This window comes from Ranitomeya variabilis, chromosome 2 (genome assembly GCF_051348905.1).
Source record: "Ranitomeya variabilis isolate aRanVar5 chromosome 2, aRanVar5.hap1, whole genome shotgun sequence".
NCBI classification, from domain to species: domain Eukaryota; kingdom Metazoa; phylum Chordata; class Amphibia; order Anura; family Dendrobatidae; genus Ranitomeya; species Ranitomeya variabilis.
In genome coordinates, this window is record NC_135233.1 from 290,669,149 (window position 1) to 290,937,299 (window position 268,151).

Consider the following 268,151-nt stretch of genomic DNA (forward strand, 5'->3'; position numbering starts at 1 on the left):
TCCAGTTGTCGCTGACCAAAAACTCTCCCCTCCAGCAGCTGCACATTTTCATGTAATAATTAGTAGTGATGAGTGAATACACTCGTTACTTGAGATTTCCCGAGCACGCTCGGGGGTCCTCCGCGTAATTTTTAGTGCTCGGAGTTTTAGTTTTTCTTGCCGCAGCTGATTGATTTACATCTGATAGCCAGCATAAGTACATGTGGGGATTCCCTAGCAACCAGGCAACCCCCACATGTACTTATGCTAGCTAACAGATGTAAATCATTCAGCTGCGGCAAGAAAAACAAACTCCGAGCACTAAAAAAATTACTTTGAGGACCCCCGAGCATGCTCGGGAAATCTCAAGTAACGAGTATATTCGCTCATCACTAATAATTAGTGATGAGCGAGTGTACTCGTTGCTCGGGTTTTTGTCGAGCACGCTCGGGTGATCTCCGAGTATTTGTTAGTGTTCAGAGATTTAGTTTTCATCACAGCAGCTGAATGATTTACAGCTATTAGCCAGGCTGAGTACATGTGGGGGTTGCCTGGTTGCTAGGTGATCCCCACATGTAATCAAGCTGGCTAATAGCTGTAAATCATGCTGCTGAAACGATGAAAACAATCTCCGAGCAGTCATAAATACTCGGAGACCATCCGAGCGTGCTCGGGAAAACCCGAGCAACGAGTACACTCGCTCATCACTAGTAATAATGGCTATAAAGCAGACCCGGAGAAACAACCAGTAATGCTAATGTGAAAAAACTGCCACCTTATTCCAAACGTTTTATATTGAATACCCCGTTAAGATCTTTCCATAGAAATAGAACAAAAAAAAGCCAAGCTGTTGTGACTGCAGTGGTCCCGGTCGGCATGTAACTCAGCCAGTAAAATGGATGATAAATATACAATAAAGCACAATGCACACAATGATTTACGACCCATTGAGAAAACTATTGTTTATTTAGAAAAAAAAGCTTACACTGGTAGAATTCAGCAGGTAAAAATTTCTTTTAAAAAAGTCTTTGAAACTTTTCACACTATATTTCGGCGGTACAAAGCTCCTGTACTTTTATATTTGAACCCTAATTTCTCGCAAGTGACATTTATTATCCCTTGATTAAAAAATAAAATAAAAAAAATAACATTATGACAATAAGAATTGTGTTTGGCGCATTTTCCATTATTCTGTTCAGATACTTAGCGTTCTACACAATATACAAACAATTGCTCTCAATTAGCATGGAAATTGCTCCGCATACCCTACATACAAGGTCGGGTAATAAATAAAACTGAGGTTAAATGAGGTAAATTCAAAAAACTGTTGAATAATTGTTTATTTCCGGTTGCAACAATTAAAATGGATGCATTTAATATGGCAAATAATTGTGAAGTTTCAGGCAGTTTTTTTTTTTTTCTGACGACCTAAAAGAAACTGTACACACAAAAAAATGGAACCTTATTTGCACTGTGGCGATCCTCCATTTGTAGCACATTGTGCTTAAAATTATGGAATAGGTTAACACTTTCAGCCATGTACTGAAAATAAATGTAAAAGAAAAACTAGCAACACATTAAAATACAGAAATGCACAACTTGAACATTTACTTGAAGGTGGAGAAAGAAAATGAAAATAATTTAAGAAGACGCAATTCGGCCTCTTCGTTCAAAAATAACTGTGCAATTAATATTGTGGTAAATACGCCTGGATACATCGTCATCATCATCCAGCTGCAGGATCCCATTAATTCTTTTAAAGTGGATTCTGTGGAGAGAATTAAAAAGACCGTTATAGTCCTGTGAAAATGAGTCTCTAGTCCCATATTGAATTTATTTCTGCATGCTCTGGGATCAGCTGAACTCCGGACATCGAAATGGATGGTCAATCGTACAAGGGACAAGTCACTGAAGGAGTCACAATACATTTCTGAGAGGTGGTGAGTTATCCTTCAATGGAGGCCTTCAAACAGAGGCCGGGCAGACATCTGCCTGAGATGGTTTAGTAAATTCTGCATTGAGCAGAGGGTTGGACACGATGACCCTAGAGGTCCCTTCCATCTCTAATATTCTATGATTCCATCTTTTCTCCAGGACGCGTCCAGCCTAGTGTCTGACAGTCGTAAGGAGGAACCCCCTGCTATCCGAGAAGCCCAAAAGTGCAGTGGCAAAGAAATGGATGATAATGGAGCGACATGGGGAAATGATCTGTGACTCCAGTACAGGAGCTCAGGTCATGGATACAGATTGTTATGTCTGGAACGAGGCAGGTTCCATACAGTGGCATTGTAGAGTCTGAATTACAGCCACAATATCCAGACCTCCAGCAGAATGAATCAGATTGACCATAGGGTTTTATGGAGGTCAAAGCGGAATCCTGAAAAGTCTGAGTATTGATGCTTAAAGGACTTCTCATAAACATGTATAGATGTATCGGAGAGATCATGACAGTATGAGAGTAGGGCTACAACCGCTATGGCCACCACCAATTGCAAGAACAAAAGGCTTAAAGTCACCAGTGTAAATCAAGTGGCAGCGAGCATATGTAACCCTTACAGTGAATGATTGCACATGCTCACTACTGCTGCAATCACATAGGGTTTTTTCTTTTAATCCCTGGTCTCATGGTTACAGAACACCAACAATTAAATCGCATGTAACACCGGTCTGCAGGAGAAACGGTAACGGACAATCCCAGTTTGAAAAACGTTACATTTAGGAGCAAGGAACTAATGTCAGCTGTGGTGATCGTATAAGGAAAGGTTTCTGCCCCCAGGCTTGAAAACACACACAAAAACCCCTCCAAATGCCAAAGTTCTCCCAAATGTAAGTAATAGCTGGTCTTACCTTGGTGTAAGCAGAAATCATTATCTGTGCTTGTCTGAAGATTTATGGGTAAAGCAGGAGTTAAGGAGACTTATGGAAGATTGGAAATAAACCTTTCACCGTAGACTAAGCTTGATGTCACACGTCAACGTTCTATCCATTTTCTTTATAAGTAGACTAGAGCAAGTACCTATTTTATTCTGACGGCCTTTTCACATGTCCCATTTTATGGGGGGGGTTTGTGGACCAAACTAACTTACTCATGTGAACGAATCTGCAAACGAAAGCCGGCACCATAGATGCTTTTGTGTCTGGTCTGTTTTCACTGACTTATGTTAGGATGAGAAACGTCCGTCAGCATTTCTTCTCATTTGTGAAAAATGGATGAAACATGGATAATGTCCAAAACCGGATAAAAATTGGATGGAAAAGGAGATGAAAATCAACGGTTGTGTGACTTAGGCCTAACAGTGGTATTATATTCACAAAGAAAAATGATCCCAAGTGTCAGTTGTTTCCATGTCTAATTCCTGAAATCTCATTAGCATAGACGACACCTTCAGTCTCAATAAAACCCAATAGGCTCCGCTAACCACCATATACTGTAGCTCGCCTACTAAACACAATATAAATGGACACCGCAGAACAGGAAAGTATATAGTTTACAATAAAGAAAATGTAATGCAGTGCAGGGCATACGTCGGAATTCCCCCACAAAATGGGATTCGAACAAAAGTGCTAATGGGGCCATAGACTATCATGGTGCTGGAAGAGCGAAGGTGAGCTCTGCCAGGGATCATTTTCAGGCGTGTACGCTTGCTGAAGTCAGTCTACTATGTCTGGTGTTCGCAGTAGGTGTACACGCTCGAAAATGATGCACGACAGAACTCCCGTTCGCTCTGCCAGCACCACTGGAGTCTATGGCCCGACAGGGCCACCAAACGTGTGCCTGAACGCAATGTGAAAGAACCCCAACTGTATGAGGAGTTCACTTGTCACCTTTTTAGGGCACATAAATGTCATAAAGGGGTTGTTTTCTGCTTCAGAACCTCCTGCGTGAGCCAAAGTGGAGCTGAAAGAGAAGCGGCTTTGTACTGAGGGCTCAGGCTCATCCATGCGTTACTTGGTCGGCCATTTACTTCAGAGCTTCTGATTTACTAGTCATTATTACACAGTGTTTTATGATCAAAGTGATTGGCAAAGAAAAAGAAATAAAGGTCACACAAGACATAAAACTGAGCAATGGTTTCACTAGGCCATTATATTACTGCAGAAAGAATGTCAAACTGTAGAAACCTACTTTAGGAAAAACCCCTCACCTGCAGCTCAGCTTAGGCGCAGAGGACATTGGCAGACAGAAGACAAAGCGCTCACATTTCAGAAATCTAGTCAAACACCAGATCAATTCATAGCAAAATCTGACTAGTGTGCATTTTATACAAAGGGAAAAAACCACCTGGATCTGCAACACATAATAATCAAAGGCTGCCTCCAAGTCTACGGTCACAAAAAGGATATTGTTTTTTCTCCTCTTTCCCTCCAGCGCTGTCACGTTTCTCTTTCTTCTCAGATTTTTCCTTGTCGTGTCTCGATTCCTTTACGAAAATAACACAAATCAGAAACATTATTACCTGATTTCGGCTGCGAAATACAATCCACCGCCTTATAGATTTCGTGCATCGGTTTGCCGACTGGAATTCATGCGTCTCATCGGATCTGCACGACGTCATACAATAAGGGCTCGTTCACACTGGCCTATAGTACGGAGGAGGGCAATGCCGGAAAACATGGCAGTGCACTCTGACCAGAGGTATTATTATCGTCAATGCAAGTCTATGGGTGTGAGAAAAAAATCAGACAGCACAAGGACCATGCGTGTGCCACACATCGCTGGCTCATGCTGCTGTTATTGAGACCCGGCGGCTCTGATGAGAGTTATCGCCACTACCCAGGATCTATGAATAATGGTCACTTTCCTGCTATTCACAGTCACTGGAGACAGATTCGGGGAACTTGGAGAATGTCGGAACATTTTTGCTAATAAATTAGTGAACGAGGGACTATATCTTGTGTTTGTTTTTATTATTTTATGTTTTTCAAGTATCCATTTTGGATTTGTTAGATTACGGCGGACCTACATGGGATTTTTCTTTTTTGTTTTTCAATAAATTGGTGAACGAGGGAGCGTGTGGGAGGGTCTTTATTCAAATAAAGTTTTTTTTTTTTCCTGTGTGTGTTTTTATTTTTGATTACTGGGTTAGTAATGGGGGTGTCTGGTAGACATCTCTTCATTACTAACCCCAGGGCCTGATGGCAGCTGTTATTTTGGACAAATCGCAGCTGCAGGCTTGTATTTTTAGGCTAGGAGGGCCCGATAACAAGGGAACTTCCCAGCCTGATAATATAAGCTCACAGCTCTCTGCTTTACCTTGGCTGTTTATCAAAAAAAGGGGAGACCCCACAGTTTTTTTTGTTTGTTTTTAATTACTTATTTAGGTTTAATAAGGCTAAACACCTTTTAGTGCCACATCAAAAGTAACTAAAGGGTGCAAGTTTATTTTCTGTAGGGGGAAATTACACATCTATCTATCCTATCTTATACATCGGATATCTTTCGATCATCTATCTACAGCATATAAAATGGTTTTACTAATTCTGTAAACTAGATTTAAGATGTATAAAGTATCATAGTCTGTAAAAGATGATGTTAAAAACGCATTGTATATGCATGTCATATGGATGCTAGGTGAAAAAAAAAAAAAAATAAATAAAAATCGCACACTCGCATGACAAGTTCAACCATACAGATTCCACTTGTCCAACGTTTCAGGAGCAACATCAGACTGAATTTTTATACGCTAGTGTCAGTGAGCCCCAAGTATGACTTTTACCTAGATACCGATATCTGATCAGGAGGATGGCTGTGCAGATGCACTGAACACAGACCAGCTAAGGTTGTGCTGCCTTATATTTGTCACTGGTCTTACATGCCTTTTGCTCCTCGATCAATGAAGGGCTGTGGCTTGGAGGGAAAGGAACATGGCTCAATAGGAGATAGCATGACCCAAAATTTCACCAAAATGTTGGCACAAACTAAGACAACTAAGGGGTACTGTACAATTAAAAGAGTTTAGAAAGATGCACCAAAAGGCATGATTCACTGTCATAAATTTTGTGCATTAGGGTCCATTTACAAGGAGCGACTGGTAGGCATCAAACGATGCATCCTTAATCATCGGCAAGATTGTTCAGTGCAGATATGCTGTCCTTGTTCTCGGCAGCACTAGTCCGCTGAAAATCTGATGATCGGCAGCTTGTTTACGCTGCAAGATGATAGTGGACATTGCCTAGCTGGTTAGAAACATTCTGGCATCTGATTAGATCCCCAGAAAGACAGGCTGCTTTGGGTTTTCATTACTTTCTTTTTTCACCGTAAGAAGAGGCAAACTATACCTTTTTGCTGCTTGAGGAACTTTTCTCCATCTTGTCCGATTTCATTATCTCTGCCTTTTCTTTATTTGAGGATTTCGATTTGTTTCGGTCTTTCTCATTTGAGCGTGGGGAATCGGACGGGCTCTCGCTTTTACTGTGTTTGGAGGAACCACCTAGGACAATGGATTGGTAAAACGAGAATAACATTAATACAACTTCAAAACCTCTTACATAAATTAGTTATGTTTCATATATCGGTCTTCAACTTATTGATCAAGCTGTGAACGGCTTTGTGCAGCGTGATATAATCATACGGGTCCCAATTATATGCTGACCTCCTGTTTTAGGCAGGCACTGTCACAGGGGGCCCCGTACTGTCATAGAAGGGGGAGTGCACTCACATAGGTGGGGGGGCTGCACTCTCACAGAGGTGGAGCGGCTGCACTCTCACTGAACACCAGCAGTCTGTGACTTTCTGCCCAAGTACTAATCCCCAGTGGTGAAGAATGTAGAAGGTACAGCCGGGTTTTGACCCGCTGTCTGCAGCGATCACATACAGTCGGTCTCTCCAGGGCCACTCCTGTCTGATAAGTTTGATTTCTAGTAAAACCTACAATTTTGTAAATAGATCTTAAAACCCTGATTAAAGTTTCCTAAGATTTCACAGTCGGATAGGTCACCAGTGTGGACAATTGGAGTAATCGCAGTGTCTGGCACTGTAGCATAGCCTATTCTAGTTAACAAGGCTGAGCCGCAGACGACATGACCATGTGTTCTGTAGTGAAAGCTGTGACCCTCTGATTACCAGTGGTAACATCTTACATAACCTTCATAAATAGAAAATCTCAAAATACCAATTTAAATGGGTTGTCTTACCTGAGACAACCATTCTCCATGCAGAGCTGTTGCAGCGATCAGCTGATCACTTCTGGTCTGGATCCCTGTAGTTGTGGCCAAGAGCAAATTTTCCCAAAGGGATCAAGGACTAATCAAAAGTTGTATCTGCAGTGGGACATTACTATTACAGGGACAGTTCAATCGTGGCACAATGGGAGCCGCTAATCAAACCTGCTTTTTATGCTAATACAGTTATATGAAAAAGTTTGGGCACCCCAATTAATCTTAAGCTTAATGTTTTATAAAAATTGTTTTTTTTGCAACAGCTATTTCAGTTTCATATATCTAATAACTGTTGGACACAGTAATGTTTCTGCCTTGAAATGAGGTTTATTGTACTAACAGAAAATGTGCAATCTGCATTCAAACAACATTTGACATGTGCATAAGTATGGGCACCCTTATCATTTTCTTGTTTTAAATACAACCTACCTAATTTTTACTGACTTACTAAAGCACTTTTTTTTGTTTTGCATACTCATTGAGCTTTGAACTTCACAGCCAAGTGTATGCAATCATGAGAAAAGCTACTTAAAGTGGCCACGTGCAAGTTGTTCTCCTGTTTGAATCTCCTCTGAAGAGTGGCATCATGGGCTCCTCAAAACAACTGTCAAATGATCTGAAAACAAAGATTATTCAACATAGTTGTTCAGGGGAAGGATACAAAAAGCTGTCTCAGAGATTTAACCTGTCAATTTCCACTGTGAGGAACATAGTAAGGAAATGGAAGAACACAGGTACAGTTCTTGTTAAGGCCAGAAGTGGCAGGCCAAGAAAAACATCAGAAAGGCAGAGAAAAAGAATGGTGAGATCAGTTAAGGACAATCCTCAGACCACCTCCACAGAGCTGCAGCATCAACTTGCTGCAGATGGTGTCACTGTGCATCGGTCAACTATACAACGCACTTTGAACAAGGATAAGCTGTATGGGAGAGTGATGCGAAAGAAGCCGTTTCTGCAAGCACGCCACAAACAGAGTCGGCTGAGGTATGCAAAAGCACATTTGGAGAAGCCAATTTCTTTTTGGAAGAAGGTCCTGTGGACTGATGAAACCAAGATTGAGTTGTTTGGTCATACAAAAAGGCGTTATGCATGGTGGCAAAAAAACACAGTGCGTTGTATAGTTGACCGATGCACAGTGACACCATCTGCAGCAAGTTGATGCTGCAGATCTCTGAAGGTGGTCTGAGGATTGTCCTTGACTGATCTCACCATTCTTCTTCTCTGCCTTTCTGATGTTTTTCTTGGCCTGCCACTTCTGGCCTTAACAAGAACTGTACCTGTGTTCTTCCATTTCCTTACTATGTTCCTCACAGTGGAAATTGACAGGTTAAATCTCTGAGACAGCTTTTTGTATCCTTCCCCTGAACAACTATGTTGAATAATCTGTTTTCAGATCATTTGACTGTTGTTTTGAGGAGCTCATGATGCCACTCTTCAGAGGAGATTCAAACAGGAGAACAACTTGCACGTGGCCACTTTAAGTAGCTTTTCTCATGATTGCATACACCTGGCTATGAAGTTCAAAGCTCATTGAGATTACAAAACCAAAAAAAGTGCTTTAGTAAGTCAGTAAAAAGTAGGTAGGAGTATTTAAAACAAGAAAATGATAAGGGTGCCCATACTTATGCACCTGTCAAATTTTGTTTGAATGCAGATTGCACATTTTCTGTTAGTACAATAAACCTCATTTCAAGGCAGAAACATTACTGTGTCCAACAGTTATTAGATATATGAAACTGAAATAGCTGTTGCAAAAAAAAACAACAATTTTTATAAAACATTAAGATTAATAGGGGTGCCCAAACTTTTTCATATAACTGTATATGGAGGGAAGGAATCCTAACTTAAGACACAAGGTACGGCCTCTTTATACATCTAAAATGAAACTTTTTTTTCCCCACTTATTTCCTAGAATGTAATAGCAGCACATACACTGATGTCACACTCATCAGTCTTTCCACCTTTAGTCATACTGACATGTTTAACACTGCGAAGGTAATAGAAATGATAAACACTTGGTGCTAACACAAGCTTGGTACCATCTTTATTATGAGAGGTGATTCAATAACTTGACACTCACTGGTTCCGTTTTCTTCCTTCCGTCTTTTTGACTCCTGGTTCGCCTCGCGGTCGCTGTTGGAATGATCCTGTTGGGTGACAACCAGGGTGACAGACGTTAGTAAAATGCCTGCAGCAGTGAAGACCACTCTACACAGAGTGTACAAATTTGTAAATCAACCATGGCTGAAGAAATGTTTAAGAAGTCCCATAATATAATGGCTTCTTGTAGAATGTGATTGAATACTGAGAATCTATAAGTAGCAAAGAGGCTACAAAACAGGATGCAATTATTAGGGATGTGTTGTGGGGTTCATTGGGCTTTTCCACAAAACATAACATCTAGCCTTATTTATAGTACCACTCCAGTGTTTCTTTTTTTTCTTATTTCCTTATCAGTAATGTATATTCAGTGTACTAGTTGTTGTCTTCTGCCGTTTTCAGCGCAGCTCCAGTCCCCTCCTGCATTATTTGACCACAGCAGTTCATCGTCAGTGCACAAAGACTGCTAGTTCCCTTCTTAACATAATTCTATGAGAGTCTCGCTCCGAGTCTCAGAAATACATTGAGAAAATTAATTCTGGTCCACACGAAAAAAAATGCTGTGTTCACATGGTGCAGGAGAGAAAAAGAAAGGTAATAGATACAATTTTAAGGCCAAATAGCACTATTGGAAGATCCCACATGGGGGGTAGGCAATATGTGTTTTACGCACCGTCAAGAATATGGCAATGTACAAATGAAATAGACTTAGAAATAAAAACATAAGTTGGTTATAATGAATGATCAATAAGAATCACATTAAACGTTTTGTATCTATATCAACATTTGATGGAAGGATATCGCCAGCAGAACTATTAACCACCGTATCGGCACAGTGCAGAGTCTCAATGTTCCAGGCGGGACTGCATTAAACCCCTCCAACTTGAGCCACAAATATCTTAAACCTCGTGAAGATGATGATACAGGTAAGTACTAGTCCAACCTGTTGTACATTCAGAGGTCCAATGGATGTCCTAGAGGTCTTGGTCCCGATGGACCCGCTTTCGAAATGTGTTGGATTTGGTCCTGTCCAAACCGCAATTGTTGTCAAGTCACAGAGTACCGGGTCACTGAAGGTCATCAAGGCAGCTACAGTGCGTAGATTCCATCACAGCCGGACGTGGATTCTAGCCTGTAGTGACCTCCACCAGAATTTCAAGCTACTACCTCGGAACACCGCCCCGCCTAAAGTACAACAAAGCAAGCATCCATCGGAACCAAGACCACTAGGACATCCACTGGCCCTCAGAATGTACAACAACAGGTTAGCCTAGTACCTGTATCACCATCTTCATGAGGTTTAAGATATATGTGGCTGAAGTTAGAGGTGGTTAATGCAATCCCTCCTGGCACACTGCCAATAAGGCGGTTAATAGTTCTTGGCGATATCCTTTCAGAGGAGATAGAATGAAAATCAAATGTCGATATAGATTCTAAACTTTTAACGTGATCGTTATTGATCATCCATTATAACTGACTTATGTTTTTATTTATACGCCTGTTTCATTTGTACATTGCCATATTCTTGACGGTGCACAGCACTATGTATAAGAGAAACGCAAACGTATTGCCTAGCACATGTGTGATCTTCCCATTATATTATTTGGACTTAGGTAATTTACACTGTTTTTTCTTTATTAGCAAAACGTGAAAACTGCTACTTAAACAAACAGCTAGGTACAGGCTTGAATACAAAGCATCGATATATTCATACCTCCAGGAGAGAAGGAACAGCGCTATACACGGCAGAAGACAGCGACTGATAACTATTTTACTGCATACACTGAACATATATTACTGATAGGTGACAAATGGAGAAATTAAAAAAAAACAAAAAAAAATGATGGGAGTGGTATGGTCCCAAAAACTGGAAACATACTGAGCAGTTCAATGCAAAATAATCAAGGAAGTTAAGAACATTTAAACCTGCGACTATGGACATGTAATGTTACACCTTGTTCTTCCCTTGTCTAGGTTCTGAAGAGTTTAACCAGTTTTACCTAAACAGATTAAAATAACAAGAAAATGTTGTAGCCATTGTTCCCATGCAAAGTGTATTCCGATCTCTAGCTAGTTTTTTTGGTCCGTCCACTGCAGAGTTGCGTGCCTTGGTTGGAGACGATGACAGCAACTCACTGGTCATAACGGTCACGTGTTGAGACAACATGGCATCATTGCAGAGAAGGACCAGAAAATTGATTTTTAAGGGGTCAGCCTGAGTTTTTGCATGAACTGCTCATTGCCCCTCCATACTGCGTATAACAGAAAATAGAACCAGGCAAGACTACAAAAAGAATCTAATGCCACCAAAAACAAAGGGCACAGAAAACATGAGCGACTTCTAAGGAGTACAAAGAAGCTTGGCATGAGCCCCGCTCACTCAGTGTAATGCCCATGAACCCCACTAGTTGTCCTGGACACGGTCCAGACTACCGAGTATTCAGTTACTTAGCCATGCAATTTTTGAGGAATTAGAAAAACAAAAATTAACACCAACCCTTTTTCTCTCTTTTCTTTCTTTTTCCTCTTTTTTCTCCCTTTCCCGGGAATGCTCCCTTGATTTATCGACCTCTTTCTTCTCTACCTCTCTCTCTTTGCTCTTGGACGTAGGCGGGTTAGTGTGGTTTATGTAGTGCTGTTAAATGAACAAGATGTTGCAAAATTACAGCTACTTAGAAACCGCCCCATAAGTAAACATCAATCTTCAAGCTTATCCCTGGTGCACACCAGTCCGCTAGCATCTCTGATCATTAATAGAAGTCATATGTACCAGAAAAGATCATCATTACTGATTGAGGTCACTCTGGAGAGAGAGCACTGCCTGCTCTTAAAAGTTAGCAAAACAAAAAAAAAAAAAAGCACATAAAACGCATCTTAATCCAATTTGGAACAGTGGTTCACGACTCTGTACAATCACAAATAACATTAGAACCCCCGCTACACAAGCATCCGAGCGAAACCACAGCTTCAGCACAGGCTCTATCCCATTCCATCATTGGTGTGTACCGATATATGCAATGGGTGGGAAAGAGGACATGTAATACACAGCAAGTCTTTTTTTAAAATAAAAAAGTTGACTTCTAGACTTCATAAACATTAAAAAGAAGCTTACAGATTTAGAAGTAAGGCACTGTACGTAGGTGTGCAGTGTCGGAAAGAATACCAGACGTACACCGTTAGACCTTTGAATCTCTTGGCGTCACAGTCCATTTTGGTCTTTAGGGTAGATCATTTGTTGTTACTTTTTATTGACTCTCTCCAGGAGCCATAACTTTTTTTCAGATGTATTAGTTGCAGTTGTCAGTGGAATCATTTTGGGGTACATATAAATTAACGAAATTATTTATAGGGAAGAATATAACAAAACAGCAATTCTACCACTTTTTGGGTTTTGAATTTTGCAATATTCGTTGGGCGGCAGAAATTTTATTCTGTAGGATAGTGCGATTAAGACAAGGCCAAATTTATATAGTCTTAGGTTTTATAATTTGGTACAATAATTACATATTTCGGAAAATAAGCCATACTTTGAGGCCCAAAAGTTTCACAATTTTCAATCAAGAGAGATAAATGGGGGATAATTATTTGTGTGACAAACTAGTGTTTATTGGGATCATTTTGTGGGACAGGAAATTTTTGGATCACTTTTTATTACAGTCTTTGAAAGGCAAAACAAAAATAAAAAAAAGTATTTTTTTTTTTTTTTTTTAAAGGTCACTGTTCAGAATACCATAATTGTGATATTTTTATACTGTTGGTTGATACAATCATTAAAATAACAATTTTATGGGTCTTTTGCTACTTTGCGCACACAAAAAAAATCCTTTTTGGGGAGGCTGTCATATTTTACAGAAGTACACGAGAGCTTGTTGCTGTGTAACAAGCTGTAGTTTTTTTATACATACGATAATTCAATCACTTTTTTTAATCTTTTTGTGAAACAAGATGAACAAAGATATTTCGCATGTTTTTTTTCATGGCATTCATTTTGCAGAATAAATGATAAGAGTTTTATAATATGGCAGCGATAACAAATGTGTTGATTTGAAGTTTATTTTATTAAAATTGTTTTTTTTTTATATTTGTGTAGGTAATTTTTTTAGACTTAAAAACTTTTTTTTATTCACAATTGTTACTGGTCCCACAAGGAGACCTGGACATGGAATCCTCTGATCGCATTGATAATATACTGTACTACTTATGTACCAACCTATCAGTGTTTAACTGACAATCACACTACCAGGACCCACCCCCGAGGGGCTCTGGTCCGCAGAAGGATAGGGCAGAAACTGTGGCCATTTTCAGGCTTCCTTGTTGTCATAGGTAGCATTGGCACCCAGTGATGACACTTAGTGGGGGGGCGCAGGTGGTGGTAGCGGTTGTACAACTAGAGTGACAGATGGTGTAATGTCCCACTGCCAAACTCCTTGCAACTGTCACAACTGACAGCGGCTTCTGAAGGGTTAATGTGATGGGATCAGAGCTATGTCTAGTCCCCGCACATGCAGTAGCAGCTCAACGTTGTGTAACAGCTGGCACAGGCACAACTCCTAAACCCGCTGCATCTCAAAAACAGCCATAAACCCAGAAGTGACAAAAAGACTGACTGGCACTTCCAAGCTACTGTGAACAGGGGCCAACTAGGAGCAGCTACCTCCATATACAATAAACAAAAAAAGTTGCACTCTGTAGTGCTAAAGCATGTTAATGCGAAATCTATGAAAGATGAATAGCAATACTGTTTCTGCTTACTAGGAAAAAGATGAGACGCTTAGCACATAATTTGGCCAATTCATGCATATCCATCAAGCAACCTTTTGAGACCACCGTGTCGTTGGCTGCTGGGCATGCATAAATTGGCCAAATTATGTGCAAAGCGTCTCATCTTTTTCCCTCTAGTATCCAGAAGCCGTATTGCTATTCATATTTCATAGATTTCACATTGACATGCTTTAGTACTACAGTGTGCAACTTTTTTTGTTTAGCCCATGTGCAGGCATTGCAGTAGCTTAGGTATCCATGGATATGACCACTAAAAACTAACTGTCACTACAAGGTGGTCATAACCATAGATACCCAAGTTACTGCAATGCCCTGCACATGGGGTCAGCGACATACCGAATAACTATACTACATTTCACATTGGAGGTATTTGTGAATATTATTACACCTAATACATATTAGTAGAGGATCTTGGAGATTGGAATACCCTTTTAAAGTTAAACTTTCACAACGGATTATACAGCTATGTTGACATTGAATTTTATAGTAAGTACATCAGCTGCATAAGATCTAATAGATTTAATAATGTATGCAGCTTGAATTGAGAAATCTGGTGACACATCAGCTTTAAAAAGGTTGTCCACTACTAGGACAACCCCTTCTTGATCAAAATGTTTGGCATGGGAGGGGAGTATAGCCTTTATTATTTTATGGGGGCCAGAGTGGTTACTGGGGTTCTCCCGGGGTTCCCATGTGGTTCTTGTGATACGTAATGCCGGTGTCCTATCAGCACTGGTGTCACCGTCTCCGCCTTCAGACAAATCAAACATGACGAGGAAGTCAGGGTTGTAGCTGATCTTGGACTTTAACAACCACATGGGAGCCCAATGAGAGCGAGTGCGGACGCCGCAGGAACGGCGCTGGAATGAGAGGGGAGTATAGGCTCTTGCCAAGCTCGGGGTATGAGAAGGAGTTGTCAGAGTAGTGGAAAACTTCTTTTACCCCTTTCTGACCTCGGACGGAATAGTACGTCCGAGGTCAGATCTCCTGCTTTGATGCGGGCTCCGGCGGGGAGTCCGCATCAAAGCTGGGACATGTCAGCTGTTTTGAACAGCTGACATGTGCCCGCAATAGCAGCGGGTGGAATCGCGATCCACCCGCCACTATTAACTAGTTAAATGCCGCTGTCAAACGCTGACAGTGGCATTTAACTAGCGCTTCCGGCCATCGGGCTGGAAATGCGCACATCGCTGATCCCCAGAGGTCTATTGCAGTCCTCTATGGTTGCGGATGCCGGTTTGCTGTGAGCACCACCCTGTGGTCGGCGCTCATAGCAATGCAGTAATTCAGCTACATAGGAGCGATCTATGCATCGCTCCTATGTAGTAGAACCGATCGAGTTGTGCCAGCTTCTAGCCTCCCATGGAGGCTACTGAAGCATGGCAAAAGTAAAAAAAAATGTTTTAAAAAATATGAATAAAAAAAAAATATATAAAAGTTTAAATCACCCCCCTTTCAAAATAAAATAATAATAATAATAAAAAAAATCAAACCTACACATATTTGGTATCGCCGCGTTCAGAATATCCCAATCTATCAATAAAAAAAGGATTAACCTTATTGCTAAATGGCGTAACGAGAAAATAAATTTGAAACACCAGAATTACGTTTTTTTGGTCTCCACGACATTACATTACAATGCAATAACGGGCGATCAAAATAACATTATCTGCACCAAAATGGTATAATTAAAAACGTCAGCTAGGCACGCAAAAAATAAGCCCTCACCCAACCCCAGATCGTGAAAAAGAGACGTTACGGGTATCGGAAAATGGCGCAATTTTTTTTTTTTTTTTTTTTTTTTAGCAAAGTTTGGAATTATTTTTCACCACTTAGATAAAAGAGAACCTAGCCATGTTTGGTGTCTATGAACTCGTACTGGCCTGGAGAATCATAATGGCAGGTCAGTTTTAGTATTTATTGAACCTAGCAAAAAAGCCAAACAAAAAACCAGCGTGGGATTGCACATTTTTTTGCAATTTCAACGCACTTGGAATTTTTTTTCCCTTTTTCTAGTACATGACATGCTAAAACCAATGATGTCGTTCAAAAGTACAACTTGTCCTGCAAAAAATAAGCCCTCATATTGATGGAAAAATAAAAAAGTTATGGCTCTGGGAAGGAGGGGAGCGAAAAAAGCTGGGGTCATGAAGGTGTTAAGCCCAATGGGCACTTCTAGGTGTATGTTGGGGCGTATCTTCATTTATACCACAACGCTCCTGAAAGATATTAAGTGACCCAAGCCTTACCCAGCTGGTGTATTTACTGTGCAGAGGCCCCATGGTACACACCCAATACCACTGGGTGCATGGAGAATGCCAGGGATACAGATTACTTAGCCTGTGTATGTGGCATGGCATTGTACAGTGAACACATCGGGAGAATAAACGGTCAGAGAAATCCCTTTAAAGTCACAAAATAGAAATTGATGAAGCTGCTCACTATAATTCCCACTCTGATTACAAATGATAAATATGCAATTACTGAGGATAAAAAACATTTCCACAAACTACCATCATTTCGATAAAAGCATTTCTACAGACATTAGTAGTTCTTTTGTCCATAAAAAAAAAAAAAATCACTTAACCCTTCTCCTGGCAATTAGTCACATGAAACCAAGAAATGAACAATACATGAGTACAGCTTTAACCAGGGCGAGTTCTCCAATGAACAAAGTACATTTTCATCAATAGACCTTTGAATAATAATAACTGGAGGACGCAAAGAGTATACAGACAGGACAGCAGGGGATCAAAGATGATTCTTTGTGTGAGGTAAAACATTTCCCTGCCTGTTCAAAAACATGTGTTACCTCACAGAAATAATCAGCTGTAATCCCGTGCTGTCCTGTCTGCATACTATTCTGCATCCTCCCCTGACCAGGAGCTGTGGTATGATCAGACCATGATCCTGCACAGTCAGCCATTACACAGTACACAGCAGGGGACATTTATAAGATTATCTCTGCACAGGAACAATTTTATTTAACCCCTTAGTGACAGAGCCAATTTGGTACTTAATGACCAGGCCAATTTTACAATTCTGACCACTGTCACCTTATGAGGTTATAGCTCTGGAACGCTTCAACGTGTCCCACTGATTCGGAGATTGTTTTTTTGTGACATATTTTACTTCATGTTAGTGGCAAAATTTGTTCGATATGACTTGTGTTTATTTATGAAAAAAATGAAAATTTGGCAAATTTTTAAAAATTTTGCTATTTTCAAAATTGTAATTTTTTTTGTACCCTTAAATCAGAGAGATATGTCACACAAAATAGTTAATAAATAACATTTCCCACATGTCTACGTTACATCAGCACAATTTTGGAAACAGCTTTTTTGTTAGGACGTTATAAGGGTTAAAAGTTGACCTGCGATTTCTCATTTCTCCAACAAAATTTACAAAAACCATTTTTTTAGGTACCACCTCACATTCAAAGTGAGTTTTTGGGGGGTCAATATAACAGGAAATACCCAAAAGTGACACCATTCTAAAAACTGCACCCCTCAAGGTGCGCAAAACCACATTCAAGAAGTTTATTAACCCTTCAGGTGCTTCACAAGAACTAAAGCAATGTGGAATGAAAAAAATGAACATTTTATTTTTTCACAAAAAATTTACTTTGAAACCAATTTTTTTAATTTTCACAAGGGTATCAGGAGAAAATGAACCACAAAATTTGTTGTGCAATTTCTCCTGCATACGCAGATACCCCATATGTGGGGGGCTCAGAAGGGAAGGAGCACCATTTGACTTTTTGAACGCAAAATTGGCTGGAATCAATGGTGGCACCATGTCGCATTTGGAGACCCCCGGATGTAGCTAAACAGTGGAAACCCCCCAATTCTAACTCCACCCTAACCCCAACACACCCCTAACCCTAATCCCAACCATAACTCCAAACTTAACCCTAAATCTAAACCTAATGCCAAGACACTCGTAAACCTAATCCCAACCCTAATCATAACCACAAACCTAACCCTAACACACCACTTATCCTAATTCTAACCCTAGCCCCAAGCCACTTTAGCCCAACTGTAACCCTAATTTAAAAATGGAAATATATTTTTTATTTTATTATTTTTCCCTAACTAAGGGGGTGATAAAGGGGGGTTTTATTTACTATTTTTATATTTTGATCACTGTGATAGGATCTATCACAGTGATCAAAATGAACCAAGAGGAAAAATGTCCTATTGTTGACGGGTGCTGGCCGGCAGATCTCGGCAGGCGCACTACGCATGTGCCCACCACTTTCTCCAGGAAGAAGACGCCGGCGGCACAGTTGGATTTCACGCACGGGGGCATGCAGGGATATCAGAGGTACCGGGTGATCGGGGGGGGGGGGCGATCACATCAGAGGAAAGCGTAATTAAAAAGAAAATCAGACTTTTTATTTTCTGCAGTCACCGTTACACCATTAATAATGACAATCGCAACACCGGGGTCGGTAAAAACAGACCCGAATCATGTTCTCTGGGGTCTCAGCTACCCCAGGTAGCCGAGACCCCGGAGAAATTCCAACTCTGGGGGCACTAAACCCTTATTCCTGAGCGCCGTTAATTAACAGCGCTGTGGTTTAAGTACCCTTAACTGCCGCCGTAAGAGGCGTAGCGGCGGTCGTTAAGGGGCTAAAAAAATTTCCCCTGACCCACTTCTATTTATCACAGGACGCTGAAATTGCACATGTGTAATGATATAAGTCTCTATAGGTTACGTGCCAATTTGCAACTCAGCACTGATAATGCTCTTGATTTTACAGGTGCTGAAGTGGTGTGAGGTTTGAAAATGGAACCAGTGGAATACAGAGCAGTCATCAAGTTAATTTCTTGAAAGGCCGCACAGCAAAGGAGACATTCAATAAGATGAAAGAGGTTTATGGTAATTATTCCCCATCATATGATGTAGTCAAGAACTGGCATCGTCAATTCAAATGTGGTCGGACTTCGGTGCAAACAGCTGCAATTCCAAGGCAACCCCTCTGCTATTGATGAACACACCATCCAGCAAGTGGAGGTCATCATTATGGAAAAACGCCACATAACCATTAGCCACCTAGCCCAAAATGTCAAGATTATTGTGGGGTCCGTGGAAAAAATCATCCAAGACCATCTTCACATGTATAAGGTATCCGCTCGCTGGGTTCCCCGGCTGCTCACACCTTTCCAGAAGCAGGAACGAGTCAAATGTTCTCAGGCTCTATTGACAGACTGATCACACAGGATGAAAGCTGGGTCCATCACTATGATTGTGAGACTAAAGTCCAGTCGATGCAATGGAAGCATCATGACTCACCGCCTCCAAAGAAGGCACGTGCCCAACCCTCGGCAGGCAAGGTCATGCTCACAATATTTTGGGACCAGCACAGAGTAGTATTGATGGATTTCCTAGCAATAGGCACCATGATCACTGGGGCATACTATGCGTCACTGGTGCGGAAATTGCTGGAGGCCATCAAAACCAAGAGATGTGGCATGCTCAAAGTGTCTGCCTTCTGCAAAACAATGCACCAGTTCACGACTCACATGTCGCCCAAATGGAAGCATGTTCCTGTGGCTTTGAAATTCTACCACGTTCCCCGACCTCGCACCATAGGACTTCCACTTCTTTCCAACAATGAAGTTATTTTTGTATGGCAAGCATTTTCGAGATGATATCCGAAGTCACAACGTGGCTTTTGGAGCAACCTGTCGACTTCTACAAGCGAGGTCTTTGCTTAAAGAGATGGAAGAAGTATATGTCCCTAGGTGGCACCTATGCAGAGAAGGAATAATAACTGTGCCAAATTTCATTGCTCTCAGTCCACAGGAAGTGGGTCAGGGGAAATCTTTAATGAATGCCGTATGTATGTATGTATGTATGTATGTATGTATGTATGTATGCATGCATGTATGCATGCATGTATGTAAGCTACAGAACCACATGAACGAGTACATGAATCCAGCTCAGAAAGGCATTGGGATCGACACCAGAGGCTCTAAGCACCAGCTACTAGTAGATAGAGCAGTCGCTCAAGATTCAATATCCAGATAGACCAATCTCAGCACAGCCTGGATTGACTACAGGAAAGCCTATGACTCAATGCCACACACATGGATCTGTGAATGCTTGGCTCTCTACAATGTCAACAGGAAATTAAGAACCCTCCCCATAAACTCAATGGGGCAATAGAGAACAACATTGGAAGTCAACTCAAGACAACTAGCACAAGTGACCATCAAATGCGGCATATACCAAGGTGATGCACTGTCCCCATTGCTGCTCTGCATAGGCTTGAAAATCCTCAGTCACATAATTACAGAGTCTGGCTATGGATACAAGTTCAAGAGTGGGAGCACCATCAGCCACCTCCTCAACATGGATGACATCAAGCTGTATGTGACAAACAAACGAGACATCAATTCACTGATCGACCTGACAAGGATCTACAGTGAAGACATCGGGATGTCCTTCGGACTGGAGAACTGCGGTCGGTTGGTAGTAAAGAGAGGGAAGGTAGTCAAGACTGATGGAGTGGAATTACCAGCAGGACACATAGCAGATGTACAGACATGCTACAAGTACCTTGGCATCCCACAGGGATACGGTAATCATGATGAGTAGGCAAGGAAAGCAGCAACATCCAAATACCATCAAAGGGTAAGACAGGTCCTGATGAGCCAGCTTAATGGGAAGAATAAAATCCGCACCATCAACCCATATTCCCTGCCAGTTATCAGATACCCTGGTGGCATAGTGTGCTGGCCAAAAGAAGAGATGGAAGCTGCAGATGTGAAGACACAAAAGCTCCTCACAATGCATGGAGGTCTCCACCCTAAGTCTAACACCCAAAGATTGTATACCAACAGAAAGGAGGGTGGCCGACGTTTGATAAGAATCCAAGCAATCATCATGGATGAAACAAGGAGTATCCAGAAATACATCAGAAAAATGGCACCAAAAGATGATATGCTGAGAGAAAGCCTAAAGCAGCAACAACAACAGATATGGAAGGAAGAACAGGAACATGAAGAACCATGGCAAGACAAGCCGCTGCATGGGATTTACCATCGACAGATAATGAAGGTGGCTGACATGGAGAAATCCTACCAATGGCTGGAGAATGCTGGACTCCGAGACAGCACAGAGGCCCTAATCATAGCGGCACAAGAACAAGCACTAAATACCAGATCCATAGAAACAGGAATCTACCACACAAGACAAGACCCAAGGTGCAGACTATGCAAAGAAACCTCAGAAACGGTCCAACACGTAGTGGTAGGATGCAAAATACAAACAGGAACTGCGTATACTGTACGCCACAACCAAGTAGCGGGAATTGTATACAGGAACATCTGCACAGCATATGGGCTAAGTCCACCTAAGTCCAGGTAGGAGACCCCCCAGAAAAAGTGGTGGAGATTGAAAGGGCTAAAATCCTGTAGGACTTCAAGATCCAGACAGATAAACAGGTGTTGGCTAACCAAACAGACATTGTGATAGTAGACAAGGATCAGAAGACAGCAATGATAATAGATGTGGAAGGCCAAGTGACAGCAACATCAGAAATAAGGAATATGAGAAGCTTGAGAAATACCAGGGCCTCAAAGGAGAACTGGAGAAGATGTGGAATGTGAAGGCAGCAGTGATTCCAGTGGTGATAGGAGCACTTGGAGCAGTGACCCCTAAGTTGGAAGAATGGCTACAACAGATCCCAGGAGCAACATCTCAGCTCTCTGTCCAGGAAAGTGCAATGCTGGGAACAACTAAGATCCCGCGCAGAACCCTCAAACTCGCAGGCCTCTGGTAGAGGACCCAAGAATGAGAAAGGACAACAAAGACCACCCCCGTTGGTGGTGAGAAGGAAAATATTATATACTAGATGGAGGCTATCGCATCGGGAGGGCGGTAATGTCACCATGGGGGCAGGCTTTGCAGCGTTGAGAATCTCTTCCCCCCCCCCCCCCCATGCGCTCACCCACCTATCCACTCTCTCTTTCCCAATGTGCAGACTTATCCCGTCTGTGCTCTCTTCTTTGACCTGTCTACCCCATGTGCTATCTCTCTCCTTCCTGTGCTGTGTTCTCCCCTCATGTGCTGTCTGTTTGAGCTGTTTCCCCCTGTGCTCTGTCTCTCTCACCCCTGTGCGCTTTCTCTCTCCCTCATCTGCTGTCTTCTCTTTTTAAAGGGGTTTTCCCACGAACAAAAGTTCATTTTAAAAATCTTTGTGGAGACAGATAGAAGCGATCACATTAAACCTGTGCATGCGGTCCTCCTGTACAAAGATGGCGGCGGTCAGTGTAATAATTATATATTTTGCAAAGAAAAGGCAATACTATGGATCCTGTATGAGTTAGAAGATGCCATGAGACGAATTTAAAAGGGGTTTTCCGATCTACAAAAGATAGAAGGGAATGGTCTGATCAGCAGGACCCACTGCACAGGTGAGCATTTCTGGAGACTGAATGAATGATGTTACAAGATGAAGGGCTACTGCAATTTGAAACAGTTTTTTTGGAAGAAGTGCAGCGACAAACTTTTGATAGCTCGGACTTATCGAGTGGATGTCAAATAAGTGTTTTTCTATTTTTTTTTTTTTATTTATCAGATGGAGAAAAGGAAAGTGATTAAAAAAAAAATCAAAACTTGGAATCTGGGATTGTTTGATTACTTGTACAATGTACGGCAACACTACACTACACAGCACTAATAGCCAACAGCTCCAATATGGCGGTAATGGGGGCTGTTCAGCAGGCAGTCAGTGCCAGATTGGGTGTCTCCGTGACATCGCACCACTTACATGGCGATCACTTCTGCTAGAGGCAGGTGCTCTTTGTGAAGCAGATCCAGCTCCTGAGCCCTTCCATACACCTGTATCCTTCCGAAAAAGTACTGTTAACTTCTAGGGAGTTAAGTTGTTAAATAAGTTTTCCAGGACTGAAGTTATCAATATTCGATCTTTTGGGATTGGACACCCGGCACCCTCGCCAACCAGCTGATCGCAGCTCCGGAGGTGGCTGAATGTAGACCATGTACAAATCTGCAACAGCGCTTCACCATGCATTGTGTAGTGGCCATTCTCAGCTGCTGCAGCTCGGCTCCCATTGAAGTGAATGGAGACGCAGTACTGGCTGTCAACTGGAAAACAGACAGTTGTTGGGGGTTCCCAAGCCCCTGCAGATCTGAAATGGATGATCTAATAACAAAATCCAAGTTCTTGAAAACGTATTTAAATTCTGATCAGCTGTAAAGTGACAAATCACTACACAAGGTTTATGGGCACTTCACTGCAGATTAATGGGAAAAAAAAAAACTTTGCAGATGCGAATATACTATTCTAGGGCGGCACAAAACCTTCCTCCAACCTCCATTTGCTCCCAAATGTACAGAGCCAGCCTGGAGCTGACAGAATCTGACGCCACATCTCCCAGCAGAGGAGCTCGTGTACCACTCCAGCCACAAAGAGGGCCGTCAGCCCAGATCTGTGCCAGGAGAACTGGGACATCATACAGAGGTCGGCTACAGCAAGGTTGTGGCTCCTGCATTTCTGGAATTCAGCTATTCCCCTCTTATTCCTCATTCTTATGCAGAAAACTGACAATTGGGGGGAAGCACTCTCCTTACTAACCAGGTGCATCACCACACACGAGGACCAAACAGTTCTGGCACTGTCAGACTGAAAAGATGGACCTCACAAAGGGAACCAGTTACCTCAGCAAACGCTACTGACCTGCAGATTTGGGGTTAATCTACAGCTTAATAGCCTTCCAATGCTGCCCGGCCACCTAAATAAAAGTGTGGCTACCAGGAGAAAATGAGCTTACTTACTCCCAGGAGCCGCTGACTTCTAGTCATGGACCTCAGAGCGGCTACAGTCACCGCTCACAACACCAATCATCTGTAGGGAAATGGCTCTGAGGTGACAGGTTCCCTCCAGTTTCATACAGTTTTTAGAATTATATAAAAGGAAATCAAACAATATTGTAATCTGCAGTACATGTATTTATGGCCAGTAGGGCCCACATCCAGCCCTTTATCCCTATCTATGGGACTGACTGAAACAGCCAAAGGGCCAGAAACCCAATGTAATAGGCAGTGCGAGGGCTGTGCGATGATGTAATAGAATCCACCATATAACTGCTGCAGGATTCTCATTTTTAACCCATTATCTACCAATGTCCTTTTTTTGGGATGCCTAATCTTTAGCTTCAAGCAACTAAGATTTTATAATTTTTATAATTAGGTCAAATTTTGTGTGTTGTGTTTGTAAAATGAATGTTTTCAAAATAGGAAATCATGTCATTGTCATTTTTAATTGAATATTGGGATGCCCTTTTCTGAAAAATCCGTACTTGTAAAAATTTTATTTTGGCAAGTAATGGGTTAACAGAATCGCAAACTTCATTTTAGACCCACTCACCATCAGCGCAGTATTACCACTGGTGGACGTTGGGGTGTTCACAAGGACAGGTGGTGAGCAGAAGATGGGACCACCTTACCCAACTGTTGCACATAAATGGCAAGTAGTCAGCTAGGAGTGGAGCGGGGGAATGTATTAGATAAGTACTATTGGTAAGCACTGTGTGCCGATGGGGATGCGCAGGTCTACGTGCCAGGAAGCCAGTAAAGGGGGAGCGGGCTGTGCAGCTCTGCGTGCTGGAGGGGCCTGAACAGGTTTGAGTTGTGGGGGAGAGCGGTGTGACCCTACGTGCCAGGGAGGCTGTGCGGGGGGGCCAGGGAGGCTGTGCGGGCCCGCGGGGGGCCAGGGAGGCTGTGCGGGCCCGCGGGGGGCAGAGAGGCTGTGCGGGCTGCCTCCCTTCAAACTTTAACACCTAATTGCAGTATCAAAGCTCAGACTGAAGCTTATATGCAGGGCAGGCAGCTGTTGTATTTCCTTGCAACTTCTCTGGTCCACTCAGACAGATAAGAGATATAAGATCTGGGGTGCTTTCACACTGCGCTTCGGCACCCATTCATTGGTGCCATCAGGGCTTACGTACGGATCCCACGCAAAACTGTATTCGTGCATATGTGCTGAGGGGACCATAGTCTATAATGGTGTCAGAGTGAACATGAGCTCTGTCGTGCATCATTTTTGGGGGGTTTACATCTTCTGGAGACGCAGACATAGTACACTGCGTTTGGATGTCTGCCTCCAGCAAGCTTATACACACAAAATGATGCACGACAGAGAGCACGTTCACACTGTTGACACCATTATAGTGAATGGCTCTGTTGGCGCATATACCTGAATACTGTTTTACGGGGACTCGGACATAGGTCCTGTCGGGACTGAGAAGCTGGTGCCAAAACGCAGTGCGAGAGCACCCTTAGGTTAGGAGTGCTTCCCATACTGCCTTTCTACTTTTCGTACCCCATCATGTCCTCAGTGCCTCTTCAGCAGCGAGCTTGTGTGTTATATGTCCTGTGCAGGAGATCCCCTTACACGTGCTCGCTCATCTGATGGATTTCCCTATGGCTTCTCACCTCTGCTCCATGCCCTCCATAGACTGCAATACATATTGCTCATCCTCTGCTTTTTACCTCCTACTCCCCATAAGTGGATCCATGTATGTGGAACAGGGGTGGACAATTAATTTTCCCAGTGCTCCCATTGCTTGATTAACTGCTAATGCAAGTGATGATAATGCCCATTGTAACAAAGGCTCGGGCTACATGGTGGCATTTGTTGAAATTGCAGTGTTACATTGCGACATACATCTAATGATTTCCTATGGTGTCACAGGTCGCAAATGTTTTCACATGAACTGGATTTTCTGTAGCAAGTGACGCACATGTCGTGGACTTCAGTGCAAGTCGCAGGTTTCTTGGGAACTGTCGCAATTTGGCTGTTTTTATGATAGATCAAAATCAGAGCTCTAAAATAGTCAGCAAGTCGCAGACAAGGTACACAGATGTTTTTGGTACATGACTTTGCTGTTGTGCAACAAACCTTGCTGTATTCTAATCAGAAATGGCTGATCAACCCACAAAACGATTTTTATTATAGTGCGATAAAATTATTATTCAACAGAATTAAAGTTCAGCCCTCCATAACCGTCACAGAGAGAAGAAGGCAGCGGCACAGCTCTCCCCACTATATGAAATTGATCATTCTGACCAGTGCAGGGCACGAGAGGAAGATATGATCAATACATCACTAAACTGAGCAGAGGGTGCAGGTCCTGATTAGCAGAAGGACCCTTTCTTGTGATTAGTCACATGCCTGGAAGGAACTTGAAAATGTGGCAGCGTATACAGTGGGTGTTGATGAAACAAAGCTGTGTGTTGATGTAGCAGAGCTGTGTGTATGTATGTATATATGTAACAGAGGTGTATATGTGCATGTAGCAGAGCTGTGTGCGAGTATGTATATATGAAACAGAGGTGTATGCGTGCACATAGAGCTGTGTGTTTGTATGTACATGTATATATCTAATAGAAGTGCATACGTGCACACAGCAGAGCTCTGTATGTACATGTACAGGTGCTTCTCACAAAATCAGAATATCATCAAAAAATTAATTTATTTCAGTTCTTCAATACAAAAAGTGAAATTGATATACCTATTATACAGAGTCATCACAAACATCAGGGATATCTGTGGAAGTTCTATGGCTGCCGAGATTAGGTTCACCACCTTCTCTACTTTGTTGTCGGGCAAGAAAGAAGCCTGCAGCTCAGAGTTGAGGACAAGGGCCAAGAAGGTCTGCACTAGTGATGAGCGAGTATACTCGTTGCTCGGGTTTTCCCAAGCACGCTTGGGTGATCTCCGAGTATTTCTAATTGCTCAGAGATTAGAGATTTAGTTTTCGTTGCCTCAGCTGCATGATTTACAGCTGATAGACAGCTTGAATACATGTGGGGATTCCCTAGCAACCAGGCAACCCCCACATCTACTCAGGCTGGCTAGCAGACGTAAATCATGCAGCTGCATCAACAAAAACAATCTCCGACCAGTTACAAATACTCGGAGACCACCCGAACAACGAGTACACTCGCTCATCACTAGTCTGCACCCTTAGGAGTTGTAGCCTTGATTTCTGAGTGTTTATCATCCAGTTCTTGTAAGCCTATTGACACCTCTTTCAACTGCGTAGCACAGTGGTCCTCCGATCTTCCTACTATTAGAAAGTCACCCAGATAAGGAAAGATGACTGTTGTGGATACAGACGAAAGCAGTCATCTCTGCTACTACTTTGTTGAACACTCTCGGTTCTATTGACAACACAAAGGGAAGAGCTCGGAACTGAAAATGTCCTACTTCGCCTTGAATGTTTAGGGCTACCCTCAGGTATTTCTGATGGTCTGGATGGATTGGGATGTGATAGTAAGCATCCTTTAAGTCAACTACCACCATAAAGCAATTGTGATGGAGAAGCTTTATGGCTGTATTCACTGACTCCATCTTGAAGATGTGATTTTTTTATGCAGCAATTGAAACCTCTGAGATTTAGGACGGTTCTGAATGAGCCATCCGGCTTCTTTATCAAAAAGAGGGGGGAATAAAATCCCCTTTTTGTTCGCCCAAAACCTTGCGTAGGACCTATTTGTCTATTAGGCCCAGAATCTCTGTCTCTAGGGCAAGTAGTTCTCCCCTATTGAATTTTTTCCTCCAAAAGGAAGATCCTCTCGGCTCCCCTGAGAACCTGGGAAAGCCGTTTCTTTCCTGTCACCTGCATTCTCCAGGATGTCATCCAGCTTTTTCACAAAAAAAAAAATGGCCATCATACGGTAAAGAACATAACTTGTTCTTCAACTGTAGATCTCCTGGACAGCCCTTGAGCCATAAGGCCCATCTTGCCACATTTGATAGACCAGCAGACCTGACTGCCAGTCTCACAGAGTCAGCGGATGTATCCGCCAGGAATGCTGCGGCTCCGTGCAGTAGAGACAGGTTTGACAGGATTCTATCCCTTGACACCTTGGACTTAAGCTGCTCTTCCAGGTGTTATAGCCATATCATTAGGGAACGTGCGGTACAAGTTCCAGCGATCGCTGGTTTAAGCCCTCCCGCTTCCCATGTGTTTCTTAGATAAGTGTCCGCCTTCTTATCTATTGGGTCCCTGAGTATCCTTGAGTCTTCCAAGGGAAGTGCTGACCCCTCGATGACCTTGTCCCACAACTCTGTATCCTTCTCCTCAAAGGGATACCTCCTTTTTGAGGATGAGGGCAGCGCACCAGATTTCTCCGGTCTCCTCCACTCTCCATTAAAGAGAGCCTGGACCTTAGTGCTGACCAGGAATGTGCTTTTTTTTTTCTTTTCCTCTAATCCTCCAAACATGAAGTCTTCAAGAGACATGGCTGCTTTCTCCTCCTTTTAGGCCTATAGTTGTCCTAATGGCTTTAAGTAGCCTATGCGTGTCCTCCACGGGAAAGCATGGTCTGCCAGCCCTTAGCAGCCACCTACTCCGCTGCTCACCCTTAAGAAAGGGTAGCCAGCGTCAACCTGTGGAGCCTTCTTTCTGGTTCCAACGGTTGCCCTCCCCCTCCTCCACAAAAGCCGGGCCCGCTGTCATGTTCCAGTATCCCAGCCGGCGTCGGGTAGGGCGCCACCATCTTATTTCCAGCGCATCTCCCTGATGTCAACCGAGCACTCCCATACCCAGCGTGCTCTGTGCCTGTGCATCAGCGGTACACGCCGGATGATGCCCCGGCCGCTTTACCATGCTGAGACCAGAGGGGAGCCGGCACGGGGAGTGCAGCAGGGGTAAGGCGGTGGGGCGGACCGAGCCAGGACAACGCTGACTGTGCCACCCGCACAGAGCCCCCAGGGGACCCGTGGACGGCGCTTCCATCCACCTGAAGGCTGGATCCACAGGTATTCAGCCTGCTCTTTCGATGCCGGGACGGGTCTGGGACCTTTTCCTTTCACCCATTACAGGTTACCGCCGATATGAGCACGGGAATCCAATCAAGTACAGGAACCCAACTGAAGCGGAGGAGAGGTACCGCCCTTTTTTTTTTTTTTCACTAGGTTCCTGTCCTGGCTGGGCGGATCACTCTCTCAGGTGTTCTGTCATGGGTGAAGGGAAAATAATTACTCTTGCATGACAAATGTATCCTGTTCTCTATAAACGTTTAAACCCAGATAAAGCCCTGTTCACACCAAATTTGTGTTCATAGCACTAACTCAGCTGTACTCCCCTTTCCCCACACTGTATACCGGGAGATTGAAGCAGGAGTATTCTTTATAATTAGTCACAGCTCTGCAGCAGAGCTGACTGTACTATGGCAGGAGAGCTAGATGTGTTTGTAATGAGACAAAGCTCAGCTCTGCTGTACTGTCTCTCTCCCCACACTGACTGCCTGTGAGATGGAAGCTGAAGAAGTGTTGGTTGTTATTACACTCAGCCTGCTCTCCTGATCTCACTGGAGAGCTGCCAATCATTACATTTCCCTCACTGTTAACTTCCCCTTTAGTTTACAATAGTCTGTAAAAGCAGATTCTCAGGGAGATCAGTGTCCGGCCCATAGATCTTAACATCTCATTTACATATAAGAAAAACGTGGATTTCTCTGGAATAAGACACCGGTTCACAGATATGAAGGTATCATCTTCTTTAGCTTCCTATGACCTACATGCCCATGTAGATGCTTAGGAGGGTTGAAAATACTGACAGATTAAAAGGCTAGAGAAGGCACTAAAGGTGAAGCGCTTGTGACTGCAGAACTGGCATTTTAGACCAGAATATCGAGCGCTGCACATTGGTAGGTATGCTCTCATTTGTTATGATCTACTTTTAGTTTAGGTAATAAGATGTATCAGGGACAAGCTCAACAGTTCGGTTAGCATCTTGCATTTTCCCAGTGATGGTTGAGTGACTACAGAATCCCACTTCTTGTAGACTTCTATGTGAGAACTACAAGTGTATGATAACATGTAATGCAATGAAGACATATAAGTCTGTAACACTATAATGTATTGACAATTGAAAATTGAAAAGATTAACGTGTCTCAATAAGTCTGCTACTAGAAGTCATATAAATGAGGCACCGGTGGAAGTCAGCATTATATATACTCTGAGCATTATATATTCTCCATTGTTACTGCCATTACATGGGCAGCTATTTCATCAAATCGTCCACAAAAACAAATCCATCATAAATCTGCAATTTAGTATGAGAAAATTGTGTGGGAGGTGGAGAAATCCATTCTTCCTTATGACAGATAAGTACACGCTCGTGACTGCAAAGTATTTTTAGTTAGGTAGGTGGGATTGTAGCGCTAGATGTTACATGTAACGCACCGTGCCCCTTATTCTGAGTCTTCAGTGTGACTGAACCTAACAGATTAACACATGTAATACAAAGAGCACCAAAAGTCTCTCACAACAAAGAAAAGCAGAGGGGAAAAAAAAACACCGACAATGGCCCAATTAACGAGCGTTCTCGTAAAAGTGACGGCCTTTGCTCATGCCGTTTACTATGCACTAATGGGAGTGATCGCCTTGCTAACACTGAGGCCGAAGGTTCTGAATTTTGGTTATGCTTCAGTCCTTGTAGTTCGGTGGTTTTACAAAGTCAGATGCTGGCAGCCTAATCCAGATTAAGGATGGATTTTAAGCAGATGCCCTTTGTGGTGTTACTTAAGCAAGTAGAGCACCAACCCATCAGGGTAACATGAGAAATCCCTTAATTGGCTCCCAATTCCGAAACAAACCAAGAATCAATTATACAGGATCCTAGACAAGAAAAAACCATGAAGAACAAGGATTCCTAAAATATAACTTTTAATGAGAAAAAGCTAAAAAAGTGTTCAAATTTTGTACACAAAAATAATTTAAAAAATAGAAAAATAATTATTCATCAGGGAAAAATAAAATACAATGTGTCCTAGTAGGCCCTTCAGGGTCACTATACTGAGAACTGCCTGGCAGTGGAGGATGACACCCAAAGTTTCTGAGGTATGGCACCCCCACTTCTCGACGGCTCACCCTGAGGTCCCTATTTATCCCTAAAATAGAGTAAAGTGTCACAATACACCCCATTACCCATGAAAACACAAAAAACGGATGAAATCACAAGAAATGAAAAGAATGTTTCTATGTCTACATTAATGACAATCTCAAAGATGTAATAGACATAAAAGAGTAGGCTATATTAGTAAGTTTTAAGCCTTTGGTTATGTATATGTTGGAATGAGTAGTAACATCAAACATCCTTTTCAAATAAATAACCCTAAATAAGTGAAATGTTCATAAGTTGAAAAAATGAAAAGACTAAATGCGGGTAAGCAGGATGCATTAGTCATACTCATCATCATATGCTCATCTCAATGTCCTACTAAAGTTCGTAAACCCAAAATAAAATGGGACTCCCATTCCATATAAGCCTTGATCAGGCATCATCCATAGCAGGACTATATAAAATTACATTCAATGTGACAAGATAGATGGTAAAAAGGAAGAACTGTGAGTATATGTGACCCAATAATCATATACTCATCTGGCTGCTGGAATTGGTCGGCTCAATGGCAGGGATTCCCATATAGGTTCAGGCCTCAATCAGGCCCTGTCCATATGTAGCAACATCCCATGTCAATTCCCAACACGTTTCTCCCCCAGGGGATTCCTAGGGGTTCATCAGGGGATATGATGGCCACTTCAAAAATAAGAGCCTGTGTGTTGGGCTCTCCATGCATGTGCAGCGACAGTGACACAGCCGCGACACATGCAGCTGCGGCACCGGACAGCTGATCAGCGGGAGCGCTCCAGGTATCCGGGTTCTCTCTGCAGCTTATTCGGCAAGCGCTATAGCTTGCCGAATAAGCAGGGGCCCAATCAAATTCGCTCAACTCTACTCCTAAACACCACCGGAGCTGCCATCAACCTACAGTCTATTTCCCTATTATCCGGTTACTGTAGGCCTGCAAGGGCACGGCGCTCTCCCCTCTGTATCTGTCTGTCATTGTTAGCTTGTGCTCTGTAATCTTTATCTGTGTTTTGTATGTAACCCCTTCTCATGTACAGCACCATGGAATCAATAATGCTCTAAAAATAAATAAAAAAAATCAGAAGTAAATGGAACAACAAAATGGTTGATGCATCATGCTGGATCTGCGAGCAAAAGACGCTGCCAGTTTGGCATACCGATAGTAACTGAACCACGAGGCTTCACCTCCGCTGTGTCTAAGGGTGCCACATACACAGAGAGGGAGATCCATTATAATCTAACCTCTTTTTCTCATCTTTCAGGATACATCGGGGGCTTATCTACAGCATTACAGAATGCTGTAGATAAGCCCCTGATGCTGGTGGGCTTAGCTCACCTTCGATTTTGGGGGTGACAGGTTCCCTTTAAGTGGAGTCTCAAACAGGACGTCACAGGAGGCTGGGGCTGCACTCACTTTCCTGCAGCATTTATCATCCCACATTGAACAGGATGTCATCAGGGGGCGGTGGTTACATCACCGCCCTCTGGAGATATCCAGGATCCACGGTGATAGACGCTGCAGGAGAGGCGAGCGCAGCGCCCACCACTGTACCACCACTGCTAACTCTACAGTACGGCCTCACTTCTGAGCATGTACACAAACTGCAGCACTGATTCATCTTAACTAAAAGCCTAGGTCCTTAGATCAGCAACAGAACAGACATTTATAGGACATTTCATAACTTTCCCAAATTCTTATGAAAACATTTACAGCACAAACTGCATTGTACTACTACATTGTACCCAATGTTTTATATATTTTAGGAGTCGGACCATTTTATACCCATTCCACCAAAATGGACACAGACTTTGACTCCACAGCCCTGCTGATGACGGAAACTTTGTGGCAGCTCTTGGTGTCACTCGCACTGATTGAAACAAGATGTTGCCAGGGAGCAGATACACAGTTAAAGGGGTTGTCCACTACTATGACAACCAACACCTTCTTAAACTAAATGTTTGGCCCCATTAAAATAATAAAGCATATACTCACCTACACGCTGGTGCCATTCCCACAGTGTAGGCATTTGCTCTCCCCGGGGCTGTAATGCAGTGTTGTGATACGTGACGCCGACATCACTGTCTCTGCATTTTGACAAACTGAACATGAAGATCTCCAGGAACAGCTGCAGCCCAGACTTCCTCTTCATGCTCAGTTTATCCGAAGGCGGGGGACAGTGATGCCAGCGCAGATTGGGCGTCACACATCATGTATCATTCCACCGCATCACAGCCTTGGAACCACAAGTGCCAACACCACGGGAACAGAGCCGGCACGGGAGGAGAGTATATGCTTTATTATTTTTTATTGGGGCCGAACATTTAGTTTAAGAAAAGGTTGTCCTAGTAGTGAACAACCCCTTTAAAAGCTGTAGTTGCGGGGACAGAGCAGAAAGCAAGAGCTGCACTCGCCTTTCCTACAGCTTCTATCAGTGCCAAGTAACCAGGACATCTTCAAAGGACGGCGATGAAAGAAACTGTATTAATTGCAGTACCGCCCCTTTATGATGCCTTGTCGCAGGAAGGAAGGTAATAGAAGCTGCGGGAAAGTGACTATAGATAGAGCCATCCTTCTGTGATGCCCTTTTTGAGAATCCTCTCAAACGAAACATCACAGGATGTGAAGCAATCAAAGAAAAACATATGTAGGGATTAGCGGGATAGGGAGAAGTGTACGGTATTGTGTAATAAAACCAATTACAAAAAAAGTGTAAAAATATATATTTAGAAAGGACATTTCAGGCACCGGACCAACCCTTCAGCGTAGTCCATTAAATGGTTGTTTGTTTTTTTTCCTTATAGGGTTTCTAATTTATTCCTATCACATTCAGTTTCTTCTTACACTTTCGGATAATGTTCTGCCATCTAAATCACTGGCACATTGACACTACATGGAAATATACAGTATATCATGTTCTTTGCATAAGCCACAAATGCTGACAACTCCCATCAGATTACTTGTCAAGTATTATTTAAATATTTATCACGTCTTTATAGCAGATATTCTAACCGTAAATTACACCAAACCTAACAGGGGAAAGATGCTATATAAATGCACAATGCATTCTGTTACGCTGCAAATAAATGACAATGATGGAAGGAACGCAAACCTTTGTTGAAGAGTCCTTAAATTCATTGAGGTTGTCCTGTAGAAAATGAATGGAGATGACACGTGAGCTGGAGAGTTGTCAGAAACGAGACCCATGGTTGTGACCTTGAGAAAATACAGCTACTCCTTTGAGAGGGGGGGTGGGAAATAAATCTTTGGATGCTGTTAACACTGAACAAAGAAAAATCAACATGGAAACTGCTACACGTTAAATAGCTATTCATAAGCTGAGCATAGATAGAAAGAAAAAAGGGGGTTGGAAATTTACAAAAAAAAAAAAAAAAAGGAAAACCAAAAAGGTAAATTAAGAAAAACAAAGCAAAAAAAAAATATTCATGTTTAGAGCCAAGCAAAAGCTTTACATTTTAGCTCTATAAAATGTATAGGAGGATGGAAAATAAACCACAGAAAGGGGCAAAAGTGAAATGAAATGTGACATTAAACTTGTGCAGAACTGTTGTTTTCATAATCAGAATTCTGTCAAGTCATATTACCTTACCAAAATACGAGAAAAGGAAAAAAAAAAAAATGGAATAAAAAAATATTGATGAAAATCCATTGACAGTTGCAAGGCACATCTCGGTACTCCAAGCGCTTCATGGGCAGACGTATGCGACTTACAGTTTTGATGATCATCATATAAATGATGGGGAGGGGGGGAAAAAAAAAGAGAAGAGTATCAAGAAAAAAAAAAAAAAATAAGAAAAGGTGCATGGGTACGGCAATCTCCAAGTCTTCAACGCAGGCTATGCCCATGACAGCTGCAGCTCGCCGGCCAAAACGGATTTTTCTTGGATTTGGGAGACGATTAGACAGTGTGGAATGCAGAAACCAACCCGTACTGGCATCAAGGTAAACTTTCCAGGATACATCTAAAGGAAGCGGCGTGCCCAAATTACACAACTACTGCAGGCTCGATCACCAGACGTTACAGGGGCACCTTTCACGACTCCTTCGTAGAAGGCACATTTCGGCAAAAACGAAGCTTGCATCGCCTGAGGAATTCAGGAGGCATCAGAATATTCCCACAGGATCCAGGAAATCTTCCAAGTAGAAAACTCTCCCACAAAAATAGAAACCGATGTAGAGCGTAGAAATGAAAATTAAAATAATTTAAAAAAATATATCTCTTCTGGATTCATCTTGCAGGTGGTTTACTTGGAGCCAATTATCTCTCTCAGCAATATTCAGGCATTTCCGAACACACTTTCTTCACGCTATTTACAAAAATATGACTGCTAGGTCCTTGAAGATTTAGCTTAATATTTGCCATTTTAGAAAAATACTTTATAGAAAAATAGTCCAAACAGGGCAATTTTTAGAGCAATTTCAAAATACAAAATATCAATACAAAAATAAAGGAAACAAAGAAAAAAAAAAACTCCAGCGACTTTCGGCAGAAAATTGGCACCCAACTTGAAGGAAGACGGACTCTTGTATTCCACACAGGTGAGCCTAATATGGATACAGGCTTCCTCATGCTATACTAACCTTTACTGCTGAGGAATGTGATGGGGAAGAATGCGTATCAATTTTACGACGTTTTTGTTCTGCAAAAAAAGAAAAAGAAAACCACTTTTACCGCTAGTTTTTGGAATAAGCAATACAACAGATTGCAATGAAATATTTAGAGAAAAATGTCTTACAAAAGGACCCTCCTTTTTATATCAAAAGAGAGTTCTGATCTCGTTTGCAGGGCTCTTCATTTTTCATAAATAATTGTAGAAATGTCCCTTCTGCCTTTCTTGAATCAACATGCTAAGTCAAAGGTTAAACTCCATGGACTTATTTCTACTTTTAAAGGGAACCTGTTACCCCCAAAATCCAAGATGAGCTAAGCCCACCGCCATCAGGGGCTTATCTACAGCATTCTGTAATGCTGTAGATAAGCCCCCGATGTATCCTGAAAGATGAGAAAAAGACGTTAGATTATACTCACCTGGTCGGGCGGTCCGATCCGATGGGTGTCCGGGTCCAGCGCCTCCCATCTTCTTACGATGACATCCTCTTCTTGTCTTCACGCTGCGGCTCCGGCGCAGGCGTACTTTACCGGTCCTGTTGAGGGCAGAGCAAAGTACTGCAGTGCGCAGGCGCTGGGCCTCTCTGACCTTTCCTGGTGCCTGCGCACTGCAGTACTCTGCCCTCATCAGGACAAAGTACGCCTGCGCCGGAGCCACAGCGTGAAGACAAGAAGAGGACGTCATCGTAAGAAGATGGGAGGCGCTGGACCCGGACACCCATCGGATCGGACCGCCCGACCAGGTGAGTATAATCTAACGTCTTTTTCTCATCTTTCAGGATACATCGGGGGCTTATCTACAGCATTACAGAATGCTGTAGATAAGCCCCTGATGGCGGTGGGCTTAGCTCATCTTGGATTTTGGGGGTGACAGGTTCCTTTTAAGCTCGAAAACCATGAAACTACACTTATATCATCAATATAAAAGTAGTGGACAACCCCTTTAAGACTGTCTAGTCCATATTCTGGCAGGATGTGTATCTCCGCCCCAGAGAATTTTGGATAGAAATAATTGGTTTTGTGATCTGTTCTTAAAGACTGGTTTACAACATTTTACAAACTTGGTTTTAACTAGTGGTACACACAATGAAGTGGTGCTTTGGCCAAGTTCACAGTGTGCAAGGTCACTTTGTTTACTTTCGCTACTTTTAAACACTACATAAAATATCCTCGTTTCTATTGAGGGGTCGGGGCTTCTCCTCCAGACTCATTTGGAGTATTGGCACAAGGTTTTATTAAACACCATGACCTGAAATCCGCAAAGCAACAAACATGCCTGGGACGGCTGAGCAAGCAATTGTATCCAAGCAGCATAATATCAGAGTGTACTGACGTTTTGGAGACAAATATCTGTTTGTAGATTCAGCCTTAGTCCCCGCCGGCATGGTCAGCCTTAGTCCCGCGCCGGCATGGTCAGCCTTAGTCCCCGCCGGCATGGTAAGCCTTAGTCCCGCGCCGGCATGGTCAGCCTTAGTCCCCGCCGGCATGGTCAGCCTTAGTCCCCGCCGGCATGGTCAGCCTTAGTCCCCGCCGGCATGGTCAGCCTTAGTCCCCGCCGGCATGGTCAGCCTTAGTCCCCGCCGGCATGGTCAGCCTTAGTCCCCGCTGGCATGGTCAGCCTTAGTCCCCGCCGGCATGGTCAGCCTTAGTCCCCGCCGGCATGGTCAGCCTTACACTATCATTTATTAAGTTCTTTGCCTAATTTTAACTGTTAGTAACACAAACGTACCCCTTTCAGGCTCAGAGGTCTCAGATCTGGGAACAGGGGACTTCAAGGACCCAGCAACAGCGGATTTATCTCCTTTGGAACTTTCTTTTAATTTAGATTCCTTGAAAAGATCTCTCTCTCGGGAAGGCTCCTTTTCTTTCTCCTTCTCTGCAGCCAGTTTTGATTCAGTGCTTGTCGTAGCAGCCTTAGATTTTTCTTCCTTCTGATTTTTTTCTTCCTTCTTCATTTTTTCCTTCTCTCTTTCAGATTTGGGAGTTTTCTCCTTCACATCTCGAACTTTTTCATCTTTGTTTGCCCGGTCTTCCTTCACTTTCTCCTTTCCATCCTTGCCTGGTGCCTTGCTCTCTAGAGGAGCCGCTGGAGTCTTCTCCTTTTTATCTTTCTCCTTTTCCTTCCCCACTTTATCTTTGTCTTCCTTCTCTTTAATAATTTTGCTGTAGGAACAAGCAGAAGTGAACATTAGCTGACCGCAGTGAATGTCGCCGAAAACTGGGATAGCGTTAGTCATTGTAAATAAGCCCCATCCATCCGATGATGTAGTCCCTGTACTGGGATGTCCGATGTCCAACAAGGATTCGTTTTCCCACCAGTTCAGTTTTTTAAAGGGAATCTGTCACCAGGTTATTCTACTTACTCTGAGAACAGTATAATGTAAAGACAGAGACCCCGATTCCAGTGATGTGCCACTTGCTGTCACAGTTTTGATAAAATCACAGTGTGTTATCAGTGGATTATCACTAGAGGACTAGTAAACCTGCTGCCTTGTCATCTTCCATGTTCAAGAGAAAGCTATAACCCCGCCCCCACGACAGATTGGCAGCTCCCTGGGGACACTGTGCATAGGCAGGAAGCTGCCAATCAGTTGTGTGGGTGTGGCTATACAGGGCTCAGCATTCAGAGAACTGCTAGATCTGCAGCAGAGAAAACAGTGATATTGTCAAAACTACAGCAAGCAGCCCCATAAGCGACACATTGCTGGAAACCTGGTGACAGATTCCCTTTAATTTAGCTGGCTTGTGACTGGGCCAAATCACTAAGTGTACATCAAATAAACAGATTAAGTACTCCATTATAAAATACAGAAAACTACTTGTTTTTATTTCCCTTTGATAAATGTAGGGCTAAAAAGAGTAAAAAGGCAGCACTGGGTCCAGAGAATGCTATGAAGAATACACACCTGTTTGAGGAGCTATTGCCATTATTCGCGGTGACTTTGGGTGTCGTGATTGCAGCTTTGGTAACAGTTTTCACTGTAATTTGAGATTTCTCCTTTAGTTTTTCTTTAGATTTAGAGAAAAACAAAACATTGTAAGTTAACAGCCAACAGATCTCACCTTTGTAGAATACAAACACACTACTTAATGAATTGGGCGCCTCTTCTGAGTGGCTTTTGCGCCGTACACGGAATATTACTCCGGTCAATGCCTGAAGTGACACATTTCTGGCGTACAAGTTGTGCCAGCACATTTCATGAATTTGACGGCCAAGTGTAGCCACATCGCCAGCTTGGCCCATTTCAACAGAGCAGATTCAAACTGCCATAAAAATGCCAAAATGTAGGCAGATTTTCGCACAGCTCGCAGTTGTATAAAACATTTGCACCTTTTCAAAGCTTTTACAGCATTTTCATTAACCCCTTCACCCCCAAGGGTGGTTTGCACGTTAATGACCGGGCCAATTTTTACAATTCGGACCACTGTCCCTTTATGAGGCTATAACTCTGGAACGCTTTGACGGATCTTGGCGATTCTGACATTGTTTTCTCGTGACATATTGTACTTCATGTTAGTGGTAAAATTTATTCGATATAACTTGCATTTATTTGTGAAAAAAACGAATATTTGGCGAAAATTTTGAAAATTTCGCAATTTTCCAACTTTGAATTTTTATGCCCTTAAATCACAGACATATGTCACGCAAAATACTTAATAAGTAACATTTCCCACATGTCTACTTTACATCAGTACAATTTTGGAACCAAAATTTTTTTTTGTGACGGAGTTATAAGGGTTAAAAGTTGACCAGCAATTTCTCATTTTTACAACACCATTTTTTTTTAGGGACCACATCTCATTTGAAGTCATTTTGAGGGGTCTATATGATAGAAAATACTCAAGTGTGACACCATTCTAAAAACTGCACCCCTCAAGGTGCTCAAAACCACATTCAAGAAGTTTATTAACCCTTCAGGTGTTTCACAGGAATTTTTTGAATGTTTAAATAAAAATGAGCATTTAACTTTTTTTCACACACAATTTATTTCAGCTCCAATTTGTTTTATTTTACCAAGGGTAACAGGAGAAAATGGACCCCCAAAGTTGTTGTACAATTTGTCCTGAGTACGCTGATACCCCATATGTGAGGGTAAACCACTGTTTGGGCGTATGGCAGAGCTCGGAAGGAAAGGAGCGCCATTTGACTTTTCAATGCAAAATTGACTGGAATTGAGATGGGACGCCATGTTGCGTTTGGAGAGCCCCTGATGTGCCTAAACACTGAAACCCCCTACAAGTGACACCATTTTGGAAAGTAGACCCCCTAAGGAACTTATCTTGATGTGTGGTGAGCACTTTGACCCACCAAGTGCTTCACAGAAGTTTATAATGCAGAGCCGTAAAAATAAAAAATCATATTTTTTCACAAAAATGATCTTTTTGCCCCCAATTTTTTATTTTCCCAAGGGTAAGAGAAGAAATTGGACCCCAAAAAATGTTGTGCAATTTGTCCTGAGTACGATGATACCCCATATGTGGGTGTAAACCATTGTTTGGGCGCATGGCAGAGCTTGGAAGGGAAGGAGCGCCATTTGACTTTTCAATGCAAAATTGACTGGAATTGAGATGGGACGCCATGTTGCGTTTGGAGAGCCCCTGATGTGCCTAAACATTGAAACTCCCTACAAGTGACACCATTTTGGAAAGTAGACCCCCTAAGGAACTTATCTAGATGTGTGGTGAGCACTTTGACCCACCAAGTGCTTCACAGAAGTTTATAATGCAGAGCCGTAAAAATAAAAAATCATATTTTTTCACAAAAATGATCTTTTTGCCCCCAATTTTTTATTTTCCCAAGGGTAAGAGAAGAAATTGGACCCCAAAAAATGTTGTGCAATTTGTCCTGAGTACGCTGATACCCCATATGTGGGTGTAAACCATTGTTTGGGCGCATGGCAGAGCTTGGAAGGGAAGGAGCGCCATTTGACTTTTCAATGCAAAATTGACTGGAATTGAGATGGGACGCCATGTTGCGTTTGGAGAGCCCCTGATGTGCCTAAACACTGAAACCCCCTACAAGTGACACCATTTTGGAAAGTAGACCCCCTAAGGAACTTATCTAGATGTGTTTTGAGAGCTTTGAACCCCCAAGTGTTTCACTACAGATTATAACGCAGAGCCGTGAAAATAATTTTTATTTTTTTTCTCAAAAATGATTTTTTAGCACCCAGCTTTGTATTTTTACAAGGGTAACAGAATAAATTGGACCCCAAAATTTGTTTTCCAATTTGTCCTGAGTACGCTGATACCCCATATGTGGGGGGGAACCACTGTTTGGGCGCATGACAGAGCTCGGAAGGGAAGGAGCGCCATTTGGAATGCAGACTTAAATGGATTGGTCAGCAGCCGTCACGTTGCATTTGCAGAGCCCCTGATGTACCCAAACAGTACAAACCCCCCACAAGTGACCCCATATTGGAAACTAGACCTCCCAAAGAACTTATCTAGATGTGTTTTGAGAACTTTGAACCCCCAAGTGTTTCACTAAAGTTTATAGCGCAAAGCCGTGAAAATAAAAATTCTTTTTTTTTTTCACAAAAATGATTTTTTAGCCCCCAGTTTTGTATTTTCACAAGGGTAACAGGATAAATTAGACCCCAAAAGTTGTTGTCCAATTTGTCCTGAGTACGCTGATACCCCATATGTGGGGGGGAACCACTGTTTGGGTGCATGACAGAGCTCGGAAGGGAAGGAGCGCCATTTGGAATGCAGCCTTAAATGGATTGGTCTGCAGGCGTCACGTTGCATTTGCAGAGCCCCTGATGTACCCAAACAGTACAAACCCCCCACAAGTGACCCCATATTGGAAACTAGACCTCCCAAGGAACTTATCTAGATGTGTTGTGAGAACTTTGAACCCCCAAGTGTTTCACTACAGTTTATAACGCAGAGCCGTGAAAATAAAACATCTTTTTTTTCCCACAAAAATGATTTTTAGCCCCCCAAATTTTTATTTTCCTAAGGATAACAAGAGAACTTGGACCCCAGAAGTTGTTGTTCAATTTGTCCCGAGTACGCTGATAACACATATGTTGGGGTAAACCCCTTTTTGGGCGCACGGGAGAGCTCGGAAGGGAAGGAGCACTGTTTTACTTTTTCAACGCAGAATTGGCTGGAATTGAGATTGGACGCCATGTCGCGCTTGTAGAGCCCCTGATGTGCCTGGACAGTGGAAACTCCCCAATTCTACCTGAAACCCTAACCCAAACACACCCCTAACCCTAATCCCAACGGTAACCCTAACCACACCCCTAGCCCTGACACACCCATAATTCTAATCCCAACCCTAATCCAAACGTAAATGTAATCCAAACCCTAACCCTAACTTTAGCCCCAACCCTAACTTTAGCCCCAACCCTAACTTTACCTCCAACCCTAGCCCTAACCCTAACCCTACCCCTAACCCTAACCCTAAACGTGACTGAAATACGTGGCACTGAAATACGTGGCACTGAAATACGTGGCACTGAAATACGTGGCACTGAAATACGTGATACGTGGCACTTAAATACGTGGCACTGAAACACGTGGCACTGAAATACGTGATACGTGGCACTGAAATACGTGGCACTGAAATACGTGGCACTGAAATACGTGGCACTGAAATACGTGGCACTGAAATACGTGGCACTGAAATATGTGATACGTGGCACTGAAATACGTGGCACTGAAATACGTGGCACTGAAATACGTGGCACTGAAATACGTGGCACTGAAATACGTGGCACTGAAATATGTGGCACTGAAATACGTGGCACTGAAATACGTGGCACTGAAATACGTGGCACTGAAATACGTGATACGTGGCACTGAAATACGTGGCACTGAAATACGTGGCACTGAAATACGTGATACGTGGCACTTAAATACGTGGCACTGAAACACGTGGCACTGAAATACGTGATACGTGGCACTGAAATACGTGGCACTGAAATACGTGGCACTGAAATACGTGGCACTGAAATACGTGGCACTGAAATACGTGGCACTGAAATACGTGATACGTGGCACTGAAATACGTGGCACTGAAATACGTGGCACTGAAATACGTGGCACTGAAATACGTGGCACTGAAATACGTGGTACTAAAATATGTGGCACTGAAATACGTGATACGTGGCACTGAAATACGTGATACGTGGCACTGAAATATGTGATACGTGGCACTGAAATACGTGGCACTGAAACACGTGGCACTGAAATACGTGGCACTGAAATACGTGGCACTGAAATACGTGGCACTATGACTGTCAGAAAATGTTCATTAAACGGTTAGGGGTGAGGTTAGGGGTAGAGTTAGGGTTAGGGTTTGGATCCCTTTATCACCTTGATGGTGGTGGGTGGCTTTTCAGTGTGTTTAAATGCATGCGTTTTTAACGCAAACAAACGCATGTGCTTAAAAACGCAAGAAAATACTGCAGGTTGTATTTCTGAAAATGAACGCATGCAGAAAAAAAACGCATGCGTTTGAAAACGCGACCAAACGCGTACAAAAAAACCACATGCGTTTTCAATGTTAAATATAGGGAAAAAACGCATGCGTTTTTTTGTGCAAGAAACGCTGCAGACAAAAACGCAAGTGTGAAACCAGCGACGCTTTTTATAGCAAAAAAGTTTTTGCGTCTCCACATTTTGAGACCTATAATTTTTCCACATTTTGCTCCACAGAGTCATGTGAGGTCTTGTTTTTTGCGGGACGAGTTGACGTTTTTATTGGTAACATTTTCGGACACGTGACCGTTTTTGATCGCTTTTTATTCCGATTTTTGTGAGGCAGAATGACCAAAAACCAGCTATTCATGAATTTCTTTTGGGGGAGGCGTTTATACCGTTCCGCGTTTGGTAAAATTGATAAAGCAGTTTTATTCTTCGGGTCAGTACGATTACAGCGATATCTCATTTATATCATTTTTTTATGTTTTGGCGCTTTTATACGATAAAAACTAAAATATAGAAAAAATAATTATTTTCGTATCGCTTTATTCTCAGGACTATAACTTTTTTATTTTTTTGCTGATAATGTTGTATGGCGGCTTGTTTTTTGCGGGACAAGATGACGTTTTCAGCGGTACCATGGATATTTATATCAGTCTTTTTGATCGCGTGTTATTCCACTTTTTGTTCGGCGGTATGGTAATAAAGCGTTGTTTTTTGCCTCGTTTTTTTTTTTTTTTTCTTACGGTGTTTACTGAAGGGGTTAACTAGTGGGGCAGTTTTATAGGTTGGGTCGTTACGGACGCGGCGATACTAAATATGTGTACTTTTATTGTTTTTTTTTTTTTATTTAGATAAAGAAATGTATTTATGGGAATAATATATATTTTTTTTTTATTATTTATTTAGGATTTTTTTTTTTTTTTTTTTTTTTTTACACATGTGGAAAAAATTTTTTTTAACTTTTTTACTTTGTCCCAGGGGGGGACATCACAGATCATTGATCTGGCAGTGTGCACAGCACTCTGCCAGATCGACGATCTGCTGTGCAGGGCTGCAGGCTTACCAAGTGTCTGCTCTGAGCAGACACTCGGTAAGCCACCTCCTTCCCTGCAGGACCCGGATGCCGCGGCCATCTTGGATCCGGGACCTGCAGCCAGGAAGGAGGTAGGAGACCCTCGCAGCAACGCGATCACATCGCGTTGCTCCGGGGGTCTCAGGGAAGCCCGCAGGGAGCCCCCTCCCTGCGCGATGCTTCCCTATACCGCCGGTACACTGCGATCATGTTTGATCGCGGTGTGCCGGGGGTTAATGTGCCGGGGGCGGTCCGTGACCGCTCCTGGCACATAGTGCCGGATGTCAGCTGCGATATGCAGCTGACACCCGGCCGCGATCGGCCGCGCTCCCCCCGTGAGCGCCGCTGATCGGTGATGACGTACTATCCCGTCGGCGGTCATACGGGCCCACCCCACCTCGACGGGATAGTACGTCAAATGTCGGGAAGGGGTTAAATACAGCGTTAAAGCTTTGATAAATTGTCCCATATGATTTAGTTGCATGGAAGGTCTTGGACTGCACATATGTCGGTGGCATGTAGTCTGCGTATACTGACCTATATCCTCAGCGCTGGTTTCCTCGGGCTTAGCTGCATTCACCATCACAGATGCCGGCTGGCTCACGGCTCCTGGTCCGTTCTGCACAGTAGCTGGAATGACGCTTCTGGTAGGGGCATCTTTATGATGAAATTCATTTTCAGGTACCATGAAAGATTTTCTGCTTTTCAACTGTCCAGAGTAGCTGCAATTCGCACAACATGTTAAATATACCAATGTAATTACCAGTGCAAGACAACGACCCTGTGAATTACTGCCCAGCTCTATAGCGCGCACACGGCAGGATCTATTTACATCTGCACATGCACCGCCCCCCGCGTCATTCCCCTGCAGCCCACCGCCAGATATCAATGTGCTCCTGCCTCGTACCGCCGACATTTCCCTGCAGCCCACCGCCAGATATCAATGTGTTCCTGCCTCACACCTCCAACATTCCCCTGCAGCCCACTGCCAGATATCAATGTGCTCCTGCCTCCTACGGCCGATATTTCCCTGCAGCCCACCGCCAGATATCAATGTGCTCCTGCCTCACACCTCCAACATTCCCCAGCAGCCCACCGCCAAATATCAATGTGCTCCTGCCTCGTACCGCCGACATTTCCCTGCAGCCCACCGCCAGATATCAATGTGCTCCTGCCTCACACCTCCAACATTCCCCTGCAGCCCACTGCCAGATATCAATGTGCTCCTGCCTCCTACGGCCGATATTTCCCTGCAGCCCACCGCCAGATATCAATGTGCTCCTGCCTCACACCTCCAACATTCCCCAGCAGCCCACCGCCAAATATCAATGTGCTCCTGCCTCGCACCGCCGACATGTCCCTGCAGCCCACCGCCAAATATCAATGTGCTCCTGCCTCGTACCGCCGACATTTCCCTGCAGCCCACCGCCAGATATCAATGTGCTCCTGCCTCGCACCGCCGACATGTCCCTGCAGCCCACCGCCAAATATCAATGTGCTCCTGCCTCGTACCGCCGATATTTCCCTGCAGCCCACCGCCAGATATCAATGTGCTCCTGCCTCGCACCGCAGACATTTCCCTGCAGCCCACCGCCAGATATCAATGTGCTCCTGCCTCACACCTCCAACATTCCCCAGCAGCCCACCGCCAGATATCAATGTGCTCCTGCCTCGCACTGCCGACATTTCCCTGCAGCCCACCGCCAGATATCAATGTGCTCCTGCCTCGCACCGCCAGATATCAATGTGCTCCTGCCTCGTACCGCCGATATTTCCCTGCAGCCCACCGCCAGATATCAATGTGCTCCTGCCTCGCACCGCCGACATTTCCCTGCAGCCCACCGCCAGATATCAATGTGCTCCTGCCTCGCACCGCCGACATTTCCCTGCAGCCCACCGCTAGATATCAATGTGCTCCTGCTTCGTACCACCGAAATTTCCCTGCAGCCCATCGCCAGATATCAATGTGCTCCTGCCTCGTACCACCGATATTTCCCTGTAGACCACCGCCAGATATCAATGTGCTCCTGCCTCGCACCGCCATTTCCCTGCAGCCCACCGCCAGATATCAATGTGCTCCTGCCTCGCACCGCCGACATTTCCCTGCAGCCCACCGCCAGATATCAATGTGCTCCTGCCTCGTATCGCCGACATTTCCCTGCAGCCCACCACCAGATATCAATGGCTCCTGCCTCGCACGACTAAGGCACCCCCTCCTCCCAGCCCAGGGCCCGTAGCATAGCCCCATTCCCGCAATGGTTGGCTTCCTGCAGCAGCGGCCCTGCTCCTGCCTCCTGTGACACCGCACCACCACCCCTCCGGTAAGTTATACGATGGGCCGCTATTTACACATTAAAAATTTTTTTTTCCTATTTTCCTCCTGTGGAAATTTGGGGTGCATCTTATGCTCCAGTGTGTTGGCAAAATGCGGCTTTTACTCCCAAGTCCTGACTTCAAAACCATTGCTAGATGTGTTGCTGAAATATCCGAGTTTCATGAATTGTGACAACTAATAGACGAAATTCTTTCTAAATGGACATTTGTATTTTTGTCTGTACAGTACTGCATCTTGGACAACTTGTTTAATAGGAACAGAAACTAATTTCTGAGACAAATTTATGTGTCACGTTTCCTGCCTACATGAGAAAATATTCTAATCTTTGCTTTTCACATCCAGTAAGTCGTCCGGAGAGAAATACTGCACCCCGGGCACTTCTGGTGGAGGAAGTCCAGACCGAATACAAAGTAGATATATAGTGGGAGGTGGACAAAACCAGGATTTTAGAGTTAAAAAGTTATTCAAAAGTATACAAAAACAACAGAGAGACTTAAAAGGTGGAGATATAAAACCCATAAAACATCAGGCTGATGTCTTCATCAGGCAGAATGGAACAGAGTCCTTGGTTGCAATATATACACTAAGAAGTGCAGTGACCCCTGACCTCAAAAATGAGTCAAAACAAAAAGTACTATAAGGCTATGTGCACACGTTGCGTTTTTGCAGCTTCTTAATGCAATTTTTCAGCTGTGTTTCACAGTACCAGCAAAGGCGAACAGATTTTAGAAATCTCATGCACACACCTTGGTTTTTTTCCTGTCTTTTATCATAAGAGCGTGTTTTTTTAACAAAATGCAGCATGTCATTTGTTTCAGCATTTTCACCCATTGAAAGCAGTGGGTAAGAGCAAAAAATGCAGGTTTTAGGTTCTGCTGCACTTTTGATGCCAAAACCTGATGTAGTAGAATCAGAATTATTTATTATGACCTAAACTATCAGCATGCACTAGAGACAGATGTACTAACAAAACCGCAGCAAAAAACGCAGCTAAAACTGAGCAAAACCTGCTTTTGATAAGCAGCTTACACTTGGCATAAACAAAACAACAAAAACGCAATGTGTGAACATAGACTAAAAAGTTTAACGCAAAAACCCAGAGGGAGGAGTAAAAGCAAACTATATAGATAAATTATATATGATAAAGTAACAAATAGGTAGCAAAAAAATATTCATTCACAGGTAGCAGCGTGGACTAAAGAGGGATTTAAAGAGGGCATGTCTGAACGGCTGGATCAGGTTATGTGAACAGAACAACCTTGCAGGTCACAGGGTATGGCTGAGAAGAAGCTGGTCTATTGGAGACCACAACTTTGCCCTGGACCAGATACTTTGGCAACCAGATGCTTATCTGCTGGATCCTGGAGAAAGAGGGCCGTCAGAGCGCGCGGGAAAGGGGGCCCGTCAGAGAGCGCGGGAAAGGGGCCCGTCAGAGAGCGCGGGAAAGGGGCCCGTCAGAGAGCGCGGGAAAGGGGCCCGTCAGAGAGCGCGGGAAAGGGGCCCGTCAGAGAGCGCGGGAAAGGGGCCCGTCAGAGAGCGCGGGAAAGGGGCCCGTCAGAGAGCGCGGGAAAGGGGCCCGTCAGAGAGCGCGGGAAAGGGGCCCGTCAGAGAGCGCGGGAAAGGGGCCCGTCAGAGAGCGCGGGAAAGGGGCCCGTCAGAGAGCGCGGGAAAGGGGCCCGTCAGAGCGCGCGGGAAAGGGGCCCGTCAGAGCGCGCGGGAAAGGGGCCCGTCAGAGCGCGCGGGAAAGGGGCCCGTCAGAGCGCGCGGGAAAGGGGCCCGTCAGAGCGCGCGGGAAAGGGGCCCGTCAGAGCGCGCGGGAAAGGGGCCCGTCAGAGCGCGCGGGAAAGGGGCCCGTCAGAGCGCGCGGGAAAGGGGCCCGTCAGAGCGCGCGGGAAAGGGGCCCGTCAGAGCGCGCGGGAAAGGGGCCCGTCAGAGCGCGCGGGAAAGGGGCCCGTCAGAGCGCGCGGGAAAGGGGCCCGTCAGAGCGCGCGGGAAAGGGGCCCGTCAGAGCGCGCGGGAAAGGGGGCCATCAGTGTGGAAAATATTATAAGGGCTCCTTCTCACTTGCGCGAAAAATACATCTGAGTCTCGCAGGTAAAAACCCGACTCTGGCGCCGGCACTCCAGAGCAGAGCGTGCGGCCGCACTGCAATACATGGAGCCGCACGCTCCACTCTGGAGTGCCGGCGCCAGAGCAGGGTTTTAACCTGCGAGACTCAGACGTATTTCTCACAAGTAAGAAGGTGCCCTAAGAGAGAAAAAGGGATATCAGTGGAAAAGCAGGGTGCTTTGGGAAAGGGCACAATAAGGAGGGGGTGTCTGCTTAAAACGGACAATTTTATTCTTCGTTATTTATTGCTTGTTGCCCATTTGTTAATTTGTTGTTAAATGTCTTTGGGTTTTCACTTTATTTTTTTTTTTTTAGTACTTTGGTTTTGGTTAACTTCAAAATCTTGTCGTGGGTCACTGCACTTCCTGTCTGAGTGTATACATTACAACAAAGGACTAGGTTACACACACTTCTGAGTAACTTTAACAATAAAACACACAATTCATCCACCTCCTGCTGGATCAGAAGAAGTGCAGTATTTTTTTCTGGCCTTCATGTTAGGTATTTGCGTTGATGCCCAGACATCACAAGCAGCTGAATCAGGCTCCTGGTGTACCCAGACCGATAACATACAGTGTTGTGTCTGCTTGCTACATAAACTCCTAAGGTGAGTGGCTTTGCGAGGGGCTGGTAGCAGCCTGGGATTGGAAACCCATCTTCCAAGTTATTGCACTAGGAGGCACCATGTTTCTCCCTTTTTCCTAGCCCATTTTACAATCAATGACTGCCAATATCGCTTGTATTTTACCCCATGGCCAATGCATAAAGATCAGGTCTTTTTTCTTTCTCCTCTTGGCAGATCTTGAGCACTCTTCGTTCCAGGGCTTGTCCCAAGTTCATCACTTTGGGATACCAAGGTAAGATTTTGGTCAGCACAATAAGAATATTCCTGATATGGGTATATTCTCCGGTCTCGAGACAATGAACAGACGCCTGCAAAATAACACATAGCACAGTCAAAGCCGCACACATACTACACTGACCCACTCTCTAGACCCTTATCGGTGTGTTACATCTTGTATGGTTTTGTGTTGGAAGGGCCCAGACTGAAGAAGGCGGCTGCTCTACCCAGGTGGATAGCAAATCAGATACCCCCCGTAAACTATAGAGTAAAAGTACAGCACTCAAATCAGATTTCAACTGAAAATATAATTAGGCTGCATTTCAGTACAGGGATTTCGGTTTTCTTGCGTTGGCATATTTGCAAAAATGGCAACAGGAAGTGCAACCAAGGGTGCAAAATTGTAAACCAATAAATCTTCGGGCTGATTTTAATTAAATACAATCAGAATAAATGTTTACTGTCAGCTTCTGTGCAGCCAATTCTAAAAGTGATGTCCAATTCGGCTGATCTTCTCATTCTCCCTTATTGCAAAATGGCAGCCACAACAAGAACAGAAAAATGCCAATATCTCTTGAAGGGAATATAACATAATGCCCCAATTTTGCCTACTGCCTAATATTTGGCTTACTATTATATGGAAAATGCTATATTTTGGGTGGAATCCCCCCAAAATAAACTATACTTGATGTGACCCAATATGTAACAAAGTGACGAGATAATACCAGACCTGCTAAATATACTCCATGTTCTCTAGAGAGGAGTGAATCTATTCGCTAGGACACTAGTCTGTATTCCATGACTGCTGGCCGGAAGCCTTGCGAGCCACCTTCTACCAACTGGCGTCCGTGGCTTCTCTTGATTAGCCAATCAGATGAGACTTCATTGTTGCGACATAATGCATACACACTATGTGGCACTAGGTGAGCGAACCAGAGGAAGCATGGCGGATGCCAACAGGTTGGAGTAGTTTGCAGGGCTCCTGTCCAACAGCCACAGAATATTGCTGAGCTGGATACTGCAAACAGATTTGCTAATCTCGAATGTTCTCTTCAAAGAAAAAAAAATATATTTTTGCCAACTATACCTTAGTCAGCTTATAGTGCCATTTGTGAACGACATGCCGGAAATTCTCATAATCTAACTGGTCAGCCTTGTTTCCGCCATCAAAATTGGATGCCCTTAGAATGGTAACAAAACCTGGATAGCTTCCACAATCCTGAGAGAGAGAAAAAACAACAATGCAAAAAGGTACGGAAAGTGTTCAGAAACATTTACCTACACATATTTCATGAATGTGTGTGCGATTTTTTTTTATTTTTTTTTTAAATGTCCCAACGTTTGGTTTAGTGTCACTTTCCTTTATCTTTAAAGGGAACCTGTCACCACCAAAATCGAAGGTGAGCTAAGCACATCGGTATCAGGGGCTTATCTACAGCATTCTGTAATGCATCCTAAAAGATGAGACAAAGAGGTTAGATTATACTCACCTGGGCGGTCCCAGTTCTGTTTTGGTCCGATGGGCGTCGCGGTCTGGGGCCTCCCATCTTCTTACGATGACGTCCTCTTCTTGTCTTCACGCTGCGACAGTATGTGTACTTTACCTGTCCTGTTGAGGGCAGAGCAAAGTACTGCAGTGCACAGGCGTCGGGCCTCTCTGACCTTTCCCGGCGCCTGCGCACTGCAGTACTTTGCTCTGCCCTGAACAGGACAGGTAAAGTACGCCTGCACCGGAGCGTGAAGACAAGAAGAGGACATCATCGTAAGATGGGAGGCCCCGGACCGCGATGCCCATCAGACCAGACTGCAGCGGTACCGTCCCTGGGTGAGTATAATATAACCTCTTTTAATCATCTTTCAGGATACATTGGGGGCTTATCTACAGCATTACAGAATGCTGTAGATAAGCCCCTGATGCCGGTGGGCTTGGCTCACCTTCGATTTTGGGAGTGACAGGTTCCCTTTAAAGATGACAGAACTTACACTCTCTATTAGGCTGCTTTCACACATCAGTTTTTTGCAGTCACAATCCAGCGAATTTGAAAAAAAAACGGATCCGGCAAAAGTTGCCGCCGGACCCTTTTTTTTTTCTCATAGACTTGTATTAGCGATGGATGGCCTCACGTTTCATCCATTTTTCCCCGGATCCGTCGAAAATTGTTTTTCCGGCGGCTGGAGAAAACGGACATAGTAACGTTTTTTGTGTCAGTCGGATCCGTTGCCGTCTGTCGTTTGCTACAATGGAACCCTATGAAGCCAGATCCGTCAAATGACAGAATCCAGCGACAGATTCCGTTTTTTTTTTTAACTGAGCATGCTCCGATTTTTTTAGGATCCAATTAGCTGGATCAGCTAGTCGGATCCGTCAAAAGAACGGATTCCTCGCATCAGTTTTTCACAATCTACGACGGGTCAGTTTTTTTCAAACATTCAACGGATTGTGACTGATGGCAAAAAACTGATGTGTGAAAGCATCCTTAAACGTAGTATTAGGAGTCCGTGTGATCTCCAGAGTCTTGGGAGGAAAAAAAAATGTTTCCATTCATCCACCGCAAATAAAAGGTGTAAATTGGTGGCTAATATTAGCTTGCCCAATATCAGGAGTAAGCACGTATAACTTATGCTAGGTTTAGATTAGTCCGTTACTTTTATACATAAGAATGGACGCACCCTTTAAAGAAGCATGCCCATAAAAGTTTGTATCCTCTTAATATACAGCAATCATCAGATTATCCAGCACTGTGTATTTACAATTGCTTATTTTGCCTTTCTACTTAGTTAATGCTTCTCTTTTCTCTGCTCCACGTAGAATCAGGAAGTCTCTTGTCATTTATCATTTCCCTCTTCACCTCCTGACCCTGCTGCTCCACTCCTTACCATTTTGCCCTAGACTTTTGCAGTGAATCATAACTTATGCAAAGAAAATTGACCTCCTGTTTCTACATGGAGCTTAAGGCCCCGTCTCACATAGCGATTTACCAACGATCACGACCAGCGATACGACCTGGCCGTGATTGTTGGTAAGTCGCTGTGTGGTCGCTGGGGAGCTGTCACACAGACAGCTCTCTCCAGCGACCAACGATCAGGGGAACGACTTCGGCATCGTTGAAACTGTCTTCAACGATGCCGAAGTCTCCCTGCAGCACCCAGGTAACCAGGGTAAACATCGGGTTACTAAGCGCAGGGCCGCGCTTAGTAACCCGATGTTTACCCTGGTTACCAAAAAAAACAAACCGTACATACTCGCCTTTCGGTGTCCGTCAGGTCCCTTGCCGTCTGCTTCCTGCTCTGACTGAGCCGCCGTACAGTGAGAGCAGAGCGCAGCGGTGACGTCACCGCTGTGATCTGCTTTCACTTTCACTTTGCGGCGCTCAGTCAGAGCAGGAAGCAGACGGCAAGGGACCTGACGGACATCAGATGGTATGTACTGTTTTTTTTTTTTTTTTTTACATTTACGCTGGTAACCAGGGTAAACATCGGGTTACTAAGCGCGGCCCTGCGCTTAGTAACCCGATGTTTACCCTGGTTACCAGTGAAGACATCGCTGGATCGGTGTCACACACACCGATTCAGCGATGTCAGCGGGACCTCAACGACCTAAAAAAGGTCCAGGCCATTCCGACACGACCAGCGATCTCACAGCAGGGGCCTGATCGCTGGTACGTGTCACACATAGCGAGATCGCTACTGAGGTCGCTGTTGCGTCACAAAACTAGTGACTCAGCAGCGATCTCGCTAGCGATCTCGCTATGTGAGACGGGGCCTTTAGAGGGATTCAGGTTTTAATCACTTGATGTCAAAGAGATAACAGAAAAGAGAAGAATTAGCTGGGTAGAAAGGCAAAATGAGCAATTGTAAGTACACAGTGCTGTATAATATGATGATTGCAATATACAAAGAGGATAAAAAATTTTATGCGAGTGCTTCTTTAATAATGGGATGTTTGACCTTTAAGATCAGCCCTTGTGAATCCACTGCCGGATATGTGGCTGCAATGAACAAGCAAGGTCCTTCTCCCCAAGTAATAGTAATACAGAAAACAAACCCTATCGCAGCTCGGAATCCAGCGTACAAACATAGGAGAAATGAAAGTCAATGCTTCACTGACTGCTGACATGAATGGCTGACATGCAGCAGGAAGTGACAGCGAAAAATTTGGCTGAGAAATGTGTTAGCGAGGAGAAAGAAAACTGTCAGAAGCGGCATGAATATTTAAATTTGGTGCTGGGGATTGTAATCAGTTGTCTGCAGCTGATGATGAAGCTGAACAGTTCACAATCCCGACATGAAGTATTCTCACAAGAAGATACGGAGCGCAGAACCGCATATCGTCTACTGTCAAACCCAGCCTGACAGAAGAACACTTCTCCTCCTGAACACACAGATTACATCCCGCCAAAAATATAGATGCAGCTTTTATTTTCAGACTCAGGGGGGACTACAGAGTACTAAACATACTCAAATACAAAATTATAAACTATTCAGAAAAGCTAGGAAGCATTCTACCTCACCAAACCCCTCGTACAAAAGGGCCACAATACCATGATCTTCTGAGGGGGTCATAGCAGGGAGCAGGAGCCCTCCTCATTCCATGCCTATTCGGCAAACTTCATAAGTCTGCGGTAAATGGAGGGGTAATGCATCCATAACCACAGCTTCATTCACATCTATGAAGTGAAAGAGCTCATAACGGTCAGCCCTGTAGAAAATAACCGAAGGGCGGCCATAAAGGAGAACCAATGCTTCAGTCACACAGGAGACTCAACGACCCTCAAGTCTCATGATTAAAGGGGATTATGAACAGTTAGACAACACACATCGCCTATTTCGTGGAATGGTGAAAAAAAACAAAACACCAAAAAAAATGTTGACTCTGCCCACTGTGTTACCCCCTCTCCTCAGACACCAGGCTTCTCAAATATGTGCTAAAAGCAATAGAACAAGAAAGTAATCATAACCACCAGGACATTAACCCAAAGAAACAACAGCAAAAATTAGCAAAAGTCAACAGCTTTCCATTGGAAAGAAAGACTGAAAAAAACCACCTCATGGAAAATAGGGAAAAGCGCGACTGGTTCCTGATGACCCAAGAGGCCGCAACCGTTCACTCATTCCACAAGGTGTGCACAAATGGGGGAGATATCCTCTGAGAAGCCTATGATAAGGATCCCAATACAGCTCATAATGGTCAACATAGACCTTTAATCAGCCTTGAGTAATCATAAAAACCAAACTGAAACCCCCAAACCCAATCCAGGGAAAGAGCAAAAACAAAGACAACACAATATGTTCCTTAATTATGGAAGCAGAGTCAATCTTTGAAAGGGCAACACTGGACAATAGTATCCTTGTGAGGAACAAAAAAAAAAGAAGGGAGAATGGCAGGAGAAAGTGCCCAGTTCCAAAACGCTGGAATAGATGTGATGGCCATTAGGAAAGCCACCTTACAGGTAAAGTTTGGGCAGAACGACTCAAAGGGAGAAGTGTGCAAGTAAGCCAGAATAAGGTTAAAGTTGCACAGTTCCCACTAGAGGTTTGCAGCAAGGAATGCCAAGGACCTGTTTAAGGAAAGAAGCTCCAGAGGGACAAAGCGAAAAAGCCCCCAAAATGTGCTAAAAGCACTAAAAAGAGAAGTCCCCCATCACTAGTAAAAATAAAAAAGGAAAAAAGGAGGGATAACCCAAAAGACATAACTGCTATACCTAACAAACTAGGAAAATAAGGAGGGGCAGTAAAGAGAACAAAACATTACTCTGCAATACTCACCTGTCCGTCATCTTTGGGCGTCAGCAGGATCAACTTCTCATGACTCTGACGAATGTAAAGAAGCCAGCTCTACTCCGTGGAATAAGCAATGAGGAGTTAACGCACCCCAGAGATGTTCCACTAGAATGGTGTTCACACTATGGCCTCCCAAGTCTGTCATGTGGTGGAGACATCCTCACCACTTGAGAGAGAAAAAAAATGGAGCAGACCAGATACAGATCATGTCTGCCTATGATGGACAAGCCTGCTGTCCGAGGAGCGGATACAGCTCACAGGGAGGAACAAACATTTTTCCCCCACTTAGTGCTATCCTCTAAGTAGCCGGGCTTATACCCATGGTATCCCCCTGAAATTGTTAACATTAAAGAAATTGTTCACATTGCCTTTAATTTAGCAAATGTGTTGTGAACACGATTGTGGGGCCCTTACTCAAAACCACAGCTGACGGAGGAACCTGTGACCAGACCTGTCCAAAGCGGGTTTTTAACTAGAGGAGGCTGGTGAACAGGTCTCGTCCCGTGCTCCTCCATCATGTACCATTTTGAGAACTGGAGCTCAGTGCAGGTGAGGGAGTTGGCACACACGAGGGGGTTGGCACACACGAGGGGGAGGAGAATATTATATTAGTGAGCACCACAAAATCATATCCTTAAATCAATTTTTAAAGTGCAAAAAATCCCTTTAATGTTCATTTGACCTATTTTTCTAAAAAATATAGTTTGTCTTTGGTACAGAATATGAATATACAGGGCACAGGTCCTTTTTAATCCATCTATAATGCACATTCTGTGTAGACTTTGCCTGCTCACCTTCCTCTCTAGTGCATTCCCAGTAAGTGCACACAAGAGAATACCATCAGATGGTCAATGGATTTTTTTATATCCTTACTTTTGAACTGTGATAAAATCACATTTGTGCTGCAGTAGCCGAGCACAGCAAAAAACAGAGGAAGATAAATATCTTTCTGGCTCTCACAGGCTTGTTAACTTTTCTTTAAGAAGCCTCCTACTCTGCACTCATTACCTGTATTAATTGCATCTGTCTGGACTCATTACTTGTATAAAAGACACTTGTTCAGACAAACACAGTCCAACCTCTCCACCATGGCCAAGACCAAAGAGCTATCTAAGGCCACCAGGACAAAATTGTAGACCTGCACAACGCTGAGATGGGCAACAGGATAATAGGCAAGCAGCCTTTTGAGAAAGCAACAACTGTTGGCACAAGTATTACAAAATAGAAGAAACACAATATGACTGTCAACCTTCCTCAGTCTGGGGCACCATGAATCTCGCCTCATGGGGTAAGGATTCTGAGAATGGTCAGGAATCATCCCAGAACTAGACAGGAGGACCTGGTTAACGACGTGAATAGAGCTGTGACCACATTCTCAAAGATTACCGTTAATAACACATTATGCAGTCATGGATTAAAATCCTGCAGGGCGCACAAGGTTCCCCTGCTCATGCCAGCACATGTCCAGGCCCGTGTAAAGTTCGCCAATGACCATCTGAATGATCCCGAGGAGGCATGGGAGAAGATCATGTGGTCAGATGAGACCAAAATAGAACTTTTAAGTGTCAACTCCACTCGCCTTGATTGGAGGAAGAAGAAGGATGAGCACAACCCCAAGAACACCGTCCCAACCATGAAGCATGATGGGGGGAAACATCATACATTGGGGGTGCTTTTCTGCAAAGGGGACAGTACGGCTACACTGTCTTGAATGGAGGACGAATGGGGTCATGTATTGTGAGATTTTGGCCACCAACCTCCTTCCCTCAGAAAGAGCACTGAAGATGGGTCGTGGCTGGGTCTTCCAGCATGACAATGACACACACAGCCAGAGCAACTAAGGAGTGGCTTCTTAAGAAGCATTTCAAGGTCCTGGAGTGGTCTAGCTGGTCTCCAGACCTGAACCCAATAGAAAATCTTTGGACGGAGCAGAAACTTAATGTTGCCCAGTGACAGCCCCGATAATGGAAAGATCTGGAGAAGATCTGTATGGAGGAGTGGGCCAAAATCCCTGCTACAGTGTGTGCAAACTTGGTCAAGAACTGCAGGAAACATCTGACCTCCGTAATTGCAAACAAAGGTTTAAGTGCCAAATATTAAGTTCTGTTTTGCCATTGCATCAAATACTAGTTTCATGAAATAAAATGCAATTTATTGATTTAAAAAGAAATTGAACAAGGTGAGTATTTTTAAACTTATTTTTAAGATTCTGTTTCTCACAGCTGAAAGTTACCTACAATAACAATTACAGACCTCTCCATCAGATGTACACTGTTCGATATTCATATGCTTGCAGAGGGCAGATACATACCAGAAGAGGGTGCTTTAAATATATTGGCAGTGAATGTCTGGGTATAGATTTTGTAATACTGAAAAAAAATGTAGCCTGCAAAAATTAGAACACACAAATACAATATATCACAGTTCTCTTTCTAGACGAAAATGGGGTACTGTACAGGAATGTCACAGATAGACGTAACAGCACGGACCTACTGGGAAAGCAATGGTCGGCCACAGAAGACTGAGGCCACAGCATAAGGAACTGGGAGCCTAGGGAGTAACAAGACTTAAAAAAACAAAACAAAAGTGGCCACCTAAGGCACAGTACATACATGACATGATCACATTTCCTCACCTTGTCATACACCGCACGATCGCTGTGCCACTTAGTCACAGTTTCCAGCATACAACAAAGAAATCGTCCGTAACGGCTGGCTTCGTTTTCTGTGCAACTAGCAACAGTGTAAATGATGTCGGAGAAGACCTGCACATCAGAAGATCACAGTTATCAGACCCTGAGGAGCTGCTTCTCCAGAAAGGACTATACATGGAAGTACAATCTGTTGATTCTACCATCATCTTCTCATGCTTAAAGGGGCTGTCCATGACTACATAACTCCTGCTTAATCATGAAAAATAAAACCAGTGGACACTCTGCTCCCACACCGTCGCGGTGCCATTGGCGCCGGCATGGCTATTTCTGGAGGGTGATGTGACTGTGTTGTCATGTGCCCGCAGCACTCAATGAGCGGTCACTGTTTGGCTGCAGCCATTCCCATTTCATCACAGCAGACGACCGTGCTGGCTCAATACTGACAAGCTGCAGGCGATCAGCGATCGCTCATTGGCTGCAGCGGGAACGTGACACAATAGTCCCATCACCCTCTGGGAATCGCAGCATTGACATCGGTGGAACAGTGCCAGCAGAGCTAGACCACCGATGTTCATTTAGGTTCCTGCATGGAAAACCAGAGGATATCCAGAAGTGGACAACCCCTTTACAACCGTAGAGAAGGGTTTCATAATGAGACCAAACATTATCAAGCTGTTCATAGAATACAAAACCGTGTAAAAATGACTGCAGGCAACAAAAATTGGAGACAATCATGGCCAACATTTATCAGCACCTGTACAGAAGTCGGAAACAGCACTAACCAACTGGGAGGGAACATGGCTAAAAGGGATAACGTGCCAGATACATGCTGTGCGGGATACTCACTCTGTCATAGCACAGCAATGTAGAAAAGTTAGGCGTCTTCTGTAAGTGGACAAGCTCGACAAACCGGGCACAATATACAGCATCGATGGAGGAGAACACGCAGCGGGGAAATATACAAAGCTGTAAAAATTTGGTGATCGTCTCATTCTTGGTAGATCCTGTAATAACATACAAAACAAAAACAATATATTAACACGACATATATGTACGGTATATATGCTGGCAACAAAAACACGTCCCCTTTATAATCAATAGCTAAAAACCAACGACGTGGCAGTCTGACAAAAGCATTATGTCGTCCGTCATCATCATCAGGCACACAGCTCACTTTGCCAGGCATCTCCCCTCGCAGTGCAGCAATACAGGCTGGACAATTGGATGAACGTCAGTCTGTGGAATACTAGGCTAAGTCTAGTCCGTCATGAGGAGACGCTTTCTGCCTCTCAGAGTTGTGATTGAATTAGGAGAAAGAAAAAAGTCAAATGCTAGGAGAATAAGAGAAAATATTGGAAGTTGTTTTTATTTTATTTTTTACAGTTAGTTACTAGTGATGAGCGAAGGTGTTATCCAAATGTCTTCGGCGTGCTCGAAAAATATGATTCCCCGCGGCTGTTCGACAGACAACACATGCAGTTATCTCCTGTTTGTTAGGTAATTCCTGCTTGTGCTGCAGCTGTCGAACAGCTGAGAGACATGCAGCCGAGGGGATTGGAACATATTATTTGAGCACGCCGAAGACACTCAGCACCTGAGGATAACCCCTTATCTGGGCACATTCGCTCATCACTATTAGTTACCTTTGAAGATCAAGACGAATTGTACTGGAAAGGATTGGGTTTAATAGTCAGTGCATTTTGGAGTATACATTGAAAGGTCCTGGAGCTCGTGCAACCTCCATCCAGGTTCCAGTAAGCTTCCTCTCCTGCCCTGCACTGATCGCACAGATCAGTGTGGGGCAGGAGGAGAGAGGGCAGCTCCCTCTATGATCGGGAATACAGTGTCTGTTTTCACCTCCATCACAAGAAGCTGCCACCGAACTGTAACACACACACACGTGTTAGCAAGAGTTTTTCCTCGCTAAAAAATGCGTATGGTATATATACTATTCCATCACACAGTCCTACTGCAGAGGTGTGAATAAGACCTAAAGTACAGCACACCCCATTTTTGCTTAGCCACAGTACTTCATAATAAGCAGCTCCATAAGCATTACAACCCACATTTATCTTGTGAGGCAGACTACTAAAACTTGGCAGAAAATCAGCAAGAACTGCAGCTTACAGCGAACGCTCCGGTTTATCAAATAAGCAGGGAAATTACAAAGGAAACAGACCGTCTTGTTATGGTGAGTACAGAGACATTAATCACAGCAAAAAAGCCAGAATCTGTCCAGAATTTCTCATAATACCAGACCTCTCCAAACCAGAAGACTGAACCTATGTAACAATCTTTCGTGACAAAATTAAATACCGTATACACTTGTGTATAAGCCGAGTTTTCAGCACATTTTTTGTGCCGAAACCGCCCCCCCTCGGCTTAGGCCTCTTTCACTTTTCCGTCGGTAAGGGGCCGTCGCAAACCGTCGGCCCGACGTACGTTGTGCAAAATTGTGCACAACGTGGGCAGCGGATGCAGTTTTCCGACACATCCGCTGCCCGTTCTGAAGTCCGGGGAGGAGGGGGCGTAGTTCCGGCCGCACATGCGCGGTCGGAAATGGCAGATCCGACTGACGAAAAAACGTTCCATTGAACGTTTTTTCATCACGACGGTCCACAAAAACACGACGCATCTGTTGCACGATGGACGCGACATGTGGCAATGCGTCGCTAATTCAAGTCTATGGAGAAAAAACGCATCCTGCAAGCAATTTTGCAGGATGCGTTTTTTCTACAAAACGACGCATAGCGACGTGCGGGGCACGATGCTAGTGTGAAAGTAGCCTTATGCCAAAATGAGTCAGTCCCAAGCTGCTTATTCTTTATTCAATCAAAGATGAAATGGACACGTAAGATCCCAGCGTCACGCAGCCATGTGAGCAGCCGTTCTCACCGCCCTCCACATTCTAGCAGGGCTTTAAACTGATGGCCAAGAACCAGAGAGGTCAGCTATGTAGCGAAACGATGCTCTGTACTGATCAGAAGAGCTGCTGCTGCCAAACATTCATTTATTCAAAGCATCCCATCCCATGGACGGGCAATCCGCACCCAAGTGCCAACTCTCTTACTGGAAGTGACTAACAGAACAGATACATTTGCTTTACCAGTGACATCACAGAGAAATGCTAAAAATGTCAAGAATGTCCAAAGGGAAGGCTCACCCATCACCCAAGAGTAAGGTCAGATGGCTGGGTGGTGACATGGTCAAGTACAGATAGTGGCTGACTATATGTGGCTGCTGCAGAAACAAGCATGGTTTCCACAGCGCCTTATTAGCCGGCATGACCCAAATTTATCAGACCAATTTAGTCAATGTTGACGACCAGTAGTAACGACCCTACTAAACAATATGGAGTCAGAAACCATGCTGCATCTTGCATTCAACAGAATGCAGTTTTTGACTGCAGACAGGGTGCACAGGCAATTTTTTGTACAGATTTCTGTATGGGAAGAGTCAGACAGCTGTGTATCTCATACCAGGATCATAATGCAATGCTTGGAGTGGCCTTCAGCTCCAACGGCCAGAATGTGAAAGCTTCATGGAATTCTATATAGCTGTCACTCTCGGGAGAGCGAACGGCCAGTACAAGCATTGTTTTGCGATCTGTTTCAGAGTTTCCCCATGATTTAGTGATAATTTTGCTTCAGAGGATTTCCTGTTACTTGACCGTTTCCTGAGAACCATTGAGGGTCTTATTATGGGTGGCTTCTTTACCACTATCTGTTCCAACTTTCAAGAAACAGCTGTCAAATATTACCCAAAATCCTGCACTGTGCGAGTCTGCACAAGTCACCTGGTGTCCTCCAGAATGGCAGACAGCAGCAGGACTGTGATTATCTTGGTGGAGTTGGTATAAAATGGACCAACTCCGAAAATATATAATTGGGTACAGTAGTACCATGCAGGATGTGCTGCATATGTTTTCATAAGAATTTGGGAAAGTTATGAAATGTCCTATAAATGTCTGTTCTGTTCCTGATCTAAGGATCTCGCCTTTTAGCTTAGATGAATCTGTGCTGCACTTTATGTACATGCTCAGTAGTGACCAGGGCTGTGGAGTCGTAGATGAGATGAATCTGTGCTGCGCTTTATGTACATGCTCAGTAGTGACCAGTGCTGTGGAGTCGTAGTTGAGATGAATCTGTGCTGCACTTTATGTACATGCTCAGTAGTGACCAGTGCTGTGGAGTCGTAGATGAGATGAATCTGTGCTGCACTTTATGTACATGCTCAGTAGTGACCAGTGCTGTGGAGTCGTAGATGAGATGAATCTGTGCTGCACTTTATGTACATGCTCAGTAGTGACCAGTGCTGTGGAGTCGTAGATGAGATGAATCTGTGCTGCACTTTATGTACATGCTCAGTAGTGACCAGTTCTGTGGAGTTGTAGCTGAGATGAATCTGTGCTGCACTTTATGTACATGCTCAGTAGTGACCAGTGCTGTGGAGTTGTAGCTGAGATGAATCTGTGCTGCACTTTATGTACATGCTCAGTAGTGACCAGTGCTGTGGTGATGTAGCTGAGATGAATCTGTGTTGCACTTTATGTATATGCTCAGTAGTGACCAGTGCTGTGGTGATGTAGCTGAGATGAATCTGTGTTGCACTTTATGTATATGCTCAGTAGTGACCAGTTCTGTGGAGTCGTAGCTGAGATGAATCTGTGCTGCACTTTATGTACAGGCTCAGTAGTGATCAGTTGTGGAGTCAGGGTCAGAGAAATTGAGGAGTCGGAGGTTCGGCTTACTGACTCCATAGCCCTGGATAGCAGAAAGGTATGACATCAGGGAATGAAAAAAGCCCAGAAAAAAAGCAGCATTTTCAATTTTCATTATATTCTGTAGGGACCACAAAGTAGGAACGCATTTCTGTTCTTATCTTAATCATAGTAGTATCCACACAGAAATAAAAGAGCAATCCATGCTGCCACACACAAACGTATGTGATGGGGTAAAATAAAGAATGGCATATGAAGCCAGTGCTAGGTCTGCAGTTACTACCACACATAGATCTAGCTACGCCGAGGGGCACCCTTATAATTCCACAACCAACCTTGCCCCCTCTGTACAGAGAGTAATATGCGCTGCGGGTATGACAGGAGTGCTGAGTCAGTCTGGCCTGGCGCTGAAGGCATGCAGCTCATTGATTAGACTTTGGGGAAGTTACAAAATTTCACTTCTTTTGAATTATATTTAATTTCACCTACGCAAACATTTTCCACGGTTCAATAGATCTAACGAAGTAAGCGATTTCGGTATCTTATCAGCAGATTAGCAGCTTCATTATTTCAGAGCAGAAACTAGAAGAAAAGTTGTAATGTGACGAGCTCTAATCTGAGCACAATGTGCTATAGGAGGACTCGAATTTCACACGTCCCCCTAGACATGGACATGCTGATGCAATGCACATTTATTAGGAGGTACAAAACTAGGTCACACAGATAAGACGTCAGACTTCTAGAACATTTAACCTCTGGGATGCCAGTGATCAGCCCACTCACAAGAAAGTTTTATTTTCATTGAAGGGACATTTCCAAGTTTGCATCTTCAGGAGCGTACAGCTCCTCGGCCTCCCGGCTTCCTGCTTTGCCAGGGGGCAGTGTGCTCCTGAAGACTGACAGATCAGGCTGGTGGCATAGTAGAGCCACTGGCCCGAAATGTCCACTCTCTAAAGCTGCAAGCGTTGGCAACTTTGCATCTTCTGAATGGTAGGACACTAGTGGCACCGAGTCTGGTGATGAATCCAGCTACAGCGTGGTGCTTACCTACAAGCATACGCTCCTCGTCTGCGTTTGTTGTTAACCATGGCAGCGAGCTGTGCGCTATAGCATTACAAATACCTGTGTTCTTGAGAAAGGATTTTTCACCATGAGGTAAACAGCAACCTTGCTTTCAGTCAGTTCTTTGTAGAAGCTGTTCTTGTCAGCAGGTTTTTCCTAAGTAATCTGAAAGCAGCATGAGGTAGGGAACCTGATTCCAGCGATGTATCACTTAGTTTACTAAGTGCAGCAGCTATGAGAAGTTAGTTCTCTTTTGAAGATCTAGCAGAGCTGCCCACACCACTGATTGACAGCTTCCTGTGTACAATAAATAGAGACAGAAAGCTGCCAATCAGTGCTGGGGGGCGTGGCTGGACTAGGAGGCACAAGGCAGCATGTCCTCTAGTGATAATCTCCTGCTGATAAAACACAGATTCTATTGAAAACAGCAGCACACAGCCAAGTGAGGCCACGTACACACGTTCAGTATTTGATCTCAGTATTTGTAAGCCAAAAGCTGGAGAGGAACAATCAGAGGAAAAGTATAATAGAAACACGTCACGACTTGTGTATTTATCACCCAGTCTTGATTTTGGCTTTCAAATACTGATGTAAAAGGCAGTGTCCGGTGTCACAGGTAGGGGTCGCTGTTTGTTCTCCCCAGGATGCGCACGGAGGCGTAGTGAGGCCATGAGGGGGGATAGCAGTTGCAGGTGTAGCTGTAATTGCAATGGTGAAGCAATGACTGATGACAAAGGTAGGGGTCACTGTGTGTTCTCCTGAGGTTGTGCACGGAGGAGTATGAAGCCCATAGGAGTGCATGGCAGTCACGGGTGTCGCAGTGGCTGCAATGCAGACTACAAATGATAAAATTAAGTGTAGTCTTGGACATTCTAGTGTCCAAGGCAGATGTAGGGGAAACCTACTCTGGGATGTTATGTTGTGAAACAGACTGCAGGATGGTAGTCGTGGAGTCAGTTTCATTCCAGGCCCTGGTTTTCCATGTGGCTGAAGGCCACAGGTTTCCTTGATAAAATCCCTGCAGGAAAGGGTTTGGGTGTGTCAGGGCCAGTGTCAGTTGGGGTAGGTGGTGAGAGTGCTGAGCAGAGGCTCTACAGAGCTTGGTCTGTGTGAAAAGACACAGGACAAAGCGGAGCCAATAGGCCTGGCACCCACAGCGTACACAGTGGTGCTGCTATCCACGGTGACTGGTCTCAGAGGTGTACTGCCTTGTGCCTGAAGGTGAACTGGAGGTAGTCTGTACTGTGCCCAAAGGAGGACTGGCGTGTGTAACGACTGCAAACAGGAGGATATCAAGGACTGTGTACGGCTGTGAGAAAAAGACACTGACACAGCGGTGCAGTCGCTCACGGCTACTGGTCAAAGGGAAGGCCAGCGTGTTTAGTGACTGTAAACGGAAGGATGCCGTGTAGTATGTAGTGCGGAGAAATGAACACTAATACTATGATCTGAGATTATATGCACTTGTATGTGAATTGGGACATTTAATGCTGTAAAGAAACACATTAAAGGAGTTTTGTGTTTGAACTTTGTGGATCACTGCCTCCTCACTGCATAAGTGTGCTACCGCAGCACTACACCCTACATTATAGAGCTTTCAGATTACATAGAAAACCCTGGTTACAGACTCCCTTTCATGACTACTGCTAACTTCTACCTAGCTACATTAGAATATCAAAGCTAGCAAGCATGTACTTCGGAACTTTAACTCCTCCAGAACCAAGTCATTTCCACCCCCTACCCCCAACCTTTTCTTCCAAGAGCTATAACTTAATTTTTCCATTGACGAACCCATATGACGGCTTGTTTATTCTTTAAATAAACACACTTTTTAAAAAATATTGTTAACATTTTTAAGTCCCTTTTCGGTATCCGAACCTGCAATCCTTTAATTGCTTGAACAACCAAGTAATTCAGTAAACAGTGAAATTGACTATCAGGAGGAGCAAGATGGCAATACATCGCATCTCAAGTGTTGGTGGCATCTGGGGGCAGCGAGTGTGGTTGGGTCGGGACGCATCTGTATACACGTACACCGGCAACCAAACCATTTAAATGCCGCTATTAGCAATTCCTGGTTTGCTCGCTGATGTTAAAGGCAGATGTCGGCTGTATCATACAGCCTACACTTGGAGTTTATGAAATGGTCTCAGATCCTGAGCTCAAACACCAAGTTATGTCCAGTATTTGGAGGTTGAACAACGTAGAAATAAAAACTGGGAAAAACCTGTAAGCCCAAATACCACCATGAACCATAGGTAAGCCATCATGATCAGAGGAAAGTCAAGAGACGAAGGAAACCCTGTGACGTTTGCGTCTTGTACTTACGTGCCAAAAGCCAGCTGTCCTTCTCCAGTTTCATTCTCTGCAGGACTCGAGCCACGTGCTCAGACTGCTTCTTCTCCTCCTCCACCAGCTTATCTTGGAGAGCAGTGCATCTCTCTTTCTCCTTTTTCTTTTTGTTTGGTGGCTACAAAGTATAAAAATCACAACAGTAAAGACTACAACTAAATATTTTTTTTATATACTAGCCTTAATCCCCTTTACACAACTGTATCTATACCTCTAATCTGTAGATCTACATCTAACCTGATCCTGACAAAAAGGGTGAGAAGGAGCAATAGTGTCCAATTTACCATTTCAAGATTGTCGTCAATGGCTTTCATTTGTATCCTCAACTTGTTGATTTCTCTGTTGTAGCTTGATGTGGGAACAGCGAGGTCATACATAGTCAAGGACCAAAACGTGGCGTAGAATTGGGGGCTGATGTCCTCCCATACTTTAGGAGGGTGCAAGGAAACGACTGCTTCGTGGACAGGAGCCATGACGACTTCACAGGATGAAATGTACTTGTGCACCTTATGCTGCTGTTTGTTTCCCTTCTCCGTCTTTTTCAGCTCGTCGTACTTCGACTGAAGGTTAAACACAAAGAAAAGAAAAAAAAATCATGTTTTCTAAAAATCCTATTAAATAATTGTCACACGCCTACGAGAAAAGAAACTCAATACAACAGGTTCCCCTTGGGACTGCGAGATATTCAAAGCAGACCTGCGTCTTGTCCGTTCCTGATCTAGGCAGTTTCATCATTAAAGGGATTGTCTCAAGTTAGGATTGACCACTCGGACCAGCGACATGCCCTCTAGCCTGCACGGCCAGCGATGCTCATGCGAAGGTGCGAGACTTTGTCCAGCTATGTGGATGACACAGGACACGTCATCCACATCAATCGGAGGACGACTTACTAGCAGAGAGGAAGAACAAACCCCACAAGGAGGGCGCCCATCAGACCGGACCTGCCTCTTACATACAGCGCGGGATCAAATGGTATTTCTGAGGTGTACAGGAGTCAGATATAATCATTTGTGAAATGCATAAAAAAACAGCAGAATAAGGTGATGGCATTTGTTGGGATACAAAAAAACTGGCGAGAGGTTCCCTTTAAAGAAAAACAAACAGGAAAATCTATGCACACAAAAAACGACTTATTTCAGCATAGTGAAGAGCCGTAGACGATCGCTTAGTGATCTTAGCTGGGAATTACAAGTACAATAAGCCTCAGTTACTCGCACAGGGGGCAGTCTCTAGGGAGCTGACCTGCGGGTACATGGGTACGTCATAGTTAATTGGCATTATATTCTTTTTGCAGATCACTACTTACTGAAATGTGGTGTGCATACATCGGCCTGGACAGGAAGAACGCAGCATCGTGAGGCGTGTGATACTCGTTGCATAGGACATCTATGGAAGGAACGCGCTTCACGTAATCGTCTGTGCTCAGATTGGATGCCAGAAACCCACCAAACTGAAGCAGCGTGTCATGGCACTGCAGTGAGGAAAGGCAGGAAACATTTCTGTTACTACAACCACACAGTAATGCAGCATGGCGCACAGGGACTAGTTCACACTCTGTAGAAATATCTGACCTGATCGTACAGCTTCCCCACCAGCTTTAAATGCTTCTCTCCCCCCTCATGGAAAATCACTCCATTCCTCTGCTGAGCCATTAACAGGCACAATGGAAGAGCCAGGTCGTGATCCAGCAAAGCATCTTTTAACCTCTGAGAAGATTTCTTTGTATTTCTAATTTGTCCGAAATAACCACCCTAGGAAAAGAGAATTACAAAGAAAGGGAAAAAAAACAAAGCTGATTAACACTAATTACAAAGAAATGATCCGACTGCACTAGAGGAAAAACCCAATTTACAGAATATGATGTGTTAGTAATAATGTTCGCTGCACTTTCCCGGAATGACACTTCCTTACATTACTGCGGAATAGTTTAGCCGCCTCTTCCCATCGGACTAACATTTAGGCACATGTACCTATAAGCGCTGAGTTCTGCATTTGTTATCTACTACAATGTCCCTTCTCCTTGTGGTGTATCGGGGAGAGTACACAGGATCTCAAGACCTGAGTCCGCCATCACCGACACACCGTGAGGCTACTTTCACACTAGCGTCGTTTTGCATACGTCGCAATGCGTCGTTTAGGAGAAAAAACGCATCCTGCAAAGTTGTCTGCAGGATGCGTTTTTTCCCCATAGACTAACATTAGCGACGCATTGCGACGTATGGCCACACGTCGCAACCGTCGTGCGACAGTTGTGTCGTGTTTTGGAGGACCATCGGCACAATAAAACGTTACATGTAACGTTTTTTTGCGTGTCGTGTCCGCCCCCTCCTCCCCGGACCTTACAATGGGGCAGCGGAAGCGTCGTAAGACTGCTTCCGCTGCCCACGTCGGGCATTATTTGCACGAGTGCCTAATCTGCCCCCTTAGCGGTATGACTGGAGAGAGCGTAGGCAAGTGTAGTCAAAAACTAGGCACACCGTCATAGACGCATCATCATAATGGGTTAATGTTAATAAATGTAGAGTAGAGTAATGCACCTAGGACGGAGTAATCCTAATGCTGAATATACATTAAATGGGAGTATACGCAGGACTACAGAACAGGAGAAGGACTTGGGTATTCTGGTTACAAGTAAGGTGAGCAGCAGTACTCAATGTCAAGCAGCAGCCGCAAAAGCAAACAAGATTTAAGGACGTAAAAAAAGAGAGAGAAAATCAGGCGATTATAAATCACTGGTAAGACCACATCTAGAATATGGGATCTAGTTTTGGACTCTAACTTCTAAATATCCTTTTTAAAATGTGAAGTCAGTTCAAAGGCAGCAACTAGATTATTACATTGGATGGAAGGCCGCTCATATGATGAGAGGTTGGAAACGTTGGGCTTGTTTAGCTTAGAAAAAAAGACGTCTCAGAGGAGATCTCATTTACATGTATAAATATGTGTGGTAGATACAAAGGACTGGCGCATGACTTATTCCTTCCAAGGACCATACTAAGGACCAGAGAGCACTCATTATGGGTGGAGGAAAGGCGATTCTGGCAGCTACAGTAAACAGGAAAGGATTCTTTACTGTTCGAGCAGTCAGAATGTGGAATGCCGACCACAAGAGGTAGTAATGGCCGACACTATAACAGCTTTTAAAACAGGGCTGGACGATTCCTCACTACACATAACATTACGAGCTATAAATAATTTAGTGACAAAATGTATAATTGATGGAGAAAAGTTGAACTTGATGGACTTAGGTCTTTTTTCAACCTATCTATTTATATAATTGCCTTGTAATGTTTTCATTTCCTGCTCTGCCCAGATGTCACCGTATCCCAGAATTCCAAGGAGAAGAAGTTCACTGACCGCCATATTGGGACACCCAAGTGATGGGTGTCTCAATATGGAAACTGCTGCTGGTACCAAACTAATGCACGGTACCACCAGTGGAACACCGTCGCACTTCTCACACACACTCATGCAGCCTCTTGTGAGGTACCATCAGCGAAACACAATCGCGAACACGCTGCCGCCGGGATCAGCCGAATGATTCACTGACCGCCGCCAACTTTGTTCAGGAGGAGTGCATGCGCAGTTTTAATGTGACTGCCTCTATCTGTCTGCACAAAGATGGCGGCAGTCTGATTTACTGCGCCTGCACGAATTACGCACAGGTGAAGTGAATCATTCGGCTGATCCCAGCAGCAGATGTGCGACGTGTCTACAGGCAGAGGATGCCGGTCACATTAAAGGGGTTTACCACGAGCGAAAAGGAGATTTTTGTGTACTCACCGTAAAATCTTTTTCTCCGAGTCATCATTGGGGGACACAGGACGAATGGGTGTTATGCTGCTGCCACCAGGAGGACACTAAGTTAAACACACACAAAAGATTAACTCCTCCCCTGCAGTATACACCCACAGGCTGGACAATCCAGAGCCAGTTCGGTAACAAAGCAGTAGGAGTAAACCAGTTAACAAACAGAAAACATGTCATAGTCAAAACACAGACTGAAAAGAACAATTGAGCCAACTAGGCTAACAGGGAGGGTGCTGTGTCCCCCAATGATGACTCGGAGAAAAAGATTTTACGGTGAGTACACAAAAATCTCCTTTTCTCCTACGTATCATTGGGGGACACAGGACGAATGGGACGTCCCAAAGCAGTCCCTGGGTGGGTCACCAGAAGTTATAAATGCTGTGCGAGCCTACAAACTACCGATGAGACACCGCCGCTTGTAGGATTCGCCTACCGACGGAAGCGTCTGCCGAAGCCTGAAAGTGCACATGGTAGTGTTTCATGAACGTATGTAGACTGGACCATGTAGCAGCCTTGCAGACCTGTGCTGCCGATGCCTGGTGCCGGATGGCCCAGGACGCGCCGACTGACCGGGTAGAATGAGCCTTGATCCCCGGAGGTGCGGCGTGACCCTTGACACGGTAGGACTCTTGGATGGCGGAACGAATCCACTTGGCAATGGAGGCCTTGGAAGCGGGTAGTCCCTTCCGTGGCCCCTCCGGAAGAACGAACAAGGCGTCTGACTTACGAAGAGACGCAGTCCTGGAGACGTAACGGCTGAGACCCCTCACTAAGTCCAGAGTGTGGAGCGCCCTTTCCGTGCGGTGGGAAGGAGCAGGGCACAGTGAGGGAAGGACAATCTCCTCATTAAGATGGAAGGAGGAAACAACCTTCGGAAGAAAAGTCGGACATGTCCGCAGAACCACCTTGTCCTGGTGGAACACGAGGAAAGGAGGTCGGCACGACAGAGCTGCCAGCTCAGAGACACGTCTAATAGACGTGACAGCCACGAGGAAAGCAATCTTCCAAGACAAGAACAGCAAAGACACTTCATGCAAGGGCTCAAAGGGGGGCTCTTGAAGAGCACAGAGAACTAGGTTCAGGTCCCATGGTTCCAAGGGCATCCTATAAGGCGGAACCATATGAGAAACACCCTGGATGAAGGTCTTGACCTGCAATCTGTTTGCAATCTTTCTCTGAAAAAGAACCGAGAGAGCAGAAATTTGGCCCTTAAGAGAGCTGAGAGCAAGACCCAAGTCTACGCCTGATTGGAGGAATTCCAAAATGTGAGGGATAGAAAAACGGAGGGGGAAACGTCCCCGCTTCCTGCACCAGGCGAAGTATGCCTTCCAGGCGCGGTGGTAGATGCGCATAGAAGAAGGCTTGCGTGCGCGGAGCATGGTAGATATCACCGTCTGGGGCAACCCCTTCTGCCTCAGTACCCAGGACTCAACGGCCACACCGTTAAACACAGGGCCTCTGAGTTCGGGTGGTAAATGGGCCCTTGAGACAGGAGGTCTGCGCGACTCGGCAGCCTCCAAGGTACGTCTGAGACCAGTTGAACCATCTCGGCATACCATGTCCTGCGCGGCCAGTCCGGAGCGATGAGAAGTACTGGGATCCGTTCTGCCTTGATCTTCCTGATCACCTTTGTCAGAAGAGGAATTGGGGGAAAGATGTATGGGAGTCTGAAACCCTGCCATGAGAGGACGAGAGCGTCGGCTCCGAAGGCTGAGGGGTCGTGAGACCTGGCCATGAAGACAGGAACCTGGCAATTGAGGCGAGATGCCATTAGGTCCACGTCCGGGGTCCCCCATCGAGAGCATATCTGGTGAAAGATTGCGGGATGGAGAGACCACTCTCCGGGATCGAGGCTGTGGCGACTGAGAAAGTCCGCTTCCCAGTTTTCCACGCCTGGGATGAAAACTGCTGATAGTATGGAATGGTGTGACTCGGCCCAGCGGAGAATTAGCGTCACCTCGACCATGGCCGCCTTGCTGCGAGTGCCCCCTTGGCGGTTGATGTAGGCTACCGCAGTGGCGTTGTCGGACTGGACTCTGACCGCACGGCCGGAGAGGAACGGCTGAAAATGATGGAGAGCCAGTCTGATTGCCCGAATCTCTAGGATATTGATGGGCAGCTGAGACTCCTGCGGAGACCAGCGACCCTGCGTCGAGTGGCGCTGGAACACTGCACCCCAGCCGAAGAGACTGGCGTCCGTTGTGACAACCAGCCAGTGCACCGGAAGGAAAGACTTCCCCCGAGTCAGGGAGGACCTCTTGGTCCACCACCTGAGGGACTGTCTGACTGGGCGAGAGAGAAGGAGACGGCGGTCGAGCGAGGCGGGATTCCTGTCCCATACTGCCAGAATGGCGTGTTGTAAGGGACGGAGGTGAAAAACCGCAAAGGGCACTGCCTCCATTGCCGCCACCATCCTGCCGAGTACCCTCATGGAGAAGCGTAGGGAGTGAGAGCAAGGTTGAGTAAGCTTCCGGACTTCTCTCTGTAGAGTGGATACCTTGTCCGGAGGCAAAAGTACTAGACCCTGAGAGGAGTCTAAGATCATTCCCAGGTAGGATATGGTTTGGGCCGGGACTGGGGAAGATTTTTTGAAATTGATTTTCCAGCCCAGGCGCAAAAAGGTATCTATAGTGACGTCTACCGCTTCTGCACAGGACCGGAAAGAGGGGCCTTTTATGAGAATGTCGTCCAAGTAGGGCAACACCACTATGCCTCGAGCATGTAGAATGGCCACGGCAGCTGCCATGACCTTGGTGAACACCCGAGGAGCAGTGGCCAGCCCGAAAGGTAGGGCGACAAACTGAAAGTGGTGCCCCTGGACCGCGAAGCGGAGGAAGCGCTGATGAGACGGTAGAATGGGGATGTGCAGGTAAGCGTCTTGAACATCTAGAGATGCAAGAAACTCGCCCTCTTCCAGAGAGGCAATTACCGAGCGGAGGGACTCCATACGGAATTGACGTACACGGACGTACTTGTTGAGGAGCTTGAGGTCCAATATTGGACGTACTGAGCCGTCCTTCTTTGGTACAATGAAAAGATTGGAATAGAAACCTTGGTACCTCTCGTTCTGAGGTACCGGGATGATGACCCCGTCTTCCCATAGCGATCTTATGGCCTGAAAATACTGACGGACCCTTGCTCTGGGAGGAGGGGACTGGAAGAAACGAGATGGGGGAAGAGAGACAAACTCGATCTTGTAACCGAAGGATACCAGTTCGCGGACCCATCGGTCGGGAACTACCGAGAGCCACGCGTCCCGAAAGAAGAGTAGGCGGCCGCCAACTCTGTCGGTGTCCTTTGGCGACTGCCAAGAGTCATTGAGGTGGAGACCTGTTAGGTCTGGGCCCGCCTCTCCAAGAGGGAGAAGGTTTGTAAGAAGGCTGGGAGGTTCTGTCCTTGCGCTGACCTCTCCCGGCGCCGGGTGACGCAGAGGAAGGATTGGACCAATTGGAGCCGAAACGGAAATATCGACCTCGGCCCTGTTGGTTGCGAAAGGGGCGAAAAGTCCGTTGCTGGGGAAGGAATTTGCTCTTTCCCCCTGTGGAGTCTGCAATTATTTTATCTAGTTTGTCCCCAAAAAGGCGTTCGCCCTGGTATGGAAGGGACGTGAGAGATTTTTTGGATCCTGAGTCCGCTTTCCAGTCCCTGAGCCAAAGGGACCTGCGGATCGTGACAGCATTGGCCGCTGCCTGTGAGGCACAGTTGGCCGCGTCTAAGGATGCGGAAACTACAAAGTCCCCCGCTCTGGCAATCTGAGTGGCCAGGTGAGAAACCTCGGGGGGTAAGTCGGCGTGTAGTGCTGTAGAGGCTAAAGACTCGGCCCAATGGGTCATGGCTTTTGCAACCCATGTGGCGGCAAAAGAAGGGAAGAGAGAAGCCGAGGAAGCTTCAAAAGCCGAGCGAGCCATCTGATCAATTTGTCTATCAGTGGGATGCTTGATGGACGCGCCCTCGGAGGAGGATAGAACCGCCTTGGTGGCTAGCCGCGATACTGGCGGGTCCACGGAGGGTGACTGAGACCACTCCTTAGCAAGGTCCTGAGCAAACGGATACTTCGATAGCATAGCCTTCTGACCTGAGAAGCGTTTATCCGGACGGACTCTGTGGAGATCGACAATGTCCTTGAATTGAGGATGCGTAGGAAAAAATCTATGAGCCTTTGTGGTTCGCCCGAATGACACGGGATGAACCGCCTTGGACGGGGTTTCCTCCTCTAACTGTAGCGTCTGACTTACCGAGTCTATGAGAGAATCTAGGGTCTCTTGGTCGTGACGATACTCTGGGGAACAGGACACGCTGGATGCGTCGTCCAGAAAAGATTCCCTGCTATGCGTCGGGGATGAGTGGCGAGAGACTTCGCTCTCTGATCCAGAGGGCTGATCACGGACCGGAGATATTACCCTGGACCTCTTTTTAGATGAGTGAGGGCTTCTGGAAGCGGTACGACCTCTAGGCCGAGAGGGGTTCTTAGGCCGCGTTACATCATCCGTGGAAGCGCCCTGGGTAAGGGACGGGTCACGGAGGGACTGTATCGTCCTTTCCAAGGATGCCACAGATCGAGCAAGGGAGGACGCCCATGCGGGGGTACTAGGCTCACATTCCGGGTCAGAGGCCGGAGTATCCTGTGCCGCAGACATTTCGCAGGCGGAGCACAGCGGGGTAGTGTGACCTCGGGGCAGAGATACCTTGCAGGAGGTGCACACAGCAAAAATAACAGAGTGGGTCTTTCCAGTCCGTTTTTGCCTAGACTGTGACATCTTTGTGAAGTGAGCGTACTGACAGGGGAAGAGAAAATCCTACTGAGTGCGTCTCACCAGGTTCTGCGGTGCTTGGCAGGGAGATCCTGAAGTCCTGTGCGCTGTGGTGCTGCAGAGCCGCCAGCGCACTTCCTGGTCCAAGATGGCCGCCGAGATGTGAGAAGGGCGCTTCTCGGGAACGAGAAGCGCCCAGAGAGAGAGAGAGAGAGGGGGGCGTGTCGTGGGCGGGCGGTGGATTCCCTGCTATGCGCGTCGGAACGCAGCCATTGCCACCGACCTCCTGTTGTATGGGTGGAGTCCGGCTCCGGGCCGGTAAACTGTGCCACTGTAGCGTCTGTGCCCCGCGGCTGCAGCGCCGCATTAGAAGGAGGATAAGGGCTCCCTGAACGGCGGTCCCCTGTCAGCTGGTCGGCCCCCGCACTTACCTTGTGCGATGGGGCCGATGCTCCATCCACCTTCACCTTAGTAGGGAGAGGGTGGAGAGCTTCTGCCGCCGTGCAACATCCGCTATGTTCAGTGGTGATGCAGTGGACGGCTGCACGGACGCCATGACATTCTGTCCGGCTGTGCCCTGGCTCCAGGAGACTTAGGTGGATGATTAGTCCCCGTGGTCGCCTGAAAGGGAGGGAGGGAGATCGGAACGCTAAGGAACCGTCGCCACACTGGAAAGTGAGCCAGGGCTGGCATCCATCGACGCGGGAAAGGATACAGGAGGAACGCTCCATGTACTTGCCCGTTGTTGGTGCGGGAGAGATCAGAGCTGAAAATTTGCCTGTCGCTCCCTTCCGTTAAAAACAAAAAATTGGTGGGGTCCTGAGGACCCAAGTGCCTCCTGAGACACTAAGTAAGAACTGGCTCTGGATTGTCCAGCCTGTGGGTGTATACTGCAGGGGAGGAGTTAATCTTTTGTGTGTGTTTAACTTAGTGTCCTCCTGGTGGCAGCAGCATAACACCCATTCGTCCTGTGTCCCCCAATGATACGTAGGAGAAAGTTCATTTTAAAAATTGTCGGTGTATGACCGTGTACGGAGCATACCACATCTCCTGGGCAAGGGAGGAAGCAAAAGATAATACTGACGTTACAGCAGGGAATCACAGAGGATTCATTGTGAGGTAAAATATTTCACTGACTGTTTTAAAAAAAAATATTTTACCTCACAAAATGTATCCTCTGCGATCTCCTGCTGTAATGTCAGTATTGTCTTTTGCTTTCTCCCCTGCCCAGGAGCTGTGGTATGTTCGGTACACGGTCAGACAGACAATTTTTAAAATTAACTTTTGTTTATGGGAAAACCCCTTTAAAAAGCGAAAATCAACGCCAACATGGCTCCTCGTAAAACGTATGACAATGAAAGGAAAGCAGCAAAGGCACAACGTCGAAGACAACAAAGGTATAATGAGACTCTTGAAGAGCAACAGCATTGCTGGGACAAAAACAATGCATATAAGCATAGGCGTCAAGCACATGAGTCCCCTGATGCAAAAGTCAATAGATTGTCACAGGATGCCATTAGACAACAACAGCGCTGCATGCCTGCCCCCATCGTGACATTACCGCCTTCCCGATGCAATAGCATCGGGCCTCCATCTAGTGTAACTATAATGGGTTGTGTATGGTTATTACTGAGCGCGACATTCATAGGATTATGCTGGCACATCTGCCTTAATATGTACTTTTTTACTTTTTTCGATTACACGTACTGTATGTACTTTTTTACTTTTTTCGATTACACGTACTGTATGCATCATGAAATAGCACGATCTTTTGGATCTGTACATGCATCACATACTCAAATATTTGCCTATTAAATATTTTTGCAAAAATAATATTATCAGAATTCCACATCTCCAGGAGACATGAAGACTAGCCCGAGGTTCAAAATAGTACAAAGACAATGGGGACAGGTACCTTCAGTAGCCCCCCACTTCCTGCTATGGCAATCCGTCTGCACCACACGTTGGCAACATCATGAGTACATCACACATCAAAGCTGCGGCCAATCAATCTCTGACCTCAGCGGCTAGCAGCATTTACACAGACACAGCCACTGAAGGCAGTGATTGGCTGCAGCGGTGAGCTGTAGTCATGATGACCCCAATGCAGCCAGTAAGCAAAGATCAAAGCAGTGGCAGAGAGACAGCACTGAAACAGGTGGGAGGGTGGGTAACAGCTGGTTTAAATATTTTAACACCTCTTTGGCCATTACAGATACATTCTAACCAAAATCCCCTTTAAGGCATGGCATAGAAGACCGAGCAGGATCCTTTAAGGCATTTTTAACTTGGGATCAAAGTTTCTATAAATGGGTTAAAATGCATGCTCCGTTGCCAGCCCTATTCAGACCTCACGGCTTATCTGAAGGCTGCCATGTTATTCCTCAAAGCCTCCCAATCAATAAATGAAATAAACAGCAGGGCTCTGATCTGCACAATCAGATGAGATGAATGGATGTGTCCTGCTGTGTCAGCTGGCACTGCTGGCGTCAGATAGACCGCTGTGAAAGCTGGCAGCACAGCTCTTCGCTTTAGATAAGCAGAGATTCTCCCTGGGAAACCACTGTCCTGAGCCCTTCTAAATATCTGTGCCATGCTAGATCTAGCCTTCACATGTTCACCAGCAAATAGTGCACAGCTCCTTTACTCAAGTACTCGCAGATTAGGAACATCACAACGCTTGATAAGTAAGAACACTGACCCATTTTATGTCAGCAAACCATCTAACAATTGCAAAACAAAAAAAAAAAAAAGCCACATTCTTTTCACTTTTCAGTTTGAAAGAAATCTAACACAGAAAACACGTATCGTATATTACTTATCGGTAATGTGTTTTTACGGAACCCATGACAGCACCAACGAATATAAGGGTGCTGTCATGGGTGACTAGAAAAGTATTCATTTCCTCAAAGTCTTCATTCACAGCCATGAACACAGCATCTTCTGAATGAAGGGCAAGTTGCCTGGCCAGACACTGTAGTCCTTGGCAGGGAGCCAAAGATAAAATAGCTGCCTCTCAGAACAGTTTCCTATTTTGCTCCCAATGAAAGGGCTGCGGTTGGATATTTCAGACAACTTTCATAGACAGTGGGCTAGATAAGTAATCTATAAACCTCCCCAAAATAACTTCAAAATGCTGGCCACAGGTGCGTTCTGTCTGTCTTCCTGTCCACTGCCTGTTGTCAAGTGCAATCAATCTATCAGCAGAGATGTTAAGACTCATAAGACGTAGGGCTAGGTCTTTGTCTCTGTATATAGGCACAAGAGTGCTCTTTCTGTTCAGGCCAAGTCATTAGATAATTGCACACAACTGAATGCTGGGAACTAAGGGAAGGAAAGCTCCAGCACCTAAAGTGGTGGCAGAATGATGATAAAAAAAGAAACCACCCAACATAAAGAATGGATGGCAAGCTACAGATCACATGAATCAGAAAACTTCCTGGATACATTTTAGTACTATCTGTATGGAAAACAGGTTTCTGCATTTCTACTTGCTTTACGTGAAAGGACAAGTATACAAATCCCTTCCCACCACAAACAAATTTATTTTTTTCCCTCATTTCTCTAAAGCTACAACTCTTATTTTTCCATCAATATAGCCAAATGGGGAATGTTATTTGCGGGGCGACTTGCAGTGTTGAATGACGCCATTCATTTTACCATATAATGTACTGCCAGGTACGGTGTGGGTATAGCACCTAAGAAGGTGTGATGGTGTGATATGCTATGTGGGTATCATTTTTGTGTATATTTCTATTTTACTGATTATCATGGTGTTAAGGTACCATCACACTCAGCGACGCTGCGGCGATATAGACAACGAGCCGACCTAAACTAGATCGCTGGAGCGTCGCTGTTTAGGTCGCTGTAGAGACGTCAAACACAGCAGCTCCAGAACGATGCAGGAGCGATCCAGTGACGTAACGGCGATTCACTTCTCGTTCTCGCTGGTTGTTAGCTCCATTACATCCATTGTTATCGTCGTTGCTTTTGATGTCAAACATGACGATACACGCCGACCTGGCGACGAAATAAAGTTCTGGACTTCTAGCTCCGACCAGCAATGGCACAGCGGGATCCAGATCGCTGCTGCGTGTCAAACACAACAAGATCGCTATCCAGGACGCTGCAACGTCACGGATTGCTGTCGTTCTCGTTGCAAAGTTGCTGAGTGTGAAGGTACCCTTAGGGTACCGTCACACAGTGGCATTTTCATCGCTACGACGGCACGATTCGTGACGTTCCAGCGATGCATTTACGATATCGTTGTGTCTGACACGCTACTGCGATCCGGATCCCCGCTGAGAATCGTACGTCGTAGCAGATCGTTTGAAACTTTCTTTCGTCGTCTAGTGTCCCGCTGTGGCGGCATGATTGCATCGTGTGACACCGGTTGTATACGATGTGCGCACAGTAACCAACGGCTTCTACATCGCAAATACGTCATGAAATTATCGCTCCAGCGCCGTGTATTGCAACGTGTGACCGCAGTCTACGACGCTGGAGCGATTATTATACGACGCTGCTACGTCACAAATCGTGCCGTCGTAGCGATGAAAATTCCACTGTGTGACGGTACCCTTACTGTATCTTGTAGGAGAGTTGTTATTTGCCATCTGATATTCTCCCCACAGATCTGTATTGTTATCTCTCCACAGGGTCAGTGAATAATGTTGTTTGCTAATATGCTAATGACATGTTGACCTAGCTTGTTGAAACAATGAGCCCCTGCGACCCACCCCCTAACCTGTGAATGGGGAGGTGAGACACAGACCAGTCTTGTTTTGGAACTAGGAAGTGAAGACAGCATGTCAGAAAGAAGGGGATATGGATAGTTATACTCTGTGCTGGATTGTTGGATTTTTATCCTGTAACTGAACTGCATTTGTGTTCTGGAATATTTTATCTTTTGTGTGGTGGATTATATGGACCTTTCGTACTTTTGCCTAAATAAAGTTCTTGGCATTGTTCACTATTCTCTTGCTCTGTTGATTGTGTCATTGTGTGATACCGGAGAAGGAACCTGTGACAACTGGTGGCAAGCAGCGGGATCAACAGAGCGTAACCTAATGGAGAACCACACACAGAGTGTGTACAGAAATTGGACTGTATCCAGTTTACAGGAGAGAGCCAGAGACCTGGGCCTGAACTACCAGCGACTGACTAAAGAGGCCTTAATTGATCTACTGGTGGGTGCTAGCCAGACCACCTACTCCCATATGTCTGAAGGAAGAGCACTGGAAACGAGGACCCCCACCCCAAAACGCCAGTGGGTGGTGTGGTACGAAGAAGAGATGGCGGTTCTGGGCCCAGGCGTCTCTCGGGAGTACAAGGAGGAGGCTGCCCGCCGGGCACAATGGAGACAAGAAGCAATGGAGCTTGAAAGAGGGAGTAACGCAATGTGGAATGTAAACCCAATGATCCGGGAGTCTGTACGGATCACCCGGACAGACTTTAAGCCATTTGATGAGGCTTCCGGAGATGTGGAGGGGTTCTTCAAGGACTTTAAGAAGCAGTGTGCTGTGATGGAGGTGCCCCACTCTGGCTGGATGCGTTTGCTAGTGGGACTCCTGAACGGTAGCCTGGCGGAGGCTTACCGAACCACTGACTCCCAGCAGAACCAGGATTATAACATTGTAAAGCAGACTATCCTGGATTACCATGCTATCACCCCAGACTCATATAGGGCCAAGTTCCGAGACCTCCCATGCACTTCGGGGGGATCGTTTAGGATGTATGCACATAAGATGTCCCAGGCATGTCGGAGATGGCTGGAAGCAGAAAACGCCTTTACTGTGGTAGATGTTATACAGGTGTTCCTTATAGAACAATTTCTTGCCAAGTGCCCCGCTGAGGTACGGGAATGGGGCCGGGAGCGCACGCCGTGCACCATGGATAGAGCTGCAGCCCTGGCCGATGAAGCCCTTACTATCTGACTGCAATGGAGGAGGCTTCTGGACAATGAACCACGGCCTTCTCCCGCGTCCCGTCCCCCTCCGATTATATCTGCCCCTCCACCCAGCCGCAGGCCGATGACAATCACAGCTCACAATCCTGGGCCCCAACAGTTCCGACCACGACCTGGGGGTATCACAGAGAGATGTTACGGGTGTGGGCAACCTGGACATTTGCAGTCTGGCTGTCCCTCAAGGATTCGGAGGGAGCCCCACCTCGTCCAGTGCATCTTGTGCACTCCATCCCGCCTGAGGAAGAGCTAACACACCCCCACCAGAGTGGACCACTGACCACAGCACCATAGATACCCCTCCTGGAGTGTACGGACTCCGGCCGTTGTCCATCAGAAATACACAGCAACGGCATTGCCACCTGCAGGATGTCTTAATTGATGGATACAAAGTGTCGGGTTTTAGAGACACGGGGGCATTCCTGACCCCCGTGTGGTTCGACCCGAGGCAACTCGCCAGGGCCCGGGAATTCCCATTGTCCTTTGCGTGTCCGCAAATATATACTGAGAGCTCTGGTACGTTTGGATTTTGGTTTTGGAGAAAAACTGTGCTGGATTGGAGTTAAGGAGAGGACTTCCTGCAGATATCCTCCTTGGAAATGACATTGGGGAGTTGCAAAGTCATTTTGTGGGAGCAGAAGGTCCGTGGGCCTCTCCTTATGAAAGAACAATCAGAGGGAGATATCGCAGATACCGTAACGCCCATCATTCCCTACGTTCTAGAGTTCAGAGACTGTCACGCCCAGCTAGCTACCTTAGCTAATGAACATCAGTGAAGGGCCCAGTACAGTCAAAAAGCCTGGCATGACCATAAAGCCAGGACCCGGGAATTTATGGACAAGTGCTCATGATTATTGCAATCCCTGCCACTGTACAAGGAACTATAAACAGTGAAGCAAAGTGGACTAAAGTGAGCAGGCCAGAGGTCTGTGTAGACCTAATGGCGTGCTCACTTATTATGAGGGGGAGAGGTTGTGATGGTGTGATATGCTATGTGGGTATCATTTTTGTGTATATTTCTATTTTACTGATTATCATAGTGTTAGGGTACCGTTACACTAAACGATTTACCAACGATCACGACCAGCGATACAACCTGGCCGTGATCGTTGGTAAGTCGTTGTGTGGTCGCTGGGGAGCTGTCACACCTACAGCTCTCTCCAGCGACCAACGATCAGGGGGAACGACTTCTGCATCGTTGAAACTGTCTTCAACGATGCCGAAGTCCCCGGGTAACCATCGGGTTAGTAAGCGTAGGGCCGCGCATAGTAACCCGATGTTTACCCTGGTTACCATTGTAAATGTAAAAAAAAAAAAACACTACATACTTACATTCCGGTGTCTGTCACGTCCCCCGCCGTCAGCTTCCCGCACTGACAGTGTGAGTGCCGGCCGTAAAGCACAGCACAGCGGTGACGTCACCGCTGTGCTCTGCTTTTACTTTACGGCCGGCGCTCACAGTCAGTGCGGGAAGCTGACGGCGAGGGACGTGACAGACACCGGAATGTGAGTATGTACTGTTTTTTTTTTTTTTTACACTTACAATGGTAAACAGGGTAAACATCGGGTTACTAAGCGTGGCCCTGCACTTAGTAACCCGATGTTTACCCTGGTTACAAGCGAACACATGAAAAAAAAAAGTTTCAAACGATCTGCTACGACGTACGATTCTCAGCGGGGTCCCTGATCGCAGTAGCGTGTCAGACACAGCGAGATCGTAAGTATATCGCTGGAACGTCACGGATCGTGCCGTCGTAGCGACCAAAGTGCCACTGTGAGACGGTACCCTTACTGTATCTTGTAGGATGAGTTGTTATTTGCCATCTGATATTCTCCCCACAGTTCTGTATTGTTATCTCTCCACAGGGTCAGTGAATAATGTTGTTTGCTAATATGCTAATGACATGTTGACCTAGCTTGTTGAAACAATGAGCCCCTGAGACCCACCCCCCTAACCTGTGAATGGGGAGGTGAGACACAGACCAGTCTTGTTTTGGAACTAGGAAGTGAAGACAGCATGTCAGAAAGAAGGGAATATGGACTGTTATCCTCTGTGCTGGATTGTTGGATTTTTATCCTGTAACTGAACTGCATTTGTGTTCTGGAATATTTTATGCTTTGTATGGTGGATTATATGGACCTTTTGTACTTTTACCTAAATAAAGTTCTTGGGATTGTTCACTTTTCTCTTGCTCTGTTGATTGTGTGATACCGGAGAAGGAACCTGTGACAGAAGGTATTATGTCCAATGTTGAGAAGAGATTAAAATGGTTGTCCACTACCTTCACATTTATGGCCCATCGTTAGGATAGGCCATCAATGTCTGATCAGCCGGGGTCGATAACTGGCACCTCAGCCAATTAGTTGTTATTGGTGGCGGCTGACCGGAAGTACTTACTTGCCAGGCTGCTCCATCTACTTGTAGTGGCCACAGCGGGGCACTGCACATCCGCCTCCTATTCAGAACAATAAAAGTCGGATATGCAACACCCTGCGGCAGCAACCACAAGTAGATGGAGCAGCCCGGCAAGTGAGTACTTCTGGCCTTTGCCAACACAGGCAACAGCTGATCGGCGGGGGTGCCGGGTGTCAGACCACGGCCGATCAGACATTGCTAACCCATCCTAACTATAGGCCAGGGATGTTAAACTCAAATACCCAGGGCCAAAATTACAAGCTTGGACAAAGTTGCGGCCCAACCTTGATATTTAAAAAAAAAAAATGTTAACAATTGAAGTTTTTCCTTATCAAATATAATGATGATTTTTTTCAATTGAAAACAAAGTTAAAGGGGTTGTCCCATGATCAAAGTAAATTTTAATTAATAGATCTTACAATAAAATATTGGAATAATATGTTATGTAAGAACAGTAAAAATGATATTGCCTAATGGTCTAATTTAAATATGTAATAACAAAGGATAAAAAAAACCTTGAATACAGATATAAAAACTGATGCAAGCTAAAGTGCCCCCCAAACTCAGTATGATCCCCCACAGTGTATTTCTCCATAGTTCCATCACAGTGTGATTCTCCCACTGTAATCCTCACACAGCCCTCTATACAGAACAGTATAACGACCACAAAAAGTGCTCCACATAGTATAACGGGACTTGAATTGCCTTTCATATAGTATAATGGGCTCCACCCAGTGCTCCATAAAGTATAATGGGAACCAAATAGTGCTTTCCATACAGTATAATGGGTCCCACATAGTGCTGCTTCATACAGTATAATGTGCCCCACATAGAGTATTATGAGCCCCATATATTGTTCCATACAGTATAATGGCCCCACATAGTGCTCCATACAGTATAATGTCCTCCACATGGAAAAAAAAATCCTCACCTCTATGAGTTCCCTCTCTGTTCCAATCTCCTCCGACCCTGTGCACCCCTTGGTACAGGGGGCCCGTTGTAATGACGTAATCACGCACGCTTGCGCTGTGACGTCAGACGCAGAGAAGAAATGACGGGAGAAATTGTTATGCTGGGTTAAAATGCGATGCTGGGCGGGGGACCCAAGCAGTGTCTTGGGCCATACATGCTTGGGGGACCCAGGCAAGGCAGTGTCGAGGGCCAAATACAGTGGGGCAAAAAAGTATTTAGTCAGTCAGCAATAGTGCAAGTTCCACCACTTAAAAAGATGAGAGGCGTCTGTAATTTACATCATAGGTAGACCTCAACTATGGGAGACAAACTGAGAAAAAAAAATCCAGAAAATCACATTGTCTGTTTTTTTAACATTTAATTTGCATATTATGGTGGAAAATAAGTATTTGGTCAGAAACAAAATTTCATCTCAATACTTTGTAATCTATCCTTTGTTGGCAATGACAGAGGTCAAACGTTTTCTGTAAGTCTTCACAGGGTTGCCACACACTGTTGTTGGTATGTTGGCCCATTCCTCCATGCAGATCTCCTCTAGAGCAGTGATGTTTTTGTCTTTTCGCTTGGCAACACGGACTTTCAACTCCCTCCAAAGGTTTTCTATTGGGTTGAGATCTGGAGACTGGCTAGGCCACTCCAGGACCTTGAAATGCTTCTTACGAAGCCACTCCTTCGTTGCCCTGGCGGTGTGCTTTGGATCATTGTTATGTTGAAAGACCCAGCCACGTTTCATCTTCAATGCCCTTGCTGATGGAAGGAGGTTTGCACTCAAAATCTCATGATACATGGCTCCATTCATTCTTTCATGTACCCGGATCAGTCGTCCTGGCCCCTTTGCAGAGAAACAGCCCCAAAGCATGATGTTTCCACCACCATGCTTTACAGTAGTTATGGTGTTTGATGGATGCAACTCAGTATTCTTTTTCCTCCAAACACGACAAGTTGTGTTTCTACCAAACAGTTCCAGTTTGGTTTCATCAGACCATAGGACATTCTCCCAAAACTCCTCTGGATCATCCAAATGCTCTCTAGCAAACTTCAGATGGGCCCGGACATGTACTGGCTTAAGCAGTGGGACACGTCTGGCACTGCAGGATCTGAGTCCATGGTGGCGTAGTGTGTTACTTATGGTAGGCCTTGTTACATTGGTCCCAGCTCTCTGCAGTTCATTCACTAGGTCCCCCCACGTGGTTCTGGGATTTTTGCTCACCGTTCTTGTGATCATTCTGACCCCACGGGGTGGGATTTTGCGTGGAGCCCCAGATCGAGGGAGATTATCAGTGGTCTTGTATGTCTTCCATTTTCTAATTATTGCTCCCACTGTTGATTTCTTCACTCCAAGCTGGTTGGCTATTGCAGATTCAGTCTTCCCAGCCTGGTGCAGGGCTACAATTTTGTTTCTGGTGTCCTTTGACAGCTCTTTGGTCTTCACCATAGTGGAGTTTGGAGTCAGACTGTTTGAGGGTGTGCACAGGTGTCTTTTTATACTGATAACAAGTTTAAACAGGTGCCATTACTACAGGTAATGAGTGGAGGAAAGAGGAGACTCTTAAAGAAGAAGTTACAGGTCTGTGAGAGCCAGAAATCTTGATTGTTTGTTTCTGACCAAATACTTATTTTCCACCATAAAATGCAAAAAAAATGATAAAAAAACAGACAATGTGATTTTCTGGATTTTTTTTTCTCAGTTTGTCTCCCATAGTTGAGGTCTACCTATGATGTAAATTACAGACGCCTCTCATCTTTTTAAGTGGTGGAACTTGCACTATTGCTGACTGACTAAATACTTTTTTGCCCCACTGTATATTCAACTCACGGTCTGAGTTTGATATATGTGGGATAGACCGTCAATGTAAAAAATAGTGGACTACCTCTTTCAGGAGTACAACAGGACCCTCCAAAAAAAGATGATATTACGCTATGCTTTACTTGTATGTATTCTATATAATTGTTACATAATGCATATATTTGTAGTTCCATCACATTTTCCTACTGGAAACAAGTAATGGAATAATAATCTGTGTGGTAGAATATTTATTGGGTCACCAGAAGAGGCAATCTAACACCAACAGGCAGGAATGCCAATTACAACGCACGCTGTGGTTTGCACTACAATATCCCACGGAGCGCCGAGCAGACAGGTATAAGACAGAATGGCGCACAAAGCCGTATCTATATGTGCTGTAGAAACAAGGATCAGCAGGCGCCACATTAGATCTCTCACCTCAGCCTTCAGTTGCTCTCCGCCTGTCATTGCTTCAAGCTGCTCCATTGTGATTTCGTCTGTAATTTCAATGCCAGCCATTTTTTGAACCACCTCTTTTAGAATTAGTAAATCAAAGCTGAAAAGAAAATGTTGAGGGTGAGAATAATGCGGTGATGGGCTGCATTAGGTGCACAGTCAGAAGTGCAACAAATAAAGCTTGAAGTCATTCATACCCATCGTTCCTACACAACTCGTACTAGAGCAAAACAAACAGGAGAACGTGCCCGGCATTACTATGCCCTTTGTGGAAGCCCTGCCATGACTAGTAGGGGGCATAGACCTGGCTGCTATATGTGTTAAATCAGGGGTGCACAATCTGGGATCGGGGGGAGGCACATGCTGCCCCGATGCCTTTTCCTGTGGCACCCAAATATCTGGCTTGCTCATACGTATTTGCATGTTACGGACTAGTGGTGTGTGATGCAGCAGCGTCTGGATGAGTGACTGTAGGCGGTGCACTGTGTGGCCATGCAATCCTCTGGGTAAGGAAATAAAGGGCAGTAGTGGTGATGAGCGAGCGCTGCCATAGTCACTGGAGTTTATGGGAGAGAAAGGAAACACTGGACTTTGTCAGGCGTAATAGAGAAATATACAATGGATAAAGCTGAATCTGTGGTCTCCGTTCCTGCATTGTGAAAGAAGAGACCCTCTAACCTCCCGATAAGTGGACTCACCACCCATTACATGATGTTGCGACGTTAAGTTTTTATGTTTTCAATTTGAGGATGTGGCCCTCAGACGAAATAAGGCTATGCACCCCCGGGGTAAAGGAATAGTCCATGCTACAGTATCAGACACACATGGACACGCAACGGTGATGTGTCATATAGCCAAGGGGCCCTAGTCCACACTGCAGCCAGCTCCTCCTGATGAGTGGAGGGGGATTCCATGGTGAGACCCCAATTAATCACACACTTAAGGTACCTTCACACGAAACGACATCGCTAGCGATCCGTGACGTTGCAGCGTCCTCGCTAGCGATATCGTTTCGTTTGACACGCAGCAGCGATCAGGATCCTGCTGTGATGTCGCTGGTCGCTGAATAAAGTTCAGAACTTTATTTGGTCGTCCGATCGCCGTGTATCGTTGTGTTTGAAAGCAAAAGCAACGATACCAGCGATATTTTACACTGGTAACCAGGGTAAACATCGGGTTACCAAGCGCAGGGCCGCGCTTAGTAACCCGATGTTTACCCTGGTTACCAGCGTAAAAGTAAAAAAAACAAACAGTACATGCTCACCTGCGCGTCCCCCAGCGTCTGCTTCCTGCTCTGACTGAGATCCGGCCCTAAAGTGAAAGTGAAAGCACAGCGGTGACGTCACCGCTGTGCTGTTAGTGCCGGAGCTCAGTCAGTATCAGGAAGCAGACGCTGGGGGACGCGCAGGTGAGCATGTACTGTTTTTTTTTTTTACTTTTACGCTGGTAACCAGGGTAAACATCGGGTTACTAAGCGTTGTTTACCCTGGTTACCCGGGGACCTCGGCATCGTTGGTCGCTGGAGAGCGGTCTGTGTGACAGCTCCCCAGCGATCAAACAGCGACGCTGCAGCGATCGGCATCGTTGTCGCTATCGCTGCAGCGTCGCTTCGTGTGAAGGTACCTTTACTGTCCATCAGAGAAAGCCTTAGATAAAGATCATTGAATACAAAAAGCATAAACCAGATTTAAACAGAAAATCACTTACCTCTTACCAGCCTTCAGCTGATTTGCTACATACTGCAGAAGCCCAGCCAGGTCAATCGGATATTTCCTAAAAACTGCTCCACAAAAGCTAGCCAAGCCTGGAATATAAAAATATATATATTGAAAGGAATAGGAACAGCAGCTGCCTCTCTGCAGTACTCGGCAGCCGCCAATCTGCAGCAGAGGCATTCTGCTCCGTCACATTGTCCTATATCTGCCTGTTCCTGGAGCCAGCAACAGTTCATCAGTGGAGGCTTGTTGGCAGATTTTAGGGGAAAATTCCTTCCCAACTCTAGGGATGTATACCAATTGTCATACTGTGATAATGACCCATGCTCCATCCTCCGGCAGCCATAACATACCTGCAGAATCATAAGACAGAGGACCCCATCAATTAAGAAAATGTATGCTTACTCTGCAACCAAGTGGAGATTGTGGTGTCGTCATGCTTCATCTTCTCCTTCTCGGGATTTGCAAGTGCTTCAATTATACAATCTGGACATACAGTTAAAGAAGAGAAGCCAATATACAACACCACACATACAGTACATACATCCATCCTACAAGTGCAAGCTGAATCATGACATTCACGTGACCTTGTACACCTCACACCAGAACCAGTCTACTCATCATTTTAGGAGGTCAATTTTTTGTTATAGCCAACCCTAAAGGGGAAAAAAAGAAACCATTAAATGTGGTTTCTTATGTAAAGCTAACAGAGATTAAAATACTTAAAGGGCCACTGTCACCCCCTCCAGCCGTTATAAACTAAAAGAGCCACCTTGTGCAGCAGTAATGCTGCAGTCCAACAAGGTGGCTCTTTTAGTTTTTGATTCAATTACCTCAATAAAGCGTTTTAAAAATTGGCCACAAATACCAGATTTTATACCTGGAGGCGGTCCTAAGCGTCCTCTATGAATCTCCCAACTGCCGTCACTCTTCTCTTCAGGGGCGATGGTCGCCGCCGCCTTCGCGCTGTTTCTTCTTAAATCCGGCGCCTGCGCTGTGCGTGCCTGCCTGGGGCCTGCACAGTGTTCATTGTCAGTCACAGCTCAGACGCAGGGTGCCTGACTGCGCCTGTGCGGGCAGTGCGGCCACCATGTTGCTGAATCCCCGCCCCGCACTGTGTTATTCATTATGCACAGTGCGGGGCTGGGGTTCCTGGAAAGGCGGGGGAGCGTCTGAGATGGGGGAGCGTCTGAGATGGGGGGAGCGTCTGAGATGGGGGGAGCGTCTGAGATGGGGGGGAGCGTCTGAGATGGGGGGGAGCGTCTGAGATGGGGGGGAGCGTCTGAGATGGGGGGGGAGCGTCTGAGATGGGGGGGAGCGTCTGAGATGGGGGGGGAGCGTCTGAGCTGGGGGAGCGTCTGAGCTGGGGGAGCGTCTAAACAGCGCAGTGCGCATGCCCAGGAACCCCAGCCCCGCACTGTGCATAATGAATAACACAGTGCGGGGCGGGGATTCAGCAACATGGTGGCCGCACAGGCGCAGTCAGGCACCCGGCATCTGAGCTGTGACTGACAATGAACACTGCGCAGGCCCCAGGCAGGCACGCACAGCGCAGGTGCCGGATTTAAGAAGAAACAGCGCGAAGGGGGGGGGGCGATCATCGCCCCTGAAGAGAAGAGTGACGGCAGTTGGGAGATTCATAGAGGACGATTCGGACCGCCTCCAAGTACAAAATCTGGTATTTGTGGCCAATTTTTAAAACGCTTTATTGAGGTAATAACTGAATCAAAAACTAAAAGAGCCACCTTGTTAGACTGCAGCATTACTGCTGCACAAGGTGGCTCTTTTAGTTTATAACGGCTGGAGGGGGTGACAGTGGCCCATTAAATTAAAAAAAAAAAAAAATGTAAAAGGGAGCTCCGCGATGATGAACCGACTATGACGAGTGCAGTAACGCAAAGTACCCTGGAATAGTTGGAGTGCGTTCTGAGGTGTTACAGAAAGGATACATGCAAGGACATCATAGTTCAGAGAAGTGAGGTATTTCAGAGAATCTACAACCGGTGTTATTAAGTTGTCATACTTCTGAATCTGTTCGAGTATCTGAAAAAGAAAAAAAAAAAAAAAAAAAAAAAAAAAAATCAGAAAAAGAACCACATGGAAAGCCATTGCTGACGCAGATCTGCTCCTGTGTCCTCTGACAACATCTGCTGCGTTATTCAATGGTTGGATCCAAATCCCCGTCCATGCTGATCACCACGTCCTCTCTAGTGAGTGGATCAGTGGCAGGATTGTGTATACTGACAGGGATTTGTACTATGTATCCATTATTACTAGGCTGGAGCACAATAAGGAGGCATTGGCACAAAAAGAAAAAAAACTTCAATATCTCAAGGAAAAGAAAAAAAAAAAAAAAGAAGTAAAGTGCAGCTTTAAACTGAATATTTTAGGAGTCTAGCTCCAGCTGAACTCATAAAATACTCAGTTTAATAATTTGGGAGTCAAACATTTCAAAAGGGTTATACACTCATACTGACATGAATTTTCAAAGTACCGTATATACTCGAGTATAAGCCGAGATTTTCAGCCCATTTTTTGGGCTGAAAGTCCCCCTCTCGGCTTATACTCGAGTCATACCCAGGGGTCGGCAGGGGAGGGGGAGCTGCAGCTGTCTAATTATACTCACCTGCTCCTGGCGCGGTCCCTGCAGGTCCCTGCTTCCCGGCGCCCCAGCTTCTTCCTGTACTGAGCGGTCACATGTTACCGCTCATTACAGTAATGAATATGCGGCTCCACCTCCCATAGGGGTGGAGCCGCATATTCATTACTGTAATGGGCGGTAACGGTGACCGCTCAGTACAGGAAGAAGCTGCGGGGAAGCAGGGACTTCACAGCGCCAGGAGCAGGTGAGTATAACGGGGAGGGGAGCGCTGCGCGATATTCACCTGCTCCTCGTTCCGGCGCCGCTCCATCTTCAGCAGTGACGCTCAGGTCAGAGGGCGCGGTGACGTGGTTAGTGCGCGCCCTCTACCTCAACGTCAGTGCAGGAGACGCTGAAGACTGAGCGGCGTCGGAACGAGGAGCAGGAGAATATAGCAAGTGCCGGGGGCCTGAGCGATGGAGCGGTGAGTATGTGATTTTTTATTTTTCTATCGCAGCAACAGCAAATGGGGCAGGTGTTTGTATGGAGCATCATATGTGGCCATAACGTTTGTGCAGCACTATATGGGGGCCATGACGTTTGTGCAGCACTATATGGGGGCCATGACGTTTGTGCATCACTATATGGGGGCCATAACGTTTGTGCAGCACTATATGGGGGCCATAACGTTTGTGCAGCACTATATGGGGGCCATAAGGTTTGTGCAGCACTATATGGGGGCCATAACGTTTGTGCAGCACTATATGGGGGCCATAAATTTTGTGCAGCACTATATGGGTCCATAACGTTTGTGCAGCACTATATGGGGCAAATATCTTTATGGAGCATCTTATGGGGCCATAATCAACATTTGTGCAGCATTATATTGGGCAAATGTGTCTATGAAGCATCTTATGGGGCTATTATTAACCTTTATGCAGGATTATATGGGGCATATTTAAATATGGAGCATCTTATGGGGCCATCATGAACTGCATGGAGCATTATATGGGGCTCCGGATTCAATATGGATATTCAAAAACGCTTAACCTACTGATGTCTCAATTAATTTTACTTTTATTGGTATCTATTTTTACTTTTGACATTTACTGGTAGCTGCTGCATTTCCCACCCTAGGCTTATACTCGAGTCATTACGTTTTCCCAATTTTTTGTGGCAAAATTAGGGGGGGTCGGCTTACACTCGGGTCGGCTTATACTCGAGTATATACGGTAAATACAACGCTGCCATATTAGGTCAACATATGCCATTTATACTGTAAAATCTGGTGACCGTTCCAACTTAATATTACCGTAATTTTCGGACTATAAGAAAAAATTTGGAGGAAAAGGGGGGTGCGTCTTATAGTCCGGATGTACCTGATGGTAGGAGTCGGCTGCTGCAGCTAAAACCTGTGCCCACTGCTAAAGAGAAATTAATAATCACTGCTCTCCACGCCCATGGGAGTGGACAGCAGTGAATATTCATTTCTATTTAATAGTAGATACTCTGTTAGCCGCAGCCACCTGCTTCCTGCCCGCTACTTAAGGGAATGAATATTCACTGCTCTCCACTCCCATGGGCGTGAAGAGCAGTGAATATTCATTGATTCTTAATAGCGGGCACAGTAGTCGCAGCCACCGGCTTCCTGCAGCTGCTGGGCGAGCACGTGCCCGCAATTAAAGAGAATGAATATTCACTGCTCTCCACGCTCGTGGGAGTGGAGACCAGTGAATGTTCATCTCCTTTAGTAGCAGGCACACGTGATCATGCAGGAAGCCTGTGGCTGAGGTTAATGTGCCTGCTATTAAATATCAATGAGTATTCACTGCTCCACACACTCATAGTCCCGGCATGGGTAGCAGTGAGTATTCCGGCAGCTGTCCTCTGTTTGCAAGCAGCGCATGACGTCACTGCCATGCACTGCTTACTAGTATAAAACAGCTGCCGGCATCAGAACAGGACGCCGCGAAGGAGCACAAGAAAGTGAATTAGAATGGTTTGGTTTTTTAAGTTTTTCTGATGGGGCAATGCATACCAGGATGGGGACTGAGGGGGTCATGCATACCAGGATGGGGATTGGGGATGCCATGCATACCAGGATGGGAATTGAGGGGACCATGCATACCAGGATGGGGACTGAGGGGACCATGCATACCAGGATGGGGATTGAGGGGACCATGCATACCAGGATGGGGATTGAGGGGACCATGCATACCAGGATAGGGATGAGGGGGGCATGCATACCAGCATATTAGTACAGAATTGACATTTTTTATTCAATTTATTTTCAATTATCCTTCTATAAAACCTAGGTGTGTCTTATAGTCCGAAGAATACGATAAATAAAAAAATGCAGGTATCAGTTTGGTCAGATGACCAGTTTTGATAGATTTCCCCACACTGGGATGAAACTAGGCACTTGTAACTTATCATTACAGGGCAACCAAACATAGAACACTTCTGAATTGTATTTTTTGGGAATAGTCTATTGTTCCTGCAAGGAATTCCTGGATAAACGGACAACTGGGTGTTATCTTCCCCCCATGTCAAAGGGGTGTGTCCCTACAACTGGACACTAGCTGCACTGATTGGCCTGGGTGAGTGTTTTATACAGACGCACCCACAACTGGTAACACCCAGATGTCTATTTATTCATAGGTTTCTCATAGGACCAACAGAGGAAGAGCACTGTACATGGCTAGGGCAGGATTATACTATGGGGGATGAAATAATTTACTAGAATGTATAGGAAAGGAAAATCGAGAGGGACTTATTAAGTCTCAGAAAGATGAATAGGACATAACGAAACTTAAAAGGGATGTTAGCAGATATCTAGACTAACCAGGAGGTTTTTTGGCTTTTGACAATCACATGGCCCATACAGATCTACAAACACACAGGTAGTTTATTACATAGTAAATAAACATACATAGTCAAACAAAATGGTTGGATTACTATGGCTTAGTTTTCCTATTTGCCGTCCTGATGGCTTCACATTTTCTTTAGTTAGACGTCTGAAAGGAACAAGATGGAGAAAAAAAAAAATGAACATTTGCTACGCATATAACAATGGTTTATAAGTGCTATTACCAATGTAATTGGCCGTAAACACACACAAGTGGATGTGTAATGTTAAGAAAAGGGGGGCGGAATCCATAAAACTAAAAACTAGAGAAGCTTTTGGAGAAAAATACAAAAGGGCAAATTACTGCAGTTCCCTCTCTATATATCATAACTATGAGCCTCGGCGAGCGAAGATCGCATCATAACCCAGAAAATCTCCGATAACAGTTACAGGTAATAAAAACATTTTTTTGTCGATTGCCTATAAAATGTACAAGACTTGGAAAATGGGAAGTCTTCTGTAACTACGGGAAGATGGGTTGTAATGAGGATGGAACTTAATGAAGGAGCTAAGGATCTCATGAGCACGGGAAATAATTGCTTCCTAGCAATCTGTGATTGAAGTCATTACGTTTCTTTTAGGGCAGCCTATAAGAGCAGGTGCCGTCTCCAGTCTATAACTCTCCGGTAAGTGTGCCGTTTCTGCCTCGGTGAGGACAGGACTGCAGTGTGCCTTCATTTATCAGACAGTGCAAGGTTTCATAGCAGCGCTTACAAAGGAATATAACACAACCATTGCCTAGAAGTGTCCAGAGAGGGGGCGACGGCATCCAAGATCCAGGTTATTCTTTAGTGGTTTTCCATATGGCAGCCATTGGGAAGGCATTCTAGGCATTTTTATTGTAACACTTGATTTACAGAAATAAAAACTATTTTAGAGGAACATACAAATGATAAAACAGGTTTTATGTTCTCAGGATTAAAACTGGAAGAATAGATCAGCCAAAAGTCAGACTGATTGTGGAATATATACCCACTATTGCCTATGATGACTAAACAAGTAGGGAGGAGAGAGCAACGGTAAGACGAGACTAATGTAGATTTTAGCTATATGAAGGATGGGGGGGATTCGACATAATCTGGTGCATCCTCTGCATTCCTGCTTGCAGCACTGGGGCCGGCACAGAGCATATAACGCCTGATCAGTAAGGACTGAGGCATACCAGTCTACCAGTGAGACAATCAGCAGTACTCAGAGGCAAACAGCAGCTGCAAAAACCTTGGAGGTTAAGACATGAAAACGTATCACAGAATCTGTGCTTGACTAATGGGATGACACCAAGATGCTCGAGGGCTTATGAATAGGGAAACCACGCTATGTTTTCCTGCATCAAATGTCATCACGCCAGAGTATTTACTCATCCTCCCCGGGTCTAGCGATGCCGCTCTACGGCTGCTCAGGTCTTTGCTGATGGGTTGCAGTGGTGGTTACGTTTTCTGCACTCATAACCACTGCAGCCAATCACTGGGCTCGGCAGTAGTTTGTGTTATCTATATCAGTTGCAGCCGATCAACAAATACCTGAGCCATGGAGGGCGAGTAAAAGCTCAGTATGTCATTATATAAATCTGCAAGCCTAGGGACAGATTACGTTTGAGACAGGACAACCTTTTCAAATTGCCAATTTTATTCTTATACTGAAAACCAATGTAGAAAACGGCTCACACTATATGGAAAACAGTTCCCTGAGGCCATGCGGTCAGTGCTGGAGGGCTGAGGAGTCAGAGTCACTACATGTCTCTGCTTTTATCACACTCCTATCCACCAGCAGGGCTTCTGATGGCACATCTACAGTAGCTGAACTGAAACCCTGTGCATGTGCTATTCAGTGGTACCCTCTAAGCCAGGTGCACCTGTCCTGACTTCACCGATGCAGCCGACTCCAATGCCCCAGTCCTGGTTTCACCAATGCAGCCAGCTCCATTGCCCCAGTCCTGGCTTCCCCGATGCAGGCAGCTCCAATGCCCCAGTCCTGGCTTCACCGATGCAGGAGGCTCCAATGCCCCAGTCCTGGCTTCACCGATGCAGGAGGCTCCAATGCCCCAGTCCTGGCTTCACTGATGCAGGAGGCTCCAATGCCCCAGTCCTGGCTTCATCGATGCAGGAGGCTCCAATGCCCCAGTCCTGGCTTCACCGATGCAGGAGGCTCCAATGCCCCAGTCCTGGCTTCTCCGATGCAGGAGGCTCCAATGCCCCAGTCCTGGCTTCTCCGATGCAGGAGGCTCCAATGCCCCAGTCCTGGCTTCACCGATGCAGGAGGCTCCAATGCCCCAGTCCTGGCTTCACTGATGCAGGAGGCTCCAATGCCCCAGTCCTGGCTTCACCGATGCAGGAGGCTCCAATGCCCCAGTCCTGGCTTCACCGATGCAGCCAGCTCCAATGCCCCAGTCCTGGCTTCACCGGTGCAGCCGGCTCCAATTCCCCTGTCCTTGCTTCACCGATGCACCTTGCTCCAATTCCCCTGTCCTTGCTTCACAGATGCACCTTGCTCCAATTCCCCTGTCCTTGCTTCACCGATGCACCTTGCTCCACCGATGCACCTTGCTCCAATACACTTTTCCTGGCTTCATCGATGCAGCCGCCTCCAATGCCCCTGTCCTGGCTTCATCATTGCAGCTGCCTCCAATGCACCTTTACTGGCTTCATCAACAGAGCAGCCCCCAAAGCACCTTTACTGGCTTCATCAACAGAGCAGCCCCCAAAGCACCTTTACTGGCTTCACCGGTGCAGCCGCCTCCAATGCACCTTTCCTGGCTTCACTGGTGCACCATTCTTGGCCACATAATGCAGGACTTCTCTCCTTCTGAACAGTACAAACACCCGATTACAGCTCAGCATCTGGTGACATCATAAGCCTGGTGAATGAGTCGTAAAAACAGAGTCTTCCAGCATGGCCCAAATGGCTTCAAGTAACCAACCGGCAAATAGCGGTAGCGCTCTTATATGTTGATTTCGGCAGAATAGTTAAACTGATAATCTTTATGAGCCTCAGGGCAGCACAGGTAAGGTAAGTAAACAGAAAGGAGCAGAATGTTAAATGGTAAAATCTCTCATTGCGCCAAGTCAATATAGCACTGTAATACTTACTTCATTATGTATTTGGCTCTATCAATTGTTTGTGCTTTAACTTTTACAAGCAACGGATGATTAATGTAGGTTTCATTTTTCCACTGTCCATAAAGACGATATCTGGAAATAAAATACAAGGAGAAAACTGGTGATAATAGACTTATATGCCTCGTTTATGATAGAAAATAAGGAGTGGGAAATAAAAAAAAAAAAAAAAGTGTCTCCTGTTAACACCAACAGACCTCAAAAAAAAGGTACTAGATTATGCTGGACAGGCTAGGTTGGGGTGCCAGGATATGGCAAAGATGGTTGGGGAGTAAGGCACTAAAGAAGTGTGTGGGTGGGGGGGTGCATGCATGTGACAGACTGTAAGAAAGGGGGCATATGCACATGTGGCAAGCATTGTACATTGGCATGCAGAAATATTCATAACTACCCCCCACCTCTGACATTTTTTGTGTTTTTTCTACCTCACCACATAGAATTTCCCTTTTTTATTTTTGGTTTGTTTTCTGAGGGTTTGCATCAGTTCATGTTAAGAACATGCCTACAGCTGTGAACATTTGGTTTTCTTTTTACGGTGAAAAAAACAATTAGAGCAAAATACCTGAAAACTTCCATGTGCATGACTATTCATCCCCCAAAGTCAGTACTTTGTACAGCCTCCTTTTGAGGCAATTATAGCTGCAAGTTGCTGTGGATAAGTCTCTATGAGCTTTCCACATCTTGTCACTGGAATTTTTGACCATTCCTCAGAGCAAAACTGCTGCAGCTACTTCAAGTTAGATGGCTTCCTCTGGTTAACAGCAATCTTCAAGACTTACCACAGATTCGCAATTGGATTAAGGTCTGGGCTTTGACTAGGCCCCCTCCAAAACATTTACATATTTCCCCTTAAACCACTCAAATGTTGCTTTAGCAGTATGCTTTGGGTCATTGTCATGTTGGAAGGTGAATCTCCGTCCTAGTCTCAAATCACTGACAGAAACAGATTTTACTCAAGAATATCCCTGTAATTCGCACCATCCATCTTCCTCAACTATTTTCTTTGTCCTTGCTGCTGAGAAAAACATCCCCAGAACATGATGCTGCCACCACCATATTTCACTGTGAGGATGGTGTTCTTGGATTGATGAGCTGTGTTGGTTTGGCGCCAGACATAGTATTTACCTTGGAGGCCAAAAAGTTCAATTTTAGTCTCATCTGACCAAAGCACCTTCCTCCATACATTTGAGGAGTCTCTCTCAAGTCTTTTGGTAAATTCAAAACGAGCCTTAGAATTTGTCTAAGTAAAAGCTTTTTTTTCTGGCCACTCTTCCATAAAGGCCACCTCTATGGAGTGTATGGCTTATTGTGGTTGTAGGGACAGATACTCCAGTCTCTGCTTGGGAACTTTGCAGCTCTGAGGTTAATGCCCTCCTTACCTGGGTTGAGAGGTTTGGTAGGTAGCCCTCTCTTAGCAGGTTTGTTGTGGTGTCATGTTCTTTCCATTTGATGATAATGGATTTGTTGGTGCTCGGGGTAGGGATCATCAGAGGTTGGGATTTTTATTTATTTTTAATAAACCAACCCTGACTTGAGCTTATAGACAACTTTATCCCTGACTTGTTAGGAGATCTCATTGATCTTCATAGTGGTGTTTCCCTTTTGCATAATGGTGTTGCAGAACTCTGACCTTTCAGAAAAGGTAAAGTGTATATACTGATAGACGCATGACCCTTAGATTGCACACAGGGGGGACGTCCTGTCAATAAGCTTGTGACTTATGAAGGCAACTACTTGCACCAGAAGTTTTTAGGGGCCTCATAGCAAAAAGGCTGAATATATATGCACATGCCAATTTTTAGTTATTTGATCCCATAAATGTAATTTATGCCTATATTTTTCTGAAGTCACCAACTTAGACTATTTAGTGCTCATGCATCACACACAAATCATATTAAAACCTATGTAAGACACGTTATAATATAACAAAATAGGTAAAAAGCCAGGGGGGGGGGGGGGGACACACTTTCGCAAGCCACTGTATATAGGAATATACTGTCACTATCATTAAGCACTGTACCTGACACTTCATTTGCACGAGCTGGCAGCAATCGGACTCTGAAATATGTGTACAGGCAGGAAGAAAGTGTTCCACTCAGTGGGCCCTATACACTGGGGACCATTTATCTACAGTCTAAAAGGTTGGCGAGGTAAGATGCACAGATAAACATCATTCTTTATATAGGGGCTGCAACAGAGGAATCTAGGGTACTAATCTGTAGTGCTCCGTCTTGGCACATTGCAGAGCACCAACATCATTGCACCCCTGTCCATGTTATTAGGACTGGCATCTCCTAAACCAAGAGGTTGTGGTAGAGAGAGAACATCTCTAAAGAAAAGTCATTTATGCCAAAGCAGGATTTCTAATACTTCAAAACTGAGCAAGCCAATGTGTGCCTTCCAACACCCAGCACACCGTGTCTTACCTGTATTGGTATGGAAAGGTTTTGATCATGCCCCAGAGCTCCTCCGACATGCAGGCATTGCCGTCCATTAATGTTAATGATGGAAATAAAACTTGATCTGTGATGCTTAGAAAGCAGCTAAACAGGACTTCCTAATGTAAATGAAGAAAGATTGGAAAGATTAAAAGCAGCAATGACAGAATGTCAGTACAAGGAAATTGGTAGGAGTACATTCAGTCGGTCTGACCATCTTATCGAGTGACGGGAGGATCACTCCATCCATCGCCAGAGGCTGGTCACCTTCTGATAGCACTTTACCCAGCCCCCTCGTAGATCCTAGCACATTATGAGAATCTTCTTCCCAAAATGACAGCATTTGTCACGTGTGTGTCCCATGGAATAATATATAGCGTGGTAAACCTTGGTATGTTAGAACTAAAACATCTCATTCTTGCCGTTTTCGCAGATATTACCTGGTTGCAATAATCTATCAACTTTTTTTAATCTGAAAAACGCGCTTACCATTTTCTCCTTATCTTCATTTTTACTAGAATCAGACTGATACTGTTGAGAAATAAAACAAAATTTTTTTTAAAAATTAAGCTTATGCTTTCCTAAGTGAAATGCCTTAATTATTAATTGAACAGAGGTCAAACAGGTCCAATCTACAAATATCCAGTATTCTGGGGAATCGCTTTAGAAATGTCTGCACTACAAAAAGGTTTTACTTTCCAAAGCAAATTTACAATGGGAGCTAACCTGAGAAATAAATCAGAGTCAAAACCCTATTCATAGGGGATAATGTATCAAAACTTGTGCAAAGCAAAAAAGTGCAGTGCAACCAAATTATGCTTCCCAATTTTCACACATTTTATATATATTTATTTTGTTTGGGGAAAGAAAATGCTGACAAGGGTCACTGCATATAGAACTACTCTGCACGTGTGTACGTAAATAGGACCTTTCTCCGGTATGTTCATGTTACACTGGCCAAATTCAGAACTAATGGCTGCAGTACTGAGCAAAATGCAGTTTTTACTTTGTAGTTTCGCTTCTCAATTCAGGAGATATTAGCTTGTAAAGTTTAGGTCATAAATTATGTTCTAGTGCAACTGTGCATTACGACAGATTTGTCTCTGGGGCCGTGTACTTCCTCCCCTGCATGAGGTTGACCAATCACAAGCATCCAGTGTCATACAGGAGAGAAAAGACCACACCCTCCTCACTGATCTGTGCAGTTACTCTGTACATATACAGCAGAGCAGAGTCATGCATCATTACAAACACTTCCTAATCTCATCTCTAAGTGCTGTCAGTTCTCACTCCCCACACATTGACTATACGACTATACAATAGGTAATACTGACATATCATGCAGATTTTAAAATTTTACAAAATGATTACAAAAGGTTTCATCTATAATCATGAACACTTGGGAGATCCTCCAAACTAACATGAAGGAAAAGTGAAGCCATTAATCATAGAAACCATAAAAATTAAAGGCAAAACACAAACCTCTTTCATGAAGGCTTTGCCGAGTCGGACAATTTTTGCCAGCAAAATGGGATCATGTGATAAGTGTGGTCCAAGGAAACAGAGCATGCTGAAAACATCTCTTAGGTCGTCAAAACATTCCATTGGTTTGGGGGCCTTCTTGTTGCTCAAAGAGAAAACACGAGACCCCTTGGCACCTTTGGGCACTCCCAGTCTAGGAGACAATGTAAAAGATGCATGAAATATGAAATTATCTAAAAATATACATTTAAGATTTGCAACTGAAACTATTGCAAACTGACTGACACTTCATTGGTATGGAAATTGTGCAGAAAGACACGAGTACAAAAATTATACATAGAGTTGTGTCTTTCACCATGTGGCTGCCCCCTGCTCTGCATCTCAAAAAAAAAAAATGTAAAAAAAAAAAAAAACAGCTATCTGTATCCTCGGGTGTAGGTACCAGTGAATACAATTACAGAACAGGAAGCTGATAGCTCACTGCTCCATCGATCAGCCTGTGCAACAGAGTCTCTGCTCAGTGACCTGACATTACCAGACTGCGCCGGCTGTGCGGAGATTTAGTTCACACAGTGTACAGAGTGGAACAAGGCATCGGAGGGAATGGGTTGAGGAGAGCAGTTATATTTCTAATTATCACTCAGTATTAGTATAACGGGATTGCAATGGGCTATGATACTATGGGAGAGGCTGCGGGGACATCTTAATTGTGTGGGGGTCATTATGCTGTGCAAAGAGCCAAAATACTTTCCAACATGCTGTAAAGTCATCATACTTGCATGTGTTGGGGTGGCCACCAAACTGTGCGATGAGCTGTCTTATTTGGGGGGCGCGTGCATCATACGCTTTAATAGACTGTGAGGAGATAATTCTAGTGGGGGGGGGTTGTCATACTGTGTGAGGGACAGAGGGGACATGATACTAATGTGGGGGGCCTATCCCACTGTGTTGGGGGACTGCGGGGTTCATCATAATGTCCCACCTCTTCCTGGATGACTGGCAACCTGTATGCTGTGTGACTTCAAGCATAGGAGCCTTCAGTGAAGCAGGAAGCGGAGTGACAGAGGCATCAGATCTTAAAATTAACCCCTTAATGACCGCCAATAGGGGTTTTAACAACGACCTTATTCCTCAGCACCACTTTTTAACGGCGCTAAGAAATAAGTCGTATAGTGCCCCCCAGTGTCTGAAAATCTCCGGGGTCTCAGCTACCCCAGGAGAACTTAATTTGTGTTGGTTTTTACCATCCCCAGTCTTGTGATCGCGGATAGGGTTGGGGTTAGGGTGGTGTTGGGGTAATGGTTGTGGTTAGGATTGGAGTTAGGATCGTGTTAGGGTTGGAGTTAGAATTGGGGGGGTTTCCACTGTTTAGGCACATCAGGGGGTCTCCAAACTTGACATGTCGCCCTCCACAGATTCCAGCCAATTTTACATTCAAAAAGTCAAACAGTGCTCCCTCCCTTCTGAGCGCTGGCTTGCGCTCAAACAGTGGCATTTCCCCACATACTGAGTATAAGTGTACTTAGGAGAAATTCCACAACAAATTTTGTGGTCCATTTTATCCTGATACCCTTGTGAAGATAAAAAAGTTTGGGTCTAAATAATTTTTTTGTGAAAAAACTTAAATGTTAATTTTTTCCTTCCACATTGCTTTAGTTCTCGTGAAGCACCTGAAGGGTTAATAAACATCTTGAATGTGGTTTTGCGCAGCATAAGGGGTGACGTTTTTGAATGGTGTCACTTTTGGGTATTTTCTGTCATACTGACCCCCCCCCCCCCCCAAAGTCACTTCAAATGTGTGGTGGTCCTTAAAAAAAAAAAAAAAAGTTTTTGTCAATTTTGTTGGAAAAAAAGAGAGAAATCGCTGGTGAACTTTTAACCCTTATAACGTCCTAACAACAACAAAAAAAAAATTATGCCTCCAGAATTCTGCTGATGTAAGGTAGACATGTGGGAAATGTTATTTATTAACTTGTTTGTGTGACACCTCTCTCTGATTTAAGGGTACAAAAACTTCACTTTAGGTGAAAAGAAGAGAGACATCAGCAGTGAGCGAAGCATTAGATTCCTTTTTTGAACCTCCAACATTCGTAGCTATTGGTCATACATAAATTAGATGTTGAGAACTAGGGGGGGGGGGAAAATCGCCTGTATTCTGAAATATTCCCGCAAATTCTAAAGAAGGACATCTGTCCATGTGGTGCTGAATCTCAAGACAATGTGGGTCTTGCAGCAGAACAGTGGATGGTGAAGAACAAAAAGTTACAGTTCAGGAATGGAGAAGTCAGAGTCTGGATCTTAATCCTACAGAAATGTTAGGGAAGGACTTGAAGCAAGAAGTTTATGGGAGAAGGCCACCAACATATCAGAGGTGAAGCTGTTTTGTGAGGATCAATGGGATGAAATTCCACAAAGCCGATGTGCAGGACCGACCAACAATTACTAGAAAATGTCAACATGCAGTAATTACAACACAATGGGGGGGGGGCACCCTAGATGCTGAAAGGAGCGTTTCACATTAGAGGTAGAGCAAATTGATTCTAGGGACACGGGTCCATCGGCCAACATCAGTAATCTGCAACCACTGGAAGGAAGCCTTGAGACACCTCTTACTTGACTAGAAGAGCGCACGGTCTGAATGCAGCAGTGTGTGCACCCACGTGCATTCTCCTCCCCGTCTTTCCTCTGGAGCAGGTCACTTGCACTGAGCAGGGTCACTCATGTCACCACATGTATGCAAACAGATTAATGTAGGGAAATCTTCACTAGCGACCATGTCTGGCCTTCATTCAGCCTGCAGTCTGTTCTGCTCTCCTTCATTATCTCTCACACCTCTCTTATGGGACAAACAAAAATAGAAATTCACTGCCCAAAAACCACAAACACATTAAAGTTGCCCGTCCCCACAGATTACGGCAGGGTTTGTCGACCATCTAATGCATCTTGGGTCCAGCAACATCTCCCCCAATAGGAAATGTCGGTAGTGGGGGGGGGGGACAGAAGAATTTGGATGCATTTTTTTTACTTGACGAAAAGAATATCGTCATTATTAAATGGTCTAAACAACATTGGATTGCTTAGTTATGTAGCTAAAAATTGATGGGTTCTCTCAGTGATGGATCCAAAAAAGCGGACAGATTAAATAGGTGGAAGTAACATTTGGTTATTATACCCAAAACACTCAATATTCCACCACATAAGCAATGTCAACGCCACGGAAAAGACAATGAGGCCCTTACATGACAGTGGAATAGCCGCCATGACATAGTCTCCACAATTAGAGGACAAGTGACCATACCTCCGATACAGGGGCTCCACCGTGACGTGGACGAGGTGGCACAGGGCTAATGCGATGGGCTTGTGCGATGTGGCATAAAAAGGAGGCATCTCGTCCATGATGTTCTGAGCATGCTGCCAGTCTCCAATCTTCAGCAGAGCTTCCAATAATCCAAGCTTCTGGTTGTCAGGAGTCTGAAAACATAAATGAGGCCATAATGAGAAAAGCAGCCACGAGAACGCAGAGCAGGCAAGGCTGCAGTCACAAATCACTTATAGGACTTTTAACCATCAGGCCATGTTCCCATGTGGTGGAAATGCTGCGGGTTTCATGCATAACATCTGTTGTGGTTAACATTTCAAGCAAAATGAATGCAATGTAATCAGTAGGGTTGAGCGAAACGGATCGGACAAATTCAAAAATCGCCGACTTTCGGCAAAGTCGGGTTTCATGAAACCCGACCCGATCCCAGTGTGGGATCGGCCATGCTGTCGGCGATCTTCGAGCCAAAGTCGCGTTTCGTATGACGCTTTCAGCGCCATTTCTCAGCCAATGAAGGAGGACGCAGAGTGTGGGCAGCGTGATGACATAGGTCTCGGTCCCCACCATCTTAGAGAAGGGCATGACAGTGATTGGCTTGCTTTCTGCGGCGTCACAGGGGCTATAAAGGGGCGTGCACGCCGACCGCCATCTTACTTCTGCCGATCTGAGCATAGGGAGAGGTTGCTGCAGCTTCGTCAGAAGCAGGGATATTGTTAGGGAGGAAAAGATTAACCCCCAAACCGCTTGTGCTGTAGCGATTTCCACTGTCCAACACCACCTTTTCTTTGCAGGGACAGTGGAGGTTAGATTTTTGTGTATCAGCTCTGTAGCTTATAAGGCTCCCTGATAGCTGCATTGCTGTTTGTACGCCGCTGTGCAAACCAACTGCTTTTTTAAAAGCAAAAATCCTGTTGCTCCTTTCTGCACAGTTCTATTGTTTATTTGTCCACACTTTTGTGTGCAGCAGTCCTTTTTATTGCTGCCATACTTGTCCTGAGATCATTGTAGAGAGATTGTTATTGTAGTACGGTCCCCTTTTTTTTTTTTTTTTTTTTTTTTATATATACATCTTCCAGCCACGTTCTGCCACTTACATTGTGTAGTGTAATACAGTGGGCCTGGTTTTTGCAGCAGTCTCCCACACAAAAAGGGAGATTTAAATTGCCCCTAAGTGGATCTTCGTCAGTTCTGTTTGTCGTATATCTGCCAGCCACTTTCTGCCACTTACATTGTGTGGTGTAATACAGCGGGCCTGATTTTTGCAGCAGTCTCCCACATAATAAAGGGAGACTTAAATTGCCCCTAAGTGGATCTGCGTCAGTTCTGTTTGTCGTATATCTGCCAGCCACTTTCTGCCACTTACATTGTGTGGTGTAATACAGCGGGCCTGATTTTTGCAGCAGTCTCCCACATAATAAAGGGAGACTTAAATTGCCCCTAAGTGGATCTGCGTCAGTTCTGTTTGTCGTATATCTGCCAGCCACTTTCTGCCACTTACATTGTGTGGTGTAATACAGCGGGCCTGATTTTTGCAGCAGTCTCCTACATAATAAAGGGAGACTTAAATTGCCACTAAGTGGATCTGCGTCAGTTCTGTTTGTCGTATATCTGCCAGCCACTTTCTGCCACTTACATTGTGTAGTGTAATACAGTGGGCCTGGTTTTTGCAGCAGTCTCCCACACAAAAAAGGGAGATTTAAATTGCCAACAAGTTTATATACACCTTCTACCTTGTTTTACAGTACCATATAACGGTTGTTTGGTTACATTTTCCCAAAAATGAGGAAGTCTGGTGGAAGAGGCCGTGGGCGGTCATTGCCAGCTGGTAATGATGATGGTGGTGGTGGTGGTGGTGGTGGAGCATCTGGTGGTAGTGGGAAAAGCAAAATAGCAACTAAGGCTCGAGTTGTTCAGATAGTGTCATCGTCTGGCTACACAAGGCCTCGAAGGCTCCCTTATCTGGGAGTAGGAAAACCGCTTTTAAAGCCGGAGCAGCAGGAACAAGTTTTGGCTTTCATTGCTGACTCAGCCTCTAGCTCTTTTGCCTCCTCTTCAGAAATATTAAAATATAAAAGCAGCGAATCGTCAGTGGATGCTCCCGGTCAGGAACAAGTCGCTTCCTTGTGTCCTTCACCCAAAGCAAAAGTGAAGGATGCGGCAGGTGACACTACAGTTTACTCCATGGAGCTCTTTACCCATACCGTGCCAGGGTTAGAAAGGGAAATAGTTAACAGCCCATTACAAGATGAATCGGACATGGAGTGCACAGATGCACAGCCACAGCTAGATTATTATGCTGTTCCATTGACTCAGATCACTACATTGCCCTCGCAGTGTACGGAGCCAGAATCTGACCCTGATGTGACTATGGTGCCCCGTCCCGAACGCTATAGCACCTTACACGGTGACACAGAGGAAGGTGCACAGGACATTGAAGAGGAGGTGATAGATGACCCAGTTGTTGACCCAGATCGGCAGCCATTGGGGGAACAGGGTTCCGCTGGCAGTAGCTCTGAAGCGGAGGAGGATGATCCGCAGCAGGCATCAACATCGCAACAGCTTTCATCTGGCAGGCCCGTATCAGGCCAAAAACGTGTGTCTAAACCAAAAACAGTTTTAGGACAGCGTGGCAATCCGGTGAAAGTAGCACAGCGTGCAATGCCTGAAAAGGTATTCGATAGTAGGAAGAGTGCAGTGTGGCAATTTTTTAACCAAGATCCGAATGATCAGTGCAAAGTTATCTGTAAGAAATGCTCAAAGACCTTTAGCAGAGGGAAGAATCCCCTAAATTTGAATACAACGTGTATGCGTAGACATTTAACCAGCATGCACTTGCAAGCCTGGACTAACTACCAAACGTCCCGTACCGTTGGTGCACCCACTCAGAATGAAGGTAGTCAGCAACGCTACATTGCTTCCCTCACTGTAAGCCCACCGTTTAGGACACCACCTGCAGCAAATGTGGAGGTATCGTCGCAAGGCCAAGGCAGTCAGGGAATCACCAGGTTCTTGGTAGGAAACACTGTATGTAGGCCAACATCAAGAATACCATCACCAACTCTCTCTCAATCTGCCATGTCCACCACCAACCCCGCTAGTTCCACCATATGCAGCTCTCCAGTCCAGCTCACCCTACAAGAGACTCTCGTTAGAAAAAGGAAGTACTAATCCTCTCATCCGCGTACACAGGGTTTGAACGCCCACATTGCTAGACTAATCTCGTTAGAGATGATGCCCTACCGGTTGGTTGAAATCGAAGCTTTAAAAGCCCTGATGGCCTACGCAGTACCACGCTATGACCTACCCAGTCGACACTTCTTTGCAAGAAAAGCCATCCCAGCATGTCAAAGACCGCATTGTCCATGCACTCAGGCAATCAGTCAGTAGAAAGGTGCACCTCACAACAGATGCATGGACCAGTAGGCATGGCCAGGGACGTTACTTGTCCATCACGGCGCACTGGGTTAATGTGGTGGATGCAGGGTCCACAGGTGACAGCCATAGTGGGCAAGTTCTGCCTAGCCCACGGTCTAGGAAACAGTTGGCAGTAGGCGTTCGACACCCCTCCTCCTCCTCCAGAAGCGAAAGCTCGTCCACAGAGAGCAGTCGCCTAACCACTCCATCTGCAGCTGCCAGTGCTGCACACGAGGTGTCCCATTATGGAACAGCTAGTGGTAAGCGTCAGCAGGCTGTGTTGGAAATGAAGAGTTTGGGCGACAACAGACACACCGCGGAAGTACTGGCAGAGTACTTGCAGCAAGAAACTCAGTCATGGCTGGGCAGTGTACATCTTGAGGCAGGCAAGGTAGTCAGTGATAACGGAAGGAATTTTATGGCTGCCATAGCCATTTCAGAACTGAAACACATACCTTGCCTGGCTCACACCTTGAACCTGGTGGTGCAGTGCTTCCTGAAAAGTTATCCGGGGTTACCAGCCCTGCTCCTGAAGGTGCAAAGACTTTGCTCGCACATCCGCCGGTCGCCCGTACACTCCAGCCGCATATGCAGAACCATCAGCGATCGCTGAAGCTTCCACAGCACCGCCTAATAATCGACGTTGCAACAAGGTGTAACTCCACATTGCACATGCTTCAGAGGCTGTGCGAACAGAGGCGTGCTGTAATGTATTTGTGGGAGGATACACATACACGGGCAGGCAGTTGGATGGCGGACATGGAGTTGTCAGGTGTGCAGTGGTCGAAGCTACAAGACCTCTGTCAAGTCCTTCAGTGTTTTGAGGAATGCACACGGCTGGTAAGTGCAGACGACGCCATCATAAGCATGAGCATCCCACTAATGCGTCTGCTGATGCAAAGTTTGACGCACATTAAGGAACAGGTATCTGCAGCCGAGGATGAGGGAAGCCTTGATGACAGTCAGCCATTGTCTGCTCAGGGAACTCTCCTGGACGAGGTGGTGGACGAAGAGGAGGAGGAGGAGGATGATGGGGATGAATATTTATGGGAGGAGGATGCTTCTCAGGGGGCAATAGAAACTGGTGGCGTTGCAAGGTCAGGTACAGGGTTTTTGCGGGAGACAAGTGATGTTGATTTGCAAGAAAGTGCTCCTCAACCGAGCACAAGCAGTGAATTGACACCTGGAACATTGGCCCACATGGCTGATTATGCCTTGCGTATCCTAAAAAGGGACCCCCACATTATAAAAATGATGACAGATGATGATTACTGGTTGGCTTGCCTCCTGGATCCACGCTACAAAGGGAAATTACAAAATATCATGCCACATGAGAACCTTGAGCAAATATTGGCTACCAAACAAGCAACTCTTGTAGACCGTTTGGTTCAGGCATTCCCAGCACACAGCGGCGGTGATGGTTCTCACACGAGCTGCAGGGGGCAACATGGCAGAGGTGTTAGAGGTGCACAGATCAGAAGTGGCGTTGGACAGAGGGGTTTTATGACCAGGTTGTGGAGTGATTTCGCAATGACCGCAGACACAAGAGGTACTGCTGCATCAATTCAAAGTGACAGGAGACAACATTTGTCCAGTATGGTTACGAATTATTTTTCCTCCCTTATGGATTTTCTCCCTCACACGTCATTCCCCTTTGATTACTGGGCATCTAAAATAGACACCTGGCCTGAATTGGCAGAATATGTATTACAGGAGCTCGCTTGCCCAGCTGCTAGTGTGCCATCAGAAAGAGTCTTTAGTGCTGCTGGTTCAATACTGACCGAAAAAAGGACTCGTCTGGCTACCCAAAATGTTGATGATCTAACCTTCATTAAAATGAACCAATCATGGATTTCTAATTATTTTGCCCCACCTTCCCCTGCTGACACATAGCTTGCCTGAAAAATGTCTTGGCTTTTGGACTCCTCTTACTGACTGCTCCAATTCCTCCATTTGCAGCTGCTGAATGTCCACCATAGGCCATTTTTTACCTCCATAAATGGGCTGACTCCCCCCACAGGGCCGTGGTCACCACCTAGCGCAAGCACCTGTGCGAGTGCCATTTGCCTGGACCGGTGGGTGTGCCCACTCTTGGGTGACGGCACTGGCACAGGGTCCCTCATAGTACAATGAAGTGTCACTGACGGTGGTGGTGCACAACCAACGTCAGACACACCGTCGTAATATGAGGGGCCCTGGGCCAGTACCGCCGCCCACAAGAGAGTGTGTCTCCCCCCCCCCCCCAGCCCGAACAGCGCTTTACCACTTGCAAAACTTACCTCTCCCGGCTCCACCACTGTGTAGTCTGTGCTGTTAAATCCTTCAATGGCACTGCCAATAAAAATGTGTTGAAATGATAGATGATAGTCAAAATATACAGGGGCCCAGGCCTCCATTTAATACTTTGCGCCAACTACCACTGTCTGCTACTCAGCAGAGGAGCCCACCCCTGTACGTAGCTATGCCACCTGTTTACTTATGAACATTTTTTTTGGCAGACATTTACCTCACTTTATTATTTTGGCTTACTAACTGTGTCATCCACTCCTTACAGTTGTCCTCCACTGAGCAAACCTATGCCGCCAGTTTACTCCTGTTACCAGTTTTGAACTGCATTTAGCCAACTATTTTAATTTTAGGCCTACTAAGTGTGTCTGCACCACTCCTTACAATCGTCCTCCGCTGAACAAACCAATGCCGCCTGTGTACCCCTGTAACCTATTTTAAACTGCATTGAGCCTACTTTTTTATTTTAGGCCTACTACCTGTGTCTGTCTGCGCCACTCAATACAGCTGTCCTCCACTGAACAAAGCTGAGATCCAATTTTCAGCCTATATCACATATTAAACTGCATTTGGCCTACTTGTTTGGTTGGGCCTACTAATGGTGTCTGTCGCTGCTTGCTTTTCTCCTCCACTGAACAAAGCTGAGCTTCAATTTTCAGCCTACATCACATATTAAACTGCATTTGGCCCACTTGTTTAGTTGGGCCTACTAACGGTGTCTGTCGCTGCTTGCTTTTCTCCTCCACTGAACAAAGCTGAGCTTCAATTTTCAGGCTTTCAGCCTATACGAAATATGAAACTGCATTTGTCCTACTTGTTTGGTTGGGCCTACCAACGGTGTCTGCCACTCATTACAGTTTTCCTCCACTGAACAAAGCAATGCCGCCTGTTTAGTCCTGTTACCAATTTTGAACTGCATTTAGCCTACTTTATTCTTTAGGCCTATATCTGTGTTTCCTCCTCATCCTGCCCATTGCCCAGCCACTGATAGATGAGTCTGCTGGTACATTGACCCAGACCACTACATTCCCCTTCCACTCTACACAGCCAGTATCTGACCCTGCTGAAAGTCTGGTTCCCCTTCCCGCATACTATACCACCTTACACGGGGACAAAGAGGAAGGTGAAGATGAAAGTGCAGGTTCCTTCATCAGGTACTTTGAGGGGCTCTGTGCCAATGAGTGTGCCCCTTGCTTGCTCAGGATCACAGCACTTGCAAAGTTGAAATACTTACCTCTCCCTGCTCCACCGCCGTGACGTAGTCCGCGTTTCCTGGGCCCACGAAAAACTTGAGCCAGCCCTACCCCCCCCAACTTTAGCCAAATGACCCCCAATATTCAATGCCTAACTATTATTATAAGGTAAATTAAGATTGACAAGCTTAAAGGGAACCTGTCACCACGTTTTTGGAAGATGGGATAAAAATAGCGTTAAATAGGGGCAGAGGTGGGCGTTACATTAGTGTGTTTGTTATGCGTTTATTACCCACCTAAGTTGCCGAAATACCTTTGCAAAGTCTCCGTTTTCGCCTGTCAATCAGGCTGGTCTGGTCAAAAGGGCGTGTTGTCTTCCCCCAGATTTTGCGTAGTTTTCCGTTGGTGGCGTAGTGGTGTGCGCATGCCCAAGGTCCCGAATCCTCTGCCAGGGGATTTAAAAGAGCGCGATGTTCGTTATTTCATTGGTGATCGGTGGGCGCGGCCATCTTCCTTTGGCCGCGCGTGCGCAGAAGCGGCGCTCTGCTGGCCGCGGCGCTCTGCTGGCCGCGGCTTCAGGAAAATGGCCGCCGCGATATCCATCTGCGCACGCGCGGCATCCCGCGGCCATTTTCCTGAAGCCGCGGCCAGCAGAGCGCCGCGGCCAGCAGAGCGCCGCTTCTGCGCACGCGCGGCCAAAGGAAGATGGCCGCGCCCACCGATCACCAATGAAATAACGAACAGCGCGCTCTTTTAAATCCCCTGGCAGAGGATTCGGGACCTTGGGCATGCGCACACCACTACGCCACCAACGGAAAACTACGCAAAATCTGGGGGAAGACAACACGCCCTTTTGACCAGACCAGCCTGATTGACAGGCGAAAACGGAGACTTTGCAAAGGTATTTCGGCAACTTAGGTGGGTAATAAACGCATAACAAACACACTAATGTAACGCCCACCTCTGCCCCTATTTAACGCTATTTTTATCCCATCTTCCAAAAACGTGGTGACAGGTTCCCTTTAAGTAACAAGAATTGATGTTTTCTGCATTAAAATGGGCACTGTAGGTGTTTTCCTGTCCTCCACTCACTGCCGACTTTGCTTCCCCATTGACTTGCATTGGGTTTCGTGTTTCAGTCAGATCCCCGACTTTTCGCAATAATCGGCCCATTTAACCCGACCCGACTTTTAACAAAGTCAGGTTCCGTGAAACCCGATTCGATCCTAAAAAAGTAATAGTCGCTCAACTCTAGTCATCAGAGCTCACTGTGTGATTAAGGACCCTGAAGAGCACTGCATTTTTTGGGGGGCACGGGTTCCCCTCCTCCTTTATGTTGCAATGGGGAGGCCTAGGCTATGTTCACACATTGCGGGGTTTTTTTGCTGCACTTTTTTAACCCCTTAGTGATGGAGCCAAATTTTTGAAATCTGACCAGTGTCCCTTTATGTAGTAATAACTCTGGAAAGCTTCAACAAATCCCAGTGATTTTGAGAATGTTTTTTCGTGACACATTCTTTATGAAAATGGTAAATTTAGGTCAATATGTTTTGTGTTTATTTATAAAAAATATTACAAATTTGAGAACATTTTAAAAAATTTGTAATTTTCAAACTTTGAATGATTATCCCTTTAATTCATACCACAGCAAAACATTAATAAATAACATTTCTATCATGTCTGCTTTACATCGACACCATTTGTAAAATGTTCTTTTATTTAGCTTGCAATTTGTTACCATCTTTTCAGTTAGCCATTAAAAGGTATCAACCACTGAGGACTCTCAATTCTAAATATTTTTCTTTTATTTTGTTACATTTTTAAAATGCTATCAGTAATTATTCATTTTTTCAAGGAAATTTCTTTTTTTTTTTTAGGTACCTATCCATGTTTGAAGTGACTTTAAGGGTCCCATATATTGGTAAACCCCCACAAGTTATACCATTTTAAAAACAGCACCCCCTGACATATTGAAAACTTCTAACAAAAAGTTTATTAACCATTCAGGTGATTTTCAGGAATTAATGCAAAGTGGCATGACACAAAATGAAAAAGTGTATTTTTACCACCTAAATGTTGCTGACTTCTGAACAGGTTACAACAGCCATCAGACACTAAGGCCTCTATTTGGCCGTGAATTGCCAAGACAAACATCAGGACCACAAAATCATGATCTGAGAGCACCAATTTGGATAAAGAGGAAGCCCCCACACTCTGATAACCATTTATAATGATGTAGTCTCTATTGACAGCAGCATCTAAGGGGTTAAACAGATTTGGACGGTGCAAACACTGATCATGGCTGATACAGCAAGTTGTCAGCTATAATGCACAGCCGACAGCTGTTGGATTGTCACTTGTATGGGGATGATATTCTCTTATATCTCAGGTCAGTTAAAAGGCGTACTGGCGGTCATTAAGGGGTTAATGCATATTAACCCCTTAATCCCATATGACGTACTATACCGTCGAGGTGGGGTGGGCCTTAATTCCCGGTGACGGTATAGTACGTCATACGCGATCGGCCGCGCTCACGGGGGGAGCGCGGCCGAGTGTCGGCTGCATATCGCAGCTGACATCCGGCACTATGTGCCAGGAGCGGTCACGGACCGCCCCCGGCACATTAACCCCCGGCACACCGCGATCAAACATGATCGCGGTGTACCGGCGGTACAGGGAAGCATCGCGCAGGGAGGGGGCTCCCTGCGGGCTTCCCTGAGACGATCGGTACAAGGTGATGTACTCACCTCGTACCGAACGTCTTCTCCCTGCAGGCCCCGGATCCAAAATGGCCGAGGGGCTGTATCCGGGTCCTGCAGGGAGCACTTCCGGGTCGGAGCAGGCTGCAGATGAAAGCTGCAGCCTGCTCCGATGAAAGTATGATCGCGGATCTGATAGAGTGCTGTGCACACTATCAGATCTGCGATCTGTGATGTCCCCCCCTGGGACAAAGTAAAAAAAAAAATTTCCACATGTGTAAAAAAAAAAAAAAAATAATAATTCCTAAATAAATAAATAATAATAAAAAAAAAATATTATTCCCATAAATACATTTCTTTATCTAAAAAAAACAAACAAAAACAATAAAAGTACACATATTTAGTATCGCCGCGTCCGTAACGACCCAACCTATAAAACTGGCCCACTAGTTAACCCCTTCAGTAAACACCGTAAGAAAAAAAAAAAAAAAGAGGCAAAAAACAACGCTTTATTACCATACCGCCGAACAAAAAGTGGAATAACACGCGATCAAAAAGACGGATATAAATAACCATGTTACCGCTGAAAACGTCATCTTGTCCCGCAAAAAACGAGCCGCCATACAGCATCATCAGCAAAAAAATAAAAAAGTTATAGTCCTCAGAATAAAGCGATGCCAAAATAATTATTTTTTCTATGAAATAGTTTTTATCGTATAAAAGCGTCAAAACATAAAAAAATGATATAAATGAGGTATCGCTGTAATCGTACTGACCCGACGAATAAAACTGCTTTATCAATTTTACCAAGCGCAGAACGGTATAAACGCCTCTCCCAAAAGAAATTCATGAATAGCTGGTTTTTGGTTATTCTGCCTCACAAAAATCGGAATAAAAAGTGATAAAAAATGGTCACGTGTCCGAAAATGTTACCAATAAAAACGTCAACTCGTCCCGCAAAAAACAAGACCTCACATGACTGTGGACCAAAATGTGGAAAAATTATAGGTCTCAAAATGTGGAGACGCAAAAACTTTTTTGCTATAAAAAGCGTCTTTTAGTCTGGTTTCACACTTGCGTTTTTATCTGCATGCGTTTTTTAAAAAAACCGCATGTGTGAAAAAATGCATGTAAACGCGGTAAAACGCATGCGTTTTTATAGAAAAACACAAGAAAACAAGAAAAAAACAAAAAACCCTAACCCTACCCCTAACCCTACCCCTAACCTGAAATACGTGGCACTGAAATACGTGGCACTGAAATATACGTTTATATACGTATATACGTATATAAGTGCCACGATATTTCAGTGGCCACGTATATAAGTGCCACGTATTTAAGTGCCACGTATTTAAGTGCCACGTATTTAAGTGCCACGTATTTAAGTGCCACGTATTTACGTGCCACGTATTTACGTGCCACGTATTTACGTGCCACGTATTTACGTGCCACGTATTTACGTGCCACGTATTTTTCAGTGCCTGAAATACGTGGCACTGAAATATCGTGGCACTGAAATATCGTGGCACTGAAATATCGTGGCACTGAAGTATTTACGTGCCACGTATTTTTCAGTGCCTGAAATACGTGGCACTGAAATACGTGGCACTGAAATACGTGGCACTGAAATACGTGGCACTGAAATATCGTGGCACTTAAATACGTGGCACTTAAATACGTGGCACTTAAATACGTGGCACTTAAATACGTGGCACTTAAATACGTGGCACTTAAATACGTGGCACTTAAATACGTGGCACTTAAATACGTGGCACTTAAATACGTGGCACTTAAATACGTGGCACTTAAATACGTGGCACTTAAATACGTGGCACTTATGACTGTCAGAAAATGTTCAGTAAACGGTTAGGGGTGAGGTTAGGGGTAGGGTTTCAGGTAGAATTGGGGAGTTTCCACTGTTCAGGCACATCAGGGGCTCTCCAAACGCGACATGGCGTCCAATCTCAATTCCAGCCAATTCTGCGTTGAAAAAGTAAAACAGTGCTCCTTCCCTTCCGAGCTCTCCCGTGCGTCCAAAAAGGGGTTTACCCCAACATATGGGGTATCAGCGTACTAGGGACAAATTGAACAACAACTTCTGGGGTCCAAGTTCTCTTGTTATCCTTGGGAAAATAAAAATTTGGGGGGCTAAAAATCATTTTTGTGGGAAAAAAAATATGTTTTATTTTCACGGCTCTGCGTTGTAAACTGTAGTGAAACACTTGGGGGTTCAAAGTTCTCACAACACATCTAGATAAGTTCCTTGGGAGGTCTAGTTTCCAATATGGGGTCACTTGTGGGGGGTTTGTACTATTTGGGTACATCAGGGGCTCTGCAAATGCAACGTGACGCATGCAGACCAATCCATTTAAGTCTGCATTCCAAATGGCGCTCCTTCCCTTCCGAGCTCTGTCATGCGCCCAAACAGTGGTTCCCCCCCACATAGGGGGTATCAGCGTACTCAGGACAAATTGGACAACAACTTTTAGGGTCCAATTTATCCTGATACCCTTGTGAAAATACAAAACTGGGGGCTAAAAAATCATTTTTGTGAAAAAGAAAAATAATTTTTATTTTCACGGCTCTGCGTTATAAACTGTAGTGAAACACTTGGGGGTTCAAAGTTCTCACAACACATCTAGATAAGTTCCTTGGGGGGTCTAGTTTCCAATATGGGGTCACTTGTGGGGGGTTTGTACTGTTTGGGTACATCAGGGGCTCTGCAAATGCAACGTGACGCCTGCAGACCAATCCATTTAAGTCTGAATTCCAAATGGCGCTCCTTCCCTTCCGAGCTCTGTCATGCGCCCAAACAGTGGTTCCCCCCCACATAGGGGGTATCAGCGTACTCAGGACAAATTGGACAACAACTTTTAGGGTCCAATTTATCCTGATACCCTTGTGAAAATACAAAACTGGGGGCTAAAAAATCATTTTTGTGAAAAAAAATAATAATTTTTATTTTCACGGCTCTGCGTTATAAACTGTAGTGAAACACTTGGGGGTTCAAAGCTCTCAAAACACATCTAGATAAGTTCCTTAGGGGGTCTACTTTCCAAAATGGTGTCACTTGTGGGGGGGTTTAATGTTTAGGCACATCAGGGGCTCTCCAAACGCAACATGGCGTCCCATCTCAATTCCAGTCAATTTTGCATTGAAAAGTCAAATGGCGCTCCTTCCCTTCCGAGCTCTGCCCTGCGCCCAAACAATGGTTTACACCCACATATGGGGTATCAGCGTACTCAGGACAAATTGCACAACAATTTTTGGGGTCCAATTTCTTCTCTCACCCTTGGGAAAATAAAAAATTGGGGGTGAAAAGATCATTTTTGTGAAAAAATATGATTTTTTATTTTTACGGCTCTGCATTATAAACTTCTGTAAAGCACTTGTTGGGTCAAAGTGCTCACCACACATCTAGATAAGTTCCTTAGGGGGTCTACTTTCCAAAATGGTGTCACTTGTTAGGGGTTTCAATGTTTAGGCACATCAAGGGCTCTCTAAATGCAACATGGCGTCCCATCTCAATTCCAGTCAATTTTGCATTGAAAAGTCAAATGGCGCTCCTTTGCTTCCAAGCTCTGCCATGCGCCCAAACTGTGGTTTACCCCCACATATGGGGTATCAGCGTACTCAGGACAAATTGTACAACAACTTTTGGAGTCTATTTTCTCCTGTTACCCTTGGTAAAATAAAACAAATTGGAGCTGAAATAAATTTTGTGTGAAAAAAAGTTAAATGTTCATTTTTATTTAAACATTCCAAAAATTCCTGTGAAACACCTGAAGGGTTAATAAACTTCTTGAAAGTGGTTTTGAGTACCTTGAGGGGTGCAGTTTTTAGAATGGTGTCACACTTGGGTATTTTCTATCATATAGACCCGTCAAAATGACTTCAAATGAGATGTGGTCCCTAAAAAAAAATGGTGTTGTAAAAATGAGAAATTGCTGGTCAACTTTTAACCCTTATAACTCCGTCACAAAAAAAATTTTGGTTCCAAAATTGTGCTGATGTAAAGTAGACATGTGGGAAATGTTATTTATTAAGTATTTTGTGTGACATATGTCTGTGATTTAAGGGCATAAAAATTCAAAGTTGGAAAATTGCGAAATTTTCAAAATTTTCGCCAAATATTCGTTTTTTTCACAAATAAACGCAAGTTATATCGAAGAAATTTTACCACTAACATGAAGTACAATATGTCACGAGAAAACAATGTCAGAATCGCCAAGATCCGTTGAAGCGTTCCAGAGTTATAACCTCATAAAGGGACAGTGGTCAGAATTGTAAAAATTGGCCCGGTCATTAACGTGCAAACCACCCTCGGGGCTTAAGGGGTTAAAAGCTGCTTTCTACAGTACCAGCAAAAGCTTTTTTGTTTTTTTCTGGGAAGAAGTTTTTTTTTTTAGAACATGGGAACAGGGCCTTAGGCCAGGTTCAGATGAGTAACTACAATCATCCGTGTTTCATCTAGAAAAAGAGATGATCTTCCCTCGTGTATGCCCACTCAAGAGAAAATTGGGAAACTGAAGCTTTTGCTCTCTCTCCTTCCTTGTCAGTGAGTTGACCCCACATCAAACACCCCTTACCCACAATGAGCATCTCACATAGATATTTTTACAGTGTAGGGCCCAATACACCACGTCTAAGTACATTATGGCCAGATTACTTGGAGGAAAGTCCCACATGCCGTGCCATACGTAGGGCACATTTCGCCACCTACTGTGGAGAGGACCTCGAGTACAGGACATAATGGAGCAAGTAGTAAAAATATATCAATGGTGACATTGATCCGCCGTTCCAACTCTGTCCTAAGAGGCATTTGGTTTCAACTGATTTGCAAGCGTGCGACTCCAGACATTTCTTACTAAAGCCATGTATTATAGAAAGAGCGGCATAGCCAAGAAATCACATGGTCACAAAGCTCAGCTCTAATAAACTCTTTGCTGCCTCACAAAAAGTGGATTTACCATCATAGTAAGCGGCCTGAGAACATTGCATAGACCCTGGAATGTGTGACATCGGCTTCCTCTATGCCTTAGGCCTTCTTCCCACGTCCTGGTGATTCCTACACAGGAAAAACCAGTGCTTGTGAGATCCGTGGTCAGTGTGTGCATATATGACCTCTGAGTAAGGTGCGTGTGTTCGTGTTTACTGTCTGTGTGTTACATTCATGTGTACATGTGCCACGTACTGGTGCCAGGAAAGAAGCGGTACAGTTTGTGCTGTTGACTGGCGCCGAATGGCTGCTGAAGGCAGCTGACATCATTGTCTCCTGAGACAATCTTGAGCAAGAGACAACGATGGGAGTTGCATTCAGCCGCAGGCACCTGGGGAGAAGCGGTCCATTTCTCGCTGATCCCAGGTTTTCTGCTCTTCAGCCTGGATGGTCGCATCTTTGCACCATCCAGGTTGTAAATCAGCTATCGCTGAGATATGATTACGGTGTGGGACAGTATGTTGGACAAGTGAGGGATATGGTGGTCTATTATTTTTGTTTTTTTACAGGGGACAAGGGCTTCAATGGTATAGGAGCAAGGCGACTATAACTGGCATTTTGTTTTTACTTCAAATAAAGGACTTTATTCTTGCTTGCAGTGCGTTTATTTACAATATAACTATAGGATTAGTAATGGATAGGTGTCTTCTAGATGCTTCTCCATTACTAACCTCTGGGCTTGATATTACCTCACAGTACAAAGGTGACATCAATCCCATATAAATATTACCCCACCTGCCACCACTACAGGGCAAGTGGAAAGAGCATGGCTAAGCACAAGATTTGGGGAATCTTTTCTTTTGGTTGTCTGGATGGAGAGTAGGGGAGGGTGAATATCTCTGATCCCTTCCCAGGCTATTAATATCAACCCACAGCTGTCTGTTTAGCCTTTGCTGGTTTGAATTTATGGATGGATCCTATGATTTTTTATGGGAAAGGCTAACCAAACAGCTGTGAGCTGGTATTAATAGCCTGGAAACCTTATGGGGTATTGTCCATTGTCCCAGATTACTAACATCAGCCGTGGACTTTCCCTCTGCTGGTTGTGAAAACTGCACGGGAGCCAATTTATTTATTTATTTTACATAGGAGTTACCCAGCTACTGTTGAATACAACTCTTAAACTCCACCCCAAATTACACAGTCGGCCAGAGATTAAAGGCTAAATAAATTATGTTAAGATAGATCCCTTGATCAAGAGGTGATACAAAAAAAAAAAAAAAAAAAAAAAAACCATACAAACAAGAAACTTTTACAAACTATTTAAGACGACTTTCCTGAAAAGTACAAAGGGCATGAAAACAACATGTCAGCACAAGTGATAAATAAGCTGGGATGTTTAGAAGTAATGAACAGTCTTTGTAAGTTAATAATTTCACCGCTGAGCATATCAAATTATGCGGCTTTCAACAATAAAATATGAATTAGGGTTTTGGTTCTGCTCATTTGTGCTGCCTCTTGAGTATCGTTCTGCAATTTTATTTACATTCACGCACTAAACTAAACAAACCATGAAATCATTTTGCACAATCCAATTTAAAAGAAAACTTAAGGAAAAATTGTAAGAATAATACTACAAGCAAAAACACTACAGGCAAATGGATCGTGTATAATTGGGGTTTAGTTTGCTTATAACCGTTGCCATTAGGAAGACAACCGCAAGAATGGTTGACACTCGTGAATTAGAAGCAAAATGGACGTGGTTTTGAAATTGCAGCATCTCTTTACCACTGCTCATATTCATATGATGGCAAGTTCAGAGCCGCCATTATAAAATCTCAAACATATTTCTATGTGCAAATGATTAATCCATTAAGCATCAAGCAACAGTGCCTTTAACTTTTTCGGTTTATACGTTTCCTAAAAACAGACACTTTATACACAGAGCCACGTTCATTAAATTTCACTCGTTTTTTTGTGTTACTTTAGTCAGAGTATAATTTTTTTTTTTTCATGCACACATTTTGATAAAATTATTGAGTTTGGAAGCCGCCTTAAGATTGCTCAGAGTACTTTACGGTTTTTAAAGCATGAAGTGGTTAAAAGAAAGTTGAAAACATGGAACAAATGAACAGCAAGTCATTTTGACATTTCAGTTCATATGTTCATTCTTTTTTAGTTTTTGTTTTGTTTTTACGTGCTTTGTCACAGGCGGATTACAGAGCGGACAGTCTGAAAGACACATCATGTGCCCATACCCTTAGAGGCTCTGCTGTCAGAATGAGCTCACTGATGGATTCCCTGGCAACTCTTTCAACAGTTCCCTATGACTATGGAACATGGAAGATGTAGAAGCTAAGCAGCCCAAGAAGCCCTATTGCAAATAAATAAATACTTGGAAAGACAATGAACACATTTTACCTTAAAAAAATATAATAAAAAAAAAAAAAAAATGCATGCTCTGGACGGTGTAAATAGCTGTTAAATTGTACATTTGCACACATCATACCTAGTAAAAATACAAAGTGCACAACAACTGTATAACAATACAAATTAAAGGACTTTTCTCATCTTCAGAGATTATCATCTCTCAACAGGATAAGCGATAACTTGCTGATTGGTAGGACCCCCACTGATCCCGAAATCAGGGCTCTGACATGTGCCATATAAATAGAGCTGTCACGGCTCCCAGGTATTAGCGCTGCGGGGAGAGCTGCACACAGCAGCAAGGGAGCTGAGCAAAGCGCCGGGTTACTAACCAGGTTACAAACAGGACCTGAACCATGTGACAGAGTGGGAGATGGTCGGGGGCAGAGCCAGACGCCGGGGTGCAGAGGAGACGATACACAGGAGAATAGTCAAACAAGCCAAGATCAGAGCCAGGAGATCACGAGGTACCAAAGGAGTGAGACGGGATTGTCAGAAGGGAAGTTAGAGGTCAGAAAGCCAAAAGAACCGAAGAGCAGAGTAACGCACGGAGAGCGAGGAACACAATTGCAAACCGAGCACACACTCCAGGGGTCAGGCACACAGACAAGAACGAGAGTATAGCTGACAGGGAATCCTAGTGTGGAGTGAGTATAAATACCTCTCCCAGATCCAAAGGGAGGCCAGCAAAATTATCCCTGAGAGAACAGGACATTAACCATGTCCTAACCATGACAAGAGCGGTGGCCAGACATGCACACCTCTGCTCCCTTCATTGTCTATGGGACTGTCGGAAATATCACAGCGAAGTAGTAATCGGTCACCAGCAGTTCCATGGAAAGTTAAAAAAAAGGAGTGGTGCGCATATCTAGCCCCCTCTCCATTCAGACGGATTATTTCTAAGTCAAGTCAATGGGGGTCCCGTCAGACCTACACTGATCAGCAAGTTGTCAACTATTCTCCAACGTTCACTATGTTGTGTCTGTGGAATAAGGGGATATTAAATATGGGAATGACCCTTTAATCCATACATAACTTTGCAGCTCAGCTCAATTTTAAGGGATTTCTTGAATAATCAATTTACTTGTTATCCCTTATACATAAGATAGGGGATAACTTCCTAATCACTGAGGGTCCGAACACTGTGGCCTCCTCTAGTCCAGAGAAGTACTTTGAAGAGCCCTGAAAATGCAGCAGAGATCAATCATGCACACTGACGACTCCATTCATTCTTAACGGGGTGCCGAAGATTGGCGCATGCAGCGCTTCCTCCTGCTTGACTAACTTTTCCTGAAGTCACACAGCATAAACGCCGTTAGTTACCCAGAAGGAGGCGGCGCTGGGAGGGGAATAGAGCTGGAGTGACAGAAGCTTCAGAGATCTACTATGGTCCTTCAGCTTGGCCATGTAATTGCTGGACTTGTGTTTGACAGGGCTAAATGCACATATAAATAATCTCTTAGTGAAATCCTAACATCAGATTCCCTTTAAGGATCTCCCTATGTAATTGAAAAGGAGTGCAGGTTCTCTACAAAATGTCTACAATTTTCTCTTCTAGATATACCAGAGATATTTTTACACTCAATATGTATGTGTTATAAATGTGTTACATCATTAAACAAAAAAGTGGCTCAACTTTACCCTCTCCCATAAACAGGTTAATTCAGTGGAATCTAGAAAATGTCACACGAGCAGACTGTATCTGGATCATGGAACCACCACAGAAGTGCAGTGTTGATCCGCCGTCCCAGTGACCTACAAGACCCTCCTTGATGCCTTGCCTTCAGTTCTGACTCCTTAGCATCTTGAAGGCCATATCAGAGGCACAAGTGCTGCAGTCACCTCAGTCGGCCTGGTTTTCTCTCTTTATATCTTACATTCTAATTACTATAGAAGTTGTAACTGTTATTCTCTGTGAAGAACATGCCTCTACTTCCTATTGTTCTTTGTTGCTAGTCACAGTTTCCAGTAGAACATCATTTACCTTCATGTTAGGACCCATTACTGGGCAATGCAGAAGTCATAAGCCTTGTCAAGAGAGTATTGCGCCACTTTTAAAATGAAGAAAAAAAAAAAAAAAGAGAGTGTGGGCTTCAACTTGTAGGCTCAGTTTGGTCATATAGAGCATTGGAATGTAATGGAACACTATGCAGAAGTCCGCACGGTCACCTCTTCCTTAGAAGAGGTTGTCCACAACTTTTTCAGTCGGGGCCTGACACCCAGCATCCCCGCCGATCAGCTGTCCTCTGTGTCGGCGGCCGCTAGACGGAACTGCTCAATTACACAGATGTGCTGTCTTCTGATAGTGGCCCCAGCACAGTACTACACTCCATGAAGGATGGTTCATTCTTAGCTCCCGATAGTGGGGCATTCAGCTATTCCCCACGTTGTGGGCATGTATCCCCATAACTGCTAATAGGAGACCACAAAGATCAGTCATACAACAATGGCTCATCTTTTAGGTCACCAACGGACTTTGTATCTCTTCCAAGGACTCTCTCTTGTAATTATTTAATTCTTGTTCTTTTCTATAGCATTCATTTGGCTTACATCATATTTCTGCCCTATAATCCAGCAGAATCTTAGAAATGTCAGATAAGCAGATTATGGAAACAACTATGGAGGTCTATGGAAACAACTATGGAGGTCTGAGGAGTTGATCAGCTATTCCAGTAACCTACAAGGTTCACATTGCTGTTTTCTTAATTTCTGTTTTATCTCACAGAAAGAACCAGCTGCGATCCCCTGCTGTCCTGTCTGGATACTCTCTCTCTTGATTCCCCCCTGCCCAGGAGCTGTAGTATCATCAGCCATGTCCGCGTATGGTCAGACACAGACATTACACAGTAGGGGCACATTTATAAGATTATCTCAGCACAGGAACATTTTTATAACACATCCAATTGTGAAACTTCATATTCCAAGATGTATTGATAAAATGTACATTGTTGGTGGATAACCCTGCTTTAAAACTTTCAATAAAAGGACAAAGTAGATAAGGACTTAAGTCACAAAACACATTTTAGCTTCAAATCCTTCATGTTTACCTTCTCGGTTTTTTCTTCATCCTTTTCTTTCTCCTTCTCTTTGTCTTCTGACTTATCAGATGAAAGAACCACCAATGTCATCTTTCTTACAATCTGTTTTGCTTCCATAACTTCCCTTTTGTATTCTTCCAAAATGCTGCTATCCAATGGCAGAAGCTGAAGGAAAGAAATACAACATAGTAAATATCCAAAAAACTGACAAAAGCCAAGTTTACACTATTTGAAGGTCAAACTAGAAGATCTGATAGTCAACGATAACCAATTTTTGTGACATTGTCCGACTTCTAATCCCCTCAGAGACCGTAATGACACAAGCCAGGAGAAGTTCTCATGGTGTACTTACATGTACATAGAGGTCCTCTAAATCAATTAAATTCTGTTGTAAAAGAACAGCAGCAACTCTGTACAAAGAAATGGGTGTCTCTCCATTAGGCTCCTGCAAAGACAAATGGTCCATATGAAGAAGAGAAATATTGAAAATCGGCTAATGTCCTCTCCCATTTGGAGGGAAAATTGTGCTTTACCTGGTAGAACTTAAATTTAAATCCAAGGATGTGGCAGAGCGTCTGAGGTTCACACATACCCATGTAAGATTCAATTAATGGGACAAAATAATCATCTTGCTCTGGTCTGCACTCATATACTTCCAATATAATGTCCAATACTCTATTTGGATCCAAGTTAAAACATCCTTAGAAGAAAAAAAAAACAAAAAAACACAACACTATTAGTCCATGTACGAGAAACTAGAAGAATTTGGAATGATCCAGCAGTAGACCAGGCCTGCAGAACATATCGCCCGCCAAAGGATGCTTTGCGGCCCACGGAGAACCGGGCGACCCTGGTTCTCATCTTCCTATAGTCAAGTGTGTTTGAGTCTTTCAGAAGCAACTACATTTACAGACTTTGGTGCCGGGACAGGGGCAGGTCAGCGCTCAGTCCCAGCCCCAACGTGCAATGGCGTGATGATGTCATCACACCGCTGACCTCAACACAATGTTGGGTCGGTGGCGCCAAAGAGGTTGTGAGGACGTGGCAGGAAACGGTAAGCACTCCATGGAGAAGCCAAGGATTAAATATTCTGCCTATTACAGTAGGGTGGAAGGGGGAGGGATTGGCGTTACTGTGAGGGTAAATTATAGTGAAATGGGGGGAAAATTGTGAATAGGGCGACATTATGGAAAAGGGCAGTCTAGGATGTGACAATATGGAAATATGGAGAAGGGCAGCGTGGGGTGGGACATTATGGAGAGTGGCAGTGTAAGGTCAAGTTCACACATTCAGTATTTGTAAGCCAAAATAAGGAGAGGAACAATCAGAGGAAGAGTATAATAGAAACGCGTCACCACTTCTGGATTTATTACCCGCTCCTGGGTTACAAATACTGAATGTGTGAATATGGCCTAAAGGTAATAGTCTTAGGCGAACTGAAGACCGCGCACACGAGGTAGATTTAGGGTGGTTTATTGAAGCCTACGCGTTTCGAGAGCTATCTTGCTCTCTTCTTCAGGGCATATAGAAGAGAGCAAGATAGCTCTCGAAACGCGTAGGCTTCAATAAACCACCCTAAATCTACCTCGTGTGCGCGGTCTTCAGTTCGCCTAAGACTATTACCTTCAGCATCCTTTTGGATTCTTGTGGAGACCTGCTGCTACGGTTATGCCTGCTTGGGAGTTGTGACCCAGGTTCACAACTCCAATAGGTGAGCACATTCCCTGCAAAGGACTGTATGTGTTTTTTAAAAACAGTGTGACACATTGGGGGCGCCTTGTCTTTTTTCTTTTTTCAATATGGCCTAAAGGGGACATTTTGAGCAGGAAGCACAGCGAGTCGACCACCGGGCGGCACTCATAGCAACCCAGCAGTGACAACCATAGAGGTCTCCAGGACACCTCTGGTTGTCATGCCAACCCATTGGTGACCCGTGATCATGTGACAGGGGTCACCGATGGGTGGATTTCCGGCGCAATTGCCGGAAGTGTATGTTAAATGCTGCTGTCAGAGTTTCACAGCAGCATTTAAAAGGTTAATAGCCACAGGTGGATCGCGATTCAACCCGCGGGCAGTTCCGGGCACATGTCAGCTGTTCAAAACAGCTGACATGTGCCAGGACAGATGTTGGCTCACCGCCGGAGCCCACATCAAAGGGGGAGACACGACATGCGCAGTACTAATACGGCGCATGTTGTGAAAGGGTTAAAGACTGATATTTATACAGGATATTTCATGTATCGGACAACCTCATATCAGATGTACTAAAAACAGAAATAATTGTTTACTAAAATAATGTAAGAAATACAGAAACAGATGGCTTGAGCCATTATACATGGGCAGTAATTTACAAGCAAGCAAACAAACAGTTAAACGTCATCCAAAGGGCATTGTGAAGAAACCTGCCATACCGATTAAGGATTTGATGTTTTCCAGAATTAAGTCACTTGTTATACTCTCAGACAGATCTTGCCCGAGCTCGGAAATTAATTTAGCATAGCCTTCATTTTCTTCTCTTAATAAATTGAATTTCTGCTGTTTATAACTGCAACAGAAAAAGAAAGACAGGACGTTGATGTCAGTAAATATGAGAAAGTGAACGGTCACGCCAGAAAGCAGCAAAGTGGACAAAGGAAACAAATGGGAAACACAGAGACCAACTGACTGCAGCACGTGCCAAGCACTGCGACTGCTGATATGCTGATCGGGGGGCAGGGGGCACTGCCAGGCAATCAGACAACAGCCTGCGGAGATGCACTGTAAACAGCAGGGGAAAAAAACAGAAACCACCACCATGGCTAGCTCCGCTCCGTGGAATGGATTCCTTCTGCTCCTGGCACAAACTACAAGAATCATTGTATGCTGCCAAAAGAAGCACGGTTACAGCTTAAATAACAGGTCATTACCCAATGATGGATTTCTATTAAATGGGACAGTAACAGCAAAGCTTCCCTTTATATTTTATTCCTTCCTCGACACATAGATATACCCCCAATTCCAGTAAAAACAGAGAGGGGGGAAATGACCAACAACAAACTTTGCCCCTTCAGCTTTAGGTACAGTGAATCCCCCTTCGCAGTCTCCGCTTATCCATGGTTACCCACTAATGTGACGCCTTTACGGCCGGGCAATTATTCCATCCTCACAGCCATAGAAGGGCTTGTTATTTTGACCGGACAAGATGTAGTTATGAATGCATCTGGTATTTTACCATGTCATGTTCTGTAAAGTGGGGGGAAAAAAGTTTCTAATGAGGTGAGATCGCAAGAATTAAAAGAAGAAAAAAAAAAAAAAACACTCCGCAATTGTTGATTTTTTTTTTTTCTGTTAGCGGGAGGGGTTCGCTTTTATAGCATTATTCTATTGTAGCAATGCCTTGCAGCCATGTTTCTCCAGGTCAGCATGATTACAGTGATGCCAGGACTGTGTGTGTGCATGCGTGCGTCCGTGCGTTTTTTTTTTGTTTGTTTTTTTTACAGACTTTTTTTTTCTTTTGAATTTATTTTTATATTTATGGGACTTGAACCTGCAATTGTGAAGATCACATCACCCATGGTCGCCTCACAGGAGCACTATCATGGCAGGTACATGGGCCATCAGATCTCTGGCTGCTCTACCAATCCATTGGCACCCTGCAATAGCATTGTAGGGGGTGAAGAATTAAATGCCGCTTTAAATGCCTTTGTCAGAGATTGGCAGGGGCATTTAATTGGCTATGAGAGGAGGGCAGAGCTCAGCTCCATCCGCTGCTGCTAGAGGCAGATTACCTCTGCACGGTGTCCGACCCTGCATCTGAGATGGGACCCGACACATGATGTCATAGTCCCATGTCAGGAAGGAGATAATGAACAGCATTCCTCTGAGAAGAAGTTGCCACGAGTCATGTTTGGCCATACAGTGGCTTGCGGATGTACCCGTGGACCTGCTGCAGCTGGGATTACATGCTTTTCTAATGTTGTGTGATCTCAACTTGATCATGTTAGTATAATCTTTATTCATTGAAATGATTCTAAACCAGATAAAACCCTATAGTTCTTCCAATTGCTATACTATGAAGGCCTCACTCAGATGTCAGGCTTCCTTATGTAGGAGTTGTGGTTCGAGTGCCATACATATTTCTTGTATGTGGAGAGAAAAAAAAAAAAAAAAAACAGCTTCTCTACCTTCTCTTTCCTGGCAGTCTGTGAAAAATCAGACCACACTGATGCCATCCAAACGCGGTCCGATTTTTTCATGAACCCACTGACTTTCACTGCCGATTCGGAGCCGACCCTTGGTTCAAAATCGGACCACGATTAGCACTTGTACGCGAAAATCAGACATTTGAATGTGGCCTATGTGCCAATCAAATCAAATATGGCCTCAGATGAGTCTTATCTAAATTACACCAATTGAGCAGGTAGAAAGCCATATATAACACACAGACTGCATTACAGAATAAAATACTGCAGGACGAAGAGACAGAAAAAACGTAATAAACAGGGCGGGGAAAATCCAAACCCAGACATAGGGGGCTATATGCAGAGTATTCAGAATCAGGGCAATACATGGCAGAGACTCTGGAAACTATAACGCAGACCCATTTATTACCGATCATAGCTCTCCTAAAAGATATAGACGGCAGAGGCCGGAGAGACAACGTCCATGAGGCCGAGATCTAGTCCCATCCACAGTAACCTTCTACCCTCCTAAACCTCAATCAGCACATGGGGAAAATGTCATGTAGGCGCCTGCACACATGTCCTTTACAAAAACAGCATTGGGATACACGGGTTAGACCAAGGCACTCATACAGCACAGGTGGAGGTCCACTTCTCATTATGGAATGGTGCAATATGGCAGGAATATATGCAGCCATCATTTCTTCTACCTGTTCCTACAAGGCATGTGTAGATATGTCTTCAAAATCAATTTAACCGGTAGTACAAAGAATTATCAAACAGGAACAATTTAGTGATGAGGGAGCATGCTCGTGTACTAAACGAGTGTCTTCAGCGTGCTCGAAAAATATGTTCGCGTCCCAGCGGCTGCATGTCTCACCGCTGTTAGACAGCCGCAACTGGGATTGCCTGTTTGTTAGACAATCCCTGCATGCGTGGCGGCTGTCTAACAGGAGGAGAGACATGCAGCCGCTGGGACGCCAACATATTGTTCGAGAACACTGAAGACACTATGAGCACCTGAGCATGCTCGCTCATCACTACAACTATTCCCGGGAGGAGTGATGGGCCGAAGCTTCACATCTATGGACAGAAGAGGAAGCCGCCTGGGGACCACACAGCTTCCAGTGCCTAATGTCTGTCCTGTATAAGGCAGATTACTGAACAGGAACTTCAGGGGTCCAACACTGCTCAGTATAGAACTCCTGTGTAATAGACCCCACACACCCAAACAGTCATCTACTCACAAAAGTTTGGTCTTTATTTTTACAGATTTCTGGTTGAACTGCTGGGACTGCTTGATGAGTCCTAATGATTCCAGTGTTTCAGGATCCAGACGCTCCTTCAGAATAGTGTCCGATACTAGATACTGATAAAACACAGACAGTAAATGTTACAAAGCTCATATTCCACTGCACAAAGACATTTTCCAGGAAAAAGGTACAGCTTGTCATAGTGCAAACATCAGGCACAAGGCTACAGACTAGTAGTTTAAAGGGAACCTGTCACCTGATTCAGGATGCCCAAACCACAGGCAGGATGAAATCGGAGCCCAGCTACATAATTGCAGCCAGGTATTATTTTGGGGGCTGGAACACTCCTGCGTTTCAGGGAAAATAGTTAGACGGTCCAGTCCAGGAACTATAGCCAGAGATGAGACCACCGCTCACACCATGTACACATACATGAGAGACCCATAAATCACATCTAGCAGCGCTGGGAAAAGCTTTGATACACGCTGTCCGTGGTTCGAGCAGAAATAATCGGGTGACATGTCCCTCTAAAAGAAAACTTTTTGGTATCATATCATTCCTAACAGACTGGAAGTAAGGAATTATTATCTAGGGTCCTACAGACACCAGTCATAAAGCAGCCCTTCAGCCAAATTATCCCTATTAGGCTGCGGAAATGTCAATGGTTTAGGGAGAGGAGGGGTAATTAAATGTTTTTCCTTTGTCATATGATCACATTTTAAACCGGAGCACTTTTATTTTAAGGATTTATAAAGCAGATCAACTCCTGAGGGGAAGTGCTGCGCCCTGTTCTCAATACACACACCAATCTAGACTCAAGGTAATCTTACCAAGCAGGATAAAACCAATTGGGTAAAATGATCTCGCCTCCATTTTTCTTCCAAACAGCTTGTTTCAGTATCTGTTAAGAAAAAAAGAAGAGGAAAAACAACAAAGTCAAAGTCATGAATGCTCATCAGTTGTCGTACTTCTCATTACACTTGTCCATTCAATGTAGGGTCTAGAGGCGAAACCTGCACCCATCAGGCACTGACTGCATAACTCTTTAAGGGAGGGGTGGAATATTTTTATTTTATTGAACATTTTCTATGTTCAGTGTCCCTTTAATCCTTGGTGCTATGTATTTCTAAGGCTTTTGCAATTGCATGCAGTCCACTACTCGGACACCACCTTCCTAAATGGAACAGTGCCCCATATAAAATAGGGGAGTGCGGTGGATCTAAGGCGCTGCCGCTAACAGAGGTTAAGCTAGGTGGCAAGTATATAAAAAAGAAAAAAAAAAAAAAAAAAAAAAAAACACACATGGCTGCTCAACCAATCAATGGCTACTAAAGCGACTTTCCAGATCCATCAATTTTATTTTTTATTTTTTTTTTAATAGCAGCACATCCTTTGCTATATATCTATTGGAGTGTGACTGCAATCTTCAATATGTAGGGAGAACAATACAATCCATTAGACGTAGAACTAATAAGAATAGATACAACATCAATAATGGCATTATTAATCATAGCTTATCAAGACACTTTATAATGGAGCACAGGCAGAATAACTCAATGAATTTACATCTGACCACAGTAGAACAAATTCCCGACCACACAAATAAGATTTCAGAAAGGAGTTAAATCAGGAATTATAATGGATATTTAAATTATCTCTTGTACCAGAAGGATTAAATGAAAAACTGTTGAGAATACAAGGAAGCAAATTACATTAAATTAAAAAAATTAATATACAACTAGGTGTAAACACTATTGTCTTAAAATTGTGACCCCTTGACAATATTTTATGTTTGGCTGCATAATACCCTTTTACTCAGTCATATACACTGCTCAAAAAATAAAGGGAACATGCTGTGTATCACTGAATGAAATATTGCAGTTGCAAATCTTTATTCATTACATAGTGGAATGTTTTGAGAACAATAGAACCTAAAAATGATCAATGTAAATCAATATGAATATCCCATGTAGGTCAGTATTTGGAATGATGTTCAAAATCAAAGTGGAAAAATCAAACTACAGGCTGACCCAACTTCAGCTGAAATGCCTCAAGAGAAGAAAATAGTGTGTGTGTGTGTGTTGCCTCCACGTGCCTACATGACCTCCCTATGCCAGGGTATGGTCCTGATGAGGCAGCAGATGTTCTCCTGAAGGATCTTCTGCCAGACCTGGATTAAAGCATCAGTCAACTCCGGGGCAGTCTGTGACGTTGGTGGATGGAACAAGACATGATGTCCCAGATGTGCTCAATTGGATTCAGGTCTGGGGAATGGGCAGGCCAGTCCATAGCTTCAATGCCTTCATCATGCAGGAACTGCTGACACACTTCAGCCACATGAGGCCTAGCACTGACATGCATCAGAAGGAACCCAGACCCCACTGCACCTGTATATTATCTCACAACGAGGCTCTCATACTGGTACCTAATAGCAGTCGGGGTACGTGTGCCTAGCACATGAAGGGCTGTGCAGTCGGTAAGCCAAACTTCAGACTCCTCAATTTCAATGACACCGACTCCACAGCCCTGCTGTGCAGCCCTCAAAAGAAATGCCTTCCCACATCCATTACTAGCCCACTGCCAAAGCGGTCATGCTGGAAGATGTTGCAGGCAGCAGAATATTCTCCACGCCGTATCCAGACTCAGTCACGTGCTCAGTGTGAACCTGCTCTCATCTGTAAAGAACACAGGGCGCCAATATCGAATCTGCCAATCTTGGTGTTCTCTGGCACATGCCAATCACCCTGCCCAATGTTGGGCTGCAAGCACAACACTCAATTGTGGACATTGGGCCCTTATACCACCCTCATGGAGCCTGTTTCTGAAAGTTTGAGGAGACACATGGATGTCAGTGGCCTGCGGGAGATCCTCTTGCAGGCTCTGGCACTGCTCCTCCTTGCAAAAAGGAGGAGGTAGCGGTCCTGCTACTGGGTTGTTACCTCCTACGGCCCCCTCCACATCTCCTGGTATCTGTTCCATGCTCTGGACAATGTACTGCCAGACACAGCTACCCTTCTTGCCAGAGCTCGCATTGATGTGCCATCCTGGATGAGCTGCACTACCTGAACCACTTGTGTGGGTTGTGGACACCACCCCATGCTACTGTACAGTACCTCTACGGTTGAGAGCAACGACAAAATGCAAAAGTGACCAAAACAACAGCCAAAATGTAAGAGAACAGAGAAATGGTCTGTGGTCACCCCCTACAGAACCACTCCTGTATAGGGGGTGACTTTGCTATTGATTTACAATCAGTGTTGCTTCATAACTGGACAGGTTGATTTCACAGAAGTGTGGCTGACTTGGAGTTACATTGTATTGTTTAATTGGTCCCTTTGTTTATTTTTTTGAGTAGTGTATATGTATGTACGTTTTTTGCTGAGTTTTTTATGCATATTTTTGTATTCAAATCAAATATTCTTAATTTAAACGAGTTGTTGGTGATATAAGTGATAAGGTGTTTTAAACCTCATCTCCGACCCATCATAAGGGAGGAGGCATTCCTTTTCTGTTATGCATCAGGAAGGTGTAGGTTCTACTCCAAAACACGTTGCAATAAATTGGAAGTTTTTTTACTGCCTTGATTAACCTGATAGTGGCAGCGGCAGCGCCCAGGATCCAGTGCGTTGTGCTCTCCTTCATTTGTCATGTCCTCTCTGCATCTGGTGTCAGTACGGCGGCAGGAGCAGCAGACACGATTGGAATATATATCACTTCTTAAATAGATACAACCCGTCCAGGTGAGCGGCGAACACGCCCTTACCTTTTGCCCACAGTGTTACACAAGGAGCGCCTCTAGCTTTTCCACTCTTCATATAAAATAGATACAGCACATACTCGCTGCCTGGACTGACGCCGATGCAGAGATGTCAGCGCTTTGTCTGCAGGCGCTCGGAGACATAGCTATGAGATACAAGCACTGAAGCCCACCTGCAGGTGCCGACTGGCCGCAGCGCTCACCTGACAATTTCAGGTGAGTGTCCCCAGACACAGCGTCACTCCACAAAGGAAGTATGTGCTGTTTTTATTTTAAATGAGGTACCACTTCATATAATAAGGGGCTGACCAAGTAGTGGACAACACCTATATCGTACCTCCACAACTATTTGATAACGTTCAAATCAATTTAGGCATGGGATTAATGTATACACAAACTAAGAAAAGCCAATGCTTAACATATAGGTTTTTCACTGCGTCCCACTATCAACTGTGCGATTACAATCAAAAGCATCCAGTAACACAACATACACACTTATGTGAAAGGAGTTCCTAAGATGCCATATCTGTATGATCCGATAATGTAGAGAATATGTCTGAACACATATGTTCCGCACATGCCTAAACATAGTGTGAACATGGCCTTAGGCTGCTGGGTTTTTTACCCTTCGCCATGACAGCACCCACTGGAGAGATAGGGATCCGCCCCAAGGAACAGGAAACCTACAGAGACATAAAAGGGGGCGGTCCCCCTCTCCTCCTCAGTTTAGGTTTCCTGTTCCCAGGGGACAGGATCTCTGAGAAGACTACAGAAATCATACCTGGGCTAGGAGCATCCGCCTGTGCGGTTTCTGCGGGAACGGCAGGGGATGCAGTCCAGATGCAGCGTCGGGGGAGACTCCGTTAGACGGCTCCCCCCTCGTCTGTCCGGCATGTGGGATGGCTGAGTCCGGGGGAGACGCCGCCGATTCCACAGAGCAACGCTGCAGAGGTGCGGCCTTGAAGAGGCTCCAGACGCGGACCAGCAGGTAAAGGGTCCGGGATCTGCGGCACAGCTGCAGCGGCAGCCGGTACACCGCTCCATAGCGCAGGCCGGAACAAGATGGCGGCCGCACATGCGTGGAGCGGTGTAAGAAACCCCAGAATGACCCGGAGATAGAGGAACACTTCCGGGTCACTCACACAGCGGTGGGGGAAAGCGCGGTTTCGCGCATGCGCAGTACACCGCTGTGGAAGAAAAAAAAAAAAAAAAAGTTTACTGACCGGATCTTGGCCTATAAAAAGGGGGAAGTTGCAAACGCACAGGCGATGCAACATGTCGTCCCCAGGCAAAACTGTGGACCCAGCAGGTGAGCCAGCCAGCAGAAGGTCCTCAGATGCCAGCCACAGGAGTGAGACCAAGGATTCAAGATCCAGAAAGTCGCAGCCTCCTATTTCGGTACCGTACAGCTTCACTGGGTGAGTGTGATTTCCCCTCTGCCTATAAAGCTGACACCCTTTTCCACAAATGTCTTCTTCTCCCAGGCCAAAAAGAGACAGAAATCTAAGCACAAACAGTGTGCGTTATGTGACGAGCCTCTCCCAGATTCCCACCCCAAAAAACTCTGCAATCAGTGTATGGCGGAAACAATGCAGAGTCCATCTATGTCGGTCACAGATATACGGGCCATAATTAGAGAGGAATTACAGGCCATCTCACAGGCCAGTACACCCCCTAAAAAATCCGGGAAAGAAAAAGCTATATCCAGCTCTGAGTCCGAGGAGGAAGGCGTTGTCCACTCAGACTCCTCGCAGGCATCATCCTCTTCCTCAACACATTCCGACATTGAGGGTCGAGCTTGTTTTCCCCTTGATGGGGTGGACAACCTAGTGAAATCCATCAGGAATACTATAGGTTGTGAGGATGCAAAAGACGACCAAACTGCACAAGACATCATGTTTGCAGGGTTGGCAGAGAGGAAGAGAAGAGCATTCCCAGTAATTCCTGCGGTTAAGGCACTGATAAAGAGGGAATGGGAGAAACAGGACCAGAGAGGTTTTCTCCCGTCAGCCTCCAAAAGGAAGTACCCCTTTAATGATGAGGAGTTAATTTCATGGACTAAAATCCCTAAGGTGGACGCTGCAGTCGCCTCCACCTCAAAACAGTCAGCTCTACCAGTCGAGGATGCGGGCCTACTTTCTGATCCTCTAGATCGGAAGGCAGAATCGTCACTAAAACGATCATGGGAGGCTTCCACGGGCATATTTAAACCATCAATTGCCAGTACATGCACTGCTAGATCCATGCTTGTTTGGATTGATCAGCTGGATCAACAGATCGAACAGGGGGTCTCCAGACAAAAATTGCGGGATGCGATACCACTAATTAGAGGTGCAGCAGCATTCATGGCCGATGCTTCAGCTGACTCTCTTCGCCTTGCAGCAAGATCAGCCGGTCTAATTAATAATGCCAGACGTGCGTTATGGATGAAGAGCTGGAAGGGGGATACACAGTCAAAGGCTAAGATCTGTGCTATTCCGTGTGAGGGTGAGTTTTTGTTTGGGAAAGCATTAGACGAGATCCTCAAAAAAGCAAAAGAGAGGAAAAAAGCCTTCCCTGACCCCTCAATTCCTTTCTATAGGAAGACCTTTAGGAAGAGGCCGTTCGGGAAAAGAACACAAACTGAAAGATCGTCACGATGGGCCACAAGAGAGGGAAAACAGGGTGGCACTATGTTTAAAGGCCCCTCCTTCCGTAGAGACAATAAATTCTGAAGCACCAGACACCCCAGTAGGGGGTAGGTTAAAATTTTTCTTTCCCCAATGGCGAAAAATCACGTCAAGTTCCTGGGTGCTAAATATTATTAAGGAAGGAATGAAAATAGAATTCCTCCAAGTTCCCCATGATTCCTTTATTTTAACAGCCCTTTCCTCACCAGTGCAACAGAAGGCCCTTGAACTGGAAATTAGAAGTCTTATAGTTAAAAATGTTTTAGTTAGGGTGCCAAAGGGACAAGAGGGTAAAGGGTTCTACTCTCCGTTATTTTTAATCCCTAAACCCGATGGTTCATTTCGAACAATTATAAATCTTAAAAAACTTAATACGTTTATTAAAAATTATACGTTTAAAATGGAGTCTATTTGATCGGCCATTAAGCTCCTTTTCCCAAATTGTAGAATGGGCGGCATTGATTTAAAAGATGCCTACTACCATCTCCCTATCCATAGTAGGTATCAAAAATACTTAAGAGTGGCAGTAACTCTTGAGGGGGAGATTCATCATTTCCAGTATACAGCCATGCCCTTCGGTCTCTCCACGGCACCCAGGATCTTCACGAAGGTAATGTTAGAAGTAATGGCCTACCTTCGCCAGAGAGACACATTAATCATTCCCTACTTAGATGAATTTTTAGTGGTAGGAAATTCGTCCCTTCAGTGTGCGGAACGATTAGCTGACACTGTCTCGTCCTTAGAAAGCCTGGGCTGGATCGTCAACTATAAAAAATCTAGACTCATCCCACTCTCTTCAGACATTTTTGGGGTTTAATCTAGATTCCATAAAGCAAAAATGTCTACTTCCCCAAGAAAAAAATATCTCTTATAGAGGGTAAAGTAGGGGCGGCTATTCACAAACCTCAAATGTCCCTGAGAGCAGGAATGTCCTTGCTAGGATCCCTCTCCTCCTGTACTCCAGCCGTTCAGTGGGCACAACTTCATACCCGAACATTACAACATCAGATACTTCGGGAACAGAGAAAATTTCTGGGGCACCTTGAATCGAAAATAACTTTATCCGAGAAAGTCTTATCCTCCTTAGAATGGTGGCTAGATAAAGACAACCTAGCGGGGGGTGTCCCTTGGGTAATATCTCCATCCCACACGATAACTACGGACGCTAGTCCCCACGGGTGGGGTGCACACATGGGAGATAGATTCTGCCAGGGAACCTGGGATAAGAATGAGGATTTATATTCATCAAACCTAAAAGAATTGAATGCGGTAAACTATGCACTGCGTCAATTTCTCCCACAGCTACGAGGAAGCCACGTCAGAATCTGTTCAGACAACACTACGACAGTGGCGTATTTAAACAAACAAGGCGGCACAAGATCAGACGCTCTAATGTCTTCCGCAAACAGTACCTTAATCCTGGCCGAAAAGCATCTGTTGTCCCTCTCGGCAGTCCACATCAAAGGAGAGGACAATCAACAAGCGGACTTCCTAAGTCGACACACTCTTCATCAAGGAGAATGGTGTCTCAATCCTCACATTTTCCACAAGATAACATTGTTATGGGGCAAGCCCCAAATAGACCTGTTCGCTACAAAACAAAACAAACAAGTCCAGAAATTCGCATCTCGGTCCCGTGCAGATCACCCGGACATTCTAGATGCTCTTCAAACACCCTGGCAATTCAAGCTAGCGTACGCTTTCCCTCCGATAATTCTGCTTCCACAAGTAATACGGAAGATCAGGGAAGAGCAGGCCAGGATAATACTGATAGCGCCATTCTGGCCCAAGAGACCATGGTTCTCATGCCTACGGTCAATGTCGGTGACGGATCCTTGGGTCCTTCCCTCAATCCCAAACCTTCTCTCTCAGGGACCTTTCTTCCACCCTCAGGTGGACAGCCTCCACCTGACGGCCTGGAATTTGAAAGGCAGATACTAAATTCCAGGGGGTTTTCAAAAGGCCTAATTGATACACTCCTGCTTAGCAGGAAACCATCTACAACAAAAATTTACACCAAAGTATGGAAAAAGTTTCTACAATTCCATACTAGTTCAAACCCCTCTGAAGTCCCAATAAAATCTATACTAGAATTTCTACAGAAAGGGAAAGAGTTAGGTCTGTCAGTTAACACTCTAAAGGTCCAGGTGTCCGCTCTGGGTGCCCTCTATGGCCATAATATTGCTGGTAATAAATGGGTATCCCGCTTCATCACGGCCTGTGAACGAGTTACTCCTGTCCACATTCCTAGGGTAGCTCCTTGGGATCTAAATCTAGTCTTAGACTCTCTAACAGAATCTCCGTTTGAGCCTATAGACACAGCATCTTTAAAACACTTGTCGTTAAAAACAGCCTTCTTAGTAGCCTTAACATCGGCTAGAAGAGTCAGCGACATTCAGGCCTTGTCGATAGATCAACCTTACCTTCTCACATTTCATGACAGACTAATCTTAAAACCGGACCCCTTATACCTTCCTAAGGTAGCAGGGAAGTTCCACAGATCACAAGAGTTACATCTTCCTACTTTCTTTAAAGACCCCTCTACTCCTGAAGAACAAAAATTCCATACTCTAGACGTCAGGAGAGTAGTTTTGCAATATATTGAGAAAACTAGTAGTTGGAGGCAGAGTAGGGCTCTGTTCATATCCTTCCAGGGCAAAAAGAAAGGATATGGAGTCACAAGAGCAACATTATCCAGGTGGATAAGAGACGCTATCCGGTTGGCCTATTCCATGAAAAATGAAGAACCTCCGGAGGGTATCAAAGCACATTCCACCAGAGCCATGGCTTCTTCCTGGGCCGAAAAAGGGAACGTGCCAATCGAGGATATATGTAAGGCTGCAACTTGGTTGGCTCCTTCCACTTTCTATAATCACTACAGGCTTGACCTGTCATCCGACTCTGACCTACACTTTGGCAGGACTATCCTCAGCACGGTGGTCCCCCCTAGGTGTTGGTCTCTGGAAATCTCTCCAGTGGGTGCTGTCATGGCGAAGGGTAAATAGCCGGATTACTTACGGTAATGCTCTTTTAATGAGTCCATGACAGCACCCAGTCACATCCCTCCCTAATAAAAGCCAATGTAATTACTTCTATGAAGTTTATATTCTGATAATACATTGTGATGGTTGACTAACACTGGCGGTCCTCCGGGTACTCTGAAATTAAACTGAGGAGGAGAGGGGGACCGCCCCCTTTTATGTCTCTGTAGGTTTCCTGTTCCTTGGGGCGGATCCCTATCTCTCCAGTGGGTGCTGTCATGGACTCATTAAAAGAGCATTACCGTAAGTAATCCGGCTATTTGCGGCCCGTATCGCCGCAATTTTCAAGGTCTGCCACAATATCGGATGGCAAAAAACTTGCAGATCACCGTTTTTCAGGTTCCCAATACTATAGCAAAAGTATTGGGGGAAAAAAACCAGAAGTCACGGCGCACAACAAAAACAACCTTCCGCTGTTTTTGCGGCCCCATTGATTTACAATGGGGGCTGTGTGCCTAAGCCGTGAAATATATCGAGCAAGCTCGATATTTTTTCACGGCGGTAATACGGCCCTTATGGCGCTCCTACGAATTTTTGTGGCCCAATAGAAATGCATTGGAGCTGCAAAAGGGCCGAAAAAACACAGTAAGTGTAAAACCAGCCTTACTGGTGGCGGAGTGTAGGGAGCATTGGCCACGCTGGATACAACCGTGCACATGGCTCAGCTAAGAACAGGACAGGCTACATACAGATCTCATCCCCTGTAAATACTGGGTGAATCCTCCCGGAAACCTCTTTTGGGTGGTAAAAGCAATATAAGACCTCCAAACACAAAAATCATTGTGGTGGGGGTAGAAGTCTTTTTGAGACCATGGACTGTGGCCTATGGGAAAAGGCACTACAGTAAGATGAATCTCACTCCTTAGCTGTCTGGGGATCCTCCTGTAGGTTTCTGTTAGGCCACGTTCACACGGTCAGCATTTTACATCAGAGTATGTAAGCCAAAACCAGGAGTGGGACAATCAGAGGAAAAGTATAATAGAAACACGTCACCACTTCTGTATTTATCACCCGCTCCTGGTTTTGGCTTACAAATACTGAATGTGTGAACACGGCCTAACAGTTATAGCCTCATAATGACAATCTTAGAAACATTTTGCATTTATTTTCAAAATATCTTTATTATTCATCTCTAAACACTTACCCAAAACACTGAAGACATCCGCTAGTATAGATGGCATGTCCTCTCTTAAGTCCTGAACACAAAGAAAACATTTGACATAAGAACACTTACAAACAAATCAAAGCTCCACACACATAACCCATTATGGATCCTACTGCGGGGCTACAAGAGGAAGGCCTCGTCCACTGGGGCTAATCTGAATGGAGAGTCAGTGTAGAATCTGACCTAGTTCACACACGGAGGATTTGAGTAGGATTTCTGATTAGTTTGGGACAATGGCCGTTTCATGCAGTCAAGGAGCTTGTACGGGTCCAAATGATTTAGACCATAGAAGCGCCTTGACAGCGTGAAACGGCCGTTGTCCTGCTGTATCTCCTTGCCCACTCCCGGCCTGCCGTCTTGTTTGTACTCCTAATGGATTAAACAACACATATGTTGCAGTATTGGCGAGTGCCATTTTCTATTTGATTGCTTAGCTGTGAACCACCAATAAGTGCTGCTGGTGGCCGATTTGTTCCGAACATGGAAAAATATATGTGCTTCAATAAGAAGAGCTGGTGCCAAATAACCTCCACCTCGATCAGTTTGGATTAGATCAAAACCTGAAATCTGCACCAAACCCACTAACAATCCACCTACACTGCAAGTGACTCTTTACACCACTGTTTCCATACAAAAGACTGAGATCAGCAGCATCGACAGAAAGAGTCGGAGTGTCAGCAATACCGGCGGTTGTGAAAACACGACCTTCAGCATTCCCTGACAGAGGATGGCAGGGCATGTTGGGAGCTGTAGTCTCACACCGCTGGAGGGCTGAAGGCTGCCGATCAATGCAACTCAATATGTGTCAGATATACAGCTCTCCCAAAAATTAAGAGAGACCACTGTAAAATGTTCAGTTTGTCTGATTTTTCTCTTTATAAGTATATTTTTGACTAAAAGGTAAATGGTTCTTTTATTCTATAAACTACTGACATGTCTCTGAATTTCCAAGCAATACATTTTGTATTTTTTTCTGAAAAGAAGAAGTGGTTAAAATTAAAAACAAAAACCCAGTGCTTTCAGACCTCAAACAATGCAAAGAAAACAAGTTCATAATCAATAATGCTAATGTTTTAACTTAGGAAGAGTTCAGAAATCAATATTTTGTGGAATAACCATGATTTTTAATCACAGCTTTCATGCGTCTTGGCATGCTTTCCACCAGTCTTTCACACGGCTTCTGGCGCAAAAAATGTAAGCAGTTCTTCTTTGTTTGATGGCTTGTGACTATCCATCATCTTCTTCTTGATTACATTCCAGAGGTTTTCAATTGGGTTCAGATCTGGAGATTGGGCTGGCCATGACAGGGATTTAATGTAGTGGTCCTTCATCTACATCTTGATTGACCTAGCTGTGTGGCATGGCGCATTGTCCTGCTGGAAAAAACAGTCCTCAGAGTTGAGGAACATTGCCTGAGCAGAAAGAATCAACTGTTTTTCCAGGATAACCTTGTATGCGGCTTAATTCATATGTCCTTCTCAAAGAACAACCTAACAAATTCCAGCCTGGCTGGAATCGGGCAGGTTAATTTTTGAATAAAGCCGCATACAGGGTTATCCAGGGAAAACAGCTGATTCCTTCTGCTCAGGCAAGGTTCCACAACTCTGAGGACTGTTTTTTCCGGCAGGACAATGCGCATAGGAAGGTCAATCACGGTGTGGATGAAGGACCACCACATCAAATCCCTGTCATGGCCAGCCCAATCTCCACACCTGAACCCCATTGAAAACCTCTGGAATGTAATCAAGAGGAAGATGGATAGTCACAAGCCATCAAACACAGAGGAACTGCTTACATTTTTGTACCAGAAGTGGCATAAGGTCACCCAAAAGCAGTGTGAAAGACTGGTGGAAAGCATGCCAAGATGCATGAAAGCTGTGATTAAAAATCATGGTTATTCCACAAAATACTGATTTCTGAACTCTTCCTGAGTTAAAACATTAGTATTGTTGCTTCTAAATGATTATGATTTTGTTTTGTTTTTTGCATTATTTGAGGTCTGCAAGCAATGCATTTTTTTGTTATTTTGACCATTTCTCATTTTCAGAAAATAAATACAAAATTTATTGCTTGGAACTTCGGAGACATGTTGTCAGAAGTTTATAGACTAAAAGAGCAATTTACATTTTACTCAAAAATATACCTATAAAGAGAAAAATCAGACAAACTGAACATTTTGCAGTGGTCTCTTAATCTTTGCCAGAGCTGTACACAGATATTACGGATATTATCAGACTCTCTGGCAGATGATTTACTCTCCGACGAACAAAGGCATCAGCTGCTGAGATTTTAAAAGCCAAATCCTTCTCTCCCCCGATATCACCCATCAGGGAAGAGCTGGGACGACCCCATACACAATACTTTACTTGTTGTTACCATACCATCTTATTCTTAAGAGTCACAACCATTATAAATGTAACTTCATGGACCCCTGTACTTTTTTCTAGACACACTGAAACCTATCACTACTAGATTGTCAAGTATACTGGTACCCACATACAGCCTTAGCCCCTCACACGTCAGTATCTCCAGTACGAGTGGTGACAGTTTTCATGCACGTACACCCATTATAATCTGTGGGGCTGCACACTTGTCCATATGTTCACAACGACCGTGTAACCTACACGTGGATGTCAATACGTCCCACACACAGATGACAAAGTGTGTCACGTACCGGAATAAACATGTCATTTCTATTCTGCATTCTAGGTGTTAGATGTGCAAAGACATAGATAACGGCTAGATAAACACCCGAGATGTACAATTAATGCCGTGTGTGGTTTACATGCATTTAACTAAAAAATTAAGAAAAAAAAATGACATGGGGTTCCTTCTATTTTTAATATCCATCACAGGCAAAGCAGACAGATGATATTAATAGGCTCGGAAGGTCCCTGGATATTGGCCCTTTCTCAGCCACCTCAGAAATGGTGCAATGGTCCAATTCTGGTGCTAAGCCTCGTGGTGCGGTGGCAATCGGGGTAATTGCAGGGTTGATGAAAGCAGCTAGCGCGGACATCAAACCCTGGAGTTAGTAATGAAGAGGGGTCTGTCAGACAGCCCTATTACTAGCTAGTAGTCAAAAGAAATAGACACACACAAAAGTTGTTTATTTGTAAGAGGCACGCCCTGATAATTTCCCTCTTCACCCACTAAAAAAATAAAAATCTACAGCAGTTCACCGTAATCCACATGGAGGTCCCACGACGATCCCAGCGTATGGAGCCCCATTCCGAGAATGAAGGCTGGAGCAACAGTCAATGCCGGGTTCTCAGGATGAACTCCGCAAGAACCCAGCTGCTGTGGCAGGCAGTGAAGTTAGTAAGGTCACCGCAGTTCACAGCCGTCAGGTCACACAGAGGGCAGTGCAAGAGCCGGAATGATGAACAGAAATCCGGCATTGGCTGCTGCTCCAGTCTATGGAGGTTTGTTCGCAGAATGGGGCTCCATACACTACACAAAGAAGACTGGAATTGTCGTGGGACCTCCATGTGGACTATGGCGAAGCGGCGGGATTTTTTTGTTCTTTTTTAAATAAACGGGTGAAAAAGGGAAATCGGCGGGAAGCAATTTTTACAAATAAAGCGCTTTTGTGTATTTGTTTATTTTGGCTACAGGGTTAGTAATGGGAGTGTCTGACAGACACCTCTCCATTACTAACCAAAGGGCTTCATGTCAGCCAGCTGCTGACATCAACCACTCAATCCCATTACCCCGATTGCCACAGCACAAGGGCAATCGGGAAGAGCCAAAGCTAAGCGCCAGAATTGGCGCATCCAATGGACACGCCATTTCTGCGGTGGGGAAGGCTGGTCTTATTAGGCTGGGAAGGGGCCAATATCCAAGGACCGAATAATAATAATAATAATAATAATAATACTACATTATCCATTGGCAGATTCTCAGTCCTGCTATGTATATGGTATTGATCTGAATGACATATGGAGTAATGCAATCTAGTACCTAGCAATTGGTGCTGCTTTATAGAACTTTTTTTTTTTTTAACTATTATACCACTCACTTTGCACATGGCGATTATTGTAAATTTAAGATAATGGCAATAAAAGTCAATTTTTAAATCCCTTTATTTTGCTATGCATTACGGTAACCACTTGGAGGCTATATACCGTATTTTTCGGATTATAAGACGCACTTTTGTTCCCACAAATTTTGGGGGAAAGAGGGGTGTGTGTCTTATAATCCTAGCATATGGCACATATAGTGACCGGGGGGCCTGTACCTGCCAGCAGCACAAGGGGGCATATTGTAACCGGGGGGGGGGGGGGGTAGGGGGCATGTGCCTGCCAGCAGCATATGGGACATATAGTGACCGAGGGGGCCTGTACCTGCCAGCAGCACTGGGGGGCATATTGTGACCCAGGAGGGCATGTGCCTGCCAGCAGCACAGGGGGGCATGTGCCTGCCAGCAGCACAGGGGGGCATATAGTGACCCAGGGGGGCATGTGCCTGCCAGCAGCACAGGGGGGCATATAGTGACCCAGGGGGGCATGTGCCTGCCAGCAGCACAGGGGGGCATATAGTGACCCAGGGGTGCATGTGCCTGATAGCAGCATAGTGGGGCATGTGCCAGCACAAGGATGGGGGTTATATAGATACGAAGATGAGGGACATATGATTTGTAAGACAGACACTGGCATTGTAAGACAGACCCCATTTAACATAAAAAATTATTTTTCTCTTTTTCTTCACCAAATTTGGGGGTGCGTCTTATAATCAGGTGCGCCTTATAAAGCGAAAAATACGGTACCTTTCCAGCCTACTGCAATCAGCTTGCAGCTGTCTGCTTTGCTGGTTAATAAAAATAGGAGGGACACCACGTCATTTTTTTTTCTGGGTCTCCCCATTTTTAATTACCAGCAGAGGCAAAGCAGACAGCTGCGAGCTGATATTAATAGGGTGGTAAACTCCATGGTTATTAGGCCCTACCCAGCATAAGACGACCAGCTCACAGCCATCAGCTTTAACTTAGCTGGTCATTAAAACTAGGGGGGACCCCACATCGTTTTTTATTTATTTATTCATTTTTTAGCTAAATACATATACAATAAACTACACACAAAGCACTGATATCTATATATTCTCTATCTTTGCACATCTAACACCGAAACATGTAATTTCTATTCTGCAATTTATTCAGGTACATTTAAAATGATGGCACACGGAGGACACAAGGGTTCACATGGATAGCACCGGTACTGGTTTTTCCAGTACCGGAAATTTCAAGACGTGTGAAAGAGACCTTAGCGACATTCCTCTTTCCCCTCATCGCTCACTGTCCCCATACCCCAATACAAGAGTCCTTCCACCTCATGTACCCGTCTCTCCTCTACTACATCTACCATTAACCCAACTACCTTCCCAATTCAGCTCTGGTTTATCTTCCCTCTTCCATGATATCCAGCACCTACTTCATTCTACCCTCCTTTCTACTATCATCTCTTTCCTCATCCCTAATTATTCCACACACACTATTCTCCCTTCCCTATAATCGAGGCCGGCCAAACATCCCCTCTCCACCAGCTCTCCTCCGATGTCCCATCACTACATTGCACTGCCCTAATCTGACGTGACATTCACGTTCCTATCCCCACTGTCAGACAGCTGTGTAGACTGAACTAACGCCAGACACAGTCACTTACTATGATGTCGCTCAGCACTCCGGCAGCTTGATCCTGCTTCAGATTTCCTTTAACTACGTGGCAGGCAAGCTCATATAGAGCCTGCTGGATATCTAATACACAGGAAAAACACATTGGTGTCATTAGCATGAAAGAAAAAATATACAAGATATAGAAAATGTACAATAAATAATGCAAAACAAAATGGATTAAAATAAAAACCACACAAGGGATAAACAGGAGGCTTTAGAAGTCCAGCAATTGTTGCCATCACTGAGAACGGTTACTAAGCCCCTGAGCTCCGTCACCAGTAATACCATTGTCTGTGCACCGGTGACCGGCCTGCTCGGAGGCGTCCAGCCCTGTATGAGCAGCACGCGAAGACGAGAGGGCCTTTTACCAAGCAACATGATAAGGTCTTATTAATGTCCATCCACACCCTCCAGGTCTGGGGCCCGGTCACACATGCACCAATTGGACTCATGTGATCACGCTGCATCACGCAGCTAAGCATACAGACGCCACAGTTATTTCAACCCCAGTTAGTCACGGCAGGAGTCAGGACCCCACTCTATGTATCTGTCTCTTTTGGGTAGATCTTCTGAGTAAGCACTTCTTATTTACTTGGACCTAGCTTTTCTATTAACCCTTCTTACTCCATCATGTTTACATGTGCCCTTACAGTGTTTGCTCCACTAATCCTCTCTCTCCTTCGATATCATAAACCCCAGCACTCTCTGACCAAGTAATCATCTCCCCTTCCCTCTTTCCTCCCCACCTGTCCTCCTCTGCTGACCTGCTCCTCAACCTCAAATCCGTCCTAAGATAATATAAAACAAGTCGGCCACTCTCTTTTTCCCACCTGCTCTCTCTACTTCTCCTCACTGCTGGAGACATATCTCCCATCCCTGGACCACCACATCTCATACCTCCCATTACTACTCCCTCCTATCGCTCCCTATCCAACATGAACTACCGCAATCTTTCCAACATAAAACCCGTGCCCCTGATGCCCACCCCCCTGCTCCCTCTCTCTGGAGCACTCTGGAATGCCCGCTCAATCTGCAATAAGCTTCATGTGATTCACGACCTTTTTCTCTCCCGCAATCTTGCCTTCCTTGGCCTCACAGAAACATGGCTAACACCCTCTGACACCGCCTCCCCTGCTGCGCTGTGTTACGGAGGCCTCCACTTCACCCACACTCCTCGACCCAGCAACAAACATGGTGGAGGAGTGGGTCTTCTCCTTTCTTCAAACTGCACCTTTAACCCAATCCCGCCTCTTCCCTCCCTTATTCTCCCCTCTTTTGAAGTCCATTCTGTCTGCATCTACTCTCCCTCCAACCTCCAAGTGGCCATCATATACCGACCTCCAGGCCCGGCCACTGCCTTTATTGACCAATTCTCCACCTGGCTTCTTCACTTTCTCTCTGCTGACATTCCCACCATCATCATGGGTGACTTCAACATCCCCATTGATACCCTTCAGTCAACAGCCTCCAAACTTCTGTCCCTTACCTCATCCTTTGGACTTACTCAACGGTCCTCCGCAGCCACCCACACAGGCGGGCATACACTAGACCTGGTATTCACCCGTCTCTGCTCTCTATCTAACTTCACCACCTCCCCTCTCCCTCTATCCGACCACCATCTGCTCACCTTCTCATCCCTGTCCTCCTCACCGGTCATCCATGTCCAGCAACATGCGCACCCCCGCAGAAACCTTGCACATCTAGACACCCACACACTCTCTGACTCCATCCTACCACTGGCATCCATATCCTCACTCCACGACACAGACACTGCTTTCTACAATGCCACTCTCGCATCAGCTATTGACACGGTTGCCCCTCTCATCCATGGCAGAGTGCAACATATCAATAGACAACCTTGGCACAATAACACCACTAAAAAGCTCCGGCAAGTGTCCAGGGTTGCGGAGCGGCATTGGAAGAAAACACACTCGCGAGATGACTTCACTGTATTCAAACAAGTAACACTCGCATTCAAATCTGCTCTCACCTCTGCTAAACAGGCCTACTTCACAACCCTCGTATCTTCCCTATCCTACAACCCCAAACAGTTATTCAAAACCTTTAACTCCCTCATCCGCCCCCCATTGCCCCCTCCAACCTCCCTCATCTCTGCTGAGGACTTTGCCACACACTTTAAAAATAAGATCGACCAGACAAGGCAAGTCTTCATTGTTCAACCACCACAACCCTTTTGTATACCAGACCAATGCCCAAACCCCATAACATCCCTATCCAACATCACTGAAGGGGGGCTTAACTGTCTCCTCTCCAAATCGCACCTCACCACCTGTGCGCTCGACCCCATCCCATCCCATCTCCTCCCCAACCTCACCACCACACTGATCCCATCCCTAACCCACCTGTTCAACCTATCACTAACTTCTGGCACCTTCCCTTCTGCGTTCAAACATGCCACAATCACACCTATCCTTAAAAAGCCAACCCTCGATCCAACTGCTATGTCCAGCTATCGCCCAATATCGCTGCTTTCCTCCCACCTCTCATCCAACTTGTTGTTCGACAATCTACAATCTGGTTTCCGCCCCCATCACTCAACTGAGACTGCCCTGACCAAAATCACTAACGACCTACTTACCGCCAAAGCTACTGGACAATACTCTGCACTCCTCCTTCTAGACCTGTCCTCTGCTTTTGACACAGTCGACCACCGCCTCCTACTACAGATCCTCTCCTCCTTTGGCATCAAAGACCTCGCCCTATCCTGGATCGCCTCGTACCTTTCCAACCGCACTTTCAGCGTCTCCCACTCCCACACTACCTCCTCATCCCACCCTATCTATGTTGGATTCCCCTAAGGCTCTGTTCTAGGACCCCTACTCTTCTCAATCTATACACTTGGCTTGGGACAACTCATAAAGTCCCATGGATTCCAGTACCACCTCTATGCTGATGACACTCAGATCTACCTCTCTGGCCCAGACGTCACCGCTCTGCTGTCCAGAATCCCAGAGTGCCTATCAGCCGTATCCTCCTTCTTCTCCTCTCGCTTCCTCAAACTCAATGTGGACAAATCTGAACTCATCATCTTTCCTCCATCCCACAGATATTCCTTACCTGACCTATCTATCGCAATCAATGACATCATGCTTTCCTCCATACCGGAAGTCCGCTGCCTCGGAGTAACCTTCGACTCTGCCCTGTCCTTCAAACCACACATCCAAGCTCTTTCCACCTCCTGTCGCCTCCAGCTCAAAAATATCTCCAGAATCCGTCCTTTCCTCAACCTTCAATCTACTAAAATGCTTGTGCATGCCCTCATCATCTCCCGCCTTGACTACTGCAACATCCTTGCACCTCTCCAGTCTATCCTTAACTCTGCTGCCCGACTAATTCATCTCTCTCCTCGCTATTCCTCCGCTTCCCCCCTCTGCAAATCTCTTCACTGGCTCCCATTCCCTCAGCGTATCCAGTTCAAATTACTAATACTGACCTACAAGGCCATCCATAACCTGTCTCCTCCATATATCTCTGAACTAATCTCCATATATCTTCCCTCACGTAATCTCCGGTCTTCCCAAGACCTCCTTCTCTCCTCCACACTTATTCGCTCCTCATCCAATCGCCTCCAAGACTTCTCCCGAATATCCCCCATCCTCTGGAACTCTCTGCCCCAACACGTCCGGTTATCCACCACATTCGGATCCTTCAGATGGAACCTGAAAACTCATCTCTTCAGGAAAGGCTACAGCCTGCACTGACCCAGCTGCCTCCTCATCCCTACCGAAGCTACCGCCTCAACAACACCGGAGCTCCTGCAACCCCCAACCTACTGTCTCCTTCCCCATAATCCTGCAGAATGTAAGCCTGCAAGGGCAGGGTCCTCGTCCCTCTGTATCAGTCTGTCATTGTAAGTTTGTCTACTGTAAGTGATATCTGTAACTTGTATGTAACCCCTTCTCATGTACAGCACCATGGAATCAATGGTGCTATATAAATAAATAATAATAATGTGATATTCTCTGTGTGGACAAGTACTAACAGCATGTACTGGACTGTCTTGATGTAGGGAGCAGACTACTCCATAGACATGGAGTAGTGGGGTGGTCAGTAAAAGTGCATTTTGTGATGAAATTGGAGAAAGCCCTTGTTAAGGCCCCGTCTCACTAAGCGATTTACCAACGATCACGACCAGCGATACGACCTGGCCGTGATCGTTGGTAAGTCGCTGTGTGGTCGCTGGGGAGCTGTCACACAGACCGCTCTCCCCAGCGACCAACGATCAGGGGAACGACTTCGGCATCGTTGAAACTGTCTTCAACGATGCCGAAGTCCCCCTGCAGCACCCGGGTAACCAGGGTAAACATCGGGTTACTAAGCGCAGGGCCGCGCTTAGTAACCCGATGTTTACCCTGGTTACCAAAAAAAACAAACACTACATACTCGCCTTTCGGTGTCCCTTGCCGTCTGCTTCCTGCTCTGACTGAGCCGCCGTACAGTGAGAGCAGAGCGCAGCGGTGACGTCACTGCTGTGCTCTCACTTCTCACTGTACGGCCGGGAGTCAGTGAGAGCAGGAAGCAGACGGCAAGGGACACCGAAAGGCGAGTATGTACTGTTTGTTTTTTTTAGGTAACCAGGGTAAACATCGGGTTACTAAGCGCGGCCCTGCGCTTAGTAACCCGATGTTTACCCTGGTTACCAGTGAAGACATCGCTGGATCGGTGTCACACACACCGATTCAGCGATGTCAGCGGGGCCTCAACGACCAAAAAAAGGTCCAGGCCATTCTGACACGACCAGCGATCTCACAGCAGGGGCCTGATCGCTGGTACGTGTCACACATAGCGAGATCGCTACTGAGGTCGCTGTTGCGTCACAAAACTTGTGACTCAGCAGCGATCTCGCTAGCGATCTCGCTATGTGAGACGGGGGCTTTAGATCAGTGGTGTTCAGTTCTGGTCTTATCAGCTTACTGCAAAGAGCTGAACAGCCAAATTCAGGCAATAAACCTTATCTGCAAGGAGGGCGGAATATTCTTTCCTGTATGTGCTACTGATAAATGCCAAGTCCTTCTGTAAAGGAGAGTGAGCAGAGGAAGCCACAGTGTAGGCTGAGAAACGATGAAGACGAGCAATTACCAGGAGCATGTGGCCACCAAGTGACTATACCCCGCCGTCGCCATGTAAAACGCTAAACATTTACCTTTAAATGTCACATTTTCTTGTCCTTTTTCACTGAGGCTGCGACACAACTGCACACTGTGGAGAAAAGACATTGTAAGTAGAAAGAACGCACCAAAGATGTCAAAGAAAGATTGCGAGAAAAACATATTCATGAAAACTGGTGTTATACACCTCAGCGCTGGAGCCGGGGGAGGGTGACAGCAGCACAGTTTGACTGCTTTTTCTTTTTTTTTTTTAATTACGTCTGCCGGGGTAAGGATGGGTTCTCCGAAAATCAGAAAACCGCTTTTAAAAAGGAGTTATCCACTACAATTCATGAATTTGCTATTAGTTCCAGTGTGGTGGCACAAAACGAAAATATCCCATTCATCTGCTGAACTGGCGTCGCCAACATCAGATGTGTGGGGATGCAGCACCCGGCTCCCGGCCAATCAGATGTTCCAGATGCTGACAGTGGCCGGATGTGATCAGTTGAAAAGCTGCGCGGCACAGAGCCCGGGCGCGGCACGTTCGCCCCTATTACATTTCTAAGAATTCCTATGACCTGACATTACAGACCAAAGAATACACCTTTCTAAAGCCCATGCGGTAACTTGCATTATTATGCATCCCAGTGTACACACAAATGGCCATCGTTTGCCCTTTTATCATCTACATTTTTTCCCCTCAAAATTAAAAAAGAAGAGAGAAGACCGAGCCAGAGCAGAGCCAAGCTGCCGCAGTTCTGACTGTGGCGAGAAGACTTCTCCTAGTGACCACAGCTGAGGAGAGCAAGAACCTGGGCCGCGGCTGTAGGATCAGAACTGGGGCACGGAAATGGCAGCACAACCTTTTCTTCTTCGAAAGGTTATTGTTTTATAATACAATACACAACTAGAACAAACATATCAACAGGTTCATACGAACACACCATACGGCCAAGTAGAGAACTGCTTAGTTACATGAAAACAAACCCCTCCACACGGTAGCAGCACAACCTTTTTACGGTGGTACCATATGATTAAACCCGTTGGCCATTAGGGGTTAAATATACTTCTGGGAGGAATTCAGACATTGTACAACGCACAATCCTAGGGGAAAAAGTTCCAAAATAATTGGGACTATATTTGCCAATACAGACTTATCAGAAGAGCAGCAAGACCCCTGTTAAAGGGCTACCGGGAGACTAGGTCATCTTTATATACCGGTTACAAACTATTCTGACAAAGTTCACATATGTGTCACAGATAATATCAGGAACAAATACAGAAAGAAAAAAAATAGCACAGAGACCTGACAGACCCATTGGAGTGAATGGAGTCCATCACATCACACAATTAAAGGGAATCTAGCACCAGGTTTTTGTCACCTAATCTGAGAGCAGGGTAATGTAGAGACAGAGACCCTGATTCCAGCGATGTGTCACTTCCTGCTTTGTGTAGTTTTGGTAAAATTACTTACAATCATAAGGCTATGTGCACACGCTGCAGATTTTTCGGCACCATTTTTGCAAAATCCGCAGGTAAAACACACTGCGTTTTACCTGCAGATTTACCGCGCATTTCCTGCATTTTTTGTGCGGATTCCTACTGAGGAGCAGATGTAAACTGCTGCGGAATCGGCCCAAAAATGACATGCTGCAGAATATACAACGCTATGTTTCCACGAGGTATTTTCCACAGCATGTGCACTGCAGATTTGGTTTTCTATAGGTTTACATGGTACTGTAAACAGCATGGAAAACAGCTGTAGATCCGCAGCGTGTGCACATAGCCTCAAAATGGGCTACTATAACTATTGGGTCCCAGAAGTGCATCTTTTGGCAAATGGCCTCATTGTAGGCCTAGTCCCAAAATAAGCACTCAAGTACCAAACAAATCCAAATGTAATGGAGGCACACCGTGTCCTGCAGGGAGAAGAGGACTGGTAGCCGGATGGCCAGGACCCAGGATACGGCAGGTCATACAGAACTATGTTAGCAAGTTATGGAAATTCCTATATAACGCTCATTTACTTGTAGTTTTGTTTGGCTGCAAAATCTCTTTAACCCTTTAAGAATTTTTTTTTGTGCGTTCATTATTTCCTTCCTAAGAGCCATAACATTTTTATTTTTCTATCAAAACAACCGTATGAGGGCCTGTTTTGGGGGGAAAAGTTATAGTCATGCTTGGCACCATTCATTTTAAAGTAATGAAAAAAAAAAACATTCCAAGTGGGAAAAAAAATCCACTCTATTTACTGTACATTATTTATTATGCAGTAGAAATGGCTTTGCGATATTATTATTATTATTCGGGTCAGTATCAAATATGGCAATATCAAACTTGGGTTCTATTTTTATATATAGATTTAAAAACCTGAACCTTGCATTGTTCTACTGATGGACCTGTACGGAGCCCTAGTATGTAATCATACCATGTTGATGATTTTTAATGTAAGGGGGGGGGGGGGAAGCGGGTTAGATAAGTGAACAACCAAAAAAACTTCAAAAATCAGGATTTTCTCTTTTTTTCCCAGCGCTTATTAGTGCAGTTCATAGAATTTCATATATTAATAGATCTGACTTTTTCAGACACAGCAATGGCCAAATAAGCTTATTTTTTTCACATTTTAATGTTTCAGCTGAATAAAAGGAAGGGGAAAGGTTAAACATTACTATAATATATATATATATATATATATATATATATACACATACATACATACATACACACATACGTTTTCTGTCGAGTTTCTTTTATGCTAATATGACATATTATATATGGTTTTGTTCAGAATATACTTTTGCATTCTCTCCCTGTAATATTTTTAGCTTTTGAAGCAGTTTTGCCTGAAATTATTGCAACAATATGGGAATTGAAAGCACAACTAAATATTGTACAGCTTCAGATTCAAAATAAGCCAATCACAGATGAGGTTCTTGTGACCAATCATAACCTGGATATGGCAGCCAATCACATTGCATCACATCTGCTGCTTTGTTTGTTTGTTTTATCTGTTGGTCTATCTAGTGAATCATACTGTAGAGTTTTATGATGGGAGCCTTCAGATTTTTGTCAGCGGAGGATCGTGTGCGAGTTGTGGTGCTACATGAAGAGGGTTATACTGGCCCCCAGATCGCAAGGAAGGTCGGCTGTAATCAGAGTACAGTCGTAAGAATTTTGCAGAAACAAAATCAGCTTGGAATTACCCAGGACAGGCCCAGAAAGGGTCGGCCCAGAAAGTCAACTAAAAGGGAGGATAGAGTACTGATAAAAACATCCCTTGCCAATCGAAAGCTCACCTCTCCTCAGCTTCTGCGAGAATGGCAAGAAAAGTGCAATATTGAGGTAGCAACATCAACTGTTAGGAAGAGATGTTTGGAAGCAGGATTGAGAGGGTGCACGGCCCAAAAGAAGCCATTGATGACAGCCATACAAAGACAAAGGCAAAAAGTGTGGGCATTGAAATATTTAAAATGGAGGAAGGAGGAGTGGGAAAAAGTGCTATTTAGTGATGAAAGCACTTTTTGCATTTTAGGAAATGATGGCAAGTCTTATGTGAGAAGGTTCCCACATGAAGAGTACAAGCTTCTCTGTGAAACATCCGATGAAAGTAATAGTCTGGGGCTGTATGGCAGCCAATGGTGTTGGAAGAACAAGGTGGCTACTATTGACTGGCCAGCTCAGTCCCCAGACCTCAATCCCATTGAAAATTTGTGGCACAAGGTATCATTAGAGATATCTAGAAAACAGCCAAGGACCAAGAGTGAGTTGATTGAGGCTCTGATACAGGCCTGGAACCACATCTTCACTCGTGAACATCTGCAGAAGCTTGTTCACTCAAAGCCACAGAGATGCAAGCTGGTGCAGAAGTATGAAACATATAGTTTTCTTCACGCCTATGCAAGACTTTTGAACACGATTGTATTATATATATTATTTTTCTTTAAGGGTACCGTCACACAGTACCATTTACATCGCTACGACGGCACGATTCGTGACGTCGCAGCGTCGTATGATTATCGCTCCAGCGTCGTAGACTGCGGTCACACGTTGCAATCACGGCGCTGGAGCGATGCCGAAGTCCCCAGGTAACCAGGGTAAACATCGGGTTACTAAGCGCAGGGCCGCGCTTAGTAACCCGATGTTTACCGTGGTTACCAGCGTAAAAGTAAAAAAAAAAAAAAAACAATACATACTCACCATCTGATGTCCGTCAGGTCCCTTGCCGTCTGCTTCCCGCTCTGACTGAGTGCCGCCGTGCAGTGAGAGCACAGCGCAGCGGCGACGTCACCGCTGTGATCTGCTCTCACTTTCCGGCCGGCAGACAGTCAGAGCGGAAAGCAGACGGCAAGGGACCTGACGGACATCAGATGGTGAGTATGTACTGTTTGTTTTTTTTTTTACTTTTACGCTGGTAACCAGGGTAAACATCGTGTTACTAAGCGCGGCCCTGCGCTTAGTTACCCGATGTTTACCCTGGTTACAAGCGAACGCATCGCTGGATCGCTGCCACACACAACGATCCAGCGATGACAGCGGGAGATCCAGCGACGAAAGAAAGTTTCAAACGATGTGCTACGACGTACGATTCTCAGCTGGGTGCCTGATCGCAGTAGCGTGTCAGACACTGCGAGATCGTAACGATATCGCTAGAACGTCACGAATCGTGCCGTCGTAGCGATAAAAATGCCACTGTGTGACGGTACCCTAAGTCTTCTTAGAGAACGCAGGCCTGCAGGAATCTGCTAGCTCATACTATATACTGCTATACTAGTGTAGGGCTCTCTTAGGAAAGCCAGCCTCTGGATGAGCCTTCGGCCGCCCCTCCACTGCCGTAGTAACCCATCATCTCCCTGCGATCACATCACGAGGGGCTGATGGGATCCGGCATGTCTGCACGCGGGATGGGACAGCACGCGGGATGGGACAGCACGCGGGATGGGACAGCACGCGGGATGGGACAGCACGCGGGATGGGACAGCACGCGGGATGGGACAGCACGCGGGATGGGACAGCACGCGGGATGGGACAGCACGCGGGATGGGACAGCACGCGGGATGGGACAGCACGCGGGATGGGACAGCACGCGGGATGGGACAGCACGCGGGATGGGACAGCACGCGGGATGGGACAGCACGCGGGATGGGACAGCACGCGGGATGGGACAGCACGCGGGATGGGACAGCACGCGGGATGGGACAGCACGCGGGATGGGACAGCACGCGGGATGGGACAGCACGCGGGATGGGACAGCACGCGGGATGGGACAGCACGCGGGATGGGACAGCACGCGGGATGGGACAGCACGCGGGATGGGACAGCACGTGGGATGGGACAGCACGCGGGATGGGACAGCACGCGGGATGGGACAGCACGCGGGATGGGACCGCTGGGAGACAGAATGGGGTGAAGGGTTTCTCTTATTGGGGCCACTTGAGAAGCAGCTGGGAAGTAGTGGAGAACCTATCGAAAGATACAAGCGGAAAGTTGAAGTTATGGATCCCACATGGGGAGCAACTGAAGCCAAAAGTTTTCAATTTAAACCGTTTTGTGTTTTTTTCCTTCAGAAAAGTTACAAAAATTGAAACTTTGGCCCTGATTCTTCATGGTTGTTTCTGCACTTCAAGAATAAACTGCAAATACTAACGTCACTAAAAAAACCAACAAATTATTTTGTGTTTTGCGCCACTTTTTTTATTCTGTTTTTTTTCCTCGTGACAATGTTGCTTACCCAGATGTGTGAGACAGATTCATGAAGTACAATTTTTACCAAATGTCCTTTTTTGGGGGGTTGGGTGGGGGAGGCAAATCTCACCCCAGTTCCTCTTGAGTTTGCAGTCTGGAGGACTTTTGTGACTTTTTAACCCGGAATCTTGTCACAGGGTTTTTGCCCTCTAATCTGAGAGCAGCACAATGTAGGCGCAGAGACCCTGATTCTAGCCGCTTGCTGTAGTTTTGATAACACCAGAGACTAGTAATCCTGCTGCCATGTACTCCTCCATATTCAGGAGCTCTGTATAGCCCTCGACCAAAACTGTGCCGCTAATTATAGACCTGTCTCTAACCTTCCCTTCATCTCCAAACTCCTGGAACGCCTGGTCCACTCCCGTCTTACCCACTATCTCTCAGATAACTCTCTTCTCGACCCTCTTCAATCTGGCTTCCGCTCTTTATACTCTACTGAAACTGCCCTCACTAAAGTCTCTAATGACCTACTAACTGCTAAATCTAATGGTCACTACTCCATGCTAATTCTCTCGGATCTTTCCGCAGCATTCGACACTGTGGATCATCAGCTCCTCCTCACTATGCTCCGCTCCATCGGCATCAAGGACACCGTTCTCTCCTGGTTCTCCTCCTATCTCTCTGACCGATCCTTCACTGTATGTTTTGCTGGTTCCTCCTACTCTCACCTTCCCCTTACTGTTGGGGTTCCTCAAGGATCAGTCCTAGGCCCTCCTCTTCTCTTTGTATACTGCCCCTATTGGACAAACAATCAGTAGATTTGGGTTCCAGTACCATCTCTATGCTGACGACACCCAATTATACACCTCTTCTCCTGCTTTCACTCCGACCTTTTTAGAAAACACCAGTGATTGTCTTACCGCTGTCTCTAACATCATGTCCTCCCTCTATCTGAAACTGAACCAGTCAAAAACTGAACTCCTCGTGTTCTCTCCCTCTACTAACCTACCTTTGCCTGACATTGCCATCTCCGTGTGCGGTTCCATCATTACTCCAAAGCAACATGCCCGCTGCCTTGGGGTCATCCTTGATTCCGAGCTTTCATTCACCCCCCACATCCGATCACTGGCTCGCTCTTCTTATCTGCATCTCAAAAACATTTCCAGAATTCGCCCTTTTCTTACTTTCGACTCTGCAAAAACTCTTACTGTCTCACTTATTCATTCCCGTCTGGACTATTGTAATCCTCTACTAATCGGCCTCCCTCTTACCAAACTCTCCCCGCTCCAATCTGTCCTGAATGCTGCTGCCAGGATCATATTCCTCACCAACCGTTACACCGATGCCTCTACCTTGTGCCAGTCATTACACTGGCTACCCATCCACTCCAGAATCCAGTGCAAAGCTACTACCCTCATCCACAAAGCACTCCATGGATCAGCACCACCCTACATCTCCTCTCTGGTCTCAGTCTACCACCCTACCCGTGCCCTCCGCTCCGCTAATGACCTCAGGTTAGCATCCTCAATAATCAGAACCTCCCACTCCCGTCTCCAAGACTTTATACGTGCTGCGCCGATTCTTTGGAATGCACTACCTAGGTTAATATGATTAATCCCCAATCCCCACAGTTTTAAGCGTGCCCTAAAAACGCATTTGTTCAGACTGGCCTACCGCCTCAACGCATTAACCTAACTATCCCTGTGTGGGCCATTAAAAAAAACAAAACACATAATCAGGTTCCTTGCATCATGTTCTCATACACTTTATGCAGTTAATAGCCTCTGTGTCTGTACTGCTACATACTTAGGCAGTTAACTGGTTCATGCAGCTTTACATGAACACCCGAGCCTTACACTATGGCTGGTCCAAATAACTAAAGCAATTGTTACCATCCACCTCTCGTGTCTCCCCTTTTCCTCATAGATTGTAAGCTTGCGAGCAGGGCCCTCATTCCTCCTGGTATCTGTTTTGAACTGTGATTTCTGTTATGCTGTAATGTCTATTGTCTGTACAAGTCCCCTCTATAAGTTGTAAAGCGCTGCGGAATATGTTGGCGCTATATAAATAAAAATTATTATTATAGCCCCACTCCCATCACTGGCAGCTTTCTGTGTACGCTGTGCATAGGCAGAGAGCAGCCAATCAGATGTAGGGTCGCTGCAGAAGACTGCAGCAAGAAGCCCCATAGGTGACATCGCTGGAATCAGGGTCGCTGCCCCTTTATCATGATGAGCTCGTGTAATGGACACCAAAGATGACACGTCAGGGAATCAGACACCCGGCCATGTCCTGTACCGGCCAGGATGTACCGCCGCCAGTGTGAACACTGCTGTATGTGACAGGCTGAGCACTCCAGGGCCCTGCGGGTTACAATTCACTGCGATGGTCTCCGAGGTAACCATTCCTGCCATCCGAGCAGGTCGCCAGCCCTCCGCACAGGAAGCCCGGACTTTCCTCTGTGCACAGGGGACCCCGTCCCGGCTCACACTGCGCTGCTCATGGCGACGGACACCCATTACATAACCCGCCGCAGACACAAGTGGAGCAACCAATCAGATCAAGTTTTCTATCAGCAAACCCGCTACGGAAATATGGAAGCCGCGACCTGATTGGTCAATACGATCAACCGCTGCAAAGTGAGCGCAGGCCGCGCATATGACGGCCTACAGTAAAGCGAGGCGTCCGGGGATTCCCGGGCTGCCCCCTCCGCCCCAGGAGCCGCGCACACAGCCGGGGATCAGCAGCTCCCCTCCCGCCGTGTCCCATCCGGCCCTCCCCACACTCTCACGTTGCTCGGCCAGGCCGCCCGGATATCTCCCTCCCACCTAAGTCTCCTCTCCCGTCCTGAATCCTGTCCCCTCCCGTCCCGCAGCGAACATCGGAGCCCGAAACTGCAACTTACAAGTCGTTTTTTCCGGATTTTTCCCAATTCTTTATCCAATCAGCAGGTAGCACTGCCGCCGCCATCTTCCCTCTCTAGTACAGATAGCCCGGATGTTTAGCACATCAGCAGAGGTCAAAGGGGAGGTGGGAGGAGCGGTGCATGCCGGGAGGCGGCCTCCCTGCAGCGGGGGCGCCAGTACTGTGGGTGGGGACAGCACGCAATGTCGTGTCTGGGAGATATCGCGATAACGGCACTAGAGGGGGGGCACCGGCACTAGACGACACAGTGTAACACCAGGATCTGTGCGGGGGTCTCTGCTTAGGGGCTGTTCTGCTGGGGTTAGGGACCGATATTCCATACAGCTCACCGCCCCCAGCAGTCATCGCTGGATGGTCAGTGGGGTCCTCCTCTTGGGGGTCAGTGGGGTCCTCCGCTCTGGGGTCAGTGGGGTCCTCCGCTGTGGGGTCCTCCACTCAGGGGTCAGTGGGGTCCTCCGCTCTGGGGTCAGTGGGGTCCTCCGCTGTGGGGTCCTCCACTCAGGGGTCAGTGGGGACCTCTCGGGGGTCAGTGGGGTCCTCCGCTGTGGGGTCCTCCGCTCTGGGGTCAGTGGGGTCCTCCGCTCTGGGGTCAGTGGGATCCTCCACTCAGGGGTCAGTGGGGACCTCTTGGGGGTCAGTGGGGTCCTCCGCTCTGGGGTCAGTGGGGTCCTCCACTCGGGAGTCAGTGGGGTCCCTCCGCTTGGGGGTCAGTGGGGTCCTCCACTCGGGTCAGTGGGGTCCTCCGCTCTGGGGTCAGTGGGGACCTCCGCTCTGGGGTCAGTGGGGTCCTCCGCTCTGGGGTCAGTGGGGTCCTCCACTCAGGGGTCAGTGGGGACCTCTTGGGGGTCAGTGGGGTCCTCCGCTCTGGGGTCAGTGGGGTCCTCTGCTGTGGGGTCCTCCGCTCGGGAGTCAGTGGGGTCCCTCCGCTTGGGGGTCAGTGGGGACCTCCTCTCGGGGGTCAGTTGGGTCCTCCGCTGTGGGGTCCTCCACTCTGGTGTTAGTGGGGTCCTCCTTTTGGGGGTCAGTGGGGACCTTCTCTCGGGGGTCAGTGGGGTCCTCCGCTGTGGGGTCCTCCACTCGGGGGTCAGTGGAGTCCTCCGCTCGAGCAGGGTCAGTGGGGTCCTCCGCTGTGGGGTCCTCCACTCGGGGGTCAGTGGGGTCTTCCTCTCGGGGATCAGTGGTGTCCTCCGCTCTGGGGTCAGTGGGGTTCTCCGCTCGGGGATCAGTGGGATCCTCCGCTCGGGGATCAGTGGGGTCCTCCGCTCGGGGATCAGTGGGGTTCTCCGCTCGGGGATCAGTGGGATCCTCCGCTCGGGGATCAGTGGGGTTCTCCACTCGGGGGTCAGTGGGGTCCTCCGCTCGGGGGTCAGTGGGGTCCTCCGCTCGGGGGTCAGTGGGGTCCTCCGCTCGGGGGTCAGTGGGGTCCTCCGCTCGGGGGTCAGTGGGGTCCTCCGCTCGGGGGTCAGTGGGGTCCTCCGCTCAGCAGTCAGTGGGGTCTTCCTCTCGTGGGTCAGTGGGGTCCTCCGCTCATTGGTTAGAGGATGTCCTCCGCTCGGTGGTCAGTGCGAGTTTTCCCCTTGGTTCCTGGGGGTTGATCCTCCACTTGGTGGTCTGGGATCCTCCACTCAGTGGTCACTTTTAGGCTATGTGCCCATGTTCAGGATTTCTTGCAGAAATTTCCTGAGCAAAACAGGACATTTTCTGCAAGAAATCCACATGCGTTTTTCTCGCGTTTTTGGTGTGTGTTTTTTTTTACCACAATGCGTTTTTTTCGCGGAAAAAAAGTGTGCACAAAAAATGCGGAATGCATTCTAAATGATGGGATGCATAATGTATGCGTTTTTATAGCGAAAAAACGCGAAAAATCTGCAACGTGTACACACAGCCTTAAGCTTGGGCTACATAGCTGATGACATTAACCCCTTCATGCCGCAGCCCATTTTCATTTTTGCATTTGTTTTTTGCTCCCCTGCTTCCCAGAGCCATAACTTTTTTATTTTTCCATCAATATGACCATTTGAGGGCTTGTTTTTTGCGGGATGAGTTGTACCTTTGAATTCCACCATTGGTTTTACCATATTTTGTACTGGGAAACAGGAAAAAAAATTCCAAGTGCGGTGAAGTTGCAAAAAAAGTGCAATTCCACAACTGTTTTTTTTTTTACCATGTGCACCAAATGCTAAACCTGACCTATCCCTATGATTCTTCAAGTAATTACAAGTTTGGAGATACCAAACATGTCAAGGTTGTTTTAAGTGGTGAAAAAAGAACAAAGTTTGTTAAAACAAATTGTGCAATTTTCCGATACCCGTAGCGCCTCCATTTTTCGTGATCTGGGTGAGGGCTTATTTTTTTGCATGCTGAGCTGACCTTTTTATTGATACCATTTTAGTGCAGATATGATCTTTTGATAGTCCGTTATTGCATTTAATGCAATGTTGCTGCAACCAAAAAAACGTAATTCTGGCGTTTTGACTTTTCTTTTGCTACGCCGTTGACCGATCAGATTAATTCTTTTTATATCTTGATAGATCGGACAATTTTGAACTCGGCGATACCAAATATGTGTCTTTTTTATTTTTTTTTTATTTTATTTTGAATGGGGGGTGATTTGAACTTTCATATATTTTTAAAAACATTTTTTCTCCTTCGCCTCATTGGGGGACACAGACCGTGGGTGTATGCTGCTGCCACTAGGAGGCGACACTAAGTGATACAAAGAAAGTGATCTCCTCCCCTGCAGTATACACCCTCTGCTGGCTCTCAGCTAACCATTTCTTGCTTAGTGTCCGTAGGAGGCACACGGACTGGTCTGCTATTCAGACCCAAAAACTCTTTTTACCTTTACAACGGACGAATGGGGAGACGGATTCTTTCATGTTCCGATCTCCCCGAACCAACAACAGGCGAGCACAGGAGTATTACCTCTCCGTCTCCTCTCCTGTTACGTGGGAAGCCACTGCCTGAGCTGATTCTAGGGGCGATGGGCCCCTTCAAGGGCACCGATCTCCCCCCTCCCTTATCAGACGAGCACTGGAGTGTCACCTCCAGTATCCTCTTCTGCAGCCAGGCCTATTGCCGGACATCAGCCCTGCCCACCAGGTTTTACCCTCGGCAGTACAGAGGCACTCTCCAGCGTGGCGTCCGAGCAGCCCCCACTGCACCACCACTATTAAGAGCGGATGGTACAAGGAGGCGGACGGTTCCTCTCCACCTCCCTGCTAAGGGGACGATGGATTGAGGACTTTTCATATCCCTGCACCGTCCAAACAGCAGCGACAGCAGAGGATCTTTTTCTACCTTCTGACCTGCTGAACAGAGCTGCATACTGGGGTAAGTGCCGGGACTCGAGCTGTTGGAGGGCTCTGCGCATCCGGCGTTTTTTTTCCCTCGTTCGGTGCCGGCTGGCTTCAAAAATTTAGCCCCCGGCTTCGGGTTTGTGTAGGCCGCAACCCGGAACTCCGCCCATGCTAGGCTGCGCTTCAGGCTCCGCCCCCCCCTTATTCAGGCGCCTCTCATTCAGGACGAGAACTCTATTCTCGGCGGCCATCTTCATCCTCCTGCCATTTCCGGACACGAGCTCATCCAGAAGTGGCTGCTGCATCGCACCGGCGATACTCAGCGCTGAAGACAGCGCTATTCCAGACGGGGGACTCAGAATCTCGGTAAGGAGAATCCTCCCTCCGCACCCCTCCCCCGCACGCACCGGCAGCATAAAGGGACTAGCGTTCCCTATTTTTAATACTTAGACCTGCAATCTCTGGTTGTCCTGCAAGCTCCGGTCTTAAAGGCACGGGTCTTAAGGGTACATCACCGCATTCCCTGGTCTTAAAGACGCATGCCCGGTAGTCGCTGGGCTTATAGGGACATGTCCAGCTTTCCCTGGCTTTGTAAAAACACATGACCAGCATTCCCTGGTCTTAAAGGTTCCCTAGTTTAAAAGGGGCACATTACCAGCATTCTCTGCTCTTTAAGTCATGACCAGCCAGAAGCCTGTCACCTTTCCCAGAGTACTTAGTTCAAATGCGCTCAGGAGCCGTCCGCCGCCGCCGCCGATCCCGGCTCTTCCCAGAGTACCTAGTTCCCCTCAGGGGGCTTCACCTCTGGCGTAATCCTTGAAAAATGCCCCGGTCTTAAAGGCACATGACCAGCATGCCCTGGTCTTAAAGGCACGTGACCAGTATGCCCTGGTCTTAAAGGCACATGGCCAGTATGCCCTGGTCTTAAAGGCACATGTCCAGTAGGCCCTGGTTCTTCGAGGTACATGACCAGTAGGCCCTGGTTCTTAAAGGCACATGACCAGTATGCCCTGCTTTTAAAGGCACATGAACAGTATGCCCTCCTCCTAAAGGCACAAGACCAGTATTCCCTGGTCTTAAAGGCGCACGACCAGTATTCCCTAGTCTTAAAGGCGCATGACCAGTATTCACTGGTCTTAAGGGCACATGATCAATCCGAAGCTGATCACCCTAACTGAGCTCTGGAGCCCTCCGCCGCTGATCCCAGTTTATCTCAGAGTACCTAGTCCCCCTCAGTGGACTTTGTCACTAACCGCAACCCATGGTTTTTCTGACCAAGAGATTGAATCCCTCTGTGAACCCTCTGTGGCTCGGAGTGCTCGCAGGACCGATATACATGGTCCCTCTCCTACAGTGGGAGCCGTCGGCTAGCAGGGGCCGCAAGTATTCTAGAAAAACGTACAGGCGTCTAGAAAACGGAAGTTTCATTTCCTGATCTCTCACCTATGATTTGTTGAGAACAACGCTCTGAATATGGATCGGATATTGCCTTGGAATGCCAGAACATCAGAAAAAGAGGGACTCGCCTATTTATATCATCAACAAATTGACGAGCGATTACCTGGACAGAAGCCTCTACGTGGGATGCCATACCTGGTCTGATTTTTAAGGGTGACGGGCCCTTTAAAGGGCACCGATTTTTTTTTTTTACACACACACACACACACACACACACACACACACACACACACACACACACACACACACACACACACACACACACACACACACACACACACACACACACACACACACACACCGGGTAGAATTTCTTGTGGTATACCTACCAGTATCCCTGCCCGATGTATCATCAATTAAAATACCACTGACGGTCGGATAGCAAATCTGGTTTGTTCCGTCTTGTGGCTTCGGGTTCAGCGCTCTACCCTTCCTTAGCCGCCACATGGGTTGCTTGACCAATACCGTATATACTCGAGTATAAGCCGAGATTTTCAGCCCATTTTTTTGGGGCTGAAAGTCCCCCTTTCGGCTTAGGCTACTTTCACACTAGCGTCGGGAACAACCCGTCGCTGCGCGTCGGGCCGACGTTCCCGACGCTAGTGTGTTCTCCGCCGCACAACGGGGGCAGCGGATGCATATTTCCCACGCATCCGCTGCCCCATTGTGATGTGCGGGGAAGTGCGGGGAGGTGGGGGCGGAGTTCCGACTGCGCATGCGCGGTCGGAAAAAGCGGACCGTCGGGAGCAAAAAACGTTACATGTAACGTTTTTTTCTCCCGACGGACCGCTACCATACGCCCAAACGCCGCCAAACGCATTCACCGTTTGGAAAGGCGTCGCAAATGCGTCGCAAATGCGTCGCTAATGATACTCTATGGCGAAAAATCGTATCCAGCAAAAACTTTTGCTGGATGCGGCGTTTCGCAAAAACGACGCATTTGCGACGTATTGCAGTTAACGCTAGTGTGAAACTAGCCTTATACTCGAGTCATACCCAAGGGTCGGCAGGGGAGGGGGGGCGGGGGCTGTCTAATTATACTCACCTACTGCTGGTGCGGTCCCTGCTTCTTCCAGCGCTGCATATTCTTCCTGTACTGAGCTGTCACATGGTCCCGCTCATTACAGTAATGAATATGCGGCTCCACCTCCCATAGAGGTGGAGCCGCATATTCATTTCGGTAATGAGCGGTAACTGTGACCGCTCAATACAGGAAGAAGATGCAGCGCTGGAAGAAGCAGGGACTGCACAGCGCCAGCAGTAGGTGAGTATACAGCGCTGCGCGATATTTACCGCTCCTCGTTCCGGTGCGGCTCTGTCATCAGCGTCCTCTGGCTGTGACGCTCAGGTCAGAGGGCGCGGTGACGTAGTCAGTGCACGCCCTCTGCTGAACGTCAGTACTGAAGACGGAGCCGCACGAGGAGCAGGTAAAAATTGAAAGTGCCGGGGGTCCTGAGCGAAGAGAGGTGAGTATGTGATTTTTTTTTTTTTTTATCGCAGCAAAAGCATATGGGGCAGTGACTGTACGGATCATCTGTATGGGGCCATAACGATTGTGCAGCACTATAAGGGGCAGTGATTGTACGGAGCATCTGTATGGGGCCATAACGATTGTGCAGCACTATAAGGGGCAGTGACTGTACGGAGCATCTGTATGGGGCCATAACGATTGTGCAGCACTATAAGGGGCAGTGACTGTACGGAGCATCTTATGGGGCCATAACGATTGTGCAGCACTATAAGGGGCAGTGATTGTACGGAGCATCTTATGGGGCCATAACGATTGTGCAGCACTATAAGGGGCAGTGACTGTACGGAGCATCTTATGGGGCCATAACGATTGTGCAGCACTATAAGGGGCAGTGACTGTATGGAGCATCTTATGATGCAATAACGCTTGTGCAGCACTATAAGGGGCAGTGACTGTACGGAGCATCTTATGGGGCCATAACACTTGTGCAGCACTATAAGGGGCAGTGACTGTACGGATCATCTGTATGGGGCCATAATGATTGTGCAGCACTATAAGGGGCAGTGACTGTACGGATCATCTGTATGGGGCCATAACGATTGTGCAGCACTATAAGGGGCAGTGACTGTACGGAGCATCTTATGGGGCCATAACACTTGTGCAGCACAATAAGGGGCAGTGACTGTACGGATCATCTGTATGGGGCCATAATGATTGTGCAGCACTATAAGGGGCAGTGACTGTACGGATCATCTGTATGGGGCCATAACGATTGTGCAGCACTATAAGGGGCAGTGACTGTACGGAGCATCTTATGGGGCCATAACACTTGTGCAGCACAATAAGGGGCAGTGACTGTACGGATCATCTGTATGGGGCCATAATGATTGTGCAGCACTATAAGGGGCAGTGACTACGGATCATCTGTATGGGGCCATAACGATTGTGCAGCACTATAAGGGGCAGTGTCTGTACGGAGCATCTTATGGGGCCATAACGATTGTGCAGCATTATAAGGGGCAGTGACTGTACGGAGCATCTGTATGGGGCCATAACGATTGTGCAGCACTATAAGGGGCAGTGTCTGTACGGAGCATCTTATGGGGCTATAAAACGCTTGTGCAGCATTATAAGGGGCAGTGACTGTACGGAGCATCTTATGGGGCCATAACGCTTGTGCAGCATTATAAGGGGCAGTGTCTGTACGGAGCATCTTATGGGGCCATAACAATTGTGCAGCACTATATGGGGCAAGTGACTGTACTGATCATCTTATGGGGCCATAACGCTTGTGCAGCATTATAATGGGGCAAGTGACTGTACGGAGCATCTTATGGGGCCATAACGCTTGTGCAGCACTATATGGGGCAAGTGACTGTATGGATGATCTTATGGGGCCATAACGTTTGTGCAGCATTATATGGGGCAAGTGTCTGTATGGAGCATCTTATGGGGCCATAACGTTTGTGCAGCACTATATAGGGCAAATATCACTATGGAGCATCTTATGGGGCCCTTATTACCCTTTATGCAGGATTATATGGGGCATATTTTAATATGGAGCATCTAATGGGGCCCATCAAACTTTATGGAGCATTATATGGGGCTCCTGATTCAATATGGATTCAAAAACGCTTAACCTACTGATGTCTCAATTAATTTTACTTTTATTGGTATCTATTTTTACTTTTGAGATTTACCAGTAGCTGCTGCACCCTAGGCTTATACTCGAGTCATTAAGTTTTCCCAGTTTTTTGTGGCAAAATTAGGGGGGTCGGCTTATACTCGAGTATATACGGTAGTCTCCTGGTCAGAGACCTTAACTACTTCGATTCACACAAGTAACCTTTCCCCGAAGACAGTACGAGCTGGCCAATCAAATCTTCTGAGCGGGAAACTAACAAGGGATCGTATCTTTTCTACAGACCCAACCAGCAGTGGAAGCGTTGTCCAGGACAGTCTAGATCCAAGGGATCTTGGTTCCAAAAAGGAATGAAAAGTAAGACCATTCCTGGACCTCAAACTTCTAACAACCTTTGGCAAGGTCCTCCTTTTTCAGATGGAGTTCCTCCGCTCAGCCTTTACTTCAACAGAAAAAGGTGGAGTTTCTGGCATCCATCGACATTCGGGATTCTTACCCTCACACTCCTATTTTTCCCCTCTACAATAATCCCTTCGCCTTTCCATTCGTGAACAGCATTTTCAAGTCACGACCTTGCCCTTCGGCCTGGCTACCGCACCAGAGTGGTCGCAAGGGTCATGGCGGTTGTCATGTGCCTCTTGCACCCTAGAAGCATGGTCGTCCTGCCCTATTTGGTCGACTTTCTAGCCGCTCTTCCAGGACTATGCTGAGTCATCTATATAACTTGCTATACCCTCTCACTTGGGCTAGCAGCTAAACTTAGACAAGTTTTTCCTCATGCCCAGCAGATCCTTTTTGAGGATGATCCTGCACAAGAAGGATGGTAATTCTCTCTCGAGTCAAGGTCGTGGCCCTTCAACAGGGAGCTCGTGCACTTGATCACTCATTCCCTCGGTTCATTCAATTCGCTAGGAGGGATCTGAGGAAAAAGACGACAATGGAAGCAGTTTCTTTCGCTCCGCTCATTTTCAGCAAGTCAATCAGGCTTTCAAAGGGTAGTCTCTGAGCTCCTTCCCAGAGCCTTCTCCTGGTCCAATGGTTATTAGGGAATACCAATGCCAGTCTTCTCTCCCGATCATTGCTCTGGGGATCCGAACGGTATGGCTAATCCTACAGCAGGACCACTGCCTTCAGGCGGGTCAATTGGATAATGCCACAGCTGTGCCATACGTCAACCATCTAGCAGGTACCCACAGTCAAGCGCCATGGCTGAGGTACCTCGCACTCTCTGATGGGCCGAGATCTATCATTCGGTGATCTCAGCAGTACATATCCCTGGAGTAGAACACTGGGCGGCAGACATATTCAGCTGTCAGGGTTTCTCCTCAAGTGAGTGGGAACTTCACTCGGAAGTCTTCCATCAGATCTGCCTTCACTGGAGTACTCCAGATGTAGGTCGGATGGCGTCCAAACTGAACACCAATGTACTCCAGTTAATGGTTTGGCCTCGAGATCCAAGACCATCGCAGTGCATGCTCTGTTCTTCCATGGTACCAATTTCCATAACCCCTCTTCCACTACTTCTGAGATCTTTTAGGAAGCAGGAAGGGCCCCAGTGATCCCGGGAAACCCGCACTGACCATGTCAGGTTTTCTTGCTTGCGGTACTAGTATTTTTCCATCTTATTGCGACAAAACTGCAAATATGGACTTTCTCGCAGGGAGTCTTCACCTTAGGTTCTTCCCTACCGTGTACCGTTAGATCTGTGGGACCTTAATGGTCCTGGGGATCTTACAGTAGACTCCTTTTTTGATCCGGACAGACTTTACTATCAGGGAAGGTCGCTCCCCTTTTTTCTCTGCGTTCCTGTCATCCTGATTAGTCTTCAGAGCTCGCCGCTCTGTTCTTTCAGACTTTTTTCCTTATTACCATCAAGGCAAGGTTGCCCTCAGGCCATCCCCTTCCCTCGTTACCAAGGTGGTATTGTATTCCCACTGTTGCAGGGGCATTGTCCTTCTCTCATCTCTTTCGGCTCCAGTCCACAAAACGGAATGGGTTCTCCATAATCTGGAAGAAGTGAGTGCTCAGAGTGGGTACGTATCGAGGATGGCGTCCTTTCGAAGGTTGGACACATTACTTGGGCTTCTCAATGGTAAGAAGGCTTCCTGACGGTCACAGGAAGGGTTTAGCCGTTTTCATCAGCCATGTTAGCCTGGTGGAATATTTTCACCATCCAGGAGTCCTTCCGTGCTAGATGTCAGCCTATCTCCCTGTCTGAGGGCTCTGGGCACCAGACGTCGGTAAGCACGGCCACAAGCTTGCGAATTCCTCCAGTCCGCATGCATACTTGAAGCACTATAATTCCCACACTTCCACAGATGTGAGTCTGGGCAGGTGTACTCTGCAGGCCGCGGTGGCGCACTTGTAAGTAGCGGTTACACGGCCTGATCTGATGTCCCCACCCAGGGACTGCTTTGGGACGTCCCACGGTCTGTGTCCCCCAATGAGGCAAAAGAGAAATAAGGATTTTCCCTTCCCCCATGACGGCACACCTGAGAGAGGGGATCCACCCAGTCAGGACAGGAAACCCTACTGAAAATAAAAGGGCGGTACCTCTCTGTCGCTTCAGTTGGGTTTCCTGTCCTGACAGGGACCCTTGTGCTGAACACGGCGGTGATTCCACTTACCCAGGTCCCGTCCCGGCTTGGAAGAACAGGCAGCGCCTGTGCGTCGGAGTTCGGGTCCTGGATGCGCCGTCCGCGGGTCCTCCGGGTCTCTGCGTCCGAGCGGGTGTCTGTGCAGCATGGTCGGAGGACCGGGTTCCTTCCATGGCTGCCACGCCGCCCTCCCCTCTCTGCCGGCATCCAGGTGCGGCGGCCGCTTCCGGGTCGCTCGTCTGACGTCACGCGCAAGGCACGCTGGGAAGTCCGGTGGCAAAATCCGGTCAAAGACATCATCACGACCGACGCAAGCGGTACAGGTTGGGGGGCTCACCTGAGGTCTCACTCTGTACAAGGAACTTGGTCCATACGAGAAAAAAACTATGGGTCAAACGAAAAAGAGCTATGGGCAGTAGAGAAAGCCCTAAGACATTTTCTTCCTTTGCTCCAGGGTTGCCATACTCGAATCCTGACGGACAATCGAGCAGTGGTGGCGTATGTCAATCATCAGGGGGGACGAGGTCCAAAGGCCTCATGGAAGCATCAAAGCTACTCTTTCAATTAGCAGAACAACACCTGTCATCTCTGTCGGCGCTGCACATCAAAGGCATAGAAAACACTCAAGCGGACTTCCTGAGTCGCAGGGGCTTAAGGCAGGGGGAATGGTCCCTAAACCCCCAGATATTTCAACAAATAGTCCAAGCCTGGGGCACACCAGAAATTGACTTGTTTGCCAACTCTCACAACAGGAAAGTCAGAAAGTTCTGCTCCTTGAATCCAAAAGAACATCCCTTCGCAGTAGATGCCCTACTGATACCCTGGAAGTTCTCTCTGGCTTACGCGTTCCCCCCGATAGTGATGATTCCAGCTGTGATCCGGAAGATCAGAGAGGATCAGGTGTCATGATCTCTGCAGGCAGAGATCATAGCAAGCCTATAGAGGGACAAGCTCTCGGAAGATGGAACTATACTGACCATGAACTAAGCCTGCCGCGCAACTAGAAATAGCCAGGTAGCATTTCCTATTTATCGCTAGATGCCCAGCTCTGGCCTAAGACCTAAATAGCTAGCAGAGGGAAATATAAGACCTGGCTCACCTCTAGAGAAATATTCCAAAGAAGACAGTAGCCCCCCACATATAATGACGGTGAGTTCAGATGAAACTACAAACGCAGCAGGAAAATAGTCTTAGCAAATTTGAGGTCCGCTTACTAGATAGCAGAAGACAGATAGTATACTTTCATGGTCAGCAGAAAAACACTAACAAAACACCATCCAGAGATTACCTTAAACTCTGGCATTAACTCATAACGCCAGAGTAGCAATCCCTGATCAACGAGAGCTTTCCAGACACAGTAACAAAACTTCAGCTGTGAACTGGAACAAATAGGCAAAACAAAACATGGACAAAAGTCCAACTTAACTAGTAGTTGTCTAGAAGCAGGAACAAGCACTGAGAGGCATCAGATAACATTGTTGACCGGCAAGAAACCACCAGAGAAATGAGCTTAAATAGCGACACCCACTACTGATGGAACCAGGTGAAACAGGAAAGAGGATGACAAGTCCAATTCCACAAGCGGCCACCGGGGGAGCCCAGAATCCAAATTCACAACAGTACCCCCCCCTCAAGGAGGGGGCACCGAACCCTCACCAGATCCACCAGGGCGACCAGGATGAGCCCTATGGAAGGCACGAACAAGATCAGAAGCATGAACATCAGATGCATTGACCCAAGAATTATCCTCCTGGCCGTAACCCTTCCAGTTGACCAGATACTGGAGTTTCCGTCTGGAAACACGAGAGTCCAAAATTTTCTCCACAACGTACTCCAACTCACCCTCAACCAACACCGGAGCAGGAGGCTCAACTGAAGGTACAACAGGTACCTCATACCTGCGCAATAACGACCGATGAAAAACGTTATGAATGGAAAAGGACGCAGGGAGGTCCAAACGGAAAGAAACAGGATTAAGAATCTCCAATATTCTATAAGGGCCGATGAACCGAGGTTTAAACTTAGGAGAAGAGACCCTCATAGGGACAAAACGAGAAGACAACCACACTAAATCTCCAACACAAAGCCGAGAACCAACACGACGATGACGGTTGGCAAAACGCTGAGTCTTCTCCTGGGACAACTTCAAATTGTCCATAACCTGCCCCCAGATGTGATGCAATCTCTCCACCACCGCATCCACTCCAGGACAATCCGAGGATTCCACCTGACCGGAGGAAAATCGAGGGTGAAACCCCGAATTACAGAAAAACGGGGACACCAAGGTGGAAGAACTGGCCCGATTATTGAGGGCGAACTCTGCCAATGGCAAAAAAGCAACCCAATCATCCCGGTCAGCAGAGACAAAACACCTCAGATATGTCTCAAGGGTCTGATTAGTCCGCTCGGTCTGGCCATTAGTCTGAGGGTGAAAAGCAGATGAAAAAGACAAATCTATGCCCATCCTAGCACAGAATGCCCGCCAAAATCTAGACACAAATTGGGTACCTCTGTCAGAAACAATATTCTCCGGAATACCGTGCAATCGGACAACACTCTGAAAAAACAGAGGAACCAACTCAGAAGAAGAAGGCAACTTGGGCAGAGGAACCAAATGGACCATTTTAGAGAAACGGTCACAGACCACCCAGATGACAGACATCTTCTGGGAAACAGGCAGATCTGAAATAAAATCCATCGAGATGTGTGTCCAAGGCCTCTTAGGAATAGGCAAGGGCAACAGCAGTCCGCTAGCCCGAGAACTACAAGACTTGGCCCGAGCACAAACGTCACATGACTGCACAAAGACTCGCACATCTCGTGACAGGGAAGGCCACCAGAAGGATCTTGCCACCAAATCCCTGGTACCAAAAATTCCGGGATGACCTGCCAATGCAGAAGAATGTACCTCAGAGATGACTCTGCTGGTCCAATCATCCGGAACAAACAGTCTATCAGGCGGACAACGATCCGGTCTATCCGCCTGAAACTCTTGCAAGGACCGCCGCAGATCAGGAGAAACGGCCGACAAAATTACTCCCTCCCTAAGGATACCTGTGGGTTCAGAATTACCAGGAGAGTCCGGGTCAAAACTCCTAGAAAGGGCATCTGCCTTAACATTCTTAGAACCCGGTAGGTATGACACCACAAAATTAAAGCGAGAAAAAAATAAAGACCAGCGCGCCTGTCTAGGATTCAGGCGTCTGGCAGTCTCAAGATAAATCAAATTTTTGTGGTCAGTCAATACCACCACCTGATGCCTAGCCCCCTCGAGCCAATGGCGCCACTCCTCAAACGCCCACTTCATGGCCAAAAGCTCCCGATTCCCAACATCATAATTCCGCTCTGCGGGCGAAAATTTGCGAGAAAAGAAGGCACAAGGCCTAATGACGGAGCAGTCGGAATCTTTCTGCGACAACACTGCCCCAGCTCCGATCTCCGAAGCGTCAACCTCAACCTGAAAAGGCAGATCCACATCAGGCTGACGCAACACAGGGGCAGAGGCAAAACGGCGCTTAAGCTCCTGAAAGGCCTCTACAGCATGAGGGGACCAATTAGCAACATCAGCGCCTTGTCTGGTCAAATCAGTCAGTGGTTTAACGACATCCGAAAAACCAGCAATAAATCGGCGGTAAAAGTTGGCAAAGCCCAAAAATCTCTGAAGACCCTTAAGAGAGGAGGGCTGAGTCCAGTCACAAATAGCTTGCACCTTGACGGGATCCATCTCAATGGAAGAGGGAGAAAAAATATACCCCAAAAAGGAAATTTTCTGGACCCCAAAAACGCACTTAGACCCCTTCACACATAAAGAATTAGACCGCAGAACCTGAAAAACTCTCCTGACCTGCTGGACATGAGAGTCCCAGTCATCAGAAAAAATCAGAATATCATCCAGATATATTATCATAAATTTATCCAGAAAATCGCGGAAAATATCATGCATAAAAGACTGGAAAACTGAAGGGGCATTAGAAAGACCAAAAGGCATGACCAAATACTCAAAGTGGCCCTCGGGCGTATTAAATGCGGTCTTCCACTCATCCCCCTGCCTGATCCGCACCAAATTATACGCCCCACGAAGATCAATTTTAGAGAACCACTTAGCACCCTCTATACGAGCAAACAAATCAGTAAGCAATGGCAATGGGTATTGATACTTAACAGTGATCTTATTCAGAAGCCGATAATCAATACATGGTCTCAAAGAGCCGTCTTTTTTTGAGACAAAGAAAAACCCAGCTCCCAAGGGAGAAGAAGATGGACGAATATGTCCCTTTTCCAAAGACTCCTTTATATATTCCCGCATAGCAGCATGTTCCGGCACAGACAAATTAAACAAACGACCCTTTGGATATTTACAACCCGGTATCAAATCTATGGCACAATCGCACTCACGGTGCGGAGGTAACGACCCAAGCTTGGGTTCGTCAAAGACGTCTTGATAATCAGAGAGGAACTCAGGGACTTCAGAGGGAATGGACGACGAAATAGAAACCAAAGGTACGTCCCCATGAATACCCCTACATCCCCAGCTCAACACAGACATTGCTCTCCAGTCCAAGACTGGGTTGTGAGACTGCAACCATGGCAATCCCAGTACCAAATCGTCATGTAAATTATACAGCACCAGGAAACGAATAATCTCCTGGTGATCCGGATTGATACGCATGGTTACTTGTGTCCAGTATTGTGGTTTATTATTAGCCAATGGGGTGGAGTCAATCCCCTTCAGAGGAATAAGAGTCTCCAAAGGCTCTAAATTAAAACCACAACGATTGGCAAAGGACCAATCCATAAGACTCAGAGCGGCGCCAGAGTCAACATAGGCGTCCGTGGCAATGGATGACAAAGAGCAAATCAGGGTTACAGACAAAATAAACTTAGACTGAATGGTGCCAATGGAAACAGACTTATCAAGCTTCTTTGTACGCCTAGAGCATGCTGATATAACATGAGTAGAATCCCCACAATAGAAACACAATCCATTCTTCCGTCTAAAATTCTGTCGCTCGCTCCTGGACAGAATTCTATCACACTGCATACTTTCTGGCGTCTTTTCCATAGACACCGCCAGATGGTGCACCGGTTTGCGCTCCCGCAGACGCCTATCAATCTGAATAGCCATTGTCATGGACTCATTCAGACCTGCAGGCAAAGGGAACCCCACCATAACATCCTTAACGGCATCAGAGAGACCTTCTCTGAAAGTTGCCGCCAAAGCGCACTCATTCCACTGAGTAAGCACAGACCATTTACGGAATTTTTGGCAGAAAACTTCAGCTTCGTCTTGCCCCTGAGATAGTGCCATCAAAGTTTTTTCTGCCTGAAGTTCCAAATGAGGTTCCTCATAAAGCAAGCCCAAGGCCAGAAAAAACGCATCCACATCGCGTAACGCAGGATCCCCTGCTGGCAATGAGAAGGCCCAATCTTGAGGGTCACCCCTGAGCAAGGAAATCACAATCCTAACCTGCTGAGCAGGGTCTCCAGCTGAACGAGACTTCAGGGACAAATAAAGCTTACAATTATTTCGGAAATTCTGGAAGCTAGCTCTATTCCCTGTGAAGAACTCCGGCAAAGGAATTCTCGGCTCAGATACCGGAGCATGTACCACAAAATCTTGTAAATTTTGTACTTTCGTGATGAGATTATTCAAACCCGCAGTTACACTCTGGAGATCCATTATTGTCAGGTGCACACAGAGCATACAGAGATTAGGAGGAGAGAGAGAAAAAAGACTGCAGCAAGGCAGACTGGAGGAAAAAAAAAAAAAAAAAAATTCCAGCAGACTTCTTATAACTCTCCTTTCTCAACCTGGGTCTTTAACACTTTACTGGCCGGTCAAACTGTCATGATCTCTGCAGGCAGAGATCATAGCAAGCCTATAGAGGGACAAGCTCTCGGAAGATGGAACTATACTGACCATGAACTAAGCCTGCCGCGCAACTAGAAATAGCCAGGTAGCATTTCCTATTTATCGCTAGATGCCCAGCTCTGGCCTAAGACCTAAATAGCTAGCAGAGGGAAATATAAGACCTGGCTCACCTCTAGAGAAATATTCCAAAGAAGACAGTAGCCCCCCACATATAATGACGGTGAGTTCAGATGAAACTACAAACGCAGCAGGAAAATAGTCTTAGCAAATTTGAGGTCCGCTTACTAGATAGCAGAAGACAGATAGTATACTTTCATGGTCAGCAGAAAAACACTAACAAAACACCATCCAGAGATTACCTTAAACTCTGGCATTAACTCATAACGCCAGAGTAGCAATCCCTGATCAACGAGAGCTTTCCAGACACAGTAACAAAACTTCAGCTGTGAACTGGAACAAATAGGCAAAACAAAACATGGACAAAAGTCCAACTTAACTAGTAGTTGTCTAGAAGCAGGAACAAGCACTGAGAGGCATCAGATAACATTGTTGACCGGCAAGAAACCACCAGAGAAATGAGCTTAAATAGCGACACCCACTACTGATGGAACCAGGTGAAACAGGAAAGAGGATGACAAGTCCAATTCCACAAGCGGCCACCGGGGGAGCCCAGAATCCAAATTCACAACAATCAGGCAAAAATTATCTTCATAGCTCCATTTTGGCCAAGGAGACCATGGTTCTCCCTTCTAAGGCAGATGTCTGTAACAGACCCATGGATTCTGCCAGAGGTTCCGGACCTGCTAACCCAGGGCCCAGTGACCCACTCTCAGGTGAAGGGCTTCCATCTGGCGGCCTGGAATTTGAGAGGGCATTACTAAGTTGCCAAGGATTCTCACCAGGTTTAATGTTGAAAAGCAGAAAACCCATAACCTCTAGGATCTATGGTAGGACATGGAAAAAATTTCTTAACTTCCTGGGTGAACCATTGGGGGAGGTGGCTCCAGTGGGTCCTATCCTAGAATTTCTGCAAGCAGGATTACATCTTGGGTTAGCAACCAGCACCCTTAAAGTTAAGGTTTCAGCCTTGGGGGCCCTGTATAACTAATCTTGCCTCAAATAGATGGGTTTCACGATTCATAAAATCTTGCAGTAGATCTCGGCCGGTCGTTATCCCAAAAATCCCTCCTTGGGATCTAAATTTAGTCTTAGAAGCCCTAACTAAAGACCCTTTTGAGCCCTTACAGGAGTTGTCACCTAAGTTACTTACCCTTAAAACAGTTTTACTAGTAGCCTTAACTTCGGCACGTAGGGTAAGTGATTTACAGGCCCTGTCAATATGCCCTCCTTATACTCAGGTTTTTGATGACAGGATTGTTCTAAGACCGGACCCGGTTTATCTCCCTAAGGTGGTTCAAAAGTTCCATAGGAGTCAAGAGATTACTTTACCATCATTCTGTAGTAATCCTAGAAATCCAGGGGAACAAAAGTTCCACATGCTAGATGTGAGAAGATCTATGTTACAATACATATCTATGACTAGTCAGTGGAGGAAAGACCAAACCCTATTCATAGCCTTTCAGGGTAGCAAAAGAGGGTGTGGGGTAGCTAAAAGTACTATTGCTAGATGGATTAGGGAGGCCATTAGTTTATCCTACTCTGCGGGTGGCACTCCGGTTCCTGAAGGCATCAAGGCTTACTCCACCAGAGCCGTGGCTACCTCCTGGGCAGAAAAGGCTGAGGTATCAATTGATCAAATTTGCAAGGCCGCTACCTGGTCCTCACCCTCAACTTTTTTCAAGCACTACCGGCTAGATCTTTCTTCCTCTGCTGACCTAACCTTTGGTAGAAGGGTACTAAAAGCACTGGTCCCTCCCTAAGGTTTCATTCTACAAAAGTCTCTCAGGTGTGCCGTCATGGGGGAAGGGAAAACACCAAGGTTACTTACTGGTAGCCGGTTTTTCCGGAACCCATGACGGCACCCGTATATTTCCCCCCCCCCCCTTTATCACCCCTTCGGTGTGCACTATTGTTTTGGGTGCTTTTAGTTAATATGATGTGGTGTTGGATTGCCATGTTTACTAACCAGGGGGGCCTCTCATGCTCTGAAAACCAACTGAAGCGACAGAGAGGTACCGCCCTTTTATTTTCAGTAGGGTTTCCTGTCCTGACTGGGCGGATCCCCTCTCTCAGGTGTGCTGTCATGGGTTCCGGAAAAAGCGGCTACCAGTAAGTAACCTTGGTGTTTTTGTGTACTCACCGTAAAATCCTTTTCTCTGAGCCATTCATTGGGGGACAGAGCTCCCTCCCTACTATTAGTTTGTGCTTGTTTTATAATTTGACATGCTATACTCTCATATATAATGTGACATGTTATACGCTCATATGTTGTTATTGATCTACTGCTTTTGCACCGAACTGGTTAGCTGAGAGCCAGCAGGAGGGTGTATACTGCAGGGGAGGAGTTAACTTTCTTTGTATCACTTAGTGTCAGCCTCCTAGTGGCAGCAGCATACACCCACGGTCTGTGTCCCCCAATGAATGGCTCGGAGAAAAGGATTTTACGGTGAGTACACAAAAATCCTTATTTTCACTAGCTTCAATAGTCTCCATGGGAGGCTAGAACCTGCAATAATCTGATCACTTGTGTGTAGCAGAAATGCTCGTTTGCTATGAGTGCCAACCGCTTCCGGCACGATCACATTAAATGCCGCTGTCAGAGATTGACAGGGGCATTTACCAGGTTAACAGCCACAGGTGGATCGCAATTCCACCCGCAGCTGTTAGGGGCACATGTCATCCGTTCAAAACATCAAGTGCCGGGAAAGATGTGAGCTCAGCGCCGGAGCTCACATCAAAGGGAGAGTCACGACATGCGCCGTATATGTATGGCGCATGTCATGAAGGGTTTAAACAATTTCCACTCTGTAGGTATTTACCAGCCATGTAATACCCTGTTCCCACAGGTGGGCCGCTCTTCAGGTGCGCACTGATCTGTCACACATCATTCAGTGCACATAGACTGCCTTTATTCTCGGCAGTACAGCTCCTGCTTACAGACTCCCAAAAATGTGCAGTCCAGGAGATCGTCACCCAACAAATTTGTGTTTTCAACAGGAGAAATTGGACCCCAAAATTTGTTGTCCAGTTTGTCCTGAGCACGCTGATACCCCATATGTGGGGGGGCACTGTTTGGGCACACATCGGGGCTCAGAAGGGAAGTAGTGACGTTATAAAATCAGACTTTGATGGAATGGTCTGCGGGCATCATGTTGCATTTGCAGAGCTCCTGATGTACCTAAACAGTAGAAACCCCCCACAAGTGACCCCATTTTGGAAATGACCCCCCCAAAGAGCTTATCTAGATGTGTGGTGAGTACTATGAACCCCCAACTGCTTCACAGAAGTTGATAATGTAGAGCCATGAAAATAAAAAAATCATATTTTTTTCAACAAAAATGATCTCTTCACCCCCAGATTTTTACTTTCACAAGGGTAACAGGAGAAATTGGACCCCAAAATTTATTGTGCAATTTATGCTGAGCACGCTGATACCCCATATGTGGGGGGGACCACTGTTTGGGTGCATGGCTGAGCTCGGAAGGGAAGGCGCGCCGTTTTGGAATGCAGACTTTGATAGAATGGTCTGCGGGCGTTATGTTGCATTTGCAGAGCCCCTGATGTACCTAAACAGTAGAAACCCCCCACAAATGACCACATTTTGGAAACTAGACCTTCCAAGGAACTTATCTAGATGTGTGGTGAGCACTTTGGATGCCCAAGTGCTTCACAGAAGATTATAATGCAGTCGTGAAAATACATTGGACCCCAAAATTTGTTGTCCAATTTGTTCTAAGTACGATGATACCCCATATGTGGGGGGACCACTGTTTGGGCACACATCAGGGCTCGGAAGGGAAGTAGTGGCGTTTTAAAATGCAGACTTTGATGGAATGGTCTGCGGGTGTCATGTTGCATTTTCAGAGCCCCTGATGTACCTAAACAGTAGAAACCCTCCATAAGTGACCCTAGTTTGGAAACTAGACCCCCCAAGGAACTTATCTAGATATGTAGTGAGCATTTTGAACGCCGAAGTGCTTCGCAGAAGTTTGCCGTTAAACGGTTATTTACCAGCGATCACAAAACGGGTCGGTAAAAACCGGTCCCGATCTTGTTCTTGGGGGTCTCGGCTACACCCGGCAGCCGATACCCCAAAGATCTTCCTGGTGCCGGCTGGCGGGTGCACTGCGCATGCGCCTGCCATTTTTTTCCCAGAAAAAGATGGCGTGCATCGGGGAGACGGGTGAGTATTGGGGGACTATCGAGGACCCCATTTCTCTGTCCTCTGATGTGCGATCACATCGGAGGACAGAAAAATTAAATGGGAAATCGCGTTTTGTTTTGTTTTTTTTGCGGCCGCCGGTAAACGATTATTTACCGGCGATCGCAACCCGGGGGTCGGTAAAAACTGACCCGAATCATGTTCTCTGGGGTCTCGGCTACCCCCGGCACCCGAGACCCCAGAGAAATTCCGATTCTGGGGGGCGCTATACACTTTTTCCACAGCGCCGTTAATTAACGGCGCTGTGGTTGAAGTACCCTTAACTGCCGCCGTTAAAAGGCGTATCATCAGTCGTTAAGGGGTTAAAATTCTGCCCATTTTGTTTTTTTTGTACTCTGCCTTTTCACAGCATCACCATTATTAGAGGTTACCCGCCCAATGTTGCTGTGTAGCCCTAGATGCAGCGGTAGTTATACTCCACACTACTCATGGGGTCAAGCGTCACCTATCGGACTTGGCTGTATCAGCCTCACTGCAGAGTACCACTGGTGATGGTGGTACATGTACAGTACTGAGCTGGGACCACCTCCTGCCTGTGCAGTACATTGCACCATATATGTATGATACACAGTGGTAAAGTCATCTGCTCAGCTTCTGATGGAGGTTTGACTGGCACTGTGCAGAAGCTACACCGTATGGACAATAGTATTGGGACGTACTTCTTAATTGCTGAATTTCCAATTTTTACTCAGTCCCATTGCCACAAGTGTATAAAATCCAGCCCCTCGCCGCGCAGTCTGCCTTTACTAATGTTTGTGAAAGAATGGGTTATTGTACAGAGCTCCCTGATAGCAGCGCGGTCCTGTGAAAGGAAATCTCAATGATTCTGCAATCCATAACATTTTGGACGATTGTAGCTTCCAACTTTATGGGAACAGTGCACAAAGCAAGGTCCATAAATTCATATTTGGGGGAGTTGGGAAGAACTTGACCTCAACCGCATCCAACACCTTTTTGCAGTTTTGAATGGTACTTTTAATTTATATAATGTCCTTAAAAAATTCTAAGTGGTGTGAAAATGGTAAAAATAACCCATAATTGTCACGATTCATTTTGGATTTGTGGCAGCTCTGCCTCCGCTATAATGTAAAGGGATTCTGTCACCTACTTTTTCGTATATAAGCTTCGGCCACCGCCATCAGGGGCTCATCTACAGCATCCTGTAATGCTATAGATAAGCCCCCGATGTATCCTGAAAGAGAAGAAAAACAAGTTAGATTATACTCACCTGGGGGGCGGTTCAGTCCGATGGTCCGGGTCCGGCGCCTCCCATCTTCATACGATGATGTCCTCTTGCTTCCTGTCACGGCTCCTGCGCAGGCGTACTGATTTGCTCTGCTGAGGGCAGCGCAAATTACTGCAGTGCGCAGGCGCTGGGCTTCTCTGACCTTTCCCGGCGCCTGCACACTGCAGTACTTTGCCCTTAACAGAGCAGACAAAGTACGCCTGCGCAGGAGCTGCGACAGGAAGCAAGGAAGAGGATGTCGTCGCATGAAAATAAGAGGTGCCGGACCGTGACGCCCATCAGACAGGACCGCCCGTCCAGGTGAGTATAATCTAACTTGTTTTTCTTATCTGTCAGATTACATCGGGGGCTTATCTATCGCATTACAGAATGCTGTAGATGAGCCCCAAAAAGCGGTGGCCGCAGCTTATATTCGAAAAAGTAGGTGACATATTCCCTTTAAATGTAGCCTTTTTTTTACTTTCAGGCCAGCAAGTGTTAATGTCAGTTTCCTTGCTGGCAGCTGCTTTGTTGCTAGTCAGCTGATGTGAGTGGCGACCACTCCCACCATCTAAAAAGTCACATGACCCATCAGCTGTCTGTCAGTGATATAGTATCTATGCTGACCAAGCCTAGAGTAAAGAGCTCTGGTTGCAGTGGTGCTTCTGCTGTGTTCCTGGAGTTTGTGGTCCTGCTGCCGTATCCTCAGCTGTGTGGTGCTTTTCAGCGGGGTCAGTGTTATGTTCTATTTTCCCATTTCTGTCTGGTTGTTGTCCCTCTCCCTTTGTTATTCACTATCTGCAGTGGTGAGGCTAGTGTCCTAGCCATCCTGTGCACTAGCCAGGGAATAATGAGGAGGCAAACATGGTTTAGGCACGTGACTTGAGGACCCGCTAAGGGCGTTATGGAAGTTTAGGGACAGGCACAGGTTGGCGCTCGGGAAGTGCCCCATCCCTTTTTCCCTACTGTGACGGCCTTCGTCTCCCCATTCCATCCTGTTGGTGTAAGTTGATGTCCGCTGGACTTGACCGTATTGGTTTGTGACAATAATTCTCTCATTATTTGTTTTATTTTTTTACAGCATAGATTTTGTGGTAAAAATTACCTAGAAATATGATTCTCCAGGTCAGTTCAATTACAGTGATGTATATTGTCCTTTTTAGATTGTGGTGGTTTAAAAAAATTAACTTGGTAAAAAAAAAATTCATTTTCTAAGACCCAGAACTTTTATTTTTCTGTCTTTTGAGAGCTTGTTTCTATTACGAGCTGCAATTTTTTTGTGCCATTTTCGGACACGTACAACATTTTAGTTGCTTTTTACTGTATTTTTTAGCGGTGGTAACAAAAACAGACCCCTTAAGAAGAAGCGAAACGCGCGTCGGGGAAGACACCACGCATACAGGTTATGTATTTATCTTTCTGCACTATAGTTTATTTTTAGGCGCATGTTCACTTAGTACTTGCTATGGATTGTTTCCTATCCCCTGGTAATCCTTGTACTAGTATGGCTATGGCAGTAACGGCATGATCATAGATAACATATAACTTATTTGTACTATTACAGTTATTTATATATATAGCACGAAGCACTTTGTATACTGTCCCTGTGTAACTATATTTATATTAAGCACTGCACTTTGATTATTCTATCCAGGGCATATATGCATTATGGTCTTGCTCTGGTCATAAGGATTAGGACTGTGAGTTTATGCGTCTTTATCTAGACCTTGCTGCTAATTAAATTGATTGTCAATATGTGGATTTGTATACATACCTCTTTATTATTCTATATTATTTAGTGTATGGTGGTGTCAGTTCTTTGCATTTGTGTCTCTGTCTTTGCGTGTATTTTAAATTTTATTATTTAATAAAGAATTTGTTAAACTTTATTTTGGATATCTGGCATTGGCTTCCGTATTTTTGTAGGATTTTTTCAGATTGTGGGAAGTGCCATATTTGTAGCCATTTCTCTATATGATATTTACATTTGTATATTGTAGGCTTCCTCCATGCCAGAGGAGACTGAAGAAACTGAGCAAAAATAGGAAGTGCCCTATTTGCGCCCTAAGATTGAAGGATTCCTGGCAGAAACTCCTCTGTGAGGCGTGCACCAACTGGATTGTTTGGGAGGAGCAGGCATCTCTCATGTCTAACATGAGAGCCATTATTAGAGAGGAAGTTCAGGCCTCTGTATCAGGTCTGGTATTCCCTCAGCCTACACATTCAGAGACCTAGAAATCCAGGAAAAGACCAAGGGAAGATATTTCCTCTTCGGATATGACCCCTTCCGAGTCAGAGCTGGAGGAGGAGGATGAGATAAACAGAGAGCCTCCAAAAAAAAAGGATGGAGATATTTGTTTTCTTCTGGGGACACAGATGAGCTCTTATGAGCAGGAAGACAGACTATGCAAATAGAAGAACCTCAGGTGATTTGTTCAGTAGAAGATGAAATGTTTGGGGGGCTACGTTCTCAGACCTCAAAAGTCTTCCTGGTGAACTCCCATATCCGGTCTATGATTTTAGACGAATGGGAGGATGCGGAAAAGAGACTAACGATCCCCAGAGACTTTAGACTTCGCTTACCGTTCGACCAGGAAGAAGTCAAAGAATGGGTAGATATTCCCAAAACAGACATTCCAGTTGCTAAGGTGTCCCTTTGAAGACTCCTCTAATTTAAAGGAGCCTATGGACCGAAAGGCAGATGGGCTCTTAAAAAGAGCCTGGTAAAGTTCAGAGGCAATCATAAGTGCAAATATAGCTACAACATCGATAGCTCGCTCTATGCATTTGTGGGTAGATGATCTTCAGGATCAACTATCAGCCAAAACGCCTCGGGAAACTATATTGAAAGCCCTTCCCCTTCTACAATTGGCAACTGGTTCCCTAGCAGACGCTCTGCGGAGTCAGTCAGATTTGCGGGTAGGAGAGTCCCTATCCAACGCAGCCAGAAGAGCAATCTGGCTTAAAAAACTGGTCAGTAAATATGCACTCTAAAAATAAGTTTTGCTCTAATCCCTTTTCAGGAGGTAGGGTCGTTGGGCCTGTCCTTGATGATATTTTAGAGAAGGCCTCAGATGAGAAGAAGGGGTTTCCAGAAGAAAAACCCAAAAGATATCAGCCTTTTCGTAGACCCTATTAGGCTACTTTGACACTAGTCCGTCGGTACGGGCCATCGCAAACCGTCGGCCCGACGGACAGTGTGTTAAGTAGCACAACGGGGGCAGCGGATGCAGTTTTTCAATGCATCCGCTGCCCCATTGTAATGTCCGGGGAGGAGGGGGCGGAGTTCCGGCCGCGCATGCGCGGTCAGAAATGGCGGACACGACGCACAAAAAAAGTTACATGTAACATTATTTTGTGCCGACGGTACGCCAAAACACGATGCATCTGTCACACGACGGATGCGACGTGTGGCCATACGTCGCTAATGCAAGCCTATGGAGAAAAAAAAACGCATCCTGCGGGCAACTTTGCAGGATGCGTTTTTTCTCCAAAATGACGCATTGCGACGTACAGCAAGCGACGCTAGTGTGAAAGTAGCCTTATAATCCGAAAACAGATTACAGAGGGAAAGGGAAGCAGGGAAGATGGAGTTATCAAAAAGGTGGGGAGAGCAGAGTCAAGAACAAGGACTTTGGCTACTCAGGCTCTGGGACAGGTTTCCGAAGGAAATGACCCCATCAGAGTAGGGGGCCGACTATGCGAGTTCCTGGAGGGATGGCAGGAGATCACTACAAGTCCTTGGGTCCTAAAGGTTATTTCTCAGGGATACATAATATAGTTCATCTCTCTAACTCCAGAAGGATTCCTCATATCCAGCTCCCGTCTAGTTTCAGCTTCCCTTATGTGGTCGGATATTCAGGACCTCCTAGAGGTAGCTGCAATTGTTCCAGTACCCCTTCGAGAAGAAGGCAGGGGACACTACTCAAACCTCTTCTCGATACTAAAACCATCGGGAGAGTCCAGGACGATAATAAACCTCACACATTTAAACAGATGGGAATCTACCACTATCAGTTTCGCTGCGTCCCCCTCTGCCTAGCATCAGCCCCCAGGGTTTTTACAAAGCTAATGGTGGAAGTAGTTGCCTAAGAAATCAGAGCATTGCGGTAGTCCCTTACCTAGACGATTTTTTGATAGTAGACTCTATAGGTCAGCTCAGGATCAACTGTCAATCTTTGATCTCCACACTGCAGAAACTGGAATGGATTGTAAACTGGTGCAAATCAAATCTAGTACCCAAACCAAGAATACAATTCTTGGGCGTTATGCTAGACTCAGAAGCAAAAATGTCTTTCATACCGGAAGAAAAACGAACGGGCATAGTGAAGAAAGTTTGTCAATTTGCTCGAAGCCGAGTCTCTATCAGGGACACAATGAAGGTTTTGGGTCTAATGACGGCCTGCATTCCCTGTGTGAACTGGAGCCAATTTCATTCTCGGCAGTTACAACAGACGGTTATCGCATCTTGGGACAGAAAGCAAAGCTCACTAAACAGTATTAAAGCTGTCCCTTCTAGTCAGGAATTCCTTGGATTGGTGGACTCCTTCCAGAAATCTCCACGTCGGTGTGGCGTGGCTTCAATCTCTGGAAGTTTCAGTCATGACGGACGCAAGTCAGCAAGGTTGGGGAGGACACGTCCAAGGAAGGTACTTCCAGGGACAGAGGAGTAAAAGGGACAGAAGAGAATTCTCAAACTACAGACAGCTACACGCAGTTTGGAAAGTCCTAGCATCTGCCCAGTCTTTAGTGAAGAACAAACACGTGAAAGTATTCTCAGACAATATAACAGCAGTAGCCTTCCTTCGTCATCAGGGCGGTCCAAGACACTGAGCTACAAGGCCTAGCAGAACGAAACTTCAGATGGGCAGAGAAGTCAGTGCTCTCGATCTCGGCGGTACATCTGGAGGGTACCAGAAATCAGGTCGCAGACTTCCTGAGCAGGAAAGAGGTGGCTCCAACAGAATGGGAATTGAACAACGAACTGTTCAACAAGCTATGCCAATGCTGGGGAAAACCGGATGTGGACCTGTTCACAGTCAGGTGAAATGCAAAAGTCAGAACTTTTTACTCCCTGAACCCTCTGGGAGGCCCAGCAGCGATCAATGCCTTCTCACATCCTTGGAGCAATGGGCTGCTGTACGCATTCCCTCCCCTAGCAATGATTCCAAGAAATCTCAGGAAAATTTGCGAGGATAGAGCCAGGGTCATTCTCGTGGCGCCCTTCTGGCTGAAGAGGAGTTGGTTCCCCTTACTAAGAAAGCTGTCAGAGGAAGAACCCTTTCCGCTACCAAAAAGGAGAGACCTCCTCCACCAAGGTCCAGTTCTACACCAGAACCCATAAACTCTTCGGTTATCAGCCTGGATCCTGAACGGCAGGTCCTAAAAGCAAAAGGTCTGTCAGATGACGTTATATCTACTCTACAAGCCAGTAAGAAGCTGGTGACTTCCGCAATTTATAAAAAGATATGGAAAAGATTCTACAGTTACTGTGGGGAGACGACAGTTGATACTGACCAGCCTGATATTCCCAAGATCCTCAATTTTTTTTGCAATCAGGTTTCAGGAAAGGCCTTAGACCTAGTACTCTGAGGGTCCAGGTGGCAGCCCAGAGTGTATTTTATGATTCTCCTTTTTCATCTCACCCTTGGATAAGTCGATTCTCCAGAGCAGTTCAGAGACTAAAACCTTTAATAAGGAAATCTGTCCCACCTTGGGACCTTAATCTAGTCCTTAATGATTTAAGGTACCGTCACATTTAGCGACGCTGCAGCGATCTAGACAATGATGCCGATCGCTGCAGCGTCGCTCTGTGGTCGCTGGAGAGCTGTCACACAGACAGCTCTCCAGCGACCAACGATGCCGAAGTCCCCGGGTAATCAGGGTAAACATCGGGTTACTAAGCGCAGGGCCGCGCTTAGTAACCCGATGTTTACCCTGGTTACCAGTGTAAATGTAAAAAAAAACACACTACATACTTACATTCCGGTGTCTGTCGGGTCCCCCGGCGTTCTGCTTCCCTGACACAGTGCAGGGAAGCAGAACGCCGGGGTACACGACAGACACCGGAATGTAAGCCCCCCCTTCGGCAGAACAGATCTGTAGGGCCGCATCCTGGTCCAGCCTTAGTACCTTCTCTAAACATTATAAGCTAGACAACACAGTTAGCTTTCGGCAGAAAGGTGCTTCAGGCCGTAGTCCCACCGTAGTACCAACCTCCTTTTGTATTCTCCATGGTGCTGTCAGGTGGTGACCTGGAAAACGGTAATTAGACCTTACGGTAATTGTATTTCCAGGAATCCATCCTGACAGCACTATTAGTTCCCTCCCTACTGTATAATTTTTTTTACTAATGTGATGTAACATTTGTATGATAAACTATTTTGATTGAATAAACCTTACTTTTGCATCCATCCAGATGTGTTACTTTGAAAAGCACTGATGGGTGGTAGGGGGAGGGTCCTTTTAAACTCTCGTGGGTCCTGTCCCACTGTGGATAAGAAGAACGTCCTCCATGGTGCTGTCAGGATTAATTTCTGGAAAAACAATTACCAGTAGGTCTAATTACCCTTTTTTTTTTGTTAGGAAGTTATAAGGGTTAAAAGTTGAACATCGATTTCTGACCTACGACGTTGAGGATCCTAAATGTCAGAAAATACCCAGAAGTGACATCATTCAAAAAACTGCATCCCTCAAGGAGTTCAAAACCACATTCAGGAAGTTTATTAACCCTGCAGGTGCTTCACAGGAATTAATGGAATGTTGAAGGGAAAAATGAACATTTAACTTTTTTTGACAAATTTTACTTTAGACCCAATTTTTTTATTTATGCAAGGGTAACAGGAAAAAATGGACATCAAAATTTGTTGTGCAATTTCTCCTGAGGATGTAGATATCCCATATGTGGGGGGGAAACCACTGTTTGGGCTCATGGCAGAGCTTGGAAGGGAAAAAGCACCATTTTACTTTTTGAACGTAAAATTTGCTTCAATAATTAGCAGACGACATGTCACATTTTGAGAACCTGTCACGCAGAGTGTGGGAAGACTAAGTTGAACACAAGGGGAAGGAAGCCTAAACGCTAGGGAAAAGGGGAGTGGAGACCCCTAAGCAGATCTAATTGCACCCTGCCTCCCCTACCGCCCCTATATTGGCTGATTATGGCAACTGGCTGATGTCTGCCACTGGCACAGAGCACCACAGGATGACCTCTTTATCCCATTAGGGACAGGAAAAAACACTAGGGAAAGGAGGTGGGAGGGACTATTTGACCTCTTTTATGCTTCCTGTCCCTATTAGGATGAGATGACATCCTCCTGTGTGCTGTCGTGGGGGCTATTGGAGAAAAAAAAGGTTTCTCCACAAGTAGCCAGCAGATTTTTAAACTCCAGATCTGGCTCTTTTTTATTTTTTTTACATTGTCTCAGGATGGGACATCAACTCTATAATGACAGATCACTGATCTAATACCCTGCAATGCTTCTGCACTGCAGAGCATTAGAGCAGCATTTCAGATGCAGGGAGGAGGCGTATAAGCTTGTGCTCTGAGCATGAGCTGACAGACCACCGTCCCTGGGAGACCCTGCGGCCATCTTGAGTAGAGATGAGTGAATTTGCTTGGGTTCCCTCTTAGGCTATGTGCCCACGTTGCAGAAATGCTGTGGAAATGTCCACAGCATTTCCACAACTCCCTGCCGCGGGTAAAACGCATGTGGAATTCACATGCGTTTTCTCGAAAGCAGAATGCTAGTGTTTTCCAAGCGATCTATAGCATCGCTTGGAAAAGTGATTGACAGGTTGGTCACACTTGTCAAGCATAGTGCTTGACAAGTGTGACCAACTTTTTACTATTGATGCTGCCTATGCAGTATCAATAGTAAAAGATAGAATGTTAAAAAAAAAAAAAAAAAGGTTATTCTCACCATCTGACGGCCCCCAATCTCCTCAGCGGTGCTCCCGGTACGTTCCGTTCCCAGGGATGCTTTGCGCGAAAGACCTTTGTGACGTCACGGTTGTGTGACCGCGAAGTCATCCCAAGTGATTTGCGCAATGCATCCCTGGGAACGGAAGCCACCGCATGCACCGCAGAGAGCCGGGAGGACTCCAGGGGCCAGCAGAAGGTAAGTATATCCCTATTTTTTATTTTAATTCTTTTTTTTTTTTACAGAAATATGGTTCCCAAGGGCCTGGAGGAGAGTCTCCTCTCCTCCTGACCCGGGTACCATCCGCACATGAAGCGCTCACTTTACAAATGGTGGGCATAGCCACATGCGTAAAGTGAGCGTTTCAATGCAATCCTATGACTGCTGAATCACCGCGATTCCGCAGAAATAATGAACATGCTGCGGATTTTACGACTATGCGATTCCGCAGCGGGAAAATCCGCAGCATGGGCACAGCAAATGCGGAATCCCATAAGATTGCATGGGAATGAGGCTTTTATGTGTTTCCGCTGCGGCAAAAAAGCATAAAAAATGCAACATGGGCGCACAGCCTTATTTGGCAAGCTATAGCGCTTGCTGAATAAGGTGCAGAGGAAACCCGGCTTCCTGGATTGCGCTGGCCGCTCAGCTGATCGGCGCCGCAGCTGCATGTGTTGCGGCTGTGTGACATGACACATGCACGGAGAGCCCAGCAAACAGGCCGTCGTGATCCAGGAAGCCGGGTTCCCTCGGCAGCTTATTTGGCAAGCGCTATAGCTTGCCGAATAAGAGCACCAATCGTGGGAGTCGTTGAAGGGTGTCTGCTCTCACATAGAGCTGACACTCACTCGATCGCGGTGGCGCTCAGCGTGAGCCCGCGTGATCACGACGCCGTATATATACGGCAGTTTGCGGGAACGCAGCTCCCGTGGCACCATGTATATACTGTCCATGTCAGGAAGGGGTTAAAGAAACATCTTTTTTTGTCACAATTTTCTCTTAAATGGAGCTGTAGGAAGGCTTGTTTTTCCAGTACACGGTGTAATTTTTATTGGTACTATTTTAAGGTACATCTAAAGATTTTCAAGAACTCAGAAGCCAGGCTGCTAGATGCAAGTTCTCTGTGTCTGGATGATAGACTGGCCCTTGGTGCAGGAGATCTTTGACTGGTGGAATTATTAGAGGACCGTCCACACACAGGCTGGTTATGGTGCTGTACCAGCTTCTCCGTGGCCAGAGAATAACTCTGGTTGGCTCGCATCTCTTTTTTTGCAGAGTCCTTGGTAAGGCCGGGATTGGAGGAAAGGAATAAGCCAGATTGAACTGCCACTGGTGAGCAAAGGCATCCATGCTCAAACATGTATGGTCTGGGTTTAGTGAGAAATAGCAGGTCACCTTTGCAATCTGGCGTCCCGCAAATAGATCGACCTCTGAACATCCCCATCTCCTGGTCAACATCTCGAATACCTCTGGATTCAGACTCCACTCTTCTGGATGGATCTCTCCTGCTTATGAAGTCAGCTCACTTGTTGGCTGTTCCCTTTATATGAAGGGCTGACATAGAGAGAAGATTTTTTTTCTGCCCCAAAAAATATTCTTGCTGAGTTGCCTTTTAGATCTTCGAACTTCCCAGGTGACGGAGATGTGCTAGCGTGGTGACATTGTCCAAGAGCAAAGAGTTGTGTTATCCTTATTCTCTGTGGAGGGTAGGAGGTAAATTCTATCTTCACCTCTTCCTGGATGGATTTTAGGACCCACTGGTTGGTGCATATCTCTCACCATTGAGGGAAGGTAATGAGAAATGCGACCTCCTACTCTCTCTTGAGCGTCATGGTTTACTCTGACGCTGACCCTGGGAGAGAAATAAATTTCTAAAATTTCTATCCTTCAACTCTGAGGGAGTGCTCATCCTCTTCTCTGGAGCCTCAGATTATTCCAGAACCAGCACCCGGATATTTTTATGTATCGGGAATACCAGCTTCCTTTTTAATCTGAGACCTCCGAACATTTCCTCCTGCACTGTACGTGTACGCTGTGGAGTGCTTCCATGTTTTTTGAGGAAAAGTAATATTTCTTCAGTATATCAGGTCCTGGACTCAGCTCACCCTCCTCCAGGAATTCTTCCGGCATGGACTCCTGGGAATCCAAATCCTCATCCTGATAAATTTTCCTCTTTTTGGCTGCTGGAGGAACGCTGGGAGCAGGTATTGCCTGGGAGAAGGACATTAGGGAAGATTGTATCTCCTGGAGGACTTTCCCTCTAATCTCCTCTGTAAAAGTAGGGCTTTTCCTCCTTCAGAACATTCGTTGTACAATCCTGACATGAGGTTTTCCATTTGAGGAGACAAGCTTTTTTTTGTGCATATTGCACACCTATGGCCAGTGGCATTGGATTTACTCCTTGGTGCAGGTTCCTTGTCCTCCCTGAAAGAGAGGAGAAGGTAAAAGGACTTTTAAGTTATTTATACCTGGATCATGGAGGGGATCCAATACCTGTGTTCTTACAGGGAATGAAACAGCGCTGGGCTCCACAGATGCAGAGCGGGCAGGACCGGACTCCATGCTACCCTCAGTTTTGTCCTACCTTACTTGACCTTCTGTTCAGGGCTCCTTAAGTAAGGTGACCGGACTAGCGCCTACCTCCAATCAGAGGGGCCCCTCCCCCACTTTCCCCAGATGATGTATCATCAGGTGATGTCCATATGTGAACTGCGTTTGAATTTCCCAGTGTGTTCCACCCTGGAATGCAAAACCAGAAGTGACGATCTCAGCATGCCGGCCAGCATCTGATGTCACATCCGGCCACCTGCTTCAGGTTTTACACCAAGGGAAGCCAGAAGCATGCTTCCCTCGCAGCCATGCGGCTCACAATGCAACAGGATCAGGGGGAGGAGATGGGACCCGGAGAACTCAGAGCGGCCTCCCGCCCGAGAACTCCCCCTGACTCTACACAGAGGCGAAGACTGGGGAAAATACCATGTCCTGAGTCCAAAGGAGCCAGGAACAGCATCCATAGAGGGAGGGTAAGACCGACCGATCTCCCATTAACTGATTATGGCAACTGGCTGATGTCTGCCACTGGCACAGAGCACCACAGGATGACCACTTTATCCCATTAGGGACAGGAAAAAACACTAGGGAAAGGAGGTGGGAGGGACTATTTGACCTCTTTTATGCTTCCTGTCCCTATTAGGATGAGATGACATCCTCCTGTGTGCTGTCGTGGGGGCTATTGGAGAAAAAAAAAGGTTTCTCCACAAGTAGCCAGCAGATTTTTAAACTCCAGATCGGGCTCTTTTTTATTTTTTTTACATTGTCTCAGGATGGGACATCAACTCTATAATGACAGATCGCTGATCTAATACCCTGCAATGCTTCTGCACTGCAGAGCATTAGAGCAGCGTTTCAGATGCAGGGAGGAGGCGTATAAGCTTGTGCTCTGAGCATGAGCTGACAGACCACCGTCCCTGGGAGACCCCGCGGCCATCTTGAGTAGAGATGAGTGAATTTGGTTGGGTTCCCTCTTAGGCTATGTGCCCACGTTGCAGAAATGCTATGGAAATGTCCACAGCATTTCCACAACTCCCTGCCGCGGGTAGGGGCTATTGGAGAAAAAAAAGGTTTCTCCGCAAGTAGCCAGCAGATTTTTAAACTCCAGGTCGGGCTCTTTTTTGTGAAAGGTTCCCTACAAGAACTTGGGCTTATTTTTAAATTGATTTTCTGAGACTATAGACTCCATTTAGAGATTTTTTGGGGCCTCAAAGGCTTGTAACATGTTAGCAAGTTATGAGAGGTGATAACATGATGATCATTTTGATACCCACCGATCCAGAGATTGGGTCTCTGAAGTGCTCTGTGTGATGTTATATTGGCCGACCATTCTTTCCGTGCTCTATTCATTGCCCAGGGAGTGCTGGGGACAACAGCGCGTAACTATCTCCGGAGCGTACATAGGAAGTGAATAGAGGAGTGGTACGTATGCTGAAATGCCGTTCCACTGATGTGGAGTACTACAGGGACCCAATCTTGAGATTGGCGGCAGTTCCAGTGGTAGGTTCTCCATGGATTAGCAAGGATTTTTTTATTTTGCTATCACATTCCAAAATCTATATTTTTTTGTTGTTGTTTATTCTTCACATAGATGTATGTTTTCTGCAGTATGGTAGAATGGGAATGCCATCGTTTGGGGGAAATATAACTTTTAATTTACATTTCACTTCTAACACTTTTAAATACGGATAAGGTGACATTAATTTTGTATGCTTTTATTTATTTTTTTCCCACAATAAAAAATACATTTTTTTTTAACTTTTACACACAGAATCAATAGCTAGTTTTTTCTATACATGGAAGACCTGTAGGTCAGTGAAAGAAGGGGTGTTCACTTTTAGAAAAGTAGAAAACAATTGATTCCAGCAGTGCAAGATAACAAAGTTGGATACACTCAGACCATCCTGCTACACTACTGACTCCCTGCAACTGCCTATATATATATATATATATATATATATATATATATATATATATATATATATATATATATATATATATATAATACTGTGTATATATATATATATATATATATATATATATATATATATACACGCACAGACAGTGGCGTAGCTAGGGTTTTGGTACATGGGGAGCAAAACGTCAGGCCCCTAACCAGGTAACCTTGATTACAACTGGGTGACGCACCCTAATACTGGATGTAGGAGAACAACAGATGACAGCGCTGTTACTAAAAGAAAGCTTTATACAAAAAGCAACACTGACATTACCACCATATAGTGGTAAATACCAGTCCTGCAGAACATATACGAGATAACAGTTATATATAGTAACTTTCAGATGACGTTCTTTATGGTGGAGTCATTAACTTTTCCCATCATTCTATCCAGCCCAGACCGACATGACAACGTCTTCCAACTAGAACTCTGCTGCAGAAATTACAACAAAGAAATGTGGTATAATGCACTCCACGTAGGCCTCTGTTATGATCTGGTAACCTTTTAGCCGCATGAGAGACTTTCTCAGGAGTAGGTGGTACCTGTACTGACCGCAAACCCTAAACTATCACCGCAACTAGAAGTAGCCGTGGGATGTACCTAACACGTCCTAGACACCTCGACACAGCCGGAGAACTAAATACCCCTATAGATAGAAATGGGAATTCTATCTTGCCTCAGAGCAGAACCCCAAAGGATAGGCAGCCCCCCACAAATATTGACTGTGAGTATAAGAGGAAAGACACGCAGGCAGAAAAAACAGGATTTAGCAAAAGAGGCACTTCTAGCTAAATAGAAAGGATAGGACTGAATTCTAAGCGGTCAGTATTAAAATCCTAAAAATATCCACAGCAGATAATACAAATATTCCACATCTAACTAAAGACATAGAAAGTATATCTGCAACTCCTCAGAATCCAGCATGACTGAAAAATCCAAACAAAGTCTAAGCTGGACAAAAACACAATAAATTGCACTGAATTGCAAAGCACACTGCATGTGTGCACAGAGACAAAAAACACACTTATCTGAATTGGCAGCATGGCATGAGGAGCCAGAGAGAGATTCAATCCCTCCAAGTACAATGGACAACTGGCACTGACTCATGGAGCCTGCACAGCTAAATACCTAATAGAGCTGCAATCAGCAGAAACACCGGCCCAGATTACAACCCCAAGACAACTGCACTACCACCAACAACCACCGGAGGGAGCCCAAGAGCAGAATTCACAACAGTACCCCCCCCTTGAAGCGGGGTCACCGAACCCTCACCAGAGCCCCCAGGCCGATCAGGACGAGCCAGGTGAAAGGCACGGACCAAATCAGCAGCATGGACATCAAAGGCAAAAACCCAAGAATTATCCTCCTGGCCATAACCCTTCCATTTGACAAGGTACTGAAGCCTCTGCCTCGAAAAGCGAGAATCCAAAATCTTCTCAACCACATACTCCAACTCCCGATCAACCAACACAGGAGCAGGAGGATCAACAGAGGGAACAACGGGCACCACATATTTCCGCAATAAAGATCTATGGAAAACATGGATGGCAAAAGAGGCCGGAAGGGCCAAATGAAAAGACACCGGATTGATAATCTCAGAAATCCTATAAGGACCAATAAACCGAGGCTTAAACTTAGGGGAAGAAACCTTCATAGGAACATGACGGGAAGACAACCAGACCAAATCCCCAACCCGAAGCCGGGAACCAACACACCGACGACGGTTAGCAAAACGCTGAGCCTCCTCCTGAGACAACACCAAATTGTCCACCACATGAGCCCAAATCTGCTGCAACCTGTCAACCACAGAATCCACACCAGGACAATCAGAAGGTTCAACTTGCCCCGAGGAAAAACGAGGATGAAAACCAAAATTACAAAAGAAGGGCGAAACCAAGGTAGACGAACTAGCCCGATTATTAAGGGCAAACTCGGCCAATGGCAAGAAAGCCACCCAATCATCCTGATCTGCAGACACAAAGCATCTCAAATAAGTTTCCAAAGTCTGATTAGTTCGCTCGGTCTGGCCATTTGTCTGCGGATGAAATGCGGAAGAAAAAGACAAATCAATGCCCAACCTAGCACAAAAGGCCCGCCAAAACATGGAAACAAACTGGGAACCTCTGTCAGACACAATATTCTCCGGAATACCATGCAAACGAACCACATGCTGAAAAAACAACGGAACCAAATCAGAAGAGGAAGGCAATTTAGGCAAAGGCACCAAATGAACCATCTAGGAAACCGGTCACAAACCACCCAGATAACCGACATCCTCTGGGAAACTGGAAGATCTGAAATAAAATCCATAGAAATATGCGTCCAGGGCCTCTCAGGAACCGGCAAAGGCAAAAGCAACCCACTAGCACGGGAACAAGGCTTGGCCCGCGCACAAGTCCCACAGGACTGCACAAAAGAACGCACATCACGCGACAAGGCCACCAAAAGGACCTACCAACAAATTCTCTGGTACCAAAAATACCAGGATGGCCAGCCAACACAGAACAATGAACCTCAGAAATCACTCTACTAGTCCATCTATCAGGAACAAACAGTTTCCTGTTATGATCTGGTGGCCTAGGAGTAGCGTTGGATGTATTCTGGAGAAAGTGGTATCTGTACTGACCGCGGACCCTGAACTTAACACCGCAACTAGAAGTAGCCGTGGGATGTACCTACTGATCCTAGACACCTCGACACAGCCGGAGGACTAATTAACCCTATAGATAGAAAAGGGAAAACTATCTCACCTCAGAGAAAATTCCCAAAGGATAGGCAGCCCCCCACAAATATTGACTGTGAGAGGAGAGAAAAAAACATACACAGGCTGAAAACAGGATTTAGCAAAGGAGGCCAATCTAGCTAAATAGGAAAGATAGGACAGAGAACTATGCGGTCAGTATTAAAATACTAGGAAATATCCACCACAGAAAATACAAAAAACCTCCACATCTAACTAAAGACATGGAGGGTATATCTGCCTCTCCAGAGATTCCAGCTTGACTGCATAAATCCTTACACAGATTAAGCTGGACAAGAAAAAACATGAAATGCACTGAACAATGAGGCCCACAAAATGTGGGCTGCAAAACAAGCAGAACTTATCTTGGTGAAAAGACCAGGAAGCAGGAGAAACCATGAAGGGATGTGAATCCTCCAGAAAACAATGGACAACTGGCACTGACTAAAGGGTGAAGCCAGACTAAATAGCCCAGTCCAGAGTGGACACACCTGATAACTGCTGTGAAGGACAGACAGCAGCGCTACCACTTATAACCACCGGAGGGAGCCCAAGAACAGAATTCACAACAGTACCTGTTGTGAACTCTGTTTCCGGGCTCCCTCCTGTGGTCATGAGTGGTACTGTGTGAGTTCTCTCTTTGGGCTCCTCCTGGTGGCTCTTTTTGTTATTTTGCAGGTTTCTGGCAGGATCAGCTGTCTCGTCATCTGCTAGTTAGGTTTCCTATTTAATCCACCTGGTCCTTCATTCCTTGCCTGTTGCCGTTGTATTCAGTGCTATTCTGATTGCTCCTGTCTACATCCGTTATCAGTCTCTCCAAGAGAAGCTAAGTTCTGTTTGCTTATTTTTGCTCATCTGTGTTCAAGATGTTTCCTAGTATATGATGAGTTTTTGTCCAGCTTGCTAATATGTGATTTCCCTGCGTGCTGGTGCTCTGGGGTGCTGAGTTGCTCCCCCCACATCGTTAGTTGGTGTGGGGGTTCTCGCATTCTCTGCGTGGATTAAATAGGAAACCTAACTAGCAGATGACGAGACAGCTGATCCTGCCAGAAACCTGCAAAATAACAAAAAGCCACCAGGAGGAGCCCAAAGAGAGAACTCACACAGTACCACTCATGACCACAGGAGGGAGCCCGGAAAGAGTTCACAACAAGTACCCCCCCTTGAGGAGCGGTCACCGAACCCTCACCAGAGTCCCCAGGCCGATCAGGACGAGCCAAATGGAAGGCATGAACCAAGTCGTCAGCATGAACATCAGAGGCAACAACCCAAGAATTATCCTCCTGGCCATAACCCTTCCACTTGACAAGATACTGAAGCCTCCGCCTTGAAAAACGAGAATCGAAGATCTTCTCAACAACATACTCCAACTCCCCATCAATCAACACAGGGGCAGGAGGATCAACAGAGGGAACGACGGGTACCACATATTTCCGCAACAAAGATCTATGAAAAACATTGTGGATGGAAAAAGAGGCTGGAAGGGCCAAACGAAAAGACACTGGATTGATAATCTCAGAAATCCTATAAGGACCAATAAACCAAGGCTTGAACTTAGGGGAAGAAACCTTCATAGGAACATGACGGGAAGACAACCAGACCAAATCCCCAACCCGAAGCCGGGAACCCACCGCCGACGGTTAGCAAAACGCTGAGCCTCCTCCTGAGACAAGACCAAATTGTCCACAACATGAGCCCAAATTTGCTGCAACCTGTCAACCACAGAGTCCACCCCAGGACAATCAGAAGGCTCAACCTGCCCCGAAGAAAAACAAGGATGAAACCCAGAATTACAAAAAAAAGGTGAAACCAAGGTAGCAGAACTAGCCCGATTATTAAGGGCAAACTCGGCCAATGGCAAGAAAGCCACCCAATCATCCTGATCGGCAGACACAAAGCATCTCAAATAAGTTTCCAAAGTCTGGTTAGTTCGCTCGGTTTGGCCATTTGTCTGAGGATGAAATGCGGAAGAAAAAGACAAATCAATGCCCAGCCTAGCACAAAAGGCCCGCCAAAACCTGGAAACAAACTGGGAACCTCTATCGGACACAATATTCTCCGGAATGCCATGCAAACGAACCACATGCTGAAAAAACAACGGAACCAACTCAGAAGAGGAAGGTAATTTAGGCAAAGGTACCAAATGAACCATCTTAGAAAACCGGTCACAAACCACCCAGATAACCGACATCCTCTGAGAAACCGGAAGATCCGAAATAATATCCATAGAAATATGCGTCCAAGGCCTCTCAGGGACCGGCAAAGGTAAAAGCAACCCACTGGCGCGTGAGCAGCAAGGTTTGGCCCGCGCACAAGTCCCACAAGACTGCACAAAGGAACGCACATCCCGTGACAAAGAAGGCCACCAAAATGACCTACTAACCAAATCTCTGGTACCAAAAATCCCAGGATGGCCAGCCAACACAGAACAGTGAACCTCAGAAATCACTTTGCTAGTCCATCTACCAGGAACAAACAGTTTCCCCACTGGACACCGGTCAGGTTTATCAGCCTGAAATTCCTGAAGAACCCGTCGGTAAATCAGGGGAGATGGCAGAAAGAATCACCCCCTCCTTCAGAATGCCGACCGGCTCAAGGACCCCAGGGGAATCAGGCAAAAAACTCCTAGAGAGAGCATCAGCCTTAACATTCTTAGAACCAGGAAGATACGAGACAACAAAATCAAAACGGGAGAAAAACAGGGACCATCGGACCTGTCTAGGATTCAGCCGTTTGGCAGACTCGAGGTTAATCAGATTCTTATGATCGGTCAAGACCACAATACGGTGCTTAGCCCCCTCAAGCCAATGTCGCCACTCCTCAAATGCCCACTTCATAGCCAACAACTCACAATTACCGACATCATAATTGCGTTCCGCAGGCGAAAACTTTCGAGAGAAGAAGGCACACGGTTTCATCAAGGAACCATCAGAATTCCTCTGAGACAAAATGGCCCCTGCCCCAATCTCAGAAGCATCAACCTCAACCTGAAAAGGAAGAGAAACATCCAGCTGACGCAACACAGGGGCAGAAGTAAATCGGCGTTTAAGCTCCTGAAAGGCAGAAACGGCCGCAGAGGACCAATTCGTCACATCAGCGCCTTTCTTCGTCAAATCGGTCAGGGGTTTAACCACACTGGAGAAGTTAGCAATGAAACGGCGATAAAAATTAGCAAAGCCCAAAAATTTCTGAAGGCTCTTCACGGATGTGGGCTGGATCCAATCATGAATGGCCTGAACCTTAACCGGATCCATTTCTATAGATGAGGGAGAAAAAAATGAAGCCCAAAAAAGAAACCTTCTGTACTCCAAAGAGGCACTTGGACCCCTTCACAAACAAGGCATTATCACGAAGGATCTGAAATACCATCCTGACTTGTTCCACATGAGACTCCCAATCTTCCGAAAAAATCAAAATATCATCCAAATATACAATCATGAATTTATCAAGATAATTCCGAAATATATCATGCAGGAAGGACTGAAACACAGATGGAGCATTAGAGAGTCCGAATGGCATCACAAGATATTCAAAATGGCCCTCGGGCGTATTGAACGCAGTTTTCCATTCGTCGCCCTGCTTAATACGAACAAGATTATATGCCCCTCGAAGGTCAATCTTAGTAAACCAACTAGCACCCTTAATCCTGGCAAACAAATCAGAGAGCAAAGGCAAAGGGTATAGGAATTTGACCGTGATCTTATTCAAGAGGCGATAATCAATAGAGGGTCTCAAGGAGCCATCCTTCTTGGCAACAAAAAAGAAACCTGCTCCCAATGGAGAAGAAGATGGCCGAATATGCCCCTTCTCCAAAGACTCCTTAACATAACTCCGCATGGCGGCATGTTCTGGCACAGACAGGTTGAAAAGTCGGCCCTTAGGGAACTTACAGCCTGGAATCAAGTCAATAGCACAATCACAGTCTCTATGCGGTGGAAGGGAACTGGACTTGGGCTCATCAAAAACATCCTGGAAATCTGACAAAAACTCAGGAACTTCAGAAGAGGGGGAGGAGGAAATTGACATCAAAGAAACGTCATCATGAACCCCCTGACAACCCCAACTAGTCACAGACATAGATCTCCAATCCAACACCGGATTATGCACCTGTAACCATGGAAACCCCAGCACAATAGCATCATGCAGATTATGCAACACCAGAAAACGACAATCTTCCTGATGGGCTGGCGCCATGCACATGGTTAACTGTGTCCAAAACTGAGGTTTATTTTTAGCCAATGGTGTAGCATCAATGCCCCTCAAAGGGATAGGACTCTGCAAAGGCTGTAAGGAAAACCCACAACTGGCAAATTCTAAGTCCATTAAATTTAAAGCGGCGCCTGAATCCACAAATGCCATGACAGAAAATGACGATAATGAGCAGATTAGGGTCACAGATAACAGAAATTTAGGTTGTACAGTAGTGATGGTAACAGAACTAGCAATTCTTTTGACACGCTTAGGGCAATCAGAAGTAACGAGCAGAATCGCCGCAGTAAAAACACAACCCATTCTGACGTCTGAATCCTTGTCATTCAGCTCTAGACACAATCCTATCACATTGCATAGGCTCAGGACTCCGCTCGGAAGACAACGCCATAGTGTGCACAACTCTGCGCTCACGCAAGCGCCGATCAATTTGAATGGCCAGAGACATAGAATCACTCAAACCAGCAGGCGTGGGGAACCCCACCATAACATCTTTAACGGATTCAGAAAGACCCTTTCTGAAAATTGCCGCCAAAGCATCCTCATTCCATTTAGTCAACACAGACCATTTTCTAAATTTCTGGCAATATGATTCTGCCGCTTCTGCTGACACAGGGCCAACAAGGTTTTCTCAGCATGCTCTACAGAGTTAGGTTCATCATACAATAACCCAAGCGCCTGATAAAAGGTGTCTACATTAAGGAACGCTGGATTCCCAGGTTCCAGGGCAAATGCCCAATCCTGGGGGTCGCCACGCAACAGAGATATGACAATTTTAACCTGCTGGATGGGATCACCAGAGGAACGGGGCTTCAGAGCAAAAAATAGTTTACAGTTATTTTTAAAGCTCACAAATTTAGACCTGTCCCCAGAAAACAGATCAGGAGTTGGAATTCTAGGCTCTAAAGCTGGAGTCTGAACGATATAATCAGAAATACCCTGTACTCTAGCAGCAAGTTGATCCACACGAGAAGCAAGTCCCTGAACATCCATGTCAGCGCCAAACTCCTGAACCACCCAGAGGTAAAGAGGGAAAAAAAACACAACAGAGTACAGAAAAAAAAATGGCTCAGCACTTTCTTTCTCTTCTTCTGAGATGCGGTTAACTCATTGTTGGCCAGTTGTACTGTTATGATCTGGTGGCCTAGGAGTAGCATTGGACGTACTCTGGAGAAAGTGGTATCTGTACTGACCGCGGACCCTGAACTTAACACCGCAACTAGAAGTAGCCGTGGGATGTACCTACTGATCCTAGACACCTCGACACAGCCGGAGGACTAATTAACCCTATAGATAGAAAAGGGAAAAATATCTCGCCTCAGAGAAAATTCCCAAAGGATAGGCAGCCCCCCAAAAATATTGACTGTGAGAGGAGAGGAAAAAACATACACAGGCTGAAAACAGGATTTAGCAAAGGAGGCCAATCTAGCTAAATAGGAAAGATAGGACAGAGAACTATGCGGTCAGTATTAAAATACTAGGAAATATCCACCACAGAAAATACAAAAAAAACCTCCACATCTAACTAAAGACATGGAGGGTATATCTGCCTCTCCAGAGATTCCAGCTTGACTGCATAAATCCTTACACAGATTAAGCTGGACAAGAAAAAACATGAAATGCACTGAACAATGAGGCCCACAAAATGTGGGCTGCAAAACAAGCAGAACTTATCTTGGTGAAAAGACCAGGAAGCAGGAGAAACCATGAAGGGATGTGAATCCTCCAGAAAACAATGGACAACTGGCACTGACTAAAGGGTGAAGCCAGACTAAATAGCCCAGTCCAGAGTGGACACACCTGATAACTGCTGTGAAGGACAGACAGTAGCGCTACCACTTATAACCACCGGAGGGAGCCCAAGAACAGAATACACAACAGTTTCCCCACTGGACAGCGGTCAGGTTTGTCAGCCTGAAATTCCTGCAGAACCCGTCGCAAATCAGGGGAAATGGCAGAAAGGACCACCCCTTCCTTCAGAATGCCGACCGGCTCAAGTACCTCAGGAGAAACAGGCAAAAAACTCCTAGAGAGGGCATCAGCCTTAATATGCTTAGAACCCGGAAGATACGAAACCACGAAATCAAAACGGGAGAAAAACAAGGACCATCGAGCCTGTCTAGGATTCAGCCGTTTGGCAGATTCGAGGTAAATCAGATTTTTATGATCAGTCAAGACCACAATTCGGTGCTTGGCTCCCTCAAGCCAATGTCGCCATTCCTCAATTGCCCACTTCATAGCCAACAACTCCCGATTGCCGACATCATAATTGCGTTCAGCAGGCGAAAACTTACGGGAAAAAAAAGCACACTGTTTCATCAAGGAACCATCAGAATTCCTCTGAGACAAAACGGCCCCTGCCCCAATCTCAGAAGCGTCAACCTCAACCTGAAACGGAAGAGAAACATCTGGCTCACGCAACACCGGGGCAGAAGTAAATCGGCGTTTAAGCTCCTGAAAGGCAGAGACATACACAGAGAACCAATTCGCTACATCAGTGCCTTTCTTCATCAAATCGGTCAGGGGTTTAACCACACTGGAGAAGTTAGCAATGAAACGGCGATAAAAATTAGCAAAACCCCAAAATTTCTGAAGGCTCTTCACGGATGTGGGCTGAATCCAATCATGAATGGCCTGAACCTTAACCGCATCCATCTCTATAGATGAAGGAGAAAAAATGAAGCCCAAAAAAGAAACCTTCTGCACTCCAAAGAGACACTTAGACCCCTTGACAAACAAAGCATTATCACGAAGGATCTGAAATACCATCCTGACCTGTTTCACATGAGACTTCCAATCATCGGAAAAAATTAACCCCTTAAGCCCGTATGACGTACTATACCGTCGAGGTGGGGTGGGCCTTAATTCCCGGTGACGGGATAGTACGTCATACGCGATCGGCCGCGCTCACGGGGGGAGCGCGGCCGATCGCGGCCGGGTGTCGGCTGCATATTGCAGCTGACATCCGGCACTATGTGCCAGGAGCGGTCACGGACCGCCCCCGGCACATTAACCCCCGGCACACCGCGATCAAACATGATCGCGGTGTACCGGCGGTACAGGGAAGCATCGCGCAGGGAGGGGGCTCCCTGCGGGCTTCCCTGAGACGATCGGTACAAGGTGATGTACTCACCTCGTACCGAATGTCTTCTCCCTGCAGGCCCCGGATCCAAAATGGCCGAGGGGCTGTATCCGGGTCCTGCAGGGAGCACTTCCGGGTCGGAGCAGGCTGCAGATGAAAGCTGCAGCCTGCTCCGATGAAAGTATGATCGCGGATCTGATAGAGTGCTGTGCACACTATCAGATCTGCGATCTGTGATGTCCCCCCCTGGGACAAAGTAAAAAAAAAAATTTCCACATGTGTAAAAAAAAAAAAAAAAAAATTCCTAAATAAATAATAATAAAAAAAAAAATATTATTCCCATAAATACATTTCTTTATCTAAAAAAACAAACAAAAACAATAAAAGTACACATATTTAGTATCGCCGCGTCCGTAACGACCCAACCTATAAAACTGGCCCACTAGTTAACCCCTTTAGTAAACATGGTAAGAAAAAAAAAAAAAACGAGGCAAAAAACAACGCTTTATTACCATACCGCCGAACAAAAAGTGGAATAACACGCGATCAAAAAGACAGATATAAATAACCATGTTACCGCTGAAAACGTCATCTTGTCCCGCAAAAAACGAGCCACCATACAGCATCATCAGCAAAAAAATAAAAAAGTTATAGTCCTCAGAATAAAGCGATGCCAAAATAATTATTTTTTCTATAAAATAGTTTTTATCGTATAAAAGCGTCAAAACATAAAAAAATGATATAAATGAGGTATCGCTGTAATCGTACTGACCCGACGAATAGAACTGCTTTATCAATTTTACCATGCGCAGAACGGTATAAACGCCTCTCCCAAAAGAAATTCATGAATAGCTGGTTTTTGGTTATTCTGCCTCACAAAAATCGGAATAAAAAGTGATAAAAATGGTCACGTGTCCGAAAATGTTACCAATAAAAACGTCAACTCGTCCCGCAAAAAACAAGACCTCACATGACTCTGTGGACCAAAATGTGGAAAAATTATAGGTCTCAAAATGTGGAGACGCAAAAACTTTTTTGCTATAAAAAGCGTCTTTTAGTCTGGTTTCACACTTGCGTTTTTATCTGCATGCGTTTTTTAAAAAAACCGCATGTGTGAAAAAATGCATGTAAACGCGGTAAAACGCATGCGTTTTTATAGAAAAACACAAGAAAACAAGAAAAAAACAAAAAACCCTAACCCTACCCCTAACCCTACCCCTAACCTGAAATACGTGGCACTGAAATACGTGGCACTGAAATATACGTTTATAAACGTATATACGTATATAAGTGCCACGATATTTCAGTGGCCACGTATATAAGTGCCACGTATTTCAGTGCCACGTATTTCAGTGCCACGTATTTACGTGCCACGTATTTACGTGCCACGTATTTTTCAGTGCCTGAAATACGTGGCACTGAAATACGTGGCACTGAAATATCGTGGCACTGAAATATCGTGGCACTGAAGTATTTACGTGCCACGTATTTTTCAGTGCCTGAAATACGTGGCACTGAAATACGTGGCACTGAAATACATGGCACTGAAATATCGTGGCACTGAAATACGTGGCACTTAAATACGTGGCACTTAAATACGTGGCACTTAAATACGTGGCACTTATATACGTGGCACTTATATACGTGGCACTTATGACTGTCAGAAAATGTTCAGTAAACGGTTAGGGGTGAGGTTAGGGGTAGGGTTTCAGGTAGAATTGGGGAGTTTCCACTGTTCAGGCACATCAGGGGCTCTCCAAACGCGACATGGCGTCCAATCTCAATTCCAGCCAATTCTGCGTTGAAAAAGTAAAACAGTGCTCCTTCCCTTCCGAGCTCTCCCGTGCGTCCAAAAAGGGGTTTACCCCAACATATGGGGTATCAGCGTACTAGGGACAAATTGAACAACAACTTCTGGGGTCCAAGTTCTCTTGTTATCCTTGGGAAAATAAAAATTTGGGGGGCTAAAAATCATTTTTGTGGGGAAAAAAAATATGTTTTATTTTCACGGCTCTGCGTTATAAACTGTAGTGAAACACTTGGGGGTTCAAAGTTCTCACAACACATCTAGATAAGTTCCTTGGGGGGTCTAGTTTCCAATATGGGGTCACTTGTGGGGGGTTTGTACTGTTTGGGTACATCAGGGGCTCTGCAAATGCAACGTGACGCCTGCAGACCAATCCATCTAAGTCTGCATTCCAAATGGCGCTCCTTCCCTTCCGAGCTCTGTCATGCGCCCAAACAGTGGTTCCCCCCCACATAGGGGATATCAGCGAACTCAGGACAAATTGGACAACAACTTTTAGGGTCCAATTTATCCTGATACCCTTGTGAAAATACAAAACTGGGGGCTAAATTTCATTTTTGTGAAAAAAAAAAAAAAATTATTTTCACGGCTCTGCGTTATAAACTGTAGTGAAACACTTGGGGGTTCAAAGTTCTCACAACACATCTAGATAAGTTCCTTGGGGGGTCTAGTTTCCAATATGGGGTCACTTGTGGGGGGTTTGTACTGTTTGGGTACATCAGGGGCTCTGCAAATGCAACGTGACGCCTGCAGACCAATCCATTTAAGTCTGCATTCCAAATGGCGCTCCTTCCCTTCCGAGCTCTGTCATGCGCCCAAACAGTGGTCCCCCCCCACAAATGGGGTATCAGCGTACTCCAGACAAATTGGACAACATCTTTTGGGGTCCAATTTATCCTGATACCCTTGTGAAAATACAAAACTGGGGGCTAAAAAATCATTTTTGTGAAAAAAAAAAATAATTTTTATTTTCACGGCTCTGCGTTATAAACTGTAGTGAAACACTTGGGGGTTCAAAGCTCTCAAAACACATCTAGATAAGTTCCTTAGGGGGTCTACTTTCCAAAATGGTGTCACTTGTGGGGGGGTTTAATGTTTAGGCACATCAGGGGCTCTCCAAACGCAACATGGCATCCCATCTTAATTCCAGTCAATTTTGCATTGAAAAGTAAAATAGCGCTTCTTCCCTTCTGAGCTCTGCTATGCGCCCAAACAATGGTTTACACCCACATATGGGGTATCGTCGTACTCAGGACAAATTGCACAACAACTTTTGTGGTCTAATTCCTTCTCTTACCCTTGGGGAAATAAAAAAATGGGGGTGAAAAGATCATTTTTGTGAAAAAATATGATTTTTTATTTTTACGGCTCTGCATTATAAACTTCTGTGAAGCACTTGTTGGGTCAAAGTGCTCAACACACATCTAGATAAGTTCCTTAAGGGGTCTACTTTCCAAAATGTTGTCACTCGTGGGGGGTTTCAATGTTTAGGCACATTAGGGGCTCTCCAAACGCAACATGGCGTCCCATCTCAATTCCAGTCAATTTTGCATTGAAAAGTCAAATGGCGCTCCTTCCCTTCTGAGCTCTGCCCTGCGCCCAAACAATGGTTTACACCCACATATGGGGTATCAGTGTACTCAGGACAAATTGCACAACAATTTTTGGGGTCCAATTTCTTCTCTTACCCTTGGGAAAATAAAAAATTGGGGGTGAAAAGATCATTTTTGTGAAAAAATATGATTTTTTATTTTTATGGCTCTGCTTTATAAACTTCTGTAAAGCACTTGTTGGGTCAAAGTGCTCACCACACATCTAGATAAGTTCCTTAGGGGGTCTACTTTCCAAAATGGTGTCACTTGTTAGGGGTTTCAATGTTTAGGCACATCAAGGGCTCTCTAAATGCAACATGGCGTCCCATCTCAATTCCATTCAATTTTGCATTGAAAAGTCAAATGGCGCTCCTTCCCTTCCGAGCTCTGCCCTGCGCCCAAACAATGGTTTACACCCACATATGGGGTATCAGCGTACTCAGGACAAATTGCACAACAATTTTTGGGGTCCAATTTCTTCTCTCACCCTTGGGAAAATAAAAAATTGGGGGTGAAAAGATCATTTTTGTGAAAAAATATGATTTTTTATTTTTACGGCTCTGCATTATAAACTTCTGTAAAGCACTTGTTGGGTCAAAGTGCTCACCACACATCTAGATAAGTTCCTTAGGGGGTCTACTTTCCAAAATGGTGTCACTTGTTAGGGGTTTCAATGTTTAGGCACATCAGGGGCTCTCCAAATGCAACATGGCGTCCCATCTCAATTCCAGTCAATTTTGCATTGAAAAGTCAAATGGCGCTCCTTTGATTCCAAGCTCCGCCATGCGCCCAAACTGTGGTTTACCCCCACATATGGGGTATCAGCGTACTCAGGACAAATTGTACAACAACTTTTGGGGTCTATTTTCTCCTGTTACCCTTGGTAAAATAAAACAAATTGGAGCTGAAATAAATTTTGTGTGAAAAAAAGTTAAATGTTCATTTTTATTTAAACATTCCAAAAATTCCTGTGAAACACCTGAAGGGTTAATAAACTTCTTGAAAGTGGTTTTGAGTACCTTGAGGGGTGCAGTTTTTAGAATGGTGTCACACTTGGGTATTTTCTATCATATAGACCCGTCAAAATGACTTCAAATGAGATGTGGTCCCTAAAAAAAAATGGTGTTGTAAAAATGAGAAATTGCTGGTCAACTTTTAACCCTTATAACTCCGTCACAAAAAAAAATTTTGGTTCCAAAATTGTGCTGATGTAAAGTAGACATGTGGGAAATGTTATTTATTAAGAATTTTGTGTGACATATGTCTGTGATTTATGGGCATAACAATTCAAAGTTGGAAAATTGCGAAATTTTCAACATTTTCGCCAAATATTCGTTTTTTTCACAAATAAACGCAAGTTATATCGAAGAAATTTTACCACTAACATGAAGTACAATATGTCACGAGAAAACAATGTCAGAATCGCCAAGATCCGTTGAAGCGTTCCAGAGTTATAACCTCATAAAGGGACAGTGGTCAGAATTGTAAAAATTGGCCTGGTCATTAACGTGCAAACCACCCTCGGGGCTTAAGGGGTTAAGATGTCATCCAAATATACAATCATGAATTTATCAAGATAATTCCGGAAGATATCATGCATGAAGGACTGAAAAACCGATGGAGCATTAGAGAGCCCGAATGGCATCACAAGGTATTCAAAATGGCCTTCGGGCGTATTAAACGCAGTTTTCCATTCGTCACCCTGCTTAATACGAACAAGATTATATGCCCCCAGAAGGTCAATTTTAGTAAACCAACTAGCCCCCTTAAAGGGCACCTGTCACCCCGTTTTTACCGTATGAGATAAAAATACTGTTAAATAGGGCCTGAGCTGTGCATTACAACAGTGTATTTTGTGGACCCCGATTCCCCACCTATGCTGCCAAAATACGTTACCAAAGTAGCCGTTTTCGCCTTTCAATCAGGATGGTCTGGTCAAAAGGGCGTGGTGTCTTCCCCCAGATCTTGCTTAGTTTTCCGTTGGTGGCGTAGTGGTTTGCGCATGCCCAAGGTCCCGAATCCACTGCACAGGGGAGTGAAAACAGCGCGATGTGTTCTATTTCCCTGTTGATCGGTGGGGCGGCCATCTTCCTTTGGCCGCGCGTGCGCAGATGGAGTGCTCTGCTGCCCGCGGCTTCAGGAAAATGGCCGCGGGATGCCACGCGTGCGCAGATGGCGATCGCGGCGGTCATTTTCCTGAAGCCGAGATGCGAATTCTGCTTCAGGAAAATGGCCGCCGCGATCTCCATCTGCGCACGCGCGGCATGCCGCGGCCATTTTCCTGAAGCCGCGGGCAGCAGAGCACTCCATCTGCGCATGCGCGGCCAAAGGAAGATGGCCGCCCCCACGATCAACAGGGAAATAACGCACATCGTGCTCTTTTCACTCCCCTGTGCAGTGGATTCGGGACCTTGGGCATGCGCAAACCACTACGCCACCGACGGAAAACTAAGCAAGATCTGGGGGAAGACACCACGCCCTTTTGACCAGACCAGCCTGATTGACAGGCGAAAAAGGCTACTTTGGTAACGTATTTTGGCAGCATAGGTGGGGAATCGGGGTCCACAAAATACACTGTTGTAATGCACAGCTCAGGCGCTATTTAACAGTATTTTTATCTCATACAGAAAAAACGGGGTGACAGGTGCCCTTTAATCCTGGCAAACAAATCGGAAAGCAAAGGTAAAGGGTATTGAAACTTGACCGTGATCTTATTCAAGAGGCGATAATCAATACAGGGTCTCAAGGAGCCATCCTTCTTAGCAACAAAAAAAAATCCCGCTCCCAACGGTGAAGAAGATGGCCGAATATGGCCTTTCTCCAAAGACTCCTTAACATAACTCTGCATGGCGGTATGTTCCGGCACAGACAGGTTGAAAAGTCGGCCCTTAGGAAACTTACAGCCTGGAATCAAGTCAATAGCACAATCACAGTCCCTATGCGGTGGAAGGGAACTGGACTTGGGCTCATCGAATACATCCTGAAAATCAGACAAAAACTCTGGAACTTCAGAAGAGGAGGAAGAGGAGATTGACATCACAGGAACGTCATTATGAACCCCCTGACAACCCCAACTAGTCACAGACATAGACCTCCAATCCAGCACAGGATTATGTATCTGCAACCATGGAAAACCCAGCACAATAGCATCATGCAAATTATGCAACACCAGAAAACGACAATCTTCCTGATGGGCTGGCGCCATGCACATGGTCACCTGTGTCCAAAACTGGGGTTTATTTTTAGCCAAAGGTGTAGCATCAATGCCCCTTAAAGGAATAGGGTTCTGCAAAGACTGCAAGGGGAAACCACAACGCCTGGCAAATTCAACGTCCATTAAGTTCAAAGCGGCGCCTGAATCCACAAACGCCATGACAGAAAATGACGACAATGAGCAGATCAAGGTCACAGATAACAGAAATTTAGGTTGTACAGTTCCGATGATAACCGAACTAGCGATTCTCTTTGTACGCTTTGGGCAGACTGAAATGACATGAGAAGCATCGCCACAATAAAAACACAACCAATTCTGACGTCTGAATCCTTGTTGTTCCGTTCTAGACAGAATCCTATCACACTGCATAGGCTCAGGCATCTGCTCTGAGGACAACGCCACAGCGCGCACAGTTCTGCGCTCCCGCAAGCGCCGATCGATCTGAATGGCCAGAGACATAGAATCACTCAGACCAACAGGCGTGGGAAACCCCACCATAACATCTTTAACAGATTCAGAAAGACCCTTTCTGAAAATTGACGCCAAAGCATCCTCATTCCATTTAGTAAGCACAGACCATTTTCTAAATTTCTGACAATACAATTCTGCCGCTTCTTGACCCTGAGACAGGGCCAACAAGGTCTTCTCCGCTTGATCCACAGAATTTGGTTCATCATATAATAATCCTAGAGCCTGAAAAAATGCATCTACATTAAGCAAGGCCGGATTCCCAGATTCCAGGGAAAATGCCCAATCCTGAGGGTCGCCACGCAGCAGAGAGATGACAATTTTAATCTGCTGAATGGGATCACCAGAGGAACGAGGCTTCAGAGCAAAAAACAATTTACAGTTGTGTTGTGAATTCTGTTCTCGAGCTCCCTCCTGTGGTTATGAATGGTACTTCGGCGAGTTCTGTCCATGGACTCCCTCTGGTGGCTGTGAGTGGAGCTGCTGGTTCTGAGGTTCCTTCCCCAGCTGACCTCGTTCAGGCCTTGGCTGGCTGCTCTATTTAACTCCACTCAGATCATTACTTGATGCCAGCTGTCAATGTCCTAGTACTGGTTCAGTTCTCTTGGATCTTTCAGATGACCTGTCTACTTCAGCAAAAGCTAAGTCCCTGCTAGCTTATTTGTTACCACTGTTTTTTGTCCAGCTTGCTATCATGATTTTGTCCTGTTAGCTGGAAGCTCTGGGATGCAGAGTGGCACCACCGCGCCGTGAGTCGGTGCGGTGGTTTCTTTTGCACACTTTGCGTGGTTTTTTGTTAGTTTTTATGCTGACCGCAAAGATACCTTTTCTATCCTCAGTCTGTTTAGTTAAGCCTGGCCTCCTTTGCTGAAACGTATTTCATTCCTGTGTTTGTGACTTCCATCTTAACTCACAGTCAATATATGTGGGGGGCTGCCTATTTCTTTGGGGAATTTCTCTGAGGCAAGGTAGGCTGTAATTTCTATCTTTAGGGGTAGTTAGCTCTTAGGCTGTGAAGAGGCATCTAGGCAGAGTCAGGAACGCTCCACGGCTATTTCTAGTTGTTGTGATAGGATTAGGGGTTGCGGTCAGCAGAGCTCCCACTTCCCTGAGCTCGTCCTGTATTGCTAGTTTGCTCATCTGTTCATTTCTAGTGCTCCTAACCACTAGCTCATCATAACACAGTTGTTTTTAAAACTCAAAAATTTGGACCTGTCCCCAAAAAACAAATCAGGAGTAGGAATCCTAGGCTCTAAAAGCGGAGTCTGAGCAATATAATCAGAAATACCTTGTACCCTAGCAGCAAGCTGGTCTACATGAGAAACTAATCCCTGAACATCCATGCTAGCACAAGACTCCTCAGTCACCCAGAGGAAAAGAGGGAAGAAAAGACAGAACAGGCTACAGAAAAAAAAATGGCTCTTCCCTTCTTCTGAGATGCATTTAACTCATTGTTGGCCAGTTGTACTGTTATGATCTGGTAACCTTGGAGCCGCATGAGAGACTTTCTCAGGAGTAGGTGGTACCTGTACTGACCGCAAACCCTAAACTATCACCGCAACTAGAAGTAGCCGTGGGATGTACCTAACACGTCCTAGACACCTCGACACAGCCGGAGAACTAAATACCCCTATAGATAGAAATGGGAATTCTATCTTGCCTCAGAGCAGAACCCCAAAGGATAGGCAGCCCCCCACAAATATTGACTGTGAGTATAAGAGGAAAGACACGCAGGCAGAAAAAACAGGATTTAGCAAAAGAGGCACTTCTAGCTAAATAGAAAGGATAGGACTGAATTCTAAGCGGTCAGTATTAAAATCCTAAAAATATCCACAGCAGGTAATACAAATATTCCACATCTAACTAAAGACATAGAAAGTATATCTGCAACTCCTGAGAATCCAGCATGACTGAAAAATCCAAACAAAGTCAAAGCTGGACAAAAACACAATAAATTGCACTGAATTGCAAAGCACACTGCATGTGTGCACAGAGACAAAAAACACACTTATCTGAATTGGCAGCATGGCATGAGGAGCCAGAGAGAGATTCAATCCCTCCAAGTACAATGGACAACTGGCACTGACTCATGGAGCCTGCACAGCTAAATACCTAATAGAGCTGCAATCAGCAGAAACACCTGCCCAGATTACAACCCCAAGACAACTGCACTACCACCAACAACCACCGGAGGGAGCCCAAGAGCAGAATTCACAACAGGCCTCTATATAGTATAATGCTGTCATGACTCGGTTATCCTGGGACCAGGGGCTCCTTCCCTATCCCCAATGGGAGAAGTGGACTAACCATAGGTCTCAATATACACTGCTCAAAAAAATAAACGGAACACTTAAACAACAAAATATAACTCCAAGTAAATCACACATCTGTGAAATCAAACTGTCCACTAAGGAAGCAGCACTGTTTGACAATCAATTTCACATGCTGTTGTTGGTTGGGCTTTCTCTCTCGTGGTAGCATGAGGCGGACTCTACAACCCACACAAGTGGCACAGGTAATGCAGCTCATCCAGGATGGCACATCAATGCGAGCTGTGGCAAGAAAGTTTGCAGTGTCTGTCAGCGTAGTGTCCAGAGGCTGGAGGCGCTACCAGGTGACAGGCCAATACACCAGGAGACATGGTGGGGGCCGGAGGAGGACAACAACCCAGCAGCAGGACCGCTACCTCCACCTTTGTGCAAGGAGGAACAGGAGGAGCACTGTCAGAGCCCTGCAAAATGACCTCCAGCAGGCCACAAATGTGCATGTGCCTGCAAAAATGGTTAGAAACCGACTCCATAAGGATGGTCTGAGTGCCCAACGTCCACAGATGGGGGTTGTGCTCACAGCCCAACACCGTGCAGGATGCTTGGCATTTGCCACAGAACACCATGATTGGCAAATTCGCCACTGGCGCCCTGTGCTTTTCACAGATGAAAGCAGGTTCACACTGAGCACGTGACAGAGTCTAGAGATGCCGTGGAGAGCGATCTGCCTGCAACATCCTTCAGTATGACCGGTTTGGCAGTGGGTCAGTAATGGTGTGGGGTGGCATTTCTTTGGAGGGCCGCACAGCCCTCCATGTGCTCGGCATTGAAGTTATGGACTGGCCCGCCCGTTCCCCAGACCTGAATCCGATTGAACACATCTGGGACATCATGTCTCACACCATCCACCAACGTCACGTTGCACCACAGACTGTCCAGGAGTTGGCGGATGCTTTAGTCCAGGTCTGGGAGGAGATGCCTCAGAAGACCATCTGCCGCCTCATCAGGAGAATGCCCAGGCATTGTAGTGAGGTCATACAGGCACATGGAGCCCACACACACTACCGAGCATCATTTCCTTGTCTTGAGGCATTTCCACTGAAGCTGGATCAGCCTGTAACTTCATTTTCCACTTTGATTTTGGGTATCATTCCAACTCTAGACCTCCGTGGAATATTAGTTGTGATTTACATTGATCATTTTTAGGTTTTATTGTTCTCAACACATTCCACTATGTAATGAATAAATATTTACAACTGGAGTATTTCAGTGATATCTAGGATGTGGGACTTTAGTCTTCCCTTTATTTTTGAGCAGTGTAGTATTATGCAATCCACATAGGCTTCCATATAGTATTATGCACTTCCCATAGACCTCTATATTGTATAATGCACTCCCCATAGTCCTCTATATAGTATAATGCACTCCCCATAGGCCTCTATATGCTACAATGGAATCCCCATAGTCCTCTATATAGTATAATGCTGTCATACATCGGTTGTTGGGTGTCCTGGAACAGGGGGCTCCTTCCCTGTCCCTAACGTTAGGGGCGCCCTCCCTAGCTTGGCCTGTTCCACGGATTACTTCTGATGGTAAAGAAGCTGGGCCACGTACCTTGCCTTAGCTCCTGAATACGCCCTCAGTTTGTACCCTTCCCCCACCCAGGGAAGAGGGGAGTAGTAGTGTACCATAATACACCAACCAGACTAACAAGGTAACACGAACAGTGATAATGGAAAATACCAATCCTACAAACATACACAACAACAGAGGTGAACTCCGGGGAGGACAGGATGGGGTAAACAAAACAGGAGGAGGGAGATTAGCACACACCCAAAACCTATCAACAGTCACAGATAAATCCACCAAACACCTTCTCAAACGACAACCACAAACCACCATCTTCTAACCATGCAGCATGAAGCTAGCTCTGGCAATGAGAGCTTGCAAGAGCCCAGACTATATAGGAGGGGGTAGTGGATAACTGGGGGTCTCGCCTGTCCCAACAAGGGGGGTCCAAAATGAGCACAATAGTAGTGAGCGTGTGTGATCGCATCCCGTACACACAGATACTGGGGAGCGGTTATATTGGGGGCTGGTGGCACAGGCTCGCTGACACTCTGGTCACACAGTGGACTCTGGTAGGTCCCAGCGGCCAGACCCCAGTGATCTTCCTATGGATAGGTGTTGTGTATGGGACTGTGGAATCACTGTAAGGGCTGATGGTAGCGTCTAGATTGGAGTTGATTTCTTGAGGGGGAGGAGTGATTCCTTGAAATCATGATGTCACCGGAAGGGGCCGGGCCTCCTTTAGTCCAATGACGAGCCGATAGCTGGAAGTTGAGGACCGAGGGGCTGCAGCATGGAGCCGTGTGAGGAGCTGTACAAGGGAATGAGGGGCATCCAGGGTGCTGGTGTGAGGGGGCATGGGGTATTTAGAAGGGCATCCAGGGGGCTGGTGTGAGGGGGGCATGGGGTATGTAGACGGGGCATCCAGAGTGCTGTGTGGATGGTGTGAGGGAGTATGTATAGGGGCATCCAGGGGGCCTTGTGGCTGTTGTGAGGGGGCATGGGGTATGTAGAAGGGCATCCAGGGGGCTGTGTTTCATAGTGTGAGGGGGCTGGTGTGAGGGGGGCATCCAGGGGGCTGGTGTGAGGAGGGGCATGGGGCATCCAGGGTGCTGTGTGGATGGTGTGAGGGGGTATGTATAGGGGCATCCAGGGGGCCTTGCAGCTGTTGTGAGGGGGTATGTAGAGGGGCATCCAGGGGGCTGTTGTGAGGGGGCATGCGTTATGTAGAGGGGCATCCGGAGTGCTGTGTGGATGGTGTGAGGGCATGGGGTATGTAGAGAGGCATCCAGGGGGCTGTGTTGCATAGTGTGAGGGGGCATGGGGTATGTAGGTGAGAGGGCATCCAGGGGGTCTTGTGGCTGTTGAGGGGGCTGGTGTGAGGGGGGCATGGGGTATGTAGAGGGGCATCCAGGGTGCCTTGTGGCTGTTGTGAGGAGGCATGGGGTATGTAGAGGGGCATCCAGGGTGCCTTGTGGCTGTTGTGAGGAGGCATGGGGTATGTAGGGGGCATCCAGGGGGCCTTGTGGCTGTTGTGAGGGGACGTGGGGTATGTAGAGGGGAATCCAGGGGGCTGTTGTGAGGGGGCATGGGGTATGTAGAGGGGCATAGGGTATGTAGAGGGGCATCCAGGGTGCCTTGTGTCTGTTGTGAGGAGGCATGGGGTATGTAGAGGGGCATCCAGGGGGCTGTGTTTCATAGTGTGAGGGGGGCATGCATCCAGGGGGCTGGTGTGAAGGGGGGCATCAGGCATCCAGGGTGCTGAGTGGATGGTGTGAGGGGGTATGTATAGAGGGATTCAGGGGGCCTTGTGGTTGTTGTGAGGGGGCATTGGGTATGTAGAGGGGCATCCAGGGGGCTGGTGTGAGGGGGGGTATGTAGAGGGGATCCAGGGGGCCTTGTCTGTTGTGAGGAGGCATGGGGTATGTAGAAGGGCATCCAGGGTGCCTTGTCTGTTGTGAGGAGGCATGGGGTATGTAGCGGGGCATTCAGGGTGCCTTGTGTCTGTGTCTGTTGTGAGGAGGCATGGGGTATGTAGAGGGGCATCCAGGGTGCCTTGTGTCTGTTGTGAGGAGGCATGGAGTATGTAGAGGGGCATCCAGGGGCCCTCTACTGTTGTGAGGAGGCATGGGGTATGTAGAGGGGCATCCAGGGTGCCTTGTGTCTGTTGTGAGGAGGCATGGGGTATGTAGCGGGGCATCCAAGGGGCCTTGTGGCTGTTGTGAGGGGGCGTGGGGTATGTAGAGGCGCATCCAGGGGGCTGTTGTGAGGGGGCATGGGGTATGTAGAGGGGCATCCAGGGTGCCTTGTGTCTGTTCTGAGGAGGCATGGGGTATGTAGAGGGGCATCCAGGGGGTTTTGTTTCATAGTGTGAGGGGGCTGGTGAGACGGGGGCATCCAGGGGGCTGGTGTGAAGGGGGCATCAGGCATCCAGGGTGCTGTGTGGACGGTGTGAGGGGGTATGTATAGGGGCTTTCTGGGGGCCTTGTGGTTGTTGTGAGAGGGCATGGGGTATGTAGAGGGGCATCCAGGGGGCTGGTGTGAGGGGGGGGTATGTAGAAGGGCATCCAGGGTGCCTTGTCTGTTGTGAGGAGGCATGGGGTATGTAGCGGGGCATTCAGGGTGCCTTGTGTCTGTTGTGAGGAGGCATGGGGTATGTAGAGGGGCATCCCGGGTGCCTTGTGTCTGTTGTGAGGAGGCATGGAGTATGTAGAGGGGCATCCAGGGGCCCTTGTCTGTTGTGAGGAGGCATGGGGTATGTAGAGGGGCATCCAGGGTGCCTTGTGTCTGTTGTGAGGAGGCATGGGGTATGTAGCGGGGCATCCAAGGGGCCTTGTGGCTGTTGTGAGGGGGCGTGGGGTATGTAGAGGCGCATCCAGGGGGCTGTTGTGAGGGGGCATGGGGTATGTAGAGGGGCATCCAGGGTGCCTTGTGTCTGTTGTGAGGAGGCATGGGGTATGTAGAAGGGCATCCAGGGGGTTTTGTTTCATAGTGTGAGGGGGCTGGTGAGACGGGGGCATCCAGGGGGCTGGTGTGAAGGGGGCATCAGGCATCCAGGGTGCTGTGTGGACGGTGTGAGGGGGTATGTATAGGGGCTTTCTGGGGGCCTTGTGGTTGTTGTGAGAGGGCATGGGGTATGTAGAGGGGCATCCAGGGGGCTGGTGTGAGGGGGGGGGTATGTAGAAGGGCATCCAGGGTGCCTTGTCTGTTGTGAGGAGGCATGGGGTATGTAGCGGGGCATTCAGGGTGCCTTGTGTCTGTTGTGAGGAGGCATGGGGTATGTAGAGGGGCATCCCGGGTGCCTTGTGTCTGTTGTGAGGAGGCATGGAGTATGTAGAGGGGCATCCAGGGGCCCTTGTCTGTTGTGAGGAGGCATGGGGTATGTAGAGGGGCATCCAGGGTGCCTTGTGTCTGTTGTGAGGAGGCATGGGGTATGTAGCGGGGCATCCAAGGGGCCTTGTGGCTGTTGTGAGGGGGCGTGGGGTATGTAGAGGCGCATCCAGGGGGCTGTTGTGAGGGGGCATGGGGTATGTAGAGGGGCATCCAGGGTGCCTTGTGTCTGTTGTGAGGAGGCATGGGGTATGTAGAGGGGCATCCAGGGGGTTTTGTTTCATAGTGTGAGGGGGCTGGTGAGACGGGGGCATCCAGGGGGCTGGTGTGAAAGGGGCATCAGGCATCCAGGGTGCTGTGTGGACGGTGTGAGGGGGTATGTATAGGGGCTTTCTGGGGGCCTTGTGGTTGTTGTGAGAGGGCATGGGGTATGTAGAGGGGCATCCAGGGGGCTGTTGTGAGGGGGCATGGGGTGTGTAGAGGGGCATCCAGGGGGCTGGTGTGAGGGGGCATTGGGGTATGTAGAGGGGGCATGGGGCATCCAGAGTGCTGTGTGGGTGGTGTGAGGGGGCATGGGGTATGTAGAGGGGCATCCAGGGGGCTGTTGTGAGGGGGCATGGGGTGTGTAGGTGAGGGGGCAAGAGGCATCCAGGGGCTGTGTTTCATAGTGTCAGGGGGCTGGTGTGAGGGGGGGCATGGGGCATTCAGGGGGCTGTGTTGCATAGTGTGGGGGGATGGGGTATGTAGGTATGGGGCATCCAGGGGGCCTTGTGGCTGTTGTGAGGGGGCATGGGGTATGTAGAGGGGCATCCAGGGGGCTGTTGTGAGGGGGCATGGGGTGTGTAGAGGGGCATCCAGGGGGCTGGTGTGAGGGGGCATTGGGGTATGTAGAGGGGGCATGGGGCATCCAGAGTGCTGTGTGGGTGGTGTGAGGGGGCATGGGGTATGTAGAGGGGCATCCAGGGGGCTGTTGTGAGGGGGCATGGGGTGAGTAGAGGGGCATCCAATGCTGCTGGTGTGAGGGGGCATGGGGTATGTAGAGGGGGCATGGGGCATCCAGAGTGCTGTGTGGGTGGTGTGAGGGGGCATGGGGTATGTAGAGGGGCATCCAGGGGGCTGTGTGAGGAGGGGTATGTAGGTGAGGGGGCATGGGGTTTGTAGGTGAGGGGGCATGGGGCATCCAGGGGCTGTGTTTCATAGTTTCAGGGGGCTGGTGTGAGGGAGGGGCATGGGGAATTCAGGGGGCTGTGTTGCATAGTGTGGGGGGCATGGGGTATGTAGGTGAGGGGCATGGGGCATCCAGGGGGCCTTGTGGCTGTTGTGAGGGGGCATGGGGTATGTAGAGGGGCATCCGGGGGGGCTGTGTTGCATAGTGTGAGGGGCTGGTGTGAGGGGGTATGTAGAGGGGCATTCAGGGGGCTGGTGTGAGGGGGGCATGGGGCATCCAGGAGGCTGTGTTTCATAGTGTAAGGGGGCATGGGGTATGTAGAGGGGCATCCAAGGGGCTGGTGTGAGGGGGTATGGGGTATGTAGATGGGGCATCCAGGGGGCTGGTGTGAGGGGGTATGTAGATGGCATCCAGGGGGCTGTGTTGCATAGTGTGAGGGGGGCATGGGGTATGTAGAGGGGCATCCAGGGGGCTGGTGTGAGGGGGCATGCATCACTGCTCCACCACCGCAACCCCCCTCAGTAACTTTTTTTTTTTTTAAGGTTCAGATTATAAGATGCACCCTGTTTTCGCACCAATTTGGGGGGGGGGGAAAGTGTGCGTTAGGGTATGTGCACACATTACAGATCTGCCTGTGGAATTTTCTGTGCAGATTCTGCACCTCTTGGCAGAAAAATCCGTGCGGCTTTGTGTGCGTTTTTGTAAGCTAAATAAAGATCTATTATTTAACCAAAAAAAAAAAAGAATTGTGATCTCACTTCTCGTTCTACCTTTTCCTTTATATAGTCCATTGAAGAATAATGTTTACACACACATAGATAGATAAATCTATAGATAGATATATAGATAATACCAAGCCCAATGTTTAGTAATGAACATAATAAAATGGTACATAGAGAGTTAATCCGACCTGTACCAATCCGACCTGTGACGCCTATGTGGCGGGTGAAAGGGCTAACTGAAAATTGGTGAAATATTACAATCCAGGCATGGTCCATGCTGCAATATCATCGGCCACGGTTGGAGACCCCAATCTGCCCCCTCCACCCTCCACCAACTGACAGCGGCGATACGCTGCCACTAGTCTTCTCCCTGCCCGCACCCCCCCCGCGCTGTCCGATCCCACCCCCCATACTTACCAAGTCCAGGTGTCCGGCCATCTTCCAAAATGGCGGGCACATGCGCAGTGCGCCCGCTGAATCAGCCGGCAGATTCATTCCAGGTACATTTTGATCACTGATACAATCTGTCACAGTGATCAAAATAAAAAAAATAGTAAATAAACTCCCCCCCCCCTTTATCACCCTCATAGGTAGGCAAAATAATAAAATAAAGAAAATGTATTTTTCCACTAGGGTTAGGGTTGCAATTAGGGTTAGGGTTGCAATTAGGGTTAGAATTAGGGTTGGGGTTAGAATTAGGCTCTGCACACGGTGCGGATTGGCCGCTGCGGATTCGTAGCAGTTTTCCATCACGTTTACAGTACCATGTAAACCTATGGAAAACCAAATCCGCTGTGCCTATGGTGCGGAAAATACCGTGTGGAAACACTGCGTTGTATTTTCTGCAGCATGTCAATTCTTTGTGCGGATTCCGCAGCGTTTTACACCTGTTCCTCAATAGAAATCCGCGGGTGAAATCCGCACAGAAAACATTGTAAATCCGCAAGTAAAATGCAGTGCATTTTGCCTGCGGATTTTTCAAAAACTGTGCGGAAAAATCCGCACACGAATCCACAACGTGGGCACTTAGGGTTAGGGTTGGAACTAGAGTTAGGGTTGGAATTAGGGTTAAGGTTAGGGTTAGGCTTGTGGTTAGGGTTAGGGGTGTGTTGGGGGTTAGGGTTAGGCTTGTGGTTAGGGTTATGGTTGGTAATAGGGTTAGGGGTGTGGTGGGGTTTAGGTTATGGTTGGGATTAGGCTTAGGGGTGTGTTAGGTTTGGAATTAGGGTTACGGGTGTGTTGGGGTTAGTGTTGGAGTTAGAATTGACGGGTTTCCACTGTTTAGGCACATCAGGGGCTCTCCAAGCGCGACATGGTGCCACCATTGATTCCAGCCAATCTTGCATTCAAAAAGTCAAATGGTGCTCCCTCCCTTCCGAGCCCCGACGTGCGCCCAAACAGTGGTTCACCCAAACATAGGGCATAAGTGTACTCAGGAACAATTGCACAACCACTTTGGGGGTCTAATTTCTCCTGTTACCCTTGGGAAAATAAAAAAATGTGGACTAAAATTATTTTTGTGGGGAAAAAAATTATTTTGTATTTTCACGGCTCTGCGTTATAAACTGTAGTGAAACACTTTGGGCTTCATAGTGCTCTACACACATCTAGATAAGCTCTTTAGGGGGTCTAGTTTCCAAAATGGGGTCAGTTGTGTGGGGTTTCTACTGTTTAGGTACATTAGGAGCTCTGCAATTCTGCATTGAAAAAGTCAAACGGCGCTCCTTCTCTTCCAAGCTCTGCCGTGCGCCCAAACAGCGGTTTACCCCCACATATAGGGTATCGACGTACTCAGGAGAAATTGCACAACAACTTTCGTGGTCTAATTTCTCCTGTTACCCTTGTGAAAATAAGAATTTGTGGGCGAAAAGATCATTTTTGTGTAAAAAATACGATTTTTTATTTTCATGCCTCTACGTCATAAACTTCTGTGAAGCACTTGGGAGCTCAAAGTGCTCATCACACATCAAGATAAGTTCCATAAGGGGTCTAGTTTCCAAAATGGTGTCACTTGTGGGTGTTACCACTGTTTAGGCACACCAGGGGCTCTCCAAACGCGACATGGCGTCCGATCTCAATTCCAGCCAATTCTACATTGAAAAAGTCAATGAAACACCAACCACCAGAGCAAGGGACCTAATTCAAGAAAGAGACATGGCAAGGGTATACATATAATTATAATATTCCTTTATTTTGTAATGGTTATAACATATATATATATGTGCATATTTTGGAAGGATATAAAAATACAATCACAGAGATAAAATCACAAAAATTTAGATAAAAACTATATAAGTACCGTAGATATAAGGTATGCCAAAAAAGGAGATTAATATCAGGACTCTCATTAAAATGGGTGCGCTTTGGTTGGATTTAGTGTCGCCATTTAAGGTACAGGTACTCTCCCAATAATCTCCCCTTATCACTTTCTTGTTTACATATTGCTACTTTTGCACAGTGTTACTTCCTGGTTATTTACCACATTGTTTGTTTGCGCATTGCACTTTTTTATATGGTGGTTGGCCATATGGGCAGATTATATTGTATCATGGGTTACTTTATTTAAAAAAAAACCCATAGACATTTTTGTGTTATATGCTCACTTTTGATATATATATTTTTATACTTTTTAAGCACTTGTGTTCACATTATATTATTTTGTTTTATTCTTTTCCATTTTAATGAGAGTCCTGATATTAATCTCCTTTTTTGGCATACCTTATATCTACTTATATAGTTTTTATCTACATTTTTGTGATTTTATCTCTGTGATTGTATTTTTATATCCTTCCAAAATATGCACATATATATATATATATATATATATATATATATATATATATATATATATATATATATATATATGTTATGACCATTACAAAATAAAGGAATATTATAATTATATGTATACCCTTGCCATGTCTCTTTCTTGGAGTTAGGTCCCTTGCTCTGGTGGTTGGTGTTTCACTGCTTTCATGTTGTTTCCACTTACTCTATTTTGTTTTCACTGGGGTCTCCATAAGTAGATATCAACATATATTTCAATTGATATAAGAATATATTGCCCCTTTAGTGTCAACATTTTCTGTTTAATTGAAAAAGTCAAATGGTGCTCCTTCTCTTCCAAGCCCTGCCGTGCGCCCAAACAGTGGTTTACCCCCACATATGGGGTATCGGCATATTCAGGAGAAATTGCACAACAATTTTTGTGGTTTATTTTCTCTTTTTATATTAGGGTTGAACAATTAATATAAATGTTCAATTCTCTAGTTGCCTACTCCTGGCCTAATGGATATTGATCATGTGCACTAAAGAAATACACCAGACACAGTCAGCTGTAACTCTCCTTGATCAAAGTGTGGCTCAGCTCCAAGAAGCGATTTATTAGTCAAACACAATGTTATATATCTCCTGTAAGGGGGCTCGGTTAGCTCTAAAATGGGAGTGATCGGATGTATTCCATTGGTTAGTGGGTTGGGCATGAGCAAGTCTATGGGCGGATCCATGAGGTCATCTAGGTGGGTTGGTCCGTGAGGTCATCAGAGTGGGCGTCGCTGTGGGTGGATCCATGAGGTCATCGAGGTGGGCGTCATCTTGGATACCAGACCGCATGGTCTGGTGAAACAGGAAATGGCAGTCATCTTCAGTGTCTTCATTGTTCATATACCAGAGCACATGGCTCTGATACAGGAGATGGCAGCCATCTTAAGTGTCTTACTTTGTCTGAGGAAAACTTATGTAAGGTTAAACAAAACATGTTATAGGTTGTTTCCCTCAATTACCTTATGTGTTGAGGTTAATTAAGTATTTGATCGTATGGCTCTCCTCAACAGTCCCCCCTAAATACTTTATTAACCTTTTCTTTTATCTTGATCCCACCGTGGTTCCCTAACCCATCGATGTTAAGTGTTATTATGACATCAGAAGCTTCATGACAATATGGATGCTATAGACACCAGAGAATGTGTGGCTAATTATGGGTATACTGCGGAGGTATATCGGAGCGTGTTACCAGTGTCCTCGGGACTTCCCAACCTGCTGGATCTATTACTCTCCAATCTCCCATCTCCATGGTTACTTAGAGTAAAATACACATGTGCGACTAACCCTGTTGTACACATCCTAGATCTGACCGTCTTGCCCGGGAGGGGGAATTGGAGTTTTCACCAGTTTGAGACAAGTTTTCCCTTGTAGAAAACCTCCCTTTGTAGCTGGACTTTGACAAGCAGGTCAGATCCTACTCTGTCCCTAACTGTCTAAACAAGTTTATAATGTGAGAGATGGATCCAGGAGGCGCTCAGCAATCCTGACCGAAGTAGGAGTAGTCAGGAGCACTTGGTAGGGAGTAGGGACCCTTAAATCTCGACTCCAGGAATGTCTTTTCTGATGAACTTCTTTACAAGCACGTAGTCACCAGGTTGGAAAGCATGGGTACCTTCACTGGAATCTGGACCTGGAATGGATGATAAAACTCGTACATGTGTTATTGACAGTTCTTTAGTAACAACAATTACATAATTTACAAGAATATCACTTCCCAAGGCTAGCTGTTGTGGAAAATATTGACCCAATCTTGGAGGCCCCCCAAAAAGAATCTCGTATGGTGTGAGTTTAATGGGACCCCTTGTAGTGTTTCTGACTGAGTATAAGGCAACGTGCAAAATGTCTGTCCCAAGTCTGACCTCCTAACTGGCTTTCAGTATTTTATTTTTCAAGGTGCCATTCAGTGTTTCTACTTTCCCACTGCTGTGTAGGTGATATGGAGTATGTAAACCCAAATCCGCTCCCACTAATGTTCATAGTTCCTTAGACAGTGCTGCAATGAACGCAGGTACTTGGTCACTCTCAATTACCTCTGGGACCCCATATCTGCAGACTACTTCAGTCATCAGTCTCTTAACAGTCACTCTGGCAGTCATGTTTGTTACTGGATAGGCTTCGGGCCATCCTGAGAACATGTCAGTCACTACCAGTACGTACTCGCACTTCCCTACTTTTGGCATTTGAATACGATCGATCTGAACTCTCTGAAAGGGATAGTGGTTTAGCCAAATGTTTCTGAGGCGGTGCTGGATTGCATGTTGCACACACAAGGCAGGACTTGCAATATTTTTGGGTGACAGTAGAAATCCCAGGTGCCATGTAGGTCTTCCAAATCAGGTCATTCATCCGATTCTTGCCTCTGTGGGTGATACCGTGTGCCCATTCTGTCACTGAAGGGTACAGATTACGGGGTAGACCTTTGTGTTCACCCTCCAGACTCCATCTTCATCTTTTTTTAGTTCCTCCTTCTTGCCATGACTTCTTTTCATCATCTGATGTCTTGTCTTGATGTAGATGGATAATCCTCATAAGAGAGGCTTTAGTCCCTTCTTCAGTGTCTTGTGACACGTACACCGCTGCTTTCTCTTTCCTAAATGGATCCACAGCATAGGTTTTTTTTTCTGTTTTGTCAGCAAAGAAGTTCCCCCTTGCTTCTGGAGAATCCAATCTCCCGTGAGCTTTGATCTCGATCACTGCAACCTCTGAAGGTAGATTCAGAGCGACCACAAGTTCTTGTATGATAGCAGCATGTTTTACAGGAGTTCCACTGGACGTTAGGTATCCTCTGGCTGCCCAGATACTGCCGAAGTCATGAGCCACTCCAAAAGCGTATCTTGAATCCGTGTAGATGTTGACCACCTTCTCCGTCGCTTCCTGACAAGCCAGTGTCAAAGCTTTAAGTTCCGCTTCTTGTGCAGACATGTGCGGTGGTAGCGATCCAGCTGAGATGACCTGGTCATGTGTAACCACGGCATACCCCGTATGGAATCTTCCTGTTTTATCTGCAAATCTGGAACCATCAGTGAAGAACGTCAGGTCAGCATGTGGGAGTGGGTCTTCAGACACGCTTTTCTGGGAGGCTACTTCTTCATGCATTTGTTCGAGACAGTCATGATCCTCTGAGTGTGTAGAGGCATCTTCTCCGAGAGCATCAGTATCATCCACATCCCCCCTGGAAAGAGGAAGCAGCGTGGACAGTTTGAAGATGCTGCAGCGGACAAGAGTGACATTATCCGGAACCAAGAGCGAACATTGGAGTCTCATATGATGCTGCACCAACAGATGTTTAGGTTCCAACAAAGCAATTATGTCGTGTGGAGCCATTAAGAGAACTGGATGTCCTCAGATGATATCAGAAGTTTTGTCCAGAAGCATATGTGCAGCATGAACAGCTCTGAGGCAAGTCGGGGAAGCTTGAGACACAGAGTCCAGGCGGGCAGAGTAGTAGCCGATTGGTCTTGTTCTTCCCCCATGTTTTTGTGCTAGGACTCCGAAAGCATGTCCTGCTACTTCATTGACAAACAAGTAAAAAGGTAGTTGATAATTTGGGATTCCAAGAGCTGGTGCAGACTGTATGGCCTGTTTAAGAGCTTAGAAAGCTTCCACGGATTTGGTACATAGTGGAAACGCTGACGTCTTGAGGTCATCGTACAATGGCTGCATCAGCTTTGAGGCATCTGGAAACCTTTGGCAACAATAATAATTGATAGGTCAGCCAACTCATCCGAGGCCCTTGTCTTAGGTTCTTGGCAGAACTCAACACCAGAGTCCCATGTCTCGTCATGCTCCTGTAGAAAGGCATCGGCTGTTTTTCTGGATCTAGAACTTGGTTCAACAGAGTAGCAGCGTGCCGGGGTGTAAACTTGACACAGATGGTGGGCTCCTCAGACATGAGCATTGGCACCGTTGGCGGTGGCACCTGAAGCGGGAGTAGAGATGTAGTCCCTTGTGTATGAGGAGCCGGAGGAGGTAACAGTCCTGGAATGAAGGGCTCTATTTGGGCAGCTCCAGTATCATGGTGTGGGCTCCAGGTGACGCAGGCAGTCTTAAAAGCTTTAACAGTCCTGTCCTCATTAATGCGAGTTATTGCTGCACGAAGTTGTTGAGCACTAACGTCTGGATGAATAGGGTCATAAGTAGGGGTCACAGCATGTATGATCATTCTACATGGAAGATTGCCAGCTTTAGTCACCGCTATGTCCCCAACAGCTATCTGACCACGTGACTCAACAATGATTCGACTGTCAGCTTGAATAGTCGCCCCTCCTGCTTCCACTATAGCTCTAGCTACACCTCCATTGTGTTCTAACCGAGAATTGGCAGCATTAACAATAGCGTCTGTCTCCATTGTTATGTCACCCTTTCCCACCACTAACAAGGGTCCCTCAGGAAGTTCTTTTTCAAAAATAGGTTGCCAACATTCCCTCCCCTTTGTGCTTCCTGTGCTATTGGTATCCCCCTCCCACATTGAGCCCCCCCTTGATGCAGTCGCCACCGTCCCATACAGGTGTGCGCTTGGCTGCGAGACACCCTGTGAGGTACTGGGCATAGGGTTATGTAGGCTGCGTGAGAGTGCTGTTGTGGAAGCATTGGGAGGAGAGGCCGCTGCTTGGAGCATCTCATGTGGGTGTGCGGCTAAATTGGCAGTGGAAGTGACAGTAGAAAGGGTAGGTGCTGGGGACGATCCAGGTGGGAGGACTGCTGGATTCACAACAGGAGTGATAGAGGAAAGGGTTGGTGCCCCATTGGAAACAACAGAGATAGGAAACATGGGTAAAGCCTGTTCACTTCCCGAAGGAATATAGTATTGGCCGTTAGTGGTCATTACTGGGTAACAAGGATTTGGTGATGTGGTGTGTAGCCTTAATCTGAGATGTTCACCACCAGGAGCAGCACATTCGCCATCCACAACATGGCTGCCGTCAGAATTATATTTACCACCACCAAGATGGCTGCCGTCAGAATTATATTTACCACCACCAAGATGGCTGCCATTAGAATTATATTTACCACCACCAAGATGGCTGCCGTCAGAATTATATTTACCATCACCAAGATGGCCGCTATCAGAATTATATTTACCACATGGCTCTGAGCCACCATTTTGGCTGCTATTACATTTAACACATTGGCCATTAACAAAATGGCGACCATTACATTTACCACATGGCTCTGAGCCACCATTTTGGCTGCTATTACATTTAACACATTGGCCATTAACAAAATGGCGACCATTACATTTACCACATGGCTCTGAGCCACCATTTTGGCTGCTATTACATTTAACACATTGGCCATTAACAAAATGGCGACCATTACATTTACCACATGGCTCTGAGCCACCATTTTGGCTGCTATTACATTTAACACATTGGCCATTAACAAAATGGCGACCATTACATTTACCACATGGCTCTGAGCCACCATTTTGGCTGCTATCACATTTAACACATTCACCATTAACAAAATGGCTCTGGGCCACCATTATACGGTGGTAGCCGCTCACAGGATATATTTTTGTAATACACATAAGTCAAAACTCTATTCTTTCTATTCCTTTTCTCTTCTACCCAATTTCCAATTTTTCCCTTTTTTTTTTTTTTTTATATACAGACTTTCAGAGACTCTTTCTCCTGCCCTAGCAATAGACAACAATCCATTATCTTCTAGGATACCTTTTCTTTTATCTCAAGACAAGCTTCCACTCCAGGGGCTGTAACCATCCCCCTTCTGGCATTCCACACAATTTCCACTAATGTGCATGAGTCTAACTTGCCATCTGAATTTGGCTTAGTGCCCATACGGCAGAACTGCATTACTTTCTCCATCTTTCTATAGATACACAGTATATATATATCTATCTATCAAGATAACAAACACCAAACAAACAATAAGACGGGGGAGATGACTCAAACCTAAGATTCTAAAGGGAACTGAGTCTGCAGTACTCAGCTCCTATTGCTTCTTGTCACGTGGTCCCTGTCTGACTTCCGTGCTCCGTACTTTACAAACCAATTCTTCCCTACTTTGTCAAATTGCTCCCTAACTTACCGGTCCCCGTGCAGAGTCAATTACTCGATGTCACGGGGCAAAAAAAGAAAAACTATAAATTTAATTGGCCCAAACTGAGCCAATTGCTCCAAGTTTCAATGAGCCGCTACACAATTTATTATGCCCGAACTGAGCCAATTGCTCCAAGATTTACCGGGCCCCTAGGCCGAGTCAATTACTCCAGGTCCTAGTCCTTCTTGTACAGAACTGAAAATCTTATCACAGGCGACAACCGTATACCACAGACAAAAATTATTATTATTCTACACTTGCTTGCTTTCCTTCTTTAAAAACAAACCTGCCCTGTTCCAAACACAATGGTTCTCTTTCTGTAAACACTTGCTTTGTCTTTCCTAGAAACCTTCTTTGTTCCAAACACAATGCTTTTCTTTAACTACCAGTACATACCCTGTTTTTCCTGTTTTATCACTTGCCTGTAGCCCTCTGTAAACACTAACCTGCTTTGACTGTCCTTACACAATATTTCTTTTCTTTACTACCAATCATCTCCCCTCTTCACAACATGTAACAGGCCGTAGGCAACTAAAACGTGACGGTTCTTGCAATTAAATGACCAGCAGCGGAGATACCCTTTCTGCCGTCTTACAGATACCAAGAAAACCGGACACGGTCAGGCAATCTGCACAGGATACCCCGAAAGACACAGGTAAAGACTACAGATTATAAAAATCAGCAGACTTACCGTGTTCTGTTAAGGAGTTGATCAGTCTCCAGATTCGGGGTACTCAGTGCATCCAGCCGTTCCAGTCGCCGGTTTCCAGGGTTCAGGGCTCTTCCTCTGCTGGCCCCCCGTTGGGCGGCCAAATATTAGGGTTGAACAATTAATATAAATGTTCAATTCTCTAGTTGCCTACTCCTGGCCTAATGGATATTGATCATGTGCACTAAAGAAATACACCAGACACAGTCAGCTGTAACTCTCCTTGATCAAAGTGTGGCTCAGCTCCAAGAAGCGATTTATTAGTCAAACACAATGTTATATATCTCCTGTAAGGGGGCTCGGTTAGCTCTAAAATGGGAGTGATCGGATGTATTCCATTGGTTAGTGGGTTGGGCATGAGCAAGTCTATGGGCGGATCCATGAGGTCATCTAGGTGGGTTGGTCCGTGAGGTCATCAGAGTGGGCGTCGCTGTGGGTGGATCCATGAGGTCATCGAGGTGGGCGTCATCTTGGATACCAGACCGCATGGTCTGGTGAAACAGGAAATGGCAGTCATCTTCAGTGTCTTCATTGTTCATATACCAGAGCACATGGCTCTGATACAGGAGATGGCAGCCATCTTAAGTGTCTTACTTTGTCTGAGGAAAACTTATGTAAGGTTAAACAAAACATGTTATAGGTTGTTTCCCTCAATTACCTTATGTGTTGAGGTTAATTAAGTATTTGATCGTATGGCTCTCCTCAACATTTACACTTGTGAAAATAAAAAAAATTGGTTCTCAAGTAAAATGTTTGCAAAAAAAAGTTAAATGTTCATTTTTTCCTTCACATTGTTTCAGTTCCTGTGAAGCACGTAAAGGGTAAATAAACGTCTTGAATGTAGTTTTGAGCACCTTGAGGGGTGTAGTTTTTAGAATGATGTTAAGTTTGGGTATTTTCTGTCATGTACACCCCTCAAAGTGACTTTAAATGTGAGATGGTCCCTAAAAAATTTTCTATTTATTAACCCCTTCCCGATCTATGACGCATACGCTGCGTCATGAAAGTCGTTGCCAATCCGACCTGTGACGCAGCGTATGCGTCATGGAGGGATCGCGTCCCTGCAGATCGGGTGAAAGGGTTAACTCCAATTTCACCCGATCTGCAGGGACAGAGGGAGTGGTACTTCAACCCAGGGGCTTTACCCCCCCCCTTGGCTACGATCGCTCTGATTGGCTGTTGAAAGTGAAACAGCCAATCAGAGCGATTTGTAATATTTCACCTATGAAAAGTGGTGAAATATTACAATCCAGCCATGGCCAATGCTGCAATATCATCGGCCATGGCTGGAAACCCTGATCTGCCCACCGCCACTGATCTCCTCCCCAGTCATCCCTCCTGTGCTCCGCTCCCCTCTGTCCGCTCCCCCGTGCTACGATCCCACCCCCCCGTGCTTACCGAGCCTCCCGGTGTCCATCCGTCTTCATGGGCGCCCCCCATCTTCCAAAATGGCGGGCGCATTCGCAGTCCGCCCGCCGAATCTGCCGGCCTGCAGATTCGTTCCAGATAGGTTTTATCACAGTGATCAAAATATAAATAATAGTAAATGAACCCACCCCCCCTTTATCACCCCCAGAGGTAGGGACAATAATGAAATACAGAAAATATATTTACTTTTATTTTTCCACTAGGGTTAGAACTAGGGTTAGGGTGAGAACTAGGGTTAGGGTTAGAACTAGGGTTAGGGTAAGAATCAGGCTATGTGCACACGGTGCGGATTTGGCTGCGGATCCGCAGCGGATTGGTAGCAGTTTTCCATCAGGTTTACAATACTATGTAAACCTATGGAAAACCAAATCCGCTGTGCCCATGGTGCGGAAAATACCGTGCAGAAACGCTGCAATGTATTTTCAGCAGCATGTCTGTTGTGAATTTGGATTCTGGGCTCCCCCGGTGGCTACTGGTGGAATTGAACTTGTGACATCATCTTCCCTGTTCACCTGTTCTGATTAGATCTGGGTGTCGCTATATAACCTGGCTTCTCTGTTAGATGCTTGCCGGTCATCAATGTTATCAGAAGCCTCTCTGTGCTTGTTCCTGCTCCCAGACATCTACTAGATAAGTTGGACATTCGTCCATGTTTTGTTTTTGTATTTTGGTTCCAGTTCACAGCTGCAGTTTCGTTACTGTGTCTGGAAAGCTCTTGTTGATCAGGAATTGCCACTCTGGTATTATGAGTTAATGCCAGAGTCCTAAAGTAATTTCTGGATGTGTTTTGTTAGGGTTTTCTACTGACCATGAAAGTATGCTTTCTGTCTTCTGCTATCTAGAAAGCGGACCTCAAATTTGCTAAAACTATTTTCCTGCTGCGTTTGTTATTTCTTCTAAAATCACCGCCAATATATGTGGGGGGCCTCTGTCTCCTTTTTGGGCATTTCTCTAGAGGTGAGTCAGGTCTTATATTTCCCTCTGCTAGCATTATTTAGTTCTCCGGCCGGCGCTGGGCATATAGGGATAAAAAGTAGGACATGCTACCTGGCTACTTCTAGATGATGCGGTAGGTTTAGTTCATGGTCAGTATAGTTACATCTTCCAAGAGCTTGTTCCTATTGAGGCTTATGCTAGTTCTCTGGCCATGGAGATCATGACAGTTTGACCGGCCCACTAAAGGGTTAAAATCCTTGGCTGAGAAAGGAGAGAAATAAGAAGTCTGCTGAAAATTTTTTTTTTTTTTTTTTTTTTTTCTCTAGTAGTTAGTGTGCTCTTAATTGGATCACTTGCCAGTCTGTCTATGCTGCAGTCTTTCTTTTTTTTCTCTCTCCTTCTAATCTTTGAATGGCTCTATGTTCACCTGTCTATAATGGATCTACAGAGTGTAACTGCAGGTTTGAATAATCTCGCCACGAAAGTACAAAGTTTGCAAGATTTTGTTGTTCATGCTCCGGTATCAGAGCCGAGAATTCCTTTGCCGGAATTCTTCTCAGGGAATAGATCTAGCTTTCAGAATTTTAGAAATAATTGTAAGTTATTTTTGTCCCTGAAATCTCGTTCTGCTGGAGACCCTGCACAGCAGGTTGGGATTGTGATTTCCTTGCTCCGCGGCGACCCTCAAGATTGGGCTTTTGCATTGGCACCAGGGGATCCTGCGTTGCGCAATGTGGATGCGTTTTTTCTGGCCTTGGGCTTGCTGTATGAGGAACCTCATTTGGAACTTCAGGCAGAAAAAACTTTGATGTCCCTATCGCAGGGGCAAGATGAAGCTGAAATTTACTGCCAAAAATTCCGTAAATGGTCTGTGCTTACTCAGTGGAATGAGTGTGCCTTGGCGGCTACTTTCAGAGAGGGTCTTTCTGATGCCATTAAGGATGTTATGGTGGGGTTCCCTGTGCCTGCAAGTCTGAATGAGTCCATGACAATGGCCATTCAGATCGATAGGCGTCTGCGGGAGCGCAAACCAGTGCACCATCTGGCGGTGTCCACTGAGAAGACGCCAGAAAACATGCAGTGTGATAGAATTCTGTCCAGAAGCGAGCGGCAGAATTTTAGACGGAAAAATGGGTTGTGTTTCTATTGTGGGGATTCTACTCATGTTATATCAGCATGCTTTAAGCGTACTAAAAAGCTTGATAAATCCGTTCCCATTGGCACTTTACAGTCTAAATTTATTTTGTCTGTGACCCTGATTTGCTCTTTGTCATCTATTACCACGGACGCCTATATCGACTCTGGCGCCGCTTTGAGTCTTATGGATTGGTCCTTTGCCAATCGTTGTGGGTATGATTTAGAGCCTTTGGAGACTCTTATTCCTCTGAAGGGGATTGACTCCACCCCATTGGCTAATAATAAACCACAATACTGGACACAAGTGACTATGTGTATTAATCCGGATCACCAGGAGACTATTCGTTTTCTGGTGCTGTATAATCTACATGATGATTTGGTGCTGGGATTGCCATGGCTGCAGTCTCACAACCCAGTCCTTGACTGGAGAGCTATGTCTGTGTTGAGCTGGGGATGTAAGGGGACTCATGGGGACGTACCTTTGGTGTCCATTTCATCATCTATTCCCTCTGAAATCCCTGAGTTCCTGTATGATTATCGTGACGTCTTTGAAGAACCCAAGCTGGGTTCACTACCTCCGCACCGTGAGTGCGATTGTGCTATAGATTTAATTCCGGGTAGTAAATACCCAAAGGGTCGTTTATTTAATCTGTCTGTGCCTGAACATACTGCTATGCGAGAATATATAAAGGAGTCCTTGGAAAAGGGACATATTCGTCCATCGTCATCTCCCTTAGGAGCCGGTTTTTTCTTTGTGTCAAAAAAAGACGGCTCTTTGAGACCATGTATTGATTATCGGCTTTTGAATAAAATCACGGTTAAATATCAATACCCATTGCCGTTGCTGACTGATTTGTTTGCTCGCATAAAGGGGGCCAAGTGGTTCTCTAAGATTGATCTCCGTGGGGCGTATAATTTGGTGCGGATCAGGCAGGGGGATGAGTGGAAAACCGCATTTAATACGCCCGAGGGCCACTTTGAGTATTTGGTGATGCCTTTTGGTCTTTCTAATGCCCCTTCAGTCTTCCAGTCCTTTATGCATGATATTTTCCGCGATTTTTTGGATAAATTTATGATAGTGTATCTGGATGATATTCTGATTTTTTCGGATGATTGGGACTCTCATGTCCGGCAAGTTAAGAGGGTTTTTCAGGTTTTGCGGTCTAATTCTCTGTGTGTCAAGGGTTCTAAGTGCGTTTTTGGGGTTCAGAGAATTTCCTTTTTGGGATATATTTTTTCTCCCTCTTCCATTGAGATGGATCCTGTCAAGGTTCAAGCTATTTGTGATTGGACGCAGCCCTCTTCTCTTAAAAGTCTTCAGAAATTTTTGGGCTTTGCCAACTTTTATCGTCGATTTATTTCTGGTTTTTCGGATGTCGTTAAGCCATTGACCGATTTGACTAGACAGGGTGCTGATGTTGCTAATTGGTCCCCTGATGCTGTGGAGGCCTTTCAGGAGCTTAAGCGCCGTTTTTCTTCTGCCCCTGTGTTGCGTCAGCCTGATGTGACTCTTCCTTTTCAGGTTGAGGTCGACGCTTCTGAGATCGGGGCTGGGGCAGTGTTGTCGCAGAAAAGTTCTGACTGCGCCGTGATGAGGCCTTGTGCCTTCTTTTCCCGTAAATTTTCGCCCGCTGAGCGGAATTATGATGTTGGGAATCGGGAGCTTTTGGCCATGAAGTGGGCGTTTGAGGAGTGGCGCCATTGGCTCGAGGGGGCCAGACATCAGGTGGTGGTATTGACTGACCACAAAAATTTGATCTATCTTGAGACCGCCAGGCGCCTGAATCCTAGACAGGCGCGCTGGTCATTATTTTTCTCTCGGTTTAATTTTGTGGTATCGTACCTACCGGGTTCTAAGAATGTTAAGGCGGATGCCCTTTCTAGGAGTTTTGAGCCTGACTCGCCTGGTAACTCTGAACCTACAGGTATTCTTAAGGAGGGAGTTATCTTGTCAGCCGTTTCTCCAGACCTGCGGCGGGCCTTGCAGGAGTTTCAGGCGGATAGACCGGATCGTTGTCCGCCTGATAGGTTGTTTGTTCCTGATGATTGGACCAGTAGAGTCATCTCTGAGGTACATTCTTCTGCATTGGCAGGTCATCCTGGAATTTTTGGTACCAGGGATTTGGTGGCAAGATCCTTCTGGTGGCCTTCCCTGTCACGAGATGTGCGAGGCTTTGTGCAGTCTTGTGACGTTTGTGCTCGGGCCAAGCCTTGTTATTCTCGGGCTAGTGGATTATTGTTGCCCTTGCCTATTCCTAAGAGGCCTTGGACACACATCTCGATGGATTTTATTTCAGATCTGCCTGTTTCTCAGAAGATGTCTGTCATCTGGGTGGTGTGTGACCGTTTTTCTAAGATGGTCCATTTGGTTCCCCTGCCCAAATTGCCTTCTTCTTCCGAGTTGGTGCCCCTGTTTTTTCAAAATGTTGTTCGTTTGCATGGTATTCCTGAGAATATCGTTTCTGACAGAGGAACCCAATTTGTGTCTAGATTTTGGCGGGCATTCTGTGCTAGGATGGGCATAGATTTGTCTTTTTCGTCTGCTTTTCACCCTCAGACTAATGGCCAGACCGAGCGGACTAATCAGACCCTGGAGACATATCTGAGGTGTTTTGTGTCTGCTGACCAGGATGATTGGGTTGCTTTTTTGCCATTGGCGGAGTTCGCCCTCAATAATCGGGCCAGCTCTGCCACTTTGGTGTCCCCGTTTTTCTGTAATTCGGGGTTCCACCCTCGATTTTCCTCCGGTCAGATGGAATCCTCGGATTGTCCTGGAGTGGATGCGGTGGTGGAGAGATTGCATCATATCTGGGGGCAGGTGATGGACAATTTAAAGTTGTCCCAGGAGAAGACTCAGCTTTTTGCCAACCGTCACCGTCGTGTTGGTCCTCGGCTTTGTGTTGGAGATTTGGTGTGGTTGTCTTCTCGTTTTGTCCCTATGAGGGTCTCATCTCCTAAGTTTAAGCCTCGGTTCATCGGTCCGTATAAAATATTGGAGATTCTTAACCCTGTTTCCTTCCGTTTGGACCTCCCTGCATCCTTTTCTATTCATAACGTTTTTCATCGGTCGTTATTGCGCAGGTATGAGGCACCGGTTGTGCCTTCCGTTGAGCCTCCTGCTCCGGTGTTGGTTGAGGGTGAGTTGGAGTACGTTGTGGAAAAAATCCTAGACTCCCGTGTTTCCAGACGGAGACTCCAGTATCTGGTCAAGTGGAAGGGATACGGCCAGGAGGATAATTCTTGGGTCACTGCATCTGATGTTCATGCCTCTGATCTGGTTCGTGCCTTTCATAGGGCCCATCCTGATCGCCCTGGTGGTTCTGGTGAGGGTTCGGTGCCCCCTCCTTGAGGGGGGGGTACTGTTGTGAATTTGGATTCTGGGCTCCCCCGGTGGCTACTGGTGGAATTGAACTTGTGACATCATCTTCCCTGTTCACCTGTTCTGATTAGATCTGGGTGTCGCTATATAACCTGGCTTCTCTGTTAGATGCTTGCCGGTCATCAATGTTATCAGAAGCCTCTCTGTGCTTGTTCCTGCTCCCAGACATCTACTAGATAAGTTGGACATTCGTCCATGTTTTGTTTTTGTATTTTGGTTCCAGTTCACAGCTGCAGTTTCGTTACTGTGTCTGGAAAGCTCTTGTTGATCAGGAATTGCCACTCTGGTATTATGAGTTAATGCCAGAGTCCTAAAGTAATTTCTGGATGTGTTTTGTTAGGGTTTTCTACTGACCATGAAAGTATGCTTTCTGTCTTCTGCTATCTAGAAAGCGGACCTCAAATTTGCTAAAACTATTTTCCTGCTGCGTTTGTTATTTCTTCTAAAATCACCGCCAATATATGTGGGGGGCCTCTGTCTCCTTTTTGGGCATTTCTCTAGAGGTGAGTCAGGTCTTATATTTCCCTCTGCTAGCATTATTTAGTTCTCCGGCCGGCGCTGGGCATATAGGGATAAAAAGTAGGACATGCTACCTGGCTACTTCTAGATGATGCGGTAGGTTTAGTTCATGGTCAGTATAGTTACATCTTCCAAGAGCTTGTTCCTATTGAGGCTTATGCTAGTTCTCTGGCCATGGAGATCATGACACATGTCAATTCTTTGTGCGGATTCCGCAGCGTTTTACACCTGTTCCTCAATAGGAATCCACAGGTGAAATCCGCACAAATAACACTGGAAATCCGCAGGTAAAGCGCAGTGCCTTTTACCTGCGGATTTTTCAAAAATGGTGCGGAAAAATCTCACACGAATCCGCAACGTGGGCACATAGTTAAGGTTGGAATTAGGGCTAGGGTTGGAAATAGGGTTAAGATTAGCTTGTAGTTAGGGTTAGGAGTGTGTTGGGGTTAGGGTTGTGGTTAGGGTTGGGATTAGGGTTAGGGTTTGGATTACCGTAGGGTTAGGGGTGTTTTGGGGTTAGGGTTGTGATTAGAGTTATGGCTAGAGTTGGGATTAGGGTTAGGGGTGAGTTGGGGTTAGTGTTGGAGTTAGAATTGAGGGGTTTCCACTGTTTAGGCACATCAGGGGTCTCCAAACGCAACATGGCGCCACCATTGATTCCAGCCAATCTTGCGTTCAAAAAGTCAAATGGTGCTCCTTCCTTTCCGAGCCCCAATGTGCGCCCAAACAGTGGTTTTCCCCCACATATAGGGTACCAGCATACTCAGGACAAACCAGGCAACAACTATTGGGGTCAAATTTCTCCTGTTACCCCTGCGAAAATAAAAAATTGCTTGCTATCAGGGGCTCTGCAAATGCAACGTGACGCCCGCAGACCATTCCATCAAAGTCTGCATTTCAAAACGTCACTACTTCCCTTCCGAGCCCCGACGAGTGCCCAAACAGTGGTTTACCCCCACATATGGGGTATCAGCATGCTCAGGACAAGCTGGGCAACAACTATTGGGGTCCAATTTCTCCTGTTACCCTTGTCAAAATAAAAAATTGCTTGCTAAAACATAATTTTTGAGGAAAGAAAAATGATTTTTTATTTTCACGGCTCTGTTATAAACTTCTGTGAAGCACTTGGGGGTTCAAAGTGCTCACCACACATCTAGTTCCTTGGGGGGGTCTAGTTTCCAAAATGGGGTCACTTGTGGGGGGTTTCTACTGTTTAGGCACATCAGGGGCTTTGCAAACGTAACATGACGCCCGCAGACCATTCCATCAAAGTCTGCATTCCAAAACATCACTACTTCCCTTCTGAGCCCCGACGTGTGCCCAAACAATGGTTCCTCCCCACATATGGGGTATCAGTGTACTCAGGACAAACTGGACAACAACGTTTGGGGTCCAATTTCTCCTGTTACTCTTGTGAAAATAAAAAATTGTGGGATAAAATATAATTTTTGAGGAAAGAAAAATGATTTTTTATTTTTACGGCTGTGTTATAAACTTCTGTGAAGCACTTGGGGGTTTAAAGAGGTCACCGCACATGTAGATTAGTTCCATGGGAGGTCTAGTTTCCAAAATGGGGTCACATGTGGGGGAGCTCCAATGTTTAGGCACACAGGGGCTCTCCAAACGCAACATGGTGTCCGCTAACGATTGGAGCTAATTTTTCATTCAAAAAGTCAAATGGCGCTCCTTCCCTTCCGAGCCCTGCAGTGTGCCCAAACAGTGGTTTACCCCTACATGTGAGGTATCAGTGTATTCAGGAGAAATTGCTCAATAAAGTTTAGGATCCATTTTATCCTGTTGCCCATGTGGACAAATTGAGGCTTTAAGAATTTTTTTGTGGAAAAAAAAGTACTTTTTCATTTTTACGGATCAATTTGTGAAGCACATGGGGGTTCAAAGTGCTCTCTATGCATCTAGATAAGTTCCTTGGGGGGTCTAGTTTCCAAAATGGGGTCACTTGTGGGGGAGCTCCAATGTTTAGGCACACAGGGGTTCACCAAACGCGACATGGTGTCCTCTAAAGATTGGAGCCAATTTTTCATTGAAAAAGTCAAATGGCGCTCCTTCCCTTCCGAGCCCTGTCGTGCGCCCAAACAGTGTTTCCCCCCCACATATGGGGTATCTGCGTACTCAGGACAAATTGTACAATAACGGGTTCAGTTTCTCTTTTTACCCTTGGGAAAATAAAAAAATTGTTGCTAAAAGATCATTTTTGTGACTAAAAAGTTAAATGTTCATTTTTTCCTTCCATGTTGCTTCTGCTGCTGTGAAGCACCTGAAGGGTTAATAAACTTTTTGAATGTGGTTTTCAGCACCTTGAGGGGTGCAGTTTTTAGAATGGTGTCACTTTTGGGTATTTTCAGCCATATAGACCCCTCAAACTGACTTAAAATGTGAGGTGGTCCCTAAAAAAATGGTTTTGTAAATTTCGTTGTAAAATGAGAAATCGCTGGTCAAATTTTAACCCTTATAACTTCCTAGCAAAAAAAATGTTGTTTCCAAAATTGTGCTGATGTAAAGTAGACATATGGGTAATGTTATTTATTAACTATTTTGTGTCACATAAGGGTATGTTTCCACGTTCAAACACGCAGCATCCAGATGTTACAGCATAGTGGAGGGGACTTTATGAAATCCCGTCTCCACTATGCGTGGTAACAGGCTTCCGGCGCATCTTTTTAGATCGCAGCATGTCCGTTTACCTTGCGGCACCGCCGCAAGGTAAAACACAGGGCCCTATGTGTGGGGTGCGATGATGCCGGATGTGTTCAATCAACACAACCGGCATCATCGAATCTACAGAAGGGGGCGGAGCGGATTTTCCGCTCCGTCAAAAGCGCCTGCCATCCTGAACGTGGACACGTACCCCTAACTCTTGTTTAACAGAATAAAAATTCAAAATTTGAAAATTGCGAAATTTTCACCAAATTTCCATTTTTTTCACAAATAAGCGCAAAAATTATCGACCTAAATTTACCACTAACATGAAGCCCAATATGTCACGAAAAAACAATCTCAGAACCGATAGGATCCGTTGAAGCGTTCCTGAGTTATTACCTCATAAAGGGACACTGGTCAGAATTGTAAAAAACGGCCAGGTCATTAAGGTCAAAATAGGCTGGGCCATGAAGGGGTTAACTATTTTGTGTGACATATCGTTCTAATTTAAGGGCATAAAAATTCAATGTTTGAAAATTGCAAAATTTTAAAAATTTTAGCCATATTTCCTTTTTTTTCATTAATAATCGCAAGTAATATCGAAGAAATGTTACCACTAACATGAAGTACAATATGTCACGAAAAAAAAATCTCAGAATCAGCGGGATCCGTTGAAGCGTTACAGAGTTATAACCTCATAAAGGGACAGTGATCAGAATTGTAAAAATTGGTCCGGTCATTAAGTACCAAATTGGCTCTGGCACTAAGGGGTTACTTAAACAGTTTGAGAAAAGGTTGTTGGGCATTAATGACAGGTTACTGGCTGTTTGATCTCTATCAAGGTGTGTAAATGTTTTCTTGCAAAATCTTAAAAAAAATTCCAGAAGTATTTACACAAATAGCCACAATAATAGGTCTGCAATAATATAGATCTTTTTCCTCCTACAGACTATTTTATTAGGTCACAGCTGTGTTTCTATGGCAATCTTGGGGCATCCTACATCATTCCCTATACCCCAAATAGCTAATAAAGAATTTCAATTAACCCCCGCTCTTTCATATCCCAACAATAATGTTGATTACAGTAGCACTATAACACCCCCAAAGCTAAACAGCACAACGTTACCGATTATGGCCTGTAACCCAACCCTGGCTGCCGATTCAATTACCCCAACATACCCCATAGCCACAGCGGACGCAAACGTAGACGCCACACGTCTTCCCAATCATCTAATAATTCCTGCCAACATTTCTCCTACCCCTCTAAAAGTCATTCCTCCCTATACCACCACAGACACAGCTCACATACGAGCCGCCGCAGATCTCGGCCTCTGGATGGCTCTCCACATCCTCATCAGAAGGGTCCAATGCGTCGCAAAGTCCCAATAGGCAAAATCAGGCACACAACAAATGCCAAAAGTCGCATGCTCCTTCAAAGGTTATCAGCCGGTCTAGCTCCACCCACTCCAGAAATGTCGGAGCTGGGACTGGTGTTATGGCTGGACCTAGTGGTTAGGAGCACCTGGAATGACCTGATAGTCAAAACTGAAAAATAGAGCGAGCTCTGGGAAGTGGGAGCTCTGCTGACCGCAGCCCTAATCTATTATCACACACACTAGAATTAGCCGTGGATCGTACCTGACTCTGCCTAGACGACTCTTCACAGCCTGAGAGGTAACTACCCCTAAAGAGAAATATAGCCTCACCTTGCCTCAGAGAAATTCCCCAAAGGAAAAGAGCAGCCCCCCACATATATTGACTGTGAGTTAAGAGGAAGGCACAAACATAGGAATGAGACAGGTTTCAGCAAAGGAGGCCCGACTTACTAAATAGACAGAAGATAGATAAAGGGATCTTTGCGGTCAGCACAAAAAACTACAAAAAGCCACGCAGAGTGAGCAAGAAACCCCCTGCGCCGACTCACGGCGCAGTAGGTGCCACTCTGCAACCCAGAGCTTCCAGCAAGCGAGACAATATCATGATAGCCAGCTGGACAAAACTTAGCAGGTACTCAGAAATATATTCAGCACACAAATGAACAACAAATGAGCTTAACAGGGACTTAGCTTCTGCTGAAGTAGACAGGTCATCAGGAGATCCAAGTGAGATGTGAACCAGTACAGATACATTGACAACTGGCATCAGGTAACGATCTGAGCAGAGTTAAATAGGGGAACCAGCCCAGTCCTAAACGATGCAGCTGAGGAAGCCACCTCCAGACCAGCAGCTCCACTTTCAGCCACCAGAGGGAACCCTGTTGTGATTTTGCTTTTTGCTCCCTCTAGTGGTCATTAGTGATTTGACTCTGGAGCTTCTGTCTTTTCCTATATCCTCACCTGGGCCGTTAGTTCAGGGGCGTTGCTATATAAGCTCCCTGGACCTTCAGTTCAATGCCTGGCATCGTTGAAATCAGAGCTAATCTGTTGTGCTCTTGTCCTATGATCCTGGTTCCTGTATTTCAAGCTAAGTCTGCTTCCTTGCTTTTTGCTTTTGTTTTGTTTGGTATTTTTGTCCAGCTTGTTCCAATCTGTATCCTGACCTTTGCTGGAAGCTCTAGGGGGCTGGTGTTCTCCCCCCGGACCGTTAGACGGTTCGGGGGTTCTTGAATCTCCAGCGTGGATTTTTATAGGGTTTTTGTTGACCAGATAAGTTATCTTGCTATATTCTGCTATTAGTAAGCTGGCCTCTCTTTGCTGAACCTGGTTCATTTCTGTGTTTGTCATTTCCTCTTACCTCACCGTTATTATTTGTGGGGGGGCTTGTATCTTGCTCTGGGGTCCCTTTCTCTGGAGGCAAGAGAGGTCTTTGTTTTCTTCTCCTAGGGGTAGTTAGATTCTCCGGCTGGCGCGAGTCATCTAGCGATCACCGTAGGCATGATCCCCGGCTACTTCTAGTGTTGGCGTTAGGAGTAGCTATTTGGTCAACCCAGTTACCACAGCCCTATGAGCTGGATTTTTGAATCTCGCAGACTTACACGTTCCTCTGAGACCCTGTCCACTGGGGTCATAACAGTATGCCAGGCCAGTATTAAATGTTTAATGCATTGCAGAAGTGGGATTATAAGAAAGAAAATTTTGAGTTTTTTTTTTTCCCTCTCTCATTTTTTTTTTTTTTTTTTTTTCTTTTCCCCTTTACCTCAGAGTGGCTTAAGCTTGCTGCAGACATGAATGTCCAGACCTTGATTACAAGTGTGGACCAGCTTGCCGCTCGTGTGCAGGGTATACAAGATTATGTTACCAGAAATCCTAGGTCTGAACCCAAGATTCCGATTCCTGAACTGTTTTCAGGAGACCGATTTAAGTTTAGGAATTTCAGGAATAATTGTAAATTGTTTTTGTCCCTGAAACCTTGTTCGTCTGGAGACTCTGCTCAACAAGTAAAAATTGTTATTTCATTCTTACGGGGTGACCCTCAAGATTGGGCTTTTTCGTTGGCGCCAGGAGATCCGGCATTGGCTGATATTGATGCGTTTTTTCTGGCGCTCGGTTTACTTTATGAGGAACCCAATCTTGAGATTCAGGCAGAGAAAGCCTTGCTGGCTATGTCTCAGGGCCAGGACGAGGCTGAGGTGTATTGCCAAAAATTTCGGAAATGGTCCGTGCTGACACATTGGAACGAGTGTGCACTGGCCGCTAATTTTAGAAATGGCCTTTCTGAGGCCATTAAGAATGTTATGGTGGGTTTTCCCATTCCCACAGGTCTGAATGATACCATGTCCCTGGCTATTCAAATTGACCGGCGGTTGCGGGAGCGCAAAACCGCAAATTCCCTCATGTTGTTGTCTGAACAGACACCTGATGTGATGCAATGTGATAGAAAAACCGCAAATTCCCTCATGGTGTTGTCTGAACGGACACCTGATTTGATGCAATGTGATAGAATCCTGACTAGAAATGAGAGGAAAATTCATAGACGCCGGAATGGCTTGTGCTACTACTGTGGTGATTCTACACATGTTATCTCAGCATGCTCTAAACGTATATCTAAGGTTGTTAGTCCTGTCACCGTTGGTAATTTGCATCCTAAGTTTATTCTGTCTGTAACTTTGATTTGCTCACTGTCATCTTATCCTGTCATGGCGTTTGTAGATTCAGGTGCTGCCCTGAGTCTTATGGATCTCTCATTTGCTAAGCGCTGTGGTTTTATTCTTGAACCATTAGAAAATCCTATCCCTCTTAGGGGTATTGATGCTACGCCATTAGCAGAAAATAAACCGCAGTATTGGACACAGGTTACCATGTGCATGACTCCTGAACACCGCGAGGTGATACGTTTTCTCGTTCTACATAAAATGCATGATTTGGTTGTTTTGGGGCTGCCATGGTTACAGACCCATAATCCAGTCCTTGACTGGAAGGCTATGTCAGTGTCTAGTTGGGGCTGTCGTGGTATTCATGAGGATTCCCTGCCTGTGTCTATTGCTTCTTCTACGCCTTCGGAAGTTCCGGCGTATTTGTCTGATTATCAGGATGTCTTTAGCGAGTCCAGGTCCAGTGCATTGCCTCCTCATAGGGAATGTGACTGTGCAATAGATTTGATTCCAGGCAGTAAATTTCCTAAGGGAAGACTGTTTAATCTGTCGATACCTGAACATACCGCTATGCGTTCATATATCAAGGAGTCTCTGGAGAAAGGACACATCCGTCCGTCTTCTTCCCCTCTTGGTGCGGGATTTTTTTTTGTGGCTAAAAAGGACGGATCTTTGAGGCCTTGTATTGACTATCGGCTTTTAAATAAGATCACTGTCAAATTTCAGTATCCTTTGCCGCTGTTGTCTGACTTGTTTGCCCTGATTAAAGGTGCCAAGTGGTTTACCAAGATAGACCTTCGTGGTGCGTACAACCTTGTGCGCATTAAGCAAGGGGATGAATGGAAAACCGCATTCAATACGCCCGAAGGTCATTTTGAGTACTTGGTGATGCCTTTTGGGCTCTCTAATGCCCCTTCAGTTTTTCAGTCCTTTATGCATGACATTTTCCGGAACTATCTGGATAAATTTTTGATCGTTTATCTGGATGATATTCTGGTTTTTTCTGATAATTGGGACTCGCATGTGGAGCAGGTCAGGATGGTCTTTAAAATTTTGCGTGAAAATTCTTTGTTTGTCAAGGGCTCAAAGTGTCTTTTTGGTGTACAGAAGGTTCCCTTTTTGGGGTTCATTTTTTCCCCTTCTGCTGTGGAGATGGACCCAGTCAAGGTCCGAGCTATTCTTGATTGGACTCAGCCCTCGTCAGTTAAGAGTCTTCAGAAGTTCTTGGGTTTCGCTAACTTCTACCGTCGTTTTATCGCTAACTTTTCTAGCATTGTGAAACCTTTGACGGATATGACCAAGAAGGGCTCCGATGTGGTTAATTGGGCTCCTGCTGCCGTGGAGGCTTTCCAGGAGTTGAAACGTCGGTTTACTTCGGCGCCTGTTTTGTGCCAGCCTGATGTCTCGCTTCCCTTTCAGGTTGAGGTGGATGCTTCAGAGATTGGAGCAGGGGCCGTTTTGTCGCAGAGAGGCCCTGGTTGCTCTGTTATGAGACCTTGCGCCTTTTTCTCTAGGAAGTTTTCGCCTGCGGAGCGAAATTATGATGTGGGCAATCGGGAGTTGTTGGCCATGAAATGGGCATTTGAGGAGTGGCGTCATTGGCTCGAGGGTGCTAAGCATCGTGTGGTGGTCTTGACTGATCACAAAAATCTGATGTATCTCGAGTCTGCTAAACGCCTGAATCCTAGACAGGCCCGCTGGTCATTGTTTTTCTCCCGTTTTGACTTTGTTGTCTCGTATTTACCAGGTTCAAAAAATGTGAAGGCCGATGCTCTTTCCAGGAGCTTTGTGCCTGATGCTCCTGGAGTCGCTGAACCTGTTGGTATTCTTAAGGATGGTATTATCTTGTCAGCTATTTCTCCAGATCTGCGACGTGTGTTGCAGAGATTTCAGGCTGATAGGCCTGATTCTTGTCCACCTGACTGACTGTTTGTGCCTGATAAGTGGACCAGCAGAGTCATTTCCGAGGTTCATTCCTCGGTGTTGGCAGGTCACCCAGGAATTTTTGGCACCAGAGATCTGGTGGCCAGATCCTTTTGGTGGCCTTCCTTGTCTAGGGATGTGCGGTCATTTGTACAGTCCTGTGGGACTTGTGCTCGAGCTAAGCCTTGCTGTTCTCGTGCCAGCGGGTTGCTCTTGCCCTTGCCTGTCCCTAAGAGACCTTGGACACATATCTCCATGGATTTCATTTCTGATCTTCCGGTGTCTCAAGGCATGTCTGTTATCTGGGTGATATGTGATCGCTTCTCCAAGATGGTCCATTTGGTTCCTTTGCCTAAGCTGCCTTCCTCTTCCGATCTGGTTCCTGTGTTTTTCCAGAACGTGGTTCGTTTGCACGGCATCCCTGAGAATATTGTGTCGGACAGAGGATCCCAGTTCGTTTCCAGATTCTGGCGATCCTTTTGTAGTAGGATGGGCATTGACTTGTCGTTTTCGTCTGCTTTCCATCCTCAGACTAATGGACAGACGGAGCGAACTAATCAGACTTTGGAGGCTTATTTGAGGTGTTTTGTCTCTGCTGATCAGGACGATTGGGTGACCTTCTTGCCGTTGGCTGAGTTTGCCCTTAATAATCGGGCTAGTTCCGCCACCTTGGTTTCGCCGTTTTTCTGCAACTCTGGTTTCCACCCTCGTTTTTCTTCGGGTCATGTGGAACCTTCTGACTGCCCTGGGGTGGATTCTGTGGTGGATAGGTTGCAGCGGATCTGGAATCTTGTGGTGGACAACTTGAAGTTGTCACAGGAGAGGGCTCAGCGCTTTGCCAACCGCCGCCGCGGTGTGGGTCCTGTTGTGAATTTACCTTTTGGCTCCCTCTAGTGGCTACTAGTGATTTGACTCTGGGTATGTCATTCATCCCTTGTATGCTCACCTGGGTCGTTAGGTCAGGGGTGTTGCTATATTAGCTCCCTGGACCTTCAGTTCAATGCCTGGCAACGTTGATATCAGAGCTAATCTGTAGTGCTCTTGTCTACTGATCCTGGTTCCTGTTTGATTAAGCTAAGTCTGCTTTCTTGCTTTTTGCTATTTGTTTTTGTTTGCATTTTTGTCCAGCTTGTATATAATCTGTTTCCTGACCTTGCTGGAAGCTCTAGGGTGGCTGGTGTTCTCCCCCCGGGCCGTTAGACGGTTCGGGGGTTCTTGAATCTCCAGTGTGGATTTTGATAGGGTTTTTGTTGACCATATAAGTTATCTTACTACATTCTGCTATTAGTGAGTGGGCCTCTCTTTGCTAAAATCTAGTTCATCTCTGTGTTTGTCATTTCCTCTTACCTCACCGTTATTATTTGTGGGGGGCTACTATCCTACTTTTGGGGTCTATTCTCTGGAGGCAAGAGAGGTCTTTGTTTTCCTCTTCTAGGGGTAGTTAGTCCTCCGGCTGGCGCGAGACATCTAGCGACCAACGTAGGCATGTTCCCCGGCTACTGCAAGTGTTGGCGTTAGGAGTAGATATATGGTCAACCCAGTTACCACTGCCCTATGAGCTGGATTTTTGTACGTCGCAGACTTACTTGTTTCTCTGAGACCCTCGCCATTGGGGTCATAACTGTTTGCCAGGCCAGTATTAAATGTTAAATGCATTGCAGAAGCGGGATTATAAGAAAGAAAGTTCTGAGTTTTTTTTTCTCTCTCTCATTTTTTTTTCTTTTCCCCTTTACCTCTGAGTGGCTTGTGTTTGCTGCAGACATGAATGTCCAGACCTTGATTACAAGTGTGGACCAGCTTGCTGCTCGTGTGCAGGGCATACAAGATTATGTTTTCAGAAGTCCTATGTCAGAACCTAAGATACCGATTCCTGAACCGTTTTCCGGAGACCGATTTAAATTTAGAAATATCAGGAATAATTGTAAATTGTTTTTGTCCCTGAAACCCTGTTCATCTGGAGACTCCGCTCAGCAAGTAAAAATTGTTATTTCTTTTTTACGGGGCGACTCTCAGGATTGGGCCTTCTCGCTGGCGCCAGGAGATCCGGCATTGGCTGATATCGATGCGTTTTTTCTGGCGCTCGGTTTGCTTTATGAGGAACCCAATCTTGAGATTCAGGCAGAAAAGGCCTTGCTGGCTATGTCTCAGGGCCAGGACGAGGCTGAAGTGTATTGCCAAAAATTTCGGAAATGGTCCGTGCTGACCCATTGGAACGAGTGTGCATTGGCTGCTAATTTTAGAAATGGCCTTTCTGAAGCCATTAAGAATGTGATGGTGGGTTTTTCCATTCCCACAGGTCTGAATGATTCTATGGCCCTGGCTATTCAAATCGACCGGCGGTTGCGGGAGCGCAAAACCGCTAATTCCCTCATGGTGTTGTCTGAACAGACACCTGATTTAATGCAATGTGATAGAATCCTGACTAGAAATGAGCGGAAAATTCATAGACGCCAGAATGGCTTGTGTTACTACTGTGGTGATTCTACACATGTTATCTCAGCATGCTCTAAACGTCTTACTAAGGTTGTTAGTCCGGGCGTCATTGGCTCGAGGGTGCTAAGCATCGTGTGGTGGTCTTGACTGATCACAAAAATCTGATGTATCTCGAGTCTGCTAAACGCCTGAATCCTAGACAGGCCCGCTGGTCATTGTTTTTCTCCCGTTTTGACTTTGTGGTCTCGTATTTACCAGGGTCTAAGAATGTGAAGGCCGACGCTCTGTCTAGGAGCTTTGTGCCTGATGCTCCTGGAGTCGCTGAACCTGTGGGTATTCTTAAGGAAGGAGTTATCGTGTCTGCTATTTCTCCAGATCTGCGACGTGTGTTGCAGAGATTTCAGGCTGGTAGGCCTGACTCTTGTCCACCTGACAGATTGTTTGTGCCTGCTAGATGGACCAGCAGAGTCATTTCCGAGGTTCATTCCTCGGTGTTGGCAGGGCACCCGGGAATTTTTGGCACCAGAGATCTGGTGGCCAGGTCCTTTTGGTGGCCTTCCTTGTCAAGGGATGTGCGGTCATTTGTACAGTCCTGTGGTACTTGTGCTCGAGCTAAGCCTTGCTGCTCTCGTGCCAGCGGGTTGCTCTTGCCCTTGCCTGTCCCGAAGAGACCTTGGACACACATCTCTATGGATTTCATTTCTGATCTTCCGGTGTCTCAGGGCATGTCTGTCATCTGGGTGATATGTGATCGTTTCTCCAAGATGGTCCATTTGGTTCCTTTGCCTAAGCTGCCCTCTTCTTCTGATCTGGTTCCTGTGTTCTTCCAGAACGTGGTTCGTTTGCATGGCATTCCTGAGAATATTGTGTCGGACAGAGGATCCCAGTTTGTTTCCAGGTTCTGGCGATCCTTTTGTGGTAGGATGGGCATTGAGTTGTCGTTTTCATCCGCTTTCCATCCCCAGACTAACGGACAAACGGAGCGAACTAATCAGACTCTGGAGGCTTATTTGAGGTGTTTTGTCTCTTCTGATCGGGATGATTGGGTGACCTTCTTGCCGTTGGCTGAATTTGCCCTTAATAATCGGGCTAGTTGCGCCACCTTGGTTTCGCCATTTTTCTGCAACTCTGGTTTCCATCCTCGTTTTTCCTCGGGACATGTGGAGCCTTCTGACTGTCCTGGGGTGGATTCCGTGGTGGATAGGTTGCAGCGGATCTGGGGGCATGTGGTGGACAACTTGAAGTTGTCACAGGAGAAGGCTCAGCGTTTTGCCAACCGCCGCCGCGGTGTGGGTCCCCGACTTCGCGTTGGGGATTTGGTATGGCTGTCTTCTCGATTTGTTCCTATGAAGGTCTCCTCTCCCAAATTTAAGCCTCGCTTCATTGGTCCTTACAAGATATTGGAAATCATTAATCCTGTATCCTTTCGCCTGGATCTTCCGGTATCGTTTGCCATCCACAACGTATTTCATAGGTCCTTGTTGCGGCAGTACGTTGTGCCTGTGGTTCCTTCTGCTGAGCCTCCTGCTCCGGTGTTGGTTGATGGCGAGTTGGAGTACGTGGTGGAGAAGATCTTAGATTCTCGTCTCTCCAGGCGGAGGCTTCAGTACCTGGTCAAGTGGAAGGGCTATGGTCAGGAGGATAATTCCTGGGTGGTCGCCTCTGATGTGCATGCGGCCGATTTAGTTTGTGCCTTTCACGCCGCTCATCCTGATCGCCCTGGTGGTCTTGGTGAGGGTTCGGTGACCCCTCACTAAGGGGGGGGTACTGTTGTGAATTTACCTTTTGGCTCCCTCTAGTGGCTACTAGTGATTTGACTCTGGGTATGTCATTCATCCCTTGTATGCTCACCTGGGTCGTTAGGTCAGGGGTGTTGCTATATTAGCTCCCTGGACCTTCAGTTCAATGCCTGGCAACGTTGATATCAGAGCTAATCTGTAGTGCTCTTGTCTACTGATCCTGGTTCCTGTTTGATTAAGCTAAGTCTGCTTTCTTGCTTTTTGCTATTTGTTTTTGTTTGCATTTTTGTCCAGCTTGTATATAATCTGTTTCCTGACCTTGCTGGAAGCTCTAGGGTGGCTGGTGTTCTCCCCCCGGGCCGTTAGACGGTTCGGGGGTTCTTGAATCTCCAGTGTGGATTTTGATAGGGTTTTTGTTGACCATATAAGTTATCTTACTACATTCTGCTATTAGTGAGTGGGCCTCTCTTTGCTAAAATCTAGTTCATCTCTGTGTTTGTCATTTCCTCTTACCTCACCGTTATTATTTGTGGGGGGCTACTATCCTACTTTTGGGGTCTATTCTCTGGAGGCAAGAGAGGTCTTTGTTTTCCTCTTCTAGGGGTAGTTAGTCCTCCGGCTGGCGCGAGACATCTAGCGACCAACGTAGGCATGTTCCCCGGCTACTGCTAGTGTTGGCGTTAGGAGTAGATATATGGTCAACCCAGTTACCACTGCCCTATGAGCTGGATTTTTGTACGTCGCAGACTTACTTGTTTCTCTGAGACCCTCGCCATTGGGGTCATAACAGGGTCCCCGACTACGTGTTGGGGATTTGGTGTGGCTTTCTTCCCGCTTTGTTCCTATGAAGGTTTCCTCTCCCAAATTTAAACCTCGTTTTATTGGTCCTTACAAGATATTGGAAATCCTTAATCCTGTATCCTTTCGCCTGGATCTTCCTGTGTCGTTTGCTATCCACAACGTGTTTCATAGGTCCTTGTTGCGGCGGTACGTTGTGCCTGTGGTTCCTTCTGCTGAGCCTCCTGCTCCGGTGTTGGTTGAGGGCGAGTTGGAGTACGTGGTGGAGAAGATCTTGGATTCTCGTCTCTCCAGGCGGAGGCTTCAGTACCTGGTCAAGTGGAAGGGCTATGGTCAGGAAGATAATTCCTGGGTGGTCGCCTCTGATGTTCATGCGGCCGATTTAGTTCGTGCCTTTCACGCCGCTCGTCCTGATCGCCCTGGTGGTCGTGGTGAGGGTTCGGTGACCCCTCACTAAGGGGGGGGTACTGTTGTGATTTTGCTTTTTGCTCCCTCTAGTGGTCATTAGTGATTTGACTCTGGAGCTTCTGTCTTTTCCTATATCCTCACCTGGGCCGTTAGTTCAGGGGCGTTGCTATATAAGCTCCCTGGACCTTCAGTTCAATGCCTGGCATCGTTGAAATCAGAGCTAATCTGTTGTGCTCTTGTCCTATGATCCTGGTTCCTGTATTTCAAGCTAAGTCTGCTTCCTTGCTTTTTGCTTTTGTTTTGTTTGGTATTTTTGTCCAGCTTGTTCCAATCTGTATCCTGACCTTTGCTGGAAGCTCTAGGGGGCTGGTGTTCTCCCCCCGGACCGTTAGACGGTTCAGGGGTTCTTGAATCTCCAGCGTGGATTTTTATAGGGTTTTTGTTGACCAGATAAGTTATCTTGCTATATTCTGCTATTAGTAAGCTGGCCTCTCTTTGCTGAACCTGGTTCATTTCTGTGTTTGTCATTTCCTCTTACCTCACCGTTATTATTTGTGGGGGGCTTGTATCTTGCTCTGGGGTCCCTTTCTCTGGAGGCAAGAGAGGTCTTTGTTTTCTTCTCCTAGGGGTAGTTAGATTCTCCGGCTGGCGCGAGTCATCTAGCGATCACCGTAGGCATGATCCCCGGCTACTTCTAGTGTTGGCGTTAGGAGTAGCTATTTGGTCAACCCAGTTACCACAGCCCTATGAGCTGGATTTTTGAATCTCGCAGACTTACACGTTCCTCTGAGACCCTGTCCACTGGGGTCATAACAGAACCCACGGACAGAACTCTCAGAAATACCATTCCTGACCACAGGAGGGAGCTCGAGAACAGAGTTCACAACAGTACCCCCCCTTGAGGAGGGGTCACCGAACCCTCACCAGAACCCCCCGGCCGATTAGGACGACCCAAATGAAAGGCACGAACCAAATCGGCAGCATGGACATTGGAGGCAAGAACCCAGGAATTATCTTCCTGACCATAGCCCTTCCATTTGACCAGATACTGAAGTTTCCGTCTCGAGATACGAGAATCTAAAATCTTCTCCACCACATACTCCAATTCTCCCTCGACCAACACCGGAGCAGGAGGGTCAACGGAAGTAACCATAGGCGCCACATATCTCTGCAACAACGACCTATGGAACACATTATGGATGGCAAAAGAAGCTGGAAGGTCCAAACGAAATGACACAGGATTGAGGATTTCAGAAATCTTATAAGGCCCAATATAACGAGGCTTAAACTTAGGAGAAGAAACCTTCATAGGAACATAACGAGATGACAGCCAAACCAGATCCCCAACACGAAGTCGAGGACCAACACGGCGACGGCGGTTAGCGAAACGTTGAGCCTTCTCCTGTAACAATGTCAAATTGTCCACTACATGAGTCCAAATTTGCTGTAACCTGTCCACCACAGAATCCACACCAGGACAGTCCGAAGGCTCAACCTGCCCTGAAGAAAAACGAGGATGGAAACCAGAATTACAATAAAAAGGTGAAACCAAAGTAGCCGAACTGGCCCGATTATTAAGGGCGAACTCAGCCAATGGCAAGAAGGTCACCCAATCATCCTGATCAGCAGAAACAAAGCATCTCAGATAGGTCTCCAACGTCTGATTGGTTCGTTCAGTTTAGCCATTTGTCTGAGGATGGAAAGCAGAAGAAAAAGACAAATCAATGCCCATCTTAGCACAAAAGGACCTCCAAAACCTCGAAACAAACTGGGAACCTCTGTCCGACACAATGTTCTCCGGAATGCCATGCAAACGAACCACATGCTGGAAAAACAACGGAACCAAATCAGAGGATGAAGGCAACTTAGGCAAGGGTACCAAATGGACCATCTTAGAGAAGCGATCACAAACCACCCAGATGACCGACATCCTTTGAGAGACAGGGAGATCTGAAATAAAATCCATGGAAACATGCGTCCAGGGCCTCTTCGGGACCGGCAAGGGCAAAAGTAACCCACTGGCACGAGAACAGCAGGGCTTCGCCCAAGCACAAGTCCCACAGGACTGCACAAAAGCACGCACATCCCGGGACAAGGAAGGCCTCCAAAAGGACCTAGCCACCAAATCTCTGGTACCAAAAATTCCAGGATGACCAGCCAACACCGAACAATGAACTTCCGAGATAACTCTACTAGTCCATCTATCAGGGACAAACAGCTTCTCCGCTGGGCAACGGTCAGGTCTATCAGCCTGAAACTCCTGCAGCACCCGCCGCAAATCAGGGGAGATGGCAGACAAAATCACTCCCTCTTTGAGAATACCAGCCGGCTCAGAAACTCCCGGAGAATCAGGCACAAAACTCCTTGAAAGGGCATCAGCCTTCACATTCTTAGAACCTGGAAGGTATGAAACCACGAAATCGAAACGGGAGAAAAACAGTGACCATCGAGCCTGTCTAGGGTTCAACCGCTTGGCAGACTCGAGATAAGTCAGATTCTTGTGATCCGTCAAGACCACCACGCGATGCTTGGCGCCCTCAAGCCAATGTCGCTACTCCTCGAATGCCCACTTCATGGCCAACAACTCCCGATTGCCAACATCATAATTACGCTCAGCAGGCGAAAACTTTCTAGTAAAGAAAGCACATGGCTTCATCACAGAGCCATCAGAACTTCTCTGAGACAAAACAGCCCCTGCTCCAATCTCAGAAGCATCAACCTCGACCTGAAAAGGGAGCAAAACATCTGGCTGACACAACACAGGAGCCGAAGAAAAACGACGTTTCAGCTCCTGAAACGCCTCAACGGCCGCAGAGGACCAATTCACCACATCCGCACCTTTCTTGGTCAAATCAGTCAGTGGTTTGACAACACTAGAAAAATTAGCGATAAAGCGACGGTAAAAATTCGCAAAGCCCAGGAATTTCTGAAGGCTCTTTACAGATGTAGGCTGAGTCCAATCATAAATGGCCTGGACTTTAACTAGATCCATCTCGATAGTAGAAAGGGAAAAAATGAAGCCCAAAAAGGAAACCTTCTGAACTCCGAAGAGACACTTAGACCCCTTCACAAACAAGGAATTAGCACGAAGGACTTGGAACACCATTCTGACCTGCTTCACATGAGACTCCCAATCATCCGAAAAGACCAAAATATCATCCAAATATACTATCATGAATCTATCCAGATACTTTCGTAAGATGTCATGCATAAAGGACTGGAACACAGATGGCGCATTAGAAAGCCCGAATGGCATCACCAGATACTCAAAATGGCCCTCGGGCGTATTAAATGCGGTTTTCCATTCATCGCCCTGCTTAATACGCACAAGATTATACGCTCCTCGAAGATCTATCTTGGTAAACCAACTAGCCCCCTTAATCCGAGCAAACAAATCAGACAATAGAGGCAAAGGGTACTGAAATTTGACCGTGATTTTATTAAGAAGGCGGTAATCTATACAAGGTCTCAGAGAACCATCCCTCTTGGCCACAAAAAAGAACCCTGCTCCCAACGGTGACGACAACGGCCGAATATGCCCTTTCTCCAAGGACTCCTTTATATAGCTCCGCATAGCGGCGTGTTCTGGCACAGATAAATTGAAAAGTCGGCCTTTAGGAAACTTACTACCAGGAATCAAATTAATAGCACAATCACAATCCCTATGAGGAGGCAGGGCACTGGGCTTGGGCTCATCAAATACATCCTGGTAATCCGACAAGAACTCAGGTACTTCAGAAGGAATGGAAGAAGAAATTGACAACACTGGAACATCACCATGGGCCCCTTGACAACCCCAACTGGACACAGACATAGATTTCCAGTCCAATACTGGATTATGGACCTGTAGCCATGGCAAACCCAACACGACCACATCATGCAAATTATGCAACACCAAAAAGCGAATATCTTCCCGATGTGCAGGAGCCATGCACATGGTCAACTGGGTCCAGTACTGAGGCTTATTCTTGGCCAAAGGCGTAGCATCAATTCCCCTTAATGGAATAGGATGCTGCAAGGGCTCCAAGAAAAAACCACAGCGCCTGGCATACTCTAAGTCCATCAAATTCAGGGCTGCGCCTGAATCCAGAAATGCCATAACAGAGTAGGATGACAAAGAGCAAATCAAAGCAACGGACAAAAGAAATTTAGGCTGTATAGTACCAATGGTGACAGACCTAGCGGACCGCTTAGTGCGCTTAGGACAATCAGAGATAGCATGAGTGGAGTCACCACAGTAAAAACACAGCCCATTCTGACGTCTGTGCTCTTGCCGTTCAGTTCTGGTCAAAGTCCTATCACATTGCATAGGCTCAGGCCTCTGCTCAGAGGACACCGCCATATGGTGCACAACTTTCCGCTCCCGCAAACGCCGATCGATCTGAATAGCCAAGGACATTGATTCATTCAGACCAGCAGGAGTGGGGAACCTCACCATAACATCCTTAAGGCCCTCAGAAAGACCCTTTCTGAAAATTGCTGCTAGAGCACACTCATTCCATTGAGTAAGCACAGACCACTTTCTAAACTTCTGACAATACATTTCAGCATCATCCTGACCCTGACATAGAGCCAGCAAGATTTTCTCTGCCTGATCCACAGAATTTGGTTCGTCATAGAGCAATCCAAGCACCAGAAAAAACGCATCTACATTAAGCAATGCAGGATCTCCTGGCGCAAGGGAGAATGCCCAGTCTTGAGGGTCACCACGCAACAAGGAAATAATGATTTTTACTTGCTGACTAGGGTCACCAGAGGAGCGGGGTTTCAGGGCAAGAAACAGTTTACAATTATTCTTGAAATTCAGAAACTTTGATCTATCCCCAGAAAACAAATCAGGAATTGGGATTCTAGGCTCTAACATAGGATTCTGAACTATATAATCCTGAATGCCTTGTACCCTTGCAGTGAGATTATCCACACAAGAGGACAGACCTTGAATGTCCATATCTACACCTGAGTCCTGAACCACCCAGAGGTTTAGGGGAAAAAAAAGACTAAACACACTGCAGAGAAAAAAAAATGGTCTCAGAACTTCTCTTATCCCTCTATTGAGATGCATTAACACTTTCTGGCCAGTTGTACTGTTATGGCTGGACCTAGTGGTTAGGAGCACCTGGAATGACCTGATAGTCAAAACTGAAAAATAGAGCGAGCTCTGGGAAGTGGGAGCTCTGCTAACCGCAGCCCTAATCTATTATCACACACAGTAGAATTAGCCGTGGATCGTACCTGACTCTGCCTAGACGACTCTTCACAGCCTGAGAGGTAACTACCCCTAAAGAGAAATATAGCCTCACCTTGCCTCAGAGAAATTCCCCAAAGGAAAAGAGCAGCCCCCCACATATATTGACTGTGAGTTAAGAGGAAGGCACAAACATAGGAATGAGACAGGTTTCAGCAAAGGAGGCCCGACTTACTAAATAGACAGAAGATAGATAAAGGGATCTTTGCGGTCAGCACAAAAAACTACAAAAAGCCACGCAGAGTGAGCAAGAAACCCCCTGCGCCGACTCACGGCGCGGTAGGTGCCACTCTGCAACCCAGAGCTTCCAGCTAGCGAGACAATATCATGATAGCCAGCTGGACAAAACTTAGCAGGTAGGCTTCTTTCACACTAGCGTCGGGCCGAGGTCCCCGACGCTAGCGTTGTCTCCGCTGCACAACGGGGGCAGCGGATGCATTTTTCCAGCGCATCCGCTGCCTCATTGTGAGGTGCGGGGAAGTGCGGGGAGGTGGGGGCGGAGTTCGCATGCGCGGCCGGAAAAAGCGGACCGTCGGGAGCAAAAAACGTTACATGTAACGTTTTTTGGTCCCGACGGTCCGCCACAGCACGGCTCAACCGTCGCATGACGGTTGCGACGTGTGGCAATGCGTCGCAAATGCGTCGCTAATGTAAGTCAATGCAAAAAAAAACGCATCCTGCAAGCACTTTTGCAGGATGCGTTTTTTCGGCAAAACGACGCATTGCGACGTATTGCAGAAAACGCCAGTGTGAAAGTAGCCGTACTCAGAAATATATTCAGCACACAAATGAACAACAAATGAGCTTAACAGGGACTTAGCTTCTGCTGAAGTAGACAGGTCATCAGGAGATCCAAGTGAGATCTGAACCAGTACAGATACATTGACAACTGGCATCAGGTAACGATCTGAGCAGAGTTAAATAGGGGAACCAGCCCAGTCCTAAACGATGCAGCTGAGGAAGCCACCTCCAGACCAGCAGCTCCACTTTCAGCCACCAGAGGGAAACCACGGACAGAACTCACAGAAATACCATTCCTGACCACAGGAGGGAGCTCGAGAACAGAGTTCACAACAGACTGGTTGGAATACAGTAAAAGTCAAATTCGGGCAAAACTGAACAATCAGTGCTGTGTGTAATTATTTTTTTACAAAAAGTGACAATACATACATGCATACATTTATAATTCCTATGCCACTAGATTGAAATCTAGGAGGAGCTCCTGGAATTAACTCCATTCTGGAAGTTTCAGTCATGAGCCGTCTAGATTAGATTTGATCCCATGAGGACATCACTCCAGCAACTCCATTCTAGTCTTGTTAGCAATAAATTGTACAGAATAGAGGCTACAAGGAAAAACTCCGCTCACTGTTTGAAAAACTCAATTCCAGTCACCTCAGCACCAAACTGTACAGAATAGAGGCCAGTCTAGACAGTTCATCATGTCCTATCCTGTTCCCACCTTCTAATGCTCTTTCTGCTACTCCTCGTTGCTGGCGACGTATCCCCAAATCCTGGCCCTCCTCAACACGTCCCCACACTCATTTCGACCACCCCTACCACGATCCTCTACATGTTTTCTCAATGATGATAACCTCATACCCACTCATCCAGTCCCCCTCTCCCCTTAGCTGGCGCTCTATGGAACGCAAGCTCTGTCTGCAACAAACTGCCATTTATCCATGACCTCTTTATCACCAACAAACTCTCCTTCCTTGCCATCACTGAAACCTGGCTCACTACCTCTGACTCAGCCTCTCCAGCTGCACTTTCCTATGGCGGATTTCATCTCTCACACCCCTCGCCCCAGCAACAAACGCGGTGGAGGAGTTGGCTTGCTTTTGTCCGATACCTGCTCCTTTACCCCAATTCCACTATCAGCTTCTGCTACTCTTCCCTCGTTTGAGGTGCACTCCGTCCGCATCTACTCCCCCTCCAACCTCCAGCTGGCCTTCATCTGCCACCCCCACAGAACTAGCCATCTCCACCTTTCTCGACCACTTCACCACCTGGCTATTTCATTTCCTTTCTGCTGACATCCTCACTATCATCATGGTCTACTTCAACATCCCCATTGATGCTTCCACCCCAGCTGCCTCTAAACTTCTATCACTCACTGCCTCCTTTGTCCTCACTCAATGGTCCTCCGCGGCCACTCACAAAGATGCTGGACTGTTATGATCCGGTGACCTTGGAGCCGCATGAGACTTTCTCTGGAGTAGGTGGAATCTGTACTGACCGCAAACCCTAAACTGACACCGCAACTAGAAGTAGCCGTGGGGTGTAACTTACACATCCTAGACACCTCGACACAGCCGGAGAACTAAATACCCCTATAGATGGAAATGGGAATTCTATCTTGCCTCAGAGCAGAACCCCAAAGGATAGGTAGCCCCCCACAAATATTGACTGTGAGTATTAGAGGAAAGACACACGCAGGCAGAAAACAGGATTTAGCAAAAGAGGCCACTCAAGCTAAATAGAAAAGGATAGGATAGAATACTAAGCGGTCAGTATTAAAACCCTAAAAATATCCACAGCAGATAATACAAAAATTCCACATCTAACTAAAGACATGGAATGTATATCTGCATCTCCTGAGAATCCAACATGACTGAAAAAATCCAAACACAGTCTAAGCTGGACAAGAAAAAACAATGAATAGTACTGAATAGTAAAGCACACAGCATGTGTGCTGCAGAAACAAAACCCAGACACTTATCTTGGCTAATTTGGCAGCAGGGCAGGAGGAACCAGACAGAGATGTAAGACCTCCAAGAACAATGGACAACTGGCAAGGGCTAATGGATCCTGCAAACCTAAATACCCAGAGAGAGCTGCAATCAGCAGGGACACCTGCTCAGGATTGCAACCCAGGGACAACTGTATTACCGCCAACAACCACCGGAGGGAACCCAAGAGCAGAATTCACAACAGTACCCCCCATTGAGGAGGGGTCACCGAACCCTCACCAGAGCCCCCAGGCCGATCAGGACGAGCCAGATGAAAGGCACGGACCAGATCAGCAGCATGGACATCAGAGGCAAAAACCCAAGAATTATCCTCCTGGCCATAACCCTTCCATTTGACAAGGTACTGAAGCTTCCGCCTAGAAAAGCGAGAATCCAAAATCTTCTCAACCACATACTCCAACTCCCCATCAACCAACACAGGGGCCGGAGGATCAACAGAGGGAACCACGGGCACCACATATTTCCGCAATAAAAATCTATGGAAGACATTATTGATAGCAAAAGAGGCCGGAAGGGCCAATCGAAAAGACACCGGATTAATAATCTCAGAAATCCTATAAGGACCAATAAACCGAGGCTTAAACTTAGAGGAAGAAACCTTCATAGGAACATGACGGGAAGACAACCAGACCAGATCCCCAACCCGGGAACCAACACACCGACGACGGTTAGCAAAACGTGGAGGCTCCTCCTGAGACAACACCAAATTGTCCACCACATGAGCCCAAATCTGCTGCAACCTGTCAACCACAGAATCCACACCAGGACAGTCAGAAGGCTCAACCTGCCCCGAAGAAAAACGAGGAAGAAAACCAAAATTACAAAAGAAGGGAGAAACCAAGGTAGCCGAACTAGCCCGATTATTAAGGGCAAACTCGGCCAATGGCAAGAAAGCCACCCAATCATCCTGATCAGCAGACACAGAGCATCTCAAATAAGTTTCCAAAGTCTGATTAGTTCGCTCGGTCTGGCCATTTGTCTGAGGATGAAATGCGGAAGAAAAAGACAAATCAATGCCCAGCCTAGCACAGAAGGCCCGCCAAAACCTAGAAACAAACTGGGAACCTCTGTCGGACACAATATTCTCCGGAATACCATGCAAACGAACCACATGCTGAAAAAACAACGGAACCAAATCAGAAGAGGAAGGCAATTTAGGCAAAGGCACCAAATGAACCATCTTAGAGAACCGGTCACAAACAACCCAGATAACCGACATCCTCTGGGAAACCGGAAGATCAGAAATAAAATCCATAGAAATATGCGTCCAGGGCCTCTCAGGGACCGGCAAAGGCAAAAGCAACCCACTAGCACGGGAACAACAGGGCTTGGCCCGCGCGCAAGTCCCACAGGACTGCACAAAAGAACGCACATCACATGACAAAGAAGGCCACCAAAAGGACCTACCAACCAAATCTCTGGTACCAAAAATACCAGGATGGCCAGCCAACACAGAACAATGAACCTCAGAAATCACTCTACTAGTCCATCTATCAGGAACAAACAGTTTCCCCACTGGACAGCGGTCAGGTTTGTCAGCCTGAAATTTCTGAAGAACCCGTCGTAAATCAGGGGAAATGGCAGAAAGGACCACCCCTTCTTTCAGAATGCCGACCGGTTCAAGGACCTCAGGAGAATCAGGCAAAAAACTCCTAGAGAGGGCATCAGCCTTAATATTCTTAGAACCCGGAAGATACGAGACCACAAAATCAAAACGGGAAAAAAACAAGGACCATCGAGCCTGTCTAGGATTCAGCCGTCTGGCAGACTCGAGGTAAATCAGATTTTTATGATCGGTCAAGACCACAATACAGTGCTTAGCTCCCTCAAGCCAATGTCGCCACTCCTCAAACGCCCACTTCATAGCCAACAACTCCTGATTGCCGACATCATAATTGCGTTCAGCAGCAGAAAACTTACGGGAAAAGAAGGCACACGGTTTCATCAAGGAACCAACAGGATCCCTCTGAGACAAAACGGCCCCTGCCCCAATCTCAGAAGCGTCAACCTCAACCTGAAACGGAAGAGAAACATCCGGTTGACGCAACACCGGGGCAGAAGTAAATCGGCGTTTAAGCTCCTGAAAGGCAGAGACAGCCGCAGAGGACCAATTCGTCACATCAGCGCCTTTCTTCATCAAATCGGTCAAGGGTTTAACCACACTGGAGAAGTTAGCAATGAAACGGTGATAAAAATTAGCAAAGCCCAAAAATTTCTGAAGGCTCTTCACGGATGTGGGTTGAATCCAATCATGAATGGCCTGAACCTTAACCGGATCCATCTCCATAGATGAGGGAGAAAAAATGAAGCCCAAAAAAGAAACCTTCTGCACTCCAAAGAGACACTTAGACCCCTTCACAAACAAAGCATTATCACGAAGGATCTGAAATACCATCCTGACCTGTTCCACATGAGACTCCCAATCATCGGAAAAAATTAAAATGTCATCCAAATATACAATCATGAATTTATCAAGATAAGTCCGGAAGATATCGTGCATGAAGGACTGAAAAACAGATGGAGCATTAGAGAGCCCGAATGGCATCACAAGGTATTCAAAATGGCCTTCGGGCGTATTAAACGCAGTTTTCCATTCATCACCCTGCTTAATACGAACAAGATTATATGCCCCCGAAGGTCAATCTTCGTAAACCAACTAGCCCCCTTAATCCTAGCAAACAAATCGGAAAGCAGAGGTAAAGGGTATTGAAACTTGACCATGATTTTATCCAAGAGGCGATAATCAATACAGGGTCTCAAGGAGCCATCCTTCCTAGCAACAAAAAAAAATCCCGCTCCCAACTGTGAAGAAGATGGCCGAATATGCCCTTTCTCCAAAGACTCCTTAACATAATTCTGCATGGCGGTATGTTCAGGCACAGACAGGTTGAAAAGTCGGCCCTTAGGAAACTTACAGCCTGGAATCAAGTCAATCGCACAATCACAGTCCCTATGCGGTGGAAGGGAACTGGACTTGGGCTCATCGAATACATCCTGAAAATCAGACAAAAACTCTGGAACTTCAGAAGAGGAAGAAGAGGAGATTGACATCAAAGGAACGTCATTATGAACCCCCTGACAACCCCAGCTAGTCACAGACATACACTTCCAATCCAACACAGGATTATGTACCTGCAACCACGGAAAACCCAGCACGATAGCATCATGCAAATTATGCAACACCAGAAAACGACAATCTTCCTGATGGGCTGGCGCCATGCACATGGTCACCTGTGTCCAAAACTGGGGCTTATTTTTAGCCAAAGGTGTAGCATCAATGCCCCTTAAAGGAATAGGATTCTGCAAAGACTGCAAGGGGAAACCACAACGCCTGGCAAACTCAAAGTCCATTAAGTTCAGGGTGGCGCCTGAATCCACAAACGCCATGACAGAAAATGATGACAATGAGCAAATCAAGGACATAGATAACAGAAATTTAGGTTGTACAGTACTGATGGAAAATGAACTAGTGATCCTCTTTGTACGCTTAGGGCAGACTGAAATGACATGAGAAGCATCGCCACAATAAAAACACAACCAATTCTGATGTCCGAATCCTTGTTGTTCCGTTCTAGACAGAATCCTATCACACTGCATTGGCTCAGGCATCTGCTCTGAGGACAACGCCACAGCGCACACAGTTCTGCGCTACCGCAAGCGCCGATCAATCTGAATGGCCAGAGACATAGAATCACTCAGACCGAAAGGCGTGGGAACCCCACCATAACATCTTTAACGGATTCAGAAAGACCCTTTCTGAAAATTGCCGCCAAAGCATCATCATTCCATTTAGTCAACACAGACCATTTTCTAAATTTCTGACAATACAATTCTGCCGCTTCTTGACCCTGAGACAGGGCCAACAAGGTCTTCTCCGCTTGATCCACAGAATTTGGTTCATCATATAATAATCCTAAAGCCTGAAAAAAGGCGTCTACATTAAGCAAGGCCGGATTCCCAGATTCCAATGAAAATGCCCAATCCTGAGGATCGCCACGCAGCAGGGAGATGACAATTTTAACCTGCTGAATGGAATCACCAGAGGATAGAGGTTTCACAGAAAAAAAAACAGTTTACAGTTGTTTTTAAAACTCAAAAATTTGGACCTGTCCCCAAAAAACAAATCAGGAGTAGGAATCTTAGGCTCTAAAACTGGAGTCTGAACAATATAATCAGAAATATCCTGTTCCCTAGCAGCAAGCTGGTCTACACGAGAAGCTAATCCCTGAACATCCATGCTAGCACAAGACTCCTCAGCCACCCAGAGAAAAAGAGGGAAGGAAAGACAAAACAGGCTACAGAAAAAAAAATGGCTCAACACCTTTCTTCCTTTCTTCTGAGATGCATTTAACTCATTGTTGGCCAGTTGTACTGTTATTATCCGGTGACCTTGGAGCCGCATGAGACTTTCTCTGGAGTAGGTGGAACCTGTACTGACCGCAAACCCTAAACTGACACCGCAACTAGAAGTAGCCGTGGGGTGTACCTAACACATCCTAGACACCTCGACACAGCCGGAGAACTAAATACCCCTATAGATAGAAATGGGAATTCTATCTTGCCTCAGAGCAGAACCCCAAAGGATAGGTAGCCCCCCACAAATATTGACTGTGAGTATTAGAGGAAAGACACACGCAGGCAGAAAACAGGATTTAGCAAAAGAGGCCACTCTAGCTAAATAGAAAAGGATAGAATAGAATACTAAGCGGTCAGTATTAAAACCCTAAAAATATCCACAGCAGATAATATAAAAATTCCACATCTAACTAAAGACATGGAATGTATATCTGCATCTCCTGAGAATCCAACATGACTGAAAAAATCCAAACACAGTCTAAGCTGGACAAGAAAAAACAATGAATAGTACTGAATAGTAAAGCACACAGCATGTGTGCTGCAGAAACAAAACCCAGACACTTATCTTGGCTGATTTGGCAGCAGGGCAGGAGGAACCAGACAGAGATGTAAGACCTCCAAGAACAATGGACAACTGGCAAGGGCTAATGGATCCTGCAAACCTAAATACCCAGAGAGAGCTGCAATCAGCAGGGACACCTGCTCAGGATTGCAACCCAGGGACAACTGTATTACCGCCAACAACCACCGGAGGGAACCCAAGAGCAGAATTCACAACACTGGACCTTATCTCCACCCGCCTCTGTTCCCTTACTAATCTCACTAACTAACCCCTCCCCCTGTCTGTCCACAACCTACTGACATTCTCTTCTCTCTCCTCTCCTAGTGTGCAACCCCCTACTCCACAAACTCACTCACCCTCGCAGAAATCTAACACCTCAATTTACAATCACTCTGAGTCCCTTCTCCCTCTAACAGACATAGCTTCCCTTCATGACACAGATATTGCTGCCACTTTTAATAACACCACAATGACAGCAACACTTGACTCGGCTGCCCCCTCACGCATAGCAAAACTCATACAATCAACAGGCAGCCCTGGCTGACCAGCCTGACCACAGAACTGAGGCGGGCTTCCAGGGTCACTGAGCAGAGATGGAAGCGATCCCGCTCTGCCTAGCACTTCATCGCATACAAGCAATCCCTTGCCAGCTTTAAGTCCACGCTCACGCAAACTTCTCATCTCTCATATTCTCCCTGTCCCACAACCCTAAACAGCTTTTCAACACTTTCAACTCTCTACTATGTCCACCAGCACCTCCCCCTCTCCTCTCATTTCTGCTGAAGATTTTGCCTCTTTAAGCAGAAGAGTGATACGATCAGAGAAAGCTTTGGCCCGCAGCCCCCAATGCCCCTCTTAGCTGCTCAACACTGTTCCTCCAAAACCAGCTTCTCCTCCATGACAGAAGATGTGCTCTCCACCCTCCTGTCAAGATCGCATCTCACCACTTGCACGCTTGACCCGCTCCCGTCCCACCTCATCCCTAACCTCGCCACAGTCTTCATCCCAATCCTAACACACCTCTTCAATCTTTCACTCAAATTCCCCTTATCCTTCAAGCATGCCTCAATCACACCCATCCTCAAAAAGCCCTCCCTTGACCCATCCTCTTTGTTTAGCTATCACCCAATATCTCCCTTATGCCTCAAAACTACTTGAACTGCATGTCTATCTTGAACTGTCCTCCTTTCTCTCCTCCTGCTCCCTCTTTGTCCAGTTACAATCTGGTTTCAGACCGCATCACTCATCTGATACTGCCCTAACTAAAGTCACTAACGACCTACTAACTGCCAAGAGAAAGCGACACTACTCTGTCCTCCTTCTCCTGGACCTGTGTTCTGCCTTCGATACTGTCGACCATTCCCTCCTGCTACAGATTTTTTCATCTCTTGGCATCACAGACTCGGCTCTATCCTGGATCTCATCATATCTAACAGACCGAACATTCAGTGTCTCTGTCTCCCACACCACCTCCTCACCTCGCCCCCTGTCTGTCAGTGTTCCCCAGGGCTCAGTCCTAGGGCCCCTGCTCTTCTCCATCTACACCTTCGGCCTGGGACAGCTCATAGAATCCCCCAGTTTGCAGTATCATCTCTACGCAGATCTACTGATCTGGACCCGACCTCACATCCTTACCAAAATCCCACAATGTCTGCTATTTCTGCTTTCTTTCAAAAACTGAACATGAGTCCTATGACCCCCGCTGCTCCTCCTGACATAGGACCCACCAGTTTTTACAGGGACCCCATTCCCTATCCGTGCTGTTCCGGATCATTTCAGTGTCTTTCTTCTATAAGTGGAGCCTACGTGTCCCTCTGGACGTTTGCTCATTTTTCCTTCTTGAAGTGAGGTTTGACAAAGGCCCAAAGGGTCGAAACGTTACCTCAGCAATTGTCTATATCACTGTGGTGTTCCTATTAAAGATTCTTCACATTTATGATTCAAATATACAAATTGAGTGCGGTTGGTTTCTTCAATTTCTAAATGGTCTGGATCTTTCCAAGTTCAACCAGCACCTACTTCATTAATATCCAGAGTGCACGTCATTTTCCCTTTATCTAGTATCCAAGATGACACCCACCCTGATGACCTCATGGATCCACCCACAGTGACGCCCACCCTGATGACCTCATGGACCAACCCACCCTGATGACCTCATGGATCCGCCCATGGACATGCTCATTGCCCAACCCACTAACCAATGGAATACATCCGATCACTCCCATTTTAGAGCTAACCGAGCCCCCTTACAGGAACTATATAAACTTGCGTCTGACTAATAAAACTTCCTTCTTGGAGCTGAGCCACAGATTGATCAAGGAGAGTTTACATCCAACTGTGTGGTGTATTTCTTTTGGTGCGCACCTGATCAATATCCATTAGGCCAGGAGTAGGCAACTAGAGAATTGAACATTTTATTAATTGTTCAACCCAACGTATTTGGCCGCCCAATGTGGGGCCAGCAGAGGAGAGCCCTGAACCCTGAGGACTGGCGAGTGGAACAGCAGGACGCGCTGAATACCCCGAACCTGGAGACTGATCACCTCCTTATCAGAACACAGTAAGTCTGCTGATTTTTATAATCTGTATTCTTTACCTTGTGTCCCTCGGGGTATCCTGTGCAGATTGCCTGACCGTGTCCGGTTTTCTTGGTATCTGTAAGACGGCAGAAAGGGTCTCTCCGCTGCTGGTCATTTAATTGCAAGAACCGTCACATGTTTTAGTTGCCTACTGCCTGTTACATGTTGTGAAGAGGGGAGATGACTGGTAGTTAAGAGAAGCAAGTGTTAAAACAGGAAAAGCAAGTTTTTAGAGAAGGAGAAGCAAGTGTTAGAACAGGAAAAGCAAGTTTTTAGAAAAGAAAAACAAGCAAGTGTAAGAAAAAAATAAAAATATTTTTATCTGTGGTACAGTACATGGTTGTCGCCTGTGATAAGATTTTCAGTTCTGTATAAGAGAGACTAGGACCTTGAGTGAATTGACTCGGCCTAGGGGGGGCCCGGTAAAACTTGGAGTGAGATGACTCAGTTCGGCGCCTAATAAATTGTGTAGCGGCTCATTAAAACTTGGAGTGAGATGACTCAATTAGAGCCAAATAAATAAATTTATAGTTTTGCCTTGGGACATCGAGTGAGTTGACTCTGCACGGGGACTGGTAAGTGAGGGAGCAATTTGATTAAGTAGGGAATAATTGGTTTGTAAAGTACGGAACACGGAAGTCAGACAGGGACAAGGTGACAAGAAGGAATAGGAACTGAGTGCTGCAGACTCAGTTCCCTTTAGAATCTCAGGTTTGAGTCATCTCCCCCGTCTTATTGTTTGTTTGGTGTTTGTCATCTTGATAGAGAGATATATATACTGTATATCTATAGAAAGATGGAGAAATTAATGCAGTTCTGCTGTATTGGAACTAAGCCGAATTCAGATGGCAAGTTAGACCCGTGCACATTAGTAGCGACTCGTGAAAGGAAGAATCATGTTAAACAATGTAAAAAGCTTATGAAGTTGTGTGCAATGCCAGAAGGGGGAAGGTTGCAGCCCCTGGAGTGGAAGCTTGTCTTGAAAGAAAGAAAAGGTATCCTAGAAGATAATGGATTGTTGTCTACTGCTAGGGTGTGGGAAAGAGTCTCTGAAAGTTTGTATAAAGAAAATTGGGTAGAGGAGGAAAGGAATAAAAGGGGTAGAGTTTTGACTTATGTGTATTACAAAAATATATCCTGTGAGCGGCCACCACCGTATAATGGTGGCCCAGAGCCATGTGCTAAATGTAATGGCAGCCATTTTGTTGATGGCAAATGTGTTAATTGTAATATCAGCCATTTTGTGGATGGGCCATGTGCTAAATGTAATGGCAGCCATTTTGATGATGGCAAATGTGTTAATTGTAATAGCAGCCATTTTGTGGATGAGCCATGTGCTAAATGTAATGGCAGCCATTTTGTTGATGGCAAATGTGTTAATTGTAATAGCAGCCATTTTGTGGATGGGCCATGTGCTAAATGTAATAGCAGCCATTTTTTTGATGGCAAGTGTGCTAATTGTAACGGCAGCCATTTTGTGGATGGCAAATGTGTTAATTCTAACAGCAGCCATTTTGTGGATGGCAAATGTAATTCTGGCAGCAGCCATTTTGTGGATGGCAAATGTGTTAATGCTAACGGCAGCCATTTTGTGGATGGCAAATGTGTTAATTCTAACAGCAGCCATTTTGTGGATGGCAAATGTAATTCTGGCAGCAGCCATTTTGTGGATGGCAAATGTGTTAATGCTAACGGCAGCCATTTTGTCGATGGCAAATGTGTTGATGCTAACGGCAGCCATTTTGTGGATGGCAAATGTGTTGATGGTAACAGCAGCCATTTTGTGGATGGCAAATGTGTTAATGCTAACGGCAGCCATTTTGTTGATGGCAAATGTGTTAATTGTAATAGCAGCCATTTTGTGGATGGGCCATGTGCTAAATGTAATGGCAGCCATTTTGTTGATGGCAAATGTGTTAATTGTAATAGCAGCCATTTTGTGGATGGGCCATGTGCTAAATGTAATAGCAGCCAATTTGTTGATGGCAAATGTGCTAATTGTAACGGCAGCCATTTTGTGGATGGCAAATGTGCTAATTGTAACGGCAGCCATTTTGTGGATGGCAAATGTGTTAATTGTAATAGCAGCCATTTTGTG

General features: G+C 45.9%; 1 protein-coding gene across 1 annotated transcript; it reads right to left on the minus strand.

The window, feature by feature from the left end:
• Nucleotides 1-915: 915 nt before the first annotated feature.
• Nucleotides 916-159,182, minus strand: THOC2 (THO complex subunit 2). The gene is made up of 39 exons (XM_077285105.1): nucleotides 159,052-159,182; nucleotides 150,518-150,573; nucleotides 145,343-145,434; nucleotides 139,662-139,713; nucleotides 129,881-129,951; nucleotides 129,045-129,166; nucleotides 126,049-126,182; nucleotides 124,171-124,337; nucleotides 123,990-124,082; nucleotides 123,647-123,802; nucleotides 103,621-103,793; nucleotides 100,323-100,515; nucleotides 99,330-99,371; nucleotides 98,829-98,959; nucleotides 96,376-96,477; nucleotides 93,314-93,398; nucleotides 89,750-89,843; nucleotides 88,206-88,286; nucleotides 87,793-87,889; nucleotides 86,068-86,185; nucleotides 67,501-67,680; nucleotides 67,236-67,400; nucleotides 66,214-66,489; nucleotides 65,906-66,047; nucleotides 58,642-58,799; nucleotides 57,778-57,906; nucleotides 50,449-50,580; nucleotides 49,269-49,453; nucleotides 44,614-44,798; nucleotides 38,471-38,573; nucleotides 37,294-37,727; nucleotides 35,537-35,595; nucleotides 34,047-34,082; nucleotides 11,735-11,872; nucleotides 9,218-9,284; nucleotides 6,259-6,410; nucleotides 4,324-4,400; nucleotides 2,827-2,874; nucleotides 916-1,747 (listed from the first exon to the last, which is right to left on the minus strand). Exons 1-38 carry the CDS (start codon nucleotides 159,114-159,116, stop codon nucleotides 2,847-2,849), a joined length of 4,770 nt encoding a protein of 1,589 aa, XP_077141220.1. The 5' UTR covers nucleotides 159,117-159,182; the 3' UTR covers nucleotides 916-1,747; nucleotides 2,827-2,846.
• Nucleotides 159,183-268,151: the final 108,969 nt, after the last annotated feature.

Bases quoted from the DNA above. Each gene is read 5' to 3' on its own strand.
- THOC2 (XM_077285105.1), bottom strand. From the start codon at position 159,116: ATGGCGGCGGCAGTGCTACCTGCTGATTGGATAAAGAATTGGGAAAAA. The intron at 67,681-86,067 runs GTGAGAGATCTA...CTCTTTTCCTAG, and splicing joins GAGAGCAACTGAAGGCTGAG to GGTGGTTATTTCGGACAAAT. The intron at 44,799-49,268 runs GTAAAATACAAG...TGCGAATTGCAG, and splicing joins CTTTATGCATTGGCCATGGG to CTACTCTGGACAGTTGAAAA.